This window comes from Plectropomus leopardus, chromosome 8 (genome assembly GCF_008729295.1).
Source record: "Plectropomus leopardus isolate mb chromosome 8, YSFRI_Pleo_2.0, whole genome shotgun sequence".
Classification (NCBI taxonomy): Eukaryota; Metazoa; Chordata; class Actinopteri; order Perciformes; family Serranidae; genus Plectropomus; species Plectropomus leopardus.
Genome location: NC_056470.1, coordinates 29,860,383 through 30,148,740, shown reverse-complemented (window position 1 = coordinate 30,148,740; position 288,358 = coordinate 29,860,383). Strand labels below are relative to the sequence as shown.

The following is a 288,358-nucleotide window of genomic DNA, read 5'->3' as shown; positions in this document are numbered from 1 at the left end:
GGCTGATTGATTCCTGAGTGAAAGCTTCAGGCGCATGATTGACACCACATGATTACTGTTCACACATGACTGCCGTTTGCCAGACTGCAGGCCTCATCACATTATGACCATAGATAGGAAAGCAGCAAACATTAAGATTACTGTACGCCCCTCCTGAGTGCGACACAGCCGCATTTTCTCAAGACTATTTTGCAGCTCATGTGCATTTTCAAGTGTTTGAGTATGGTTTGTTAAGCTTCAATATTTATTAACTTTGAGATTTTCTACAGAAAAGTCATTTAATGTGAAATCCATAAGGCCATATTCCTAATGCAGCATGAAGCTAGCTTCCCTTAGAGAGTTATAGAGTTAATGGAACTACGACCCAATGAGACGTCGCGGATGAAAGAAAGAGGAAATACACATTTCCTTTGTTGGAAAAAAGACTGCAGTTTGAAAGCTACAACTATGTGTTTGGGATTTCTGCAGCTTGTTAATGGGTGCATAACATCGTGTGTTTGTCATGGATAAAAGAAAAAGCAGTGTACATCTCTTGACGGTGAAGTAAATTATCCATTTCTAATGTCCCATTGCACCTCCTGCCCCCTGCGGAGTAGATAGAATTGGATCATAATTGAATCACTCGCAGCAATTATGATGGCATGCCCTTGGCTATACAGTAGGACAGTGTCATGATGACACGGTGCAATACACACTACCACACACACAGAATATGCATTAGCTCTTGTGTGCCTTGACTCCAATAAACAAGGATAATCTCTTCATTTTCAAAGTCTAACCTTTAAACCAACCATCTCAATTGGCAGAAGAAAATGTTTGCATTGTAGGTTTCTGCAAGCTACGGATATGTTACATTTGAATGTTTATACATATATTATCACTGTTTCTAAAATTCTGTATTTCCAATTGCATATAAATGGCTTGAATTTCTCATTTGATGGTGAAGGAGATTGTGGTGTGACACCTGAGCAAAATGGTCGTCAAGCTGTAGACTATTGTTCGAGACCAACAACAAAAACTTGTCTTCTTTAACGAGACATTGGCCACATTTAAAACCATGACTGTGCCACTAAAAATAGCTTTTTTTGTGACATTGGCAGCATTTCCAACAGCAATTATGCCTCCAAAATAACGTGATTTTAGCAAATAATCAGCTGTATTTCAAGCTGTGACTGTAACACCAAAGCGGTGTGTGTTTTTTTTTAGCAAGAAACTGGTGGCATTTCCAGCCACAATCTTCCCACCGAAACCCAGTACTTTTAACGTGACATTGTGGCATTTCCAGCCGTGATTGTGCCACCAAAACTGGCTATTTTTTAGCAAGACATTGGTGGCATTTCTAGCTGTGATTGTGCCATTAACTGCAGATATTTTTAGCAAGACATTGGTGTTGATGAGTGTTTCCAGCGGCAATTGTGCAACCAAAATCAAGACATTAGAGACAATTTTAGCCATGATTATGCCACCAAACTGACATTTTTTGGTGCGTTATTGGCAACATTTCCAGCTGCAACAGTACCACCAAATTAGGTTTTTTTGGTGAGACATCAGCAGCAGTTCCCGCCATGATTGTGCCACCAAAACCACAATGTTTTTAGCAAGATATCAGGAGCATTTCCAGCTGCGATTGTGACACAATTGTGACAACAGTGTTGTTGAAACCTGAATTTTAACATATCCACTACATAATAAAACACAAATAATGCCCGCATTATTTCTGATTGAACCAACACCAGTATCATTTAGGGATAAATACTTTTGCATTAGACATCCATCAAGAACACATTTGACTCAGAGCTTCCACTCTTGGGGTGGATGTTATTCTTGATGTTTAAAGTAAAAACCTCCCAAAAAAAATGGCGTTTGCGGCTTATATGTACCAACAGCAGAAAATGCTGTACCTCCGTATTTACCACATGACTGCACAGAAAGGCAGGACAGTAGCATTAATAGGAAAAGCTGGTCAGCCTCAGATGAATGCAGCCCTTTTAGCTCAAGCTCACCACCTCTTCGTTTAACCCTACCCATACACCAAGCAGCTAGACATCCCCAGTCACCTAGAGTTTTAAGGTTGCCAAGCAACAACTTCTCATGAGCGCGGTACACAAGCCGTACGGCTGTGCCTGTTCTGCTTGTTCACACAGATGTGACCATCAAGAGAGGCAGAGGCCAGAGGCAAATACATTTTTAAGAGACAGAAAACACTGCATGTGGCCCAGTCTTCCAATACTCTGATGTTTTAGCAACTTCTAAGAATACAGAGAGAAAGCAAATGATATGTGCAGTCATTTACTTTATTTTAGAAATATTTTTATAGCTCAGACAGCATGGACTAAATCTGCTCTTGCTGTGACTAAACATCTTATCTCAAAACACATCCAGGAGACAAACACAGGCAGCTGTAAAAAGGGACATGCAATTTATCTGAGCCTTTTATCTCAAATGAAGGAATCTTTCCCTTCAAATTAGCATAGGATTTTTGGTTAAGAACAAACAGGCACTGCATTAAGTACAGAACCTCTAAATTAACATAATTGTGTGGGCAATTACGCTAAAAGTGTGGACTGAGTCTTTTTCCAAAGTAAGCCTGATCTTGTTTTAGGAGATTGAATTTGCTAATTCGGTTATAGCCCACTATCTCCACCAGTGGCAATGACCCTGTGTTATGCCAAGACACTCACTGGGGAAAAAGGGGCTGGAAGAGGGTGTCTTGAAATTAGAACCGGAGGGTAAACACTCATCCATTATATACATTTCCTGATGTTCATGGCCCCCTTAGACTCTGACATATGCCACACACTGAATAGCTGGTTGCTGAATTACAGTTTAAACACATTACATTTAAGGAGCTCTTTTGTGTAAAAACATGCTTGGAACACCCAAAGCATAATTTAAAATGCATAAAGTCGACAGTTGGCCTTGGTGAATGTCTGACCCTCAGTTAGAGTATGTTTTCCTTTTTGAAGAACGAATACTGACTACTGCCGCTTGCTGGTGTGGAGTGTTATTTCCTCTCACACAGATGCAGAACATAAATGCCAGTTGGCCGTTGGCGGTAGTCTTGCAATGTATTACGATGCAACTCATTGGCCAAGAGAAAGGCAAGGTGAGGTGCCGCAAGAGTGGGCCTTTGTCGCCATTGGTTCTTTGTTGTCAGTTTTGTGTGTCTGAGCCTCAAGATGACTCACATACTGAATATTCCTCCTCAAAAATAAAAACTAAACATCTTAGTTCTATTGAAATTTAAGGCCAATTAAATCTAATATAATGCCATTACACTATGGTTTGTAAGCGGTTCCAGCCCTGTGGGAGTGCACGTGACTGTGGCTGAATAAAAATAAGTACTCCTGACTGCAAACACAGTGAGGTGTGAGATGACTTGAGGTGTATTTTTGTTTCTTTGAGTGTATGTGAGTGCAAAATGTGCAGGAGTCCATGGGTGAGCGAGCAAGCTGACAGGTATATTTGTTTGTCTTGGCCCCTGGCTGTGACCTTGGCTTCTTCTTTGGTTTGTTCAGCGTGAAACCAAATCCCTTAATCAATCCTTTAAACTGCCCTCACCTTTTCCACCATTAAAGCAATTACACTTTAGGCCATCAGGTTCTCCAACCCCGATAATAACGGTGGGTGTGCTGCTACCCCCGACTCTTGTTGTTTCAGGGCCTGTGGAGCCAATAACGAAGGATTTACACAAAGGTATATAATACTCCTCCAGCTAAACTTAAAGACAGTCCCACTATAGTAAAGTATTAATGACAAAAGCATCTGTTTCAGATTTGATTTTCTGCTTTCCGCGAAAAAACAATATCGATCTACAGTAAAGGGTTTTCTTAAATTTGATGATGTAAATGGTTGAGTGATTTTAGTAGAATACTTCTCTCTCCTCCTATGGATCACTACCTTTTCTCTTTCCCCTGCAGTAAAATCCACAAGAGGAGCTACTATTAGTCACAACTGAGACTGGTGTTGATATAGGAGACTGTTGCCGCATTGCTGAAAGTCCCCAGGTTGGCAGAAAAACACATCATAGAGTTGCAGGGGGAAATAGTGGAGCTGCTTTGGTATTGTTGGTTTGTAATGCTTTTTTTTTTCTTTTGAAATTAAAAGGAGGTTTGCATATGAAAACAAAGGAACCAAGCTGGATTTTCAAATGTCCAACAGTCTTTGAACATATCATGTGTTATTACACATCTTTGTGAAACAGAGTTCCATGACTTTTCCAGGCCTGGAAATTGCTATAAAAACATTGGTTGAAACTAGCCTTGTGTTTTTGCAACACTTCCGCGTACAGGTCGTTTCACAACTGCAACAACATACAACATTATCTCAGTTGCATCTTATTTCTCTCTGATCTGAAAATTCATGCTCGACCACTGATGATAAAATGACTTTACAGCCGCAACAGATGTGGACTTGTCCATGCTTCAAATGTATTCGTTTCACATTTGCAGATAGCCTTTCCCATTTAGCATGTAGCAATCTTGTTTCACTGCGACATAGCCAATATGCGAGTGTGCGTCCTGACCTCTGCTGACCTCTGCCCTTCACGGTTCACGCGACTTATATCGACTCCGAGGATGACTGCCCTCGCTAACTGCACATCAGTGTGTCCGCTCACACAAAGGCCGGCTTGCCTGTTATCAAAAGTCAGATCTGGCTCTGACTACAATCCATTTCCCTCCTCGCTCTGGGTCTCCTTTGGCACCTCATGACAGCAGCTTTTCCAGCTCATTTCACTTGAGATAGCCACGTCACGCAGGAGACGGGGACATCTCTGCGGTGACCCTGCCTCAATCAGCGATGCTTTATTTGATTGAGTTCTGTAGCGCTGCAAACAAGGAGGAGCAGATGACATTGTATCCTTGTAAACAGAAGCTGAGGAGACTCTGCTCTAAGGCACTGAGGTCTAAAGGGTGCGCCAAGGATAAGTGTTTTGCTTGATGAGCTTTTAAAAGTCAGTCTGGGTCCAAATCTCTTGAAAGGCTCATTTAACCCTGATCCTCCTCCTGAAATGGCAATTTGATTTGTCCGGTGGTTAATGCACTAGAGGACCCCTTAATGTAATTTGAAGGCAGGTGGGGGTGTCAGTGGAGGGGGGGGCGCAGGCAGAAATTATTTTAAGTAAAACTCCACAAAAGACTGGAGTGCTTTACAGTTCACCCCTAGCAGGACTGAGGGCATCTCGGGCTGATCACTGCAGCCTCTGATGGGACCAACAAAAGGCAGCAGTCTTTGGCTTTATCACACCGAGCAGGAGGACTTTGTTAGCTCCTCCATAATAAACTGAATGCAGCCAGCCACTGGGCTCTAATTGAATTTCCTAGCTTGGTAACTCAGCTGCTCACCTGCTACTATACCATTGTTGTTCAACAAAGTGCACCTCCACTGGCCTAGTTACTGCTGCCTCCATCCCCCCTTTCAGCCTGATGAAGCCAACACTTCGTCTACCACACTGGTTGGAAACAATGAGACCAGAGCAGTGTCAGGCATTACTTGGTAACACATTGTGATTACTTTTTTCAGAAAGTACAGCGGGATAAGGGACTCAGCTGGGGTGAACTGTGAAAGAAATTCAGCCTTAGAGTTATCCACTGGGACTGGCTGCAGGGCAGTGGGGGAACAGGTGGTGTGCAAACGTGGAAATAACACTCCAGAAATTGTTGCTACTTCTTTTCTTGTCTTTAATCTTTATTTTATGACATCTTTTCATTTGTTGTTGCTCTATGGGCAGAGCATGTCCTATGCTTATTTGACTGGAGATGAAATTATTTAATTGTGCGGCTTTTCGAGGTGGAAACAAGTCAAGTCCCAAATCCTTAACTTTGAGTTAAGGTCCCCACACAAGTCATGCACAATGTACTCTTCACCACATGTAATGCCATTTTTAAAATAGAGAAATAAAGTTAGCTGAGCATTAGCTTGCTATGTTCTTTGTGCAACGTCAAATGTTGAATGTAGTTAACAGTTGTTGTGTCTCCATCTGTAATTTTTGACCTGGAAGTTTTGCGTGCAATTCGGTATATGTTGACCACTGCATAGTTTTTGTACGCAAACAAAATTATCGTTGGTATTATTTTTTCCAACTGGCGCTCAGTAAGATAACTTCAGTTATTCACAGTTTTCTCCTGGAACTTGATTGGATGCTGCTAAACTGGTTAAAACAAAATAGATCTGGGATATCAAGCATTGTGTCGCTTGGAATAAATAGTAATGGTAAATGTTAAATGGACTGTAGTTGCACAGCGCTTTTCTAGTCTTATTGACCACTCAAAGCGCTTTCACACTACATTGTCACATTCTCCCATTCGCACACACTGATGGCTGAGGCTACAGTACAAGATGCCTCCTGCTACTCAGTAATCATTCACACGCACTCACACTTCGATGACGTGGCATTGGGAGCACTTTGGGGTTCAGTATCTTGGTTAAGGTTACTTCGACATGTTTCCTGAAGAGCTAGGAATTTAACCGCTGACCTTCCGATGAGAGGACGACCCGCTCTACCTCTGAGCCACAGCCCCATAGTGAGAATTTTATTTGATTCAGGAAATCAAAGGAAATTAAAAGATCCATGGCACAGTTTTAACATTACACTTAATATATAAATATTTGCTGTCACATATCAATATCATTGCTGTCACAATCCAAGTCGAAAGTTTTTTAAATTTTTGTCAAGTCAGGGCATGGTCACACAATTATTTTAACTTCCAGAGACAATCCAATATTCATATACAATTCACGACGTGATCGTCTAAAATCTAAAAAAATGAACAGTTACCCCCATAATTAAGCATTAATGCATCTCCCCCTCTTTATGACCAGCAGCTTTTCACTTTAAATACCAGTGTTACAGTTCAGAACAGCTATCAGTCCTTTTGGCTTCTGTCGAGATTGGACAAAACGCAGAAACTACTTTCATTCTTGCACAATATTACCCTTAGCTCAGCGTAGGGACTAGAGGTGGGGGCAGTCACCTAGCCTCTATCAAAGAGGGCAAATGCAATTCCCAGTAAATTAAAAGTAATCCTATTTATAGATCATGTTTTCCAAGCTGGCTTGCTAACATAAGGTACTGGTGAACCTACATTAAGAAATCACCTGTTTTTGTTCTATGCTGTATTGTCTGTGTCAAAACCACAATGTCTGGTTTGCTATTTCTGCATGTGCTAAATACAGAAGAGTGATATGTGGGCATGGAGGCTTTAAAGGTCCCTTGGGCTGAGTCATAACAGTAATGTAACTACTACTAGTACTTATTTTACTTTTGCTGTAGAGTAATAAGTAATGAAGACAGACAGAGACAGACACACAGCTACACAGCCCCCACTCTCAGAGAAAAGTGAGAAGAGAGGAACTCTTGTGAAGAGTGCTTGACCTTCAGGGAGCCAAGGTTACAATCCTGAGCACAGCTGGTGAGAGTGGCTGACAGTTTACTCACTGAATTAATGATACAAGTCAAGGTCAAGTGCTAACTGATTATGCACCCCATATGCAGCCAGGGGAAAAAACATGCTGCAAATTCCTTTACACCTGGAGACGTGATTATGCACCAATTCCTAAGTCACATTTAGTTTTCTTTCCTGCTGCAGGCTGAAAGAGCAGGAGCACGAGCCAGCGGTAAAAAGGTACTTGGGGCATGTATGCTTTCACTGCATGCTCTGCGCAACCTTGGCTTTCTGTTGGCAGTTTGGAGCCCAGCAGAGTATGAGGAGATCGGTCACAGAGGCAGAGCAACATCCTGAAAACATGTAATCAGTATCTGGCTGCTGTTAATTGAAGATGTTAGTGCAGTGGAGTGGGTAATGGCACAGGAACCTAGCTCTGCCACAGATGGACTCCAGACCCCCACACATACACATACTAGCACCACACACACCACACATCCATTCTTGTCAGCTTTTCACCAAAGATAACACGACGAGGGAGGGTGCACCGAGGCTGCATCAGTCTGAAAAAGGTTTGACTGCTGCGCCATTACACAGAAAGGAAGGGAGCAAAAAAAGGACAGAAGCTACAACATGCCTGATTTTCATATGCACTCAAGATTTAAGAAAAATGTTCTCATCTGAACCAGAATCATCCAATGTAAAAATGCAGCATGCATTCATGAGCATGCCCCCAGCTGAAAGGGCATGTTTCATGCAGATACAAAATTAGTATCCCTATTTGTCTGACACCTCCGAACAATCAGACACCCACACTGCCCCCTTGAGGTCAATATAAATACTAAGAGCATGAAAGGAGCAGACAGAAGCTGCACTGCCAAGTCAGAGAATGTTCTGGTGCTTTTTAAACCTCTATAAAGAGATTAAAGCAATATATATATGCTTGAATTTGTGCATATGTGGTATATGTTTAATACATGTGGTATTTATATTGACTTACTGAAGGTCTTTGACACTATAGACCACAGTCAGTTATTGAGAGAGTTGGAAAAGTAATTATGAGAGCCATAACTTATTATTGGCTGAAAAGCTACTTAGAAAATAGACAGCAATGTATGCATTTTAATGACACTGTATCAGGACTCATGAAAGTCACCTGTGGAGTACCCCAGGGATCTGTGATTGGGCCATAATTTTTCATACTAACATAAATTATAATTGCAATATTACTTATTTGTTAAAATTTCTTAATTTTACAGACAATGCAAATGTATTTTTCTATGGTAAAACACGTAAAAGAACTTTTGTTTGTTTTGAAAGGGAGTCTGAAATACTCAGTTTCCAAAAAACTAACTTCATGGTTTTAGGAAATCGAACAAATGTTTTTGGCATAATCATTTATCATAAATTAACATGGAAATATTGTGTGGAATTCTGGGGGTCGACCCTTAAAACGACTACAATTTCAGAAGTTTTACCACAAAAACGAGCCATACATATCATTCATAAGGTTAATATGATCACACTGTTTTAAATTTCCAAACCATGAAATTTAATAATTTGGCATGTTATAAAATAATGCAAATAATGTTCAGAGCAAACACAAAGTCACTACCAGACTTTGTAAAAAAAAAAAAAGGGGGGTTTTTTACTATAGGAGAGCAAGTATAATTTCAGACGTTTTTGTAAAAAATGATTCAAAATTAATACATGAAACATTCCAAAAATATAAGTAAAAATAAACAAGGTCCAAAATCCAAAAACTAGAGTGCTAAAACTCAAAATAATGATGCCATAGGGTATAAAGTCTTGAGCTGTTCCATAGACAGTGAATGGTGAAATCTGATGGAGATGACAGTGAGAGCAGCCAGGGAAATGTTCTGAGTATATGGGTACATTTTTGTTTCAGAACACTACAGACGAATAAAGCTAATTTGTGTATAAAAAAGAAAACAAACATTCACATCCAGACTTTATACTCGATGACATCACAAGTTTGACACTTACTTCTCTGGTTTCTGGCTTTGAGAGAGAGCAGCGCATATTCACAAATATTGATTGAACTTTTCTCAGCTGTAGAAATAACATATTGGAATTCTTAATTTATGTGGTGTTCCCCTTTAAAAGGAATGTATTTCGTTTGTTGGTGTTAAATTGTCGAACAATGTCAATATATGTTTAAATTCATGCAATTCATTTTTGGTTTTCAAAAGAATGGTTTGCAAAGCTATTTTTGAGTGTCACGAGTGTGATTTTTTAAAAAATTGTTATTCTTGGCAGAGTGGCTTAAATTGAAAAGAAAGTAGGACAGACATATTTCAGCTTTTGTTTCTGTCTGAGTCATCTCAGTTTCTGCTTAATACAAAGACTTTGGATTTTGTTTACATTGTTTGATAGAGACACTGCTTGTTGAAGTCTGACCGATAGTGGATTTTTAAGGCTGCTGTCAATACCAATATTAGGAAGAAAAAAAAAATCCCAAGAGCAATTTATTGGCTGATATTCTATCTATCTGTATCTATATCTATTTCCATCTATCTGCTTATCTAAACGATGGAACTGTCCCTCAAAAATGGTTATCAAGCACTTGTAACAAAGATATGTAAGGGAGGCAGGACGAAAAAAAACCCAAAAACCTTGTCAAATTGATGCATATCAAACAATATATATGCCAAAACTTAAGTATCTGTGGTAGGCCAATATCAGCTTATAAAATCATCTGACCAATATATTGGTCGGGCTCCACTGTATGTATGATTTATACTTCTTTCATAACATGTGAAGACTGAATAAAAACACATCTAGTACAACTACTACAACAACTGCTACTACTAGTACTATTATAACTCTCTTCATTAAACTGGAATTCGAAATTGGAAGATTTATTTGATGTGACTAAATTTCACTCTTTTTCCTCATAAATATCATGTCCTTGTATCCCTCTTGACAGACTTTCAAAATGAGCATTCATGCTGGAGTGCAAGGCTCCATCACTGATATGTCAGTGTTCAATCTTCCTACAGAGCGCCTCAGTAGCCTTCACTCAGACCCAGCGACTCGTCAGAGACCTGTCTGAGCTCCTCTGCTCTGTGAAGAAGTTCATCCTGTTTACCGAAGGGAGAATACGAAGCAGCGGTGACTCACGCAGCAACTCAAAAGAAAATCACTTGATGAAAGCTGTAATTTAATCAGCAACTATGATTCGTCTGTGTCACCCCTAGCAGCAGCAGCAGCAGCATCCCGCCAGGCGTGGCATGCCTGGTGTTTACATGGCAGGGACAGGGTGCAAAGGATTCCAGCAAACAAACCTGCCTGATCCTCATCTGAATACAGCCTGATTATCTCTACATGCTACCCCAGCATGTCGTCGATACACGGCCAGTGGAAGTCTACCAAAGCCCTGATGCTTCACAGCAAAACAGACACCAACACCCCGCCCCCACCGCTGCCACCAAAATCACCATGAGCTTTAATTAGAAGTATTCTCTCACCCTCCCTTTTCCTCCCTCTAGGACTCTCTTGCTTGATTTGCCTGGATCTCTTACAGGCAGGTGACTTTTGTTTCTGCTGATGACAGCCCCGGGGGGCCTTGTGAGAGCACCGAAATAGTTCTACCAAATAAGCGACGCAAAAACATGCTCATGCCACATGACATGATCACCAACCCCTGCTGTGTGGCACTGGGTGTCCTGTCACACTGGCAGGGAGGAGGGAGGGGGGAGACACTAATGCACAGCCGTCGGGGGTGATGACAGCCCATCTTTAGGCTGTAATGAAGCGAGGAAGAGACTAATGAACTCTGCACACAGGCCAAACGTTCAACAGAAGCAGAGCAGGATGCACAGACACACAAAAGCCGTGAAATGGAGATAGAAAGAGGGGGAGGTAATAGATAACAAGGCTGAGGAGTGACAAAAAGAGCGTTAACCACAAGGCTGATGGCGGAGACCTTATCCAAGGAGTGACAGAAGAACACACACCCCCTTAATGCTCTCGCAACAATAGCCTCCTCTCCATTTCAGGCCATTCTGTTCGCTTTCCATCGAGACGCGGATTCATATCCTCTGAGTGCAAACCTGAATGAGGCCGACTGAAGCCAGCTCTAATGGGAATGTTCGAAGGATAAATAGGCGCTACCAAGCCATCTCATTTTAAATAACAATGCACACAGATGCGTAAGTGTCAAACAGAAGTGCTTGTTTTTGGCTTCTTGGCTGGGCTGGAGGAGGATGGGGACATTTGGCAACAGCAGCCATTTAATGCTCTCTATGTACGCTGGCGAGTTTAGCGATGTGGCACGACAGAAATTAGTCCATCACAAGACTTTTTTTTTTCTCCCCTCCAGCGGATTTTCATTCTTAATCAAAAAGCTCATTACAGCACATGCAGGTTGACTTGTCCTTTGCATCCTGCAGAAATGTGATACGGCCACCTCCAGAAGTAATGCAATTATTGACAAGCAAAACAGAAGCAAAAACTAAAGCTCAGACAAATTTCCAACAGTTGTGTAACCACAAACATTTACTCCGGCTTTTTGTAGTTTTGTCCGCAATTCCATTTGATTTCTCATTACTCGCAGAGTAACAGAACGAGAGGCGCAGACGATAATGAAGCCTCTTTGTTCTGGCCCGCAGCTCTGATGGCCATTTTCTGCGGTTCCTAAAGAAAGCCATTCCATATTGGGTTTCCATTCAGCAAAATGGCCCATCATCATGATGCAATATATAACCCTTGCCCCAAATTCCCTCCTGCAGTCCCCTAGAAACCTGGTCGCTGCGTTTTGTGATCAAACAGCCCCTGGAAGCAGTGATAATGCGCATAATGTATACCATTGTTGCAGCTGAACCACTGTGGAAAGCAAGGAAAAACAGACCAGAAAGCTGAACAATGACATTTGTAGAAAATTACTTTCTAATTGAGGCATATGCCATGGACATGACAGATAAATTAACCATTGTCAAGGCATTCAGCTGTGGTGCGTCACTTAGGGCGCATGTGTTGTTTGTCTGAGAAATCCAGCTGAATGTTTTGTTTTTGGTTGTGTCCGTCTGTGTGTGGATGTTTATCTTGCTTTCACTTTCAAACTCAGGAACTATGACTAACGCTAACCACATCTGACTGTTATCACTTTTTAAGCACAACTAATGATGCTCCAATTATTAAAAAGCCATTAGCCCAAAAGGTTAATTTTAATGTCAAAAACTCACAAATCATGGCTTATTATGTGTCAATATTGTGTTTAGCATAGTACAAGTACAACTATGGATTCAAGTCTCTTAGGATTTTATTCTGAGGGCTACAATGCAATTACCTTTTATTCATATAATAATAGTAACAAATATAAGAGAGACTCAAAAAGTAGCCTTTCTTAGAACATAAACACGCACCAGTCTTTCATCTGTTATGTTTAATCACCCAATTGGTTTAGCCGTAATGAACTTACAGCTGGCCTTACAAAATTGTTACAGGCAATCAAAATGTCAAGAAATTGGTTTTAAATGTCCAATTATTGACTGCTTTGAGACACAATCTCTCAAGAGAGAATGACAATGCATCCAGGAGCTGAATTTTTTTCACCGACCCCTATGACACAACCTTCAGGACTGAACAAGAAAATCAATATCTAAAATTAACCAAACCATTAATACTGCGGTGACCAGGAGGCTATGATCAGTAATTAAAACACAAAGTGCAGACAAAAATTCAAACACAGCTGTATTTACTTATTGAACTTTGTCAGCACCCATGTGAAAAGTGTTTGCATATGTGCTGCATTGAATCTAATGTCACTGCCTCTTGTGTCTGGATATCTACAGTACTTTTGTATAGTCTCAATTATGTGACTAAGTATTTGTAGTAAGTAAATATACTTTTACTTTGACAACATAGGTGGCAAACGTGTTTAAAGGTTAGCTAAATGTGGTAATTGGTTATATTTTTTATCAACCCTTCAGTTAAACAACTATTTAGAAAATTGTAAACATATAATGCACCTTAAACTTAGACACTAAAAAATAGTCTAAAGAAGTCTTTTCAAAAAAAAAAAACCCATAAAAATCTGATGTGGGAAATGCATGTAAGCAACTGCAAAGCGGCGTCACATTCTGTGAACCATCTGTACACCAAAACAACTGGAAAACAAGAAGACTTACACGCTGTGATGCTGATGCGTGCAGGTTTTTGTGAGGCAGCACAGATGTGTGCTCATAAAGGAGAGAGGCAGCAAACTTGCGTATAGGAGTGTTTCATGTTTCTTTCTCCAAACAGATGGCAACGCAGCCTATTGTGCCATGAGTCTACCTAACTAACTTCTAAACAACTGGGCTGGGTTTACACAGTAAGTACAGACTGCTTTGGTGGAACTTGCAGAACAAACAAAACTGGGCACAACAGAAGCTTTGTGAAATGGAGCCAAACTTGCAGAGTGATGCAGCTGTTAGGGTGGAACCGCCGTGGCCTCTCAGGGCCTTGTTTGGAAGAGGTGAACATCATTGCACATGCTTTGGCTGCTTGGTAGTTACATTCCCGCCTTTCTATGGGCGGTTTTTGGACTTTTTGTTGAACAGTCACGAAATTCTGTCCTTCCTCTTGTAAAAAATGCTGTTTTTTGATCATAGAACATGTTAATACACTGACTGCTCAGAGGGAGCAATGACTTGTATAGCACATTGTAAAGAGACAGCTGTGTTGAAAAGAGATGATGAATAATATTCACTGTTGAATAAATACAGCAGCAGAACAACACTCAGCCACCTCATCTAGAAATGAGGGTCCTGAAGAGCTAAGGTTCGACTCCAAACTATTTGCTTCTGAAGAACCCATTTTTGAAGTAAGGATTCTTCAAGGGTCCTTAAGAGTAAGGGTTCCCTTAACAACTATTTTTCATCCAAAGAATGCTTTTTGGAAGGACTTTTTCAAGGAATGTTGAAAACATGGGTGTTAAAAGATAGTCACGTCAAATATTCACATGTAGCCATGTTTCAAATGGTATTTTTTATATATACATGTACCTCGAATACCCTTAATCAATTCATTTTAATTGAGTTCTGCCACAGGTGATACCTTTGCTATCATTTCATATCATACAATACCACACTGTCTGCCAAAATTCTTTTGTTGCTGTTGTTTTTAACAGGTAACAGGCACTTGGCATTTGTATTCAATTCCTAATTTTTGGTTCTCCAACCTACTGCAACAGAAATAGTAAAGGCTGTAGTTGTAGTGATTTCACTGAATTTTCACTGTTAAACTAAAAACCTTGATTAGTAGGAAAGAGATGTATAGGTAATGTAGTACATTGCTATTTTTGGAGTATTATTATAAACCCTTGGTAAACAGTATATAAGAGTTCCCTGTAGACCTAGAGGGTGTCTTCTTGTCAGCACCCTTAGAGGGTGGAAATGCACTGGATAGAACCTCCAGAGAGGGTTCTTACTGGTACCATGGCATAATTGAAGGGTTCTTTGAAGAACCTCTCATAGGGTATTCTGAGTGTAACTTTTCACAGATGATTCTAGGTATAACCAGGCCCCCCCGGAAAACCGCTCAGCCTTGTTTCCAAATTTTTTAAAGTGCCCATTCGCGGTATTGAAGTGAAAAAAAAACCCCCGTGGCCAAAAAGCATTTTTTCCCCTCCTTCAATTATAGATCAGCATAGATCTATTAGGAATTTTTGAGCCATGGTGATTTAATATTTTTAAAACTTTCCTCGTGCAGAGAGAAGCAATTTAAAAATCTGTGACATCATCACAATGTAATATCTTTGAGCCAAGCGGGAACCATCAGGTGGGGCCAGTAGGAGAAGCACTACTGCACATATTCAGTGGGTCGCATATGGAAATATTCGCCAGGTAAGCAACTCAGTTGGAATGGATGGGCGCCATCTTGGGGTCTGGTATCTAGTTATAATTACAAATCTATGGATAAAACACTTTATGTTGGGTTTGAGGTAGAACCCCCTTAAAGGGTTCTGGGTGAAAACTTTATAGAAGCTTCTTCCAGGAATCAAAAAGGTTCTCCTATGGAAACAAGCCGCAGAACCCTATATGGTTCTAGTTAGCACTTTTATTTCTCAGAGTGGAGCTGAGCCCTTGTTTATACCCAACCTATAGTCCCTCAGTGGCAGCTGTCGAGTACCAGTTAGAGCTGCTAGGCATGTGTCTCTAAATGGAAGTAAGTGTAATTACAGGATGACGAAGGCAGGTAGCAGCCAGCCAGGCAATCATTTTCTCTGATTGAGACAGAAAGTTAAGGTCTGAAAGGCCATCGAAGTGTGAGCTGCGACCCGCCGTGGGCAGGTGCAATCTGACGCCTCAATAAACCTGTCTGAAATTAGAAACTTCTTGTTCTGTTGTGCACATCTCGTGGACGTGAGGGTGACTCTTTCATTGATGGGTAGGAGTCTGAGCCGGTGCGATGATATCTTCTTTAATGTCAATAAGGCTCTACCGTGTTTTAGTTACCGCTCCCCACTGCAGCATTAATCACTTTGAAATAGGCAAAGCCGGTCCTGTGCGAGAGCCAAGTTATTCAATGCATAGGACGTAATTGAATTTATTTATTTATCCAAAGCAATAACAGAATGTATTTCCCAGGCGAGATGTGAGTGTTGCATTTCACTGAACAGAGCAGGGGATTTACTGTGCATGAGCACAATTACAAGCATACCAACAAAATTCATACGTCAGAGCAAGCAGATATTCTGAATTAAATGTATTTTTTTTCTGCACATTCTGAGTCACTGCAATAATGCCACGTTTTGTAACTAATTAATCATGACTTGTCTTTGTCTCAGAAGAATAAGTACACCTTAGGCAGTATAAATCATCTCTGACGGAGATTGACACTGATCACACTAATCCTTTTATTTATGTATTCCGTATCTAATCCAAGAACAGGCAATTGCATACTCCACAGACACGGTGCACTGCATTACAGTGATGTTAACACGACTAAAAACACACATTATAAATTACAAAGAGACGGCTCAATGTAACGCTTTAGAAAGTATGATGAGACATGTGTCAGAGAGGGCTTTCGTCTGTCTGGTGGCTTCAGCTGGGAACCAATATAGCATTTACACTGCAGGGTTCATACACATTTTTACCGATACATTTCTATGACTTTTCTATGACTTTGAGGCAAATTTTAAAGAGCAGATATTCTCTGAAATGACCATTAATAGTCCTTATCGGTTCTTTTGCATTACTATATAGTAGCTATTTAAAAAAAATAATGAAATTCAGAACAGGATACGAACTGAATAACTAGATATAACTAAGGGACTGCTCATTATTTGTGAGAGGAAAGGGGGTGGTGCAAAACAGAGGTGGATATTTTTTTAAGCACAGTGGAGGAACCTTTGTGTTGTATTTTAGCTTCAGGGGAGGGATGCATAACTTCAATTACTGACAATTTTTATAGAAAACATTCGCCAACGTATTCCTCAAAGACATTTGGTCATTTTTTTATTATTTTTAAGGTTTACAGTTTTACTCTTTTATTTCTTCAAAAACTTTCGATGATTTCAATAGAAAACATGCATTCCAAACTTGTGGGCCAGTGGGATTTCTTAAAAATCCCCAAATTACAAGATTCATCACAGCACACATTTACAACGGTCCTTGATCACATCATGTATCATTATGCAGGTTTGGGGTATATTTAGTTTTCCCAAACTTTTTCACGCCTGGAAATTGCTATTTGCAAAACCCATGAATTTTCCAGGTTTTTCATAACTGTACAAACCCTGCACAGGTTGTGTCTGTCTATGAGACTGCCACCTACACCACAATAAAAGCTTACAGCCAAAAAACTTGACCAGTCATTCAACACTAAGAAGCAATAATCTGAATAAAGAAATTAGTACAAATAAAAAACGTTCTTCTAGTCAGTGGGAATCTAAAAGAAAAACAAAAAGTGCCCAGCAGTGTTAGCCATTCCACTGCAGCAGGTAAATTAGTTTTTTATGGAAATATGCCCGGTGTTTAGGAGGGTTCTGTAAGCAGATTAAGAGGTGCACTTAGCTGTACATGGGTAGCGAGAGTGTGGATGTGGGTGGCACAGTGGGATGTAAGGGGTGTGGAGAACTTACTGGCATCAGGCACCAGCCTCCCCGGGCAACATATTCTCTTCCACATTAACCCCCTGCTGTGAGACGCTCTGCAGATGCTGAGCCTATAATTAATGAAGGGTGAGAGAGAGAGGAGAAAAGGGGAGCATGAGAGAGAGCTGGAGGGGCAGTAGGACAGGTTGAGGATGAGTCAGGAGTGTCCGAATAATAATTATTTAAAGTGATTTATTACATATCACAGCTCCAAATACTTCACATATTCAGTTAAAGCTGGAGTAGACATTTTAATTTTGGTGTCTTTCAGCAAAAATCATAGAGATGTACCCGAGAGAATTATGCCAGTCAAATCAGATTTGGCTGTTCAATGCTAATATTCGACGATTTGTCTTGTTTTCCATAAAAAAGTTTTTAAAGGAAATTTAGTGTGACAGCAGCATCCACATAATATGGTAAACAAGTTAACAGTGCTAACATCAAATCATCAATGTGCAACAACATTTTTTGCTGACACCTGATATCATACAAAAGCAGAGACTGTGTCGTATTAAGTTGCTGTGAGCTGTAAATTCACCATCTCTAAGCAGAGGGTCTCTTCTCTCCTCCTCTGTGCCACTGCCTGTATGTCCACAACTCTCTGTATCAAAGAGTAGTGTGAAAGTCAAGAGCACTCACTCTGCAGCAAAATCTGGGGACCAAAACGTCCCGAGATGTACACCCACTGCACAGAAAAAAATTACTGTTCAACTTGAAGCAATCTCAGTCGACTGAGGGTCTATGTCTGATGGTTTGACTTTCCAATTTCCCAGGGAGCAGCCCTAAAAAAATCCCATAATAAACTTTCAGAATATTATTCAAGAGAACACTAGACCTCTGCGCCTCCTCTTGGCTGTTTTCAGGCTTTAGAAAATCTAGCCCATGATGGGAGACTTTGGCCAATCACAGATTGTTTCAGAGACTGGCTGTTCTGCAGATACAGATGCCGGTGCACCTTGCTTTTGTGAAAGCCTGATTCAGTGGTGGAGAATCCTGCAAAAGTTGCTATTCAGCATTGGCGACAACTGCTTACACTGCAAAGCAACCCATAAAAGAAAGACAGACTTATCAAAAAGAGTCTGAAAATAAATAAATAACAAAACACATGTCGATATCGGTGAAGTATTTCAGAGATGGACAGAATATGGCATCAATAGTTTAGTCTTCTGCTAAATGGAGCAAAAAGCTCATGGCTGCAACTTTAAGTTGAAGTCAATGAATGGCTTAGTACCTGAGTCTTGTCTTATTTGTGGTTTGATGAACAGAGAGAGAGAAAGACTGGGGCCAGTTCAGAACCATATTCTAGGAAATATCCTATATGCAAGGACTCTGTGGAGCTGCACCAGAATCACTGGGCCTTAATCTTGCAGAGACACACTGCTTAGCAACTTTTATCTCATACATAAAGGGCAGTTTGAGATTATCAGATGGCAACAACATTGTCCCACAGTGTTTATCTGATGGTTTCCAAAATAAAAGTGACTGATTCAAAGAGAAACTGCAAATCAGACAAAAAAATCAAACCCATTTGATGTCCGCAGAAAAACATGGATTGAGAGCATGAAAGCAAATGAAGAAGTTTTTAAAACGTAGATAAAATGGCAATGAAGCAAATGTTCGAGCAGCATTTTCTGCAAAAGCTGTCATCTCCAAGGGCAGAAAGGGCTCACGAGCCACGATAATAACGGGCTAGAGGACGATGAAGTTTTAAAGTACCAACTAGGTTTTAGAAGAGCCCCGCTTTCATAAAATCAATGTAGCCTGAGGATGAGAGAGGAAATGGGTACCGAGCATTGCAATGTCTTGATTGCTGTCTGGAGTGGCGCACACTCTGCTGATCAATACTGATTTATAAAAAAACAAGGAGCAGTCAAATGCATTTCATGGCTTTTCCAGGATGAAAACATGACAGACACACGCAAAGACTTCATCAATTAACAAAATTCATGTGCACCTTTTATGTGTTTAGCTGTATCACTTACGTCATTTTCTTTGACATTTACCACTAAGAATTTACTTCAAAGAAGGGATACTCAACTTGCTTTGCTTGAGGGGCAACTTTTGCAAAATGTCAGGGGGTCAGGAGCCAATTGCAGCAGCCCCACATGTTTTGAGGGTTTTAAGACGTTTCTAAGATTTTAGGACGTTTCTTGGATTTTAAGACCCTGTCTTGGATTTTAGTTTATTTTGAAATTTTTAGGAAGTCTCTAGCATTTCAGGACATTTCTAGGATTTTAGGACATTAGGTGCTTAGCTAGGACCTCTGTCAGGGGGCGCGGGGGATCCTTCACTGGCACTTTTTTAAATAAACAATCTCTATTTTGATGTTTTATGCACTCTGGCACATTAAGTATACTAAAAATAAGGGAATTCTCAGTGTTATTCACTTTATTTTTATTGTGAATTATAGAATGGTCGGGGGCCGCCTGGTACCCTATCAGGGGCCAGATTTGGCCTGCAGGCCGTAAGTTGAGTGTCACTGCTCTACACATATCTTTACTGATCTGCCACCAGCCTGTGCTATGGTATTGAACTCTTCAGATGGATGAGCGCTTTTTTCCAGATGATCACCTGTCACTGCATAGTTCAGTGTGACACTAACAGGTGGGCTGAGGAAGGTACAGCCTAGCGCCACAAGAGCGTTGTGCCGATGGTGTCCCAAGAGACGGCAGGTGTCGGAAATGCAACATGTTAAATATCCTTCATACCGCATATATGAGGCAAGGTCAAAAGGACTAAAAAACATCATTATTCACAGCTTAAGTTGCAGGGGCATGCTATCAAAGAGCAATGAGTTGAGTGCAGCCATGTGAAAAGTAAGGACTTGATGGTTTTTCATCTTTACCTCCCCATTTTCCAGCGCCAATGAGGAATTCATGCCCCGTGAGCAATTGAACATATCTATACAAATGTGAAGAGACAGATTTGCTATGCACTACCAGCAAGGTTATGTAAAAAAACAGAGGGTGGGCAATGCAGACACAATTTGTCACTGATGTGCCACATTTCCGAGCAAACTACATTTCAAGTCAAGATAATGAAGAAGCCCCCACCCCCTTGAAAATATACACTTGCAACCACACACACACACACACACACACACACACACACACACACACACACTTTGTCTAATACAGTACATCAACTCTCCCCGAGCTGTCATGAATGTAGACAGCCAGGCAGTGGCATCTATTCACAATCAATTCAAAATGGTCCCTGCCACTTTTATTGAATTTCACATCAACAGAAGGGACAATTAAGATGATGAGTTTTGGTGGGCGGACAGTTGAAGAAAACCGTGCCCACCAGGCAAACTGCCCCTCCATAGTGTGCACTGGCTGGTGGAAAGCACTGTGTGGGATTGCACATGTAGGTGGCATATACAGTAGAGATGCTAATGTTGTTGCCTCACACTGGAACAGTGAGTAGGCAGCTGGATCAGGTGTTGTGTCAAACTCTGTAGTGATCATTGTGAAGGAGGCTAGTCCTGTTATAAAGAGATTCTTGTCCTTTGCCTTGTAGGCAATATTTCAGTGAGTGTGTGCATACCAGGAGGTGTTGGCAGCATTAAAAACAGAAACAAACTGCAACAGTTCCAAGTTTGAAACCTAAAATAAAGTTGCACATAAAGAAAAAGATGTGACTTTGCCTCATCATTTTCAGACTTGAGTATTGTGTGCACAATTTACACAAACAATAACAAATTTACCGGCAATGATTCCCTCCCAGCCTGCCTCTATATGCTTTCTTCTACGCCTTGAAATGTTTTGTGGAAATCCATCAGAGGAAATAACGTTGTGCAAACATTTGCATAATAATGTGAAGGCATTGTGTGGTGCAACTAAAAAATATGCATCCAAAATGAGCAATAAAAAAAGGAATACATGCAAAGGAAATGAAAGCTGGGGAAAACTGGCAGTGTGGAAAAGAGACAGCTGTTAATATACAAAGGAAAGAAAAACAAAGTCAAAAGCCCAATCACATTTTCTTATATTGAGCCCAACCCTTGTTTTTGAGTGTCCCTTTGCCCCTTAGAACAAAGTTACAAGGGGCAGTAGTTAAATTCTTCCCTCATGAAATGCAACAATCCTCCAAGACCCTGATACCTTATCAATATTGTCATTCTAATAAAAGGTCTCAAAGTAAACATTTGCAACTATGACAATAGCAGCATTATCACAATAACATCTGCCAGTTCTTTGATGGACACAGAAACCTTTGGACGCTCTCGATTTGTTGACGTTAAGTTTCACACCATCAATCAATGAAACAAGTCATTGATTAAAAAATGTGTGCTTCATAACCAGGCCAGTAGCAGTGCTCTCTAGGCTAGACTAACATTAGCAACCTGTGCTCCCACCCTGCCAGTCTGCACTGATATTAGAGGAGCGTTAGCGTAAGAGTACCAACTCCGCTGTTGGATTTTAGTTAAATTCTGCACATCAAATGCCATCAAAAGGTTGTTACGTCAGATAGAAATATGTCAAAATGTGTGTCTATCATCCACCAATAGCAATAGCAATGTAATGTTAGCTTGCTATCTATTTCTGAGACATTAGTATAATACTAGTGTTTCTTTGTTACACTTGTTTTAAAGAAAAAAAAGACCATAATTAAACATTAAACTAATATAATAAGTTAAATTCTTTATTAACAAATAACATGCATTTGCTGGGATTTTTGTCGTTAATGAAGCCATCGTGCCAATGATTTTTCACAACACTAGGTTATGACAAACCTCTGTTTGGACAGCCATGTTGCCCTAACACTTCGCGCTACCCCTCAATCTCATAACGGCAAATGACGCATCTCCAACTGTGCAAAATGAAGCCAAATTATCCCGCATACAGCTGCTGCCATCTTGTGCTGCTGACGTCATTTGGAGTCTGCGCAGTAGCAGTTTCAGCGGTATCAAGTTCCCACCCACAAACCCATGCGACCAATCGCAAACAGCACCATTAACTGTGAGTACACAGACTTGCACGCATGACTGGGGTAATAAGAACTTCCTTTATCGTCATCGTTATCTCAACCCTCAAACTGATTTTTAAATGTCCCTATCAAATTAACTATATGAAAAAAACATATTTGGAAAAATGTATTTGACATGTGTTTTGAGTTTTTAGTGTGGCTCTTGTCATCCACCAACATACGGGGTTGGGGTTTATGATCTATGCTGCAGCGAGCCACCAATCGGCATGTTCTGGCTTCATGTTCGAGGAGCTGATATGACGTATATCTTGACATACAATCTTTGCTCTTTCCAACAAGAATGTGGACACCCGATCCCTAAGATGTGAAAGTGCAAAACAGACAGCAAGGCCATAATGACAGGGTGTTTTGGGATTAAACCAAAGTCCTCTTTGACCATAGCTGTACATAAAAATAACTTAAATGCACAGTTTTTCAAGTGTATTACAAAAGTTTAAGCCCACAGTGTGCTACACTGACCTTTCAATAAAACAAAGCCATTATTGAACAACAGAAACATTCATCTACTGCAGATTGGCTGTTAAATTAGATCCGTGTCGAGGGCACTTCAATAGCAGCATAACAGTAATATCATGTTTCAATTGGTTGGTATGTCGACGACAGAAATAGAGGACACGGAGAGGCCACCAACAAAGGCAGTGACACAAACATAAAGTGCTAGCCTTGCTTTAATGGTATGCCCATGAATAGCCAGAGAAAATGGCAACCTAAGAGGCAGTTAAGTGACTTCCCTCTCTGCGAGCCTGGGGCAGAGACACAAGGGCAGGACAGGGAAAAACAAAGAAAGTCCATGTCCTGAAACATGGATGTTTGTGTCCAGAGGACAACTCCTGGCCTCAGGGCCTTAATTTTACTCCATTAGGTGAAGTGACCTGGATGAGATCGGGTCAAATATGCTGAAAGGACACGCTGAGAAAGACAGTGGCGAAAAGAGCCTTTTTTTTCAATTTGAGCAAGAGGAACATCAGTCCCTCCACAATGGATACTATCTGATGGACTGGCCCAAAGGGAAACTTTTGTGTGTGTGTATATGAGTGTGTGATTGTTTCTTTATGTGTGTGTTGTTCATATATCAGTCTTTCGGGGCTTGCTGTCAGAGATGTGTGACAGAGCTTGAAATGACCCCCAAAAAGCAAAAGGCCATGTTGGACATGACAAACAGAGATAGGACTCAAAGAGGAACACTCTGTACCACAAAGATCTTGTCTCTGTGTCACATGGCAGTGATGCTGTTTGTGCCATGCATGTGCAGGACATGTATGTGCGTGGGTGTAAATAGATTCTAATTATTGTTGCATCCTCATCCTGCGCTCTGTGGTTGAGCAGCTGAGTGTGACAGACACAGCTGCGAGGGTGTCAGTGGGTGTCTTGGATTGGTGCGAGGCAGGAGGACGAGGCAGCTAAGGGGCTCTGCTTGACACAGCACTGGCCTGATGTCTCCCCCCTCTCTCTCCGTCTCTCCCTCTCGCTATCCAAGCCTCTAGCCTTTTCACCCCGCTCTGATTAATGAGTCTCGTCAGGTACCGTCCGTTGCCACTCACACCAATTAAGACATTAGGCCTTTCCGCATGGCTTCCTGCTCTTAAACAAACAGCAGGACTGCCGGGTCCATCCTCTCTCTCGCTCCCGGCAGGAGCAGAGTCTCTCGCCCAATCAGTGTCCCGCTGACCCAGCAGGAGCTAAGCCTGTCCTCATTGAGGAGGACAGACAGAGAGACCGTCCTGAACTGGGCCTGTTAGCCTCCTACAGTGGAACCCAGCGCAGAAAAATGGAGCAATCAAAGCAGAGTGTCAAACAATCCCTGTGTGACAGACAGCCCTCTGCAGAGATCTCTTCCTGCTCTCTGTGTGTCTGCCGGCAGGACGCCACTGCAGGACGACGACGAGTCTGAACCAAAGTCTTAATTGGATCGACCACTAACTGGCTTACCAGTGCAACACAAGGGAAAGCAAATTACTTGCTTGACTTGATTGGATGCTTTTAACCCTGATTCTCACCAGACCCTTGAAAGTTAATTGTCTCTGACCCTCCTCAGCCCAAGTCAAGAAACTCTCCAAACCTTGACAGAATACATTACGTCCCTCTGAAGTGGACAATAAAACATCTTCCTTCATGATGGAGTGTCTTGTATTTGTGTAATCAACGGTAATACCAAGGCTTCAGTGCAAACCTGGCCCCTGCTCTGCGACATGCCCTAATGAGATTAGCCATGGATATCAGCTAGTCACATTATTAAGCACAGGAGAGAGGGAGAGAGATGAGCTCTTAATGTGCAGTGATTCGTTCTGTGTGTCCAAGCGTGTTTCTGTGTGTCGAGGACCTGGGCCGCACGCCTACGGTCTTTATGTTTCCGTGCCTGTGGTGTTCGTAGCCATCGCGTCGCGTTAGAATGCCAGTCAATCAAGTGGCAGGGGCCCGTCTCTCATCAAGGTGCTGTGCATGATTGCCAATGCTTGGATGCGCAGAAATTTGCACCTCCCTGGAGAGAGTCCCCGCTGAGAGGGAAGGACTCATCTGTCACACAGACCACCGTACCAATCCGCAATGACAGATGTGCAGTCTGACTCAAACGGATGACAGCACAGTACAGGAGGCTAAACAGTAAATACATGTGGAGATGCTGACATGCAGCTGGCGTCAAGTGTTGGTCTACATGCATGGTGATAATAAACGTAACGGTAAATGGTACATAATGTGGAACACTGAAGTATGTAAATTAATTCTTTTCTACTTGCCCTTGTCTGTCAAAATACTGTTTTGAAATTATATAAATGCATTAAAGCTAGGCAATAAAACCATAATAATTATCTTAAGATATACTCAGTAAGGACATAATAAAAATATTCACTAAATCCTCCATATAAATAAACCACCCACCTGCCCGTAGAGGGGGGCAGTTATGCACCTTAAATGCCAGTTACCACCCACCATTGACAAGAAGAGGTAGGAGGAAAAGAAGCAGTAGAAGACGAAGAAGGCGATATCAGCCACCTTTCACCAGCCACTAATGCGTGCGGCACTATTATAAAGTGACAACAATGTCTGACAGACGCAAAAAGACATTTTTAGTATAACTGATTTCACTATAATGTTGCACCTATATTATATTCAGCACATAACTAAAGTTAGCAAGTTAACATGACTGACTAACCAGGTATTTTATAGAAAGATATGACATGTGACTAAAGGTAGGCGTAAATGAAACTTTTATACCTTTCCTGTATTTCTGCCGCAGTCACGTCAGATAGATTTTCATTGTTTCTTCACAACATTACCAAAGTCCGTCTTTTGTAAGAGTTCCAACACAATTCCATGGACAAAGTTTCAAAAATGTTTCATGTCTTTTTAAGGACCCTTAATAAATTATTTTTTCTTGCTCCTGTAAAACTTCAACACTTACTGACCACAGTAGAGATTTTCGTTTTGTCTATGTATTCTGTTTCCACTTTCAGCAAAAATACTTGCTAAATATATCAAACCGTCTGTACAAAGACTTTGACATACTGTTGACCAGATCGATATTTCTTGGTCTTTTTTTGTTTTATTTTTTGACATTAATTTTATTACTGTTTTGAATCTACCTCAGATTTGTGTAATTTTCTGCTGTTATGGCAAATGTTTGTCACATTCTGACAAAAAAAAAATAATAGTATAAAAATAATAACTGAGGCAAAAATCTGCCTTAGAAATAATGATTTGACTTATTGACATCAATGGACATGAAAAGTTTTTTTGTGATAACATTTTTAGCCATATCGGGCAGCCCTAAAATGCATGCAGTATTTGCATTTTATTCAGACTAATCAAAGAGGGAAAGCTGATGTATTCTGTAAATTACAGCATAAGACAACCTTAAATCTCCAAAAGCAAAGTATGCTCGGTATTTCAGGTAGTTCACCGATCCCGTGTGTTTCAAACTTTACTTTCAAAGCTTGGATGTTTATGACACGTATGCACTGCAGCTTTCCACATAAAATTTTCACAAAATGTATTTGGTGCTAGGTATGTTTCCTGTCGGCAATCGCTTTCTTTTGTTAAACCCAGTCACATTTTCATCCATTTTGTTCCCCGGTGTTGCGCCACCAGGCTTTTGGAACTTTGTCAAGTCTTTTGACCTGTAACAGAATGAAAAGGCAGAAGGCTGCAGCACTCAGGAGCGGGGAAATTAGCAGAGAGAGGGAGAGAGCGAGAAAATGGAGGGAAGGATGGAGAGATGGAGGAAAGAAGAGAGGGGTGGGTGGGTGGGGGCGGTGTTTTCTATGTCACTGCGGTCCCATATTGTCCCCAGAAAATGTCACTCTGCCCTTGGGAGGCAGCGCTCCGAGGCGAGACTCATCTGTCTGACCGCATTTACCGAGATGTTCTGTGGCCACATCCAGAGGAGCCTGGGAGGCGTCCCACTGCACTTTGTCTGCCCACCAACACCCCTCGCACTGATTGTTTCCCACAAAACCTACAAGAGAGCTGATCTTTCAGCTGCACAGTAGTATTTATTTTGGAAAATTATCACACATTTTCATTCATACCCTGGAACCTTGAATGCACACTTATTGGGAAAGTCAAAGGCGCATTTTAAACCTAAACAGAAAAAACATATGATTAGGGTCTCTACCCTTTTAACATAATTTTACATAAAAATTTAAGACCAAACTTGTGACTGAAATGATCACTCAAAGTGAAAATATACTCTTTCAAACACATTGATGCAAGTTAAAAATGAACAGGAATGTAAATAAAACTGATGATACTCTCTGTGCTTGAGCACAAAGTCTTAAAATCACAAGCAGGCTGGCTAACAATGCAGATACAAAGCAGACTGATGGTGTAATCTAAATGCATAAAGCAGGCAAAAATAGGGGCACTGTGCGCATGAAAGGATTAATGAATTGGACTACTGGGCACAGGCCCTGGGGCCAAAAGGGTCAGGCACCCCCCTGGCTCTTACTTGAAAAATGTCACTCAAATTAACATGTGCTGACCAGCAGGAGACCCAAATAGACTATAAAGGGACTGCAAAGAAACACAACATAACTACAAAAAGGGGCAAAACAACTGCAAAGAGACACAAAACGACCAAAAAAAGATGCATTAAAACTACAAAGAGAGCAAAACAACTACAAAAACAGGCTAAACAAGGCAATCAAGTCTGTTTCTTGCTCCTATGAAGGGGAGGTGGTGGGACCTTTTTCATATCTCTGTCAAGGGGCCCACGACTGTGCCCCTACAGGTCAGGGTTTACCACACACTGATGGATTCGTGGCAGCCTACCACAATATAAATATCTGCTGCCATATATTGAGTTTATATTTCTGAAGCTGGATTGTTCATTAGGAGCACTATTGGAATTTATATCCATTGAGTTAAACATTGCACCATACCCCCGCAGCGCAGAGAGTACTCTAAGCACAGACGGAGCAGCAGAACGTGACGTCCAGTGACAGGAAAACTTGGGGTATAAAAGTGTGCAATCGCCCGCCTCTGCAGCAGCTGCTCCTCTAATGCATCGATCTGATCACCTCGGATCAGATCGACAGATCAATTATCCACCCCACGACTCAAACTCCATAAAGTCCTGCAGAGGAAAATATCACTCAAGACTGAAGAAGCACACAAAAGATTTTAACGCTGCAAAAACGTCTGAATTTAGAGAAGGATACAAACACAAGCCCACGGTTATCAGGTACCCTTTCATGCAAATTCTATTTCTGTGGAAAACATTGCATGTGTTATGTCAAAGTCTGTTCCCCTCTTTAACACTGTGTCCCTCACCTCATAATTATGTCTTCAGTAGCACTAGCACCACACATTCTTGTGGTTACATGACTAAAAATCAATTAGGTCCCATCCAACCTGAATGTAAAACAGTTTCATACTTTTTAAGGTATGAAAAAAGAAAACTGTCAAAATGTAAACTTCATAAACTGTCATTTTCAGTTACTCATTTACAATAGTTATTTTTCAATTAACTATCACAACTGGTCCCATCAGTCTGCTGTAAGGTAGACAAGCAACACAACTGCATGCTTGCATTAAGTTAGCTCAAGTGTGCAACATTAACGGTCCATCTCACCAAATGTTTTGGAGAGGGGGGAGAGTTTTACTTGACTTTGGAGCAAACAAACACACAGACTGTGCATACATTTCACTGCTTTTCTTACTAACAGAAAAGCTGAGTGTTTCCTTATTGCTGTCTTATTCTATTGAGCTGACGATAAAATACAAAAGAAGATAAGCTGCTTGATTCCAGCTCAATAAGAGTCAACCTAAAAAGTTATAATGGTAAATAGAGCTGTATTTCATTTTAACAAAGACAATGAACATGAACATATACAGCTGCTAATAATCCCAGGGGGATGAATCCTCCACATAAGCAATGTCAATTTCTGCAACACAAGCTTTTGATATGAACATTAAAACAGACATCAACTCCCATTCTCTTGCATGGGGCTTCCTATAAAGGCTTGTGTTCATAAATTAGTACATGAATACATAAATGTGAGTAATCCTCTAATCTAGTACATTTTTGTCATGCCGAAAGGCAAGCTGCATTCACTGCAAAGGATTAAAGCAGCTCATTAAAGAGAGGCATCCATGATTGAAATAGGCCAAGAGCCCTTTTCTCTGAACCGAACAGAAGACAAAGGAGCTCAAGGAAATGAATGGTTTATCAGGTCTGGGCAGAACCCTCGCCTTGTCTACCATAAGCCCCGGACACGACATCGGCTGCATCGACTCGGCTGAGCACCAAGATTAAATAGCTTATTGACTGCGACAGGACAGAGGCATCAAAAATGTAGACTTGTAGAGGGAGTCACCTTCAGATGTCATCCAACCAGCAGAATGTTTGAGAAACACACACACAAGGATGCAAGTTTTTGTGCCAACATTTGATTTTATTTCAAAGTTCAAACAGAGATGCCACAAGTCTCATCATACACATAGATTTGTCATCTTCCTCAATATTTACCTCGAGGTGAATCCGGCCTTCAGAAAGCAAAAGAGACAGTATTTAAAGTGTCAGTCTACAGCATAACATATAGACGCTGCATTAAACTTGAGGAACGACACTTTACTTAATGTTGAAATGCCACCTCTTCCCTTCTTTCCCTCTCTGAAAGATTTATAAAGGCCAGCGAGTGACTTTGTCACCTCTGAGATCACGTGGACTTAGCTGGGAATGCGATGTGGGAATAGTGGCTTGTCTTTGCAACAAATGATCACCCAAATCACTGACATTAGCTCTCAACTATAACTTTCCCCTTCGTTGGGAAGGGGGGGGGCTTTAATAATTTATTAAGGACTCAAGGGCAATGAAAGAATGAATTTTTCAAATGCAGTTTATCTGGCACTTGCAGCTGGGGGCCTCTTGAAGGTGTATTTTGCAGCTTGTCAATATGCTTTGCCCGTATAGGCTGTGACATTAAACTAAATAGGTTATTGACTGGCAGGTGAGTTGGCAATGAGGCTGCTGGAATGCACACTCACTAGCTCACTGACCCAACCTGCTATGGATCAGTGGTCCATAAATCTGAGCATAATAGATCCAGATCTTTGCCTTCTGTTTCCCTCTGCATCCTTTATTTGTTTTTAATTTGTACTGATGGTAATCCCAGGGCCCCGTGCAGATATACAGAAGCAATAACAGTGCAAATGCCACTGGGTCTCCTAGGGTGTTTGTCATCTGCTCACTGTGTGCACATCTTTTCAGAGTGGGCATGTAAGTGGACAACACCTAAGCTAGTAACGCACTGGTTGATTGTTTGCTCACACTGCCGGGTTACACAACAGCTTGTAAAATCACTCACACAGTCTAATGTACACAAGGACTCATAACTGGAAACAAGGTGGACATTTACATTGGGCCAAACTGTCCAAAGGTGTCCAAAAGGCCAAAAGATTGGTCATATCTCATCCAGAACTGCATGTGCTACGATCAACTCTGAAGCTTTAACCAAAAGACCAGTTTAAGGTAAATAAATTATTGCGAGAAATTGTTAGGGCTGGGCAACTAAAACACTAAGGCGAGGAAAGATTGCCTTCTTATTACATTTATTGTTTGTGACCATCTACCTGATCTCCACACCCTGAATATTCGCCTCACGAAATATAGGGCACACTACTTCTTGTGTTGTAGTGTGTGCTGCCATTGCCTATAGGGATAGTACTGAGCTTAGATATACCAATTTCTCACCAAAATTAACAAGCATATGCAGGTTTTTCACAAGTGGAAAACACGCCAAAAATAGGAACTCCTTGCCACTGCCAGTCAACAAGAAGACAAGTGTCACTGTGTCTCTCTGCTCAGCTGCCTGTTCCACCAGTAGAGACCGGAAACTGAGCTCTGGTGGTGCCTGCTGTGCACTACATACAATGCGTGTAATAAAAAGAGGCGTGCATTTGTGAAGGTATTGAAAAACATACCCTCTGAATTTTTAAATACCATGGTATATCAAAACTGTGATACCGCCAAAGCCTATCAAACACAATCACTTTCAAATGATTTGAAAAAACTGAACAGCTTCAGAAATTTGTGTTTTTGATAAACTCTAGTGGTTTAACCTCTCACCTTACTGCAATGATGCAGAAGTGCTTTGGAGGATGTGTCACTTCTCAATGACATCACCGCTGGTTTACAGGTGCAACGGAGTACACTTTGACAACACTCTGCATGCGTTGCCAAGCCCAGATTTGAAACAGACAGTTACATTGTTAGAGTGACTTAAGACCTTGGCTGAAAAGCAGAATTTCACTGCCCACTCTGGTTGAAAGTTTACAGGCAATGTTTTGTTACCTCTGCCAAGAAGGTTATGTTTTCAATTTGGTTGTTTGTTTGTCAGCAGGATTACTGAAAAACTACTGGCCTAGTTTTAATGAAACTTGGTGGAAGGTTGTAGCATGGGCCAAGGAAGAACCCATTTATTCTTGGAGTGGATCCGAATCCCGGGTTGAATACACAATTTATTTTTCACTTTCATTAACATTGTGAGATAGGGCATTTGGCCTTGGTGGAAGTCTATGCTCTCCAAGTGCCATTCTAGCTTATGTTAAGTGTTATATTGGTGAAATAAATGTATATAAATTGTATTTTTCAAAAATGTATGTATCCAAAAACATAATTTCTCAAAAGGCTAGTTTTTATTTAGTTTGATTCTACAGGTAATAGCCTCACATACGCTATATGCTCCCTGCATAAACAGATAATGCAGTCACTCCAGGGCTGGTGCAGATTAAACATTTTTTTTATATCCCCTTTCAGGGTTTTTACGGCTCTATCTCTACATTTACACCTGCAGAAGATACATCCAAAGCGTAGGTGTTAAAATAAACAGCGCATCTTCATATCCTCAATACTTATGCACCCCTGTGGATAGGGCTAACATCATAAGGCCATTCCTATGGAAATGCAGGACTGTTAGAGAGACAGAATAGTGAGAAGAGAAACACAATTACTATGAGCAGCCATTTCCCCCATTCTGCCGACCAATCTTGGCAGTGCTGCGTTTGATCGATGCAAGGCCACCTGCCACGCCGTGAGGTGTGCTTAGACGCCGGAACATGTTGCCAGCCAGATGTAATTTGCTTAATGTTGTGTAGATATTGCCACTATAATGACAGAATATCAGGTTGCAGGTTTCCTGTAATGCTACAGAGGAGTCGGGGGAGAAGATGCCAGGATAGTAAAGTGGAATGGTAAAAAGTGGAATGTCCAGTTGGGAAAAATACAAGGATGCTGCAATAAATCAAGACTGGAGGCTAAAACTGTAACAGCGTGGCTCATTGCACAAAAATAAAAGCAGTGTGTGTAAAAACACTGTTTCTCCACCACATTGACCACGCAGCTGGGACCCCAGTTAAGCCAGTCCAGATGAGGAATGACATCACAGCTTACTGGTGACACCAGCTGCTGCATGGTGGAAAATGTGGGGTTGGAAGTTTGCATGGGAGATACACAAAATGACCCATAAACAACAGTCACTCAATTGTTTTTACTTTAAATTTAATTCTGAAAAGATATCACTGGCTATTGATACATGCACACAAATATTTCCTTATTATTCCGAATATGATAATATTCTGAATTTGATGTGGCTCATATAAACAGCTTATTCCGATTTAATATTCTGAATTCGGCCTTTTTTCAAATTAGCATTTCTTGATTAAGACATGTGGGCTATGCCAGCATTATTCAGGTTTTAGGAGCATTATTTGGGCATATATACTGTCAATTCTTAATATGAGTCTCAACTGGGGTTTTTACTGCAGTCTGCACCACACGGCTTATTATCCGTTTACGGTCGGCTCTATCTGTTGTCATGGATACCTTGTACACAAACTAACTCTCCAACAGTTTCTTAAGTTATGGGGTAGAGATGCTTGCAAAAGAAAATCGTACATTTCTGGTCAGAAGGAGAAACACTCCTAATTTAAAACTTAATGAAAGACTTGGATATCAACTGTTTTTTGGATATGCGCAAATACCACAGCACTGACCTTTTCAGGAGGGTAACGGAAGGAGAGAGAGAGTCCAACAGGTCTGCCACAGGTAGGAAACTGTGAAAATATCCTATTTTGATGCAAAGAAGCAAAATTACAACCAGCTCCAGCTGTTCTACTTGTCCATATTTTGATATGATAAGCAGCATGTTAGGGCAACTTAATCAGAGCTCACGGCTGCAAGCAAACGGTAGTGTCAGTGGGATATACATTATCATTAGTCTTGTAAACAGCCTAGCAGGAATTTTGTCTTTTTCAGAATAAAGGCAAAAAATGATTGTCTTGTGCATGTAAACGTACTCAATGTAAGTTCTCAGCTTTTTTTGTGTCCATTTCTAATTCTGTCCTCAGCCTTTTCTGAACAAACAAAGCACTGTGGCTCAGAGAATCCAGAGCAAATGGGTTTCCAAACATGGTAATGTATCTCCTCTTCTTCACTGCCTTTTTTGTATTTACTTTTAATTTGTATCGATCTTTCGCCTGCACCTCAATTTTGCTGATGTCAGAAAGGTGAGGGAGCATTACAATATACAATACTTTTTCTCCACTCTTATCGTGGAGGAAATGAAAAGCAAATGGCACCTTTGTCCAGGACGTGAGATCGTCCAGGCGGAAGGGCTTTGAAGCGCGGGGTGAAATTGAAAAGGTTGCAGGTTCACATCCCTGGACAATGACAGCCCCTCTGCCTCCACTCCTGCAGCTCACAGGAGATTAGAAGAGCGAGAGAGATAAGGAGCGGCATTGGCTAAATGTTTTTTTTTTTTTCTGGGCTGGACAGATCGAAAAAGCTGAAGTGCTCCAGTTAGCCAGAAGACAGACAGAGACAGACTGGCAGAGCGAGGACACAAAGTAAATCATTCAGAACTGACCTTGACTTGATTGTTGTGCGTAAACTGGTCTGCTGGTTCAAAGATAAAAAAGCAGAGTACACAAGATCAATAATAAAACAGAACAGCAAAGAGTAGATTTAGAAATCATATATATATATTAAAAGATGTGAGAGAGGAGATGTCTGAGGTAGGGATATCATCTTCACTCTGAGCCAACTGCTCAAGTTTTAACTGTACTTTAATGCATTTCTCATGCATAGTGTACATAAAACTGGAATGAAAAAATGGTAGCTGGAGGAGCCAGGTATCAAACTGTCAATCTTCTAATTTGTGGACAACCCACTCAACCTCCTGAACTAAAGGCAACTCTGGAATTTGACATTAGGGTTGGGTACCAAACTCTGTGCTTTTTAATGTTTCCGAATAGGGATGGGGCTCAAACACTGTTCTACTGAAGACCGAGTTTTGCTTTTTTCAAAAACCAAAAATCAAAAACGTTTGAGCTTATTGATACTGCTACCAAGTCCCGTGGGTCCTATAATGCAAAATTACATCTCAAGTCGAGTCATGTCATTTAAATAGAATCACTGGTCTGCATACATCGATTGTACATCAAATTAAACCTAAATGCAGTACATTTGACTGTCTTCGAGGTAAGAAAAACTTTGTCAGCTGTTGCTGCAAAGCCAGAACTGTCGCCATCATCATCCACTCAACGCAAAAGTGGTAGCACACCAAAACTTTGTAGCAAGTCCCATCAGATAAAAATAGTACTCCAATGTTGAACTCCAAGTTGAAATCGACAGGATAAGAGCTAGTTAGCTGGTTGGCAACGTCAAGTTTAGAAAAGAGGCGACTTAAAAAAAGAAGAGGAGCAGAATCGTTTTTTATGTACTTTGTCACCCCTGCAGCTTGTTCAAATATTATTACAAATTAATTACCAGAAGAAGGCACTGTTATTACTGGTACAAAATTCCAGGTACCAGAATCAGTTCAGGTATCAGTTCAAATGTACCAAACCCTGCTGAACACAAACATACAAATGCATATAAATTCTCCTGAGCTGTGCAACTTCTTTGTGCTTTTCATGACCCACATAAAATATGATAATGCATGCAGTCAGCCTGCAAAATAGGTGAGGCTTTAGGAAAATGATGAAGGACCACAGAGCAGCGAAGGCCACCACGCACACTGCTACTTAGCAGACGTCCTGCTGCTCCCCTGAGATATGCACTGTCCTCCTCACTCACTCTGCGGGCCACTCAGCCTCCAAATTAAAAACTAAATGAGCCGCTATCATTGTTGCATCTGTAATGCAGCATAGATTCAGTGTGTCCTCATGATTTAGCCTCAATTGTTTGTCTTTCCACATCTGAGTGGCTTTTGACAGAAATAGCACTCAATTTATGTAGACTTTTCTACAATAAACGGTAGTTTATTCTTAAAATATTTTGAGTTATTCAAATTGAAGCTGCTTACTGTGCACATACTGTAAACTTCATCTTTCCAAGGCTACAGGCTTATGCCACGCCATTACCATATTCCCTACCAGACACAGCTTCAACACAGATCTCATCATTCTACTATCCAGACATACACTTCATTCTATAGCAGGATGAAAAATGTCCACACATATTTCATCTCAGAGGCAACCAGTCAATTTCACTAAGGGCTCAGAGAGAGACAGAGAGAGAGAGACAGAGAGAGAGAGAGACAGGTATGAGCCGCACAAAGGGAGAGAAGCTATAATAAACATGCCTGCATTTTTATTTGCCTTGAAAGAGAATTATTAAAGTCCAGCTTTTGGCGAGAGTGTGGTCCGTCCATCGGTCTGTCAGGCCTGTGTTCTCTTTTCTCCCGCGTCCCCTGTGGGTTTGGACCCACCTGATGTTTGAATTAGCCAGTTTAAATGACAGGGCCGCCTCAGAGAGACGCCCACAGGCCCTGCTCTCCCAGGGTTTCAAAGGCCCGGCGACCCGGTTGCTGTCGGCTGTCAGGGAGGAGATGGAAACGTGTGGCGGCGAGATAACCTGTACAGGACAGAGCCCAGAGTCGTGTGCCTCTTTGACAGGCTTATTAACGGGAAACCGCCAAGGAAAAAGCCCCTATCGGCAGAGGGATCAGGGGAGAAGAAACCTTCCCTTATCACCAGGACACCAGGGATTAAAGCCTGGCCTGCTCTGATAAATTAATTATTCTCTCTTATCTGTCGTGTTTAAAGACTGTCAGACAAACCCACCTAGAGCCACAGCGCTGGACAACCTCTGCTATGATGAGAGAGAAAGGAGCATGAGGCAATCAGACTATGCTATATATGCATGTCTAGTGCTGTCTGGATGCTCCTTTGTCCAGGCTGACAGCTAAATGAAACAAAAGACAAGGAAAGGTTTTCAAGTAAACAACATAATGTTTTGTAAGACTTTCGAATGGAAAAGTTCTGAGAAATTAAAACTGTTATAAGTCGCATTAAAAATTTTTATGTTTCCCTAATTTATCTTGATAGTCTGTGAAAAAAACTGGTATTAAAATGCAGTGCTCTCTTTGTGTGGTTCATGTGCACCCTCCTCTCTGAAAATGTGTTTGAAGATATTGAGGATCAGGCCCAAAATGGCCATCAGGAGCAAAAGGAGAACCCCCAGTGTTAAATGTAAGATGAAATGGGTAAATCAAAGCACACGCATCAACATAACGTTAAGTGTGTGTATGGAGTGAGTGTAAACCAGCAGTCTGAGAAAAAATTTGGACAGGTCATAGAGAGAATAAGAGAAAGAGAAACGTTGGAGCGTCAGGGGGGAGGGCATTAAAAAGCATTAAATCCCTGGAGGAAAGCACAGCTAAATGTTGCAAGATTACAGACATGTTCACAAGCAAGGGACATGGCTTGTGTTACAAAAAAATATATGTTAGAAGGGCAGCCCTCAGCATGTCCGAATATCACGAGTAGATGGCAGATGAGGTTAGTTATACACAGATTACGTAGGTGTGAGGCTATCAAAATCAATGTGTATCATTGAGTTTTTGTAGATTCTGATACACAAATATAAGTGTGAATTTCTGATTTTTTTTCCTTGCTCTTAATCTTGATGTGATTTTAAATGTCTTTTTTGTGTGTATGTATAGGAGATCACTCCTTAATCTTAATTTAATACAACTTTGAATGTTGGTGATGTAGACTTATGAATTTTAATATATAGTATTTTGATATAAATATGGATTGTGATATTAAGAACCTTTATATAGTGTTTTCATCAATTAAGATTGTTTGATGTTTTATAAAATGGCCTTGAAATCACTGCTTATCTTTCCTATGTATTTTTATATGTATTTTGAATGTCATTTATTTAACTGTTGATTGTCAATAGTTTTACCACCCTGTGTGGCTCAGATGATTAACCACACCTACAACCACACAGCTCCTCAGCCTATTGGTGTGCATTATGTATAAATATAGGTGTGGTTCCACCTTTTCAAACATTTGACCTGACGAAGATCCAAGCAGGATCGAAACATTGTCTGAAATAAACTTGTGAGTAAGTGTGCAGATGTTACCTTTTTTCCTCATAATATCACAACTATCCAAAGTTGAATCTATGTTTTTAAATCCAATAAATAGCATTTTCACTAAATCATGCTTTAGAGACACTTCCAAGTGGAAGGGCGCCAGGTTTTAGTGCTAATTTTCGTAGAGGCCAAAAAGTGAAGTCACAGCGTCACATGATGCCCTGTAATCCAAGACTCCTTTCCTTTGGCTTTTTGTGCATCTCAGCCCCCACAAAAGACTAACTTTACTGTCACAGTTTGATCCATTTAGTCCGATAACATTTGGAACGTCTAGAGGAGCCGTACGATATAATCATTTTAACTCTATTCCTCTCCAATTCAATCCAAATCCATTTATAAAGCACATTTTAAAACAACAGCTGACCAAAGTGCCGTACAATCAAAAAAAGTGGCAAAATAGACCTTACAAACAACATATTAGTAGAAACACAAAGACTAGTTTTAAAGACAAAAGGGCAATAATATAGGAAAGCAACACTCATTGTAACGTAAAAGAGAATAAAATTACAACTGAAAGAATGACTGAAAAAGCTGAGTCATTTATCTTGGGACATCATGGTGTAACTGGTCAAACTTAAGTAAGCGGAGCACCAAAAAAGAAAACGACTCTGACAACATAAGTTTCCGCTTCTCTTTATATATCCAACGACGGATCACAACGTAATTAAACTGAAAACCACAAACACTAGCAAGGAAAACGGTCAGTTTCACAGTATGCAACCAAGTGCTGAAATGCTAAAAAACTGCCTCTAATAAGTTAAAAACAATATTTTTCAGCATGTCTAAGGATTATTTCAGCACCTAATATCTACCACCAAAAAGTTATATTGACAATTTTGTCGCACTATCTCAGTGTCCTTTTCTCATTACCTTGCTTACCATGGAAAAATGATCCCACTGAATACTTTGCTATTTACAACTATTTGAAGATCAAAACCGGCCTTGCATAGCTTAGTTAGCGTCAACCTCTGCAGTTGGTCTGGTCATATTAGCACCTGTAACTTATTTGATAATAATCAAAGCATGCTGACTCGGCTTGATGAAAGTTACATCCTTGATGTAATATATACCTTGGTCTTACTGTAGTCTTAAAAACTTAGTTGTGGATTATCTTCCCTGTTGGTTGTGCATCCCACCACACAGCAGCTTTTAGGCATTTTTCTGTTGTTTGTGAGAAGACAGAAGTGATGAGGAGGCACCTACACGCAATATAAAGTCAATGGAGAGAGAATAATTGTTTTCCCCTCCGGTGTGGGCGGGTCTTAATTGCACTTTTTCTCTATGTGGGTAGCAAGAGATATATATGCACGGAAATACTGAAAATAAAGTACTTGTGTAATAGTTCCTGTCAGTTGGAAGTACCTCCACACACTGCCAGGGCTAAAAAAAGTCAGATGGTGTACTGTGTGCAGTCCTCAGTATACAGTTTCCACTCATTTTAACATCTCTAGGATAGTGTGGAGCTTTGCTGTTTGCTATGTTTACCCTTTAAAACTTGTATCAACATTACTTTCTTGTGAGGTCAAATGCCTTTCGCAAGTATTTAAACTTTTGAAACAGGATTTCTTTCAAGGGAAAAAAAAAGCTAACAGAAACTTGGCATGAAATGTCCTGTGAATTACAAAAAATATAGTGACCTAGAAGCTAAAAAAAAAAAAAAAAAAAGAAAGTTTTCTTCGAAAAATGACTAGAAAGAATATATAACAAATAAATAAATAAAATTATATATTCAAAATTAAACCACTGAAAAATATTATTATTATTATTACTATTCATGTATATTATCTTATTTTATATTAGCACTTTTCCTGGTAATTTCCTGTTTTTGTTTATTGAACTTTTCGCAAATTCTCTTGCTAATTTTCTGGTAACTCTCTGGTTACTGCCTTCTTGTCGTGGTTTTGAAAGAAATCCAGCCAATGTGCTCAGGCTTCAAAGGGTTGTAGCTAAGGTTAATGACATTGCTTAAAACCAAAAACTGAAGAATCAGTGACATTTTAAAAAAACACATCAACAGAAAACCATCAAAGAAAAGACATTATTCTCCATCCTCTAAAGGCATTTTACCTTAAAACAAGGAAGTCCTAAATGCAGAGACATGCGCTTCCTATGTCATAACCTGCCCTTTAATGCCCTTGAGGGAGCTGCTTGAAGTCTGTCAGCGGCGCTCACCTCCAGCCTGACTGGGGCAGAGAGGTAGCGGCGTACCTGGAGGGTGATTGACAGGCTGGGCGAGTCAGGGGCTTCACCAGCACCTCCGCAATAATAGCAAAATGTGAATGCTGGGAATATTAATGTCCTTCATATTTTATTAATTCTGAATCCGTGGGATATCAGCTTGGTGCTTTATGAAAAGAAAACATCAATCCTGCAGAGGTAATGAGCGCAGGAGCAATTTGGAGGTAAGGGAGGTGGACAGGGAGGAGGAGGGAGTGTGAACCCCTCTAGTTATGTACTAAGGGAGACGGAGAAAACTAATATTTGGCTGTCCACTGTTGGGTATCGTCCATTAAATGAGTGCGCCGCGGGGAAGAAACACTGCATACCAGCCATAGCTGAGGTGTCTCATCTAGCTAAATGTGACAGTTCTTGTGTGACACCCCGCCCCTCTGCATTTTTATACGCATGATTGCGAGACCGCGTGCATGTATGTGGATTTCTGCTTGTGTGTGCATGTCTGCCTTTCTGTGAGCGTGTGTGTTTTATGCCCTTGATTGAAGTGTGGGGGCTTTGTTCTTCTCAAAGCTTGTCACATATTTTAAAGCGTCAAATTGACACGACAGCACACCGACGGCATTAAGAGTGACACGTGGTTTCATAAAAGCATGCATATGGAACAGCGAGAAAAACGCCGTCAAGGTCAAGACAAATAAAAACAGGGATGCATGCAGGCTGTCGGAGAAGTCGCAGACATGTGCCGAGGCTTTTCACACCAGCTGGCTGAAAGATCCCGAAAGTCAAAGCACAGGTTTGATGAATTACAAAGGACTTGTCATTATTAGTTTGTATCTCACTGGACTGGAACATCACTTGAAAGCTGATCACTGGTGGGATGATTGTGCCCTGTGGAATAACGCTGTTGGTTCAAGGTAAACAATGAAGCATCTGTCTTCATGGCCACATTGTTTAAATAGAATTTTATAACTTCAAACCTTCCTGAACTTTCACCATGATATAAAGTATATAATGTCTAAGTGTGCAGCAGTAACAACCTCTGACCCTCACCCCCAACTTACTGTCAGCTTTTCAGACTAATTAATACACAAAAGAAACTACACAATGTTTAAAAAAAGTAGTATTCTCACACCCATTTCTCTCATTAAACAGAGAAATACAACTGTACACCTTTTGAATTCAACTTTTTTTTCAGAAGACTGATGAGGCTTAATTGGCTCCTGGGTGTCCCGCAGTAGCATAATCCTGTTTTATAACTGATCAGCACTGCCTAGTTTTACCGTTTGATCAGATTTCAGTCTGAAGTTTGAGAGAGAAGGGTGCGTGTGTGTCAAATGATCTGCTTCTATACTCTGTGAATGCTTCGCGGCATGGGTGGTGGTCAATACAAAAATGCAAAATAAAAGCCTGAACTTCAAGCAACAGCTAAGAGCCAGCAGAACTGCAATATGATGTAAATACGGGGAGTATCTAGACACTCGTCAGATGGAGGTAAGTTTAATATAGTTTATCTACACATACTACCCACATTTTTCTGGTTGAAAATTGGGGAAGTATCCCTTCAACTGTTCCTCTCCAGTGTTTTCACCAGCAGATGCATATAGTGTGAGCAGGTGGGTGTCTGTGTGTTATTGTTAGAGGCCCGGGCAATTGATGTGATTACGTTATATGAACAGATGGATGTAAGAATAATGACGACTGCCATTTACCGCCATTCACTGTCATTTTCTCATATTCAGGATTTTCAGAAAGCCGTGATTTTACATATGGTGTGCAGGCCCCCTAATTACATGATAGATGTTTAGTATTCTCCGGGGCTCTACATTGTTCTCAAATGGGTGCAAATAGACAGTTTAATAGTTTCTGGCTACAGCACCAGTTGCCATTTCAAGAAGGCCATTATGTTTAATCATAAAACATCTGGAACATATCAGAATCTGCCTCTCTCGGCCATTAGAGGTCCGATCTCCCTGACTTCCTCCCCCGTGTTTATTTGGATGGCTCTGAGCTGAACAGCAAAGCAAATACTCCAGCCTAATAAAAGTGATAAATGATTTCTCGGTGATTCAATGAAAGTTTCAGCTCTTTTTCCGCTGTAATAATAAATCATATTCTGAGATGATGCCAGTAGCCCATTCACAGTCCACATCAGTCAGCCGCTGTCCCTCACCAATGACATTTCATCCTCTTTCCTCCTCATAAAAACACCCCGCTTGTTATTGGTATTCTCCTTACATCTGAAATACCTCCACATGTGCAACATTTCAAAGAAAAAGAAGCTTTGCAGTCTATTAGCAGCTCTGACCCGTACCAGCTTTAAGCTTGTGTTATATTTCACACGCTAACTGACATGAGCACCTGAGGTTAACGGCAGCGTGGACACGGCACCAGAGCCTGGAAATAACGCTGCAGTGATGATGGCGCTCCTTAAAAGGTCACTGTGATACAGGGATTTAAGCCCTCGTCGTCTAACTGAAGATTGTGACAGCGGTGTGTGCAAAGGTGCTATCTGCCCCGTAGCGCTGTCATCATGTGACTCAAAGAAAGTTTCAGGAGCATCAGCGAGTTAAAAGGATTCAAACACACAGAATAGTTGCAATATCCGTCATTAGGCAAATGTGATAACTTCTTATTGAGAGTTGCTACGTCATCAAAACTCAAAACTAGTCTCATACAAATCATTTATTTTATTCTAGGCCATCAGTAATGGATTTCAATAGCAGTTTAAAAAGGTAATGTGGATGATAACGAAGAATATTATCATTACTATAAAGTTAAGAGAATGTCTTGACAACTGAATCAACTCTCACCTAAAATCCTGTATTATTACCATTGAACACACCTTGGAGCCAGACCCTTATTTCTCCATAATATATTTATATGGAGGGAGTCATTTGGAGCCAGGGAATAGTTCAAATGGGCTAAACTGCATGTTGAATAATTTAAGATTCTATTAACATTCAAATTTGACATTGATTTGACACAGTCAGGCCTCTGCTAAGTGGCAAGACGTCGCAAAACTGTGGAGGAAAAGAAGCTGGTAATAGTCCATATGGCTTTTTATGTAATTATTTATTTTAGTTAGTTTTCCCCAAATCTGTTTTGTACCTTCAAAGAGGCATTAACATTATGTGTATATCGCTGAACAAGTTCTCAAAGTCTGATTTCATGTCTCTTGCTCATCTACAACCCACATGAGCAGGCCAGAAATAACCTTTTAGAAGGCCAACGGAAGAGTGAAAGTAAACCAAACAGAGTAGGTGTGTATGTGTGTGTGCGTGTGTGCGTGCGTGCGTGTGTGTGAGTGAGCGTTCATATGAGGGATCACAAATCAATAGCCTGGGGTCATCTCCTCCAGACAATCGTAAGTTTGCAGATAAAGCAGCACAGGCCAGGCAACCTCATCGCCTTTTAAAGATCTGTTTACACACAGAGAAAGACAGGGAGGAGAGACCTTTTAATAGGACAGACCTGCCACTTGCATTGAGGTCATTGAATTTAGAACTTGCATTTACTGGACAGATGTCTGGTTAGTTCACGACTGCTCAGTTTTTGGACTTGGATGTGAACCAGCTCCGTAATGTCTGGATATTATAATCTTCCTGCCTCTTCGGATCGTGTATTCGAGTCATGATTAAAACAGGTTTCAAAAGTTGCCGTCATTAGCATTCAGACAGTCACGCTGGCATTTACCTTGTAGAATACAAAGGAGATTTGTTCAGGAGAGAGTGGCTGTACCCAAACCCAGGCTTGGTAAATACACAAGCTATTCATGCAGACAAACTATATTAAAATCATAAATTAATTCAATTCAGGGAGAAACTCTTAGGGGTGTACAAAATCAGCAATAAAAAGACCACCTGAGTACAGGAGAAGATACAATACTCCACTTTCTATTCTATTTCCTACAAAGCAGTCTTTTTCTATAAAACAAAATCGCAAAAGAAGCTGTTATAGCTCTCATATACCTGGTGTCATTCTCCTCCTGTTGTACTGCTTTAAGTCAGAAGGCCAGATAGATAATTGTATCTTTGAAGGAAGCCTGCAGTGCTATCACTGGTTTCATCAAAAGCAGATAAAATTACTTTGTTCGTCTGGGTTATGAACAATGTTTGTGAAACTTGACCAACAGTATGGCTCTGTCCATCATACGGCTCAGGGATTTGATTTGGATAACTTTTTGGAAAAGCAAAGAAAAGAAAATGTTACAAGCTTCAAACTGTATCTGCAAAAACCTTTGCAGAAGATAAAGTAAATCTGATCATTCTGGCTGAGATTTGTTAATAAAGTTATCTCTAGTCTCTATTCCAAAATAGTTTTAGGAGAGAGGATATATTATGCTAATCATATCACAGAGGTTTGTAAAATCAAGATCCCACAAGAGTTAATAGTCTCAGCTGTGGATGGTAGCCAAAGCTCCATTTTAAACAAGATGATGATATAATTTAAAAGATGTATTGAATAATTCTCACCCAAGCATAAAATAAATTTCTGCTGTAAAATTCTCCTCCATCTCAAACTCACACTCTTTGACTTTAATAAGCCATCGGCAAAAAGGGTCAAAATTCAAGCAGAACTTTGAGTGTATCTGTTTGACAGTACATTTTAGCAGAGCACATTGAGAGTAATACTGGGAAGAGATTGGCGCTGCTGCTGCTGGCATCGAAAAACAATGGCTCAGCCAGTGCTGCAGATTATTATTGCCTCTTGTTGTAAGTGGGCAGCTTTAGATTTCTGTGTTTGCCCTCGGTTAACTGCTTTAGATCCATGGCACAGCACTTATTTGTAAAGAAAATCTGTTCCTTTTAAAGCTGGTTCTCCTGTGGCATTATAGCTTTACAAAACAGGGGGGAAAAACACCAGGAGCAAATGTCTGGAGTTGAGTTTTCATTAAAAACACACCAATTATAACTAGTGTGTTAACTGCATGCCATTTTCATCAGAGCACACAAGGCCAAATTGTGTCCTAAATTACTTTATGACCAGTTGCTAACAAGCAATGAAGCATTTAAAAGGCCATTTTTAAAATTGAGTCCAGTGCAGTGCCTGCACCTCATAAAACGCACTGGGGCAACATTACACTTCTTCACTTCTAGCAAACTTCATGAAAAACAAAGGGCAAATCAGCATCACTGATCTGTTTTAACTGAATATTCTCTGGTCTAGTACAGCTAAAAACACAAAAACACGTAATCCTTTGGCACATAAGCATGTTTCTCACTCCTAACCATATTTAACCGGTGGAATGAATATTTAGCATTCGTTTTTGGTCTCTACAAATGACTTTTTTTGGCGTGGAGAGGGTTTCTGTTGGTCTAGATGCTCACCAGACCTATACAATTTTAGGGAAAACACAGGCGCTACGTTGAATATTGCATACTACGCACCAAATACCCATGGTGATTCAAGACACTTGCAAATAAACAGTACTACATAACTTTTTGGACGCGCTAAGCTCGAATTACCATGCCCCCTTTTGCTGCTTGGCCATGCATAAACATTGCAACCCATGTCAACGTCAGCTCTACCGGCATCTGCAAGAATGACGATTCTTTGGAGTTTTTGGTTTTTCATCACATCTGTAGGAGTAACATTTTTTTGGCTATTAGAAAATGCAAACATTCATTACACTCAAAATACACTCGTGTAAGATTTTGTCAAAGGCAATTTTGTTGCCAGATAATGCTTATATTAGTTAGATGCTAACAGCAGCATGCTAAAAAGATGATGTTTAGCAGATATAATGTTCTTGTGTGTACCAATAGTTTTGGGGTTTTTTTTTTTTTTTTTGGCCTGATGGTCTAGTACTGAAACGTCACAAATAAAAGTGATACTGCAAGTAAGACAGTGTGCGGGACTCCTTTTGCAGCTTTTCAGTAGATCCGTCCTTCTCCAACGCCCTGTCTCATCTGATAGATGTGCCAAGTGCTCTTTTATACCAGATTCAATGGCATGCTATACAAATTCTTTCTGAGATATTTCAGTCTGGACTAAAATGGTGGCGTGACATTACTGGAGCCCCATCACTAGCATGGCTAACAAAAGGCCCAAACAATGTTATGCCCATAACAAAACTCAATAATCATGTGATATGTCATCCATCTGTAATAGGACCCCTACCTCAATACTTCATATAGTGTTTCCTAACTTGCACATCAGGCAGCTTGCACATCAGAGTCATGACCCAAGTTATTCACCTCTGGAGATATTTATTACTTATGCAGGCAGAGCTACCTTCGTTGCACTGTTATAAACACTGTCTGTAGAGATGCACCAAACAAGAGAAGAAAACCATTTTTGCATTTTTGTCAGTAAATTGGATTATCTTAAAACTAAGCTGTGTTGTTTTTATTATAATCTGGCCGCACATGAAACATAATTTATGTGAAGGTCAAGTAAGGATTGCACTAATTGCAGCATTACATCGTCACAATTATGCTTCTAACCATCAATGCAATTGTTGTCATCTTCTCCATCTCTTTAGTAATTATTTTAACCTAACTCCACTAACATGTTGTAATAAGTTCACTTGAGAGTCATTTGAAAAGGGCCATTACCTGCAGTCATTCAGTGTCTATAGAGGAAAGGGGACGGTAATGAAATGCCATTGAGTCTTATGTTACACAGTCCACTTCTGTACGTTCCCAAAATTCTAATCAAAAATTCACATAGTCGTTAGCTGCAGCTCTAGTTACAACTATGGCACTTTACCGCAGATGGTGCTGACATGTTCCTGAAATTATGTTTGATTCTGCAGTAATATCTTGTGAGAGTGGTGCGAAGAGCTAATAGAAGAGCTCCTATCTCTCCGAGGACCCGACTGGCCAGGCAAAGCTCATTACAGAGACTCACACGCGCTGAAGAAAGAGCGAGCGAAAATACCTTTATCCTGCTAAGGTGGGTCCCTGGTGGGACTCAGCAGCTGTCATTTACCATCAACTCCAGCTGTGTTAATTCCATATATCCCTCTGATTGCAGCAGGCTGCAGTGTCTCCTGAGGACCTGAGGTATGACAATCATCAGTCAGACCTTAAAAGAGGGTATATTAGAGATAGGGTTAATCCACCATAGCCCCAGGAAGTGCCAAGATCCCTGTTGTCATAGATACTGTCGGCCCCTACAGTACAAAGGCTAGTCTCCACGTAGTATTGAACTACACAGCAAAAACAAACTTTAGGCATCCTAATAATCCAGCCTGTTGTGGTAACCCAATCAGTACTCTGTGTAGTAGAAACATCTGGTGTATCAAATATAAATTCAGGCTGAGGAACAGCTTAGCTAGCTTATCTGGGAGATGTGATTATGTTACTGCAAAAATTTGATTCCCCCTTCCACGAGTCGCCGCAACGTTACAGGATAAATCAATGAAAGCGCACAGAATAGCTCCTAACTTTCTCGCTTATCACAAAGTCTCTAAGAACAAGTTACAACAACATGCATTACAATGAAAGAGAGGTGTGCAAGTGAATGGTTTCGTGCAATGACCTCTGTTGCACCAGAGTGATAAAATGTCATGGCTTCTATGCCTTTAATCCATCAAACAACCGCCCTTCCTCAAAAAAAAAGAATCCTAAACCATGACTTGACCACTGTGGGTTATGTGTCCTAAAATGAAGATGACATTATACAAGGTATTTCAAAGCAAACTGCATATCTCCATCAGTAAGTTTCATTTTTTTTGGCATCAAACCATATTACAAGCAACATATGTTAACGCGAAAATATAAATAACATGAATACATTATGCGGTGAGGACCAAATAAAATCGCCCTTTGCCTCCTGTCACTTTTATGAGGTTACTATATATGCACTCATCCAGCAGATGAAAGCTGTTTTATGCATTAAAGTCCACAAACTACGCTGTCTGCAGGTTTCGACTCTGGGCTAAAAATAGTTAGATATACGACATCATGAGAGATGTGGATGCTGTTATGGGCGTTGGGAGCATGGGAGGCAAATAAAGCAGTACATTTTATTGCACCGTGGTGAGAGAGAAAACGCTGTTGCTCCTGAATTAGATTTGTCAATTCACATATTAAAATCACTTAGTCAGAGCAAGCAAACTGGAGCAAAATAAAAAAAAGAGATGGATGGCCTGACACATCGTATAGGTAGCTCTATGTAGTCAAAATAACACAGGGTTCATTTTGCATTTCTATCTAAACAATAGTGTAATTGTACTCCCTCACAGTGCAACCCACTGGCCAGAAAAAATGTTGCCATTGTATGATTCTTCAGAGCATGGATACGTTGCATTTGCATGTTATTACGTAGCATTACTTTGGACCTTCACTTTTAATAACACTGTACTTGACGTGTGGTTAAATTTAGGCAAAAAAACACTTGGTTATGGTTAGGAAAAGATTATGTTTTGGCTTAAAATTCACACTTTTAGGGACAAATTGGAGGAGCAGCAATGTCTTAATAAAAAAAGAACCCCTTTTTGCACAACGAGGAAACAAAGCAATGTCTTGGTAAAAAACAACTGCTATGTGGTCCTCTCCCCGCTGGACAAACAGTGAATGGTCACTCCAAAACATGCATGTTTGATGGCTAAAACACAGTGATCGGTCACTACAAAACACCCATGTTTGGTGCTTTAAAAGTTGCTGGAAAAACAATAACAGTCACTACAAAGGACCCCCTGGAAGACGAGATGATGCACAAAAGTTTGTAGCACAAAAATCTGCTGGAAAAGCAACTACAGGTGGCTACCAAACACCCACTTTGGCGCCTTAAAATCAGTGATGGGTCATTACAATACATCCACGTTATGTGCACAAAAAGCCACTGGAAACACAGTGATGGGTCGCTACAAAACACCCATGTTTGCTGCCCAAAGCTGTGAGGGGTCGCAACAAAGCACCAACATTTGGAGCCCAATAAGTCTTTGCAAAAGCAGCAATGATTTGTTCAATCACAGATGGCCTTGGTGGTGAGCCATCCACCATTCCCTCAATCATTAGATGACATAGTCCATTTATATACCACATCAGTTCATATGATACGTATGAAAAATGCAAATGTAACATATTCCTGGTTTGCAGAAGCCTAAAATGCCAATCATGGCCAATCATCATCTTCTGGCAACCGGGCGGCACAGTGACAGCATTATGACTGAACTGACTTTTTACAATTAAAACAAAAGAAAAAAAGCACTACCTAAGGGCAATAGTTGTTTTTTTTTTTTTTTTTAAATCACTGTATTTATCACAAATATTCCCTGTGGTTAAAAGTGTGGCTGTAAGCATGAGCGTGTGTGCAACTGCACCACCATAGCAAAGTTCAGAAAGACTATTACCTACACGCACACATATACACACACACTCACGCTTCTCTATAATCAGTGTGGCCAGACTTCCCTCATCATTACCCCTGGAGACAGGAGATAGAAAAATCCCACCAATACCATATCTTCCTGCTCTGGTGGATGGCTAATGGTAGAAGTATGGTGAGATTTCTCTTTTTTTTTCCATTTTGTACAAGGTTGAGAACCACATTGCACTCCATCACTGTTAGTTACCCCCACCGCCCCAGCAACCTGCCCTGAGGATGAATAATTTTGCATACCAGGTAGTGGAAATGATCATTAAATGAATCACTATAAAGCGAATGTCATTTGTCACTGTACAGATACTGGACAACTGCGTGTGATGGATGGAACAGGGGGTCAAATCTATGACAAGAAATAAAGCGATAGCAGGATGGAGGGGCAAGGAGGGACAGAGGGGTAGAGAAGGGATGGAAGTCTGTGTTAATGATATGGTCATATGTACACAGTGGAGCTCAGATGTGATTAAGGCAATGATATGATGGGTGGTGTCAGTGCCGGGCTTAATGACTAATGCAATGAGATGGAATTGGAAGAGACACTGGTGTCAGGCTGAAGTGGAATAATGCCTGGAGCCTCAGCAGCAGCAGACACATGGAACTGCCACAATGAGCAGCCTCATAAGCACAAATCGTTACGGTAGCTGGAGACTTAGACATGCATAATTAGCCTTACTGCAGAACAATACCAAATTGAAATTCAGTGCTTTTGACATTCTGTCAGGCAAATGATAAATAACCAGAAAAAATAATGATGATGATTATTTCACTTATTTGTCATGAACCAGTATCCATTGCTCTAAATGGATGCACACTGAGGGGAAAACAGAAAAGGAAAAAAAGTTGAAAAGAATGTTTCAAAAACAAAACAATAACCCCGACCATCATGTACAAAAGTATTTATTGACACTAGTTGCGTTTCCATCCAAATGTAGCACAACTTTTAACCGAACTTTCAGAAAATCTGCAAAAAAAATAGAAATGTATGTGCTTTTCCATCTGCTACCTTTATGTGAACATGAAGATAAGCAGGCAGGGCTGTTGCATTGAAGGAAATTCCTCTACAGTGAATGACAATAGTTTACCTTGGTAATATGCTCTATCACTGCATTTTTTTCGATTTTGCACATTTCTTTATTTATCCTGATTTTATTGCTTAGTAAATAAGCTTTATTTTTAGGCTAATATTAAGCATGTGGTTGTTTTTTAATTAAAAAGATTACAATTGTTAACAACAAATTAAATACTTGATGATTGTGAAATTCTGAACATAGAGGGGCAGTGAGGGGCAATAAGGGATGCATTATTTTTCACCTGAAGCTCCAGAGACGACGAAGAAAGCTTGCCGTCGCCCTTTGCAATGATGGTAAATCTCGTCATCACGGAATCTGTTCACATTTCATTTAGTTGTATTTACAACTAAATGAAATGGTACAGTTGTATTTGAGTTGTTTTTTTCCCCAAAATGTTTGGCATTTCCACTCAGGTTTTTAATGTGCAAATTGAAAATGTGCATAAAAAGAGGTGCATGGAAACATACCTGCTGTGAACTTGAGCATCCTCAGTGCTGAATATTATCAGCCTTAGTCTACAAAGAAAGTCTGTCCTGCAGATACTAAGATACATCTCCTGTGATACTAGAATAAAGTGTGTGTGTGTGTGTGTACATCTCCATTCGTCCCCTTCAGCCTGTGAGGTGTAAAAATGAACTAGATTCCCATCGCAGCCAAAAAGGGAGGACAGACTAAAAAAGGGGTGAAAAGCAGCTCCATTAGGATGACCAGGGACATGGCCTCATTCCACTTTACTGCTGCTTGGCCTTTTCAGGAAAGAGAACTGCTTGCCATTGCACATCTCCAATAATATCTCTCTACATACATAAAAAGGAGGATGGGGAGGCTCACAGGAAAGCCCGGATTGTTTATGGTTGCAATATAGATTTTATACAGCTCCCAGGAAAAAGGAATTACGTCTTAAATTACAAAGATGTCTCTGTGAGTTGTCAGCAGCAGGAGTTATATGGGCCTGGCGGCTAGTGTGGCTGTTTGGCTGAGGGGGACACTGGGGAGCTGAAGGCTCCAGAACGGGGCTCAGCAGAGGCGGCTGACCTACAGTACGCAGAGTCAGCTCAAAATAACAAAGTTACTCAAACCCCCTGATGAAACAATGGCCCAGATGAGGCCAACGTGTGAAGTACAACAAAGCAGAGGAAGGTAGAAAAACACAACAGACATGCACAGTACATGCACAAACACACACACACTGCTTTGTTGGAGTGTAGGATGTATACTAAGCCAAGCGCAAATCCGCAGCTGTCTTCTCAAAGCTCTGCTGCTTACATTTCAGCAACTGCAACATTTCAGACAGCTAGAATTGAAAAGCAAGAAGATACATGCTACGAATCATTTAAAACATTTATCAAACAATAATAGAGGTAATAACAGTAAAGACATCATTTGGGTGGCTTTTACAGTAATTACTGAAGGCAGCATCCATTTCGGGTAAATTTTCAAGGCTTTTATGTCTTTCAAACAACACAACAAAAAATGAAATGTAATGAAAGTTGCTCACAGGATAAGTGCTATGGTTATAAAAACAATATACACTCTGAATGGAGCTAAAAAAACACAGCTTAAAACACGACAACAAAGGACATCTTGCTAAAAAGAAAAACAAAGCCGTTTACAAAAAGTAATGTGGTAAAATAGCACTGAGACCTGAAGATGTCAGTGTTGATAAATCCACAGTGAATTCACTCACAAAATACAGCAAGTATCTAAAATGCAAGCCAGTATTTGCGGCCATTAATGAGTATTTTTTTTCTCCTAAAATGAATAATTCATACCCTCAAATGATTTAACTCAGTCTCCCCAATAAATAATTAGTGTTCACAAATTACTGTATTGTGCCTTCCAATTATCAATGTATCCCATTTAATTAGGCTAATATTGTGAAGTTAGAATAGCAGTGAGAACAATGAGAAGTTACAGGTTGTGGTTGCTACTTGGGTAATTTAAGAAGGAGCAGCCAGAGTGTTGCAGCAGGAAGTTACTGCATTTATTCCACCTGTCTGTGTGCCCTCAATGCTTTCTTTCTAATAAAGTTTTCCTCATCTAATGCATCTTGGCCACTACCTGAAGCTAAGTTGTGCTGTGAAAAGCCGACAACAGAAAAGGTATGTTAAAATTTGTCAGTGTTGAAAACATGAACTCTGGCTATGTTTACATGTAGCTCATAAATGCACACAAAAATGAAATATGAAGCACAAATGTCAGTTTGATGCACAAGTAGCGTTTCAGTTACTGTCCTCAGGCTATTCTGTTCTCTTGCAGGTTAAAGAGTAGACTGGGAAACAGGGAGAGCCTTTAATGTTGATCAGCTGGTGTTTTGGGAAAAGCCATGCCAAAGCACATGAGTTACAGGTCGCTGTGGTCTATTGTGTCAAGGCAAAATAATTTAAGATTACCTACCCTTAGTTGTAATTTTATAAGGCACATCTATTTGAAACAAATGCAGTTCAATGCAACAGCCTTTAAATAAGCCCTAGTTTTATCAAGACTACAGTGGAGAGTTTGTTAAAACCCCCTTAGGAATAGGGATGAGGATCATTAATTTTTATTGATACTGGTATCATCATCGAGACTCCTTAACGATCCAAGTATTTATTAATACCACTATCAACACTTATATGGATCGTGTTTAATCTGTTTGGGCTTTTTAACCTATTCTATTTTAACCTATCAAATTAGTAGGCTCCATGTAGACGTGCCTACGGAATCAATACAGGACATCATTTGTCCTGTATTTTCATGCACACTCTCCTCTTATGCACACACTATGTTTTCACATGCTTGGAATGACATAAATGAAACCATAAGAGTTTTGAGAGTGGAGAAGTACTCAATAAGAATTTGAAGAGAATGACACCTAGAATGACAAGTCTTTCACCAAAAGTCAGTATAGTACCTGCTGTGACTCGATATTGTGGCTGCACTTTACTATCACGACTGCAAAGACTCTGACTCCAAATGTTGACATTCATGAGACAGCCACACCCGTATCCAGGATATTTTGGCTTCATTTTTGTACAGTGGGAGGAAGTGGAGACTCGTCACCCATCTTTATATACAGACTATGACAAAAGCTGGAGGCAGGAGGAGCGAGAAACCCTGGTTCTGTCCAAAATTTAAAAATATGCATACCAGTATCTCTAGCTCACCAGTTCACACAGTACAGTTTGCTTGCTTAATCTATACAAAAAGCAAAGTGCATGCAATTGCATCCAGCAGAAAGCATTTGGATGCAGAATTGCCAAATATGAACATAAATCCTAAGACACTGGGCTAGCCACTCCAATGTCAGCTTGAACTTGTATGTGTTGTATTCAGATTCACAGAAATAGGCCCCAAATGAAATTGTTATATGTTGCAATTACATTAGGGTGAACGTTCCAGGGGAAAGCGGTGGTAGGAAAGTTTCTGCTACTGGAGTTTAGTTTTCTCTATGTATAGCCTTATCCCATAGCATTACGGTGTCAGGGTCCTGATCCTAAGACAGGAGAACATTTATCACAGAGGCGGCCCATTTATAAAATGACATTCCTAACTGGCCTGCTTCCAGCTGGGAGAACTAGACACTGGCTTTACTGAACACTGTGGGTATCAGTATCTAAGCTGAAAAGGCAAAGGGAGTGTCAAAAGGTGAAACACATCCTTCCATATCCTCCAGCCCCTTTCTTAAAGGTTACAGAAAAGAATTTACCCTGGAAGAAGAGGAAAGGTTCCCCAAGAATACTGGTCAATAACAATCCAATTACCTCCATTCCTCAGCACACAGTAATGTCTCTTTCCTGATGTCTTTATACGCAGGATGCTGCATCCAATTCTGATCAAATAAGCCATTCAAAAGCACACAGGGAGTGACATTTACATTGTCATTTACTGAGACAGTAGAATATTCATTATTAATTTAGAGCATGCTGAATTATTTAATATAGAGAATGTTATCTGAGATTTAAGCGTTGAAAAGTGTTGAGTCAACAAATCATGTTTTCTTTCTCTGCTGGAGGGCAGCGCTCAGAATGGCAAGTGAAGTGGAAAAAGTGGGAAGAATATAAACACAGTCTCATGTTCTCCTGCTGTTGTTCTGGACAGAAGCCACGAGGAAAACAGATTTGCACAAAGAACAGTAGCCAGGCCTCTAAATGTAAGCGCTAATTATATCTACACACTCATTACATGAATTTGCACTGGATTTAGCTTGAGTGTGTGCTGTCCAAGAAACCAGTGAGAGTGCATTTTGTGTGATGAGAGACAAAAAGTCTCTCTGCAGACGATAAAAAATGTACACGTCTGCTCACGATGCTAAAGGACTTGCCTCAGACCTCCAGAAGCATCAGACGGGATGACCCAGTGTCGTCCCTCTATTAAGGTGAATAATTCTCAGGCCAATTAGGGTATGTGGGAATGTTCTGGTTTCGGGGAAGGGGATGCAGCACCAATGTGATGATGAGAAACCCCCTCTTCCCCCATCCCCCCTCTGTGCCCTACCACTTCACGCCCTTGATCTCAAGGCAGAGAGATCACCAACGTGACAGTGACATTAACAAGGCTCCGCCGAAGGGCCCAACTTAGTGGCCCTTAACAGCTTCTCGTTAGCCTTATTATAGGACATATGGTTTCAATCACAGCTCAAGATGATAAATTCCTGCCGTTATTTTCTGACATCTGATCTCTGGTGCCCCAAAACAAACAAGGGTGAGATGTCAGTTTTAAGTAGTAAATTTTTTTTTTGTTTTTATTTACATGCTTGTGTGTGTGTATATGTATATGTTGTATATGTGTATGTGTGTGTATATATATATATAGTATATGTATATGTATGTATATATATATATATACATATATATAATACATTCAAAATACATTCAAACAATCAAATATTGTGCATCCCTTATTGTGTGGCTCCAGATTTTTGTAATATTATCGAACCAGTTGGTTCAATCCCAAAAGTGAGCAGAGTCAATTTGCACAGGTTGTGACACTGAAAAAAATTCATCCACTGATTTACAGATTTCTTTTTGGATTGATGCTTTCACTTTGCATTTATGATACTGGATTGTTGATCATTTAATCAATATACATAGATCCAGATAGATGATGTTTAACTGCTTTTTAGCACACAGCTGCAAAGCAACCCTTCAAACTAATCTGTGTAACTTTCCACCTTGCTTGTCTATTCAACTTTGGCCATGAAAAGTGACAGATCTTTTTTCAGTACTGCTGTGGATGTACCACGCAATTGCTATGACGGGCGGAAGCAGAGTTCACGCCTTGTCCACTTCATGCTACACTGAATAGCAGAGAGACCTGTGGCCTAATTAGTCCTCTAATTTGTGTATTGCAGACAAAGCTATTCACAGGCATGGGCTGACTTGGGGAGGAAATAGCAACGGTACAGCAGAAGAGGCCAGACAAGCTGAGTCACCACTTCAGTCTCCAACTGTTCCAGACATTTTCTGCATTTCCTTGATGCTGATTCAAGCCTGAATGTTGCTGAGACTTGAGTTATGTGGACTGACGGCGTAGCTAATAGTAGACTGTTCACCTGCACCTCATATATGGCACTGCTCCATACTTGGAAAGAGGTGTGAAACCCCAATCCCACTTTACTCTCATGGGTTTTAATCTATTTTCACATTAACCCTTTGCTCCCAAACTTGACCTGCAAGGTTTCCAACATAACACCACGGTGTCAACAGACAGATTCATGTGTCAGCTGGCATCAGTGAAGCGAAGCAGGGCAATATTGTGCTGTTTGTCGATGTGATGTGACTTCTGTGGCCTGGGGAGATGGGCACAGCCGGGCCATAGGGCTCCTAGCTGGGTAATAAATCACTGTGATGACAGGAATGGTGGCCTTTACAGTACAACAAAAGCACACAACACGTATACCGGGGATCCTCAACTTGCTTGGGGGCCACTTTTGCGAAATGACAGGGAGCCAGGGGCCAGTCGCAATGGCCCCATACATGTTTCTAGGATTTCAAGGCATTGCTAGATTTTTGGGATGTTTCTGAGATTTTAGGACTGTTGAAGGACTTTTGGATAATTCTCAGATTTTAGGGCATTTCTAGAATTTTTGGACATTTCTAGGATTTTAGGACATGTCTTCTAGGATTTTAGGGTATTTCCTCTAGGATTTTAGGGCCTTAGGATTTTCTGACATTTATATGGTCTTTGGACATTTTGTGGATTTTAGGACATTTCTCAGAACTTCAAGAGTATGGTTTTTATGATTTTAATATGATTCTAGGATTTGAGGACATATCTTGGATTTATGGACATATTAAGGATTTAATGATATTTCTAAGATTTCAGAACCTTACTAGGATTTTAAGATGTTTCTAGGATTTTAGGACATTAGGGGCTTAATTAGGGGGGTACAGGGGATCCTCCACTGACACTTTTTTTGATAAACAAGCTCTATTGTGATGCTGTTTTATGCACTCTAGCACCTTATGTAAACTAAAAGCACTTAAAGTGTCAATTCCTTTTTTTGTGAATTAGAAAATGGTTAGGGGGCCACCCTTATCACTGACACATAATGTATGTAGAGACACCTCAACAACCACTCATATACTACACAACACAAACACACAACCTCACCTTGCACTTTTCAATGATGTACCATTGGACACACAGAGGCTCCTTTATTGATATCATCATGATGACTAGCACCTCAACACTATCATTCATCATCTTCATTTTTTATTGTATATGATATGGTTTCATCTGTTTTGTCAATTAAAAGACAAAAGCGTGGTAGTTCATAAGAATTTCATCAGCCCAACACTCCTAATTGCAATATGTGACTGGTGTCATGATTGATATCACACACAAAACAAATCAATAAGCCTAAGCATCACATTCCCTCAGATACCCCATCTAATCAAAACTATCAATCCTGCTTGTCTAGCCTGGTCTGTAGTCATTACCAGCCTGCGGAGCCTGAGGCTATTAGCACTGGAGCTACCTAGTGAGCTGAGCAGAGTACCTTGAACATTAGTGTGGTCAAACACTCTCAGCACTGCAGGATGAATGAATGGCAGGGCTGTGGAGCCAGCAAAGCATGATCATACTAATGGGCCATGGTAAATGGACCAGCTATGGGTAGTATGGGCTGACTGGCCTGCTCTGTGATCCAGAGCCGTGCCCATTTCACGGTGTCTGCCCGGGACCTGGCTGCACTTACTCACCGAGATGGAGAGCTTCGTGTAGGAGCCCAAATTTCAAGAGGGGTTTGTCTGAGGTGCCGGGACAATCATTGGAGACAAAAAGGAAGCTGTCTGTACCTGTTAAGTTATGGGACGACTGACAAAGCTTTGTAAGGGGGAATATGTCTTCACTGAGCCTTGAACACTTTGGCCCATCTCACCGTCTCCTCCTGCTCACAGGCACAGACAGCCGGGGCTATAGATAGCTTAGTGGCCACCATCCATTTCACCCATTATTCGCCAAATTTAATCACAACAAATGTACAAAGGATTTATGGAATAGATTTTCTTGCATAGTCATTAATATACAGTATTATATCTTCCGCCTTCCTTTTTATTATCACTGTCTCCCTCTCAAATGTTTTGTGTGTTTTGTGGGTCCCTGAACATAGAGTCATTTCTTTACGAAGCAGAAATGCGAGGAGTTTGAGTGCATAATTGATCTGTCAATCCAGTCAAAGCTGATCACTGTGCCTGACGTTCTTCTGCTCCGTCTGTGCCCAGAGTACACTCTTAGCTCCGGGTGCAATGAATGACTGACAATGCCTATATATATTACAATACCACCTCTAATCAACGGTCTATGTCCAAAAATATTAAAATCAATACATGGCAGCAGATTTTTAAATAAAAAGTGCATGTGTGAGAACCCCAGTGCTGGACTTTCTGACTTCAATTTTATTAATACCTTGAAAATGTAGATATTTGATACCATTTTTGATACCACATGGAAAAGCTGACATTAAGGGCATACAATTTCTTTTTTTTCTATAAAATAATAATTACATGATAGCAATGACACTTCTCTTTTTGGTCAGTACCAGAGAACAACAGCATGTCTGTACTAAACATTACCAATAAGAGAGAGAAAGCAAGAGCAGCTGGTACTGGTGTATTAATACAGCTAAAAATAACGAAACTGCTTCAAACATTCATAATCAGTATGTGTTGCTAAATCAATATTTTTAACCACACTATCACCAGGGGCAGCCTGGGACTGAAATTCAGCCTGGGAAATGGCAGCAATTTAACACATAGAGTTTTGGGAAGTCTTTGGAAGCTGGTCACCACTACCCCAAATCAAAACAACACCAGGCCAACCAAATTTGTGTGGGAACACTAGGTCGCAGTATACTGCCAACCACTACTAACTACATAAATGCATGCTAACATACACAGTCAAAAACCACAATGCAGTCCCACAGAGCAAACAAGTATTTGACAAAATTTAGAAATTTAGACAAAAAGAACCAATCTCCAAGGTATACGGCCCAATTCCTTCTCAAAAGCCACAAATAAATGGAGACTGTCCTACCTGAAATCACCAGCAAGCCTTGGAGCAGTCCAACAGTCATCCTGGCATTCAGCCGCCACAGTAACCTCGGCCCTTCCTGCACGGAAAAGATCTGTCAGTTTGGGGGATTTAGCTGCATCTTGTACAAACATTGCTTTGCTTTTGAATTTTTCTGCATCACACAAAATATCTTTTAATTTTCTGTCTTATTTCTTTTTACCAGTTTTACTAATTACCTGATCACAAAAACTTCAGACACACGGAAAGTCACGGTGTAAACAGTATCCGACACTTGAATTTACTTGACCTTTCCACGATCATTTTTAACTAAATTAAGGAGTGATTTTTGGACAAATCATCTTTTTTTTTATTAATTAAGCACTGCAAGCAAGTATAAAAGGTAAGTCTGAATTTAAGTGTTCCCGTGCAGAGGTAGGTTTTATGTAGGATTAGAGTGAGTTAGGTTAATCTATATCTTGCCAACAAGTAAGTGAAGGTATAAAGTCATTGGTAGGTTAAATATTCATAGCTTCATATGAACTATCATGCACTTTTAAGACTTTCTACCAACCTGTAGACAACCTAGAAGTCTTAATTATGAAAACAACTGTGCCAATCAGATTTCAACAGGCCCTGAGTGGGAGGAGCCGCTGGTATCACCCCTCAGTATTTAAAAGATGGGATTGATTCAGTCTGACAACGTGACGATACCACTCCATGCTGTCTGCGGTTGTTAGGGACGGGCTGGCCCATAAACAGCCAAGGACAGACTCTACTGATATCAGAAGCTGAAAAATGTGAACTCTATGATTACCGGCAGTTCAGCCTGGAATGGATCGGCCATTCGGTAGTCATCCTGAACTTCACAATGGCCAGTCTGCACCTGACTATGGTATATTACTATTTATTTTGTTATTTTGTTTTTGGACAAAAATGACGTTCTGTGGCACAGAGGTATACTGTATATTATTTGTGGTTATTGGGACTACACTGTGCTTGTTAGCAGGATAAATTCATTGTTTTTGGGATCTTTTTTTCATGCAATTTGTTGATTATTATAAACGGGGCTTTTGTTTTTATTGGCTTATCCTCAGTCTGTTTATCAACATGTTAATCACTTAGCCTGACATGCTGAAATTAATTACAAATGCCAAACCCAGCCCAGAATAAAGTCTTATTAATTATTTTGTCTGACAACTACAGAAATTATTTAATCTGCCAGAGATATAAATCCAGAAAAGAGAATCAGACAGCGCTGTAATCAGCAAGTGTTATGTAGCATAAATTATCATCTGATAACAAAATTGTCATTGATACATTTTCTCTCAATTAATCATTTAATTGATAAATTATTTAAGTACTGCTATAAAGGTATTATTCTCAATAAAAATTTGTTTTTACAGTTTCTACAATAAGTGTATATAGTAAATGTTCTTTCAATTGTGTGCTTCCTCCATCAGTCAGACATTTCGTGCAGACCCAGTGGAAAACACTAGAAAAATAATGGGTGTAAATCAAGCAATGTCTCATTGTCGCCTGAAGCAGTACCCTGATCCTAACACACTCATGACACTAACTGCAGCTGACGAGTGCAGAAAGCTGAGCAAGTCTCCGCTGTTAATGGCCGACAGAAAGATTCAGCTGAAGGAGGGAGAGGTCAGACGTCAGTGACGGTCATGTTGATCACGTTGCATGGGATGTCTCATATTAGAATACAATGCTATAGGTTTTCAACCTAGGTTTCCTCTATGAAAATGATTTTTATTTCCTAAACAATATGGAGTCAAGGGAAGATGGACTGGTAGAGCTCTCTGGCCTTCTAAAAAATCCTCCATCATCCTTCCTGTAATGGCACACAGCTGGACAGAATCCTTCATCAATGATTTCCTGATGTTAATGTCACTCCAACATAAATTTATAACTTTAATATAAACTGTAGCTTCTGTACCATGGAGGGAAAAAATGTTAGAACGACAGTATAATGATCTCTTCTGATGAACTACTGGACATTAGTGAATAACAGAACCACATATTGTGTGATCACTCTTCTTGATGTGCGTTAATATGCGTTACGCCCCGTCTTTGATGATAACAACAGCTTCGCGCCAGTATGGCAAACAGACCAGACAATTACTCTCAACTGCTCTCATTGGAGAAGTTTCAAGTCTTGCCATTTGATCTTTATTTCTTATTTGCTACAGTAAGACAGTGAACACTAATTTACCCACTGATTCAAATCACAACACAGCCTGACTGATACAGTCTGAGTCACGGAGTAATGCAGGGAGTAATCAAAAAGCTACGGCAAACAACGTCAGCCCACCTCAGCAGGTTATATGCCAGTGCGGTCACTGGAGATAAAGTGATATTTCACACTATTTTTATTGCCTGCCTGCACATATGTTGCACCAATCAATTAACAATAAAATTATATGAAATGATGCAATCCTGAGTCATGGCTTGGGAGCCCTGTGGCCACAGACTGTGCCTGTATATCAATACAGGCAAAAATTCAAAAAAATAATCATTTAAAAAAAGAAAGAAAGAAAACTAAAGAAGTAAGTGTCGCTATTGTGAACCCATTGATTTGTGGGCTACCATTTTGAAGCCTCGAGTTAGGCATTTTGACCATTGCCTTTCTGGGGTTTTTTGAAGTCAGAAGTGACCATATTCGGACGAGAGGGTGGAGCTAGGTAGGAGCGAGGAGTGGATCTGACTGAAACACGAGGACAAAGCTGCAGCTGCAACTTGTTAATCACAAGATAGCTGTGCCCTAAAACATGTCATCAAAACTAAAGGGGGCCTAGCATTTGCTGTCGGGACTCCTTGGCTGTGGAGCGACCTGTATGAGGAACTCCAGCTTGCTATGTCAGTATCTCCTTTTTAATCACTTCTGAAGACGGATCTTTAATTAAAGGCTTATCATGTCGCCTTTAAATTTTTATGTTTTTTTTTTTGTGAATGATTGAGTCAACTGAAACCTTCCTCTTGACATTGCATTTTAGTTTTGCACTGCTCCATTTTATTTTAAATTTCCCCTGTGTTTTTACTTTTTTTCCTTGGCGTTTTATTCACAGTTTTTGATCATCCATTGCTCGTATTCATCTTCTTTTCCCTATGCTTATATTTAATACGTAAAGATCTTTGTAACACTGTTTTTTGTAAGTGTTATAAGTCTGGTATACAAACAAACTTTATCATTATTATTATGATATTGAGGATTATGATTATTATGGTTATTATTAATATTAGAGAACAGCCTTCTTTGTTGACTATTTCAAATAGGACCATAATTTATTAAATGAACATCATGCTGTACTAAAGAAGCCTTGAAAGTATCACTGGAGAAAATAAACTCATTAGGAAAATCTTTAGTGAGGCAATAAAACAACAGACAACCAACTTGTTTTTACAACCAGTAGAGTCGGAGTGGAGACTGAACGAAGAACGGCGGCGAAGAAGCTGGTGGATTTCGGGCCGCCCTCTGCAACAGAGCGAAGCTGCAGCCGGTGGGAGACACCTCACAGGGTCCAAGGAGAGTTTTCTGGTCCTCTCTGTCGAACGAGCACAAATGTCCATCTCATTAGCCATTTTAACACTTAAATCACCAATGTGCCATCTCATACTGAGTAGTTTCATATCTAGCTTAGCTGTTGGGCTGCACAATATTCAAAAAAAAAAAAAATTAAATTGCAATTATTATGACAGATATTGTGACCTGATTCTCAAATTTAGTGGCAATGGTAATTTTTGCTTTTCATTTTCAGAAAAAAAATATAGAAATTATGCGATTTTTGGGTCTGTACCATAGAGCATACAGTCCGTGCCAAACAAGCACAATATCTTATGTCTCGAATATGATTTGTAGGTCAGAGCATCTCTGGAGCACAACAAAATTTCATTTATAATTTGTGACACATTTTGCCTTTATCAAAAAAGTTGCAGCTCCTGCATTTTGGGTTTTGCACTTGGCTTTACTGAAGTTTTGATAACATTTGGACCAATTGTTCAGCCATACTTAGCTGACACTATGAACACACACTAACAATGTAAGAGTAACATAGACTGCTGCCACACTGAGACCTCTGCAGTAGTGAAATATAAGAAAATAAATGTATCCAACTATTGTACATATGTAAAATTTTGAGGTCCCTGGTACTTTAAATGAGTATTATTTTTTTTGTGTGTTACTTAATATTTATACTCAGGTACATTTTAGTGGCAAATATAAATATTATTAACTAGCCTACATTTATTTTTAACAACTTTAGTTAAGATTAAGATTAATATGAATTACAAATTAGTTACAAGCTACAATGATTCAAGACTTTATGAAGCCCACAGTGGGGAAATTCTGACTCAAGAGTCAGGAGCAAGAGAATATTTGTAAATCAACTTTTGAATTATGTTATATTGTTATAAATTAAGCTACGCTGTAAAATATAAAGTCATTTAAATGAATATTAACACAATAATGCATCACTGATTGCAGTCTGGTGATTTACATTATTCTACATCTGAAATTGACTTCATTATGAATGAGTACATTTTGATGCCAATATTTACTTGCTGTACTTGACTGAAGTATGTTTTCCAACATTTACTTGTATAAGAGTATTTCTACATTGTGGCGTTGCCTCTTGAAGTAACGTTAGCAAACTAAAGTAAAAGAAAGCCGGCTACCATTAACATTAGGCTACTTCCTTCTTCACTGTGACTATGCTAATGTAGCTAGCATGCTAATCGCGTTTAGCATCAATTTCAGCAAACCGCAGTGATTTAGTACTTTATTCAAAATAAATACAGGTACATTTACCTTCCGTGGACTGCAATTCATCGTCGACAAAGTGGTATAATCCTGCGTCAACCGAATTTTACGAACCACTGGTATTGCCACTTTCTGTCAGCATCAGTGGCGTTTTATTCACTGTGGCTGTCTTACGTCTGCCGGCGTCACCCTGCGGCGTTACGTAAAGCGTAAAACCCGCTACGTAAGTGCACGAGGACTATAATAGATCCATGCATTACAAAAGACACCTGTTAAAAGGTTCTGCTCACAGGTGATGCAATTAAAAGGAAACATCATGTTTTCTAGTGTTAAATGTGGAATAATCACATTTATTTATTTATTTGGACATTTTTATCATATATTTTTATTAAACATTTACAAGGGACAGGGAAGTATAAAAAAAATACAAGACTGAAAATGAATTACAAAGGAGGTGTTTTTAACTGCAAGTTCTCCCCTCCGTATATGTACAAATATGAACTTTATTAAAACAGCAGTAAATAGTAATCTCACTGCTTGTGGTTTTAACGGTTTAAATTCACAATGAATTGCTGAGATTACTGAAATAAATTGGTTTTAATATAGAATAAGCATTTATATTTTAAAAAAAGTATTATTATTGAAAATGTACGAAACAAGTATGGCAACATTAATTAAGTATACGCAGGGAAGTAAAAAGAAATTGCCAAAGGGAGCAACAGTAGAGTAAACAAATATAAATATTTTACAATACTGGAATGAAGTGCTTTTAACTAAGTTATTTTCTTTACTCTTTATGTGCATAGGCTTGTAAAATTGAATAAAGTATAAGAACTTTATTAAAACAGCAGGAAACATTCATCTCGCTGCCTGTGGTTTCAACAGCCTCTTGTTTTAAATTCACAATGAATTGCTAAGATTACTAAAAAATGAACTGGTTTTAATATGCAGTAGAAGTTGTTTCTTTTTTGGTGTTGCTGTGTTGTGTGTGTGGCTTTGTTTGTTTGTTTTTTGTTTTTTTTTTTTACAAATTTACCTACCACAAGACCATGGATAATGATTAGGCCACATTGATTTTAATTTTAATTCTACTTTAATATTATTACTAAATTTGCCCTCTGCAACTACTACCTACTTGCCATGCAAAATATTGTTATACAGCAATATTTTGCGTAGCAATACTGAATCAAGACATGGACAAAAACTACTAATTTTGCTTTGTAAGTCCACTAGATATATTTTGCTGCAATAAAAATGATTAAAGTGACATGAACAGACTGAAAATTGTCTTATTAGATAAAAGAAATTTTAACAAAGTTTTCCTTAATTTGGAATTGAAAAGGGTAATAGACTGCAATATAAATTAAAAATTAAAATCATAATATTGTTTCATGATAATATTGTTTTGTGGAGTCTCTGGTGATTACTAGTCCCACTACTTAATGCCATGTAAGGCCTACATACAGTATAGATACTTACCCAGTGATTATTGAATGCAATACAATTAATCTGTTTAGTTTGTTTTTCTGTTGCTCTCTCTCCTCACAATTTATTATTATTATTGTTAAATTTCAGATAAATAATGCTGGCCATGCTAATAAATCTCAATTACAGGACATCTTCGGTAAATTTACTCTGCTTTAAGGAGAGAATAAGATGTTCTAAGAATTTTTCAATTATTACACGGGTCAAAAATTGTCCTGTGGTGTGAATCCTTTAAAAGGGAAGATTCATAGTGATACTTACCACAAGAGACGTGACCCTTTCTATACACTCTTAACCAGGAGGTTATATTAACACATCTGTGTGTGATCCTCAGGCTGATAACGTATGTCTTTTCACCACATAATACATATAAACCAAGCTGCATTAAAGATCAGTGGTTCACATCATGCCGTTAACAACCTCTCCAGTGAATTGTGCTGCTCTGAGATGACACCAGACCACTTAAACCTCCCTGTGAAGAGCCGGAGGGACTGTCAACCAATCATCATAGGAAGCAAACAATATATGTAGGAGGGAAAAGGCCAAACTCTGAACCCTGTAAATGACAAATATCAATGCAGGGAAAATGAATGCACAAGGAAACACTAAGTTATTGTACCGTGAAGTCCATAAATCCATCAGAAAGGTCAGAGGTGCTTTTAGCTGGCATTAATCACACCAAGAAGCAGATAAAAATACATGGAACAGGGCGACAGCAGAAAAAGGCTTTCTCTTCTCCTTCTGTCTGTGTCTTATGAGTGAGTCTCTGAAATTGCACACATTTGTCCCTGTTACTCAAAAAACTGTTTTCAGAGGGATGTCTTTCACAGGGCTGTAGCTCTTGCTCACACGGTAAATCAAGGTGTTATTTTTCCATTTTCTGTGTGGGAGCGCTGATTCCCAATGGCTGTGCTGCTTGTTTGTGGCCAATTTTGGCTGTTTGTTTCCATGACATGTAGCCCATTAAAGTGAAATTTCACCTGTTTTTGTTTGTCCTGCCTCATACAAACTCATCATTTTATCTGGTTCCTAGAAGAAGCTATTTCAGACAGGGTTTTGCTGAAATTCTTGTAAAGATTGTGAAAATGTTGTTGACACTGTTTTTTTTTTAGCAAAGAGCCTTTATTATTATTATTATTAAAAAGTAGATTTCCCCCATGTCCCCAAATTGTGAACAAATGCAGGCTCAAGGTAATATTGCTCCAAATGCTTCAGTGTGTGTTTGCTTACTTTACACTTATGTCAACAAAGTTCCTGCTTCTTTCCATCATTCTCAATGAACAACTCTTTTAATGGCATATGATTCATAACTGTCACAGAGGCCACTAATTTCCCACATTATAACTATTATCATCATAACTAACGTTTTTCAACAGCTCTCACACAAGCTTGGTGGAGTTATGTGTATGGAGCCTTGTGTGTGGCTGCAAGTGCTCAGATTGGCTCTTAAGGAGGTATAAAAAACCGAGCCAATTACAGCAAACACAAGTGTTGCAACATGAGAATGGAAGAGGGAGACCGGTAGAAGCCAAGATTGAACTGAGAATTGGGAGGGACAAAAGAACCATAACGAAATTGAAAATCTGGCTGCACTCAAACAAGACAGACACTAAATTAAAACAACTAAGCAGAGCTGAATTCTTCCTCTGTTTATTGCGGCATGCTTAAAGGAGCAGTGTGGAGGATTTGGTGGCAAGTAGTGGTGAGGATTGTAGGTTGCAACCAGCTGAAATTTCTCCCATATGCCAAGTGTGAACTCCTGGTTAGGATTCCTTCTGTGTGGTTTTTACCGGGAGCTGATCTGGCCTCCTCTTCTCCAAACCAAACAGAAAAGGTTAGTTAAACTGACAAAAACACTGACTAAAGCACCAAAAATGTATGTTTTTTCCGATGCTTTCATCTCAGAGGGGCTGCTCCAGTGGCAGATATGAAAATGCAAAATTGAAAAATTCAAAATGCAAAAAAGCAAAAATGCAGAAATGCAGAAATGCAAAAATGCAGAAATGCAAAAACGTGAATGGCCTTATACAGAGCCAGTGTTTGGTTTGTCTGTTCTGGGCCACTGTAGAAACATAGCGATGCAACATGGCAGACTCCATGGAAGAGGACCTGCTCACTATGTAGAAAAGAAAACAATTTATGATAAAATATACCATTTTTGCAAAAACGGATGACGTTCCTCCGTAGTCTGATGCACTTTGCAGGTCCCTTGTCAGAAATCCTATGTGATTTTTCCATTGGAGACATAAACTCTGTGGCACACAAATCTTTCTGATACTTACATGTTTTATTCAGCAAGATAATCTGCACAAATGAACACCACTTTCAGGGTTTTTGCAGCCAATATATATTTTCCAGAAGTAAAAATCTATTGTTAGGCTATAAAAAAACTACAAAATGGTTGCAGGACTTAACATAGCAAACACAATCAAGCTGACACACAAAAACGTTTAAGTTCAGGAGTGGGGTATTACTGACATATTTTAAATCATAGAACAAAATGTAAAGCCCTCCTCAGCTTATGTTAACCACAGACCTTATTTCAGGCTTCTAACCAAAAGTCCATTCAAAAATCCCATGGACTTTTCGACGAGGGGACTAGCTCTCATTCTTGAGGTACTCTATACATACCCCTAAACCCTACACACTAGACCTTTAAAACACATCAGTACTCCTTATAGCAAGGTCATGAAGGAATGCTTTTATTTTCCTCCTTCAAACCTTGGACCCCCCCAGAGTTGGCCCTCTCCTATCATTATTTATTATGGTTATGCTAGAGGAGGAATATGGCATTATAAGGGCATAGGGGGGACGTCACGCTCAGGTAAAGGCCATGGTCTCCTATCAGAAATGTTATCCATAATTTATCAGCTAAACAAATGATGCACCTCGGCTCCCCCATTGTTCTTGCGGCTTTATCTTTTCTTGGTTGCAAGGAGGTGGAACAAGAGAGCCTGAACACAAAGCCAGCGGAGACAGAGACCTGAGCAGACCAGCTGATAATGATCCAGACAATCCATAGAAATGTGGGTTTCTGTATACACACACCTATCTCCTAATTACTTTACACAACAATTGCTTTATACATACAGAGAAAAGAGCAGAGGAAATGTTGGCATTGTACATTTCTGCAGTCCACAAACAAGTTACATTTGGATGTTAGTGACACAATATATGCAGACCACTGTTTGAGACCAACAACAAAAATGGTTGTTTTTAATGAATCATTGATGCATTTTAAACAGCTTTTTACGCAACTACAGGGAATTATTTTGACATGGATTTTTTGGCTGGTACTCTAAAATGGTTTTTGACAGAGGCATTGCTGCTTTTCTAGCCAGGATAGTGGCCCAAAAGTAGTTGTTTTCTACCAAGATGTTGCTGTCTTTCTTGTCGTGATGGTGGCGAGAGAAGCAGTTGTTTCTTATCAAGACATTGTTCCCTTTCTGGCTGATACAGTGGTCTGAAAAGTGTTTGATTTTTACTAAGACACTGCCTTTCTGGCCAGTATGGCCCACAAAGCAGTTGTCATTTACATTGAGACATTGTTGCTTTTCCTGCCCAGATAGTGGTCTAAAAAGCGTGTATTTTTAACTGGGACCATGCTGCTTTTCTGGCAAGTATGGCCCACAAAGTAATTGTTGTTTACTGACATATTGCTGCCATTCCTGCCAGGATCATCATCTGAAAAGTGTTTGATTTGACACCACTGCTTTTCCTGTTCGGATAGTGTCCCAGAATGCAGTTATTTTGTTACCAAGACATTGCTGCTTTTCTTGCTGGCTTTGTGGCTCAAAAAAATGGTTGTTTTTTTACCAAGATGTTGCTATTTTTCTGGCCAGGATAGTGATCCACAAAGCAGTTGGTTTTTACCATGACGTTGCTGTATTTCATGCTGGTTTCATGCCTCCCAAAAAGGGAATTTCGATTCAAAACATGATTTTCTTTACCATAACGTTTTGTGTCTAAACCTAACCACATGTTGACCAAAGTTTTGGTGTATCTGATACATAATAACATGTATATGGCGACTGGTGTGAGAAAAACAGCTTTTTTAAAAGTATTTTAGCAAAGCCGCAATAGGTAACACGTGATGAATGCATATTGGATGTAAAACTGCAAGCTGTAGCTGAAGGGGTTCTGTGATGTGATGCACCTCGTGCTTTCTCATGTTTCTGACACAGAAAATGTATTCAGCAGAAGGCCACGATCCATCTTATGTTCCATTTAGCTCGGAGCAAATTTATTTCCCAGCATGCATTTCCTATAATTATATAAGGGGCAGTATTCATCTTTTCTAGCCACAAAGACTGGCTTGTCTCATTTATAAGCCTGTGTGACGTATAGGTGCTCTTTATCCCTGCTTTTTAATATTCCCATCAAGTTGCTGATGTGAACAGAACACCTGTTTTGCTGTCACATCTCTTTAGATTTTTTAATACATGAATAAGTTTCTGAATCATTTCGCTGAAAAAAAACAGAGCAGGTTGCCAAAACATGACAGCTAAATTACAGTTAGCGATTTGTTTATGGGCATTCACGGAGCCTCTATGATGCAAACCAAACAAAATCTGATATGTACAGATGTGACCTTTGAAAAAAATGTTTTCTCTTTATCTTTATTATTCATGCACCTCCCTCACAATCCAGTGCAGCAGAACATTGGACAGGAAAGACTATAACTAGAATACTCTGTGTCTAACAGTTATTTGCACTACCATAGCTAAATAAGATAAATAATTTAGCATCCCTGTGTTAGGCAGTGTAATAAAGCTGATGTCTTTATACAGCGGGGATCTGGCTAGCTGTGCAGTTTCTAAGTGAGATGGATGAGGCAAAGCCTAAACTGCTGAGGGGTGAAGTGAATTAGGCTCACATTAGGGCTTACACTTTACCATTACAATCAAAATGGAGGAGAGTGGGCAAACCTTATCCCTCGGCAGAGAGAGCCCACGCCGTATAGCACCGACTAAGCTTAATGAACAGCATTAAAACTTTGAATGAAAACACGAGCAATTAAATACTTTGATAAGAATGTGAAGGGTTATCTGAAATATATGTTACCTGAAATATATGTGTATGCACGTGTCTCATGGTCTGTACACTATGAGCGCGTAATCTGGTTCAAATCATAGAAACAGACTAATTATGATGTGTAATGTGCTTACTGCACATATTTCACAATTCTGTTATCAACCTTAAAGTAAATTAAACATGCTGCGAACATGGGAATTAATTTTCTAGCTTGAGGAAAATGGTATTGTCTCTTCAGGTCTGTTTAATTATCTCTAAAACAGAGTGCAGTCAATTAGATCCCTATCTATCAAATGTGTCACCGTTTATGTGAATTAAAAAATACATTTGGAATACAAACAGGAATTGATGTAAAAATGTAAAGTTCTTATATTAGAATTAGGGCTGTACTGAATGTCTTTTACATTTACATTCTAAGCTTCTGTTTAGGTTTATAAACATAGCCATATTTTATTTTTATATTTTATTACATCATGAGCTCTCCCCACCCCACCACCAAAAATACCCCAAAACAAAATCCTCAAATTCAAAAATAGTGACATATTGGATTTATTATTATTATTATTATTATTATTATTATTATTATTATTATTATTATTATTATTATTATTATTATTATCATTACCACCACCAAAATCTAATCAGTTCATTGCTGAGTCCAGATGGACATTTGTGCCAAATGTTCAAATTTTAAGAAATTAAGAAGGTGTTCTTGAGATTGGGATGGATGGACAGACAACATGAAAACACAATACCTTCGTCCATGGCTGTTGCTGGTGCAGAGGCATTAAATAATGTTAAAGTATTACATCTATCTTTTTTTTTTTTAATACTGTATTTTTGACATTACCACTCTATGAAGTTATTGGAAATGTTCAGATTGCACCAATCAGAAACAATCCTATGTAACCACCACTGAAATCTAATCCTACAAATAACAGAAAAAAACATGAATAGACATGGAAAACAAACAAACAAAAAAAGCTGCACAGCATTTGAATGTTGTTTTGGAATCTGAGTGTCAACATTACGAATGACGCTTCAAACTATTCAGTACAGCCCTAATTAAATACCCTCCAATGCACTCAGTTCACTTGCAAATTCATTTTTGAATGATAAAACACCGAGAACGACACTAGAAGAGACAGAGTCTTCTGACGGGCTTTCACCTTGGTTATAAAATGTCAGAATGTCAAGGCTTTCTACTTGGCACTACTTGCAGAAGCCTCATTTGATACCCAATAAATGTATGACAACATTTCAGCGGAGCAGTCAGCCAAAGGCCCGGGTCGCATTTTAAAAACATCTCCTGACCTTTCCACGGTGGCGGTAATTGCTAATGCCAGACAAGGAGAGAATGTAAGTCTTTTATGAGACACAGCGGTGAGAAGGGACTGCAGTGAGAAGGGACTGCAGTGACGTCAGTGACAGCGGAGAGCTTAGAGAGAAAATAGGCAGCAAGTCACAATTTCAAGGAAAAAACTCTTCACCAGGTTTTAAAGTGCAACCTAATCACCGGCAACACTCCACAGATACCTCAACTGGTAATGAAACTAAACTCTGCATCATATCCTTTTGAAAAGATACAATACTTTAAGTCTCAGGGGGATCCGGGTTTCATTTTCTTTACCTTACTCTTCGTGTCAAGGGGCTCAAATTTGATGGGGGTGTGACAACAAATCCATTCTTTCTATTTCATTCTTCCATTGCTTCTGCCCAACGCGCCAACGCTGTGGCAGAGACGGATCAGAGATAGAATCAGAGAGACATAAAGATGATTCGAGGAGTTGAAAAAAAAAAATCCACTTGAGCAGAAGAAACGGCTTCACTCCGGAGCACAGTCAGGAAACTTCCTCTGCTAGTGAGCGTGTCAAGAGGAATTCATCACTGGGAGTCAAAATAAAGCTCCTTTCATATTGAGTTATTAAGTCTCAGTCTTCCTGCGGCAGATAAAATACAGTATCCAGTTCATATTATATCTAAATAAGCAAACGTCTAGAGCTCAAGATAAATCTGTTTTTGATGTGATGGAAAGTTTACAGGCAGAGGGTCTCATGCTGAAACATTTTTTCTTAATTTTCTGAAAAGAGAAAAAATAAGAGTCAACTCTGCACCGAATGTTCTTAACTAACCAAATTTGCTCTTACCCAGGTGTGCTCAGTGATGAATCCAAAATGATCAATACTTATTAGCACAGGTAACGCCTCCTGAACAGTATATATGGGCAGGTTTTGTGCTGTGTGCAAAGACTCATGCCCAAAGCTGCCACCAAAAAAAGGCTGTAAGAAGAGGAAGAAAAATCTGCAGTTGTGAAATTTACGTAGGCCTATTAATAAACTTAAAGTGAGTAAAGTGCTGGTGCTACAGGAAAATCAAAAAATTTATCATGTCAGCAGCGAGAAGTGCTCAGATCCTTCTCTAAGCCTAAGTCTAAGTCAAAGTACTAATACCACACTGTAAAAAATACTCTGTTAGTAGTAAAAGACCTGCATAGAAATGTACTGTATGTATACGAGGACAATCAGAGAAAAATATTAAAGGTTCTCATGCAAAAAAAATTGTATCAGTTTAAGAAATCCTACTAATTGAAATATTTCAAAAGAAAAGGAACAAGTCCTCATACATATAAGGTAGTTTTTTAAATACTTTTAATGATTTCTTTGATCATTTTTGGGTTATTTCTTTTCTTTCTTCTTTTTTTTCTTCCTGTGTTTTTTTAAATCAAGCCAGTTTGCTCAGGTTTTAAAGAAATAATTATTTTAAAACATTATATCAATTTGATTAACTGGTAGTCATGCATTTTTTTAAATGTCAAAATGTAAAATGTATTTTTCTTCACGCAGGGCAACAATTTGTGGACAGTGAAAACGGGATGTTTTTGTCTTATCTTGGTAAGAGTACTCTTGACCACAAGACAAGAGCAAACGTAAGAAAACACTGGTGAATTCCAAAAATCAATGGGTCCTAACAAATTAAAAGGAAATTGTGGATGCAAACAAAAGTAAGAGGAAATTTCTTAATATGTCTTTTCTTGCATGAGGCCCTGAGTCTCTTTTACAATTGTAACAAAGAGTGATGGCTTGGCTGTCGATCAGCTCATCAAACACTGCAGCTGTGGTCAGCGAGAGCTAAATCAGAGATAAATAGTGACAGATGTACGTTTAACAAGCAGCACCATGTGCTTACTAAATGTATAATGGCGTTTCCCATTGTGCTGTATGATTTGAGCCACGGCTGCCGCCAGTCTTCGGTTCTCAACAGCTCCTCTGCTCGACAAAGCGGCCGCGCATTAATCTCATCACCTGGGCCCATTGTTGATCACACTAATCACAACCGGAGGAGACATTGGATAGATGGAAATATATGTGTTTATGGGGCCTGGAACAGGACTTAGGCAGGTGTTTGGTGTCTGTGCCATCGCCGTGGCGCCAGCGCTCGCTCAGTGCCCATTCGTATTATAGCCTTCAGCCAAAGAGACAGCTTGCGAGGCGCTGGCCCCTGATCCCAGCACATTAGTTTAATGCCTAGATCTGTGGAACTGTTCCTGACTCCCTCTCTGGCCTGGCACAGCAGCGAGACAGACAGACAGACACACACAACACACACACACACACACAGGCTGGCCTCATCACGCTGCAGCTCAGAAATGCAAAGTAGCATCTTTAGAAAGCCCGCTTCTAATTTCTGTAGCTCCTCACTGGCATCGTGTCTGAACAGCTGTGTCGTGTGGCAGAGACGTAAGCATTCCAGCAAGTTGTTAAAATACACTAAAATACAAAAATACACGCTAAAATTGCCAACAAATGTGTGTGAGTGCCATTTTTTTCCAATACATGTGCAGCTATGCACCAGCAGGATTTATTTATTTGGCTCTTGCTGTAATCACAGCATGTGCTCATGATTAGAAGTTATTTACCAAGAGTAAACAAGATCCATGCAAGTAGATCACTGAGTAAATACACAGCAGGTTGCGAGATGACCAATTGTACCTTAAAAATAAGCCCATCCATCCTCGTAGGCGCCATCAGAAGGAGACCAAGGGGGCAACTGGCAACCCATCTGTCTATGTGTCAGCACCTATGTGTCAGCGCTAAGGAGACACAATCTGTTCAAGATAACCTGCCAGAGGAAGAGAGCAAATAAACATCTGCATGTATATTTATACAGTATATCCATGCCTCTGCCCGCCCTAATGAGTGTTAGGCGCACCGGTTGAGGATCTGGATTTGATTCTGAGCCAGCATTAAAGCACATCATCTGCCGAGATGTTCTCGTCTGTCTTTTTCCTCAGTTTCACCTGGACTCTGAGACATGTTGACAGCTCCAGGAGCCCCTGGAGTGGAGATCTAGGAGCAAACATATGGGCTGTCAGCAGAATGGGAGAGACAAACTCCTGTCAGAGATTTTTCATTTTACCCAACAGTTGGTGAAGATGGATTTTTTTTCCCCGAAGGTTGGCTGAAGGGGCTGTCTTTGACAAAAACATGTATGTGGTGAAAAAAATTCATAGTGATATTGTGATGCAAATTACAGTTAGAACTTTCAATACAAGTGAAAAATGAACATTTGATGCACATTTGATAGAATATATGATGCCTTTGACAAATAAACTAGCCGAGTTAGGAAGATTAAAGATCCAGTGTGTAGAATTTAGGGGTATATATTGACAGAAATGGAATATAATATAATAAGAATGTTTTCTTTAGTGTATAATTACCTCAAAATGTGAATATTTGAGTTTCTGCTGCCTTAGAATGAGCTGTTTATATCTACATAGGGAGCGGGTCCTCTTCTATGGAGATCACCATTTTGCACCCCCATGTTTCTACAGTGGTCTAGAAGGAAACCAAACGCTGGTTTTAGAAATGGCCATTTTTATGTCTGGCACTGTAGTTAGCAGGAATTTTAATTGGGAGAAGTTTCAGCTGGTTGAAGTCTACAATCCTCACCACAAGATGCCACTAAAACTCCCTAAATCTTAGACACTGCTACTTTAAAAGTTGTATCAGAATCACGTTAAGAAAAAATACCACCTTTTCTTAAATAAATACTTTTAGCGTACACAGTAAGATGATGTAAACTGATGTTGATATGCATCTTTGATTATTCATTTTACACAATAAACCATAGTCACAATCTTCTGCCACACTCACTCCCACACAAACAGAGATGCAGACATACTGTACTCTGTGTTTACTTTACTGTTATCTCCACCCGATAAGGAGTCTGTGAAATCAATACTGGAGGGCATTTTAAACCATCAATATGTCAGATGAATAAGGGCATTTAATAAACTTTTTTCTTTGCTCTTCCTGAGATTGCCTGAAGAACGTTGTTTTCTGTAATTTCTTGCTGTAAATATCAAGACGAACTGAAAAGTTCAACTATGGAAATAATTATTGCACTTGTTTTCAGCCCTTTTTCAGTCATCTCAGATTTGAAACAAAAGATAGACTGTCTTATAAATATTTGAAAAATAAGCACTGAAGATGAATAGGATACTGCAAACACACACACACTTGCTTTGTCAACACTGACCTCCATCACAGCCCCTCCCTGTGTCGTCTGATGTGGCAGGAACATTTGCACGTGTTTGAACGGCCCATAAATTAGAAGCTGCAAATGTTTGCACAGTTTAACCTTGTGTAGGTGAGGGCTGATGGAGGAATACAGAAACAGAGCCATGTGTGTGAATCTGTGTGTGTCAAGTGTGTGTGTGTTTGCAAAAGAGGGAGAAACGGACAGACAGACAGAAATATTCGTCCCTTTCCCTCCTCTCACAGCCTTCTTACCAAAATCATTATTTATGAAGAGTGCAATCCTGAGATTTAATTCTTATATTTTTGCTGATGTAAAGTGTTTTGCATTGCTAGTATGTTTAGTATGTAATGTTATGACTGTAGCAAAAAAAAAAGAAACCCACAATGCACCATCTGCTGTTCTCTAAATTGAGCTATGTTGATATACTGTCCTGGGAAACATCCATATGTGAAATGTGTTCCTTTCAATTTAATTGTTTTTTTTGTATTAAATGCTTGTGTTACAACTTAAAGGAGCTGTGTATGACTGTCAGAGCTTATCTATGATTCAGAGTCTAATTCAGGTTGTCTGCGGCTGTCAACATGGAGGTGCCTGAGCTTGATTGACTTTTGTTTTCACATGGGAGATGAACAGCTGTCTCCTGGGTGAAAGTCCGGAGTTTGTCGGACCCATTCACTGCCCCTCTTGCTCATCCTATGAGGACCTTTCAGCTCCTTATATTTATTATGTCGTTAATGTCGAGCCGCATCATTCTGTCTAGCCGACCGGCAACATTATAACGCCACGAAAGCTTCCATCCAGCCACATTAAAAATTGACGCTGCCTGGTGACGTATTGTACCGCTGCAAAAGGTGGCTTTTGGCATCCATGTCTGATGACAGAGTCTCTGTCAAAGCGGCAGTATCTGACAACTGAGGAATAAGTACAGGCTGGAATTCTCTGCTGAGGACGCCATTACTCCACTATATATCTTTATATACAGAACCTTTAAGGTAACCATTAAGTTAGTAGTCACTGTCCTTTCTGAAGTGATGTAACACCATCAACTGCACAAATATTTCAATATCATCTGAATTTTTATAAATCAGAGTTCTGACAAGCATTGGAGTATATGGTTTTCTCTTACTAGACAGTATTTTATATTTTTCTTTTTATCAGCTGAGTTTAAAATATCTCCATCGTTGCACTCCTGCTCATGGTCGAAAAGAAGTTGACAGGGTCCCCAGGCTTTCAGTTTAGTTTGAGAAGTTGCCTTTCGGGTCCTGACAAGGACAGCCGGCTTCACGCACCACCTGCCAATAATGTTAACAAGGACCCACAGCCTACTCGCTGATGTGGCCTGTTCCAGCACTGGAGGGATCGCTGGCAGTAATGGCCCTATCTTTCCCACATGGTGTCCAGCTCTCAGGAATCTTTCCTGCAGCTTGCAGTGCAGCGCAGCCTCCATACAGCCGCAGGACACGACACACATGCTGCGCGTGGCATAGCAACTCACCAGAATTATCAAAGCACCTGCACTTAGTCTGGATAGAATCATAGTGCCCATGATATCTGATGCTACATTTTGCTTTTATATTGTTGCTTTGTGTCATTCTGATCTTTATAAGTAATTGCGCACTATGTAAAAATATATGAGATTGCAATGCATTTATATTTAACAAAAAACATTAAAGTGTTAATGTGCTTACCAAGAAAAAAGCTATGGAAATTTTTTTCTTTGACACAGTGAAGAAAACACAACGTCTGCACACCAGACTAAGCTCCCTTTTATGCTACTATGCTATTATGTTATTTTTTACCCCTTTCCCACTAAACTGTATGCGCACAGGTTTTTTTTAACACAGGTAACCCCACTAAAAATAGGCTACAGATTAATTTCCCATTGCCAGTAGAGTAGGGCTGTGGACACAGTGCAGCAGCAGACGAGTTTCAACATCAGCGTCAGACCGGAGAGCAATTAAACATCAGCATGGACAAAGGTCTGTGAAAAATTTACGGTGGTTACTTCTGTTTATATATTTCTTACTTATTCAGTCTCTCTTTCCAACTCAGTGAAAACTGATTTGGATTGATGTTTTAGCGCTGTATTAGGAGGAGATGGACACTAATTAGTAGCAGAGTGTTGTTGCATTTTGCTGGTTAAAGAGTTGATATTAACGCGTTCCCCTGGGTGTTGTGTTTCCATCAGTGCTGATTGGAGCTGGAGTCGAAAAATTCCTGTGACTACTGCTGATCATTTGACCTGGGTGTGAACCGCCGGAGTGCACATTCTAACACTGCATCAAAAAGCCAGATGTTACCGGGTGTTAGTTGGATTTTTTGTGCAGTGAGAATGAGACTTTGCATCATTTCTTGCCCAGCACATAATTTTCTGTTTTCTTGATGTGTGTGCTTTTGTGAACATTTCTTTGATATTGATATTTAGTGGATGTTTTTGGCATAAAATACATAATGGCAGAGATGGCTTAATCAGGTTGCAATAAGTTCAACACATTTTTCGTTAAGATATAGCGACTCAAAATGTGCTCCACCAAACGGCTGAGCAGGACGTTATTCCAAAATTTAAACAGTGTAATTATTGTATAAATATGAGTCATCAGTATTACATCTCCACAACATTTCTGCCTGATTACGCACATTTAAAGATGGGAAACAAACCATGCAACATGCCTGAACAGAACATTTCTGAACCAGAACAACTGGATTGTTGTGTATCAGCGGTATCATTTCACGCTGCTCAGACAATTTAAATGCAGTCACTTCTCTTCCCCAAACTGTTATGGCATGCATAATAAAGAGGTGGTGAAATCATTTGTCAAGCTTTGATGGAAGTTGTTTAGCACCCGGGGGATTGGTTGTTGTTGTTTTTTTTTTCACAGACTATGATGAGGCAAAGGCTGTGTTTGTTCACTTGACTCAAAAGGCCCCAACATTTAATACTTAGAACAAAATTATTATCAAAGCATTTTGTGGACACAGGCTCCCCCTCACATGAGAGCTAATCAGTTTTAATGGGTGTGTGTGTTGTAATCGTGGTGCCAAACACAGTCCCAAGGCGCGGGGCCTATTACACTCTATAAAATATTAATGAATCTCCAGTATAAAAACATTTAAAGCAAGTCCCAGAAGATGGGAGCCCAAACATCTTCCCCCCTGCTGAGAACACTTAGACAGCTCAGCTGTCTAAATGTGCCTCTCTAAGCTTTAAACACCGACCTTGGTGAGAGTGTGTCATTGCTGTTCTTAAAAATACAGGTACTGAGAAGAAGAAAAAAAAACTAAGCCACCGTGAACAGACTTTTAAGGAGAAAGAAGTTTGGCAAATGTCATTTTATGAGGTTAAAAATACACATTTTTCCTCTCATCTGCTGTTTATCAATCTAGATTGCTTTGGTGTGAGTTGCTAAGTGTTTGAAATATCTTCTCTCTAGTCAAGTGAAACTAGATGGTACTCAGCTTGTGGCGCTCAAAGTGCCAAAAAATAAACTCAGCAGCTATGTCTCTTTCCAGAAATCATGGCCCGGTTCCTCAAGACAGACCTTGACAGGCCTTGTTTTGAACAGTCGGATGTAGGAACTATTTTCTTTCTACTGAACTAAACCCGCCAACTTAATCACCGTGCACTGCTAGCTAGCTTCTCTGAGCTGACACAGCCAGTCCTTCAGGAAGTGCACCAGACTTTGAAGCTAATTTGACATTTAGTGGCCAAACCCATATAATAGTGGTCTGTCATGTTTTGCCATTTAGCCTAAAAGGACTTTTCACCATAGATACATTTTTTTTGTGCTTCACAATTCCCACGAAATTAATGGTTTCACTATCAGAATTTGATCTATACTGTCTGGTAACATTGAAGAGCTATGTGATTAAATCATTTAATCCTCTTACAAGTCAGCAGAAGGCTAAATCAAAAGTGATTGCTTTATGGGCTCAATGATATGAAAGACCGGGGTAATTGCACAACGAGGTTGAATTTTTTTGGCTCTTTGCACCACTGAAAAACAGAAATAAATGGGGCTTTGCCTCCAAAGCTGCATCCAGTTCTCTTTATATATCCATGGTTAAAGCTCAGCCATTAATGTTACACACTGTCATGAGCACAAGCCTCTCGTCCATGAGTAGATGAACGCTTCATTCTGAGTGGTGATACGGTTGGTGAGTGTAGTTCGGTAGTAAGAAAATAGTTCTTATATGAAACTGCTCACTACAAGGTCCGTGGATTATCTTCAGTTGGATTTCTGGAAAAAAACATTGCTGTTGAGTTTGTCAAATGTATTTTTTGGCACTTTGTGCACCACAAGCTGAGTGCCATCTCGTTCTATTATATTGGAGAGACGACAGACATCTCTGCTGCCAATATCTCCAAAATTCAGCAGCTCACAACTAAACAATCTAGATTGATAAATAGACCAACAGGGAAGAGGAAAAATACATATTTTAATTTTGGGGTGAACTATCCCTTTAATGCCAAACTGCTTTCACTTGTGACAACATGAAGTACTAACTTGGTATCATTTGGGGATGAATGGGCGTCCACATCGTCTTTGTTGTTCTGTTCAGTTTGCGCTGCACGCTCCAGCCAGCTGTGACGGACCGTCAGCGTGGGCAGCTGAGAGAATCTGGACGGCTTTTCTGGAGCTCGTGCTGGACGGCTAGTTTGGGCTACAGCCCAGACATCGTGTTAAGATCCTCCTTGCCCTTAAACACACAAAAGGAAATGAGTGTGATATCTGTCCAGTAGTGCTCATTATACATCATCACGCCACAGCGGCCAATCCGTTAGCACATTAACTGGCTGCGTGGAACGCCTCCATCTTGTGAAAAACAGCCAGACGACCAAACAAATAGCAGACGTGAGAATCATAATGACTCAAAGGCTGATGGATGGAGTGATGAGTCTGAGGGAGATGAGCTGTGGAGAGCTCATTCATGGTGAAAAAAAGGGAAACATCTTGCCTTGATGATCAAAAGTATTACCTTTTTTATGTTAAAATTAGTTTTAAAATGTAAATCCTATACCAGAATTAATTGAACTGAACACAGAAACAAAGGAGCAGATGATGCTGGTGGAGGCAGATGGTAAGTGACGCCGCAGATACAGCACCTGGACTCCTCTTAGATCATAAAACAGTTTCAATCTCCTTTTATCATTTTGAACACTAGAGGGGAGACAGTTATTGTTCAGACAAGTGTATCTGCACTGTAACGTGCCATAAACATATCACAGGGGCACAATCTTCAATATGGCAGTGGTAATAGCCCATAACATATTGGTAGAAGTAAAAGAAGAACTGGTAATGGGACTATTATCTAACAGAGAGCCTGATCTTACGATGTCCTGCATGGCACGAGGACAGTCTGAGAAATATCTTCACACACAGTTTTCATGGATGACGACAGAGAATTAGGCCTAATTCTCTGTACCATCATTCAAGTTGGGACCTGTGAGGGCCTTTAAACCATGTTGTAATTACAAATTATTTTTTCTAATTAATTTTGGGCCTCGTGTTCCATTAACTTGTGGTTATGTGACTTACAGCTAATTGAAAATGTTATTAAGCTAATAATGTTTACTTTGTCTTGTGTGGGTTGGACCCGATGCTCCTCCCTCTCTTCCTTTCATTTCCAGGAGCTGTTTGCTTATTGTAATTGAAGACAGAAGAGGTTTTTTTTTTCTTCCCTCCAGGGCTACTTCAGCCCCCCTAATCTATACTGACATGGTATCTCCAGGAGATGGGCAGAATGTTAACCTGCAGTGCTGCTCCGTCCCCTCATTACAGCGTGGCAGGGACCGATGGACACGAGCTGGCCAAGTGACTGTCTCCTCCCCTAACATCATGTGATTGCTGGTCCACACTTAATATCACTGTTGAAGCACAGTGGTGGATCGTCTTATAGGCAACATAGACAACTGCCTGACTGCTTAGGGGAAAATCTACCCCCTTAAAAATGTAAAGTAAAATAAAAAATGCAAATAAAAAATCCAAAGATATAATGCTAAAGGCTGGTAGTAGGGTTCAACAGCTAGTCCTGGTAATGCAGGTCATCTTAATGTGTTCATCAGTAGCCCTTTTTACACAGATCACAGTTTAGAGCCGCTATTTCACCTATTTAACCCCTTGAAACCTTAGCAAATTGGATTGATTTCTTTCAAAACCATGGAAAATAGTCTGAGTGTATTCAAGAAGAAATGAGCATAAGTATTAGAAAATTACTTTGAAAGTAGCAAAACACCATCACCACCAACAACAACAACAACAAAACAACAATAAAGGGGAGAAAAAGAAAGAAAAAAGAAACCAAGGACACAAGCTGAAAAAACTGATATAAAATAGTAGCAATTCTGTGAAAATAGCATTACATATATGGGTATGATAATAATAAATATATTTCCCCAAACATTTTGCCCAGCTTTTTTGGAAATCATTTTCTAAATCTACTAGTTTCTTGCAGTTTGTGGAACATATATTGCGTAAGTGAAATTCTCTGTGAAAGCTGGTGTTCAAAGTGTTCTTTGATATTTGCCACAACTATACACCTCTATATATTGTCTAGTCTAATTAGTGATAATCACAGTCAGAAAATGCTAGATCACTGATGAGTAGAGTGTATGTGAGAGTATTAGTGTAAGAGAAATGTGATAAAGAAGACAAAAAAGATAAAAATTCGCAAATTTGCATTCTTTTTGTTTGTTAGTTATTATTGTTTGTTAGCTAAGTTGGTTATTTCTATTGATTTCTCATTAGTTTTTTGTTGCAGCTTGAAATAAATACAATAAATATAAAAAAAAAAAAAAAATTCCCGTGGTGGGGGGCTTTCCTCTAGGGCACTGAATGTGCTTCGCCCGGCCCTGCGTAAACATGCCAAGGGATCTAGTTTATCCATGTGTTAAAAAAATACAATGTGTGTACATACGCATGCTGCAGAGCCTGAAGCAACATCATGACACGCTTGCAGGAGATGAGTGACAAGACTTCACTTGCTTGTACATGATGCTGTTGTTTGATTGCTTCAGTGTTATTATGATAAGTGACAAACAAAACACATTTTCTGTAATATTCAGAATCTATCTGCAGTGTTCAAGACAATATGTGTGCTCTTATAACATTAAGAGTGCAGTACAATTTACGCTTTGTTATCCAGTGTAATTTTCCTGTGTAAGCGTGAACAACATGTCCTCAATCTAATTTTCCGCCAATATCAGTCTGTCTAAATTCATCACGTTTCAGCCAATCACATCGCAATAATTATCGAAGGTGGGCGTAACCAATGAAGCCGACTATTAACACAGTCAGACATTTTTTAATGGTATGCAAACAAGATATTACACCGTGCAATATCTCAGATCAAACCTCGTGCAGTGAAACCTGAGAATCACATAATAGCAGTGTTCCAAAACTCTCTCTGCATCTTTTAAATGAATTTGTTTTGTTTAAACATGTCAGCAATAAAAAAAACATCATTGCACATTATATTGGAGTAGCATTTGCCCACTGTTGTAGTGAATAGCTAAAATAAACAGGCAGCACATGCGTGTTTTGTCCTCATTATAAAATACTCAAACTGATGGCGAAACTCTTGGGCCATGTCAATTTAATTGGCAAGTCTGAGCTTCATCTGAATAGCATGACAGGACAGCATCCAAGAACCTTGAAGTGACAAGAAGCATGAAAAACAACAGCCACAGTGACTAACATTTGCTAATTTTAGCAGCACAGAAACATTGGACGCCCTTGCCTTTGTTAAAACGATTATTGTCTCCATTCTTCTTCCACCCAAGACAACAACACGGGGATCTTGTGAGCAGTGACACATTAATTGTTTCTGCTTCACTCTCAGATTCTGGAAGAATGATTTAATTTCAAAAGTTTGCCTACGATACAAGAAACTTTCTTGAAAATGTACTTTTAACGCCATATTTCTTATTTCACAGGTTTTGATTTCTCTGTGCGCACAAGTTGATTGATATACACCTTTGGCATAAAATCCTGTGCCCGGGCTACTTAACCTCTCTGTGTTCTCACCTTGTTCCTGCCTTTTCAACGGCCTCGCTGTGGAGAGGAGGGAGCCAATTTCCCATCAGTCTGTTAAAGCTAGATTTGCATTAATGAGGCCTGCAGTGTTAAGCCTGAGGGGTGGCTTCTGGTCGAATCACCAGCTGCTGCAAAAATAAGCCACAAACTTTTACTGACACAAGCGTTTAGCCAGACTGAGCGCAGGAGGATGTGAGGTAGAGGGCGTTTGAAGGAGAGAGCGTCTTGATGACAGTCTTGTGTTATTTTTTTGATTTTCTACATCTAGTTTGAGGGAGAAAGCAGGTAGAGCAGATTTGAAGTGTTTTTAGGAACAGAGAAAAAACATGTAATATTCAGCTTTCTTTTTTTGATTCAGCAAAATTTCAAAAGATAAAAATGATTACTGTTTTTTATGTAATTGGTCCATAAGACAGCATTCTGCTCAGACAGCTGGATAGTAATAACTCTAAGGGCAGTTGGACAGCACAGACCTATGCCAAGGTCAACAGACGAGTCTTCTTTGATATGCAAATCTGTAAGTGCAACTACCATGACTATATATTTCTAAAACTATCAGCATTACATCAAAATGTGGCTGTGCCTGTCATCTAAGCTGTGCATTTACCTCTAATTGCAGTCAATGTAATTGCCTGTTCTCCACAAGGTTGCTCTGCTGCTTCACATTTCCTCTGGTGCAACGTAATTTTAATTTCTATCATTTTTAAATGAATTGTGCTCGTTTTGTATGCAGTTCTATGCAGTTTTTAGTTGTAAAAGGCCTATGGAGCCAAACGCAGGGGAAAAAAAGTAGACTAACTGTGCAAAATCAGAATCAGAATCAGAATCAGAAATACTTTATTGATCCCTGAGGGGAAACTGCCTTTAGTTACAGATGCTCCCATTCTAAAGTCTTAAAAGAAGTAGGAAAGTGTGAAATATTAATAAAATTTAAACATAAGTACTAATATAAAATAAATATATCTAAACACTATAGTATAATACAAATGTACATTTGTTCATGTTACTACCGTGTGATAAATAAAACAACTGATTAACAACATTTGAATATAGAATATTACACATGGATTTACTTATTGCACTGGATTATTGCACATCAAAGTAGTTATTTGCACATTATAGAGTCCAGAGTAGACTAATTGACACAGAGTGTCTGACATTCAGAGTGAGGAGTTGTACAGTCTGATGGCCACGGGCAGGAATGATTTCCTGTGGCGCTCTGTGGTGCATTTTGGTGCATATGTATTATGGCCATAAGAGTATAATTAGCTGCATGGTTTCTGTGTATCCACATTTCCACAGCCACAGCCTAATTTGAGAATTACATTGTTGTTAGTATTGTGGTGGCGTTACAGTTGTAACCACATGAAGCCACTGTCACACAGGTTTTTTCCTTCCTTTGTTCTAAAGAAAATCCCCATCCTCAAAAGCACTGATATGAAAAATCTTTTAACACAATAAACATAACTCAGGCTCTATCAAGAGGAGGATGCCACACCAACAGGCAGTGGTATAACCGTAACCTTAAAGCGATGCAAGTAAGAATATGTTGGCAAATCAGAAACCAGGAGTACTGACTGCATTCTGACGCCTCTGTTCCATAATATAGTGGAACAGTAACTGAACATTACTGTGTAAACATGTAAAAACTTTTAGGCATGTTAAAGTTGGCACTATATTGGACACATCAGCCTTTGCAAACCATGTCGCCTCACAAAGGAGATAAAGGTGCACAGTCTGACGTCACAAGCCAAAAAATCTCAAAAAACTCTTCACCCTAGAGAGAGATTTACAACGAGGTCACTTTTCAGTGACCTAAAACACAGTATGCATGCGGAAGAATTGCCAAAATGCATAGAAAAACCTACATTTTCAAACATACCCATGTACAGCGTATCTGATAAACATTAGCATGTTAGCACTGCTGTGATTCAGTACAGCCTCATAAAGCTGACAGCGTCGCTGCCGACTCCTATTGCAGTCTTGTTGATCTGTCCTTTGTTGACCCTTATCAAGTTGTATCTTCAACATTTTTTAATGTAACTCCTGCTCTGCATTACTTATAGATTCTAGACTTTTAAATCTTTCAGGAGAAATCGCAGTTCTTAGTTAAATAATTCAATAATCCATAGTTCTGTAAATAATTTTAGCATGTGTGCAGTTTCAGTAATCACGTCAAAGAATATTTAATCGTATAAATTGTGTGTGTAAATTCATTATTGTTACCAGTACAACCCAGATGCCAAAGAGATGGATGAGGAAAGCCCAGACAGATATGCAGATATGTTATGCGTAGGTTTAACCAATTTTTTGGTTCATTGTTGCAAGATATCTAAAAACTGCTGTGTTGAATCGGACAGAAACTAAATTAGAAGAAATAAGCCATCATTTAAAATATCTACATGTCTAGATATTTAGCTTTCCTTGAACCCTTAGGCTCCATACCCAGACATCATGGTGAGACCTCGCAGGGCAGCGGATGTTAACAGACTGTATTACTCGTCTTTAATCCATAGCAGACGGCTCTCATCCGGAGTGTGCTATATTGGCCACAGGGAGCTCAGACTTTATGTTGAAGGCCCAGATAGCTCCCAGCAGCAGTTCTCACCTCAAACAAAAATTGATGCTCTCCTGGTGCTTCACATGCTCAGTATGAGTAAGCCTTGTGAAAATGCTTTGTGGCGGCTGTCAAGCTGTTTCAAGTTGATGGAAAAACATAATTGATTTGGAACAATTTCGAATTGGTTATGAATCCTGAATTTGTATAAAATCCTTTTGTTGAGGGCTATCCGCACAGATATATGCAGGGCATCATTATTCCTCACCACATGCATTTCCCTTCAGAGCCTTCCAGTGATCAATCCGCAATCATGTTATTATTATGGAGCTATTTCCAACAATGAAAGTGAGATTGAAGCTCCGGTGACTTGTTGAATGAAACCCTAATGGATAGCTGTGGGAAACTGCCACAGAGAGTGATTAATTAGACCTTCACCATGAGCTCTAAAGCCTCTCCTTTCCATCTCATTAGAACAAAAGCCCCCACATCTCGGCTACAATACTTATTATCCTTCCAGAGTGGTGAAAACTCATATTCTCTGCATGCACAATTGCCTGATGATAAGATATGAGTGCGCTGTGTTGCCACCATGGCAGAGATGACATTTTGTTTTACTTCCCGCTGAAACTGTGTTTTCTCTCAAACTCAGCCTCCTCTGATTAACAGCGATCTGATATTCTACCAGCAAGAGTCTGACTGGAGCCTGACCAGGTGTGACAGGCCAGTGGGTCTCAGCAGCAGGAGGTGATAATGATGATGGTCACTCCACGCAAATGGAAATGCCCACACAAACACAAATTAACTCACATCCACTGATATCTACTGTGCAATATCTAACATAATAAAGTCACTTTTGGGACCTCTTATTGTTACCATGTAACTAATCTGGGAGCTGTTATGCTTGAGTATAAACAGCTCTTTTGCGAAATGGACAAACAAACCACACTCGAGTTTCTCTACAATACAAATTGGAGTATCATTAGAGCAGTGCTATTCAACTTAAGGCCCGTCGACCAAATCTGACCCCCGAAAGGTTTTGTACTTTTTGCATACATGAGGTTCCAGAGTGCATAAAACAACATGAAAAAATAGAGCTTCTTTTTTGAAAAAAGTGCTGTTGGAGGATAGGTCCCTAATGTCAGAAAATCCTAGAAACATCCTAAAATCTTAGAAATGTCCTGAAATCCTAAATGTCCTTAAATCCTAGGAATGTCCTAAAATCATATCCTAAAATCCTAGAAAGGTCACCCTGGAGTTGCTCCAAATCATAGAAATGTCCTTAAATCCAAGAAATGTCCAAAATCATAGAAATGTCCTAAAATCATAGAATTGCCTAAAATCATAGAAATGTCCTAAAACTGCAGTATCGTCCTAAAATCCTAGAGACATCCTAAAATCTGAGAAATGTCCTAAAATCATAGAAACATGTATGGGGCTGCTGCGACTGGCTCCTGGCATCCTGTCATTTTGAAAAAGTAAAGAAAGCAAAGAAAGTTGAGTATCTCTTCATTAGAGCTTGTGTGTCACATAAAGAAACGCCTGCTTAGAGGCAGATCAGGGTCAAAACATGGCATTGCTATGCTCAGACATTGCCAATTTCCATGAGTGCTAAGACAAAGCATTATTTGTTGGTATTTCCCTGACATGCTCATGCATAAATTGTACAGTAAATAACGTATGTAATTCTCTCCCTCCATTCTCTTAAGGATCAAAAAATACATCACCTTCCATTCTGTGTCAATGCACATTTAATGGGATGCAGTCTGGCACTCTGTGGCAGTAAAATAGTGCGCTGGCAAGCTGGCAGGATGCCACACTGGACCAGAAACATCTGTTCACATTATTAATGAATCAATTATATGTCACACATGTGCCAGGCCTGCAGGGGCGGAGGGGGAGGTATGGTGAGGGGAGGAGAGAGAAATGCAGTCTGAATGTGTGGAGGGTTTGAGCTTCCCAAAGGGGCATGGCCTGCAGCCACTGCCATCGCTCCTGTTTCTCTCACAGATGACTCATATACAACCTGTCAGGGCCGCATGTCAGTCAGTGTGCAGATAAGACAAAAGAAACTTTAGAAATTAAGTGGAATCTGTGTGGAAAATAATGGGAATGGAGAGTGGAGGCAGCCCAATCACCAGAACAAAATGTTGGCCTCTTATATTTTTGCAAACCATTGTTGTAGTACATTTGTACATTTCATACATATCATATCAATATTTCTGAGGTTACAAAGTATATGAGCTGACTTTGTCATGGGGAGGTGAAGGGGACAGTGGATTAAGAGAGAGCTGCCAAGCTGCAGACCGCTTTCCTAGAAAAACATAAAACAACGTGATTGGGTTTTTTTTGTTGTCACAAATCATGGCCTGTTGCCGCTTTTCCAGCGGCTTTTGCGGCATTGAATGTGGGTGTCTTTTAGCGACCCAGCACCACTTTTCCAGCAATCTTTGTGCAGCTGAACCTGGGAGCCAGTTGTGATCTGTTGCCACTTTCCAGTGGCTTATGTTACGCAAATGTAGGTGTTTTTAGGCGACCCATCAGTGCTTTTCCAGTGGCTTTTGTGGCGTTGAACATAAATGTTTTTGAGAACCAGTCATCACTTTTCTAGCAGCTTTTCAACTAGCAAATATTGGTATTTTAAGCCAAAACATGATCTTTTCTTATATTACCAAGTCGTTTTTGTACCCTAACACACAAATTAAGCCTAGTGTTTGAAACATAAAGTGTCAACAAATAACAAATAATATCAAAAGTAACATATCTGTGGTTTGGAAAATCGTACAATGCCAACATTTTAACTGGCAATTGGATTGATAGAGGTAGGTTGGAAAAAAGAAAAAACACTCACACTATAACATATAACAACATGCACTAAAGCTTATTTTTGTGGTTGCACTGTCGCTGAGTTTGCTGATAAGTGAAGCAAAAGGAAAAAGTCAGCATGCTCCAAAAGTTTCCTCAAAAATACAGCAAACAACATTATTGCATTATTACTGTCCGCTCGCTGCAGAATGAAAAAATACGGGCTGTTACAACATTAGTCTGCACATTTCCGCAGGCACTCACATACATGTAATTGTACGTCAACAGTGAGACAGGTAATACTTACTGTTTACCCGGTGCGTGTGATTCATCATGCAGGCTGTGTGCAGGGATGCTGTCAGCGAGCATTTACATCATTAGAGAAGAGGTGAGGCCACATTCCCCGTGCTTAACATGGTGGCCATTGACTCTTAATGGGCTCCAGCATGTTTCATACCCCCCCAGAGAAAGCTGCTTGCCAGGGCGGACAAACGGTACATCCATGTGTTCTCCAGGGCAGCGGCCCGGGAGGATTTCCTTCTGTGAGACAAACATGAGAAAAAAAAATGTGAGCAAGGACCATGTTTCCCCAATTATAATGATTATTTATTTACATATAATATTTTAATATTTCTCAGATTAGTTACATTTCTGACATTTCCTGTTGTTTTTTCTTCAGTTGGGAATATTTTTTCAGTCATTACATATTTTGAGTTGACTGGGGAGTTGTTTGTCCGCTCAGAGCAGATGTGGTTCTGGGGCAGCTGTTCGAAACTGTCAGAAGTGTTAAATAAACTCTGATGGGAATAAGCTTACATAAACACTGGCGAGATGTTGATTTTTGCACTCTCAGATTTTCATTAACACTGCCTGTATACCATCTGAATTCTAAAAACGACGTACTAATTGTGCTGAAATGATTTCATAATATCTAAGCAATAAAAAGAAAAAATGTGTGCACACTTAGACAAGCAGAAGACTGCAATGACATCAGCACGCTAAGAGACAGCCGCTCTGTTTGGACAAGTCATTTCCTCAGTGGGTTCCATGGATTCAATTGCTATGATTTTGCTCCATATTAAAATGCTAGTTCTTCACAACTGTCAGAAATGGTTATTTGGAGCAGCGGGGGGGCATTTTCTTTAGGCTGGCCTCATCCTCACATTAGAAACTATTGATGTTATCTGTAGAAAAAACAAAACAAAAAATATAATAAATTCATTTATGTTACTTTTTTTTAAATTGAGACTAATGTAGAGTAACATTACAATAATTTGCAGATGTGCACTTAAAGTATTTATGCAAAGAAAAGAGGGACATTAATTAAAAAAAACATTTAAGCTGTACACATGAAGGAAATTAGAAAAAATGAGATAATAATAATAATAATAATAATAATAATAATAATAATAATAATAAAAACACATAAATAAAAAAGAATAACAAATTTATAATAATAATGCTATCATTTGTAGAAATAGTAAAAACGGACATATTATCATAAAAAAATTGCATGCAGATATACATTTTTACAAGATCAAGGTACTATTAAGCAGTGACAGGGGGATGTGTATAAGTAAGAGTTTTTTTCTTTATCAAGATAATCCTATTCAATTCAATTTAACTCTAGCAGTGTAATCTCTATGGAATAAACATTAGATTAAAAATGTATAAATGCAAACATTTTAGAGAATATTCTTCCATAGGCAGCAGATCAAATCCAGGACTACCTGGTCCCCTACCTTCTGAAATACCTCTGCCGCTGCAGAAAAGAAACAAATCAAACTGAATAAGATTCAGGTTATTCAAACCACTTTTACCTCGCCTGAGTTTTTTTTTTTTTTTCTCGAATCGCTCAGCGCTTTTTCACAAAAGAACTGTCCTTCTACATTAAAATGAGTGACCCTCCTCTGTCATATAAAGTTCTACAGCAGACCTATATTTTTGTTGATGCGGTTAGCGGTGCTTTAGGCAAAATGACAACTTGCTTTTTGACCAGAGCTGATGGCTTTTTTTCCCGTTTTTTGTTGAGACACAAGGGAAAAAAATTACTTCCATTTCAGTGCCCATTTGTTGCCCTTCCAGTGATGTGTGACCCTGTTTTATTTGATTTCATTTGTTCACTTTCATCACTGTTATTCACTTTGATTTACTAGAGTGGCCGTGAAGGGAAGTTAGACATGTATTTGAAATGGCACTGAGAAACCACTGTCATCAAGTACTTATGGAGTTACTTTTTTTAAACTCTTGGAAATAGAGATTCAGGGACATTTTTCAGCATATTATTGGATAGATGCTGGGTAACTGATTTAAAGTTTGCCTGAGTGAGTGACCCCTAATGATATTTATACTGCAAATAAATCCTTCTTCTCCTATGATTAATACATTAGTCATTAAAGTGGACATTCTCCTGTAATTCCATTTCCTTTCAAATGAAAATTGGAAGCAGAGTCCTGCCAAGTAATCAGCCTCTGTGACATTGTGATTAACAGCTGAGGTAGTCTGGGGGGCAGAGGGCAGGACAGCTGGCATGGTCCACTGACCCTCCAGCTAACAAGCACGAGGCATAATTAGTAATTTAAGTCACCTTATAGGTTCTGTCTGTGCCCTTCACACTAGGATCACTCTGGAAACAAGGTGGAATTGTAGCTCATGTTCCCTGACTGCTCATCAAGCAATTACTGACTGGCTCATCACCAAAGGAAAGGGGATTAGACATGGAGGTAAAGTCAACCAGGAGAGAAGGGCAAATATGAACCGGGTGTTGTTAAAAAAAAAAGGAAGGGGGGGGGGGCTGAATATCAGTGTCTCTATTTTTTTTTTTTTTTTGACAAGTTATATAGCTCTTATAGTCTGACTTTTCATCCCCCAAATTAATCCGCAGAGAGCTGTCATTTAATAATTACAAATCCCAGCGATAATTATGATAGCCACATTAATCCAGTTAGTTTAAAAAAATGGATGGCTGCTGTCACAATGTGGAAATATTCAGTTTAACCCTTTGAAACCTGAGCACATTGGTTTGATTCCTTTTGAAAACATGGAGAGAAGGCAAAGAGCAACTTACCAAGACATGGCCCAAAAATTTGCAAAAAAAAAAAGTAAAAATGTAACAAGATAATTACCTGAAAATTAGCAAAAATATATAATAAAATAAAGGCACAAAAAAAAAACAACCAAACAAAAATGAACTAAAAATATGCTGAAAAAACTGTAAGTATTTTATTATATGTTTTTTTCTATAATATATTTTAAATATACACTTATTGTCCCTATTTTTGGATAATTTTCTAGTAATCCCCCCCTTTTTCAAAACAAATTTTTGGATAATATTCTTATCACAATGTAAGTTTCGGCAAACCATGAATTTGTTACATTTGTATATTACGTAGCAAATACATTTCAACAACACTGTGTTTAACATGTGGTTACGTTTAGGCACAAAAACATGGTGGTAAGGAAAAGATAATGGTCTAGGAAACTATCATGTTTTCGCAAGAGAAACCTGGTTTTGGTGGCACAATTCCCTCTGTCTCCATAAAAAACAAACACTTGTCAGGGTGCTATCCCTGCAGAAAATGCAGCAATTTCTCGGTAAAAAAGAAATGCTTTATATGGTATTATGTCAACTGGAAACACAGCAATGTAAAAAAAAAAAAAAGACTGTGGCACTATATTGCCTGGAGCTGCACTGACATCTTGGTTAAGAAACAACCACTTTTCATGGCACTATGACAACTGGCAATGCAGTAGTATCTTGGTAAAAATTACACATTTTTATGGCACTTTCCTGGCAGGAATCAAGCAATGTTTCATTAAAAAAACAATTGATTTTCATGGCACTATTTTGGCTGGAAACACAGCAGTGTCTGTGTAAAAAACAACCGCTTTTGATGGCACTATCACGACTGGAAATGCAGCAATGTTTCTGCAAAATCACATGGTTTTGTGGCACTACTTTGGCTGAAAATGCAGCAACATCTGGGTAAAATAAACACTTTTTGTGCCACTATCCTGCCAGCAAACACAGCGACAGCCCTGTAAAAGACAGCTGCTATTTGTAGCATTATCCCAGCTGAAAACACAACAATATCTCCGTAAAAACAACCGGTTTTGTTGTTTGTAAACCTTTCAATGACAAATTCATTTGACATACTTTGTCACTTTTATTTGAAAGATACGAAACGGAACGTATCTGTAGTTTGCAGAAAAGTACAATGCCAACATTTTCTTCTGGTGACTGGGCTGAAATATATCAGCAACTTTTTGGCCTCTAAAGTTTGCCTTAGAAGAGAAGGTAATTTCCACTGGACAGTGACCCTAAACATATATCAAAGCTATACAATAGCTGTTTGAAGTACAAAGGAGTGCTGACCAGACTGTTTTTACCTCCACAGTCATTAGACCTCAAACACACCGAAAAGACATCACAAAGACAGCCTCTAAGATGCTCTATGAGAGCGCTGCAATAATATAGTTTTCTCAAATTCTGCAGTCATTTACAAAACACACCCAGTAATGATGCACTTTGACTTTCAGTAGATAGTGACTTTTTTGACCTAGAGTGTATTTATCAAGGAAGGCTGTCATCACATCTGAAATATTATGTGGCTGCAAAATGTATATTCTTTTTTTGTTACTATATAAAAGAAAGGAGTTTGTGCTGGAGGACTCTATTACATACAGTATATTATAACTAACAAATACTGACGCTGCTCTATTAATTTATCTTCTCTGCTCTTCCATCGAAAGTGGTTTCAGAAGAGTTTTATTTACGGTTGGCTTGTTGTACTTTTTACAGAAAACAAACACATCCCATCCATTATCTCCAAAAGTAGGCAGGGGGAATTTTCCTGGCAGAATGCATCGCTTGCAGAACATTTTTTCTGTGTTGGTGAAAAAAAGCATGAAGGTCCACAGACAGTGCACTGAGATGGATGAGCGGGTGATGTAAAATGACCAAAAAAATCACAGCTAGCGATGGAAATCAGAAATATTGGCTAGAAACGCCTATTGAAGTGTGACTGGTCTAAGAAGAAAACATTGTCTGGAATTTGCAGTGTTTCCGCTGGTCTGATAAAGACATCAGATCAGAGTAAGACATACAAAAATGCCTGCAAGAGATATTTAGTTTTTTTTAATAACTTAATTTTTAATTGTTAAGGGACAGAGCAGGCTAATGAACATCATGTATGAAAATAGAATATGTAAGCATGCTGGAGTTGGCAATAATGCTAATTTACTGGTAGTATCTAAACAGGAAGTTCTTATGCACTGTTTGTACGTAAACCTATGAAAAGCGAAGGTTGCGTTCAGGTGACAAATGCACCTACTGGAGTGAAAAAGGAAGCAGTATAAACAGTGAAAGACCGTGTACGGAGGCACGTTGGGTGGCCTATTGGTCAAACAAACACAGGACTTTCCCTCAGGAGACAAGCTCTGTTGTCACATGTGGAACCAAGTCAACTTTTTTTTTTCGATCATTTTTGGGGCTTTTTTGGACTTTTATCAGAGAGGACACCTATACCGTGATTTCTGGAAAATACAAACCATTGTATAAAGATACTTTGAATAAAAACAGACAAAAATAGAAGCATTACCCATTGGTGACGGTGGCGGCTGCCAAAATCGTGCTTGTTTGTTTAGCGAGGTTCTGGAGCACCATTCATCATCAACAGCTGCCTGAGTAGTTTCTTCCAGCTGGTCCAGGTCATTTTGGCTCCCTAAGTAAGAAGTAAAAATATACAGATACAATAGTAATTTAGCTTAAATAAATCTGCCCTACTTGAACCTTTCACAAGTACAAAAGTGAAGTTCACAGCAAATTATTGTGGGGAAAAAGTTTACATAGTGGGTTTAAAGATCTAATAACAAATAAATACATATGCAGCCGTAACCTTTAAGAGTCGCTATTTTGATTCTCAATAAGGATACGAAAACAAGGATTTTTGCAGTGACAGCCAGGATACCTTAAAATTCATCATTTTAAGTGACAAGTAAGCAACCATTTTACCAGTTAACCCTGTGGTGCTCTAACCTCTTCTAACCAGTAGGGTAATCCCAGAGGGTGTTGGTTTCATTTTAATGATTGGGGGGCACATTTGAGACGCTGGGTTTGGGTGTCCTCCACTAGAAAATTTCAAATATCAGACACTTAATATCCATTTTGTGCGTCAAGTTACGGTGTAAATGTCTTTAATATTGTCAAACTTAAAAGTCCTCTGCTACTTGCATGTTTTTATTGGGGCAAAAATGCACATGTTCTAAATATTTAGCAGGTCATGTACCCTGTGTCCCCCTGAAATCTACACCTATGACAATTTCTGTTGTTATCAAGGGTGAATTGCGTTACTGAATTAATTCAGGAACATCATTGTTATGTGAGCAAAATAAATACCCCAAAAAGGAAAGCCCCATTTCTATTTAGCAAACAACCATCTATCCCCAGTGGATAGAGTGTCATCATCGGCAGACCGGTCTTGTCACTGATGCAGAGGGACACATGACCCCCAACGCCCCCATCTCAGACCACGCTGATCCGACTGTACCAGATGGGAGTGACTTTTCCCCCGCCCCTCTCTCCAGGCCCTGTCACTGACAGCTGCAGGGACAAAGCGGCAGGGAGAGCGGGGGCAGGCTGGTCACCCGGCGGTACACACAGACGCGGGGAGATGAGCCACCAGAGAAGGGAGTAAGACTGTGACCCCTACTGTTTATCTCCGTCACCCGCCTCCTCCCTGTTCCTTACTCCACGCTCCATAAACGATTTGAATGTGTAGGTGCTGGAAGTGCTGGAGGTGCCGGGACGTCTGCCCGACCCCGGGCTGTCCAAAGGTCGCCTCTGCGGCCTTCTACCCCTCGCCAAGGTTGTGAAGTCACGCTCAGACCCTTGGAGACATTTTCGTTCTATTTCACTCTCTTTTGCTCTCATTTTCTCCCTCAGCCTCACGGTAGCACATGTACAATACCAAGCTGTGGATAAGGTCGAACTCCTGCTGGCACTCGAGCAGGGGAGTTGTGGACTCAGAGTTGCCCGTGCTGTGAAAAGGCAGCAGAAGTAATTTCAGCTCCGAGCTTAATAACATTTCGGCTCCTTCAAGTCATTTTTCATTCGCTCCCCCATTCTGATAAATATTAACAAATGAATCAGAGTTAATGCTTTAAATTAAGTGTCTGTGGCCAGTCATCATTAATAAGTTCTATGGGGCTCCTCTCTTGCAAGCTCATTACAGTATTGTTCATAATTTATTACTGTTGACTCCCTAATGGCTTCTTAAAGGACTATTACAGAAAGCCCTTGCTATTTTTTCTATAATAGCCACAAGTCAATCTACTTAAGAGGCTGGACGGCCAAAATAACATATTCTTAGAAGTCCATTTAGGGCTCAGTTCCTGTAAGGAGAAAGATAAAATACCAGTAAAAGCACAATAGCTGGACTTGATACAATATGCAGCACACACATGCATGCAAGACAAAGAGAGAGAGAGGTGAAGGAGAACACTGGCAGCGTGGATATACCCTGAAATCTAATGGGTTTTAAAGATGTCCCGTATAATGCATCTTTTCATTAGTGCTGACTGTTTTAATGCACTGTTCATACTTCAAGAAAATTAATAAAAATTAATGCACCAAAAATTAAATATATGTAATCGGGAAGAATACAATCACGTGACCAGTTGTTGACGGGAGTAAAGAAGGAAGTAACTAAGTATAAAGAGTGAAGTAGTACATTTGACAGGACTCTCTATTGAACTTAACATAACGACATCCAACCTGATTTTTTCCTAAACCTTACATATGTAACTTTACTTTCCAAGACCTAACTTTTGGAACTTTATTTAAACCTAATCTACATAATGTTAGGTACCTAATGTTTCGTTAAGTTAGTAACGTGACAACATCCAACCATGTTTGTTAAACCTGATTTATGTAACTTTACCAACCTATGTAACTTTATATACGTAACATTAAGTGTATAACTTTATGTTGTAACATGACGATGCCCAACCACTTCTCTTTTTCTAAACCTAATATACGCAACTTTACTTAAAACTAACCTATGTAATTTTATATTAAATATGTGAATCTGCATTAAGTAACCTCTGTAACTTCATTATCCTAAACCCAACATACTTAAAATTACTTACCCAGCCTATGTAATATGTAATATAATGTATGTAATTTTATGTTAAGTACGTAACTTAAGGTAAGTGCGTATTGTAATGACACCTAGCCATGGATCTTTTCTGAAATCCAACCTAAACAACTTTACTTTCCTAAAACTAAATTTACTAAATTTACTTAAACCTATTCTACAATTTTAAGTACGTAGGTTGTAAGTTCGTAACATGACTATGCCTAACCATGTTTTTTTACATGATATTTTAATTAGGTAACATGAGGATTCCAAGCCACTTCTCTTTTCCCTAATCCGACCTACGTAACTTAAACCTAACCTATGCAATTTTATATTAGATATGTAACTTTATGTAAAGTGTGAAACTTTACGTTTAGTACACATTTTATACCTAAACTAACTTAACTTAACTCTAGCCTATGTAAATGTATGTATGTATGTATGTATGTCAAATACGTAACTTTATGTTAAGTATCTAATTTTATTTTAAGTACATATTCTGACCCCCCCAACCGTGTTTCCTAAACCTAAACTATGCATCTTTACTATCCTAAATCTATAACTTTACTGAGTGATAGTTGTGGATTTTTGAGGTGGGGCTGTATGAGATACTTATCCATAGTTAGTGTATTACATCCAGTAGCTGGCGGTCGACACGCTCCCGGTTTGCAGAAACAGACAGGGTGCGCAGCATTATCGTTCTGTATCGAGGGGTTGACATCAAAATGTGTTTTGGCCACTTTAAAAGAGGCTTACCATCTAAGTGGATGCTGTATGTGTTTTCAACATGATGTTTTGTTTCAATCAGATCGCATAACAGCTGCTAAGAGCACTTTCTGACCCACACAACTGAGCAGCGGCGGACGAGAAATGTAGTGCCACGGGAAAAGGTGAGGTGCACATCCCGTCTGTTTCTGCAAACCATGAGCATGCCAACCGCCTGCTGCTATAATAAAAAAAATGCTGTAATACACTGACTACACATAAGTATCTCATACAGCCTCACTTCAAAAATCCACAACTATTGCTTTAAACCCAACCTATTTCATTTTACAATAAATATATAATTTTACCTTGAGTACGTTACTTTGCATTCAGTAGTTTGTCCTTGGTACTTGTCCAACCATGATACTTTTAGTAAACCAAAAACTTTTGACTTTTTGATATTATACAAACCATTGAATGTGCATGGTATCATACAAGCCGTTGGATTAGATTTTGTTGATTAATACTCTAATACTGTGTTTTGGAATGCAGTCCAAATAATTCCTATTAGTACAGTTACACAACCACAAAAAAAACTTTAAAAAAAAAGCTATTTTTTTCTTTTCCAACTGTAATATGTAGTCCATATAACTACAGCATCTTGAGGCCAAATTGCAGCAAAGGTTCAGTAAAAACCTGAACTTCAAGATGAATGTACAGCCAAAAAATCACTCATATCAGAATATGAATTATTATCTTTAAAATAAATTATTGAGGCAAGAACCTGTAGTCCTGCTTTCAAAGAAGAGTCCGATTCATCATCCTGGATGTTTCAAAGTGGGATTATAAAGAAATGCTGCGAAGAAAATCCAGTCTGTCCTGCTTCAGCAATCTCTGTCAACCTAAGAGAAAAACTAGATCAAGCAGAGTAGCGAAGGTGAACGTTTGTCCTTGCCTTCCCTGTCAGTGAGAGAGGATGCCTTAGATAATGAGAGGGGATAAATGGTCTTATTGGAGCCAACCCCAAACTGAACAAATGACTGTTCAGTTTGTTTGCAGAGGGCTTTTTACATAATAAAGCAAAGAGAAGAGATGCGTGCTCCATTTGTGGATTAGGTAGTGTCTGATTTATATTACATATTATTACTCATCCTTGTGATGTCTTTTCAAAATACCCCAAACATTTATCTGTTAAACTTATTTATATATACATTACAGTTGAAAGATGGAAACATTACATCTCCAAGTCTTACGATTTTCATGGTTTTCAGATAAAATGGAAGCTGTTGTGCTTCACTGTTGACTGAGTCGACAGCCATGCAGGCATTTCTATGAGACTGTACTGAGACTGCAGAACGCTGCTTGGAGGTACTTTCTTATGTCATGCTAATATGCTCACAGTTACAACACTAACATGTTTATGTTTTGCATCGTTAATGTTTATCCTGTTCACCATATAAGCTTAAAGTTCCAGTGTGTAAGACTTAATGACATGTTGCGGTGAGGTTGCAGAACTGAAACTTCTTTAATGTGCCAAGCGTGTAGGAGAACTGCGGTGGCCGACACAAACATGCATACATGCAATAATGAAAGAATGCAAAAATGCAAAAATGCAAAAATGCAAAAATGCAAAAATGCAATAAAGCAAATGGCTCTATTCAGAGCCAGTGTTTGATTTGTTGGTGGAAGAGGGCTCACTCTGTATGTTAATATAAAAGGCTCATTCTAAGATTAAAAAAACAACAACAAAAAACCCACACAAGCAGGACCTGAGTCAATAGAATTCATTCTGAATGTTTGTACAAAATTTCCTAGAAGCTCATCCAGCGATTGCTGAGATATTTCAGTCTGGATCAAAGCGGTTGACCAACTAACAAAAAGCATTGCCTTTTAAAGAGAGGCAAGTCCCCCCCCCCTCTGGTTTCCTCTATACAGTTTATGTCAATGTAAAATTATGTGGTCCTGTTTGAATTGTGCCACATACAGTATGTCTGTCAATTTAAAAGATGATTTCACATGTCGCAAAAGTCGCAGTTTGACTTGTGGCACCATTTAGTTTCATTTTCTAATTACATACTTTAATAGTGCAATACTTCAACAATTTTACAACAAATCATACATTTGTTGACTTGCAAAATTATCTTCTAAATTGGTAAACATCATATTTGTAATGCAAACCAGATTTAAAAAATTAGTTGTCTCTTGCTCATAATGACAGTACATAGTTTCTCTGAAATATCCTAAAGTGGTCCACTAGAAGGGAAGGGACTTTGCCTTTCTATGCCAAAAAAAATAAACCTCTTGGACTTGTAAACACCTTTCAAAATCTGTTGAATTATGTAAAAAAAAGCAACACTGTAAAGCTCAAAACAAGGATTTTTGAAATTTTGGAGACAAAGTTTCTAGCCACCAGCAGCAATATGTATATTAATCCAATATTCCAAAGAATCTCAATTTACTGTAAGACATTGCAGCCTTGCAGTGACATGTCTGGGTGTGATGAGTGTCTTGTTTTCCATCTATTCAGATATCCAACCTAACGCTCAATCAATCATTCTCATGGATCTCTACAGTTGTTGCCAAGAGGCAGGAAAAATGTTTAGGGCAGAGAAAAAAAACTGCAGCAGTCAGCAGGACCCATAAAATCCCATAACATATTACGTTAAAATGCACAATGAAGCAGAAGAAACCTATAGATTACAGTTAGCCAACACAGTTTTCATTTTTCACGCAGCTGTTTGTTACAGACCCACTGTGAAACCACAAACCGTTGTTAAGCTCTAATGCATCAGAACGGGGGCACGTCAATATATTATCTGGAAATGCTCCAGGATGTTGTTATTTATAATTGACCAATTTTTGCCCACACCTTTCCATTAGGTAGGCTAAACAAAGAGTGGAGGCTACAGTGTTATAGAGGGGTGCAATAGATCTAAGACAGACACAGCGAGCCTCAGAGTGTGACAACATAACTGATGAGCAGCAAGCTTGTGCACACAGACTAGTTTGTCATGAGTGACATCTTCATTTTGCCATCAATTCCTTAAAGAATAACGGTGATGTCCTTAACTTAGACATTTGAAGCGCTGCTCAAGCATGCCAGCTCATAGCAGATTCCACTGCGTACTCTTTCCTGTAAGCTTCAGGCCTGAATTAGAAAATGACTCCACGTGGGCGTCTCAGGGGAGGGGGGCCAGATACACAGTTCTGTCTTTGTTTAGAGACTTCCCATCCACGTTATGACTTTACATTATTATTTTCATCTATCTCACAGCCGGGGAAGGGACTGTGATTGAATCCAAATCAATCTGTCCGATGGCCGCGCTAGAAAAGCCAATTGCATTTTAGCAGCACACAGAGGAGCGCTGCATTCACTCACCAGGCAAATCAGACGCCTTGAGGAGATTATAAATTGGAGAGAGCAATTGAGTCTGGAGCAAGATTTCCATTCAATTCCAGTTTAATTAGATCTCCAGCCTCTAATTGACTTTCTAATTTTTCAATTAGCAATCAACTTTTTTTTTTCTGAGACCACATCACATTCAGACTCACTAATCTGCTTGAGAAGAGACAGCAGTAACTGTAATGAGTGAAAGAGGAAAAAACATTCAGGAATCCTTTAGAAATGTTTCAGTGTGTGATCTTTGGGGTAATTATCAGTCTCTGTGACAGGATGACATGATTTATTAAATATACGTCTTACAGTGCGATGGGCCTTGCAGCACCAGCCAGCCATACACACATCAGTCATGAACTCCCCTCCGCTGCTTGAATGCTTTGCTTATTGTGGTGTAAACACTGGCTCTCAATTAGCATCTCAGAAGTCATTAACACATGCTAATTAACCCATGATTATGGAACATAAAGATTTCAATCAACACCAGCTTTACGAGTAAGACTATAAATTTGGCCAATTTTGCAGCATCTGTTGGAAACCCTTTTGAATTTACAATTCATGGAATCCAGTGATTCCTGTAGGAGCCTGTTGTACTTTCCAACGTTGAGATAAATGGGACTGCTGCGGAGCACAAACTGTACTAAATAAAGGATGCGGCTACTGTGACGTCACCAGGCACCCAAGAAAGCAGCTTAGCCTCACTTGCAATTTTTTTCATTGGCCACTTGCGGTATTGCAGCTTTAAAGTCCCCCATTTAGTCAAAAAATAAGCAATAAATTCAAAATATGTCACACCTGTTCCATTTTAAACTGAGAAAATAACTGTGCACTATTTCAATTTTTGTGTCTGTGTTTCACCAAACTAAGACTGCATTAACTGCCGTGTTACCTCTTTGTAAAACACACCTCACTGAAACTCAACAGAAGCAAAATAAAACTCACCAAAATCATCTTAGTTGGTCATTTAGTTAGTCAGTCCACTTCAGTGCTTTGCACATGACATGTCCCGTAGTCTGACAACATCTTTACTATCTGGAATGGATCTGAAAGAAAAAATAGATAAACAAAATAAACTTGCAATTATTCGAGTTAGATATGAAAATATGCTGTTTTCTTTTCCTGAGGTCTCTCTCTGCCGTCACATACTGGTTGTTTACAGTCTTGTAATGTTATCCCCAACACTCAAAGTCGATATGTTTGCCAGCTCAATGACCTGATCCACCAATTCAGATAAACATATGATGGTGCATGCTGTACATGATATACAATACATCCTCAGTACAACCTCTCCATTTGAGTTTAAGAGTGTCTGTATTTTTGATGGTATTAAAATAATTTTAACATGGGGGTCCATGTGGATGAAGGCGCATTTGGAGCCTCAAGTGGTCAAGTTGCCGAGTTGGCTTCATTTTCAGGCCCAGAGGGTTACTGCTTAATGCTGAGTTAAAGTTAGACCTCAGCTGTGTAAAGGCCTCCACCTAGGCCAGAAAAGCCACCTCCAGAAAGACCAGCTGGAGCAGGGCACCTCCTAAGGGACTGGAGGGCCAATTACACCACATAATAATTCATGGCAAGCCGGTAATGAAGTCCCCATCCTCATCAACTTCAATTAGAAAGAATGGATCCCTGAAAAGGGAAAAAAATGAGGAGGGAGGGGAAGAGAAACAGAGGAAATGGAAGTGGATAAAGAGCACAAAGATATTTAGGATGATTGTGGAGAGAATTCTCTGTCCCCTCTCAGGATGCTCATATGGGTTTTCCATTATAGATCGTAATTGATGTTTTCTTGAAAGATTAACTTGGAACGCAGTTGTGACAGCAGTAACAGCTAATTTTTTTGGTAATGGTGACAAAAAGGAATGATGTAGAGAACAGGGAGAGCGTGTTACCACCAGTAATTCTGTGTCGAGGTCCTAGCAAAAACATTATTTGTGTCAAACCAAAAGAATTTCTCTTATTAGCTGTGGGAAGTGTTACTGGTCCAGAGGGTAATGAAGCCACAGTATAATCTGTCATCTGATGGGGTCTTGCTGTCTCTTTGTGGCAAACCACCCACAGTGAGTAACAAATGCTTCACAACCCCCCACATCGTTGATCTGATGGTAGCACTGAGGGAAGGACCCTCATTTAAATCGGGCTGAAGAATAATTTTAATTGGATTACTGAACAGTGGGATGATTCCAGTGCTGTTGACAAGAAAATTACAGACTTTGCGGTTTTCCTCTACTACATTCAAGGGCATACAAATGGATTATGATCTCACTGTGGACAAAAACTATGCTAATTCGGGGGCAGAAGTGGAGCCGGGATGTACGAGTCAAAAAGGAGGGAAGTAGATAAATCCCTCATTAGTCTGTTTGCATTTCGCCGGGCTGTGTTTGGAGAAGGCTTCAGCCTGTGGGGGATTGAGGCGTGAGGAGCACACACAGGTGGCGTGATCTCCTCGGGGAGTAGTGAGCTCTAAAATAACACTATTTAAATATTTTGGCTTGAATAGTAATGCCAATAATTATCCCAAAGTAACCATTAGGTCAGTCTAGCGAATCCTTGGGGACATTGCACCTATATGCTCACAACACTTCAATGCAGTTCTCTCTTAAAGATAGACTTCCACATCATTGTGATGATAATAGGAGTTACCTTCATGCATTGAGCTAATAACCACAGAACAAAGAATGGCCCTTCACTCTGCATACTTTTACTCTTGGTTTCCTACTTTCTTTCAGCTAAGCAATTGGTGCATTTCAATTCGCTTATTTCATTTCTTTGTCCTGCATCCTGCCCTTGACCTGGAAATTGATCTGGTCCTACATCATTACAGACATCTGATTTTTCTTAATGCTGCAACCAAGAGATGCAAGCAAGAAGAGGAATAAGAAAAAATGAAATAAGATGCACCTGCTATCACTGACGGCTGAGAGTACGCATGCCTTGAATGAAAAATGCAGTATAAAGATCTTCTAAAGTGATGAACTTTATATTAAAGGATTAAGCATCAAGGCATCGATCCACTCTAATCTGATTTTGGTGGTTGACAGTGTTTACGGTCAACTGCACATACAATGCTGTGGACTGGGTTGTTGTCAAGAAGCATATGCACAAAGAAACTGAATTTCCAAGTAGAAATAATATAAAACTCAACCAGTTCATCAAATACTTTCTCAATTTCAACGACTTAGATTTCCTTCTGGGGCCAATTTAGGGCCTGCTTCGTTTAGAGAGAGATATTGCATAGCATTATTCATATACAGTAATTATATTGGAGCGCCATAACATGACAGTAATATGGGAAGGAGTGATGGTGATGTGTCCCAGTCATATCATTCTCAACAAACATATTCCCAGTTGGTCTAGTTAGATGCAGGGAAATTGCCTCGAAATTGTTACCTCATTGCAAATAACAGTAATAAGGTGGTGGAGATGAATAACTGTAGTGGCACTAAAGGTTCTAACTGTAAACAAAGTCATATATTACAGTAATGTTACTATGTGGGATTGCCACACAAGCACTGAGAATGCCCAAACGGAGGTTATTAAAGGGTGAATGCTGTGTCTCTGCCTCTGCTTGGTCATTAGTGGGGAAACAATTATTTGCAGCATGGTGTCTATGTGTTGTATATTACATTTAATAGTTTTTTTTGTCATTGTTGATGTTTCTGTTTAAGTGGATAAATGCATTTTAAGTATTAGGTTCTTTTAAGAATGATTGTGCTATGAAAAGACAACAGACATAATGAACTGGCTAAAAAAACAAATAATGAGAATCCCCACATTAATGTAACTGACTTCAATTTTCAAGGTATCCTCATGCAGCGGTTCATATGATCTTACAAAAATGCACATACAACAATCTGTATATGTAATGAGTTAGCTCACTAAAAATGCCACTGTCACTTGACATACTTAATGTAACTTATGAAGGTTAGATTTAGGTAAGTAAAGTTACATAGGTTAGGTCAGGTTATGGAAAATTACCTAGGTTAGGTCTGGATTATCTTGGATAATCTTGCAGGCTTAGAATAAAGCTCTGTACTGAACATTAATTTAGGTAGGTAAAGTTCGAGGCAAGCAAAGTTATGGTTTGGAAGATAGATGAAAGAAAGTAAAGTTATGTAAGTTGGGTTTAGGATAAGAAACATGGTGAGGACTTTTTCATATACATACTTGACGTAAGATTAATGTTAGGTTTGAGCAAGTACGGTTCGAATTATATATCTAACGTATTAGAGCCCCAAACCAGTTGGGTTAGGTTTTGGAAAAGAATCATGGTTGGGTGTTGTTATGTTATACACTTAATGTAAAGTTAAATACTTAACATAAAGTCACATAGCTTAGGTCATAAATAAATAGAGTTACGTTAATTAGGTCAAGAAAAAGAAACATGGTTGGGCATCGTCACTTTAGGTTATGTAATTAAATTTAGGAAATTAAAGCTACATAGGTTCAGTTTAGGAAAGTAAAGTGATGTAGGTTAGATTTAGGGAAAAAAACACAGTTGGCTGTCGTCACAATGCAAAATTGGTTAATTTTAGAAAAAAAAAACATGGTCGGGTGTCATTACGTTATGTGTCAAATGTAAAGTTATGTACTTAAGGTACAGTTAGGTAGGTTAAATTTAGACAAGTATATTTACGTAGTTTAAGTTAAGGAAAAGAAACATGGTGACGATGTACCTTAAAATAACTTAAAATTAACTTGGTTTCACACGCTTCTGATCACCGATGTCCTGGGGGAAAGTCCTGTGTTTGCTTGACCCATCTACAACCTCAACCTGGATTTTCGCTTTTTATACGACTTCCTTCTTTACTCCTGTCAGCGCATTGTTCCTGTGATCTTCACCTTTCCTTTTGATGTGGGTTATATACAAATTCTGGTGCATTAATTTTTGTAGGTATATGTACAAAAAAAGCATGAGAACAACTTGTATTTTTAATTGTTCACTGACAAATTTGTTATCATCTGAAGTTTAACTGTGTTTAGAAAAAGGACTGTCAAGATAAGAGAGACGGCGTGAAAAAGACTGTGATATAAAAGTAACTACAGAATGCGGCTTTTCTATCCATTTCTGTGAAACAGTTATCTGTGCCATCAAAGAGGCAATTATCTTGACACAGAGCTGCATGGTCAATTTGCTGAATTCAGTCTTTGACTTTTACAGTCACTTTTACTTCAACTGCCACATACATCTCAAGTGCCATTGAGAGCTGAGGAGGTGCAATGAACATAACTACCTCCACAGTGTCAGACTGCAGCTCCTTTAATGTGCTGCTTAACTCTTTTGTAGCCTATAGAAACTGCTGATGCAGTGAACCCTGCAAATGCCAAAACGACCAAGCAGCCCTATTAAACATGAAACAGCATAGCTTTAATGAACATCCCCTCCTCCATGTCAATGACAACAGGGCGAGTGTAACGTTGCAACAACAGAAGTCCTAGTCCTTCTACAAAATTAGAATTTTCAGGAAAGAAACATTTAAGATTTGCCGCATAATAAGGACATCTACTGGTATGTTTCCTTTAACACTGAATGATAGATAAATCATGAAATCAAGGATGACAGGAATCCAGACTACGAGTCCAATATTCATGCTTCTGCTTCTAAAATAATTTTTTAGGCTGAAAAGAGAAAGTTGGGGGGGGGGGGCAGCGCTGTTTAGGATTCTGCAGGAAACACAAATGTGGGTTTAAGCAAGGAGTACAGTAAGTGCTCTCTTTGTTCAGAAAAAAATGATGCTGTGATGTTTGAAGCAGCCCTAAGACAGGAGAAAATTTTAATTTGAATTTCCTCCTGATGAGCAGCACAAAAATGTTCATATTCGGTACATATGAATGAATGATGAAAACAAACCTTTTTTGACATGTGTTGGGCACAGATCAGCTTGTTTTTCGACCAAATTAGAGGGCAAAATATGGCTCAAAATGCAGTAATATTAATGGTAAGTTAAAATAAACTCAACGCTGACTTTTAGTTTCACACAGGACACAGACAACAGTTTCCTGGCTCAAAGTCCTGTGTTTGTTTGACCCGTCCATCCATCCCGACATCCTGCCTATTTTGTCACAGTTTAAATACTACGTCACCTGACAGCCCAGTCACTGTAGGAAAATGCATAATACATTTCTGACAACTGCAACAGGCTATTATTTGTACGTTTCATGCGTATTGCATCACCATCTCTAAAGTGATGCATGGGCTGACTTTGTAATGAGAGATGGAGAGGATAGTGGATGACGTGACACCTATCAAGCTGAAGCAGTTAGACAACAACAAACAGCAAAACCAGTTGTAATTTAGCGAGTCATTGCTGTGTTTCCAGTGGCGTGTTAGCAAGCAAATGCTTGCAAATGTTTTTTAGCAAGCTGTCATTGTGTTTCCATCAAGATAGTGCAGCCCGTTCTCATTCCAAAGTCCTTAAATACTGCCACTTTTGCAGTGTTTTCAGAAGAAGACCCTCATGCCACAATTCTCCTTTCATGTCAGCATGATACAAAGCTGGACATCATCAGATGAGAGCAAGGGCTGGACATAACCATAAATGATGTTATTATACACCGCCAGATGGCCAGATGGCACCTGCCACAGCAGTATGATTCGGGCAGCAGCATCAGACAGACAGCCAGACAGAACCTGATGTGTCCGCATGATACCCCACTGGACAGCGTTAGGCTGAAACACTGCCAGTAACAATGTAAAATAAGGAGCACAAAGGTCCCTATAGGGCATGCAAGAGAGGCAGTGGATAGATCCAACAAACTCTGGACTTTCATGTGGGAGTCCAGTGTGTGATGGTTTGCTTTTTTGTTTTTCATCTGTACCAGTACCTTTTTTGACTAGACTAGTGGTAGATGTGTTAGCAAAAGTGGGTATTTTAAGACCAAACATGATCTTTTCTGAACTAAACAAGTGGTTTTTGTGCCTAAACCTAACCACAGTTTCAGAGCTGAGGTGAGGAGTACACTAAGTGCTTTCTTTGTTCTGACAAAATGATGCCATGAGGTTTGAAGCAGTCATAAAAAGAAGAAAATTTGAATTTGAATTTCCTCGTGAAGAGAGGCATGAAACTGTTCACATTCAGTACATAATTAGAATGAAAAAAATTAATCTTATTTGACATGTGTTGGGCACAGATCAGCTTGTCTTGTGACCAAATCATGAGCAAAATCTGGCTCAAAATGCAGGTGTTGAATAGAACAGTTCAGCCTTTCAACGAGTGAAAAATTGATTCCCCCCTCAGCAGGAGCAGAGGGACTGATCATCTATGCAGCCCCTTAATTGCTTATGGTGACGAATATGAGCAATGAGTTCATCCATCAGCCAAACTGAGCAACACATTGCCAAGTAAAATGTATGCACGCTACTCAGCCGGTGAATTGATGTTGCCATGTTTACCCCTCCGACACTTCAGGTCTAAAATTCATCCACAGACTGTGACAACCGCAGGCCACAACAAACCCAACGAGGTTTCCGAGCAGCAAAAGGTTACAGAGGGATGCTGCAGCTCCTGCCCACATCTTCGAATAGATCACACCTTGCTCTCAGCCATCTGACCTTTAAATATTCAGAGAAGTTTCAGGCATGCGACAGAGGTGCTGAAATCTACTTTATGATCTTCAGAAATGTTTCACTTTATTCCAGTGGGCGTTTTTGTTGAGGCTCTTGCGAGGGTGTGTCTCTAATTTGAATGCTGAACAGGAAACATCTGCCCGGAGTCAGGAAGATTCATTTCGCTGTCATTTTCTATCTTGCACAGCATCCAATCCAGCCCTCCTCCCCACAAAGTGGGAGGGAGGCGGCGAGAAAAATTAAAAAACAACAAATATTAATGAGGTGTTACACTGAGAAATAACGATGTGTGCACTCCCTGATAGCATCTGTACTTCCTTAATGGCATGCACAATTATGTGGGCTTCCATTAATATCAAGGCTGGAACTGTCAGCGCTAAGGGCTTCACTTCAATCACTGCTGTGCCTCCGCTGCACGTCTCTATAAGCGCACAAAAAAGAAATATATGTTGGATATGGCTGCAGTGCCTGGCTATTAAGCCACATAAATAGCTGCTGGGGGGACCATAGCTAACAGTAGCCCCGACACATATTTGTAATGGAAAAAATAAAAATGATTTAAATATACTGTAATGTTCTGAAACATCCTGGGGCACATCTATTGGGCCTGGTAATTTCTGCAAAGCCCAAAAACAAGACTTCTACAAAATTCCAGCAGTAATGAGGACCAGTGGGACCATGCAGCATTAGGTTTTAGATATTGAATATCATTTAGAACTGAAATCTTTATGGGAATAAAGAAAGAAAAGGAAATAACACAAATGCAGTGATCACTGAGCGGCATCTATGTAAAAGTACACAGTTTGTCAGTAAAATTGCAAAGCAGCAGAGGCCACATGTGACAGTCATCACATCTCTGCAGGTGGAAAATAAACATTGCTTTTTGAAATATGTGAATTTGACTTTATTTGGACACATTGTTAAGTGTTGTGTGCTTCAGGAAAAATAACAGCTTGTGCAGTTTTTTCTAATCAAGCTGATGATGCATTAATTTCAGTCAGGGTTATTTTATCAGATAATGGTGTCACACTGAACGTATTTCAAGGCAATATTATCACATCCATCCACAGTGTTTAGATGGGTGCATAATTACGCTTCTAACGGTGAAAGCACAGCATGTCAGCAATTATACAGTGGCCTAAAATGCATCAGTTTAGGTGAAAATAATATTAATGTACAGAATTTTTATAGAAGTTTTTGTAGAGCCACTTTTTGTCCTGTAAGGTAAGATGTGGGTTCTTGGTCAAATTTGACACACAAAAATACTAATAAAAATGCTTTAAAATGACATATTATTAATCACTGATACATCACATACTGTGGAAAAAAAACCTACAATAGTATCTTCATATTAGTTTTATGAAGGGGACATTTTTGTCCTCTAAGGTATCATAAAAAAACAAACAGAGGCATTATGTAAACAAATTAATTTAAAATTAATGGTTAAATGAATATTTCATTGTTATCATCCAAATTGGTGTTGGCTAAAAATTTGAACTCTTTGAGAGTGGAAAATAATAATGTACAATATTTATCTATTTTATTTTCATTATTTTTATTGGCAATTTTTGGATCTGGACAATTTTGTCCTCTCCGGACATAATATCAATGTAATGTTGCACAAGTGTTAAAATCACAGACCGAAGAGTAAGCATCCATCTGTCACCTTTATAAGGAGTTGTCTGTGTTAATCAATATTTATTGCAGTGCAGTTGGTTATAAAACGGCATTTTCAACTGTTTAAAGGGAACAAATGTGACCTTTAATTGCTGAGTTGGAGTACAGTATCTCCTGACGGGATTGGGATAAGCTGAGTTAAAGTGCTGGAGGGTGTGATAATGCCGGTGACATATTCAGGTGTCGGCTCCCTGGAGAAACTGTTTCACTGTTCAGCAGGTTTGAGTCTTTTATTTTCAATTACTGACTGTCACTGAGAGGGACAGAGCAGGTCTGAAGTCAGAGGGTTATTTTAAAGAACCATACTGGTGGTTCTGCTCATATCTACATTACTGCCTGACATATTTCAACGCAGTAGCCAATGTGTTTTCCTACCTACTGTTGGCTCATGTTAGTACAGTCTGGTGATGATCTTTCAGACATTTTAACCTGTGGACATCATGTTGCCTTTTGGGATGTCATAGTGTAAATGCCATTGTAATGTAGCTGACAGCAGGACTACTTTGTCTTCTTGTTGGTGAACTCAACTTCTTGTGGGAACCTCCAACATTTGACACTTTGCTGAGTTGCCTGAGTATACAATCATAAAATCTCACAAACATTAAAGACAAACAATAGAAAAAGTACTGTAAAAAGTGTAACGTGCTTTTGATCATTTTAAGGACTAAAAATCTTGCTTATGACTCAGTGAGTCTAGAATTGGAAGGGAGACAAAATGTACCCATTAATCTAAAAGCCTTTTAATTGGAATCTGTTGTAAAATGACAAAAACATGTAAAAAAAAGACGAGTTCTCCAACCCACACAACCACATAGGTTGTTTGTTTCTACCCTCTAATATGACCTAAAGGAATATTTCCTAAATTAGCACCACTATTAGTAAGTAAGTTAGGTTTAGCAAAAGAATCAAGTTTGGGTTAAAAAAAACAGTTATATTTGGTCAACATATCCTTATACAATGGTTTGTATGATATCTATTGAATTAGTGCCCAATGACTGTACTTAATGTGACTAAATGTAAATGTAAAGTTACATAGTTTAGGAATAGAAACATTGTGAAGATGCACCATGAAAGTTCACATATTTCCAAACACTGGTTTCTTAGTAAGTCCCAGGGGCAATGACCTGCCTTCATTATTCACTTATGTGAGCGCATTGGTCACATGATCACAACCTTCCCAAATGCGTCAGTTATACAGAAGTTTCTGGTTAATTATTACGTAAGATATGAACGTCTTTTGGTGCTTTACTTTCCGCAGGAAACGTACAAACAGAGCATGAGAACGTCATTTGTTAAGTTATGTGTTGAATGTGATGGAAATGTGTTATTTCACGTTATGTCACATGACATAAGTACATTAAAAGTTAAGTTAAAATAACTAAAGGTTGATGTTTCTTTTTTTCTGAAGTCATAATTACTATGGTCACTTGAGGCTGCAGCCTAAATAAACCCAAACGTGGGTTTATTTTATAATTTGGGGAGAAGGACAGTCTGGTAAAAAGGATGATTCAACTCTGGCAAAAGTGACCGTGAGGGACTGTATGTTCATTTTCACAGTCAAGAAAAAAGCAAATTTATTGCATAGTATTTGCCAATAAAATAATCATTAAATAATGTTTGAAAATGAGTCATTTTTGGTGTCTCAAACTGTGGAAGTCATCTTATAAAGCTGAACAAATTTTAAACAGAACTGAATAGGAATATTAGCAAACAGACAGACTCCAATCCCAGGAGCAATTTTTCTTCAATTACCTCCAAAGGTGTTTGCTATTATCCTTTAAAACCTCATCTATTAAAGGCACTGGCACTAAGTTTGAACAATACAATTCTATTTTTCTAAAATTCTCCTTTGAGGTGATAAGTGATTAATGAAAAGTTGATATCAGATATGACCGATAGATATTATATCGGCTCAATCACATAAAAGAAAGTCATATCCTCTAAAAGGAACAAAATCTCTTGATAAAAAGTGTATTGTGTGTACACTGCAGTCAGCCAAAAACCTGCTACTCCACTCGAGCACAATATCTTTATGAGTAGCTCGACAGAACCACATCCCTCACGATGATCTTAATTAACTTCTACTCTCCTGTGAGGACACCAGCTGAATAAATCTCAAGGACAATAGACAGGATTAATTCATTTATTTACCAAGCAAGTGCAGCTCATCAAATTCTGATACGGGCACGTCTCCTCCATGCAAATGGCTCTTTACTGGAACCTCACTTCACAGTGTGATACCATGATCCCTCTTTGGCCCAATGTTTATTTAAAAGGACTAATCAACCTGGATGAGTGCGGAAGGGATTTGCCATTGTTTCGAGTCTGACATCCTAAATTAGCAGAGCAGGTATAGAGAAAAGTTGGTGGAGTAAACAGATCATAAAATCAATTTTTACTGAAGTAAATATCCTGGATACACCCTGTGTTTTAACTTAATAAAAAGGACAAAACTAGTGTTAATGTAAAAGTTTCTGCAAACCAACTATTTTAATAAGTTTAATACATATCACTGGTTTGTTAGCAATACATCAGTAGCATTTCCAGTGGATGTATTTTAGCAGGACATTGCGGCATTACCAGTCATGATTGTATTACCAAAAGTCAGCGTTTTTAGCAGGACATTGGTGCACTTTCCAGCTGTGACTATGCCTCAAAAAGCATGTTTTTAGAAGACTACCCTCAGCATTTCCAGCCATAATTGTACCACAAAAAGCAGGTGATTTTGCCACCAAAAGTTGGTGTTTTTAGCAAAACATTGGTGCATTTGCCAGCAACAATTGTGCCACCAGAACCCGTTGTTTTTAGCAGGACATTGGCAATATTTCCAGTGCCATCAAAAGCAAGTGTTTTTAGCAAGATATCAGTGCAGTTTCCAGCGGTGATTGTGCCACCAAAAGCAGTTGTTTTTAAGCAAGACATTTGAAGCATATCCAGCTGTGATTGTACCACTAAAAGCAGGTGATTTTAGCAGGACATCAGCAGCTAAAAGAGCAACCAAAACAATGTTTTTTAGCAGGACGTTGGTGCAGTTTCCAGCTGTGATTGTGCCACCAAAAGCTGATGTTTAAGCAAGACATCAGTGGCATTTCTACACATGAACGTGTCAGCAAAAACAGTGTTTTTTAGGAGCACACTGGTGGCATTTCCAGCTGTAATTGTGCCACCAAAAACCTAAATATAACCACACTTTAACAACAGTGTTGTTGAAAACATCAAGTTTTGACATATCCGCTACATGTTATCATAAAAATGTTACATAAATGTACAATTCCAACATTTATTCTGGTGACTGGGCTGATGTTTTACACATACACAAGCTTTTCTTATTTTTCCAAGACCACAACCTGCCTCCAAAAAAGCAAAAGAAAATGTCTTCACTGCTTCTGCTGCCTGTCCTCTGCGTACAGTATACACCACTGTGTTGCAATCAAACAACCAGTTAAAAATGCTTATCAAGGACAACCACAAAGTTTTATGTGAACAAATAACTCAGGATATATGAATATGCTAATAAGCCAATCCAAGGATTTGCTGTGGCTATGATTACATACCCCAGGGGTGTAAACCAAATAAAGAGTTTAAAAAAATGTCAGCCTCCTCAGTAATTTAATACACCCCCAATCTGTTCTCCCCTCTCTGTAAGCTTCAGCAGAAGTAGAGTCACTGCTGCTCTGTGTGGAGGAACATCAGAGAAATGTGTTATTTTCCTCTACATAGGAAATAGACATGGGCATGATGGAAATTGCCTCCTTCACAGACCCCTGTGAAGAGCATTTTCATATTTTCATGCCTTCATCATTTCTTTTGAAAACCGTGAAGGGAGGGGGGTACGGATCCTGCATGGCACGTGGCGTTTGATGCGTTCACCACTGTGTGTTAAAATGGATCAATGGAACAAGACAAGAAAGCTGTTGGCACAGCTCGGCTGTACCCCAGAGTGAGATGACAGTTGGGTGGGCCAATGGGACAGGAGGTGGGTGGGGGTTAACAGCAAGAAAGAGTCTGTGGTGGTCCCCTTTATCTCCTCCCTCTCTTCTTCCTCTCTCGCTTTGATTTCTGTTGACCAGAATCGACTTGGGGACATTTGCTTCATTGATGGATCTCTTTATTTCCACTTGCTCTAAAGTAAGATATGAGGAGTTGCCTCACAGCTATGGATTAGCTTTGATTATGTGACAGAAGTTATCACTGCACACAGCTGTCTCCGGGCCGAAATATAGGGTCCAGACTATGGATACGGGAACTGGAGATGCATTGCATGGAATACTAATGTTATATGTAGTCGCTGATAGTACAAATAAAATTTTAAAAATCATTGTTTTTTTTAAAGATCAACTGGATGGAGTGATCTGTTGAAATGTAGTTGTTTTCCTTTTTATTTAAAAAAAGAATTAATGCAAAAAAAAAAAAAAAAACCACAAACAGAGACAGTGCAGGGACGGCAGATGCACTGGGGCCCATGGGGAAGGGGGCCAAAAGAGACAGTGGACCCTTCAACAATATGTTGAATGGTGGATACACGAAGCCAAAAAAAGTTCTATTCCCAACCTGAATCGTTTCAAATGGCCGAAGGCTCGACTGCAACAATCAGATTTTTAGAAAACACTTGATTCCTTTTTTACCACATCAGATTTATTTATATGTGCTGCTGTGACAGGGAGAGTCATTTCTTATTTTAGCAGGGATATTATAGTGTTTAACAGCCAATCACAGTGCTCGATGCATAAAAAAGACTAACACTTGATTGATTTTATAGTTTTGTTTTAAGAAATATGTAAAAAAAAAAAAAAAAAAGAGCAGAAATTACTAATTATCTTCAGTATTACTGAGACTTACGGCTGCTGAGCACGGCCGAGCAGCTAACCTCAAGTTTAGCATGATTCGAACTTGAATGGGTGTAAATTATTTTATATTGTCGCTGTTTAGATTTTTTAAATGTGGATCAAATCCTACAACTGAGTCATTTTGCAGGGGCTGTGACACTCTGAGCTGTGAAAAAAATTAAAATTGTATCTTCTTTTTTACAGAAATCTCTTTCACAATTTAAGTCTATGAGAAAAAGTCTTTTTGGGGTCCAATATCATCATGCAACAGACCTGAACAGTGTAATTCCACTGTTGGCGACTAAGTAAAATTGGCTTTGTGACGGCAGATGTTATAATCGAGGCAAATAAATGAACGTGTAGGAAACTCGGACTCGGGCCTGTCTTAACAGTGTGTATTGAGGCCCTTTGTAACTACCTTACAGCACTGACTGACTGCCAAAGAACACAGAAATAAACAAAGTAGTTTACAAAACCTTCAAATGACAAAAAACAACAATTCGACTGGCCGTGCTGTTTCAGCCCACAGACAGAGGGAGGAAGGTACGGAGAGCGACGGAGAGCCACGAAAGTCTCAGAGGGTGTGAATGTGATTTAGAGATGGTGTGCACTGTTTACATGGCCTGCCTGGAGGGATGCGCTTCTGTTGGCAGGAGAACATTGTTAGCATGGGAGGCACGTCGCTCCGACCCCACTTCCCTCTCTCTGTGTCTCACTCTCCCTCTTTCTCCAGCTGCTCAGGGGCATGTGATGGTCTGGGAAAGATTAATGCATCTTCAACGGCATGCCGTGAAATCAAATTAGTGTACTCTGATCCAGAGACGTGGAGGGCTTAGGCCAGGGCGGCGGCGGGGACAATTCCTCAATAACCTACAGCTTTTCACCATCCCCATGAAAGCCACTGTCTGTTGATTATTCACAAAGGCGACGCGCATTTGTTTTGACTTTTGTGTTTTTAATCTCACAAGAACTCGTTAGTCATTGATTTACTGATTTATCCGCATAATTATCACGACCTGTTAGACGCTGTGTTTCTTCTTAATCACATTGATTTCCAACTCGGCAATGGGTCATTAAATTACATCAGCAGAAAGAAATGTGGAAAACAAAGCCACTCATGGCAATGTCACTTTGCATTATCTCAGGCATGCCCACATGTTATTGCAGGTTTCCATCAAATTCAGTCAAGGATGAACACCTGTCCAGGCACAATATGCTGTTAAAATTGGATTTGCTGGGGGAAATAAGGGGATTATTACTACTTCAGTGTTCTGTTTCTGTACACCGTCACTCTTGTATTTGATCATGTAATCAGCCAAAGAAAGATGGAGTCATTCACAGAGCTTACAGAGTAATAACCTGAAGATGGTCTCATTGGTGTGGTGGACGTGAAGTGTTCAAGTCCGTCCTTGGATATGGAGATTCACACATATCCCATGTGAGCTGCTAAACCACGCTAGGTCATGCTATCCACCTTTTAACCTTTGCGCTCTGCAGTGAATATTTCCCATTGCTCCGCTAACACTGGCTCATCTGTATTGATCATCGTTATTCTGTGTAGCTCCTGCTTACAACTGTATCCAACATTATTAGCCTTGTGATTAGTATTGCATGACCTGTGCTCTCCTGCTGAGAAACAACTGAAGCGACGCCATTATTTAGTAAATTAGATTTATTCTTGAGGCGCTCAGAAAACTTAATATCTGCGGCTTGGAGGAAGATGTGTGTTTGTGAGAGAAATGCATTTATAAAAGGGTTGATTTACAGTGAATCATCATACTGTAAACTTTTGACCTGCAGAATGGGATTGGATTATGCCTAATTGATTTTACAGCCCAGAGGATAATCAAGACAAGATAAGCAATAATGGCTATTGACATCCTGATAAAGTTAACAACCAGTCAATATACAGGCGCTTTATGTTTAATCAATGAGGGGCAGCTGCTGTATGATTCATTCAGATGTAATTGTTTAATTCAATGCAAAGCCTATTTGAATAATAAATAGCAGCTTAAAGGAATTCTTCCTCCACAAAATGTCCATTTGTATATCAGTTAGTCATGACCTGTTATCTTGAATCAGCGAAGACATCTTTTCCTCGCATTCCTCCACGGACAACAGCGCACATATTTATTAATGTATTGTTAAACGAGGTTTCCAATCAATCAATAGGCCTACATGAAAATTGTTCTTCATTTTCCATGGAGGCATGAAGTTTTCTTCGACAATTCAACTGATATACAGCAGGTCATTTCAAGCGTTCTTTTTGACCTACAGCATTACTGTTGCTATGTGAAAACATTGTAACTCAAGTTTTGATATTACTAAAAAAGAAAATGCAACAAAATATATTTTAAACACGGAAAAGCTTAAAGTAAGTAAGACTGTTTTTTCTCAAAGTTGATACTTTGAAGATACTCATAGGTACTCATAAAGTACCTCAGTATGATAATGGAAAATTACTCCACTGCAACAAAAAATCTTAAACAATAAAAGTGCACTCCGTTGAGTGCAGATCTCTGCCACTGCGACTGCCTGAGTGGATAACAGCAACTCCAGACAATTCATGCAGCACAGCCGTGCCAGCTGGATTTGTCCCTACCAACTCCCTTTTAGTCAAGATGCTTTTTTCTTTCATCTTGTATCATGCCTTTCTTAAGGAGTTCATGTCATATCAGGTGTGGATATAATCTGCAGATTCTGCAGTTCAAAATGAGATCAAATTTTTCTATGGACATCATTTTTGGGCCACAACAAAGGGAAAACTGTGGCTTTTAACAGACAATGAGGCTTGTTTTTAGCCAAGATGAAATGACTTGCTGTGTGATTTTGTTGATGACTTGCAGCCAGTTAGTCAGGAGTCTGCATTCAGTGACAGTATAATGCAGTCCATAAAACAGTTTTTTCAACAATTGTAAATCACTACAATCATGAGAGTCCTTGAGCATACAGTCATACATGTGCACAAACATTAGGCTGATGGGTCCATTACTATGTGAGATAAGCTGCCAACAGACAGATACACACACTCACACACACATCAACGAATGCATAATCCCCTTCAGATTTTCACATGGTGGAAATAACAGGTCTGCAATAACCTGCAATAACACATTATTTTGGCCACTTGGGGGCAGCAGATAAGAGCTTTGAGCACAATGCTGACAGATTAACTCCTTCGAAGCTGATATGGCAGACTTGGACACAGTCACCTACTATTTACAAATTCAGCCTATACAGAGCAACATTAGCACTTATTTGGAGTTATGTTAAGTCCAAAATTCTCCCTTTTTAGCTCTGTTTTGGTCTCCACCACTAAATATTTGCTCTTCAGCAGCTAAATGCTCCAGTATGTTCACCAACTAGTCCCTGACTTTGTTCATCTGCCATTTGAGGACAGTCACTTGACATACAAGGAGGTTGTAGACAGATGCCTGTTGCTGAAGCAACACAGTAAAACGGGAAAATGAAACCACAGTCTGAAAGAGGCTATAGAGTCACTATGAGTAAACCCTGTCACGTACAAGTAGCATGAGGACCATTGTCAGCAGTAAAATATCGATTATAGCTACCTCTAGGTAGCATCACTTAAAGGACAAGCATGTAGGATCACGCCTGAAAAACTTTCTTTGTGTACTGTTATGCTATACTTTCTGAATGTATCATCAATTAATTTGCATTTTGTTCCACAAAGTAGCACTGTATCTGCAGCTAAATATTTTTTGATAAATATTTTCAGTAATAAAAAAAAAAATCATATATATGATAATTTTGGATGAATCACAGCAGGGAAAGTGCAGGTGTAACTAATAAAATTAATAATGGTTGCATTTAATTTACCTGCTCCAGTGTCATGGTCGCCGTATCGTGCATGCTGACTCACTGTCACACTGTCACGACTCACTGGGGCACTTGAACACAGCAGAGCCATCATTAATGTAACTAGTAACACCTGTGCTGTTCCTACTATGACAATTCAAAATGTCTGCAGAGAAAAGGGCCCATCTAGTTGAGGTAAATATGAAGCCACATAAAATTGTAAGTACCAGCACTTTATAGCTCCTGAGTAAATGTACTTTGTCGACCTCCTGTGTATTAAACACAAATGATATGCAAACATTTCAAATCTGGTTTATTATTTCAATTTCAGCGTGTTTCGTGAGGGTAGGGATTGTCACTATACACAAGGGACGGAGTTAAAGTGCCACCTGTGACAATTACAAAGTGCATGTGAATTGTTATATTAGCTGCAGCTGCACAAGCCGGTGGAGATGGTGGTGATCAGTCTTAGCCGAGGCAGGTGCGATAGGCTGCGCAGCAGGTCTAACAAAGACAGATTGGGACCTGCAGGGCGCATAGCTATAACCAGCAGATCCTCTCGCACACTCCAGCTTAAAGCTCTGAAATGTGACTGTGCATGGATCACTGCTGACAGGACAGAGATACCACACACATTATACACAGGGGACACACGCAAGGAAATTTATTTTTTCCAAAAGGTCAGAAGGATTACATATCAAGGAGTTACAAGGTTAGAGGTTGAAGATAGAAAGTTCATTTAAATGCAGACGTGATTTTTCAAACAATTGAACTCTTTGCCGAAACTTTTTTTGTTTACTTTTATGGTACACATTTTTGCTCCAGTAAGTTGAGTGCTCAGTTTTAAGGTCTAAACCTCAGGGAGATTAAACTGCACAGAACTGAAAAAAAAAGGTTTTGTATAGAGCAATTTTAAACCAGAATTTATTGTAAAAAACAAAAAACAAAAACTCTCAGCTGAGAAACAGAGTCTGCTAACATCAACTACGAACTGGCACCCACAACACAGTGTCAACTCATGCCGTTTCTGTTACAGACATTACTGCAGCAGCTTGTACATTTTCTAGCTTGCCACTTGCAGTTTTTTTAATCTTTAAAGCTTTTGTGCGTCCTAAAAAAGGTGGTTGCTAACAAGTGGCTAAACGAGGCAGACTGCCACAATGTAGAACTACGCTAAACACAACTCTGCAGCCTTGTTGTGGTGGCGAAGGTAGGTAATGCTAGTGTAGTTTGTATATAGCCTAATGTAAGCTTCTTATTGTAGAAACTGCATGTAGTCTTCAAAGACCTGAAAAGCGGTGTGCATTTGTGAAAATTATCTGAAAAAAAGTGTAAGCTAAGTAGCATTAGTATCATTAATGTTTGTTTGCCACGTATTTTATTATCTGCAGTAATCCAAACTTTAATGCAAAAATCCTTACTTTTGGATGAGTGAACCAGGAAGATGCTAACCTCCACTTTAGCTACAGAAAACCATCATCCCTTAGACACCCTGTTCTAAATCTTTGCTTATAACATCAGTTAATAATGTAATTTGCAAACTGTACACTACTTAGTATTATGGAGCCAAAGGTTGAAATGAAAGGAAAACTGCATTTAGTAACATTATTCTAAAGAATGAAATGATGAATGAAATTTATTTTCCAGCTTTTTATCAACATGAGGATGGTTAGTCTCTTGTTTGTCACCGTTTCGGCATAGATGCTCATGACTTTGAAATGTGAGCACGGCAGCAAAAGCAACAGGATGCTGACTGCAGTTCACTTACAGCCTCACAAAGAGCAGTTACTAATAAAAAGGATTTTCCAAAAGTTACATACAAAACCTTTAAGTGGGGCCTTGCTTACAAAACACTTATGTCAATCCCTCTTTCAATACCCTTCATTTGAGGTGAGCTCCAGTTTAACATTCGGAGCATGTGTGCTTGAACCAGCCTTTGGACAAACGCACACAACCCTCGCATGAGCTTCTCTTTACCCTATTGACTGAGGATGAGCCTGTCACTGGATCCGGATTAAAGTCTTAAGACTATCTATAAAAGGGGGTCGGGCAATGAGGGAGACTTGTCAAAGATTTGTTTGCTGTCAGGGGCTTGTTAGTGCCAGGAGAAGGTATGGAGGCAGAATAGCAAAAGCCTTGATTTTCTCTCCCAAAGTCACTTCAAGATCAAACCTGTCTCCTGCCACAGTAATAATGAAAATCAGGCTCTTAATTAATCATTAGCATCCTGTCATTATATTATTAAGTCAAGAACCTGGTGCCACCAGAGGCTCTCTATCAAATCTATAAAACCCATGAGTTCTGATTTGGTCGCCCCCCAGATGCCCGCCAGCCTGCTCCGTGTGCCGGTGTTACGCAATCCACACATTTTCAACGCTGAGGTCAGAGAGCATTTGAAAATCATAACCAAAGCGAGAGCGTTGCTGTAAAAGCTATACTGCATAAACTTACTGTGTATATATGCAGCAGACCGATAAGACGCACTCACTGTTTGTCTTCTGTTTAACCCTTTAAGACCTGGATTGACATCAGGTTTCTTGTGCTGCGTTCAGGCGCCTTTCACAAGCTTTTAAACCTCTGAAAGCTGAGAACATTTGTTTGTTTTCTTTTGAATACATTGGGAAAACTGAAATGAGTAACTTGGCAAGAAATGTTATGCAAATAGCAAATTGCAAAAAAAAAGGAAAAAAAAAAGAAAAAAGGTTAAAGGTGACAAAAAAATGCCCTAAAATTAGCTGTGGGGGATTAATATATCATAAGATATTATCAAAAAACTAAGGAAAAATATCCAGAACACTACTTTCTTTTTTTTTTCTTTTTTTTTTTTTTTACAATTCTACAGAAAACAAATTCTAAAATTATTATTATTATTATTATTATTATTATTATTATTGTCTTGTTTGTTTTTGTTTTTTACTTCTATTTTCTTGCTTATTTTAAGGTAATTTTCTTGTTAGTTTTTACTAACTTCTTGCTAATTTTATGGGCCATTCAGTTTTAGTTGCTCATTGCCTTCTTCCCATGTTTTTGAAAGAAATCCAGCCAATTTGCTCAGGTTTCTGAGGTATAAACTCAAACATCTATATGTTGTGAGTAAATGTTTAAAAAAGTCTTGTCAAAAATCAAAGATGCCCAGAAGTCACAGAAACTATTTACCCGTCATCTCCCTCTTTATATAAAGCCCAATCTCAGCAATTAGAAATTACACCTATTGTGTTTGCCTTGATAAGAGATCAAACGTTACTGCATCTCTGTGCAAACAAAATGCGAATGGAAGGCCACCCATACTGATGCATACGGGGCTAGTGCGCCTGTGGAACCCACATGCAGATTACCTGCCCGTCGACCTGTTCCTAATTATTATTCATGTTTACAAACTTTCATCTCCTGGGACAGGCCGCAGAACCAGCTGCATACGAGATGAGCAAACAGAGGCAGCAACAGCAGCAGCACACGGGAGTGGACATGAATTTATTCATGGTAAAAAGAGCCCATCCACGCAAAGGGCCCCGCATCTCCCCTCTGCCTCCCCAGAGAGCAGACATTTATGAAGACATTCCCTCAAAATCATTATAATAGCATTACCATTCCAAGCAGCCACTACCTGCGTCATGATTGCATTTGTTGCTCTGCCAACCTTCTGCCCAACCAAGCAACTCACCCTCCCAACACACCGCCACCGCCACCGCCACCCCAGTGTCCTATATCCTCTGGATGTAACCAAGCAAGGTGAGGGAGAGTGCAATGTCTGCATTTCCTTTGGGATATGTGGAAAGGTGTTTAGCGGCAGCACGTTTTACACCCGTTTGTTCACAGTCAGAGTGCCTCAGTCCACCACCCGCTATCGGGGGGAGGGACAGCCGGCTGACTTGCAGCTATGGCGCAGCAATCTGTAAGGGGAAAAGGATGAATCGTCCAAAAGAAGGGAAGAAAAATATACAGTCCCAGAGGACCGCTCTCTTTCTCTCACACAGGGAAACAAAGACAAACAAAGCATTGGTACTAAGCTTTGTGGGGCTTTTCTGTACTTCTTACTTATCTGCATTAGATGGTGCAATGTAAAAAATACGACCAGATTTTTGTTTAAAAAAAAAACAAAAAACTGACTGTTTTGATATCTATGTATTGTGTTGTAGAGATATCTACTGATGTGAGCATGCTAACCAGCTGGTGACAGCCTGAGGTCGGGTCTGATGGGTCCAAGAAACATCAGATTTTAACCCAGGAGATCAGTGTTTGAGACCAACAACCAACAACAGTGGTTGCAGCATTTGTGCCACTCAAACGTGTTTTTTGAAACATCTGTGGTCTTTTTCCAACCATTAATGAGACGTTTTGTTGCCTTAAACTTACCGCCAAACCCTTATTATCCCCATGTTAGTACCACTCAAAAGCTGGGTCGTTTTTTGTTTGATTTTTTCATAATCTGCAATGTTTTCCCTCTTAACACTGACTCCTCCTGTGTCAATATACAACTCAAAAGGCTGCGCCTGGCGTCATTTTCATAATGCTGGGGCTTCTGCTCACGCAGCAAAATATGACGAGTAGGGACGAGATCACATTCTAGTTTTTATTGTTTTGAGATAACTACAATCTCTCCTGATATAAAGTTTAAATAATGTCCTTGTCTTCCTCTTGTTTTGTTGGAAAAGCAGTCTTTGGTCCGATCTTGCTTGCTCAGTGCAATGTTTGCGTAGTCAACCAAACAACTGCAGAAAGTAAAAAGTTTACAGCTGCTACTCACGTCATCACTCCTGGGGACCGAGCACAGCCAAACCGAGCTAAGTTTGGTGAAGGTCGGTGCGCAGACTCAGTCAAGACTGAGAATATGTCCAACGTGATGCTTGTGTGGTTAGGTCAGCCACTTCAGACCGGTATAAAGCCAAGTTAAGCTAGCTAAGCTAACTTGCAGGCTTACCATTCAGCACTCAAGTCTGCGACCTTAAATATTTGTGTCAATCTATCTAAATGTCATAACCAAAACATATCCACAGCTTGATAATGTGAGGTCCAAAACCAATAAGAAAAGAAAGACTGTCTAACATCATTCCAAATGGCACTGATATGATTTAAGTTAAGCTTTTTTCTTGCCACTTTGGCCTTACTAAGCTTAGCAAGCTATAATGTAAACTACAAGCCAAAGCCACACATAAAGACTATAAGATAGCAGTGCTTTTTTGTCTGCCTCTCAGCGTTTCTGTGGTTTTGTTGAATTTATTGTATCCTTGCACTGCTGCTAGGTAGCAGTTCACATGGAGGTGAAATGTTGCCCCCCATTAGTTCAGATAATGTAGGCAGGTTTTACATAGTGCATTATACTTTGAGGTTGTTTTATGATTTACTGTGTGGTTTCCAGTTTTTATAAACCATATTAACTGTGCTGATGGTTGCTGTGTGACTTTAACACATCTTTCAAGCAAACATGGTTAAAGAAGTCTATTTTTCTCTACTTTTGTTGGATACACATCAGGTGTCTTCGAATCAGCTCGGCCCAATAAACACGTAGACAATGTCAGTGGCTTTGTAAGTGATGGCAGCTGTATGTGCTGTCAGCTTTGTGTCAGTCAGCTCTATCAAAGCAAGAAGCTCGGCCCACAATTACAGCTTGCTGTCAGTTGCTTGATGAGGCATTAAGACAACAGAACAAGTTGTCAGATTGAAGCACACGCAGCGCAGATATTGTCTACATGACATGAAATACATGACGCCTGCCTCTGCTTCCCCCGTAAGCTGCCATACGGACCACACATATTAATATGAAAAAATAATAAAAGAGGGACATTTTGTGTGACAACTTAATCAACAATTATGTTGCGCCATATTTCATAGAAGCTGTTGCTACTTTGTGCAGTTATTCAAAATATGGGAGGTGGTCCGACAGACCAGTAAAGTCTTTCACACCAAGGGCAAATGATTTTTGTTTGTAGCACCTTTAAAACAGAGAGGGCTGTTCACATTAGCTAAACGGGTGATGAATGCACTAATGAATCATTAGAGGAGATCATTCCGGGTTAGAGTACGCCATCTCATGAAGTAATTGAGCTCAATTAAGCCAATCTCTGCAGGGCTCGCCTTGTTCTCCCTACGTCTGACCACAATGTCTGTCTGACCTCCAGCCAGCAGCTGAAGTCGTCCCACTGGGGCAGCTGTGGAGGGTCGGTAAAAGCACAAATGCCCAGGAGAGAGCGTGAGAGAGGAGTAAATGAAGGAAAGAAGGAGAATAAATGTTTCCAAAATAATCCTATGCTCCCAAAACAAATTGGTACTCGTCTCCAGTCTAAGTGCTGCAAGGTTGTACCGCGGGGAAAATAATCAATTCCACCTGACCTTCCAACTTAATCACCGCTCGCTCCACTGACGCTCTGTTTAGACCTCCAGCATTGTGAGATGATGCAGAGGGCAAGGCCTGCAGTGGGCCGAAAGTCACTGGAGAAAGCTACAGTAAGCATTTTTGATTCGTTTAAGGTCAACGTCCAAGCCAATAAGATTTCCACTCATTTTATAGTGTTTACAGCACAAATGAGTAGCTAAAGCAAGGCCACAGCCGTGGAGTCAACATGAGGGAGGAGCAAATCTGCCTGGGGATCTGTGGGAAAAAGATGGAAACTCATTTTTTATTATTTCGCATTATTTATCATACGTGAGTACAACTATGCAGTATACTATATTTTGAATGCGCAATAAATAAAAACTACTACTGTAAACATAACACGTGCGGCCCGACATGAATGACTGACGCTTTAACACTCATATCACACTCTAGTTTTCTAATTTTTAATAAATTCACTCCCAGAAGAAAGGAAACTCTATATTTTATGTTCTCAGAGTTGAAAAACCTCTAGGAAGTCTGTGAGCACAGCAGAAGAACTCCTGTTGATTTATTCTTTTTCTCATTATCTCCCATAAGGGGAGTTTAGGAGGAAAAGATCAGAATTTAGTAATCTCCAAGTAAGACGCTGATTTATTTCTCAGAGACAAAGAAAAGAATAATGTGAGTAACAGAATTTTTCCTCTGGGCTGTTAGACATCGATTGTAGCAGCTGAGCAACAGCTTTTGCTGGGGTACGGCAACACCACTTGGACAAACCACACGCAGAACTAGAAGCAGTATAATAATGGCAATGTGTTCAGTTTATTTATGACATTTGCTAATGATTGTTTTACACAGGGTGTGTGATTGCCTGTCACAGCATATCACTTTTTTTCCATTTATACTTTTTTATCATTATATTCGAGGACAGTTTAAGCATATTTAAAAATTGGGGTGACGCCTCAGCAGTTTATATTATGATTAACTAATTAGTTTTAAAAAAAATCTAATTATACTTATTATAATTATTTAAGCCTTGAGCTAACCAAACTAAACCACATGTTGATGTATTTTGCCTTAATCTTATTATAATTTTCTTCTTTATTATTATTATTTATAATAATAATAATAATTATTATTATAATATAATTATTATTATTCCTATTATTGTTATTATTATATCTGCAGTGACATTGGCAAGATAACTTTTTTTTAAAATTAGCATCCAACAACTGATTGATCAGTTCATTGAGCTTGGGACAAATATGACTTGGTTAGATATGGTGAAATATGGAATTCGTGAGCATGAGAAGCTTTAACAGCGTGGGAGCGAATAAGGTCAGAGTGTGAAAAGGATAAAAATCATTATAGAAACATTGTGTTAACTCACTTCACAGTTCTATTTATATTTAATATTTATTTAATCAGAAACACGACTATTAAGAATCTGGCAAAATCATACACTGATTAAGTTAGATATTGTGAAAGTGCTGATAATAATGGTAAATATAAATAGAACTGTGAAGTGAGTTAACACAATGTTTCTATAATGATTTTTATCCTTTTCACACTCTGACCTTATTCGCTCCCACGCTGTTAAAGCTTCTCATGCTCACGAATTCCATATTTCACCATATCTAACCAAGTCATATTTGTCCCAAGCTCAATGAACTGATCAATCAGTTGTTGGATGCTGCTCTGTGAATGCTGTGTGACCTTCCATCATCACTATAGCCGTCCGTTTGTCCCAGCGGACTGAGCCTGAAGGTCCCATCATGCACCTGCTGGCCTTTACACACTAGTATGCAGGTGTAAAAATAAAAGTAAATTGAAAAAACTTACAAAGTAGAAGTTAGTATTACTTTGTAGGAGGAAGAGAGGAGACAATTTACATTTTTAACTATAAAATTATGAAAAGCTTTTAATGGGAATCAACACATTAAAGTCTTAGCATAAAGGGAATGATTCATACAGTAAGAGGGAAATTAATTCTAATTTAATTCTAATTTCTAATTAATACTATTGCTTTGCAGATTATTATAAAAGCAGAGCGGGTGGTTCATTTCTCTGACAACTTTTAGAAAGCTTCAGTTAAATAATTTGGGTACCTAAATCAAGACCAATATGTTGTTTGCTAGTCGAATGAATAATCTCTTTGATAGTGGAAAATAGATTCTAAAAACACGAGAGACCACTGGGCTGAGAGAAACAGCATTTATCTCGCAGCGTGTTGTGATGTTTACTCTGGCAGAAGGATCTTTGTACAGTACGTCTGTGGCAGCGGAGGTAATATGCAGCATGACAAGGGACAAGAACATTACACTCATTTGGTTTTGTAACTGCACTGTGCTGATGTTGCTCAGCTAAAAGTGAATTATACACTAAGAATTCAGGACAAACTGGCACTTTATCCGGCTTTATAATTTCCATTTTCAGCATATAATTATAACAAAGAAATCCTCGCAAATGCTTTGACATATAGCAGTTTAATTTAATCAGCCCCTCCAGGATGTTGCAATATTGCGATCGTAACAACTAAAGGTCCAGTGTGTATGCGTGTGTGTAAGATTTAGTGGCATCTGGTGATGAGGCTGCAGAACCGAAACTTCTCCTGTGTGCCAAGTGCACATTTTTTTTCCTAGGATGGCAAAGGCATGACCCGCCCTACTCTCCCTCGGATTATTTCGGTTTAGGTAAGAGCAGTGACACTGATTAGGGTAAGTAAGAATGTCAGGGTAAGAGAATCAGAGACAGAGTAGAGCAGGTCATACCCTCACTATGGTGGCTGACACAAAACTGCAAAATGGTTGTATTTAGAGCCAGTGTTTTGGTTTGTCCACCCCGTGTGAGAGGACCCGCCATGTTTTTTTTGATATGAACAGCTCATATTAAGGTTGTGAAAACACAATGACTTCATAGATGCGTTAACGCAAGCTCAACGAATCCCTGTGAACTTTGCAATTTTGTCAAATCAAAGCAACTTTCCTGCAAAACTGACCAATAATAGATTCCTGAGTGTTTCTCCAATCATAAAAGTCCCCCGCATTACGTCAATAAACTTACTTCCTGGTTTCTGGTTGTGAAGCACAAAGGACATCAATTGAAGAACACTTTTCTACCACAAAAATTGCCCAGAGAATGGCCGAAAGGCTTGGACAACAAACACGACAAATCACCATGACCGAGACTGTTGCATCAGATCTATAACAAGTACTGCAAGATTCGAGGTGAGTATGCTTGGTTAGCTGTAATGTCAGCATAGTATAAACCAGAACAGTGTGTTTTTAATTCGACTGGAACGAGTTGCCTTTGATTTTTGATGAATTATACACAACTTAAATCACAACTAACAATAGAACAGCTTAAGCATGAAAGGGGATAACCAGCAGCAAAGGGCTGCAGGTTGGACTCGATCCCGCTGTCGCTGTGGTAAGGACACAGCCTCGGTACATGGGGCACCTGCTCGACCAGGTGAGCTAATGGGTGCCCTACTGGCTGCAGTAAAATCGGGCATTTTAGGCCATAACAATCCCAAAATTTCCCACAAAATCCTGATTTCATTATTAGGCATAAATAAATAAATATATATGTATATATTTATTTTATTTTGTTCTCTCTTTTCCGTAGCCACATGTACTTTCTAGTTACCTGTGCTGAAGCCACTCCAGGTGCCCTTCACTGAAGGATAGGGAAAAATAGCTTCTCTCCTCCGCTTGCTGATAAGCACACCCAGGCGCAGCCGGGCCTCCTGAGACCACACTGCTTTTCTCCACAACACACGAGCGGTAGGCTGCCCCGCAGAAGGTCAATGAGAGAGAAATCTGCCTCTGCCTGCCTGGGGACCAGGATGTAGAGGAGACTCAATGACCTGACACCACAGGCCAACAGGCTGCACGAGTCCACCCTGCAAGAGAAGTAAATTATATATGATCTAGTTTGCAGGCAGCAAATTTATCCTTGTTTGTCTTCACACACTGGAGAAGCTGTGGTGAATCATGAAAGGACGGCTGACTTGTTAAATCAAACATATGGCAAAAGAAATTGAAGTAATGCTGCAGAATGCCTCCGGAGTTCGCAGGCGCTATGGCTCCCCATTACATTTCACAGGTCAATATTTGCTAGATGTATTGGCTTCAGTAAACACTGAAGTCCACACACAGCGCTCATTCCAGCAGAGAATAGAGTTCTCAACCAGCTGTACAGTATGAAATCTGTTGTGTCCCAGTAATGACACAACACAAAGCCAGGCAGGTGGTAATAAAGATCCTCTTTCTGCAGAGATGCCTCACACCCTCACTCTCCCTCACCCTTAATTTATTCCCTGAGGTGCTATGAGTGATTTTGTCTGTTCTCTCCCTTATATTAAACATCGCACACTATTAGCTCTCAATAATCATTTGCTGCAGCCCAGGACACAATGATTTCCCATGACACATAAAACTGCAATAACGTCAACTCGGTTTCAGAAATAATATTGCCAACATTCTTTTTTATGTGTCTCCCCCGGCAGGAGAAAATACCTCCGTGTGTCTCACCCACTCTCATATGGAGAAAAGAGATTGCACAAACCATTTGTAACTTTCAAAAGTTACAAGAATCTAGTTTCTGCACATTTCTCCAAAATCCATATCTGAGTTCTAAAAAGCAAGAAAGACATTTCAGGAGTGAAAATAGGCTGCACGCTGAGAGAGACAGATAGTGAAATAGTCTCATCTGTGCCTTAGAAAGTATATAAATACACTGTGCAGATTATTCAGCAGCTCCCTGACCCTAAGTAATTACTGTTCTACAAACATATATTATCGGTTTTAATAAAGGATGTTTTTGGGACTATTGTGCAGCATTTTGGTCTCACTACAAATTAAAGTTTAGAATAAAAATATAACACAAAATTCATATCTTTGAAAATACTTAAAGACACTCCACCCACAGTGACAGTCTGGCACAGGGAGATTTTCAGAGTCTTACGTCATAAAAGAATTGAAAGTGTCGTCCTTAGGAATAATGAGGATCCATTTCTTAAGATCTGGAGCTCTTTCTTAAATTATTTACCATCTGAACTCAAACAAACTCTGTTACAAGGCTGACACCCTTCAGAGTGGAAGCAAACTAAATCTAGTGCCACATGAGGTTTCCTAAATTCTTTTCTCCTAATATTTCTTAGACCATCTTTGACCATAAACTGACAATACAGGATAGTGTACGCCACTTCTCAGGACACCATCACTGTCAATATTTTTGATGTTGTTATTATTATTATTATTATTATTATTATTATTATTATTATTATTATTATTATTATTATTATTAATAATAATATAATAATAATAGTAATAGTAATAATGATAATGTTATTATTGTTGTTGTTGTTGTTGATAATATTATTATTATAAATATGTACATTTTATAATGCTTTTTATTTGTATCTATCTAACTATGTATTAATTTATTTAACTTTTTTCTCCCTTTTTTCTTTTATAATATCATAATTATTATTTTAACCTCATAGTCATATTTTAACCCAGTACGTAATTTTACACCGTACGTCCTTTTTTCATGTTAAATGAATGTAGAGGGTGGGGGGGTCTGACTGATTATGCCTTTTAACTGTTGTGTCTATACATATATATATATATATACGGATTTGTTTTGTAACACTGTTTTGTCACACTGTGAGCCTCGTGTTCTGAAAATATGTTGTGGTTTTAAACAAAAAAAGAAAAGAAAATTCATATCTGTGTTGGGGTTAATGCATTGTTGTTTAGTCACGACATTTTCTCTGAATGGAGAGACCAGAGGCTAAAATCTCTCCTGTTTGACGACAATAACGAGAAACCTCTGTTAGGCTTTGGTATGAAATCGGGGACTGGTTCACGCTGTGTTCACACTCTGTGTCAAGTGTGGATTAGGGTGAGTTAAAGAGCAAAATTAAATTAGCTGTCAAAAAAAGGAGGAAATAGTTGGAACCTATTAAACTCGGGCAGGCCAGGCTGCTCATTTCACATTTCTCCAGGCACACGCTGCGGACACACCGTGAACTTCTGCGGTAATCAAATGAAAGTTCTAGTGAGGACTCCGACAGTCGGGTTAAGAGAAGTCCACGAGAGTTTCTCACATTTAATCAGAGAGTATCACAGCAAATTCCACAGAATGTCAAGTTTTAAATAAGCTGTTATCCCAGCGGCCTATCCAGCGATGGCGAGTAACTGAATACATCTACTCAAGTACTGTTCACACGTCCACCTCGAAACTTATATATCTTTCTATCTTCTATATAATCTGGATGTCAACAGTCAATCAGTTGATTGGTTAACTGTAGTAAATATTTTTGACTGATACTTGTGTCGGTCTATAGATTTATGTTTCTACTCTTCACTTTACTGCACTGCACACCGTCTGGTGCCGGTGGGAGCGAGCTCATGATGCCACTCATTCAGGGAGTGGAACAAATATCTGGCGTTTTCTTTCTGATTTTGTGTTTCTCAATCTGCATGTGAGAGTCTAGTGCCTGGATTCCCAACATCACAAGTTTAAGAAAATGAATTCATTCAATTATTTAACAAAAAAATAGATGTTACTTATTATTTTTGAAATTTTATAATGTAAAGTGAGAAAAAAACTCAGAAAAGAATTTTTAAGACTTTTGAAAAATGTATTGAAGTCAATTTAATACCAATAAAGGCCTTATTTTTAGATTGATGAATTCAATAATTTTAAGACTTTTTAAGGATCTACAGGAACCCTGTTTAAGCACATTGCTGATAATAGCTTCTTTCGTACTTCTTCTACCACCAGGCCTTGCATAGTTCAGCATTAAAAACTGTTAAGTGTTTATTATTCCCGCTTGTATAAGATGCATTATTACAAACAATTCTGTAAAATAATTACAGTGTTCTTGCATGAATCGGGACTCTGTAAGTTGCTTGTCCACAGTCCACACTGGCCTCTTGAGTATTTAAGGTTTTGCCCTCTGACACTTCCCTCTCTGCTTCAGTAGATGGCGCACAAGTGCATTTTCAGTCTCCCCTTTGGCCAGGGAAAACAATGATGATCCTCCTGCAGGTCATCAGTGTAGTTCTGCTGCTGAGATTGTTATCGCCCTTTTGTTCCTCACTTTGTTTCATTTTCCAGAGGAATAAATTGGCTAACTCCAGGATGAGTCTTCACTAAGTATTTTTCTTATTAAAGGACATTGTGGTCATGTTTGCTTAATTCAGGAATCTCTCCTAATCTCTATCAGCATCGAGGCAGATAATGGTCAAGCGTTGCTGGTGTTAAGGCTTAACTACCCTGCTAAAATGAGGTTTCAAATTGTACACCATTATCGGGGACTCAGATCCCATTACCTCCATGGAGATGTGTTGCACTGATGCATTTTGATGGTACTCCCACATAATAGAGAGAGTCAAGAAGCGCCAAAACTGTTATCTATGCTCGAGGCGGGCAAACTGTATTGCCTTTCCATTTCAAAGAAAATCTCCCTACTGGATCAGGTTTCACAGGCAGGCAGGTCCAGTGACTTAACCAGAGCTGATCACAGAGGACGAGAAGATTTACAAAGCCGCAGCTCATGTTGCCCTGTGTCAGCATCGTGCAGGAGAAAATAAAGGCATCCTCTGTCAGATTCCTGCAGTAACCTCAGTAGGATACTTCAGCGTGTGAGGAATGACGGTGGAGGTGAAAGCAAAACAGTCATTTTATGAGTCAGCCTAAAGCACATGTAGAGCTTTGTCTGGTTTCTGTGGTAAAAAAACCTCAGTCTGCAACTTCTTTATCCTCTCTCACAGAAGCATAGGCCTGTCTGTCATTTGTTCATTTGTCCTTGAAGTATATCAGAGGGTTGAGGTAACGAATCAGAAGCAGCTGATGATGTCTTCAAATTTTCAGTTGAAGAAATCCACAGCTCTTTTCATCCCTTTTCTCTGCCTTTATGCACATCTGCCCTGCCTTTGTTATTTTATTAAATGTCTAAATTAAAATTTATGATAAATGGTCACAACTAGGGTGTATATTCAAACTAGAAAAGTGCACTCAGTAGAGTGCAGATCTCCACCAGGCGATCACTTTATAGCTAATCGCAGCCTCTCTAGACAATTCTTGTAATTCCTGCAGACATGCCCCAGCGCATTTCATATAATAATGAGGATGAGTGTATTTTAAATAAGTAAGACACGTCTACAAATCTTCGATTCATGTCATTTATAACTGCATTTTTTCAGAGCATTAACTTTGTCTGTGGGCAACAGCTCAAGTAATAGTAAATAGCAACATTAAACACAGTTAAAAGAAGAAAAAACTATTTGTAGCCTTCTCATTTATGAAAGAGGCAAAAATAAAAAAAGGAAAATGAGCACATCAACAAAATCTACAACTCCACAAAATCAGACAAAACACTGTTTCTGAAGCTCTCCTGGTGCTGTATGACACTGTGCAAAAGGACAGAACAAAACATGAGGCAGCTGCACCCAGTTTAATAGTCCCTCTCGACTCCAGACACACCAAACCAACATCAGAGAACGAGCACAATCAAAAGCCCCCTGCGGCATCACTTCAAGTTGCCATATCTCAGCCAAAAGTTGCACCAAACTGATGGCCAACCAGGAAAAACCGCTCCCTACCAGCAGACCACAGTGGTCTGTAATCTTCATTCAAAAAGGGAAACCAGAGGTCCAATTCGAAAAAAAATATTTAGCATGCACCAGTGAACAATAACAACCCATCAGGAAACATTTCTGCCAAACAGCTCAATGGCTGAAGAAAAACAATCTTACTTTATAAACTTTGTTTCAATGGCACTCTCTTGACTTGAGTCTCTACATTCCTTACTTTCATTTGTCTTCTCATATGTTGAGCTGAATAGAAAATCAGATTGATTTCATTCACTGACGGGCCCTGGAAAAAAGCCAGCGAGGGTCGACGAGAGCCAAAGACGCAGGACACACCACAGTGACGAGGGGTGCTCTCTGACGACCCAAAGTCGACCAATGAACGACTGTCTGCATAGCGTGTAAGGGACTTTACAGTCAAGAAAGGGGTGCCAATAGTAAAAATGGTCATTTATTGAGCTCGTATTGTGCCTAACTTTACTGGATCTTTACATTTTGGGTGCTGAATTAATTTGTAGATGTTCCGGTTACAAGCGAAACCAAGCTTTTTTGATGGATGTCAGCTTTTTATTTTAGCCGTGACAAGGGCCAAACTGTGACCTACAGTAGATGAAGTAAGGCTTGTTCAAAGCCAAGCTGATTTCCAGAAAACTGTCTGGTTATGAGTCAGAAGTCAGCAGTCAACGATGGCAAAAAAAGAAACAAAAAACAGGCTTTTCAACAGTTGTGAATTATTGCAACCACAGGAGATTTTTGAGCATAAAGTCCTTGATGTGAGCAGATAACATCAGGCTGACTGGTCCAGTAGTTTATAAGATTAGCTGAGGACAAACAGATATACACACTCACAAATGCACACACAAACAACCAACCAAACAATAACAAAGTACTTAAAAATGGCAAAGTTAACCCCCTGCCACGACAAACTCTGAAGCGCCAATGTTTGCTCTGATAAACAACTTGTCCTCATGACAGCGAGCAAACTTCCAAGTTGTCTTTTTTATGTCTGAGCAAGTTTGCACAGACACTTGAGGACATACATTGTGCAGATAGTGCGAGAACCGGAGACATGCTCCATCCTGTCAGCATTCCACAGTTTCTGCAGAAACACTTGTGGAAAATTCCTACATGAGAGATGGTAGAGAAGAGGGGGGCAGATAACAGTGAGAAAGATCCTTCCTTCAAATGTTTGACTAACTCTGAAATAAATCTTTCATCGTTGTGAAATTCTTCACAACCACAATCAGCTTTATCCTGAGAAGATCTGTGTACTTTTGACTTAGTGGAGGTCACAATAAGATGCAAATCCAACCCCGACTGCGAAGGCCTCCACACCGGAGACATCCAAATGTCATGAATCTGCGGTGCATCTTGGAGCTGACCAGATATATTCCCATTAATTCTGGACTCCACAACAACTGAATAAAAAAGGCCATGGGATGAATATTTATCACAGATTAGATAGCAGTGCTTTCAATCAAATCCCAAACCCAGAACACTATTCTTATCCACATGTAAAGTAGGAAGCATTTATTCTGGCTCTGCGTACTTCGGCGGGATAAATAGGCACTTGCAGAGCTATACATCTGCCATCCTTGTTGCCCTCTCCTCATTTAGAGTGCTTGGCCTATGAAGAGGAATCAGCATTAGATGTTGATACATAATTTAGTTTCCCAGCTGCGTTATCCAACCTTTGCTACCAAATAAATATGTAAAGCCACCGGCTGCGGCTATTATTTTCAAAAGTCAGAAACTCATTCTGCTTCTCATGTTCTATTCAGATAAGCAGGGGCTTGAAAATAACCAATGTGAGATTACAAGCTCTCAATTTAGTGCCAATGACTTCCAGAAATAGAATGATGTGGGACTGTGAGATAAATATCAACCACCTTCTGACCGTATTTGTCATTCAGGACAGTGTTGATGCTGCAAACGACCTTGTTTCTCAAGTTTGGAATGATTTCATGTCCTTATAATAGTCAGAAAAGTCATTTTAGCAGTTTCTAACATGATACTGTTTTTTTTCAAAGTTAAAAAATACTCACATCCATTAACTCAGTGTTTCCCAACTGGTGGGTCGCATTCCAAAAGTAGGTCGTGGGTCCATTCTGAGTGGGCCGCATAGACTCATTTATGTGTCAAGTTTCTAATAAAACCTTTTTTAAATTTCATTTCAAAGTGCTATTTCCTGCTTTAGAGTGAGTGAATAACGGACAGCTACTTAACAAGACAACAAACTAGCTTGACGACATGGCCAAATGCAAGTATGACGCTGAACTGTTAAACTATGTGGACCTTGAACTACTGACCAAGGAGAAATCTGGACCCCATGGCTCGACCAGTTGGGAATCACTGCATTAATGACTAAAGTCTTCAAACTTGGGACTTGAGTCTAACTTTAGTCCCATTCATGTGACTCGAGTCCACATCTAGTAACTAATGCTGTCAATAAATGGGGTAAAAAGTACCTCAAAATACTTAAGTACAGTACTTGTGTCATTAGTTGCTTTGCAGCACTGCCAGCATGTACTCACGCAGGCATATACACGTTTCTCAGTCACACCCAAATCTCCCCTCTTACTACACGTTTCCTCCAAACATCAAAATATTCTGAATCAAAATCTTGTGTCACACATCCACAACAATTTACAGCTCCCCTCATTGGAACCAAATACCTGTTAGTGACGGGAACAAACACATTATTATCACCTAATGATAATTAATACTAATTATACTAATATACTAATAATCAGTCCTCATAGCTCTGATCTACAAACAAGGCTTCTACAGCCCTCATGTCATCCTGTGGTGGTACAACAACAACAAAGTGACAGAGAGTGAATGAAGCATTTGCAGTTTGCATCATGGATGAGGAGCAGAATATCGAACCTGAAGAAGTGTGAAGATGAAGCGTCAATTCACTCTGATAAAACAACAGACAGCAGGTTGTTTGATGACAGCCCTCTGATCCTAATAGGCCTCTTTCACAGCAGACATTTTGACTTGCCAGGAAAGCACAGGTGTTACTAATACCACTAATGATGGTGCTATTGTTGCTATTCCATGACAATGTGACACTGAGCCAGCATGCGCAAAACCAGGACCCTGAAACTGAAGCAGCTAAAAAGCTAAACTTAATAACTATCTTCAGGTGAAGCCAATTTTATGCATTTTTTTTTGTCATTGCCAAATAAACTATCTACCAATCCATCCATCAAGCCCCCAGTGTTCAATGCATGGAAGTGCATCTCTGTACAGAAAGATAAAAATACCTCTGCAGTCCGTCTAATGTTGTGCAAACTCTGAGGGAGGCAGAGGGAGATAATTGATCAGTCAATCCGGGGAGAGCTGATCAGATCACATCGATGGATGAGCGAAGCAGCTGCTACAGAGGCCCAGTGCTATGAATGATTAAATTTCACTCTCACTGCGCCTGGCATTGCTGCTGCTCCATCTGTGGGCTCTAAGAGTGCAGTGCGATGCAGAACCGAATGGTATCTATTCCAATAGCAGTCCAAACAAATAGTCCAGCTCCAAAAAACAGAAAATCAATTTGTGTCAGTGGATGTTTTGCAGCCTACCGCAAATAAAATAAATTAATGTCTCGCTCTTTGGTAGTTGTCCACAAAGTCCAAAACAGCCACTGCCGGGTGCATGCTATATCACCACTGATGGTGCCTCTGTGTTGTTGTCTGCCGCCCACGGCCACTGACCAGGCATCCATTTTTGACGAGTTGGGACTGAGAACGGGTTGCCTGTAAAGACTATATTTCTTTTTAGCAGCTAAATGCTTCACTGTGTTTCACCACCTTTCTTTAACTTTGTCTGTCTGCTGTACATTTTTTATAGCTTTTCCACTGAAAGAAACACTGATGAAAGCAGTCAAATTGAACCAGCAGTGAAGTTAGAGGCCATAAAAACAAAAGAATGAGACGAAAGAAGCAAAAAAGGTTATGAAACCAATTTCACAATGATGAGAAGGGGGATAATTTTCTGTGCATTCACGACTACCTGTGGCCCCTTTCGCATTTCACATTACAGTCACGTATCAAATGACAGTCATTTGATCGATCAAATGACATTTACGTGAATGACAGTTCTGGTTTGTTGTGATGTGCTGTGACATCACGGTCGTGCTGCTTCATAATGCTTTTGCAGTGTGTGTGTGTGTGTGTGTGTGTGTGTGTGTGTGTGTGGGGGGGGGGGGGGGGGACAGAAGGAAGCTCCATATGAGGAGGATCTTCCTCATGGATGACAGCACCCTCCCACACACACCAGCCTCGACTCCGCACCAGCTGCACTCGTCAAAAGAAAAGAGAAACAAAGATGGCAGCTCTGCACCCTAAGAAAAGTGAAATCAATGTCATGTGCCACAAATATAACAAGTTCATCTGCAAAGCGAATGCCAAGGAGACGAACACACACCGCAACTCATGTCCACAATTACACAATAACAGAAACTTGGCTGTAGATTCAACTCTGAACTATAGATTCAAGAAGTTAAACTGAACTTATATTTTCACTTTGACATGACACTATAACCGTTGCAGTGTGTGTGTGTTCAAAATGATTGTTTACATTAACATTGAAACAGTTATAAAACTAATTTTCGATAGAAGAAAAAAATAAATGTGAAATGTTATATATACATATAGAATATCTTTAATATTAGTATATGTCTACATTAACACTGGCATAATCAACTCAGAAATGATGCTTTTCTTAAAATTATTTGTCGACTATTGCCAAATATATATATGTTTATATATATGAATTTTATTAAATAATCAAATGATATAGCTATATTTCAACAAACTGAGTCGTGTAAACAGCAAATTACATTAATATATGTAAAGCCTGCTACGAGGAAAAACATTATGATGTCTTATTATTCCTTAATAAGAAAGTGTTGATAAAAACATGAATATCGTTGTCTGTCACAATACAGATGATTAAATCAATAATGATGACAAATGAAAAGCAGAAATAAAAAAAAAAATTATAAAGGTATATAAAAATGTTTTTCTCGTCTTCACTGGCTCGCCACTAGAAATTTGGTGTCACCTCTAATGTGCTCTTTCTGGCTCAGCTCGGATAATCCTGTAACTCTATATAGAACTGAAACGTGGAGACTTTGGGGAAAAACAGCTCCATGAGGGGTTAGTTTCAGCCTTGACATCCTAAAAGCTGTCCAGGTCTACCACCAATCCTTTAAGAGATTATGAGCTTCAGAGTGACAGCAGCAGCGATGTTTTGTTACAAGTATATAACTGCAGCCAAAACATCTTCCTCAGGTGGACGACAGCCTTAGTGATTAAAAGTTTTTCACAAATAGTTTGGAGGTTGGTGTGTTTTTTCAGCGAAAAGGTGTAAGGAAAGGATTCAATTGTGTGTTCACCTCCTCGAACATAAGCTGCAAATGTTAAAATAGCTTGTCTGACCAGCTACTCTATTTTGTTACCTACAGAAGCAACCTATTGTTACTTCCGAAAGTAGACTGGGACATACTGTCCTGGAGCAAAGATGGCATTATTAAAATCTAACAGCTCCGACCTGCTCCGTATTATGTTTACACTGAAGCATACTCGCATTAGATGTCATTATGTTACTGAAATAAAATACCACCCCTGTGCTGCTTGTCCAAGTAGAAAGTATCAAAACCATCCAAGTATCATTTGCTGTTTTTCCAACAGCTCTGCAAACTAGCTTTACTCTGCAATAAAAGAACAAAGCTGCAGGTTATGTCTTCTGCATGTATCATCAGCTGGTGAGGATGCTGACTTTTGCTTGATGTTTTAGCATTACACCATGCCTGTGATGCCATTACGTGCATATTCAAAAAGTTTCTTTAAAAGTCAGTGTGAAACTTCTGATTTTACACAGCCTTAAAGGAATATTTCACCCACCAAACAACCAGCGGCGTATCAATTACTCACCACATGTTACGCTGAATCTGGTAAACGAAAAATCCAAAAACAGAAAATTTTTGATGAATTTAAGTCACAAGAGTCCACTTTTAACATAAAAAAACTATATCAAAACATCTGGTTAGAAACTATCACACAACTTCTGCAGGATAATCCAAGTCTCATATATCCAGTCATATGCTCAGTACTTCCCAAACACATGGATTTTCGTAAAAACTCAGTGTGAAAAACTGTAGTTCCTCTAATGGCCACTTGAGGCTGGATCTAACAGAATAAATCCCCATAGATCCAAAATGCTTAACTTTACAGCAGAAATAAACATATTTACAGTCTGGTACAAAAAACAATTTTGATCTCTAAAGCTAATTTTGGCAATCAGCATTCCCTGCTACATCACACTCCACCCTCCCATCTAAATCAGTCACTTCTGGCTCCAAAAACTTGAGGTTTCAAAACATCAGTCCACAAACTAACGGGTGACATGATGATAGGTAAGCCCATATCTATGCTCTCTTCAAAGCCAGACAAAAAAGTAATTTTACCTCGCTGAACACAGGAGTTGCTGGTCTACCACAACCTTGATCAGTTAGTTTAAGTTATTGTGGGAATTTGGGTTAGTTCAGAGTCACTAAAACCACAAAATAACACAAATACACTCACAGCAGTAGTGGACCAGCAGCTTCCGTGTTCAGCGAGGTAAAATTACCGTTTTTGTTAATGGGGTCTGGCTTTGAAGAGAGCATTGATTAGTTTCACTTTCAGTTCAGTTCCCCGTCACAAAGGACTGTGTTTGGGAAGTACTGAGCATATGACTGGATAAATGAGACTTGGATTAGACTGCACAAGTTGTGTGAGAGTTTGTAAATTGATGTTTTGTTATAGTTTTGCAGTTGTTAAATTTCGGACCCCTAAGATTTCATTTCATCAAGAAATTTCTCAGCTTTTGGGTGCTTAGTTTACCATGGAGGCAAGCAAGAAAAACAAAGTTTTGTTTGCAATTTCAACGTAGCATGGAGTGAGTAATTGATACACAAATGATCATTTAGGGAGTGAAGTATCCCTTTAAAGCCAGTATGGGTCTTAAATTTCATAACAATATTTCAAGCATACAGAAGCTGATTGTTGTTGACGATCATTATAAATCCAGTATATTGTGTGTAGAGTACTCTGAGACTTCTTATAATTATGTTGTTTTCACACCTTTGCCTATATAATCAGCCCACAATAACACATTCTCACATTCTTCCCGCTGTTTTTTGAGGAAGCTTTAAAATGCCTCCAGGTGAGATTGTTCGCTGTGTTTGAGAACAGTCTGGCACTATTTGCTGTCTCTGCTTCTGCTCTGCGAGGCCGGTTATGAAAAGAAAATCATGCTGTTGAATTGTTGTTTTGTATGGCTTCACAATCACACCTCCTACACATTTCACACAAATGGTGCGTGTTGATTCAATTAAGAAATTAATAGCTACCGCTGCATCACTTATCATTATTTCTCTTTAACACAAATGACGGCTGAAGTCTGTCCAACTAACACTCTGCACATCAAAACCCAGAGACATGATGAAAGGGGTGGACATTTCAACAACATTGTTCAAATAGTTTTGATCACAGCAGTGTGATGTCTAGTTAGTGCGACATAGAAGTAAGCTTCCCCACTGTCTGGCTATGGCAAATATGATATGCTATTTTTTTTTTGACCTTTGGCAGTAGATTAAGATGCCATTCTTATAAATATGCTTAGCTTACCTTAGCATAAAGACTAGAAATAGGGTGAAACCAAGGGGCAACCACTGGGACTGAAAAATGAAGCCAGCGTGGAAGTGCCAAAAACTCCAGTTCTTCTAATTTATTCTCGAGGCTCCAAAAGTGAGTCCATCGCCATTGACCCCCATGTTAATGGAGATTGACTCCAATGCTCAACTTAACAACAGAAATAATAATAATAATAATAATGATAATAAAAGAAATAATAATCATAATAATCAGAATCATAATATAAAATAAATACATAAATAGACTTAGCAACAGGGGGTGAATTTTTATATAAAAATCTATCTCACAATGGCTACATAGTTTTATGACACTATGTGTAAAACAATTAGCCTGGCTCTGTACAAAAGTTTAAAAACAAAACGACAGGCCAGCTACTTTAACTGGCTGCTGGCTTTAGCAGTTTTGTTATGAGTTATTAAGTTATGAGACTGGTATCAATCTTTGCATCAAATTCCCTCCAAGAAAGCAAACAAGCCAATATGTCAAACTATTCCTTTAAGATTGTTTTGCTTTTACCACCTGTCAACAGCCATGATTTTAAATCTAATTTAGAGCTGGTGCTTTGTTGAGTTTGCTGTTGTTTTGAGATAAAGCTTGCATGCAGCATTTGGCAAGAAAGGACCACTGACATATTCTTTGTGTGGTTCATTACCTGCTGCCTCCAGAATTTGACCAAGTCACCTCAACAAAGAGACAAACCGGTGCAGTGAGCACCCAGTCACACCTTGCCCACTTTTTCTGCTGCCTGTTTTGTCTTCGGATTAACTTTTGACTGTAGAGGCCGAAGAATCTAAATTGGCTCTCAGTGACCCCTTTCAGTCCCCTTAGACAATGTATTGACTTTCTGCGCCATGGTGCCCAAAACCCTTTGCTCTGAGGTGAGCAGGAAAAGGAGAAAAAAATCAATCCTGCTGTGAATCTGTGTATTTTGAAAACAAGAATTCAGGAAAAACACCTTGAATAACCTTTGCTTTAATATAAGAGTTGGGAATTCAGGTGTCAAGTTGCAGCTGAACTGAAGTGTGAAGATGCACATGAAAGTTAGATTTTAGTTATTTACATATTAGCCAGACAGCATGGCTCAGTTGCTGATGTTGAATATAGCCATATGCACAGCGCACACACAGACATGCACACTTGTAAATACACAGACGCCCGAATCCTCGCACTAATCACCGTCAAACCTTTCGGAAGACAAAATTCCAGCAGCGTGATATTTGACCCAAGTGCTCCATGTCTGTTCTGTTGTGCGACCAGGTTAACTAATGGACTAGCTAATCAAAGGGTGTTGGTCGTGTCTGTCTCGCCTTTGTCAATAGATGAGTGTTGACCTCTCAACTACGCCTGCCCCAAATCCCCACCCACAAGCCCCACACACTCTCATTCAAAACAAACCGAGTGTAATCAGCACCTCCTGCCAGCTGGAATGTCCCCAGTTTCTATAGAAGTATAGGCTTAGTGAAAAACCAGACAGGTATTCTGAACAGAAAACAAGCCCAGACTCATTCACTGATGAGGCTGCAGGCACCATTATAAAAAAACATGGGAGTGTTTTGGGAGCTTTTGTATTTGTAGTCTCACTGAAAGGACTCCTGGCAGAGGAAATGTTGCAAATTCTGCAAAACTACAACCACTAATGCAGCCAAACATAATGAAACAATGCCTCTAATTGCAGCCTAATGTGATTAATCTCCATGGAAACACTGGGGTGTTTTCATGATGGTTTGGACACAAGAAAAGAACTGATCCGGTGTCTGCGGTGTCGCACACTGCAGCGATGATGGGACCGACTACTAGCCAGTCACACTCCAGTAATATTCAGATAAGGCACAATGTTGCAGCAAAACGCAGCGTTAACTTTCCAATGACTCCCGCTGCGATGCCATCCCTCCACTGTTATTACTGCACGTTCCATTACACCATGTCAGAGAGAGAAGTACATAAACACAGGGTACTGACAGACCCCCTGTCTCACACATGAATGGGAGAATTATCCAGCTCCCTCCTGCCCCAATACAATCATTTTGGGAAGTAACTTTTGACATGTTGCACACAGACACATTGCTCCAGTTAAGAACTATTTTTAAAGCATTGTCAAACATTTACGATGTGCAGTCACTCAGGAGAAACCAACAGATTGCACTAAAGGGACCCTGGACTCTATCGTTAATATGTATTTAAGTGGAAACTCAGAAAGGCAGTTGCTATCAATATGTTGCTGGCAACATCAAAGTCATGCAACCATGGTGTAGTTTAAAGCAAAATGTTAGCTTGTTACTTCATAAAAGGATGTTTATTTGTGATTTTTTTTCTCCAAACAAAACATGCCGAAATGCCAAAGATCTTTTTTTCTACACTAATCTGAAATCCAATGTAAAAATGCCATTGGCTTCTTGATGAGGGAAGCAGGGAGGCCTATTCTAACTCTGAACTCCTCAAATACGTCCACTCTGTCAGTGTTTTTGGCGTACGAGTGTGACCCCAAAAGTTACTTTCCACGTCCAACCAGAATGCGGCAGGGCAGCATCAGATGAGAAAGTGCTCGGACAGAACCGGTGGCGTTGTTATCTTGCGCTGGTGGAGGGCACCGGGTGCATCCACATGCAACGCTCATGGGTGACACTGTCCTTCAGCAGAGATAGAAAGCTGAGATCACTGAAAAAGCAGTGGTATAAGACAATGAGTTCACTGCAACTGCCCAAAAGTAAAAAGTAAAATAACTTTGAAGCTCTCTTCATTTATGCTGTTTGATCAGTTTTCATAATGATGACACGAAAAACATCTAAAAAGGGATTTTTTAAAAATTCTGGACAGTCAGGTAATTGCATCTCCTTCTCCTGCTGCCAATAGCTAGAATTGTGGAATTTGATTATGATTCAGACTGTATTATTTATTATTTTGTGTTTTTTTTACAGTGACAGTGATTCTCAATAAAACCTAATCACATCGCACCATATTTGTCTAGAGCTCACACAAATCATATTCACACAGACCCTCCGTTATTTTCCGCGGGAGAGACAGCCCATTTGTATTCAGGGTGTGACATCTCGAATCTGCATCCAAATGGGGAATGAAATATTTATGCTGCAAAATGATGGCACTCTTCATTGTCAATTTGCTTGAACATAAAAGTGCATTAGAAGGTAGGTGCATTCCTGCCCAGGCAAGTCAGAACAGAATCAGCCAATGAGGCGTCAGACGGAGAGGGTGAGAGGGAGAGAGAGAGAGAAGAGGGGAGTATTAAGGTAGAAAGACAACCCCTGGGCGGCCTCGGGCTATTGAGCCTGCAGACAAGGCCGACACCCAGGAATCTCACACAAACACATTCAAATTGCAATAATTGTCAAAAGACTCTGCAGTAAATACCATCATTCCACAATCAAAGCACTGTTGTTTCATTATTCAAAGGTGGGATTAGTATTTGTTCTGAGATACATCTTCACTACAGCGAAGCGTGGGAGTACAAGATGCAGAACATAAATGCAAGGCGACGACAGGACATACAATAATGTGCGCTCATCATGCAGCATGTGTCTTGATATATACATGAATAAACAATAAGTGTAACAGCTGTGACATGTTTATGTACGTGTGTCATGAGTGAACAAATATCTGAATTAGTGTTACAGAGCAACATACTGTTATTTGCATTTTTGATGTGGATTGATGCAAATTTCTGCAGTGATGGTGCACACATGATTTATCTTAGAGATTACATTTTCAATTAAATTTTCTGGATAATTTAAAAAAAAAAAAATTTTTTATCATTTCCACTTAATGGCATAAGTGCAAAGTGGTCAAGACTAGCGGGGTTAACACCTAGCACTGCTTTCCTAGCCAAAAATCCAAAAATGATGTTGTAGCTCTTTGATTTTGATATTTAAGCGTATCAGTTTATGCTTGTTACATGCATTGTGTTTTTTTTCAATATACAATTCATTTTAGCAAGAAATGTACAGCTTCTGCTTGTTATATTTATAGTGTTTTTAAAAATATATTGTCAACATAGGTAAAGGTAAGGCAGTGCATTTTTAGGCTTATTTCCTTAAGTTTAGGCAAAAAAATCTGTGATTAGATTTAGAAAAAAAATGGTTTGGTTTAAAATAATTACGGTTATTACTAAGGTCATGTAACGTTATGTGACATACGTCATTTTACACAAGTCCCTCGTGTAGCATGCTACACATACTAGCACACTACACTGTATAAATCCATTGACTTTTGGTTTTCACACGGAAAAAGTACAGTGGGCTCTGGGTTGAAAGTCCAGAGTTTGTTTGGCCCATCCACCACTGATCCAGCCTGTCATATACAAGCTCTCTCACACTTCATACTGTCTGATGCCAGTGCCCACTGACAAAGCGGCGGTTTTTGATGAGCTGGGAGAGAGAACAGGGTGGACACACACTTGCACTTACATGCATGCATAGCCCGATTGGCTTACGACAACAAACCTCAGAGAAACTGGGATAACAACACACACAGAGGTAGTGTGACTTCATTCTCTGCTCAGAACGCCATTACAAAAACTTGAAATAGAAATTTTCATTTATTTTATTTAACTCCTATTCAACCAGGACTAGTCCCATTAGGGTTCAAAATATATTTTTCAAAAAGTCCTGGCAAAGACAGCAGCATGGCAAATTTCACGTAAAATAGCAAACAGACTAAGAAAACAACAGCACAAGTTAAAACAAACAGCTTAAATAATAATTAACACACAAGCAATAAGCAAAATCTGCAATAATAATATCATTCTGGCATACAGTCGTCCAGCCATCTGTGGAAGGTCACAGCGATGACCCTCCTTCACACTAACATGTGCCATCACAGGTTTTCTCCAAATGTGAATTCTGTGTTGAAGCTCAAATTCCTCACATGTGTGACGTGTTTCAACGGAGCCTTCACTCTGTCCTGCCTCCAGGGAGTGTGGCGCTGAAACACAGCACCTCTTCATTCAACGAATCTCCCCGTCTAAGGGTCAAAGCTCTCACAGTCATCTCTCTAAATGACTGTGTTTCTGAACCAGCAGTCTGGCTAGATCATTCAAGGAAAAGATGGAGGTTTGCTTTTTAGAAATGTAAGGACTGAATGCACTTTTGAACAACGTGTCAACTCTGAGGTGTGTCTCCTACTGGGACAAAAATACATGTTTAAACTCAATGGAACAGCCGTTTTAAATTATTTTACTCTTAACAATAAAACCTTCTGGGCTAACCCAACTTTAAAGCAAACAGAGAGACACTGAAGAGATCATTTTCCATAAAGCCTGATGGATATTAAGTGCATAAAACACATAAAACTGCAATTATGCAAAACCAGATCTGATCTGAAGCGCAGCTATAAACCAGCAGCAATCAAACCTTCTCAGCAGAGCTTGTTAAACACACACTTTGTGGACTGCTTGTTGTCATTCAGCGCTTGATGTTCACTTTTTTTAATATTGTTTTAGTAATATCAATAAAAAAAATGTTGTAAACACGATGCTTTTTTGTGGAAAGGTGCTGCTGTTTAACACCAGGGTTTTTGATCTTATCTGAGGCAGCTCCCTAAAAACAGCACACACCTTTGTCAGAGACTTCAAGGAGACATCAGTTGATGCATTTGATGCACACTGATACGAGCTGCCGGTGTGGTAAATCCTTGCTGCAAAAAGAAAGTTATCATGTGTTTATCTGTATATACGTTTTAAGCAAAGCACATGGCTGTATTACTGAACAAGCCTACCAGGCACAGACCCAGGCCCCCACTGGCCTTCACCTGCAAAATGTCACTCAAATTAACACAAATCCACTGGGAGGAGACTATAAAAGACCAAAGAGCTGCAAAGTAACTGCAAATAGAGAAAAAAATAACTACAAATGGGGGGAAAGTTCAAAATGACCAAATAGGAAACAAAACCACAAAAAAAGCACAACAGCTACAAAGAGATGCAAAATCTGCAGCATCAGCCAAACACATGAATGGGTGGCACCACTTGAGAATCTTTTGTGTGCACATTAAGTGCGACAAAACGGCATCAGGTTGAAATGCTGCCAGTAACAACGTAATGTCAGGAGCACAAAGGTACCTATAAGGGGCAGGAGGGGCAAACAAACCCCAGACTTTCATGTGGGAGTCTGGTGTTTGTTTCCTGTCTGAATGCAATGGGTTTTTTCTATACCTTACTATATGCCTTTTTTTTGCCTAATCCCAACCATCCGTGCCTGCATGTGCTTTTTGTTAACACCCTGACGTTGGTAACCATGTGCTTTTGTGTCTAAACATAACCTCATGCCTTTTTTAAAAAAAAAAAAAAAACTTATAACAACTTATTTATTACATTTGAAAATGAAACCAAGCAATACATGAAAACTATTTTTTTTAGTCTTCTGGCTTTGTATATGTTTACTGTCCCCTGGCATTTTGTTTGTTTTATTGTAATTATTTGGTACCATTTTGTGTTTCGCACTCAATGAGAGTGGGCTGCAGCCAAATCAGCGGTCCAAGAGCATTAGCGCCCCTAGTGGTGGTAACCAGTGGTCTGTGCACATAAAGTATGGACTTCGTAGCGGCCGTGTAGCACAATCTCTGTGTAAAAAGGGCTAAAGAGGCACAAAACAACAACAAAAAAAGGTGCAAAACCATCACAATGTTTGTGTGTTTTGCTCCTATGTAGGCGAGGTGGTGGGGCCTTTTACATATCTGTGCCCAGGGGCCCATTGTTTCATCCGCCCATGGCAAAGCAACAGTATCGGCCAGAATAGAAAAAAAATGCGCTGCCTCTGTGTGGTTAGTAAGCCAGACACAGGGCTGCCTGCGAGCAGAGTGTTTTTAGAGACTCGTTTTTCAGCTGTCACCTTCCAGAGGTCCAAAAGATTACCCCGAACAAGTCACACTGTCCAGAGCTATCTGGCCCACACAGAACACAGAGGTAAAGCACTGTCTGTCTCCAGAGAACAACAGCTCATAACTCAAAGATATTGGTGTCCTTGTCAGTAAAATCACATATAAAGAAGATTGGGCTCGAATGAATGTGCTCTCGGGAGAAATATCTTGTCAGGTGAGGCATGCTGCAGCTCTCTACTTCAGGAATGTGTGGGCGCTGTTCCTCCTCACCCACCCATCCCCCCCTCCACCTTAACCCTGCCATTGTGAGGGGAAGGAATGCTTTTCAAAAAGTCGGTCCTTTCACATTAAGGGATGTCGGGTGTCGCCCCATTTTTCATTTAAGGCTGAAAGGAGGAGATATGCTTGCGGCTAGACAACAGAGCTGCAAAGTTGCTTGTTAATAAAATGTATTTATGAAGGTATTTGGGTCTGCCAGGAAATGACTGCAGAGATGTCAATTTTTGAGTTATTTTGCTAATATATTACAATGTGGATGATAGTGATTTTAGGGCTGAATGATGCTCATGAGCTATTTAACTAACTGCATATTTCTTTCTTCTTGCCACAGTTGCAAATATTTTCATGAAAATGGGTTTGAAGGGCTTGTGAAATGCTTTAGAGATGCTCCGGTCTAATTAAGAATGTGGTTTACTCTGGAGAGCGAGGCAAAAAAGGAGCAAATTACAGCTGAGGCTCATCAAATAATGAGCGCGAGGCCCTTATTAGATGAATATTACATGAAACTCCTTTATTTCATTTGTAAGTTTATGCCTTCCTTGGAGTTTTTCTTTCAACGCCTTTGAAGTGGATAAGATGTTGTGTCTGTTATGTTAATAAGAGATTTTTTTTAAAATGATGATGATTTTGTTAAAACTGTTGTATGGTCACAGCACTTCTGGGAATACTACCTTTACTTTGATTCCAATTTTGTGTTTATTTGTTCTTAATCTTTGGCGTTAAACCTCTCCACATGGAAGGGTGTGGTGTTTTTTTATTGCTTAAAAAAAAAAAAAAAAAAAGGTGGTCCCTCTCAGGTGCTTGCATCTCATTGGTCGGTGCCGTCCTCTAAAAAACACCAATACCTGAATCAGGTGGAGAAAAAAGCCAGAGAGAAGACAGATAGCACAGCTGAACCTTCAGCACCTGCTGAAGGCTGCTTTGAGCAATTTTTGTTGTTTGATTTGCATTCACAGAGGCGCAGGGGAACTAAAGGAGCAAATAAGGTGAGTAATGCATTTTAAGCGAGGTAAGGCATTCATCTATGCAGGAAAAAAAGCAAAAAGTCTAATCTTGCAAATGCTTCAGACAGTAGATTTGTCTAGAGCTACAAGTATAACTAATAACGCTGTTACAAAAGTACCTGTGGTGAATTTATTAAAGTGATAAGATCACCTGGAGAAATCACATGCTTGGAAGCATTTGTATTAAGATTCGGGAGGACCAGGAGTTTTTTGGGTGTAGGAGGGAAGCATTTATGTGAGAAGGTGCGTGTAAAAGAGGGAGAAGTATGACTATCAGGGAGTTTCAGGTGTGAGGAGTGAGCGATGTGTTGTGTTTCCCCAGGAGCGGGACTCTGAGGCTGACAGATAGCGAGGCTGGCCGGGGTGTCTGGTGGCAGTCGGGGGGCTGTGGCGGGGTGTTGCATCACTGATGAGTCATTCACAGTCATTCAGCTCAGGCCTGTGATAACGTGCCAGAGCTCAGGATTTCAACAGCAGCCTGGAGCCCCAAAGCGGGGCAGGCCTGGTCTCGCTCAGGCTCAAAACTTAAACTCAAGAAAAAGGGAGAGGCCAACATCCAATCCCTGCTGCACTCACTGCCACCCCCTCAACCTCAGAGGCTTCCTCATAAATCACACAGTCCCCAGTCACCAGGGTCGACCTCCACCCGGCCTCCAGCCCAACATTAAAAATCATCACTTTGGGAAAACTGTAATGACTCTTAGATTGAAAATGAAGGCTGTTTTTTGAATTTTTGTGTCTTGTATTTCAGACAGTTTCTGCAAGAATATTCCATGTGTTCTATCCTTCATTCCACCGGAGTCTGTATCTGTATTCAACAGATTTCAGTGGTGTGAAGTGTAAGAGACATGGGGATACGGCTTCACAAGCTCACATTACCGGGAGGCGATTCAAAAGTTGAAGAACCAACTCAATTTGTTCCATTTTAACAGCATGTTTTCTTCAAGGTCACACTATTTGTGCTCAATAATACTGTATATTTAATGTATTTTCCTGCAATGTATAGCATGAAATATGTAATGCATGTCTTTTCATCAATAACATACAATGTGCAACTCAGTTACATAAATAAATATCCTGACCTTGTGCCCAGTTTCTTTCTTTTAACATCTCAAACATTTCAGAGCCATTACACCACCCACACCCAACTTTCGGTGGTTGTCAGCCCCAGAGCATGATTTTTTTTCATTAGCCAACATGGAGAATTTGAGACTCAGCCCACACAAACAACCTTTACTGTTTGGCAAATGAAGCTTATTAACAATTTAAAACATGCCCTCACTGTAGCCCACACAATAATGTCATTAAACATGATTCTCCCTGCTAGAGAGATGCATCTCAAGTACTCGCAGCTCACATAAAAAGCAGAGATTAGCATAATGCTGTTTTACTTTTACATACCTCTGTGTTTCATTTTATACTCCACAGTATGTGCATTACCCACTTTGCAATGCAAGAAAACAGACTCCTTTATAGGGTTAGTAGTTTTTGTGAAGCTACCTGCAGAGTATTTCAACCAATGTATCCAATCCACTCTCACAATACTGACATCATCACATTACTTCAACTTTGTAATGTTTGTATGTATGTATGTATGTATGTATGTATGTATGTATGTATGTATGTATGTATGTATGTAACTAGAAACGGAATAAACAGACTAAACAAGCAGTTTAAATTATTGTCGGATTTGAACTTTAGATCATTTCTGGACATTTTATTGGCTTGACAATCACTTTACTAATTAAGAATGACAGGCACGGGTAGGTTGGTGGGAAGTAAATGATTTATATACATATGTATGTACATGTATGCATATGTGCATGTATATATATGTAAGTGTATGGATATGTGTATGTATGTTTGTGTAACTCTATGTATACATGTTAGAGATAAAGTTCACAAATTAACTGATTAGCTAAGAAGAGGTAAGAATTAGCTGATACTTCCTCCTACTCCTTTTTCGAACATGTAAGATGCAGTTTCTTATTGCTTTTTTGGATCTATTCATTGATTATAGGTTATTGTCCATTTTTTTTTACTGCCATTTTGTTTTTATCTTTTTTGCTTTACATGTTTGAAAAAAATTTCGACCTATCTATCTGAGAATGGTTGATTAATCAGTAAAAAAAAGAATCACTGAAGCCCTCCAGTAAAATCTCCCAAAAATTCTGATGCATCTCCGATCTATGGATGGATTACTGAATGCAGGAAGTGTCACTCAAATTAACACATAGTGACTAAAAGGAGACTAAAAATGACCACAAACACATGCACAGGAACTTCAAGAAGACATAAAATTACCTCAAAGAAACACAAACCCTTAATTTTAAAGGACATGTAAACCATTTCTGATGTACATAAAAATGCTAAAACTACTCTTCCATAACTGATCTGTATTCAAAGCACATGACAATGGTTATAGGCAACTGTGACAAATGTATACATCTATTTGTTTGTATGAATATGTGTGTGAGTACTTATGTTTGCATTTTGATTTATGCACTGTTTGCTTATGCATGTCTAAAATGTATGCATATATGTAAATGTATGTACACTTTCATTTTAGTTTTTTTTTATAATTTGTCTTTCAGATTATCTGGCAGTGGTTGGAGGTAAAACATGCAAGCTTTTATATTTTGATATTTCAGGCTGATTGTACTGCAATCGCTATGTTGAAAAAGAGTCAAATAAAATAAGAAATACACAAACCCACATAAAGATGTATAACAAAGACGTGCAAAACCACCACAGCCACTTGTGTGCCTTGCTTCTGAGTGGGAGAGGTTGGAGGGGCCCTTTACTGTGCCCAGGGGCCATGTTCTTGTAATCCACCCATGCTCCTATCACTTACAGATCATAAGGAAAGTAATGCAAACTAACATATTCACAATACTGTTTTAGGTGATTGGCTGTTCCTCATACAGTTGTATTGTTTCAAATTCAGCACATTCTATTCTGGTAAGTTTTCAAAACTAAACTTCACAGTTTGTCAGCTGCATCTACTGATTCTGTACAACTTCAGCTAACATGAAAGTCTGGATATTCTTCCTCTTTCTCCTTCTGAGTTCAACACTCGGAGAGGACACAGGTGAGAGCACATGCTCCTACAGCAGGTGCAGTTACATCAGCAGACAGAGTGTTGTAAGATTTGAACTAAAGAAACTCACAGCGAGACTGAATTTGCTGATTGCTCTGTTCTCTGTTGTGAAATGTTGATTATTCGGTTTCTATTCTGAGCAGCTGAGGAGGGCTTTATGACAGTTTCACGCCACGCAAGCAGCACTCGCTAATTGAAAGCACAAGCGTGCTGCAGAAATGTTGTGAAGTGTCAGCAGCACGCTTCATTAACTGGAATTTACAGTTTACTGTGTGGTCATGCTTTCATGTTATTCAAGCTTTGGTCCACTTGTCTTTTTGCTAAACCGGTGTTCTTTAGAGGTATTACGTCTTATTGTAATTAGTGTGTGTTATGTTTAGTGGCAGAGGACATCGGTGTGCATCAGCTGGAGCGCTTAGTGGAGCTGCTGACGTCTACGGAGTGTGAGGACCTTCTGTTCGCCCTCTCTCACCCAGAGGAGAACATCTTCCAGCACCTTGAGCGCCTCTCACCAGAAAAAAATCAACTAAATCTTAAGCCTCGACCCAAGAGAGACACCTCTTCTGCTGCAGGTTAGTGCATCATCATGACCATGGGAATCATAGGCGGGAATGAAGAGTACCAAACTATTATAGTGAAGTAAAAGTACATGACTACAGAGAATTCTAACCGCACCAGCAAACTCTTTTGACCAAACAACAGTAAATTCCTTTCCTATAGATGGATATTTGTACACTGTGCATGTGAATTGCAAATAAACAGCCTGGTTCACAGTTCGGCCTGAAAAGATTTAACTAGAAAGAAAAGAACAAAACTCAGATAATCACCAAAAAATGACAAACAGCATGCATTATTAGTGCTACATAAAGTAAATAATACAATAAAACATCACCAACACAAGATGTAACCCCAATATAAATTCGTTTGCAGCCAACAAACGCTATGATTAAAGCTGAAAAGAGCCTGCACATTGCAATGTGCAACACACACGTTTTGTTGTTGCACCGACTTTTCTGAGGGTCAGTCTGAGTTTTGTTCATCACAAATTTTTTTTACCAATCCCAAATAATAATGCTAGTCTTAAAGGGACACTTTACCAGTTTATTAATTAACCAGCTCAAATCAGCCAGGGCGGATCCTTGCTGGCTCTTGAGCTGTTGTTTTAACTACAGAGTGTACTTTCATGATTTCATAAATCTAAAGACTCAAAGAATATAGTTAAATCAAGGGAGAAACCACACGCCGACTTTCTCTCTCTCTCTTAGACAAGGTGCCTGGAGAAGCCAGGGATCGAACTGTTGAAAAAAAGTCGGTCATTTAAATGTACTTAAAGTTTTTACGTAGATGAAAATAACTTTGGAAAATATACTTGATTTGTGTAACTCAGACGCCTCATATTGGCTTCGGCAGCAAATGTGAACCTTATTTAAGAGTTTTATGCTATTGGCTGTAATAACGTAGAAATGAAGTCCACCCTGAGACCTGTCTGTTTCTCAAACGTCCAGCTCAGCTCGGGGAGTTTCTGGCAGCAAGCTGGCTGTCAGAGACCTGCCTGTCTGAGACGGCCATATGTTTTGTGTTTACTAGATGGTGAGGCTCAGTGTCGGACGGCCCTGACAGACTGGCTGCTGAGGTACGGCGAGCAGACCTACTATGACAGGCTTTCTCGCGCCTTGCAGCACATCGGCAGGACGGACATTGCCATTGGTGAGAAAGAAATGGAGACGGAAAGAAAACACTCCTCAAGTACTGAATACTTTCTTTTGAAACAGAAAAGTTCTGTGTGGTGCCACTAAGGTAATGGGTTTCAAATTAAAATAGTTTCAATGTGCTGTACTGTCTCAGCACGTCCCTCGACAAAAAGAAATTGGAACAAAGCCTCATTTGGGTACATGTCGGTGTATTTTCAAAACTGGTTTATTTCGGTCAAGAAGGCCTCCTCAAGACTTTAACAACAGCGCGTAATTGCTTCATTACTTTGAGATTTGTTTTAATTGGAACTTCAAAAGTGGCATATTTTGCATACTGCCAGTCTCTGGCATGTGTTGCAGTCCAGTGTGCACACAACTCCACAGCCGAGTGGCGTTGGATAGAAGGAGGTGTAAATGATCTGACAGAGGACTCAGTGGAGCTGACACCAGCCACAGAACAAACCATCTGCTCCTTTCATCAGCAGCTTTGGGGGAAAAAAAGAAGAGGACAAGGAGAGGATGGGAAGAGATGAGTTATAAGACATGAGGGGGGGCAGTGGTGGCTTTGATGGAAAAAGACTGTGTAGATGCAGAATGCAGCAATTATCGTACACTTGATTGCAGTTGTGAAGAGATCTACTCATACGTAGGAACTTGAGAGGTTCATTCTGTTTTATTCTGAACTGAAGGACAGCAGTTGTTCTCCTGCCAGAGCTAATTATGTTCAGGGTGAGAAAACAACAATTAAATTCAAATGTACAATCCTTTATAGGATGAGACACGGTGAGCATCTGAAGTGACAATCGGATTATTGGCCCTGTGCTTGTGTTTTGTTGTTTTTTTACAGAAGTGGGGAAGAACATCAACCAGGACAAACTCTTGAGCCTGAAACGCTACGTTGAAGACTATCACAAATATGTCACTTCCTTAAACTCCCCACCGCTACAATCACACACAAAAGACCAACAGCATGAAAAACAGAGGGTCAGAAAAAGAAAAGGTAATTTATCCTTAAGCTTGAAAGAGTCGCATTAGTTTAGCACAGTGATGTGATCTCATCCCTACTTATCATACTTTGCCACTTGGGCAGAAGCCCCCAGTGTTACGAAAATGATGCCGGAGGCCACCTTTAGTATTTAATCTTGACACAGAAGGGGTTATTGATAGGAGGGGGTTGGCAATTAGGATCGAGCAACAAAACTATTTGGTTATGGTTAGAAAAAGTTCTTGGATGTCACAAAAAAAATCCAGGTTTAAGTGGCATGAACGCAGCCGTGAGAAAAGGGTGAAGGTTAGATTTAGTCAAGAAAACTACTTGATTATTTTTACAAAAAATGTTGCGTATGTCACTAAAAGAAAACGTCTGAGTGGTACAAATGCAGCAGTAAGAAGGGGTCAGCAGATACAACAAAACTACCTTGTCATAGTTTGGAAATGATCATGAATGTCACTAAAAATGGCTGTAAAAAAACAGCTTTGAGTGGCACAAAAGCAGTTGGAAAGGCAGTGATGTGTCACTAAAAAGCACAAAGTTTTGGTTGGCACAAATGTGGCAGTTAAAGAGGGTCAGGGGTTAGGTTTAAGCAACAAAACTACTTGGTTATGATTGAAAAATGATTGCGTATGTCCCTAAAAAGCACGATGAGTGGCACGAACACGGCTGGAAAAGCAGCACTGTGTTGCTTAAAAGTGCCTGACTTTGAGTGGCACAAATGCCAAAACTGATGTTGTTGTTTGTTGGTCTTGAAAACTGTTTTCTGGTGTTGTTTGGTTCTGTGTAAAAAAGGAGGGCTGGTAAAAAGGGGAGACTTCATTGTGGCCCTATAGCATAACCTCTGTCGTGAGAGGTGGTGCAAAATATCAAAATAGCATTTTCACAGTCTTTTTTTGCTTAAACTGTGCAGAAAAAAATAGGCGAGACAACCATACTATAGATGTGCTGCAGCTGAGCAGCAGCCGAGCTGCACCTGAGCAGCACTGCTCAAACGAGCAGCGTGACCACACTGGGCACACTACAAAATATAGTTAGTGAGAACTGAGTCTTAAAATATCTAAGCCCAAAAATCTCCGGCTATTGACGTCAAGAGGAGATTTTTGGGTTATCCCTCTGGAGACTGTCTAAATGACAAATGATTTAATGTTACACTGAACCCTGAATCTATTAAATGCTTAGATGAGATACCGGATTAGATTGGGTGGCCGTGGGCACGCTTCCAACTCATTACCTCTCAACATCAACACTCTCACTATACAAGGAGTATTTCCCTGGATACCTAAAAATTCAAAAATGTAATTATCACCTGTCCAATTTTTTTTTTTTTTTTTTAAGTCTGTCACATGTTTCATTCATGTAAAAACTTGACAGAAATGCTCCCACAGTCCTTTGAGATGATAAGTGTATCTGTCCTGTATGTGTTAGTCAGGGATCTTACGTGGCGTGACATGGATCTGATTGTGGAGCGGGCCCCTGTCGCTCAGTACCAGAAGGGGCCTTTGGGTGTAGTTCAACCCCTTTGGTATGGCATGCTCCTGGGTTTCGGAGGTACCTTGCTCGTAGGCATTTCCATACTTCACATCATCTTATACATCTCCCAGAGGAAGCAGCAGAGGCGTCACCCCAGGGCCCCCGGGAGTAAGCTTATGGTTGGAGATGTTATGTTGGAAATTTAATGAAAAAATAAAGTCAGTATCACGCCCATCACTTAATACATCAGTTATACAAAAATAAACGCAAAATACATCATTTTGACCTCTATTTGTTTTTCAAATACATATTTTTATGGAATATTTAAAATTCCCAAATCTTCCAATGTCTTTGTCCACAACAATCAGCCGAGCCAACGCAGACACTCAGTATCGATTCCACCACACCACAACTAATTATGACAAATATGACAAGAATGATGCCGTTTCAGATAAAGTAATTATCCATGCTGTGTATTGCGAGACTGGTAAGCATTATTGTCTTGCCAGTGGGTAGATGACTAGTGGTGTGACAGATGCGCTGGAACCCAGCCCTCACACCAAAGGTTGTTCCGGTGTTACTGTGATAGTGATGCCACTTTCCATTTCCCCTCCAAGTGACGGCAACGTGCCCGTCTGGCATCGAAGAACAACTAATTATCCAGCCTGGCGCCTGCTTCCCCCGGAGCCTGCCGATACCTCCACAGGCAATCCAAAAAGACTAATAACAATGACAATGCTAGCAGACAATGGAGCACTCTTGGTCGCAATGGCAGCTTCTGGTGGGTGACAGAAGCCAAATAGAAAACACAGAGCTATATATTTTTTTTGAGCGTGTGAAGTAGCGAGGATTGTTAGCAAGCTGAAATAATTTGATACGTGAGATGTTTCAGCGAAGTGGGTCCAGAAACTGGCATCAGAAACCAAACTGAAAACAAATGTCCATATAAGAAGATTCAAATTAACTCTACCATGTGCGGGCTTTAATTAAGAAAATCATTTGCTCACAACGAGGCTATTTTCACATTCTCTGCTGAGTATGTTTCATAATAGCAAGATGAAAAACATGCTTGTGGCACGGGGGTACTTTCTAGCTTCTTGTTCCCCGTTTCTTATGTATCCCTACTTTCTTCTTTGTAATTGAACTAATTACTTCATTATACAAATCTGGCCTAATGTGCTTCAGGAGGCAGGCAGCTTGGATTAACAGTGGCACTAAGCAGCAATTACAGAAAATTAGTTCATAAATCAACATTTAAACAAATTACAGTGCCAAGCAGAGGTGTATGAGCAGCGCACTAAAAGGCCAAAAGGCCATCATGGATGTGCAGTTTGACGTATTACCTAAATAATCAGACACATATTGCATGTTCATTTTTACACTAAAGGTTCCATGTTGGTTTTTTTTTAATCATAAAGTAGCTACAGGTGAAAACAAATATTGTTAAATAACAAAACATTCAGTCAACAGTATGAAGCGATGTCACAACAACACGACCTACACCAAATCACAATGCTGGTTTACAATAAGGGACGCACCTGTGAGATTATACATATACTGATCATTAAAATAACAATTTTGTTAATAACAGGTACCAATGTTTTTTTGTTGGTGGTGTTTATTTTGTTTTTGTTGTAAATTATTCCCCCTTCTGAGCATCCTGTTTGACATTAACTTCTGGCTTCTGGTCGCGTACAGAAAACAAAATAGCGCAAAGCAAAACACTGATTCAATGAGATAATTCATAATGGAAAGGCAAGCCCCTTTTACGTAGGAGAGGCCCCATATGAGGGATTTCTGGGAGGTGATAGTCCACAATTGCACAGAGGAATTGTAAATTCAAAACTTCCAGATGATACACTCAACTTCTGTAGTTATGCGATGCAGTAACACCTCTTAAAGCGCCTGCTGCATCATGCCCGGGGGAGCCACTTCCTACTGACAAGCGTACAGCCATAGCATCATGTGACCTTTCAAAGCAAAAAAGCGTTTGCAGCTAAAAAAAATATGGTTTTTTCAAGTCACCTGAAATACCACCTCATGCAAGCCTATAAAGCGAAAAATGGGAATTTTTTCGAAATTGAGGTGTTTCCATTAGACGAATTTTATATTTCAATTTGCGCAATTTGAGGCTCAATGGAAACCGGCCCTGTGAGAACACAGATGCTGATGACTCAAAATCACTGACCAATCAGAACAAGTACATTTTTTTCTGGAGGGGAGCTTACAGACTCTAAAACAGAGCGTTTCAGCCCAACAGTGAATATTTATCAGCATATTCAGGAAGATAGTATAAGAAAAACAAAGTGTTTTTGAACATTAAAAATGTAAACATGTTTTTATAGAAACACAAAATACATGCATGAACCTAAAAATGAGCCTAATATGGGACCTTTAATGTTATAATAAGTGCTCTTTTTGAATTGGTGATCTAATACATAAATTAATGCAAACTACTTGATTTGAATTTTGACATGTCGGCATGTAAAGCAAAACCTGTATTATGGTAATGACATTTTCTCACCATGTGTCTTAAGGACAGCACTGACAACACTGCGTTTCACCTTCATTACTGAGCTTCCCAGGTGGCACAGCAGAACTCCTCACAACAAAACTTCCTCTGTCCTTCACTTTTCCCCTGCTGGCTGTTAGGATCCCGCAGGTGCTGACTATGACAGGTTCACCTGCTGTGGGCTCACCTGTATTTCTGTAACCAGTGGAGAGGAAAGCCAGAGTACTGTATGCCTGAATGACTCACAGAAACAACATGCCACATGGGGCCTGCATCATGGTTGTGACACTCCTTAGCATAGCCAAGGTCCCGCCGGGGAGCTGCTCTTAGAGGATAAAGAAAACTATAAAACACTTCAAGCCTGTTGAGGCACACTGCATAACTTTAGAAATATAAAGCGCGCCATTTCATATTTCATAAAGCGGCGCCTGATCATGTGATTGTCTGCTACCCCGGTCCTTTAAGATGCATTTCATTTACAGGGTGCTGAAAACGAGCAGCCGAATAAGCCAACATTCATTTCAAGCCATTCTCATGCAAAAGGATGAAGCAATCACAAACGTCATGGATGAATAGAGAAAGAATCTGACATGAAATTGACATTTACAGGCAAGGCGAAGCCAACGTGTGAGGGTACAGTTTCCAGGCATATCCATTCTCATGTAAAGTAGGGCTTTTGCTTTTTTCAGTCCACTGGTTTTCTTTGGGTTATTTAATAGTTTGTGGAGCAGCAGCTTATCAAACTGGATTGTCTGAGGAGGCCACATCTGTCTCTTGTCATCGGCTCGGCACAGCATAAGGAGTCAAGTGTTTGTCTGGATGAAAATGTAGCTGGACGGGATGTGATGCGTGCCAAGGGGACGCTCAGACAGAGAGGCTGTGTCCTTGATGTGCTGAGGCTGAGCGCTCTGCACCAGGGGGCCTCTGGGGTGTGCTTAGTGTCACTAAAGGCTTTAACTTCCCCCTCCCTCCATTTGCATCTTCATTCATCTACAGGGCCACTGAGGTGCCGCAGTCCCCACTCAACCATCACTCTCCCTTTGCTCAATATATATGGATCACAGGAAACAAGATCACAACTCCAGCTCTTTTACAGTCATACTTTTTTTTTCTTCTTTAAATCGCCTCGGCTCCAGCTCTCACAACTTTGTCTTTCATAGTTTCCTTGGGGGGAATCTGAGACTTCTTCAAAGTTTTTGCTGCTGATCAGAGGAGAGCGGCTCCGCAGGTTTAGAGATAAAGCCACAGTGCCATCCTGTGGTCATTACAGGTCATTACAGCAGAGAATCAACATGACGAGAATGTGATTTTCCTATATTTATGTGGTTTTATGAGCACTTTTAAATGGCTGCAGTAAATCTGCGCGCTGTAATAGCCAAAAAATAATGTTAATTATGTATAACAGTGAGACACTGAGCAGTAAAAAATATTCAGAATATGAAAAGACCCATGATCACTTCTGCTATTATTCAAGTACTGGAAAATATTCATTACTTTTACATCAATATTTTCCAATCTTGCATGCACTGGATATTGTTTTTTATTGTTTTACCTCTAAAAGCAGCTGTGGGCAGTTAACACCATGAAGATCTGCAGTTGTTAAATGTGAGAGAGAGGTGAGTAGACGCTCATAATGTGGTGCAGTTAGACAGCTGTTTTTAGAGAGCGAGGCGCACTGAATCACCAAGCAGTGCTTTTGTCACAGAAATGGGAAAATGCTTCATAAGCCAAAACATTTTAAAAGGCCAAAGCTGTGGGTGTAATGTCTTGGGTACTTGCATGAATGTAGATGAACTACAAAAGAAAATTTTAATTGCAAATTTCTCTAAAATGTTTTTTAAAAAGTAATGTCTGGATTCTCCTGCATGGTTTAAAGCACATTGTGTTGAAATTTAAAGGTCTACATCAGGCCACTCCCCCCCCAAAAAAACAAACTGTGCAAGCAGCATATTACAACTCATACTTATGTTTACTGAAAGGTGGCACCTCTTAGTGGCCATAATGATTATGACGGAAGCAGAGACACAATGAGGGGAGGTATATTGTGTGTAATGCTGTATAAAGATGGAGGACGTCCCATTTGGGAACTGCAGGAATAAGTCCTAAAACCTGGAAATGAAATAAGTTAGCATTTCAGCACTCCTGGTTCCCTTGTCTTGAAGTTTACGGGTCTTTTGGATGTTTTTTTTTGTTAAATGCCTTTAATAAGGTCTGTGGTTGGCACAGGCTTAAGAGAATTTCTGATTTTTTTTCTACAACATCAATTACTGTAGTAAATACCCCACCACTGAATTTTGAAGTCTTTGGGGCTTTAAAAAAGCAGTGAATACTTAACACAGCATTACAGCCTCATTGTGGTGGCAACGTTAAAGTCATGCGACTGTCTAACATTAGCTTTGTACCCCGGGAAATTGCATTTACGCTTCTAAAAAGCCTTGCTAGAGCCAGTGTTTTAATGTTGGTTTTGGCCTATTATAGAAACAACATGGCAGACTCTGTATGTAGATATAAACGGCTTATTCTAAGATAACGAAAACACAATAATCTTTAATTTACAGTGATATGGAACTAATGAAAACCTTGTTATGAGTATGATATACCATTTCTGCCGATATATCCCCCTGAATTCCACACACTGAATGCTGAAACATTTAAATATTGCAATACAAACTGCAAAGAAACAGGTAATTAGAGACCGATCAATATCATATTTTATAATATCATGATACACTGCTCATAGACCAGGCAATAGGCTTCATGTCAATCTTCATGCACCAATGAATCTAATTTAGCTCTAATTTAAAAGAGTTAATAAATCACCACCGCAGTGAGAGTGAGTGAAAGGTGATTCATGATAGAGACGTAAACAAAAGCAGTAAAGGGCTTTGGATAACGGCTGCCTGGCTCGTCTGTTTATTGAGATAAAAGCAGAGATTTCTCCTGTGAGCTTCAGACAGGTGTGTTTCCTCTGCAGACAGAGGCACCCATGGGACAGCAGACAACGAGAGAGCAAATCAAAACCGGTCTGAACCACAGTTTTAGTGAAAAACGCTGCAATTCAAACCCCAAAGTTTTTTCTTTGCCATTGTTACCTTATTTTCAGTTTTTTAAGCCTTGTGTTTTGAGATTAATGAGTATCATGAGGAGAACTGTATGGAGCGCTCTCATGTAGAGCGCGCTGGAAAGCTCATTTGCAAATGTTTGCGTTAATGACTCTGATATATCTAAGCAGTTAAAGCAGAGGGCAATTTCCTTAATGCTTGTTTGGTTAATGGTTTCAGCCTGCTCTGTCTGACAGACATTTGTAGACACACAGACACGGCTCATCTTTGTCCCTATAGTCTTATTCAAGTGTCAGCTGAGCCACACATATGACAGCTCAATTCTTCGAGCCTGACTTTAATACAGTATGTCAGGAAGTGAAGCGAGACTGATGGCTGTTGTAGACTTTCCAAGCAGTCCTTCACTCTACACTGTATAAAAGTCTAAGAAGTTCTTCAAACAACCATGTCTGACTACTATTTTCTCGCTAACACACTACACCTGTCAACTGCATCACTGCACAGAAGGAAGCGTGCATCTACTACTGACTCGTCTAGCACCACTGAGCTTGCTAATGTTACAGCTCAGTCGAGGAGGACACCGTTAATGTTTACACAGCGTGCTGTCACGAGCACAAGCGTCTCATCCGTGAGCAGATTCACACTTTCACAGTGATGCTGTTAGCAGGGGAGGGGCCCATACAGCAAGCGCATTTCTCAGGTTTCTACCTCCGCTAACATGAACATGGATAATATGATTTAGTCTTGCTGCTCTTCGAGACTTTCGGAATGTCATCGGACTGAATGGACACAATTTTCTTCCAAAGTCGTCACACGTTGCCACTTTGCAGCGGACTTCCATGTCAATATATTACGCTACAGATATCCTTCTGCATCTGCTATTTATGTTCTGTGATGGAGCTACCGTGATGCCAACAAAAGTGCATGGTGGGATTACGCTGCATGTGGTTATGTTTAGGCAACAAGAGCACATGGCAACCAACGCTGGGACGTCAACAAAAGCACACGCTGGCATGAATGGTAAGGATTAGGCAAACGGGGCACACGACAAGGTGTAGGAAAAAACATTACATTCAGACAGGATGCAAACACCAGACTCCTGCATGAAAGTCCAGGGCTTGCTAGCTCCAGACCGCTCTACAGGGACCGTCAAGCTCCTTATATTAAATTGTTAGTGGCATTTCCACCTGACGCCATCCAGCAGGTCATCATGCGGGCAATACAGACTCTGTCGAGCCGCATTCTCAACTGACTCCACCTGTCCACTTATCAGCCTGCCAAGGAAGGTGCCATCCAGCTGTCCTAAGGCGTATAATTACACCAAATGGTTTTGTCAAGCCACATTTTCAGCTGACGCCATCCAGAGAAGTATCATTTAGACACGAAAGATGGCTTTTGGCATCGGGATCTTATGCCAAAGTCACTGCAAAAGCAGCGGTATTTGATGACTTCAGAATGAGAACAGGTTGGAAAGGATCAAATGATGATGGTAAACAAGTCATTTCACAAAGGTTATGACGCTCAGAAAAATGTATGCACTGATCTGTTTGACAATGTGAGTCTACAGCACAAAGTCTTTTTGGGCCCATAGCTTCACTTGACAGACATGGTTGGTGTTGTTTCACTTTTGACCAACATGTAAAATTGGCCTCAACGCCCAATGCTGTTCCAATGGTCTTGGCGACATTAGATTTAAAAGAAGTCAGACATCCCTACAGCCAATATCTCCAACACTTGACAACTCACAGCAGAACAATATAGATTGGTAAACAGTACTACAGGCAAGAGGAAAAATATGTATTTGTGATTTGAGACTGAACTGTCCCTTTAAACTGCAGCAAATCACAAGCTCTGTTTCACCATATTGCATCAAAGCCTTCCCTCTATTATGTCCTTCTCGGCCCATGTGTTTATCATGCAAGATTCTCAAAATTAATGAAGTAATTGTGCACAAGCTATCAAATTATGATTGTGTAATAACACTCACAACACCCCTGATGACATGTTGCAAAGCATCATGTGGCTTCCTCCCATGCTGTAGTGTTCTAATGAGTTCCCTTAGCGTTGCACCACACTGCGTTGTTTTGCATTGTCTTGTCTAATTTCCCCGCTGATACTGAACGGCTCAGTAAGGAGCTGGTATCTGTAGTCATCACACTGCGGTTTTTATCTAATAAGAAGAGAGGAGAGCAAACAGTACCTGCCGCTCAGTTTAATGAGTTGATGGGAGGATAAAACACCTCAGTGATGGCACTCACTTGCATATCTGTCCAACATGATAGCTGCAAATCCATCTTTGTGTCGATGGCATGTTCCGAAGGAAGGTCAAATTTGTTTATCTTTCTAAAGCTTTATCTTCTTGTGTCAGCTCTGGTTTATGACACTATTTATGAAATTCAAATTAATTCCTTCCTTCCTGTCCGACAAAACAAACGCATTAAAAATATAAAAATCTTGCAGCCTCAATTTCAAACAGTTTTTATCATTCAATAAAGGTCAATGCCTTTTGAAATAATTTACAGATTTAATCATTTTTAATGCAATAATGTCACTGTGAAATGAAAGAACTCATTACATTTACAAGTTGCAAAGGAGAAAAACAAAAATGGCGCGCAGGTTGAGCAGCATTTTTCATCAGACATGGGGTTGTGGCTTAATTTAACTATAAATAATTAACCATCCTCCAGTCAGAGACGCAGACTCAATAATTTTATGCCTTAATTAATCACCAGAGAATGTTCCATTGTTGGTGCATTTAATTGCTGTTGAACTACTGGAATGAGACAATGCGCTACATTAATTAATACCAGCTATCAGTGGTCAGATTTGCCCTCAGCAACTTTGTAAACAAACCCTGTCCAAAGACAATTTGCTGACATTGCACAATCAAGATTTATGATTCCCTGGCTGCAAACTGGTTTGTTAATTAAGCAGAATAGATCCCCCAAACATGGGCCTATGTAATGCATATGCAAAGCACCAACTGCTATCGCTTGATCAATGTCAAACAGTCATTATTTGAATTTCCAGAAATGGCTTCGGTTGCTCCGTCATTCCCTCAGACGGCCCCTTAAAGTCCATTTAAGCAAGTCTTTTAATAAAATTTTGTCTCCCTGGCTCGTTATTAAAGCTCTCCAAATTTAAATCTTGATTCTGAAAAGGTCAGAGCTGAATATTTTCTCAGGGAAGGCTCTTCATAAAAGCAGGCGAGCGCTAAATGACAAGGTCCCATGACTGAAAAGGAGATACCCTCTGACACTATGCAATTAGTTTCAATAGTATGAAACCACTGGGCGTGTAAACAAATTTAATACATAAATCTCACCGTCTCACATTTCTAAAAGGGACCTTGTTAATTAAACTATCATGGTCAATGAATGTGCAAAGGGTGTAAAATTAATTTTTATGTGAACTTGCAATTACAGGGATTGAGAAGCTAGTTCATTGTAACAGTATCTCGTTTGAAAAAGGATTTAGCTCCAAGCATTTCATGATTCAGTGTAATCGTCATTTGACCTCCAGAAATAATAGGGATTTTTTTTCTACCTATAGCTTTACTGATAAAGGGCAATTATATGGCACAATATCAAAAAGGTCAAATTAAAAAGCCCTATAGTAATACACCACAACTCTGAATGTAATGAGGAAAGGGAGAGATTAAAAAAAAGACCTAACAGTAACAAAGAGATGACCGTTTAACATTAGGTGGATGTTTTTCTAATGTGAGCGGGCATTTTTAAGGGTATTAAATCAATCTCTGAAAAGCGCCCTCACCAAGGCACTGCAACCCCACAACAACAAAAGTGCTTTGCCACAATTCCACTCCTCCACTTAAATCTCTGAAAGCAGCAAAGTCATCTGAAGAAAATGTTAGCACTGTGTGTTTCTGCAAAATATGGACGTGATACGTACCTTTCATACGTGTCATATCAACCTTTCTGCTGCAGAGCACTGTTTGAGACCCAGAAATAACAAAATTGTTCAAAGATATTGCTACATTTCCTGCTGGGATAGTGCCATTAAAAGCAGTCGTGTTTTTACCGAACTATCCCAGCCTTTTCTGCTAGGATAGTGCCACGAGAAATTTGTTTTTTTGCAGAGATAACCCTGCCTCTCCAGCCAGGGTAGTGCCAATAAAAGCAGCTTTTTTACAGACATATCCCTGGGCTTCCTGTTGGGATAGTTTCTTAAAGAGCCTTAGATTTTTTTAGGTTAAGTTGCTTTTTCTGCAGGGAAAGTGCCCCGAGAAATGATTTTTTACAAAGACATACTCGCGTTTCCAGCCAGGGTAGTGCCAGAAGTAGTAGTTTTTTTTTACAGAGACATGTCCTGACATTTTTCTGTCAGGACAGTGCCAATAGTAATGGTTATTTGCTAACAAGACATTGCTTTGTTTCCAGCTGGGATTCTGCCACCACAAGCAAGTATTTTAAGCCAAAATGATCTTTTCCTTACCAAAACCAAGAGGCGTTTGTGCCTAACCACAGCGCTGCTGAAGTGTAAAAGCTTGAAGTTTCAACATATCTACTACATCATCTGTGGTTTGTAGAAATGTGCAATGCCAACATTTATTCTGGTAATCAGGCTGCTTAAAAGATGGATAGAGGCAGTGGCATGTATCCCACTTCCATACTACATGCTCACAGTGTACAGTCTGAGCTAAATACTATTTGCACTGGTGCACTGTTGTTGTTTTTATCAGTGAGTTTATGATGAAATTATACAGTGCATGTGCCACACTGCAATGTCAGAATGCCTCTGCCGATGAATTAAATGAAGACAAAGCTTATTTTCCTGCAGAACTGGGATGCAATATGTGGAAAAAAGTCAAGTTCTGTTTTTATAAACATTGAAATATTTAAAGACAAGTAAGCCAGGACAGAGTGGAATAACTGCCATGATGGTCCAACTAATTCTTTCAATCTGATTATTTCCCTAATTCAAATTAATTTAATGAGACCCAAGCAGCAAAGGGCTTCTTCAGACAGTCTCAAAACAATGAGAAGAGAAAGAAAAAGGTTGAGCTGAAGAAGATGAAAACAAACACACACACACACACACACACACACACGATGAGAGACTTTCCCAGAGCTCCAAATTAAAGCTGATGGCCATAGAAACCTTGTAATCACTTGTGGTGCCAATTTGCTGCAGAGAGGAAGGAGAGCAGAGGAGCAGATGTGTGCCAGAATACCTTAGGATGATTTCTTAATAGCTTCATAAATCCATTCATGCATCACGAGCATACCAACACCGCTGTCAGCCTGCTGCGCGGCTAGACACCACATGCCTTTACGCACCTGCTACACAAACACCAGTTAGCTGGCCCACATATTCCTCTTTGTTACAGCCACTCTGCCGATGCAACTGCCAACAATTAGAAGTTATTTTGGTTGCTGCAGCTTTACTCTGCCTGATGGGAAATGATGGAGATCATGGTCCTTAATGGAGTTAGCAAGACAACAAAGTCATGAAAGTGCTGATGCCGTGCATTTCTCCTTTCATTTGTGTTTAGCCCTTCTCGGTGTCTTGCCTCCACAGGGACTTTGCCAGGCTGCTCAGCTGGCTATACCTCACAGCTGTGGCCGTGCACGCTCTCAGTTAATTACAGGACCACTTCTGTATGACTGCGCAGTCAGCAGGTTCACTCCGCAGTTATTGTGAGGGGTGGGCGAACTCACAGCCTCAGTTTCCCTCCTTATCTGCTCAGTGTCGACCTGTTATTGGGGGCTCTTGCACTGGTGTGTACCGCCCCCTGTCAGCAGAGTCAAGTACTGATTACTGATATATGTTTTAAACTTAATATTGCTTATATTTTGTACTTATATTGGTTAGATTTTAGCGTTGAATATTCATTATCTCTTACATTCATACCTTTGAAAATATTATCAAAGGTTTAACAGGATGCGCCATTTTCAGGATGATGCTTTTTTTTAGCGTTATCATTATTACTAGTATGATTATCTTAGTTGCATTTATTTTCATAATATTACTGTGATTCTACCTCTAGTAAAAATCCTTAAAAAATCTTAAACATTTTTTGGCTCCCCCTGCTGGGATGTATCATGCTGTTCACATTTGTAAATATATTCAATTACACCTGGGAAGACTTCAACAGGTTATTGCCAATACACACGCTGAAGAAGGGCGTCTGGCCCGAAACATTCGTGTAGCAATAGAATATATTCAAGTTGGAGTGCTGTCCCATTTTGATTGTTTTTGAGAATTCAGCACCCTTTTCTATCATTTATATTGGGAGTGAGCACATTATATTTGATTTTTACAGGATAATGCATTTGCAATGTTTCTGTGTTTGCATAATGACAATAAAGTTCTTGAATCTTGAACCACAAAGTAAAACATTGTATTTAGATTACTTGTATTCAGCAAAGAGATACAAGATCAAGTACAGAAAGCATTTTGCAACAATACATTCCCATATATTACACACACGGCACTGAAGATTACCGTTTGCATCTTTGGCATGTTTATTCTGCTCATCCTCACTGCAGCAGTAGGTGCTCAAAACATTTCCTGTAAAAGTAAAACTCCTGTTAGATAAGGAGTAATGGCACCATGGTGAATAAAAGTAAGTGGGAGAAACTGTTGTTTTGTATCAGCTTGTATGGGCAAACTAGTGCATACCTGCTCCAGATCCTTCTCCTCATTAATGTTAAAGGCGAGTTCCTGTCTCGCTCTCTCTGCCTGCAGCCAACAAAGTGAATGTACATATTTAAAGTCAAACAGGCATAAAAGCAAACACTAAAATTGCTTTGCTCCCTCTGCAATAATGCTGGTGTTGCAGCAGTGGAATACATACAGATATTCACTCGCCAGAATAAAATGCTGACATTGTACACTTCTGCAAATAGATATAGATATATATATAAGCACAGGGCTACGGGTCAGAATTGAACCCAAACCTGGTATTTTTTTAATGAGCGGTAAGAAAATTTCAAGTTGTGTTTGTTGCAACCAAACCGGATTTTTTTTTAACGAGATGTCGGGACATCTCCAGCTGTTTGTAGCAAAAACAGCAGGGAAAATTTTAACAAGAGATTAGGACATTTCCAGCCGTATTTGTAGCAACAAAACCGGATATTTTTTAACAAAACGTCAGATATTCCAAGTCATGTTCGTCGCTACAAAGCTGGTATATTTTAACCAGGGGTCTGGACATTTCCAGCTGTGTTTGTAGTGACAGAAGCTGATATGTTTTATCAAGAGGCTGGGACATTTCCAGCCATGTTTGTAGCAACAAAATTGGGTATATTTCAACGGGAGGTATTTTTTTTAAATGAGATGTGGAGACATTTCCAGCCGTGTTTGTAGTAAGAAAAATGTTTAGTTTTTTGTTGTTTTTGTTTTTTAAATGAGAGGTCAGGACATTTCGAGGCTTGTTCATTACAACAAAAGCGAGGAAATTTTTACAAGAGATAGGGACATTTCCAGCCATGTTTGCAGCATCTAAACTGAGTATTATATGCCCAAACATGATTTCCAGACCCTAACCCAGCAGTTTTTGTGCCTAAATCTATAACCACATTGTTGTCACAACATAAAATTGATAACTGAAACATAAAGAAACGTAAAATTTCAACATATCTGTTACATATGAAACGTGCAGATGTAACAGTCCATGGTTTGCAAAAATTGACAATGCCAACATTTATTTTAGTGATCTAAAGTGATCTTTTAAGTTATCACGTACTATAGGGTTACAGTTTTTAAAGAGAAGCTTTATTTCAAGGGTTTTTGACAGTTTGACTGGCAGCACATGCATAACATCTTAACTAATTGTGAATTAATAATGGTAAAGTTTGCATTATTGTATCTATATCAACTGTGCTTTAAATCCTGCTAAAGAAAAGGAATGTCCTGACAGATGTTTAAAAAGCTGCCCGTGTTTATCAGGCAGTACGAGGAGACAAAATCAGGCACACTGCGAATCATATGCAGCATGACCTTGGTGTAACTTACAACTTTGTTTGCTGTAGCACTTTATATGTCTCAAAAACCTGTGTGATATTTCTGTTTACCCTTGTTGAACCAGATAAGGTGACAAAAGCTGTGCTAAAAGAGGAATTTGGTACTTACACAACAAATCTTGCTTTTCGACTCCTCCTAATCTCTCCCTGTATCCCTAACCTTAGAACCTTTGAACAGCAGGTGTTTGCATGTGATGTTATGAAAAGGATTTGGATGATAAGGTTATTTTATACAGTGGGGGCCTACCTTTGGGGAGACTCGCCTCTCTCCTGAGGTCTGCTGAGCAAACACAATGGCATCGTGGACCGAAAGGAAGAGATTACTGCGGGCAATATTGCCGTCATCAAAAGCTCCTCCGACCTCCAGTTCTTCATACACCTGAGCTGCAGCCGGCAAGACAACAAATATTACAAAGGATTTGAGCAGAGTGAAAAAAATGATTTTGCTTCAACATCCCTGTGGTGTATGAAGAGAAATAAAACTTTATTCGTTAAGAAAAGAACAGTGATTTGATGCTTAAAGGTAATCGTTCACAGCAAATTACAATTACTTTGGACCACCACTATCTTTATCTTTTGGAAACAGATGTCACAGGTGTGTAGGTATTTAATCTCAGACTTACAATTGTACGCCCTTTCTAACGGTGTCCTTCACAGACGTTATGGACTCAATGTTAAATGAATGACTAGGTTTCTGTTTCCATGCCAACTGCTCAGTAGAGTCAACGAGTGTGAAATGCACTTAAGTCTTTTAAAGATTTTACCTTGAACATTAGCCAGGTATAGTTTAATGCCCAGCATTGAGTAGCTTGAGTTCATCTGTGTGGGGAAAGAAGAAAAAGGACTGTTCGTAAACATGTTAGAATAACTATTCATGTGTATACAGATACTTAAAAATCCTTTTAATAAATGCAGATTTTATAAGGAACATCTGGATTCAATGTGCCAAATCAAAGAGTGTTTTGTCAAAAAAGATTTGTATGAAAATGGAACTTTTTATGTTTGTGTTGTGTACTTCATTACCATATTTATGAATGCATTTTATGTTAATTAAATGTGAAAATTTCAAGTTCCCTGTACAGTCCATGCAATTTAAATAAGCTAGGCTCGTCGCCATGCAGTATATTGTAAGTATAGCAACATATAACCGCTCCATGGGTGTGCTTTTCGTAGTGTTTATAAAAGATGTTTTATTTTAGGACAGCAGCAGAGCTAATGTAAATGCTAGCTATGATTAGCAATAAAAATAAGCTGATGAGGCTGCATGCTGTCCGGTTTATACTGAATTTTACCAACATTGCATGTGTAAAATTATTTACACACTACATATGTATAGCTGTTAAAAGTAAAATAAATGTTGTTGTTGTGGTGATAATTGTTATCTAATTAGATTGAGACTTCTTCTATGATCTTATAGTGTCTTGTCATGCTTACAAAGAACCATTCAGTAACTGTAAAAAAATCAGTATACATTCAATACAAAACCACTTGTTCTGGGAGTGAATCAAGTACTACGAAAAAAAAAAGATTATAACCTTTATCAACACTTTGATGCCCATGAGGTCTATGAAGCAGACTCCTGCCAAGTCCAGGATGAGGGTGTGGAAAGGCATGGGCTGGGACTCCAGTGTGACAGCGGAGGGACTGGCCGGCTCCTGGTCAGGCGCCTGCTCGCCCAGCTCAATGTCACTGCAGCGGAAGTTGACATAGCTGGTGGGAGGTTCGGGTTTGCTGGCACTGCCATCGCTCATATCAAAGTCATTTTGCAGTTCAAGCTGAGATATGGTCTAGATTTAGAGGAAAAACACAGAGGAGGGTGTAAAGAGAAGGTCGCAGGGTGTATTTCTTATATTTGTAACGTAACTGAATGGCAGAATTATAACCCATAAAAGGGTTTATTTCTGGTTATGAGCTGCTCAGTTAAATTTTTCATGATATAAACTTGATCCCACCTGAGCTTTCATGTTAACCAAAGAGCTGGGTTTCCTCTTTCGTGTCTCCATGTCCTTCTTTTCTTCTTTCTCTTTTTCCTTCTGTTCTTTCTTTAAGAACTTCCTCTTTGCCAAGATAAGTTTGCTGGGGTCCAGTCCAGTCTAGACACAAACATGCCTAGATAGAAACACCCATGTACCATATATTTGTAACCATGAACGACAACATATTTTCTCACCGTACCTTTTTGATGACCCTCTGGCGAAATATTTCAGCATTTGCAAAATAAAGTGGTGAGCAGTAGTTCACTATTTTCACACCTGTTATTGACATGACCTGTGGAGATGATACAAAAAGATTAGATGCAGGTCCTCTTACATTATGTTTAATGACAAAAATACACAATTATTTATTTTTCATACCTTACTGTACACCTTTGGGTTTTTGTAGATGTCTGTATCCATAATTTGAGCCACAGCTGAACCATTACGACTAGGAGGAACACATTATTAAATTAATAACACATTGATACACACTTTAAATTCGGCTACATTGTGTCTTTTTTAAAAAAAAAAATGGTTAAAAAAAAATGGTTGAAAAAAAAATGAGCATTTACTCACAACTGTGTCTTGAATATCACTACCAGAATGGAGAAGCCCACTCCGATAGCGACTCCATAAGGCAAGCTGAGAAAGAACGTAGCCAAGAACGACACAACCCACACACACTGGAAGAGAGAGAACAATAGAATGAGATAAAATATGGACCAAAAAAAGGACATCACATTGTGCTGCAATATTGCATGCAAGTGTCTGACATACGCAGTCCAATTTGCTCTTCTTCCACAAATAATAGGGATCAGAGAGTTGTAGGAGCGTGTTCTTCAAGTTGACTGCAATCAAGGCTCCAAGCACTGACTGTGGAAACAAAAACGCAGGTCACTAATCACGCCTGGATTTTTCTCTTGGCTCTACTTCAATTTTGGTCTATTTTTTTCAAGTATGATTCTCATTTGTTCACCTACTTTTGGAAGTGGTTTCAGAAAGGCTCCCAATGCAAGCATGGTAACCATAACGACCAGCATCACACACAGACTGGCAAACTATGAAAACAAAGGGCAGTAGTGAGCAGTTTGAGATGCTCTTTTCTTGCAGTGCATACTATGTTTAATTAAATTGCACTTTGTGAAACTGCACGCAATACTTGACCTCTGTTAAAGTTACAGTATTTTAATTGGTAACACAGCGCTCACCTGTGATGTTCCACCAGCATTGTCCACAGCCAGGGTTACAGACAGCGCGCAGCAGATCACATGGATCTTAAAGAAGGACCCGAGGAAATTGCTGCAGCCAAGAGCCAACATCTCCTACACAAGAACATGCATGTGGTCAGTATTTAGCTAAGAGGCCCAAGTCTATGAAATAGTCTGCCTTGGCTTGTATCTTATCATTTGTTGCCCAGTTTTCGAGTTATATTTGGCCTTTTTTCTATTATTTTCATTCTTTGTGTTAATTTATTTTTTTACTTTTATCTATTTTAAACATTTTGTTTTTCCTTTAGTAATTTTTACTTGTCACGTTTTTCCCTGCTGTTTAACCTTGCTATGTGTAGCACTTAACAGTACATATTGTAGCTGTGAGCTATACTGCAGCATCTGCCTTAATGGTACCGGTCCTGTTGCTGCATTATAGTGACTGTCATGACCTGTTGATGGTGATGTATACTACATTGGTAATGGTTACATTATTAGGAAATGTTGTCATATTTAGCACTCACTGAATTATTATTGGCACTATGGAGTTATGATGGACACTAATTAATCTGCTCCTATAGAGACTGAATATGTAAAGCTGCAAGTTATGTAGAGATTAATAACATCTGATGTATTTTTCAGTGTCATATTGTTTGTGCTTTATGGGTTTTACAATGTTTTTACACTTGCTGCAACACAAACTGCTCTCTGGGACAAATAATAAAATTGAACCGAACTAAATTGCATTCAATTTGCATTAAATTTGAATTGCATTGCGTTGCGTTGCGTTGAGTTGAACTGAACTGAACTGAACTTTGGGCTGTATGATTGTATGAAAGGTGCTCTATGTATAAAGTTTCATTGGATTGGATCGGCATTTACAAAATGTAATGATGTACTTAATGTTGAACAAAATATACAGTTTCTCTACCTGGTTGGGATCCACGTCATAGCCATGCTTGGCTGCCAGTGTCCTGCCCATGGCCAGGTTGATGACATACCCAACAATTGCCAGAGAGAAAGCTGTGCTCAACATGTCTTCCCACTGACTCACTGTTGGCAGGATTGGTGCAGGGAATCTGGAAAATAGAGACAAGAAATAACTCTAAATTGGATGATAAAAAATGGACTGCATGAGTAATTTTAATCACTGAAGCAACCACTGATGCTAATGCAGGCTTTACCCCAAAGGAATCTTTCCCACGATGTCCATGTGATAGATTTCAGGGAGATGCAGAGGGCCTGAGATGGCTGTGGCCACCACCACCTGTGTACAACAAGAAGAGAATAAACCTTAAACTGTCATAAATCCAGAAATGCTTCATGAAATGAAACAAACATTGAGGAAGCACACTGTTGTGTATGAGGACTATTGCTGTGAGGCATGAAGGGAAAAAGATGAGAGGAAGAAGTTTTTTTTATTTTGCATTTAAAAAAAAGTTGAAATGTTGCGAATAAACTCAACTCCACTGGTCTATTTATCAAATTGTGTTTTCTGTATTGAATGCATTAACACCCTTGCATCTGTCCATTACCAGCATTTTTTCTGTAATGCTTTCCTGACATGATTCCATTTTTGACACAATCTCCTCAAAGTTATACTATCACACTGTCTTTATGTAAGAGAAATAATTTCCTTGTTTCTAAAACTGATTCTTAAGTATTATTTCACTAATTTATTCAAACAAGATATTTTGCAGCAAGCCATTTGCACCTGCCTATGCCTGCTGCTAATACTAAATTCAACTTTATTCTTGTGATGCAGATAAAATTAAAAAAACAAAAAACACTTTCTCCTTTCATTTCTTCTCACTCTTCCATATTTGAGTTCGCAGACAAATTGCAAAAAGTTACTTACAATAATGATCTCCATAGGAATGGGGAAGGGCAGCTTGTGGCGGTAGCGTGCACTGAGCTCCTTCACCACTATCAGAGCGACGCTGCTGACCAGAGCGAATATTAACGAGGCTATGTTGGTATCAGGAAGGCCGCATATAATATCTACAAGAGTCTGTAAAAAAGAATCGAAATTACATCGTTAAATAAAAAAAAATCTTACTACCAAAGTTTCTTGATGTTTATTGAACACAGTACGGGGAATCACTTACATATATAACGGCCAGTGGTCCACTATAAGGTGGCACTTTGATGCCAAAGATGTACTTCAGCACTGAGATGAGGATCTGCAATCCTGCAGCCGTCATGAAGCCTCTGACGAAGGATTCTGACAGATAGATGGCTACAAACCCAAACTGCATGAAGCCAAGGCCAATCTGCAAAGACATAAACAGCTCTGTGTTTCACTTTAACATTAAAATGTACCTCACATCTTTCATTTCTTCTCATTAAAAGGCTGAGTTTTTATTGATGTAAATACCTGTATGATTGCAGTGAGGCAGGCCAGGGTTCCAGATATTCCAAGGCGAACATCGTTCATCAAATCTGTGTCCACTACTGAAGTGTTAAGAGTGGCATTGAAATGACTGAAGTCCGACTCTGGCGCCAGCCTAAGACACACGATTCCCACCATAATGCTGAGGACAGCAAACGTACCTAGATGTAGAAAGTAGCGTGTCACATCTATTTTCTTTGCCATTCTGCAAACTGGGCAGAGTCAGGCTGAGTGCAGCTCATCTGCACTGTGCAGCTCAGGCAACTTATCACTGTCATCATATGAAATCGCTGTAGATAAATCACTCTGATTTACCTGGAACCATCTGGTGAGCAGTGCCCATGAAGAAATACGGGATGAGGGGGAAGAAAGAGGAATAGAGACCGTTGACAGGAGGGAGGTTTGCCAGAAGGGCAAATGCCATGCCTGGAAAGAACAGAAACCTTTTTATAACTGTCATATAAATCATGACAACATATAGAACTAGAACTGCCTCGAGATTGCATGCCTCCATGAACAAGTCAAGTTGCACTTACAGTTTACATCCATGTCTGTGAAAACATGGATGCCTTGCACACATCAATTCAGTATCTCAATTCAGTATAGCATATGAATTCTTGAATTATGACCAAAAGCACATTTTGTGAGGTCTCAGTGACCTTGACCTTTGACCACCGAATTCTAATCAGTTGTTTCTTGATTCCAAGTGGGTGTTTGTGCCAAATTCGAAGAAACTCCCGGTGTTCTTGAGATATCGCATTTGCAAGAACGGGACGGACAGATAGGCAGATGGACGACCCGAAAACATAATGCCTCTGGCCACGGCTGTTGTTTGCACGGAGGCATAAAAATACAAACAAGCTGCAGCCAAATCTACTGCAACGAGCTTCAGTCAGTGGGTAATATACAGAAGCATCAGACAGAGGAGAGTTTTGACTGACCTTGGGGAACCTGAATGGTGCCGGCGCTGACCCCGCTGATGACATCACACAGCAGGTTTTCTTTCGCTTTGTACTTGGGGAGCCAGCTCAGTACTGGCAGATGTCTGAATAACAAGCCCTTCAGTCTCAGCGCAGAGCATCTGACAGAAACAAACAAGGGAAACTCTTTGAAGAGCTCGAGTTTTCTGGTTGTTACTTTCAAAAAGCCCATAACACATGTCTAAACTTTATATTGAGTCATTGCTACAGGGCTCTCCACTGTTTGATCACAACACAAAGCTTGTCAGAGGTAGAGTTTGTGTGATGGGGAGACATGTAGTTCGTGTTGACTGTGCGGCGAGATTGCAATTCTGTACCTGAAGAGTTTCTTCACTTTCTCTCCGACTGGGAATTGTCGACTCTTCTTGTCAAACTCTCTGTCAAAGTCTGGGAGGTTATATGCCGGCCTGTCAATCACATAGCGTGGGCGGTCCTGGTGCATGGCTGTTAAAGCATATTGTAACACATTTAGACCATAAAAAGTTCTCACTAACATTATGTCAAGGAATTACCATTTACTAAAACTAATCATTATTTAAGTCAAAGCAGGATCGATATAGGTTTAATTTAACAAAATATGCTTGAAACAAGTTACCACATTTGATTTTTTCAGTCACAAAAACAGAACTTCAATGTTAAAGATGGAGTTGGTGACTTTAATAAAAATAACATTTGTCATATTTACTGAAACTGTCACTATATCCTGACAGTGGTAGATAAGATCAATCATGTTTCTCTGCCTCCTTGTATTGTTTATTATGGTATTAACACACATAAACAAGCAGTCAGAGCCGAGGAGTCTCTAACGCAGCTGTCAATCATTGTTCGTGAACTGCGGTCAAACTGTCAAACGAGGCAGCACTGATCAAATATTAATCAAGATTCTGTGCATCTAAAGACAACCACACTGGGTAAATAGCAGTGCACTGAGAAAAATCCAAATAACAAATATGCAACCATCTGAGTAACCTGTAAAATCACAAGACTTGGTGCAGGAGATGTGAGAGAGGGAGTTTAACAGAGAGGAAGCACAATAAAAATGCTGCATTCACGTGCTCCTCTGAAGGTCAATCTTGCAACTTTGGTGTTTTCATGAGCTGTACGTTGTAATGTGAAAACAAAATTGACGCTACAAAGATACGCTGTATGTTATTGTTCAGTGTTGGTACAGTGTCGTACAACACGTTGGTAACAGTTTGAGTTGATTTTGTCCCCGACTTGTTTCTGCACTAGAATATTCCATAAAACACCTAAAACATGGCCTCACCTGACTGATGCCAATCAATATTTTTCCAAATGATCTAGGTCCCTCTACGTGGACAGCAACTAACATTTACAACCTAATATCTTAGCAAAAAACTGACACGCAATGCGTGAATTAATAAAAAAGTATGTATTATCACTTGAACATTGACTTTTGTCTTCCATGTTTCTGCATTTTTTCATACCAATATTTCTTGCAGGCTCTCCAAGAAGGCTTTCATGTAGATTTTGCCAGTCTGAAAATATTTTTTTTCAATTATTCTGACATCATGTGAACGCAGGGTAAGCACCACACACCAGCCAGAGCAAATTTTCTCATTTTACAGCTAAATAGTTCACTAAAATATGATTCTGAAAGCATCTGAGGTGAGAAATAGGCGATGCAGACACAGAATCTTCATTCCTGTATGTTCAGCGTGGCCTCGTTTGACCGCAGTTCATGAGCAGTGATCGACAGCTGCGAATTGAAACTTCTCAGCTCTGATTGGTTGTTTTCTATTCTAGCAAATGTCACTAGAAGCACAAAAAGTGGGAGGAGGAACCTGATTACTTTTTTTCCAAGTGATTTGTGTAGCTTTAGCTGTAGCTTTAAATCCTCTGCCAGCAAATTTAAGGATATTTATACAGTTGTGGACATAAGGATTTTTGGATTGCATTTTCGTTGTTTTACATTAAGGTGCCACATCTCAAGTGCAAGGCTTTAATCTAACCTTGAAGGGTGAAGGATCAGCCAACAGGTCGGTGGACTGCTAAAATATTTGCTCAACACCAGGTAAATAACAGCACACGCTCAAGATCACTCCCTGCGTCTCATAGTCTGCATGCTGTAGGAAAAAAAATGACAATGTTTTTAAGACAATTTACATCTAAAAATATCTGCACTTTTTTGCACATTTTACTATTTAGAGAGCAAACAAACAGCCAAAACTAGTGTTTGGATGTAACATCTGGAAAGTAGCAACTATCTGTGAACAAAAAGCATAATTAATCTAAGGCAAAAAAAGTTCTTGAAAAACTGTTTAAATTTAGTTGTTTCAATCATTAAAAATCAACACATGACCTCTAGAATGTAACACAATCATTTCAATGTCAGTTTACTGATTCTTTCTGCGTAAGTTCATGCAGAAGCGTAGAGAAAAAAAACAGCTCTGTACCTTATTGTTGAAGCACGACTGCAGGCATTTGGATCAGATGTGTGTTTTGTCCACTTGTTGAATCACTTATCAAGGTTCACCACAGACCCTCTACGCCTGCAGGGTGGAGCTTAGAAACGGAAAGCTTCAGCCCTGCAGGTACAGCTGATTCACTTCAATCACTGGATCCCAAAATGGGGGTCCCGACACCACTAGCGGTCCCCAAAGCTTTTTGGGGGGTCACAAGGCCTTATTTTTAAGGGGTGTTAGTCAGCATTTCATTCATTTTTTGTGAAGAAAACTAAATGAAGTAGGTTTTGTTTGTTTGTTTAGATTATTATGAAAAGAAGAAGCTTGAAAAAATCTCACAGGATAACGGTGCAGACCTGAACAAAAGCTACGTACATCCACAGAGGCTTTACTCTGCGTAAAAGCCTGTTCCTGCTACAGAAAAGCCGTTAAAGAACCAAAGAGTTGAAAGAACAACAGCCAGGAAAACACAGAATTTGTCAAAGAAAGAAAAGCTTATTAAGTATGTATGACTGTTAAATATAAGATATAATAAATACATAATACAGAAAGAGAATTGTATAAAACATTTCTGCAACATACATGAAATTTCATCACTGACATAATATTCACAGAAAGCAAGGAGCTCAGTATTCATCCAAATTGCTCCCCTTTGACACAAACTTCCTGCGGTTATTGCATTTACCATTTGGGTCAAATGTTCAGTTTATCACTTGTTCCGATATTGTTATACATTTAGTAAAATATGAAATATCCATAAAATATGTCACTTCTACTCCTTTCCAAAGCTAGTGTATGCTTTTTTTGTTTTGTTTTTTAATGTCTGTTTATTGTAAACCTTCATAATAAATCCAAAAACCGAAAGTAAGAGAGTGTAAGCGGGTGTTTTGTGCAGTGGGACAGTGGGGAAACCACAGACTTAAAATGTGGATTTGTTAGGATGCTGTTGGTTCTGTTCAGCGCAGAGCCCAGAGACATGATGTAATTAACAATAAATGCAACTTTAATGGGTTCAGTTTCTATATACATTTAGCATCCTTACATTCATTCTCTCATAAAGGAAAAAAAAACATTTAAACACATTTTATGGTAAAAGGAAGACATGCGCAACAGCTGGAGGTAAACCACATACAAAGCTTAGTTTAACTTGACCTACAGAAATCATATTACCTGTAAAATAAGTGATACATATAAACAGTGTATTTCAACATTTAAAAGGGTGAGACAGAGATGACCATGTGTCAAACATGATTCTTTTTTTACCCCATTGTATCAGGATTTGTGTGCAAAACAATGGCATCAATATCAAAGACTAAAGTGCAATTACTTATCAGATTCATTTGTTTTTTTCAGAGGAATGTCATAATTTTCCAGTGGACTCTTGACAGAAAAAAGCAAGTCTCCCCCTGGTGGAGCAAAAGATGAAAAGCACAAATTCCACAGGAATGCCTCTTCTTTAGTTCTCACCAGAAAAAAGCAGGGAATGAAGGGAGCAATAAAATTCAATAACTACTTTCTTTAAAAAGCTAAATGACTGTTTAACTATTCGTAACAGTGATTGAATTTCTTTGAAAAATGTTTCTAAAATTGCTTCATTGAGGATGAAAGGAGCAAAGAGACCGACTTTTCAGACGCAGACAGTGAGTGTCTGGTGATATGATTATTCTGAGGTTTAAAACTATGAAAAAGCTCATCTGGGTACAAACATTCACACACTCCAACAAACACTGTCAACTGAGCAATCAGCAGAGTGGCCTCAGGTTGGAGGATTTAGTTTTGGTTCTGAGGATTTCAGCTCTGGGAGTATTTTCACTTTCATTTTAACATTTTATCATTGGATTAAAAGCCTGTTATGGTGGGGATTTCCTTGTGTGCATTAGCTGTTTTAAGATTAAACAATCCCAAGACAAAATCTGTCTGAAAAAACACAGCATGTCTCTCCGTTAACAGCCTCAAGCAATTACTTCAAAAGCAGTTCCAGTCTTAAGAGGTTTAGACTTATGACTACTTACAGGAATATATCTCGGTCATTAAAAGTAGGAGAACAGGTAACAATACAAATACAGAGCTTGTTAAGCAAGTGCGACAAGTGCAACTCCATATATGGTGAAAGTCAGGTGATTCTTTAATCTAGCCAGATCTGCTTTTCTGCCTCTTTGTTACAAAAGCTCTTTGACCAGCTCCTGCTGGCAGCTCAACACCCTTCAAAAGTCCATCACAGTCTATGAAATCAGAACTGACTAGAAGTCGCTGAGGATGCTGATGTCTGCAAACTCCTGGCGATATCTGTAGGAGTATACAGCCAAGAGGAAAGACCATTTGAGAGTGAGGAAGCTCCACACACAGGAGAGATACAGGCTCCTCGGGTCAGTCAGAGCTGTGGGACAGAAACAGCAGAGTGATGAATGCATGCATTAGGAAATCAATCCTCTGAGTGTATAAGCATATGAATCTTAATAAATGTTTTCTTCTAGTTTTATATTACTGAATATTACTAATGAACTCGGAACAGTAGATAGAGGATTACATTGCTTATGTGTGATGGCGAGAGTTAGGAAGGTGATGAAGGCAGCCACCGCCAAAACTGAGAAGAGCACACCAACACCGATGAAGAACTTGAGGCCTTTTAGCCAAGTGCGCCAGAAGTCCTGCAGGTACATGATGTGCGTGACGAGACACCAGAGAGCCAAAACTCCTGTCGAACGAAACACAGCGGTTAAAAAGTGACAAAGATGTGCAGTACAGAAATGCCCACATAGGTTTGATGTTACTTATTGTCTCCATTACACACTTAGTCAACCAAACAGCGATGAAAAGTTGATTTTATAACCAAAAAATGTCCTGCTTAGTGAATGTCACAATTAAAGATGTTCTAATACAATTTTTTCCATACCAATATAACAGTTTAACACACAGTGTCTAAAGTATAATTTGTATGTTAACTAAAACTGTTTAACACACCTTACTTTTTACTTCAGCATTAGTTCATAATAATAATCTTGGTTCTGAAACAGAAAATGTACTAATATACTCAGAACATTAATCAGATTGATCTCAGTGTCATCTGCATTTTTCCCAATTTATTGTCTATGGAGCAGCTCCAGACTTCATACTTGATGACATCACAACAGTGAATTTTAGCAGTTCCGTTTTTTAATTTTGGGAGGGCGTTGTTCCGGGTTAGTAATAACTATAGATTGTCTTAGAAATAACATTAAGTCTGAAAATGGTTCCCCTTTAAAAGTGATGCTGCAGAAGGGGATAAGCCCCAAATCTGGTCATATGCAAAAATGTGACCCACTTTAGGGTAATTATATGTTGCCTGCCAGCCAACACAGAACAAAACTTTAATTCAAACAAATACTGACATCACTTAACGTGCAAACATTTCAGTGAACATTTAACGAAGAACACAGAAAATATCACAAAAACCTTGCTATGATGTGATTACAGTGTCTGACTGTGCAGGCCTAGTCTAAGGATTAGGCAGCCCGAGTGCATTATCATGTGATAAAGACACTTTCATAACATTTAACATAATAGGTGTGTCAACATACCTGACAGGCCTCCCATGGCCGCCGTCCATGGCTGTTTGTAGGCTATATTCCAGACGAAGAAAGCCGAAAGTCCAACCAGGGTGCCAAATGTAGCATATCCGATGCTAATGTAAATCCTGTTGACTCCCATTGTAAAATACAACGACTTCCCCCCAAATGTTTGTCACAAGCGATAGAGTAAAAGACGTCTTTTTAAAAAACACAGGCCGGTATTAAGCTAACAACAGCTTACCGCCACATTATGTAATGCATTTGATACCAACGAACAGGAAAACACCAAACTCTCCTCGGCTGAACGACCAGGGAGACCGACGCTTTTTCGACAAAATTAGCTTTAGAAAAAGCTAAATAATAGCAGGAGCGTGTGCCAACAGCGAAACAGTAACTCCGATGGCACAATTTGGATTTAAAGCTAACAGGCAGCAAAAAAATACCAACACAAGTGTTTATCTGATGCTCACCGCAAAGATGACTCGCTGTGGTCGAGAAAACAACATCAGCGCGGATCTCTGTCTTCAAACGATGCCGTGATATATGATTTAGGATACAATTTCTTCAATTTTACTGGTCCGTACATGTACTTTACTGCCATACAACACTAAAAATACAAAATAAGTTTGTGTTTCCGAGTAGAAAAACGAATCTTTTCGGGTGTGTTTTTTAACAATTTCCTGAAGAGTTGTCTATCACTTGTACATAGAATATCTTTGCACTGAGGAAACCCCCGACTCGTCAACACAGCGCCCCCACAGGAGCAGAGAGGAACTGCAGGTTAACACTTCTGATGCCAAACTATTATGATCTTTCTGTGTGTGTGTAAATTAAAGGGGGACTGCTTTTTTTGCATAGCATTTTTGTGCTTGTAAAAGGTCTCCTAAGTAACAAATCCCAAAATCTGTGCCAAACTCTCTCACTCTCCCTCAGAAGACACTGCTCCAAAGCTGCCTGAAACAGCTTGTTTGAGTTTCAGTGTGTACTTCTGAAACGTAGTGATATCATAATGTAACAAATAGAATATAATAGGAAGAGCCAGCTGACCAATCAGAGCAGACTGTGCATCTCAGGAGGCAGGACATAAGCTCAGACAAAATGTTTCAGACAGAAGTACAGACAGAAGGGTAGTATGAGACACATGATGTGTTTTATCCTAGTAGACCCCCAAAATACAAATATGATCCCAAAAATGAGCATAATAGGGCTTTAACCCTTAGAGCCTACTTTAATAATACACACATTTGTATCGCTCTTTGCACAAAATGTGCTTTTCAAAATCAAGCTTTAAAAATATATTATACATTAATATTGTTTTCTATTTTCATTGAGGTAATATTTAAACCAACATTAGTCCTGATTATAAATATCAAATAATCATTCATTTTCAGAATTTTATTTTGTCATGATGCCACTTTGTTTTTAGATGGAAAAAAAAACACAATAAAAGATTATTTTCAATATAGTACATGAAGAGTAGATTTATATATTTGGCATTTTTCTGGTTATTTGCATCTGTTGTTATTTACATGTTACATACACACAGGCACACACAGAAACTATACACATGCATCAATTGGAGAGCGCAATGAGCAGACATGCAGAGCAGTTTGTAATTCAGCGCCTTGCACAAGAACCCTTTGGCAGTGTCCAGGAGGCAAACTGGCTCCTCTCAAGCTACCAGTCCATACTCCATATTTGGTCCGTATGGGGACTTGAACCGAGCAGCCCTCTGGTTCTCAAGCCAAGGCGCTATGAACTGAGCTACTGCCACCCCAGTGCTGCCACACTATTAAGTATGTGAGAAAAATAGTATGTCCCAATACATAGTATATCAAATGCAGCATGGTAAAAATACCACTGCATCTGCTTACATTTTGCAGTATGCAAGCCAGCATGCTCTTCTAGCTATTCTCACCCACAATCCTCTGCACAGCGGAAGATGCGTCACACCGACTGAGCCACAGACAGCTGACAGCTTAACAGTTCACTGACAGCTGTCAGAAGCTGCAATGAGGGATGACAGCACATTCAAGCAACTAATGATGAGTCGAATGGTAATAATAGGATAACTAATTGTTTATATGAACAGAATACTCAGAAACATAACCAACAACAAAAGGACATAACTATGAAGATATGACAGAGACATAAATATGTAATTTCACTGTTGTGAATATAAAATGTTAGAATCCAAAATGAATGCATTTTAAATTTAAAACTTCAAACATTGCAAGGTAACAACAGCAGAGCTCCCCGGGTTGATCTCAATCAGTGCCAAACTTGGCAAATGGTGTTTTTTTTTGGTTTTTTTATGTCAGGCTAAATATGAGCGAGAAGCTTAGAGTTCAGGGTGCAATACTATGACAAAGTAGTATGTCCTTTTTTTGCATACTGCATGCACCAGTATGTACTCTGTAAGAAAAAAGCTGCAGTACCTACTAAAAGTGTTTTGTTTTTTTTAAGTTTGCAATTCAGAATGCAGCTATTGTGTTAAACTGTCAGTAATTAAGACGAGTATATTCAGTATTCTGATCATTTACTTGAGTAAAAGTAGCCAGATTGTGAAAATACTCCTTTACAGGTAAAAGTCTTGAATTGAAAATGTTGCTTAAGTACAAGTAGTACCAGTAAAATGTTTTTCAAAGTATTAGTAAAAGTACTCATGATACAAAATGAGCCCTGCAATTGTTGTACTATTGTATTATTTCTGCTTGTGTGTAATTAACATTTTCCTGTTGTAGTTGCTAAAGGTTGAACTGTTGAACTATTTTCTATAGTGTTGGTACATTATATGTATTTTACATATAAAATATAAACTTATTTTTTATATGGTCAACATATGTTTTATACACAAAGTTTTTGTCTGCAAAGTAAACAGTGTACTACCGAGGTGACATTTCGGTCATTTTGATGATAATAATATCTATGTTCATGGGAGCACAGTCTAATGTACAGACTCTGGTTTTCCATCTTTTGCGTGATCTTGTTCAGGACCTGGTTTTTATCGTCTGGATGTGCATGCTTTTGTATACCTTTATGCAAAGTAAATAGTAACTAAAGTTGTCAGATAAATGTATTAGTGCAAAGTTCTCTTCTGAATTGTAGTGCAGTAGAAGTATAAAGGTCCATAAAACGGAAATATCAACGCAAATATAAAAAAAGATACATAATTTTGCAAGGCAAAACAGTAAGTAAATCTACAAAGGGAAAATTCACAGTAAAACATGAGTGTGGCTTGTTGGGGGCAGACAGGAAGTGACTTTCTCTGCAGGAAACATTAAAGTGCAACATTTTGTATTCTGAGTAATGTCTTCCAGTCTGACTATAAATCAAACACAAATAATGCAGAAAATTGAAATCTGTGCTCTGACGCTGAACTTCAAAGCTTTCCTGCAGCTGTCAGCGGAGTTGTAGTAAAGGATGCTAGAGATGAAAACCACATTTACATACAGCAGAAGCAAATTAAACCACAGACAGACAGTGCAGCTGCATAAAGCTGATCCTGTCTTCACACTCTCACACTGCTGCACTCAGCCCATGCCCGAGGGCACTCTCTTCACGGCCAATCAGAGAGATACAGGAAGCGGTGTCCAGCAACACTCCCCTCAACTCACATAAACAGTAATGACTGAGAAATCATCCTCAGACATGTGAAAAACAAGGCTGAAAACGGAAAACAGAAAACCCAAAAGGCAAGGACGCCAACCAACTGAGAATCTTACAAGCGTGTGCCAGTGGTGAGTTACTGATCACTTCTGAAAATGATGTAATAGGATGACATATAGTTTGATTTATGATACTGTTTTATAATTATTTAAGTTAATCAAATGGAAAATAGACCTTACATGGATCGTCATGCAAATTTAAGAATGTACAACAAAATATAAAATGCATTTTTGTCAAGATTTTATAAAGAGTTATTGATATTTACAGAAAAATTTAATAGCTTCAAATTTTAAAACAAGAAATCTATTATCTAAATAGGTTTTTAAGTTTTTTCAGAATCAGAAATACTTTTTTGATCCCCAGGAGGAAACTGTGACATATACACAGTCGCTGATTTATAGAGGGTTATAAGAGGGTCGAAATAAATAGTATGAAAGTAAACACTATGTAAAATATTTTTATATGTGCATTCTGTTATTATCTACATTAACACTAGAATATTAAATATTTTAAAATATGTGCATTATGCTTAGTATGTAAAAATATATAAGTATGTGCATATACTACAATGTATACAACTAGTATGTTAAGTTTTAGAAATATAAAAATATGCTACAATGTACAACACAATAGATATAAAAAGACAGAGAGTGGGGGAAAAACAGGATAAAGATATATGTACAATATGTGCATCATGTTTTAAATATACACTTAAGAGTAGTGTAAGTGAAAACAAATTAGGATACTGAAAACAGTCTTGCGGCAGTTAAGTATTGCACCAGTTATTACAGCTTTCTTTTATATATAACTAAATTAATTTGGTAATTTAAAGTATCAACATGTGACTGCACAGCAGCAGGTAGATGACTGAACGATGCTGAGCGTTTTTTATTGTTCGAGGTTTATTGTCTCCATCTGTTTTAATGCTTTCACTCCACTTTCTGCTTCAGTCCTCATTTTGAACATGAGGTCAAACGAATAAAATATGTCTCTTCCTGTCACTTTATATGGAGATGGGACAGGAAGGAAAAGGTGTGTGTGTGTGTGTGTGTGTATGTGTTTGTGTGTGTGTGTGTGTGTGTGTGTGTGTCTGTGTGTGTGTGTATGTACCACGAGACAGGCGCAACAAAGACGGCTGGCGAAGTACACATTCCATGGGCGTAGATGTGTTGCAGGAAATCCCACTCCCATTCCCCGAGGACCTAAATAGAAACACACAGACACACAAATAAATACGAGAGAGAGACAGGAACACACAAGGAAAATATTATGAGTTTAGTTATGTAATAAAATGTAAGCACATAAACATACATCACTAAAACTGACATTTATAAAGTTTGTTTTTTTACCCTTTCAGTTTGTGGCTCCTGTTTAAAAGGGGAATTGTAAGTAGAGTCTAAATGATCTAATAATAAGGGATGTACAGAAGAGTTTAATTAAAATTACATTAATGTCCATTAAGTCTATTTAAACCCAGTATTTCTGCACACTGGCTAATAAAAATTAGGCTTCACTAATATTATTGATATCATATTATTTGTAGAATTAGATTCCAGTGGTGGCTGCGTAGAAGGTAGCTCAAAAGGTTAAATATATATATATATATAAATATCAATACTTATTGCCATTTAATCTTAAAAATAACATTTTCACTATGGTCAAAAACAGTTTGTTGCCGCACACAAAGGCAGGCACGCACCTGTATTAACAGGGTGGTCTACCAAGAATCCAACAGCCAGGTTTTCCCACACATTTTCATGGACAAAATTTCCAAACTTTTCTATGACTTTTCAAGGACTCATAGTTAAGATTTTTTTTCTTTCTTGCCCCACTTGTCTGGCGTTTTTAGACATAACAGATTTAAACTATTCAAACTTGATTTCAGCTAGCTAGTACTGGACGAAAGAGAGAGAACGCAGGAAGAAAATGACGAAATAAACGTAACGGCAAACAAATGTCACACTGACGCATATTTGAGCTACATTAAATGGACAGCTAAAGAAAATTTGACATTATGTTATATTAAGTGGAAGGTTATCCACTAAAGATTTTTTTTTAAAAAAATATACACAACAAAAATTTCAAAAAAATTCCAAGAGTTTTCCAGGTTTTCCGTGACTGTGGAAACTCTGAAGAGCACCATAAATTACATTTACTTTAATGAAAAAGACACTTAATCCAATAAATCACTTTATTTAAATTGAGGACTTTGTTTGAGGACTGACAAAAATGGCATTCAGCCTTCCTGAACCTTACTAACAATTCTGTACATCTTTAGGATTTATGTGTAAATCTGCTTGCGGTTTTCTATTTGATGTAGATTGCAAAGCATCTGAGTTCTCAATAGAGGGCAGCATTTATTTTCAAAATTACAGACTTGCATGTAAAGTGAAGCTTTATGCAATGCATATTGACCTGAGACCCGAGTCTCTGAGGAGTTCAAGGTGTCAGCAGCCTTCATTTAATCTCTCCTCTGTGAGTCGGAGCTTTTTGAACAGTACAATACGCTCCGGACATAAAACAAGGTCAGCGGCGTTAATGAGCTTTCATGTCATGTTTTCATCTCTCCTCCTTTCAGGGCCACAGAGCAATTACCATCCTTGAATTTTTTGGCTTTACTTTTCATAAATCAGCCATGAGATCACAACCATGTAGTGTGGCTGAAACCTTTTAAGTTGTTTTTATTATAAAAAACTGCCATAAATCCCTTTTACTCAGTGAAGTGCTTTGTCGACAATCAGGACAGTCGCTTTGTCAGATACTATCAAACAGACTGTTGCAATGTCCTTATCAGCTCAACGATCGTGTTTACATTCCCTGAGGAGGTCATAAGAAGGAAAACTAGATTCCTTCATCGCTAACATCTTAATTTGGCATCGTAGAGTTCCTGTGAGGCATTTGGAAGAGACAGAGAGTCACACAAGTTTCGCCGGAGCGCTAAAAACCTATCAGTATTAACAGTATTTACTCTTTGGTTTGATTGTTTGATTTTTTTTTTTAATACGGGTTTTTGGGACTGCAATGAGAGGAACATCCTCATGATCCATCTCGGAGGTCTGAACTTGGTAAGAAGTTTGTTTTTTGGGGAGAGACTGCAGTAGATGAGCCTGCAGTAGCTTCAAAGTGCAGTTTCTGTTATGCCTTTGAGATGAAGGGGAGGTTGTGAATTGAGCTCTGTAAGCTTTGGGCATTCACTCAGCACACATGCTAATGGTAGGTGCTGCTCTGAGCAAAGGAGCAGTGATGTCAAAAACAGGAGCAGCATACAGGAGCAACAGGTGCTGGACTTTTAATAACTTCACACAGCTACAAAAAGTTGCCCTCCGACATGTTTGCAGCTGGAGGAACAACCGAACTGAAGCACGGGAAGCAGGAAAGAACGGGTGTTCTTGTCTGTGTGTGTCTTGTGGAAAGCCGTGGCGAACTGACTCAGGCATTGAGGTCAGTACAGGAAGGGTAGCCCTGCACTGGAACAATAGCAGGGATTTAAACAAGTCTTGCATAATGTGTCCAGGCTGCAGGACACAGTTATAACTGGAAGTGCACAGAGAAATCAAGTTAAATAGACGGTCCTTTTTTCCATGTTTGACAGTCTTTAGAGTTATGAATTTGTGTTGCTTTGAGCCATAATTGCGAAACAGCAACGGCAAATGCATTCACGTTTCTTTCTTGGTTCTCAAAAGAAATGAATCTAATTATTCCCTTTTTTTGTGTTAATTTTCACACAGATACTGTTCAAGCCTCCTCTATGGAGAACGTGGGCAATTCCTTCTGTTTCCCACCAAGACGTCGTACACCAGAGCTGGGAGAAGTAAGTCATCTGCTCCTACACTACAACAAATGAAGTCAGTGAAACATCAGACCAAAGGCATCAGGTCTGAGCAAGAGACTAGGACCAAATATTGGTAGTCATCATAGATGTTCATAAAGATGGATGACGCCCCTGCCCCAGCTGTCAATCAAGGTGGAAAAATCCATTTTGTAGAACTGAATAACTCATTAAAACCATACTTCTCATTAAAATTGAACTTATCATAAAAACGATCACTTGAAAAAACGGTGTTGTGAACTACCCTCAGTGACAGAAACCATCTCTTGGAAAAATGTATTTGGCGTGTACTTTGAATTTTTTGGTTAGGCCTATGTCCCATTCACTAACATAAAGGGGCGGGCTTGATGACCTATACTGCAGTCAGACACCAGGAGGCCATCTCGCCTGAAAAGCTACACTTTGGTGGAACTTTATATACAGTCTTTGGTCCAGAGACATCAAACTAATATCGAAGAACTAATGGAAAAAAGTTGCACATGAGCACATTGCAAAGACAACAACCGACGGCCAACCTCTCCTCTGATTTTACCTGATTTAATGCTTCCACTCACATGAGGGTATCGAATGAAGAAGAAAAAAAAGGTACCAAATGAAGTATTCTTTTGCCATCGGTATCACTATAACAGCACTGGTATTAGTACTTGTATCGCGATTTTTTAAAACAATACCAGCTCTACCTGAGACACAGATAAAGCTGAGGCCATAGAAACACAGCAAGATGCACCGACAGCTGAACATAACACCTGCTGCTACACTGTACACAGCAATGAGTTTTATGAATCCATAAACCGGGTCATGCGTATGTAACAGTTTAACACCTGTGCAAAGGCTAAACGCCTGTCCTCAAACTGACAGCTAGAACTGAACAAAACTATGAACGCGAGACATCGAGTGCCGTTCTCCAACCTAAACTGTTTTCTGCCCTTGAAAGCGTTTATCTGCACGTCCATGTGCCTGCAGACTCGGTCGAGCCAGACAGCTGGACACCCTGATAAGTGTGTGTGCAGTTCTGCCGCTCCAGTGGGCTGCTCTCTGAACTACGGCACTGAACAAACTCCATCATACAGTGCGTGCGAGGAACACAATGCCTCCTTTAATAACCTTGACCTAGGCTTGTGAATTTACAACGCCAGGTGAATTGCTGAGCAGGTCGTTTACGATCCCGTGAGCCTGTTGGAGAGTTTGTGTGGCTTCATTGAGATTTTCATCATTAGGAATGTAAGAATGTGGACTTCAGCTAAGGATGTAAATTCATAACATGGGTGAAGTCAGGTCATTCGGGATACTTTTTGGTATATTATCAAGGAGGCCATCTAAAAAAGTGTTACTTTATGAACTTGTTATAAGGCTCTGCGATTTTTCTATAAAGAAATTAAGTTAAATGCTTCAGAAAATTTTGACTTTAAAACACATCAAGAACCTCAATCCTATGACATGTTCATTTATTGGACAGCCATGTTTCTTTGTTTTTTTTTTTTAAATGTTCAAATCCATTCAGTCATTAATTCTTCAAATCATTAATCTAGCCTAACTATCCAATAAAAAAAACATCATCATCCAACTTTTCTGCCATGCTATTGTCGCTGACATGGACTAATTACATTATATTTACAACTTGGTAAGAAATATTCCACATACTGCAATGAATTAGTAGATTTGGAGAATTACGTTTGAAAAAGCTAAGAAAATTATTTTATGTTCTTGAACTAATTTTTGAGGTAATTTTCATGTATTGTACTAATTAATGATTAATCAAGCCAATTTATTCAGGTTTCAAAGGGTTAAGGCTGATGAATAACACATTTTTTGTTCATTGGCATGTTTTAAATGGACAAAATGTACAAAGTGCACCTGCCCTCCAATTCACAGAGTTCATCGATGTCGGGTTAAATAAATCAAGAGCCATTAATTAGGCGGTGAAAATGCCAAAGGAGGCCGTCTCTCCCTCTCCTCTCCCTCTCTCTGTCTGTCTGTCTCTCCCTCTCTCTTTCTCCCTCCCTCCCTCTGTCTCCCTCCCTCTGTCTCTCCGATAACTCCGTGTTTCAGTCCGCTGCCAAAGCCAAAGAGCGCACACACGCAAACCGGCAGTGCGCCTGTGCTGGGAGGGATGGCTGAGGACTACACACTCCGTCCTCACTGAGGCTCACGCGTCTGTCGTTACAGCCCGGTTTGGGTCTGGGTTTGGGTTTGGATGCAGGGAGACTCCCGTCTGCGTTTTCTTGGACAAAATGCGGAGTCCAGAGCCGCCGGCGTCGCTGCGGTGTGTCGGCGGTGCGCAGTGAGGAGGCACTGGCGGGTCGGTGTGTGCTGTGAATAATGTCTGGAGGCGCTGCGTGCAGATCTTCTGACTGGGAAAGTTGTTTGTCGCTTGTTTGGATCTGAGACAAGATGCATCTGTTTCGGAGTCACCATTACCAAGTGTTCCCGGACCGCTCCTCAGTGGAAACACCGACCATACGAGGCATCAGCTGGGTACGCTGCTGTAATGTTTACTTTAGGAAAAACTGCAGACTACTTAAAACAAGTACTGTAAGGTGGCAGACAAAGGTGACCAGGAGCAGGGGCGTTTCTAGGGTTAGAGGACGTTGGAGGCTAAGCCCAGATCTCTATAGGGGGGGTCTAGGGATATCTTCCCTTTTATAGATGGCCAAGTTTTAGATTGATTTTTGTTTCCAATCAGAATTAGAAACACTTCATTGATCCCTGGGGGGACATTGTGGTTAATTACAGCCACTGTGATTCCAAGCAGACAAAATGATAGAGAGATGAGCACCAGCACAAAATATGCTTAAATATGAAAAAGAAATGCAGTAATAACAAAAAAACAATTAGCACTAGTATGTAAATATTTAAAATTAAAAATATTTATAATGTGCTGAGGGTGTAAAAAATGTAAAGCTATGTTCCTGAAGCTACCGTGTAATGTATAAAACTAGTATGTAAGTAAGAAATGCACACTGGCATGGTTTTTTACCTTTTAAACTTTTTTTAACCCTCCAGATTAATGAGGCATATAAATGGTGCTGTTAAAAATATTAGTAATTCTTAGTAATTAGAATTAAGTGGAATATTCATTCCAGCTGGAAAAATAATAAGATGTATTCATGTTGTGGAATGTAACTAAGTACATTTGTTCAAGTACTTTACTTGAGTACAGTTTTGGGATACTTGTACTTTACTTTAGTGTTTACATTTTGTGCTACTTCCTACTACTAAAGTAGAACTGGGCCATTCTACATAGTGAGCACTTTTACTACTTAAAGTTTTGTGGGGGTTTTTGGAACAAATGATAATTTCAGTGCATTATTGGTATCAGCAGATATTGACTTTAGAATTAATTATCAGATTTTTTTTTTGATTAACAAAGTCAATATGTACAAAACATGAACCTTTCAGTTTAAGTTTTTTTCTTATTTTGCATAATGAATGAATATAACGTACATTGAAAAGCACTGTATTTCCTACCGCCATCTATCGTCACGATCAGCGTATGCATAATGTGATGTTAATTCCACAACAAAAGAGACTTTATGATCACTAAAATGAGCTCGTCATCAGCCGAATGAGTTGTTAAATATCAGCATATCAGATACTAGCAAAAAAAAAAATATATATATATAGTGCATCCTTTTTATAATAATACTTTTATGCTAATACTTTACTTTACTTTAACTCTTACTTTTCTCAGAGTACCTTTACATGGTAGTATTGCTACTTTTCAATTAAAACATATACAAAGAGGGAGAGAGAGAGTTTAAAGACCTGCATTTATTTTGACAGGCTGTTGTGTTACTAAGACCATCACACGCATTTTTTGTCGAGCTTCACAGGGTTACCGTTGCGCTCTGTGTCTCTCATGCGCATGCGCGCAATGATGCAAATTTCGCTGCCCGAATAACATTCGTGGCTGAATGTTACCACTGACTGGGAGATGAGGGTGATGATGATATGCCACTATTATTTTGGTTATCATCATCTTTACGTACTTTACTACCACCACTGCCTTATATTATCTAGTGCCTTTTTAAATTAATGACAGCCTTTGGTCATTTTGACATAATAATGTTTCAAATCTGAGACTTTATCACTAAATAAGCACTCAAAAATGTCACTTGCTTTCTGTAAATGTCTTGCATTAGTCACTGCTGGAGAAGCTCCTGAAAAGCTGGTATAATAATGATTTATAGTGCAAATTTGCTTCTAGTAAATGTCTGACACAGAGTGGCTTAATAGCCTTAAAAGCCCTTCCTCTTGTTAAAGTGACAGCCCTCCCTCTGGCATACAAGAAAATTGCATCTAATGCATTTGTGTAAAAACTCAGAACGTCTGAGTTGTAGGAGAGGTGGAGAAAGAGGTGAAAATGGGGTTTCGTTCAACCTCATCTCCTCTCACTATGACACAGTTTAAGTCGCCTAAAACAGCATCTTACAGATATTTCAAGAATGCTTTCAAGGCAGATCTATCTATTGTTTTAGCAGTTTGGGTGTGGAGTCTTTTTTTATTAAACTCAGGTTATTAATAGTGTATTGTTTATTGTTCACCTTCACCACCACGTCCCTGCTCAGTTTACAGAATAGGTCGTAGAAGAATGCACAGAGGGGAGGTTTCTGTCTCCAGGTCACAGGAAGTCACAGAACAGTGAGGCTCTAAATTTACTTGACTTTTAAGCATCAATGGGTCAAAGATGACTGTAAATCTCTGCAAACTGCTTTCTCAGCTTCCTGTGGTTACCAGCCAAATTTCAGTGTCACAAAAGCAGCGCAAATGTCAAAGTACAGTTGCACTATACAATTACATGACATGTTATTACAGTAACCGACAATTATGTTTTGGATCTGGCATGCCAGTTAGAAACCAGAGCTTGATAATCGCTCAGTGTTGAGTGGTTAAACTTGTTGAGTTTGTGTTTACTCAGGTTATCTACATGATAAATTACACAATAGCACGTCCACAGAGATGTCCTCCTGCAAGCCAATAATAAAAATTACACAAAAGAGTAAAGTTCAAGTAGACGGCATACTGAAAAAACACTAAACATAAAATGGATAAATGCTCTTAGGCTTAGTCTTCATATTAATCAAGCTGCAGAATTTGTCGATACTAAGGTTGCAGCTGTACTGGTTTCAACAAAAACTGCGGTATGAAAATTGACGGCTATCATACCATGTACATATACTCATCTACTGTATTGAAAAGAAATGCATCTAAACAGGGAATCTCACTTTTATTTTAGTTTTTTTCCCAAGTTTCAATTATTATTATTATTTAATTATTATTATTATTAGGAAAAAGTTTGCCCCCCCACACACACTCAAAAAACATGTTTCCGTTCATGTAGCTGTCATCATAATTTATCATAATAATAATTCTACCGTAATACCGTGAAACAGTGATATTTTAGATTGTTATTGCACCCTGAAAATCTCATACCATTGCTACCCTATATACACAGATTCAACGATTAGGTGAAATATCGCGATATTTTTGTGTGGCAATAACATATCGTTCTAAATTATCAATGTCACAAATACAAATTTAATTTTTGGTAGCCTTCTAACATGATCAATTGTGTTTTTTTCAGTCTACGAGATTTTGCTGCAATAAAAATGACTCAAGTGAGATGAACAGACTAAAAACTTCATCTAACAAAATAATACAGATGTCAACAGTTTCCTTTTGGGGACATAATTTAAGTTGAAAAATGGTAATACATTGTAATATCATAGAAAATCGCCATAATATTGTATCATGGCTTATTTGTTGCGATGATATTGTATCATTGAGCCTCTGGTGACTGCACCCCAAATGGCTTCAAAATTAATGTTCTGCAGTATTATTACTCCTTTACCAGCTTTGCTTTCTTGGTCTCTCTTATTCTCTGCTACTAACCAAGATAAGAAAAGTCACTGTTATCATTTTATAGTCTTATATATTTATCTTTTCCTGTCATAAAAATCTAAAATTTGATGCCCTCAGTTGCTCAATTTCCACCAGGGCATCAAAAATTGTATCAAATATCTTTATTCTTCAAGGTAATGTATAAGGCACATGTATCTACTGTATCTATAAAGGTTTAGGTTTCAAGGGGGGCACAGGGGACACATCCCCCTCCATATTTAGGTCATGTACATTTGTCTTCCACAACAGAAATATGAAAGTAGCAGGGGGACTTTCATTTTGTCAAAATGAAAGACATTTACACCAAAAAATGATGCAGAAAACACAAAAAAAGTAGCACAAAAATTCACCAGAATGGAGTAAATGCTGCACTGGATGCTCCAAATTTCCTTGTGGGTGTCCCCAAACCCCCATTTCATATGAGTCCCCCTCTCCAGTGTTGGAACAGAAGCTACAGTCTTGTTTCTGTTTATTCAGGCATCAGCAATGAGCACAGTTTAAGCAGCATTGAGGCATTTGCTAATTCCTTCTCTGAGCTAATGCCGGCGAATACCTCTAACAAGGACGCAACTCTATTTGCTGTCATTATTAAGAGCTGCCAGGCCATTGTCTCCCTGTCCTTATTGCACTGCCGTACCAGTGCTGAGACATGGAGACAAAGCAGGACAAAATACCTCACATTCATACAGGTTCCTAATTGTGTCTGCTTGTCCACAGTCCTGGAGGGACGCTGGTTTTTCCACATTCTTTTTGTCTACTCAAGGGGCACATGTGACATTTTGGTTGGGCCACATTTAATAAAACTATCCTATAAACGGTTTTATAGAGTCATATTGAGTCATATACTTTAATGAGAACCAATTACTGTTAGTGAGATATTGATCGTGTTTTTTCACAGTAACAGCAGTCGGTGTAATAAGCGTAATAAGTTTCTTTTTTTATGAGCAAGTCAAAACAACTGGCAGAGTGCCATTCAGACTGCGATCATGTGACACAAAGCACGCCACACAAAGCACGCCACAGAGTCTGTCTGCAGAAAGACTGGAGATTAACAGATGCATATCAGTGATGTGAGGTTCAGAAGCTTCCTGATCAATACTGACTGACAGCTACTGTGTGTGTGTGTGTGTGTGTGTGTGTGTGTGTGTGTGTGTGTGTGTGTGTGTGTGTGTCTGTGTCTGTGTGTCTGTGTGCGTGTGTGTTAATGCTGGCTGTCTCGTTTGATTACTTTGCATTTTCTACATTTTGCACATCAACAGAAAGTCATGTGTTATGTGCAGGTTCACATCCCATAAAGTAAATATTTGTCCTAGCAACCCAGTGATAAAACAAAAGAGACATTTGGTGCCTGTGAGTTTGTTTCGTTGTTGTGAGGGTTGAAGACATGTCACTAAGGGACTGCTTGTTGTTTATCAGTGGGAATGGCGTGTGACTTTTTCTTTTTTTACCCTCCCTGGAGCTAATAATGTTTATCAATGAGCCTCCCTGAGCGAAAAGATGCAAATATCCTCCCACTATTTCTATGGTGCAAGATTTTTTTCTTTTTTGGGTGAAAATTTGAATAAAACCTGTGGAATGAGGTAATGTTTATTAAATATCATCAGCTTAGATTTGGTTATGTTTCCTGATTAAAGTAGTCATCACACATGATATTTTCAACTATCGGAAATGTGAAAATCCAACAATAATTTGTTTTTACAATTTCTTTCTGTGTTCAATGGTATAATTTACAGATTTTTTAAGCATGCAATTCAAGCCTGCCAGCAGGTCTTGGCCTTTAAAAGGCAACCTTTTTTTTAAAAATATAACAACAATACAAGTTTTTTGTCCATCCCCTAAGCCAAAAAACCCAATAAGTCCCTCCCCAATGTTTAACAATTATTTGACATACATTCCCCATTTTGCACCACCCCCTCCCTCCCTCTACTAAATAACAAACAGTCCCTAAGTGCACAAGTTCCCAGACCTGGAGAGAAACATTTAAGATTGCATTGAAAAATCCTTCACACTTCTTTGAATTGGGATTATAAAATATAACCGAGCCTCACAGAGGAAATAGGCCTACACACACAACTACTCTGCACAGATATAAACCCACAAACATGCTTTGTCATGCACTATTTCACATTAATCACACAGGTGATAACTGCTGTGAACACTCACCTCTTCTGCTGTTTGCAGTTTCATTGCTCAGTCTTTTCATATGCGATCGTTTTTGGAGCGATGTTGGCCACTTTTCCCTCGTTTTCCTGCTGCTTTCATGTTTGGAAATCCTCTCAGAAAAATGCCTGACATCCGCAAAGTTTGTTCTTGAGCAGGTATCATCCCCACCGAAGAAAAACACACATGGGAAGCAAAAAAAAGGTGTTTTCTCTTACAAGCTAACATTTCGTCGTTTTCCACTGAGAACCACTACAGCTTAAATCGGACTATTTTTAGCAGAGGTTTGGTGTTCGGCGGCTGGTGGGCACCGACATGATTAATAATTAAAGTTTTTTCTACAATTTGGGCTGTAGAAAATAACCCGCATCGTTAACAGTGACCATGGTTAACTAGTAACGTCTCTAAAAGAAATATAAACTTGTGAAAAAGTCAAAGTCAATGAAGAAAACTTGGCAAACAGCCAGTAAAATCGCAGAGGGTCACCGAGCGATCAGCAGCACCTGGCATTAAATTTGTGCCATCCGCTTTGGGCATGCGCAATGCTGTTTTCCCAGAGTCAACACACCTTATGGCGTCAGACCTGAGACAAGCACGATTAAAAGACAATTAAAAAGTTAAAAATAAAGTTGTAAATTGCCAAGTAATAACCTTTACATGGGCAGGCACATATAAATAGAAATCAGTAAATTGTTATTTTCTAATGTATCAAGAGTTATAGTTCTTTTTGGTCTTTGAATTTTCCTCTCAGAAAAAGAAGGGGGTTAGATTGGGGGTTTGATTTTTATGTCAAAATAAAAAAAAATGGAAAAATAAGCAAATGTTAGTTTTGGGGTTGGTTAGCCTCAGGAGATTTTTTTCAAACTTAGCAGTTAAACTGAAAGTTTTAGAACATTTTAAAACAAACAAAAAAACTTAGATCAGGTGTTCTGAAAGTTTACATAATTCAGTGCCATAGGGAATCAGTATATGATTGAGGGCCACAAAGGAAAAGCGCACACAATATGCCCTTTTCATGACTTTTTATGACATATTTAAGCCATTTTTATGACATACTATGACTTTTTTTAATGACATTTTATGACATATTATGCTATGAGATTTCTAAGGACATACCATACTATGACTTTTTATGACATTTTTATGGCATTCAAAAACTTTAACATTCAAAAGTGCTATAGTCTTCATAACACTCATATAACATTCTAGTTTTACATTTGCTAATACATTTAAAAGTGATGACATAAGCAAAAGTGACATTGAGTGTACAGCAACACCAGTTAGACAAACCTCAAGTACATCGTAATACTAGAACTGGTACTAATAATAATGCCAATTTGTGACATTTATCTATGATTATGATTACACTTGTTAATAATTATTTCAGACTGCAGTGCATGGTTGCCTTTTGTAAAATGGCAATTTTTTTCCTTATATTTTTTTATCAATATATTGGGTGCAGGAGGCCGAGCATATTTGAGTGTGTGCACCCTAATATATATTATAATTTCAGTTTGTTTTTTTAAATAAAGTGTATTGGCTAATAATGAGGGATAACAGTAGCAACCATTAATGTTCATGTAATGTATTAATCCAGAAGCATGTACATTTCTAAGTTACTCTGTATAACTGTATAACCTCTTTTTCTGCTACCAACATGTTGCCACATATGACCCATCACCTCTATGAATATGCAAAGCCTACATAACAGCGGGGTTAATTTAGGGCTTTATTGTATATGACTTGTATATGTTGCAAACGCTGCAGTGCATTTAATCTTATATATCAGGGATTTCCATAAACCCTGTCATATGAGAGGGTAGTCGATGAAGGCAACATTTTCACTTAACAAAACGCGTGGCAACAGGCTGTGTGCTTTCCCCCTGCTGATGTCTACGTACTCTTTCCTCCCACTTCATCACACACACTTGACACCCACCCACACCACTCTGCAGACAATGGTAACACAGAACAGGTTACGATAATGTATTTGTGTTGACCTTCATCCCAATGAAAAGTAAATAATTATTCTTTCTATCTGGATGGTCCAGCTTGGTTATATCTGTTCATTTGGTGCAAACGCAGCCAGATTATCATCAGCGACCCGTCCAGCTAGTTCCTGTGGAATGCCGTTCCAAAGCAAGTTATCTGCTTTATTTCAGAGGCTTTGGATGTGCAGAAATGGCTCAGTGGTGATAACGTCTCTCTTCCTGTTTCTCTTAGACTCCGCTGCCAGAGGCCCTAAATTCAAAGGACACCATGAAGCAGGTGAGTATGCCGGAGACGGTGAGTGATGTTGCATCATCTCCCTGCAGCAGAGAGTAATCCAATGTTCTCAACTGCTGAACATAAAAAGGAGACACGTCAGAAGAGAAGCATTATTTCAGCAAGTTTTTTGCATTTAACCCTTTAAAACCTGGGTCGACATCAGTTTTTCTGCATTCAGATGCCTCTCCCAAGCTATTTAACCTTGTGAAACCCGAGCAAACTGATTTCATTTCTTATAAAAACATGTGGAAAAAGGCAATGGCCAACCTGGCAAGAAATGTCCCACAAATTGCAAGAAATTAGTAAAAGGTGACGAAGAGAATAAAATCAAAATTAATAATAAAAAAGGGTGAGAGAATTATTAGAAAATCAAAACTAGGTAAAAATGTCTAGAAAACTGTTATTATTATTATTATTATTAAAACTATTATTGTTGTTGTTGTTACTTTTATTATTATAACTAAAATTATGTTACATAGTATTATATATATATATATTTGATTCTCTACACTTTTTTCTGGTCATTTTTGTTTTGTTTTTTTTATGTCTTTTTTAGGTAATTTTCGTGTAACTTCCTGTACTTGTGTTGTTAAGTTGCTCAATGCCTTCTCCCCATGTTTTTGAAAAAAAAAATCTAACTAATTTGCTAAGATTTTAAAAGGGGTTAAGCAAGTATGGATTGTCTACACCAATGAAAATATGAATTCTTAATATATTTGACTGTTAGAAACTGGACTGTCATTGAGCTTTGGTCATCAGCATTAATTATAATCTAGCATCTTATGGTAAGGCATGTGATACCCGTTGTATTATCTTCTTCAGGACCTCCGCAACAGTTTCATAATCATGTTTGTTAGCATACCAGGCTTCTTGACCTCTCTGTCTGTCACTCTGTAAATTAGCTGACCACCGTGTTTCACACTGGTTGGCACAACCCTTGAATGTGAGCCTTTAAACTATCACCAGCCTGGATGTGTCTCTGTCCTGGTGGCCCTCCTGATCTCTGCTATCATGCAGAGTTGCAGAGCGTGCATCCTCTTAAACTGCTGAACTTGTTCTTTTGTTGTTATAATATCCTGCATTACTACTCAAGCGAGTCTTAAAAAATACATTCCTAGCAGGGCATGCAGTCACAAGGAGTCTAAAGGGCACTCCAGGACTCAGAGTTAATTGACCCTCCCCACCCTCCAGAGCCCTGCTTCACCCAGCCCCGGGCCCTCACTCTGCCTTATCTCAGTGTCTTCAAGAGCCGAGAGCAGAACTTTTAAAGGAAGCATGACAGGGTTTGACATGGAAATTGAATCAGACAGATGAACAGCCCCTGTTTACAGTTGATATTTCAGCCTGTTCTCACTTGTAAATAGCGCCACTCCATCAGTGCTTATGTGAAGTTTAGCAATGGAAAACCAGCATAGCCATTTCACGGGGGTCTTTTGACCTCTGACCTCAAAATATCTGAGTGAAAATGGGTTCTGTGGGTACCCATGAGTCTCCCATTTACAGACATGCCTGCTTTATGCTCCTCCCATGCAGTTTTTTGCTGTCATTTGATTCCTAATCCAGACAATCTGGTAACTGTTTTACCTTGTCAAGATGGATTTCAAAACTGCTGAGTAATTCAAAACAACTGACTTGAAAACATGATTTAAAAATGCGATTAATCGTGATTAACTATACAACTTGTGTTACTGATTGCAATTTAAAAGATCAATCATTTGGCAGCTGTTGTTCTTGAGAGAGAAGTTAGACAGAATAGAGTAATCGTGTCTGCAGGAGGCAGGTGTTGCTAACCTCCCGACCTCTCAGAGCTTTGTTTGGTGGCTTAGCAAGTGTTGGCTCCAGATTCAAAAAGTATCTAATGAGCATCATACATTCTCATAGACGGATCGTTTTTAATAACCTATGTTTCATTGTGCCCCCATTTTTCAATGCAATAGATGTATTTTTCCTCTTTAAAGATGATCACTGTATTTGCTCACAAGCTTAATAGCTACTGATCTTTGTTCCCCTTTAGAAATACATTTTTTTGTGCAGCATGAGTTTGACATGTTCTAGTCCTACTTTTGTCAGCAAAACTTCTCACTTTCCTTTAGCTGAGGTGATTCTGTTCTGCAGGTACAGGACTTTAAAGATTAGATGTGCACAGTTATATAATGTTTGTGTTCTTTTCGGCAACTTTCCCATACACATCTAGCATAGGTCAGAGGTGTAAGTTCACATAAACAACAGCTCCAACGTAAAAGACATGAAAACTAATGCCCAGTGACCTAATCAAAGGCCTGGGAAAACCCATATCTGTCATGTATTGCAGCATGGAAATGTTCTGAAGTGTGGTCGTGTACTTTTCTCACGTAGAGAGGAGGCAAAAGTCAGGTATCTATAGTCCACAGTGCTGCATAACACTGCTTGTCATCTCTCACTGTATTCATCTGTAGCTTCTTCTCGAACAACACAGCCCACTGAGGTCACTGAGAGAGTAGGAAACAAAGAAATGTCTCGCCTACAGAGGAGACAGTGGATAACTGTTCTCATCATCATCCCACCCCACGGGACAAATGCATGAAACCCAACCACTGCACTTCAAAATATTGTGACTAACACTTTCAGCCAGGGCCAGATTGAAGTTTAAGATCACAACACGCTTGTGTTGTGATAAATACAATCACTGTCTTCTTCAAACCAATGTCTGTTTACTTCTGTGTGATAGTAAGTAGACGCTGAAGAGCAGGGGCGTTTCTACAAGGGGGTCCGAAAAGGGAGTTCCTCCTTTTTGATGAACAAGCTCTATTTTAATGCTTTTTTTAATGCACTCTGGCTTCTTCTTTTTTTTTTAACTTTAATTATGAATGATATTAATTAATTATGATGTTAAAAAGATTATAGTTTTTATTAATTACTGCTAAGTAGAAACAAAATACTTAACAACTACTATCAGTAAAAATGGGCAAGGTATGTCAAATCATTCTTTATGCACTTGGGAGGGACATTTTTTATTTTGGCTAAGGGGAGGCGAAATAAGACAACATTTTTCTTTAAGAATTTTTGGCAATAATTTTTTGTCTATTAAAATATTTAATTATTTATTTTGACTTTTTTTAAAAACATTTTTGCAATTTTTTTCTTTGAAAAATATTGGTGTTTTTTTTTTCTATTAGATTTTTTTTGTATGTGATTTTATTGGAAAAAAGGGTGATTCTTCAGACACCCAGGCCTAATGTTCTGTAGCCAGCCCTGCTAATAAAAACAGGTGTTATTAGGATCATAAGTATCATTTAACAGTTGAAGTGTAAACTAATTCTAAGTTGATTACTACACTTACCACCAAAAGCCTTAAAGCACTTTTTGATTGTAGACTCTTGACTCTAAAATGACCTCAAAAACACAATGGAGTCATAAAATGGGTTACAACTTCCTGTACATGCCATACAGATGGCCTATACATCAGTGTTGGTTGCTGCACACCGGCAGAGTGTGTATTATACTCAGGAAAGGTGTTTGCTCTGTAATTCAACTCACTTGGAACAATTACCTGTGGGTCATAGCTCTTAGATAACGTGATTGGGTGGCCTACATTCAGACAATAAACAACAGCTCTCAGCAGAGCGCCAGCATTGGAGTGAAACAGTTGAGAAAATGTTTCTGCATGTTTACATGACAGTCAGGTTGAGCGGTGGGGGCTGGGCTCCCACTCAGTGAAATATGGCTTTTGATATTGTTTTTAAAAGGACTGGGTTAGGTAATGGAAAATTGCCTCATTTAGAAAATACGTTTTGGAGTTGACATGCCTGAGAATGTGAGTCCCAGGGGAAAATGGGCCCCTGGGAATACTGGTGACCTCCAGACAACATAGCTCCAGAGGGGCACAGCAGACGCCTCAGGACACATTTACTCTGTTGATGTCAGGTCTGGGAACAGACTGATGTGGGGTTGATAGGTTCAAGTGTCTACTGTGCAGTGTTACCCACAGTAGTCTGTTTCAGATGTCATCACCCCCAAAGAGCAAAAGGTTGTGTTGGAGCTAGACCGGCTTATGGGCATGATCGGCAGTGCACCCCAAATGCTCTGCCTGCCCCACTAACGCCAAACATAGGCATTATAAGCCCCGAATAATTCCCACTTTTAGTGGTTATCGTCTCTAATGCAAGGATACTCAACTTGCTTTGCTTGGGGGCCACTTTTGCAAAATGAGAGGAGGCCAGGGGCAAGTCGCAGCAGCCCCATACATTTTAAAATTTTATTTCTCAAATTTTAGGACATTTCTAGGATTTAGGACATTTTAAAATATTATAGGACATTTCTAGGATTTAGGACATTTTGAAATATTTTAGGACATTTCTAGGATTTAGGTCATTCTAAAATATTTTTGGACATTTCTAGGATTTTAAGAATTTTTTAGGATTGTAGGATATTTCTAGAATTTTAACATGTTTCAGGATGTTTTTAGGATTTCGGGACTTTTCTAGGATTTTAGGGCCTAGTTAGGAAATCTGTTGGTGTGTGCAGGCTCTATTTTGATCCTGTTTTATGCACTGTTGCATCATATGCATACTAACAGTGCAAAAACAAACCTCAGTGTGAATCACTTTATTTTTACTGTGAACTAGAAAATGGTTGGCCGGCACTCTATTGAGAGTCAGATTTGGCCCGCTGACCCTTAGTTGAGTATCACTGCCATGGTGCATAAAAAGCAGACAACTGAGCTTGTTAATCAAAAAGATGTGTATGCGTCATATATTCTCAAACCATAAAAAAAGACGCTTAATTAGCTTTGGATAACAACATGAAACAGTCCGGCATACAGTCCTAAAGAATAGTTTTTATATCCTTAATGAACTGCAGAACACCACAGAAGGCAAAGGGTGCAGTTAGTTTCTGACAGTTGCTTCATAACTATGCTACTCCACTTAAAGAGAGAAAACACTGATAAAGGAAATGGTCATTGTTGGATTTTCTGTGTGCATCTTCAGACCATCAACCCGGGCAAACAGCTGTTGCTTGAGGAGAATCCTAAGAACAAACAGGCAACCATCTGAGTCACTCGTGGAATCACAAGACTTTGTGCAGGAGATGTGAGAGAGGGCGTTTAACAGGGAGGAAGCACAACGAAAATGTTAACTTCTGTCAGTCATTTCAGCTGTAATTTTTAAAAAAATTACCTTTTGTCATGTTTGATGAAAGTTTCCGTACCTCCTCCCAGTGCGTCAAACGGCATTTGCAAGAATAGAAAGAAAAAAGCCAATCTGAGCTGAGAAGTCTCGAACGCAGCTGTAAATCATGTCGATCACTGCTCATGAACTGCTGTCAGACTGTATTGACCACAGTTCAATTCAGATGACAGTAATATTTCAGTGTACTGAAATACACATAAATATTTATTTCGGATAAACCTATCTCTGCTGAAAAAAAAAACAGTTTGAACAGCTTAAGATTGTTAAACTGGTTGACCAGCTTGTTTGACCATCTTAAGGTATTGATCACATAATTTTTGATGGTTTAACTGGTCACACCAGCTTGGGATGGTCACTCTAGCTGGTTTATCCACTGATGTTCCTGTAAAATTGAAACCAAGTCAATGTCCTTGAGTACGAAATAACAGTGTCATAAGGAGGAAGTATGAATAGCAAAGGGCATAAATCAGTTAAGTCTACTGTCATAGGATTTGCATAAAGATAAATAAAGCTGATTTTCGTTGGTTTTAGCCGGTCAAACATGGTCTTAGATGGTCTGGACCAATTTCTTGCTGGTCTTTGATGGTTTAGCTCGGCTAAACACTATCTGCCATACGACAGTGGATACAGGTTTGTGTAATCGATTTGATTTTGTTGCTAATAAGATTCAAGATTCAAAAAACTTGATTGTCTATCACATAGTGACAGAAAATTGCCTTCGGTTAGGGACTCCAACAACATGAAAAAGCATTCACACCCATGAGACTTGCATAAAATCACAAAAAAACATATTTAATGGGTTTTTTTGGGGGTGTGTTTCAAATCAATCAAACTTTACAACACTTCACAAAAAACCCCACAACCGAGTAGCATTTTGGAGGTGTAACTGAGCAACACAGGCACACTACTGCACAAGTATACTCACAACAGCATAGGCCTAATGTGTGGGCTTCAACGTAGGCTCTGCGTAAAGCCGACACTTGAGCAGAAATCAGTTTTTAGAGACTGTTCAGCACTGATTTGTTGTTTCGCTCAAGTGCAAGGGATTCTTGCATTAAGAGGAGGCAGAGGAACATGATTTTTTTGTCAAACATTGTCTGTTTCATGGACTACTGTCGGGATATAGTGAGTTTCAGCAAATATACATACATATATAACATATATTTTGCATAACAAAAGATATTTAAAAAGAACTTACCACCTCGAGCTTTAAGACAGTAAATATTGTTTGGTGGTAGTTTGATACAGTTTGTTTCTGAAATTGAAGCAGATCGTCCTGTAAAGCGTGAAAAGGCCCGAAATAGGACCGCCGCATTACAGCCAGAAACAATAGCACATTCTTGTTACATAAGCCTTGCTTCTGCATCAGTGGCTGACAGGTTTTGCACCCCTGTCTGCAGTCTTTTTTTTTTTTTTTTTTTTGGTTTTCGCCCCGTGTGGGCGGGTGTGTGGGGGTGGGGGGGGGGGGGGTTCAAAGGAAATACACCGAGGGTGGTCAGAAAGGGAAAGTTTGTTGTTGCTGCATGCCGCCCAGAGAGTGAGTTTTCACACAGTATTTTTTTTACATTCTCACATTCTCCCCTCCCTGCAAACCCCCCACACACACACCACATTACACTCCAACACCCACAGAAATCTCCACTCACACTGTTGACGTCTTTACCATAACACACAATCTGCACGCTGAGGGGAAATGCAAAGAAACTCGTCTCGCTCTCTTTCACTCACACATGCACATTTGTTTCTTTTGCTAACTCCTCTCTGTTGCCAACACACAAGCAGGCTGTTTCAGTAAACACGACCCCCTGACTGCGTTTCATATCCTACTTCTCTATGTACACTCTTTCTCACTTGTTTCATCACACCAGAAAAGGGAACACAACTCACATTAACATTAACTCACATTTTCCACGAAAGAAAGATGCTTAGTGCTACATCTTTTTCTTTTTTCATGTTTTTAAAGTTTCTTTCAGATCGTGTGGTAAAGGCAGCGAGATCAGTGTATAGTGTCATGATCGAGAGGAACCCTGGACTCGTCCGAGATAGAAAGTATCACCTAAAAACATACAGGTAACCCACACACTGCTGGTGTTTTTTCTCGCATGTTAAAAATCTCTGCAAATGTCACACAGATTCACGTTAAATTTCTCTCACAGACAGTGTTGTTCTGGTAAGGAGCTTGTCGATTGGCTGATGAAACAAAATGAATGCCTGCAATCAAGAAGCCAGGCAGTTGGGATGTGGCAGGTCTTGGTGGATGAAGGAATCCTTGTTCATGGTAAGATCTAAAGAGCTGAATTTTGCAGAATTGTGTCTTAAAGGTCCAGTGTGTAAGATTTAGGGAGATTTAGTGACATCTAGCGGTGAGGATCGAAGATTGCAACCAGCTGAAACTTCGACTACCTTCACTGTTCATTGTTCAGGAGGTTTTTTGGGAGGAGAGGTCTCCTCCCTCCAAAACAAACGGACATGGTGATTAAAACCAGTAAAAACACTAAAGCAATTTTCAAGTAGCAAATCTGTGTTTCTTTAACACTGTTTGGCACAGAGTCGAATTATCCGCAGAGGTTTCTTTCTCTCAAAAACAAATGGACCAGTTAATTTAAATCAGTAAAAACACCAAATAAAGGAGTTTTACTTTTACTTTGCTTTTCTGATGCTGTTGGTCGCAGAAGGACTTCTAACTGTGGTGACTGACACGAAAACACAAAAATGCTAAATCTAGAGCCAGTGTTTTGCTTGTCCATTCTGGGCTACTGTAGTAGGCTGTTCTCACAAATGGTTCTTATGTTTTCCTCCACACATGCTAGCATGTGCTCTTGTTGACATTCCTGTCTCAGTTGCCACGTGCTCGTGTTGTCTAAACATACATGCATTTGTTGACATCACGGTAGCACCATCTCGAAACATAAACAGCAGACGCAGTAGGACACCTAAAACATAATAAATAGATGCGGATGTCCGCTGTTAAGTGACAACTTGACGGACTGTAAAGTGGCAACATGTGACAACTTGGGATGAGAATATGTTGGCTAATTCGTATGATATCATATTAACTGTTGTGTATGCATTTTCATAGGATATCTTATGAAGTGTTCCACTAAAATAAGTTTATTGTAGAAACATTGCGACACTACATGGAAGCCTCGGTATACAAGGACCCACTCCCAAGTAGATATAAACAGCTCATTCTAAGGTACCAAAAACACTTTTTAGGGGATTGTACATTAAAGGGGATTTATACATTAAATAAAACATACTTTTTATTTTATATACAATTTTTGCCACTAATTTCTCCCTAAATTCTAAAAACTGGACTTTGCTTGGTATGCATTCCACTAGATGAGTTTACTTACCAACTTCTGGCCAACAGCCAAAATTTAGGACATATTACCATAAAACTCATGTGTTTGGCGAGCTCACTCTTTTACATGGACTGTGGGAGCGAGTGGAATATTTCCACAAGCAATCATATCATATTTTGCTGATCATTTAATGTATTCTAATAATAATGTCTCAGACTGCACTTGAAAATTTCCCAGAAGTGCTTGAATAGCTTGAAATCTGGCGACTGAGTCTGCCAGGGCATTGGTTTTACAGTCTGTTCTCAATCAGTCAAGTGTTCACAAATCGCTTATGTACTTTGGACGGGGCATTGTCTTCTTGGAGGAGGCCACTCCAATCAGGATATGAATGCTTCATAATCAAATGAAGAGGATCACTCTGAATAAATGAATCTTATTTTCATTAATCTTGTCATTCTGGAGTTTAGCAAAGTGACTACATGGCAACTAATTTTCCTTAAGGTCATTTTTAATCATTTCCTTTTTTGTTTCCTTTATTAGTTAAAGGGACAGTTCAACCCAAAATCAAAAGTACATATTTTTCCTCTTACCTGTAGTGATATTTATCAGTTTAGATTGTTATGGTGTGAGATGCAGATGGTTGGAGAAATCTTATGTAGAGATGTCTGCTTTCTCTCCAGTATAATGGAATTAGATGGCACTCGGCTTGTGGTGTCAAAGCACCAAAAAAAACATATGAAAAAGCAATGTCTCTTTCCAGAAATCATGGCCCAATTACTCAAGATAATCCACAGACCTTGTTTCGTGCAATTTCATATAAGAACTATTTTCTTTCTACCAAAATGCACCCACATATTGGCATCACTGCAGAAGAATTGTGCAGAAAAAAGGATATATATTGATTTTGAGGTGAACTGTCCCTTTAATCTTATGTTTATGTAAGAGGTCTACAGTCTTGGTTACATTTGGGTCTCATTAGTGTTTTTCTCTGTTCTGCCTCAATCAAGTGAAACATGAGTTGAACTTCCATGACAAGGACACACAGTTCTACCGCTTCCAGGACTCTGAGTTCAGCCTGAACTACACGACAAATGAGAAGGACTCGGAGGACGAGCTGCAGGAGGGTCTGTCGCTGCTGTCTCAGCTCGGTCCTGATGCTCTGCTCACTATGATCCTACGCAAATGGTCAGTGTGATGAGCCGTTATATAACTCTTAGGCATAAAAACCTGTTGTATATGTTGGTATTACCTAGTTCATAGCAATCATATATGATTTTCCTATAAAGGTTGTACCCTCTTTCAAACGAACCACTAAAGATGGATTTTGTCCTCAAGCTTGCATCTTTAATCAGTTTTTATATGCATCTTTGGTTGATTATACCTGTTGTCTCTTCCCTGTGTTTAGCCCTAGTCAGAGGAGTGCTGAGGACCTGGAGGTCATCTACGAGGAGCTGCTCCATGTCAAGGCTGCGGCTCATCTATCCACCTCTGTCAGTCACTATTACTGCTACTGTTTTCAAGGCTATTCTTCTTCTTGCATAAACAGAATCAAACATAAAAGTCAACAATGTAAGAACATTTTGCAAGACAGTTAAAGAGGTCAGAGGTAACTGCCGTAAGAGAGTCTGAGCAGCGATTAGCTAACCAGTGGGAAACACACAGGGACTCACATGCACTAACATGCATGCACAACCAAACCAGCTACCACAACAAAAAACAGAGAAGCTCAGATTACAACACACACAGAGCTAGCGTGACTTCATTCTCTGCCTAGGATGCCATTACTCCACAGTGGTTTGCTGCTTTATTAATGTACTGAATTTTGCTTACAGTGACTTTAAAGCAACTTACCCCAGATTTTGTTTAAACTATATTTGTGACAATAGTATTTACTTAATACCAGAAATCAACCAAAGTATGCACCCACTTTCCTCTAATTCATGAACTGCTTTAACCAAAGAACCGTTTGGGAGGTTATAAATGCAGTGCAGTCTAATTTCTTACCCTGTTGTGCTTGTAGGTGCGTAAGGAGCTGGCAGCGGTGCTGGTCTTTGAATCACATGCCAAAGCCGGAACAGTCTGTGAGTGTGACAGCTTTGCTGACGTTGGAGCTCCGGTGTTCAAGAGCCTTGATACAAACACACAGAAACACACACAGTTTCGTAGCGCAGTTAAACCAAATTAAACACACTCATCTGCTGTGATGTGCACAAATGCTCTCTTAACATCCTCTTCTGCACAACATATTCATGCGTCCTCATGTCACAACTGAGTCATTACTTCAGTGGAGACAATCAGGTCATCCTGTGTGTTTTTTTCTCTTCTCATCTCTCACTTTGCCCCTCTAGTCATGAATATGTCATGCATACATGAGAAAGCCCACTGTAAACAGGATCTCGATGCAGTAGTGATGGTTATTCACACAGAGAAAACGTATGTAAATGACCAGTGTTTTTTTATTTTGCTTTGTTTTTTTGTTTTTTTGTGATTTAGTGTTCAGTCAAGGGGACAAAGGGACTTCCTGGTACATCATCTGGAAAGGCTCTGTAAATGTGATCACACATGGGAAGGTAAGTCCATTAATTGGTTGCTGAAATAATGATAACTCTCAGAACCGACACTGATGAAATGCATTGTTACCTTGTGATTACATGCTAGTAAAATGTAATGATGAAAGTGCTGTGTGCATACAGGGCCTGGTCACTACACTACATGAAGGCGAGGACTTTGGGCAGCTAGCTTTGCTGAACGACGCCCCTCGTGCTGCCACCATCATCCTGAGAGAAGACAACTGCCATTTCCTCCGTGTTGATAAACAGGACTTTATACGCATCCTCAAGGTGTGTCTGAGAGTAACTAATTACTGTAAATATCTGGATCTATGGATGATTAACAGACGGGATTATTGGGCCCACAGAGCCAGGGCCCTCCCATGGTTTTCACTGGTATAATATCACTCAAATTAACCCATAACGACCCAAGAGAGACTCAAAATTGACCACCAAAAAACAGAAAACAACCATGAAGAGACACAAAAAGACCACAAAAGATGCAAAATGATCACACAGAGACACAAAAATGACTAGAATATGAAACAGCTACAACAAGATTAAAAAATGACTACAAGGAGACGCAGAGACTCACAACTACTACAAAAAAGAGGCAAGACTACTGCAAAAACACAAAAGGACTACAAAGACACGCAAAGACTCAGTGACTATGAAAAGAGGCAAAACAACCACAAAAAGAGGCATAATTACTACAAAGAGACACAAAGCAACTAAAAAGAGATTCAAATGCCTACAAAGACACTCACAACTACTATAACCTTATCCGCCCATGTTTAAACATAAAAAATGTAGTGTCATTCTCACTGTACACCACAAATATACAAAATATGTATCTGACTGGGCTGTCATCCATGTTTATATTTCTAAATGTCTTTTAGGATGTTGAGGCTAATACGGTGCGACTGCAGGAGCATGGGAAAACTGTGCTGGTGCTGGAGAAGAGCACAGACTGGGCGGAGCAGGGCGGAGCAGGGAACAACTGCAAGTGAGAATCTGTGACGCACTCACCTCTGAGACTATACATCAGTCACTTCACAAGCTGGTCTACAATCAATAAGACACTTTTGCTGGGCGTGGGCCGACACTCTATCACACCAGTAATACAACTGGTCATCATAACAGTGACGGATACAGTTCTTTTTGTCAGACGTGGTTTAAGTCTTATTAATCGGCTGTTATCAGACGGCCAGTAAAGAAATGGACTTCAACCCTGCCTCGTTGAATGACTTGTTATCAGTCTTAAAGTGTTTCAGCAAACAGAAAAGTGAATCAACACAATGCTGACCTCCCCTACTTTCACACCTACGCACAACCATCTTAGCAATGTTACATTTTTGGACCTGATGCAGATAGGAAAGGAGCCCTCAAATGTATCGATAAAAGCTTTATGATGTAGACACGGTATGTGACTTCAAAGCAATGCATTTTATGGTTCAGTTAACACCGCAGCTCACTCATGATGTGCTTTTGTCAACTTGCCAAGTGTTGTAAATACAGGAGTGCAGAACAAACAATGATTACGTCAAATACTTTTTTCTGGTTCTTCTTTTCGGAGGGTAATCACTCAACAAACCAGTAATACAGTATATGCAGTATACTCAAATTTGTTAGCCAAGGGCGTAGGTTTCGTTTCAACACTGGAGGGTACACATTAAGAACGGTGTCCTGGGGATGCTGGGAAATTTTCAGTGTCAACACATTGCCGGCATTTTTTTTGCAGCAGTTAATGGTATCAATGTTTTCATTTTGCTGAAGAAAAACTAAATTCAGGCGTCTGGTGACAGTTCAAATATAATCGAATATGATGCAGTAAGGCAGTCAAATATGTTTCTCCTGTAGCTCAACTTTTCTCATTTAAAGATTCACGTGCTGAGTCAGCGAACATGTAGGCATGATTCACTCTTCCTTCTTCTTTTGTGTCTTTTTTTTGTGAAGTAACCTCTCCAAATGTGCATATGCCATCTATTCCTGCCAATGATTAATTAATTCATTTTCATTTTAAAATAGCTCAGATGTGTTTCAGCAAGATTTCTGCTCATGATGTAACTATTGCTTCTTTTTTTATTCTATTTTTATTTTTATTTTTATTGGTGGGCACAAATGCATGTGTTCTAAATATTGAGGGAGAGGTGCCCATGCAAATCTATACTTACGATGTTAGCAATTAGTCTAAATCATCACTGTGTGTCTGTACAGCACCTCTAGCCTCTATAGTTCATCTGTAGTCCCTGGACAGATGTTACGATCCTAAAAAGGAATGTAAATTAGGACTCACTAATATAATAAAAATAATTATTAATTATTAATAATAATAATAAAAATATCATTATACCACATTATCAAACACTGATTAAAACATTCAAAGGGCCAGAATGCATGCATGTAGCACAATACAAGGAAATGTCGATGTTAGGAAATTCAATCTCTCTTCTGTCATGCTTTGTGCAGGTACACCGTTATGTCAGGAACACCTGAGAAAATCCTGGAGCACTTATTGGAAACAGTAAGGTTGGACTCTAACGGAAATGATGCAATAGGTGAGAGCCTGCAGGCATCTTCTTGCCTTCTTCACCAGTAAAATGAATGAGTGATTCAGGATGATCAGACTCGGTCAGCTGGTTCCTTACTTGTGTGTTGTTGTGATGTTTGTCTGCCTGCAGATCCCTGCGTAAGCGACTTCCTGCTCACCCACAAAGTCTTCATGCCCTCCAGCCAGCTGTGTCTCGCACTACAGCACCAATATCCTGTGATGGGCAATAATATAATGATGAGGATAAAGTGTACTGCCACTGCTGCTTATGATTACTGCTGTTTAAAGGAATACTTCACCCACAAAATGACCATTTGTATATTATTTATTCACCCTGTGTTACTCTAAATTTGTGAATTTGTTTTTCTCACATGGCTCCTCTGTGAACAAAGAATTCAAAATTGGAAAAACTTGAAGAATTTAGGTAATAGGGGTTGATGTCAAACAAAAGCAACCCTTAGGGCCCGCTTTAATATTACACACCCTCATATCGCTCTGCACACAAAGTGTGCTTTCAAGATCAGGCTACAAAAAAATATTATGCATTAATATTATTTAATACTTTCATTGAGTTATTTTTAGCTAATATCAGCCCTGATCATAAATAGCAAATATTCATTAACTTTCAGAATTGTATGCCTAAAAAATGCCAGTTTTTTGTCATGATACTGTTGTTGTTTCAATGAAAAAATACTACATGCTAAGTAGACTTTGTTTTTTTAATTGCCAGCAACATTGCATGTGGAAATAACATGTGTTTTCACCATATGAAATATTTGTGTTAAAAAAAGGAAAAATTGTAAAAAATTACAAATTCCAAGGCAAAAGCCCAGAATCAGACCCAGAAATAATACAGTGCATGTTTTTATGTTTTGATGGCTGTGGGATCAGAAATTTCAGCTTCAATGACTTTCAATTGTGTGTTTTTTTGCCTTTAAAAGAATGAACAACAGTTTTAATTACACAGGTTATTTTAGACTTATTGTAGGAGCTGAGCTGGAAATACTAAGATTAAACAAAAATAGACAATCTTACCAATACCATATGCATGAACACAGCCAAAAAAAAATTTTTTTTAAAATGGAGAATGATAATAGTCCTCAAGGGATAACATGACACACTAAAAAACAAAACAGAAACCCAAATCCCAGAAAACATTTTATGGGTGAAGTATTCCTTTAAACAAGCACAGCCTTTAGTTGCCATAATATTTAGCTGAAATGTCTCCTAATTCTCTTAGAGTTTTTGTTTGTAAAGTTTATGCTCCTTAACCGTCTTTGCACCTATCAGGCCGAGCTCTCTGAGGGCTCAGATCAGGAGAAGGCTTCATACGTTCTCACCACCAAGCAGAAGGTAGTGAAACTGATTAGCCAGTGGGTGGCGCTTTATGGCCTTCTCCTGAAAGAAGACCCCATCGCTTTGGATTCTCTGGAGGTGAATTATTCTCATGTACTAGAGTATTCCCATTACATTTTAAAGAATATAGCCTTTGATTATGAGTATCATTAACTATGTACCTTTTTTCATTTTTCATTTCCATGTTTGGGCTCAAACAGAGGTTGAAGAAGGAGGTGGCAGGAGATTATCGTCTGTCCAGCATCCTGAAAGAACAATTTAGGGAAAGGAGGAGAACAAAAGTGTAAATATCTGCTTTTTCTTTCTGATTTCTTCTATCGTAAATATTGCAGCATGCTATCTGAAACTGATTTTCATCTTTTAATTGCTCCACAGGATGGAGAATGGATATCAGTCCCTGATCAGGGTAAGCGTCTTGTCTTTTTGCACATGACAGCTGCATGCAGAATATTAAAGTCAGAGATACATTTTAATGAGAAAACAGAATGTCATGCTGCTGTCATTTGTCAGTTTAATGTCACTGACTTGAGTCACTCTGATGCTCTTGACAGAACCAGCAATTTGATTGGTTTTCACACTGTGAGGAGCCTGTGGGGAGGTTACAACCAATCAGAGCACAAGATAAAGGTAAGACTCAAATAATTAAATAAATCTAATTAGTTAGAACCACTTTCATGACACTATCCCTGCAGGAAACGCAGTGATATCTGTAATAAAACAACAGCTTTTTGTGAAACTATCCCTTCAGGAAACGCAGTGATGTCTCTGTGATAAAACAAGTGCTTTTCATGACACCAACCCAGCAAGAAACACAGCTACAGGTCACTAAAAAACACCCACATTTGGAGCCTAAAAGCTGCTGAAGACACAGCAATGACTCAATAAAAAACAACTCACCTGTTGTGTGTTGGTCTTAAACAGGACTGCGGCTTGGCAGGCGTCTCAGCTAGGTGTCACTCCATCCACCATCCCCGTGCAAAAACGTACAATGTCAGAATTTTCTCCTGGCGACTCCGTTGCACAACAATGTGTTGCAACATAAATAACTCACCTCACATCAGCTCATGTGTCTGTGGGTGTTGTTCATGAGTGACATGATTACTCATCAGTTATCAGTAAATCTTGACTTCTTGGCTTCTGTCCCTTCTGTCTCGCTGCAGTACTCTATGAGATCTACAGGCCAGACAACAAACCTCTCACTCTGATGCTCCCAGTGAACTCGTCTGTACAGGATGTGATGTCAGCGACAGTCAAACCCGGCGGAGATCACATCCTGGTCAAAATGAACTCTGTGGGAGGTGCGACTCAGACACTGATGACATCTTGTGCATGGATATTTTTCATTTAAATTGCTTGTTCATGTAAAATTGTTCAGATGATGCATTCTGCTGCATATTAATGTGATTTTTTAGGCAGTTTATTATGCTGAAAATGAGGTTTTTGATGTATTAAATGCACACAGAAAGAGCTCAGTTAAAGCTGGATGCGACTGCAGTCTACACGGCGCTGGGACTCAACGAGAGACTGTTCATCTGCACAAGCAGCCAAGTGGAACAACTGGTGAGGAATTACTTCCCTCTGCATCATTTTTCTGTGAAATAAAAGAGGAATGTCATCACTTCAGACATACTGTCAGTACGTCCATCGTTCATTATGATGCATACAGCTGAGTTTGTCACGGTTTGGTTCATTTTCTCTCTCTGTTTCTCCCAGACACCCCTGACGGAGCAACAGGGTCCAGAGCGAGGAACAACCGACATCCTGGAACAGATGGGCTCTAAAGACATCGCCAATGAACTCACCAACTACGACTGGGAACTGTTCACTGCCATGCATGAGGTAAGTATGGTGGCCCAGAGGGTCAAAACACTACAACATTTCAGAAAAAAACATTTCAAAGTTTCAGAAAACACTTTTGCATTTCGGAAAACACTATAACATTATCCAAAATTACATTTCAGACAACAAAATAACATTACGCAAAACAGTACAACAAAACCAAAGAACATCTGGTGACACGTAGACTCAAACCAAAAACCGGAGGTACTACTGGGCATTGATTCCTTGTTGCTGATGGGATGCAATGTTTGTCAGTCTGCAACAAACAGAACAATTCTTCTACTGTTTGATTTCCAACCGGATGCCTTGCAGCATGCACCTTGCTGCCTCTCACAGGTTGAGAGTATAAGACAAAATAACACTGTGCCGCAGTCTGTAACATTTGCGATATGTTGTTTTGTTTTCTGAAATGCTGTAGTCTTTCGATCATTAGTGCCACAGTAGGTAACTCTACAGACATGAGAAACTTCACATCTGACCACAGCATATAAACTAACTGATACCGAACAAAGAGGAAATTTACACTTCAAATGCCTCATCAAGGCGAACCTTCACTCACCTATCATGAAAGCGAAGCCAAAGCTGAAACCGACATTCAGATATTTCCTCGTCTCTACAAAAGACTGGTTATCTCTTTGATGAATGTGTCTGAGTCACACTCCTCGGCACTTTGCCATCAGATCATCTGGTACTGCGGTACAATACTTCCTGCATGCCTCACGTGTTTCTGAATCACATTCATTAAGTCACCTATAAAAACTCCTCACTCTTCACTTTGATTTCCAGATTTCTATTCCACAAGTGTGTAATTTATGCGACTCATTGTTCCTGTCTCTGCAGGTGGAGCTTGTCTACTATGTGTTCGGGCGTCATAAATTCCCAGGTGCCATCACAGCTAACCTGGAGCGGTTCGTGCGTCGCTTCAATGAGGTGCAGTACTGGGTGGTGACGGAGCTGTGCCTCTGTGAAGACCTGGTGAAACGAGCCATTCTGCTCAAGAAGTTCATAAAGATTGCAGCAGTGTAAGAATTTTAATAACCATAGCCATGTTTTGATGGACATGTAGCTCTGTCTTACCGCTTTGGTCTTCACTGAAATAACTTTCAACTTATATGGGATAGATTTCCTTGAAAGTTTTTACAAACATTCAGGGTTTCCTTCTTCTACCTATCTTATCTCTTATATCTTGCATGTTTCCCTGCTGCAACGTAGCTGATTCAAATAATCACTGGTTATCAGGCAGCTTCAGGAGTTCATAAGGTGTTGATGAATCAGCAGTATTGAAGCAGGCAGAGATCTAAAACATGCTAAGTGGTGCTAAAGGAGAAGTTTGGGAAACACTGGTTTAGAAAAATGAAATGTGTTAAAATTACATGCTGGAAACACAAAAACAATGCTGATGCAAATCACTAAGGATCTATACTCATGGTGGACACACCAATTAAGTATAACAAAAGCACAAAATGTTGTGAAGGGTAGGCCAAAGCGGTGATCAATGGGTTAAACAGCATGGGCTTTCAACCAGAAGACCGCTGTTTGTGTCCTGTGTGAAACTAAAATAGCTGCATAACTTTACAGACTTTAAATGACCATGCAAACTACCTTATGCAAATACTTCATGTAATCACAAAAAGTGCATAAGTCAACATCACTTACGTCCTGTACGTAGTTATTTTAACTGAAACCATGATCTCTTCCTAAACTGTTCTTTAAACGTAAAGTGTTTATCTTTTCCTAAACCTAACAAAACTATGACAGTTTCACACAAAAACTGCGACTTTTCTCAACTGGCTTTGCATTGACATATTGTCTGCCCACCACCACATAATGCACTGTTCAGAGGTTGCGTCCATTTCACAATTTACTGAGACTGTGTTGTAATGTTAGCATGCCAAAACACCAAACTTTACACCAGGTAAATCTGCATGTTAGCTCTGTAACTGGGACCATCCTTAAGTTTTAAGTACCGTCCTTCATCGTCCAAGTCGCTAGTGTTACTGTAGACACTTAGTGTTGTTCACATATAACCATAATCTACACAACCTTAATATAAACACAATCCCTAAAACCTGCAAGAACAGCACTTTATCACACTGAGACCAAACTGGTTATATGTGCTCTCTTTTGCAGATTAAAAGAGCAGAAGAACCTGAATTCATTCTTTGCTGTGATGTTCGGTTTGAGCAACAGCGCAGTACACAGGCTTTACAAGACCTGGGAGGTGAGAGAGCCCCGAATGCAACAGTAATTGTGATAATATATCATGTCAACACTTATCAAATGATTGTCTTTTCCAGAGAATACCCAGCAAGACAAAAAGAGTTTACTGTGCTTATGAGAGGCTGATGGTAAGTTACACCCTATGCTGCTGTTTGAGAACATTCAATGATTGTTCCAGAGCTCTTGGTGTTTAGTACATTCATTTTGCACACTAATATAATATAATGGTGTTCTGTTTATTGTCTGCTCCTCTTAGGATCCCTCACGCAACCACAGGGCCTACAGACTGGCTGTGGCCAAACTCAGTCCTCCCTACATCCCCTTCATGCCTCTGCTGCTCAAAGGTAACAGACGGACAACAGCAGTGTCACGTATGCAGCGTCAGAATGTCACGTAAATGAATTCAATAATCACTGACATGTTTTCGCTTCCTGCCTGTGTCCAGACATGACATTCATCAATGAGGGAAATCCAAACTATGTAGATAAATTGGTCAACTTTGAGAAAGTGGTAAGGTTTTTTTTAAAAATATAATTGCTCAGCTTCTCACAAATCTTGGCATGGCATTTAACTTTAATGTTTCTTTTACTCCCTTTCTCACAGCGCATGATCGCCAAGACGGTGAAAATTGTACGAGGATGTAGAAGCCAGCCGTACGGTGAGTGAACCAGTCAAGCTTGTCATACAACTAGCAGACACACAGCACTGGCAAGGGTATAGGTCAAAGGTCAATCAGCTGCACATGCATGTTGAAATGAATGGATGTTGTTGGGTTTTGAATGATGAAGATATTGGTAATCTTATATATTTCTCCTCTGCAGTGCCGTCGTCTCCACAGAGGGGTCTGGCAGATCGGATGTTTCTGGAAGGGCCTGCTACTCGCATATCTACATGTAAATATCTACGAACAGTCCAGAATTATGATATGTAAACAACTGCTGTGTAACTTATACAAGATCCTTAAGATTCAATTGATGCAAACCATTTCAAAATACAACCACCACAGCAGGTACAAACATAACTTACCTGTTGTGCCTTCTCATAGTGCAAAGATCAATATCTGGACAAAAAAAAACGTCCCGATACATTCAAAAAGGTCCAGATGATCCAAATCCAGTGACATATTTAGCATAAGACATTATTACATACATAAATGTCCATGGACTGCTGTTGCATCATTTCAAACATTCTAATTTCTCCACATATTGTCCATAATATCTCGAGTTTGCATGTGCCAAAAGCTTGGTGCTAAAATGGCAGCTGAACTCTGACCTTTTGATTGACACCTCAATAGAGCCAATAGGAGCTCCCATGTCCTCTCGACAGCTTATAACAGCCAATGAGAGCCTGCATTGACAGGATGGTCCTGCATTAACAGGAAGGTCCTGCATTGACAGGAAGGGCCTGCAAGCAGTTGATCCAATAACTAATGTTTGAATGGCCAGTGAAATTCCCAGCAGGGGGCTTTACATTTTGGGATGTGTTATTTAACACTGACACTATAAATCTACATATCTAATAAAACAATCACTCTTCTGTTATCTTAAGGGGGAAAAACAGTCTTTCCTCTTAATTTAAGTTTGCTAGTTTGCTAAGTTTGTTTTTTCTTCATGCTATGGCCCTATTGTGTTTTCCGGCTAATAAGTCCCAGTTATAGTAATCTGTTTTTAAAAAATATTTAGGTAGAGAAATCCTTTTACTTCTCAATGACAGAAGCCCTTACTATTGGGCAAAAAACGTACATTTGTTACCTCTAAAATGAGACCGTGGATTATATGAACAGCCGTACAGCTTTATGCCTTGATTCGGCCTTCTAGGTGATTTTTTACAGAAAAAGGAAAAAGTTGTACTTTCTAGCAAATAAAACGTTTCTTTATGATGAGCATAGTTTTAGTTTGGTGTGGCACAGTCTGATTACGGATGGACCACTTCTCTTTCTTTCACATTGGTTCATTTCAAATTTCATGTTAATTGCTAAAAAATGATAAAAGATTTGCCAATTCAAACTCTAATTCTTTTCCTCCAGACTCAGACAACGCCCTCACTCTCCGGAGTCCCAGCAACATCCGACAATACATCCAGAACCTGAAAGTGATCGACGACCAGCGTAAGCTGACGCAGCTATCAAGAACAATCGAATGCTAGAACATCGACCTGCAGATGTAGAAAAACTGTAAAACTGTAGCTCAAGAAAAAACCACAGAACAGACTCAGCTGCATGAACACATTCGCCTAAATAAGATGGATGTCTGGAGGCGCTGAGCGCCGTGGATTCGCTCTAATTCAAGGAGCTTGGACATTGATGGATCAGCTCTGCACAGCATCAAGAGTGCAAATGTGCTGTTTGCACAGTAATAACCTCTGATGATGAACTAGAGAATCCAGTTCTGGGACTTGTGGGACACTTTTTATATTCAGAAAGCCTCACAGCCTTGCATGTGCCACAGTGGAAACTCACCCACTCACAAAGGCGATGTTACAATGTGTACAGATAATCAAAGTATGCCTGACTTTGGTGTAAAGAGTCATATGTAACATTTTGTATCCTGCTGTCTGTGGAAGAATCACTCTGTTGGGTCGACAAAAAGGCTATGAGAACACATGCGACACATCTTTGCCTTCGTTTATCACTCGCAGTCAGATTTTTCGTGCACTAGTACTTTCACATTAAAACTAATATATTGTATCGGATCATTTTTTGGCAACAAGGCCACTAACTGACATGCAAAATATAATTTCATACAATGTTGTTTTCTAAATAAATTATTTTCTCAGTTATGTGTGTTGAATGAAAGCACAAGAATGTGTAAAAAGGGAAATATTTTATTTAAAAGTACAAACCATAACAGGTAAAAATTGACCTCCAAAGAACCCACCCCCCTGACAAAAATGTTCTCCCCAATATGGGGTGAGAAAAATTCACAACAAATGAGTCATCCTTTGAGTTCAAACATACTCTCCTCGTCATAAATATGTACAACTTCTTTTTTTGGAAGTCCTGGAGAGTGAAAATGGGCTACGACGGGAAAAAAAAGAAAAGAAAACCCAGTGCCTCTCCCTGATGTTACCGTGGAGGAAGTAGTAAAATGATCCCCTGTCATTATAAATAATGGGTTGAAAAGAACAGACAATGTTTTAAATCAACTACCATATGGGGATTTCGTGGACCATTTGACAAAGTATAAATCACGAGCCAATGAGTGTGTGATGAAGCAAACAAATGTAAAACATATGTTTAGTATAATGTCGGTGTTTGGACAGGTGCAACAGCATAAATTATCAAGCTACGTCAACATATCCGAGCTCAACTCAGACAAGTTCTGATGGTTTCTTTATCAGTCTGTGGTATTAAAAAAAATCTGTACGGTCAAGAAAAGAAGTGGTCCAGCGATGAAGTGGTGAGTACAACAAAAAAAGTTTCACACTTGAAGTGTGTTTAGTGAGAAAGCAGGTGAAAGTGAAAAGCCAGAACCTCACAAAGGATTTAACATGTGTGCTAATCACATACTTTGATACAAAAAGTCCTGGTTTATCACAACTCACTCACAAATAAAACAAAAAGAAAGCACTGTAATATTCAAATAACGGGTGAATATAAATATTGCACTTCCAAACAACATTTAGTTCCCAGTGCCTACCTGTTATCCCTTTGTTAGAGGTACGAGAAAGCCTTATAGTCATTTTAGGGGATTTAAAATGAGGTTGCAGGTATCTTAAATGTGGCAGTGCTTGAGCTAAAGATTGTACTTGTGCATTTTTGTGTGTTTGTTTGCCCGCCACCAGACACAGAGTATAAAAGCAGGTCAAGAGAGAAAGATTAAATTATGTTCAAACGGAAAAACAAGGCACTGCATATTTTAGTGCACTGTTTGGCTGTAATATGAAAACTTGTGAACAGGAAGTGGGCGCCATACTGTTTCCTGTATCATAAAAAACAGCATCTGAAAAAATTAGACCTAACAGTTATACTTGGCATTGATACTCTTTAACTGTAATACAAGATTGTTTGTTTTAAGCCAGCCACCTTATTGTTTTCTGTGGAAAAACTGACCAAGCTAGTGTTACATCACCCTTCAGTGGGGGTGTTTATTGGTCTGTTGCAGTGCAGTGCATTCTGGTAGTTTAAGGTTTTCTACCTCTTAAGAAAAAGCTGAAGCAACAGCCATTTTCTCTGTTGTTTTGGTTTTTTTTCTAGTCAAATAGCACCAAATTTCAAAAGTATTTATGTCTTTCTACTGTACAGACAGCCCAGTTTTATGAACGGGCCATCTTCCCAGCAGTGAAATGCTTTTTTAATGCAGAATGGCTTAGCCTTAATGATAAAGCTACAGAAGTGATAGGGAATAACAGGACTAAGCAGTGGGAAAGGCAATAACCAATTCATACACAAAACAAACATTCATAAATATACCATTCACACAAATGCATGTATGCATGACGTCACACATATATCCATGCAAGCACACACAACCCTAACTCTAACCCACAGACATTATTTACATTTAAGGCACGTGAAATCTATGTACATGGCAAATAAAAGAACACAAAGCATTTTTAATGTTCAGTCCCTGTAGCCTTTTGGTAGTGGGATGACTTTGGCCACTTCTCTTTCTGGGCAACTTTTGCTCAAAAGACAATCAAAAATACAGTATCTCACAGTAACGCACACACCGTGAGCTGAAAATGGATCCTTCACACTCACAAAGAGTGATGATCCCGCCTGCTCTCAGACTAATACTCCGTCAAAGCTACAACATTGCTGATTGTCATGTCTTTGGTTCAAGACACCATCACGCCATGGCGCATCAATTCTGCGGTTTCCCCTAGGCGTCATTTGCTTGCACGAGGTCTTCACGCTGAATGAGGAGACAAACAGCAAAGTAATTTTTAGGAGAACACCACTATTTTTTGGACAGAAGCACCACACTGTGAAGTTTCGCAGGTCTGCGGTGGTTCCAGTCCCATCCCAGTCAACTACACAACAATGACGACGCCAGCATTGGTAACTGAACATGAACAATGATTGAAACAAAGTGATCAGTAGGAGTCAAAATCAGAACTCAAAGGAAGGTCAGTCAGTCAGTCTTAGGTGTCTCTGGTATTATATCAGTAGATTTCCTTTGAGTGCAAAAACAACTCAACCCAGCGCTGTCCACCAACCTGAGGCAGAGACAAACATCCATCCATGCATTTTCGACACCCCCTCAGCATGGCTGCAGGGTGCTGGAGCATATCCCAGCATGCATTAGGCAAAAATCAGGGGAACACCTCAAGCAGGTCAGGGCTTAAATAACGTGAAAAACTTTAAATGATGTGATAAAAGCAGAGCTATTTAACAGATTAAGCCCAGGCTGGGAAAACTGACGTTGCTATCGCCAGGTTAATGTTTTCACCTGTTGACCGATCTTCTGTCAATAAAACAGCGTTCAGGAGATACAAGGCAAGTTATTACAGGCCTCTGCAGGCAGCATTATTCACAGCTCCTGGCTGCCATAAGCTACATGTTGCCACATCCTGTCAGAGGCAATGAGCGCATCAGATCATTAGCACCAAAATAAGGCAGTTAACGGGTTGATACAGGACTCTCCACCGAAAGAATCCGCAAAAAGAAATCCTCTCTCTGCACCCGCAGGCTGACGATCGTCGGCGTTAGCCTTGATGCTTTGAGAAAAAGTTCTATTTGGTAACAATCCCAAACTGCCAACAAACAACACATAAATTAAAAAAGAAGAAAAAAAAACAACATTCATTTGGCTTTGGAGATCTTTGGATTTGTGTCTTTCTCTAGTGCAGCGCAGTGGATTTCCAGTGGTCTCTCTTTCCTTTAACCCTTCAACTGCTTCCTGATCCACTCTACATGTTCCATCGTGTTTCTCCGTTGCAATCATATGGCCAGGTACTGTGGTTCTGGTAGCTCCGCTTGTCTTTTTAGGCCTCAGAGGCAGCCTGTGGTTTGAGCTGAGCTTTCTCCATGGCGGTGCCATACGGTAGAGAGCGCTTGAAGAAGCCAAACTGCAAGAAAACATTTTGGGAAAAATCAGAAATGAACGCAAAACAAATCACTTAAATGGCAATTTCATTATCTTTCTCTAGGCCAGTGCCAGAACACGCTCTTCCAAAAATACAATTATTATTATCAATGTTATTAGTGTATTGTATTTTTTATTAATGAGAAATAAACATAAATAAAAAGCGTATGACTGACAATAATAATACAAAAACAATAAGAGAAGACAGTATGTACAAATTTGCAAATATCGTCTTTTGCTCTCCACATACACTTCACCACTTCCGTTCTGTTTCTTTCAATATCAAGGTAAATAAAGAAATTAAAATTTTGGAGTGCTAGAGGGTGGTGCATTAGATGGCTGATGAGGCTGCCTTTAGGAAGATCAGCCATTTCAAACAGAGATCGTGCTGTGCTGTATTTCCATCGTGCCCCTTCTTTACGCCATTTTTGCATTTTTACACAGATCAAAACAACAGCAGCCCCTGTGAGTAATTTTGGACAGTATAACGGCATTGCAGAAGCAAAGATGGCGTCTGAAGTATGACATGTAACACAACAGCATCAGCCTCTTATTTGACATAACATAAACATTAGCAGTGCTTTTCAATACCGGAGTAACGGAGTGATATTCCTGCCTTGATCAGGCAGTGTAAAAGCAGATAGTACAACAGTATACAAGAACTCTTAAAAACGTGTTTCACAGCAGCACTGACCTTGTATAGGACGTAGATGAGTAGAGCTAGAAGCAGTAAACCAGCCAGAATGGCCAAGATGATGATCCACAGAGGAACTGAGTTCTCAATATCTGGCTTGTTCCACACCACCGGGGTCACCACCTGAGGACAGACGCACAGTTTGTCATTTTAACTCAATAGAAAGAAAACAAAGGTTCCTCTGTATGAAGCAGGCCCTCTGCAATGGATTTAAAAAAATACCTTTTTGTGTCCACTGGGAAAATGTTTAGGTAGGATGGCGTAAGGCATCTTCTCCACACTGTATCTGGCCAGGCACTCCAGCACATACTGCTTGTAAGCTCTCTGAAGGGAACATTACAAGAAAGCAATCAACAATTGATACACTAGGTGGCGACACAGACCGCACACTTTCACAAAGAAAATCCCATCAGCATTCCCCTCCTGTGAGCAGATGTGATTGCAGATAATGAATTTTACATTCGGTCTGTGTGTAGCTCGGACATGGCAGAAACACTAAATAAAAAATGTAAACACGTGGGAACTGCAGCCTAGATTCTCAGTTTGCAACTGTTGTCCTATTTGTTGAGAGAAACATGTGAAACTGACTGATGCAGGAAAGTACCTTTAGCTGCACATTTGAGGTTTTTACTGTTTTGCTTTTTAGTTCCTGCCAAAATCTGACATGAGAAAATAGACATTCACTGGTGGGAAAAGACTGATCTACAGTACAGTGTACAGCCTTTTCCTCTGCCATGTCTTTGTCTTGCTTGTGCAGGACATGTCTTGTGAGTTTGCAAGGCCAGGGTCATCTCTGACAAACCTCGGTGAAGGTCTCGGCCCAGATGCGGGAGCGCACTTTGAGGATGGCAGTCGTCCCCTTCTCCAGCAGACCCACAGTGCACTGCAGCGCCCAGCACTCCGTGTTAGAGCAAGACTACAGAAACAGAGAGAAAACTGGCCCAGTTAAGATGACATTAATGCTAAATGTGTTTGGTTTAAATGGATGCTATGCAGGACTTTCCTAAAAACAATATATAGAAAGAAAAGATTCTATCCATGCACAAATCTAAAAAAAAAAAAACAAATAGATATAATTCCCTGAAAACTTAACAAACAGGACATAAATGCAGGTGGAATCTCATATGGAATCATATGAGAGGAACAAATGACAGCTCTGTTAACGCTGCAGGTCGAATAAATATAACAAAGAGTCCAATGTTATGATCAGTATTCGACGGCTGCTTCAAATTAGATTGTAGGAATGTCATGAGACTGTAAAAATGCAGCGTGCTCCACTCTCCACATTACTGCCCAACCACTAAAACCGACCCATTTTTCTCAAGACTGTAGAATACATATTCTTAATTAGATCCCCATAACGCAGTTTGGCATGATTTTAAAACATGCTCACACTGTGTTTTAACGGCAGTGCTGTAACTGGACCACCCCCAGATCGAGAGGTTTCGGCTGGTTTCCTGCGGGAGAGCGATTTGGTGTGCTTATACACCGAGCAGGGCAAACACAGGAGGAGAGGAGAGAGCACCCGCCTGGTTCCCTCAGGCTCAGACACATTTAATTAGGGTATTCAGACAGACAGGGAGCGAATCAGTCCACTTCCTCCTGGTGGACCTCCCTGATGCCCCAAGGGACCGGGGCCACAAAGGTTTGTGGAAATGACATGATTGTGGACCGGTGCCAAAGATGCCTCAGAGTGCAGCATATCCTCACTGGTGGGATTATGTGGTCAAGATCTGGAGCGCGTGGGCGTGGAGGCTTTTCCCACAGCTCCATGAAAAAACTGGACTCACTGCACAGCTGCTGCACATACAGAGCCTGACAGGTTGACACTTTGCAAAAAATGCAGAAACGAGAGGTCGAATTAGTCTATCAAATATTAATCGCAAACTATTCTGATAACCCATTCACCCTTTGAAACCCAGAGCGAAATCACTTTCCTCGTTCTGCTTTCAGACGCCTTTCACAAGTATTTTAACTGGTGTGGTTTCTTTTAAAAAAACATGGGGGAAAAGGCAATAATTAACTCGGTGAGAAATGTTCCACAAATTGCAAGGAATTAGTAGATTTGGAAAATTATTTTTTAAAAAAAGCTCGAGAAAAATGTCTAGGGAAAAATGAAAAACTGTATTTATAATTATCATAATTACATATGTAAAATTATGTAACAGAATAACTTGGTTGTTTTTTTTATCTAAGTCTTGTTTTCCTTGTTGTTGTTTTTTTAACTTTCTTTTTGTTTATTTAAAAAAGATTTTTTTCACATAGATTTCAAATTTTCAGGTAATTTTCTTCTTTTATCCAATTTCTTTCTAGTTTTTGGCTCATTTCTTCTTTCACTGCTCATTGCCTTCTTCCCATGTTTTTGAAAGAAATTAAGCCAGTTTGTTCGGGTTTTAAAGGGTCAATAGTCTCAATTATTCTCAGTTAGTCTCAGTTATAGCCTGGCAACCACAAAGTAGGTTTTGGATTGCTTGTAAGTGATAAACAAAGCATTAGTAAATTACTTATTATCCATTAATAAGGATCGGTGACTTTAAACAATGAGAATACTATGACTTTTTAAAGTATACATTATGTAATTCCTTTTGATTGTTAGAGCAATTAAAGCCAGCTCTTTGTTCTTTATGCACAGCTCAGCTCTTCAAAGACTGAAGCACAGGTCATTTTGAATTCTCACACTGTGACCTGGGCTGACAGCTTCACCCAAGCATCGCTAAACAGTCACAGACTTTGATCAAGAGACACTTTGAACAAAGATGTCTGTCCTCCCGAGCTTAAAAACTAAAAGTGCAGACACAGGCGAAACAGGAGAATGGGGTCCTTCATGCCAGCATGTCGTTGCCCACGCTTGATAAACGAGCGCGGTTAGCAGCGACAGGCGCACAGACAAAGCCCTCTTTGGGGTGGAGGCAGGTAGCCACAGTCAGAGTCTGAGAGAGAAGCTACCTGCAGCTGGGTGGATCAATGGGGCCACTGTGTGGGGGCTCGGGGCCTCACACCACCCAGAGCCCCAAATTAGAGAGAGAGCGGTCTATGAAGAAACCAGTGCATCACTGACAAAAAACCTCCCATTCCCATCAGCCTCTCCACCCCTCCACCACTACTAAAGGCTCTTTAATGTTAATCACCACAATGGGACAAGCCTGTGCCCTCTGACCCCTCCCTTTTAACGACATCATAACCTAATTACCTAATCCCAGGAGCCTCATGTACGAGCGGTGTCACCAAAATAGATCCAGACCTGAACACTTCAGGAAACAAAATATATTGTTTCTGTTTTTGTACTCAACACTTAGTCCTGACCTGCTGCGTTAGTGACACAAAAAGGGTCTTAACGACATAAACACATTAACCCTCAACTGTAAACTCAAGTTCCTCATTCCCTCACTTTCAAGTCGTCTATTACATTAGACTTCACCCTTCAGCCTGCTGACGCAACACGTATTTATAGAACCTGATTATTCCCCTTTAAAGGGAACCTGTTATGTTTTTCCTTTTTTCAGTCCTGTATGTAATGTTACAATTTTGGACGTCCATATTAACCCTTTGAAACTTGAGCAAATCGGCTTGATTTACTGCAAAAACAAAAAAAAGAAGAAAACAAGAAGTTATGAGTTACAAGGAAATAAGAAATTTAGAACAAAAAGAAAAGCAAAAAGGTCGAAAAAAGGGACATTTTTTTAACATTATTACAAACTTCTGATAATGTCTGCCTCTCTCTTTTTTAGGAACCAATTATCAGGTCATTTTCTTGTCACTTTTTTGTTATTTCGTGCAGTTTGTGGGACATGCTTTCTTGGGGTTACAGTCATTCACGGTGCAGAGACACTGAGATGTGGAAGACCCAGAAACACTGTCCAATAAGGACAGGCAGTTGGCTTTAGGAGACAGCAGCCTAAATGTAGATCTAAAACAGGTGTTCCAGCACACAGTTTGAGGTAAATAAAGTGTTTTTTTTGTTAAAGAATGTAAATATGCTCTAGTAGAGACCCAAAATACAAGTGTGAACATGAAAATGGGCAGTGTAATTGGTCCCCTTTGAGCATCTTACCAGGTTTGTCAAATGAGCAAGCGGATTCCTGTGGACGTCCCTCCTCTCGATGTGGTGCTCGTGTGCCTTTAGAGCCAGGATAGGTGGCTCTGTGGACGTGGGCTGGAGCTAAAGGAGAGAAGACACACACATACACACACCACCCGTTAGGACAACTGAGACACAGACCGCACCAGGCAGAAGAGCACACCACCCTCTCTGTCAATATAAGACCTCATGTTAGCATGACCCCGAGGCTTTCTGTCATTAATCAGAAGCATGTGAGCTTCACTCCACATGGATTCCCGTGGAAACACACCGTACTTAGCAATTCACCAGGGAAAAAAAAACATTAGATCACAGCTAAGACAGATGACCACTCCCATCCCTGCTCAACATATGTCAACTCTCGAATGTAAACACAAAAAACTGCATTATAATGCCCCCAAAGCAACAACTTGGTATAAGGGGGCGTGACGCTGGATGGCGAAGATGAGTGACTGGGTGGGTGAGGTGGTTCATCAAGCTGTGCGGAGCATCAGGAAGAGCTGGGACTTCAAAGTGGTGGTGGGGTAAGTGTCCTGGGTGGGGCTGAGAAGCTGGTGGGTGTGGGCCAACCAGCGGGACGGCCCAACTGTTAATCATACATCCAAGTGGGAAACGGTGGGAGATGCTCGCTTTCTGATTCGCCCTCATGTGACCCTCTGAGGTGTGCATCTGCATGTGAGACTCTTAGGCCCTGTCCTAATCCCCCCCTTGGCCCTTCCATTTGGACCTAAACCTCCATTTTGGGCGTGGCGTAAAGAAGTGTGTGTCATTTCTTTCAGGGGTTGAGGGGGAGTGGTGATCTAGCCCTTCAAACCAAGCGTTTTTAGATGCAGACTCCAACCATTCAAAAATGCTAAAAAAAATGTTATTGTAATCTAGATGCAAATGAACATGTAATTGTATCGTTATGTTAAGCATTTTAGAAAAATCGTTATTCTCAATGTCACAGCAAACACGTAAACTACAAAGTTTGAATGACAGAAACATTCATTATTTCAGTGTCCTGTGTCTGAGGCTTGAAAATTTACCAAGCTTTTGTACTTTTGCACACTTTCCAGCAGCAGCGAAGTTGCTGCATTACAGCTCCTCGTACATCAATGCAGATAGGAAGGTAGGGCATAATATGCTAACGTTAGCCCACAGAGCAATGAGGACTGATGACTTGTTTGTTCGACTGATTATGTGAAACAGAAGATGTATAAAAATCGTGAGTGTCCATGCGTTTCTCCATCCATCAGATAAACAGCAAATGTCACTGTGACAATACCATTATTGCTACAGTTGCATCTGTTTACATATCGATGATGATACTGCTGACACATCAGGGTTTTGATGGGTTGTACCATTTTATAGGGGAATAGTAAACCACTAACCCTCGTAACTCTGTTCCGAGGGGCAAAGGCACACTCCAAAAAGAGGCAGGGGAGAACATTTGAAATGGGATTAGGCCTTACTTTGAGGTTTCGGTGATTCATGGATTTGTCGGCAGTGCAGTTGATGGGGCCCTCTGTGGAGAACTTCAGGGGGTAAAGAAGAGTTTGGCCCTGGACACTGAGGGGGCAGCGCAGCTCCAGCAGGGTGTGGCTGATCCGACTGGGCCCGTTGTTCACCAGCTGGAAAAAGGAAATGAAATAGGACATTTTTAAGTATGTGAAGAATGAGAAAACTTCAAAAGCAGCTTGTTCATTTCATATTTAAGTTATAGCTCGGAGGGTACAACAGAGTTTTTCCCATGCTGAAACTTCATATCTGACATATTTTCTTAATCTACAAATAGGTCACCTAAAGTAGAGGATGTGAAATCTCACCCAAGTGAAGTGGAACAGCAGAGCCTAAGAATAAATCAAACTGAGTGATCTGGAGTACATTTTCTTTGGTTTTTCTTCATTGCTGCCCTGGGAAGTCGACTTGCTTTATGAACAGTAGGATCTGCTTTCCAACCCAATCTCCTAAACCCCGGTGAGGCTGCACAGCTAAGAAACACGGCTGATTACCTCATAGATGTGTTCCACTGCAGGCCCAACGTCCTGCTCCACCCCGTAGTTTTTGGTCACCTTCCAGTTGGCCGGCGGGAAGAAGACCTTATCTGGTCGAGACACACTAAAATAGAGAAGTGGGGGTGTGAGAACATGCGTGAGGGAGGCAACGGAGACTTAATGAAATTCCACAAGTTCAAATGAGGGAATCCTGACACTCAACTCACCCCTGAAGGATGACTTCAGCCTGGACAACCACCTCCAGCTTGTAGGAGACAACCTCACTGTGGGAATTATTCTCATTTTTACTGTGGAAACAGAGTGAGGAGAAAGATTGTGATTAGCTGACATCATTTGAGAGTTGTTGCGATCAGAGAAGCTGAAACCATGTGTATTCTTTACATTTTTTTCCAGATATGTTGGATATTGACATTGGGTTGTACCTGCGAATCTGCAGCTCGAACTGAACAGTTTTGTGCGTGTCCTTCAGTCTCGGCACCGTGAAGCGCAGACCTGCCCACAGCTGCAAAGAGGAAGTTTCAACATATTAACCATCATCATCTTATGTAAAACTAGAATTACCACCACGCGGCTGTATGCCTCCACACACCAGTCAAGTTGCATTTTCAGTTCATAATCATGTTTGTGAAAACATTAATGCTTCACACACATCTTTCCACGGCAACACAGAATATTTAAACAATCTGCACAGTTTCAAGGTGGGTACTCAAGATTAGTGTCACATGGTCAGTATCTGACAAAATGTTTCTCCTTCTTTTCCTGAGATATGATGCTGACTAATGGCCAGAAAAGTGTTTTTATAGAATATTATAATGTCACAGTTAAATTGACCTTTTGGATATAGAGTCGTCGCCTCATAATTTTATCCTAGTACACATTTGTGTGAAATTTTGTCATGATTCTTCGTGAGTAATGACAAAAAAAAAACTATGACCACTAAATTTTAAGCAATTCATTTTTGAGATTTAGTGGACGTTTGTGCTAAATTTGAAGAAACTACCTCAAGGCCCTCTGGAGATATTGCATTCACAAGAATTAGACGGAAGCAAGGTCCGAGTGACTTTGACCTTTGATCTATGATCGCCAAAATCAATTCAGTTCATCCTTGAGTCCAAGTGAATGTTTGAGCCGAGTCTGAAGAAGTTATCACACTTATTCACAAGAGCAATCAAAATGTAATCAGTGTCTCTTTGAGTCTCAGTGAACATTTGTGCTAAATTTGAAGACGTTCCCTCAAGGCGTTCCTGAGATATCACAAGAACGGGACGGACAACGCGATAAAAAAGTGCTTCTGGCCACGGCTACGGCATTAAAACAGTGGATCACAAAACATATTTTCTATTACTACATAACGAGTAAGAGCGAAGGGAGAGGTGTGAAGTTTCTGCACTCTATTTACAGACTTTCAGGCAGCCGTTCCTCCTTTATTCCCCTCTGCTACACACAGCTCATCCATTGACAGATACATGATGTTCTTGGGTGTGTCAGTCTGAACTTCTCGTTTTTTCAGCTGACAGATGCATTACATGTGCGCACATTCAACAGAGTTCTTACTTTGCCCTCTCTTTATCTACAGTTTTGGATCCATTTTCTTTCACACATAAGCTGGTACATTATTAAAGGGCAGTTCCAGCTGTGTTCTTTTCCCATTTTTTTAAGATGGAGACTCCCACTCAGCCGTTAGTGAAAAGCAGTGACGAAAGTTACAGCACTGGTGCCCTCCCCTCCCACTCTCACTGGTCGCTGACAGTGCAAGCATGAAGAATGAGGAAAGTGTTTGCTTCAAAGATTTTAACTTGGAGGAGGAAGATGGTGCCATTTTATCATTATTAAACATACATTTAAATAGGTAAAGACACTTTCAATATAATGCTACATTTGTACTATAAACACATTTATAGATGCATAATCAGTGTATTAACAACAGGAAATTGCAGTCAGTACGCTCCCAGTTTGTAGGAGTAGACATGAGTGCCAGGGCACAGAAGCTTAGCAAAGTACTGCTGACAACACCATGTTAGTTTGGTTCAGAAAGTCACACAATAGCACAAACCAACTGATCAACAGCAGCAGTAGACCACAAACTCCTTGTATTCTGTGAGGTAAAATGACTGTTTCTGTCCATGGATTCTGGTTATGGAGACAGAAAGCATCAAAACATATTTTAGACTCTGAAAAAAGGTCACTCAAAAACAATCAATATCAGTTTAAGTGTATGATATTTTTAGAACATTTTTACTGCTTTACCCTACCCTCAGACAATCTTTTCTAAAAACACAGCTGAAGCTGTTATGTCGCCGCGAAGTGTTGTCATTTTACCTCACAGCACACAGAAGGTGTTGGTCAACCACTGCCTCTGATCGTTACCTTTCTGACTTAAACTCTTTAAAAGATGAGCAAATTGATTTGATTTTTCTTTTTCAAAAACATGAGGAGAAGGAAATGAGAAACTTAACAAGACATGGGACAAAAATTAGCAAGCATATAGTAAAAGGTTACAAGGAAATGACCTGAACACGAGCAAAAAAAAAGGACAATCATTGCATTTTGATGCTAAAACATGCATACTTAAATAATAAAATAAATTCTCTATAAAGTCTCTATAAGATAAAGTCTCTCTGCATCTACCTTTTTATGAGCTACCTCTCAAACAGATGAATAATGTTTTGACCTTTCAAAAGAACAACTGAGCAGATTCCACAAACACTTTTTCAAATGAAGAAGTCTTTCTATCTCTTCCAGTTAACATGGAGTTGACGTTTTTCCCCCACAGACCTATTAAAAGCATGCCAGCTTGTGACTGCATCATTAAAAAGGGGAACTCTGCCCTGCAGGGAGCTGACAGCACAGATGGAGTCTGTACTTCCTGTCACAACATTTCCTAACATACCGACTGTTCCTGTGCTGTTCGCGCCCAACCTGGGGATGACATGCTGCTTCTTTTCCTACTAAGAGCAGGAAATCACGATGATGTGTCAACTATTTACCACAGTGCTATATTTTACAATAATTTAACTAAGCAGACATGGAGCAAAGGGGAAAAAATAATGCAAAAGACAAACTTACATTGGTGCCAGACTTCATCGGATTGCCCAAATCACAGCTGAGGTATCGAGTCTGGTTCTCTGTCTCATAGCTGCAAGTCAGCTGGGTCAAGCTCTGAGAAACAAGAGGAAACATTGGTCAAAAAACAGCAAAGGACTGATCATTACCAGCAATAATCATGTCCTGAGAGGGGGTCAGTATTTTGCGTTTCTACTCACCTCATTATTGCGAGCGATTCCGCTGTAGTCGGCTTCAGGGGGCAGCACCACGTACAGCTCTGCCTCGTACGCCCCTCCCTCACCCTCATTCCTGGCGTTGAAAGTCAAGGTCAGCGAGTTGTCATCGCCAAGGTAGACTTCCTTCCTGCTCCTAAGCAGCCAACAAAACAAAAAGGTGATTACTAACAGGGTAAATGGTCAGGTTAAATGGTGTCAGGACTCCTTAGACAAATAAATTTGATTATACAACAGTTAGTTCAGACCAAATTATTTGACAAGAAGCATTTCACAAGTGCTGACACACAAATACAACAGCCCTGGGATTTTATGCAGGTATCACGCTGCTTTACAGGTGCTCTATTGCAATTATTACTGTTAATTAGCAACATTAATGGTTATTTTAACAAACTTCTGTAGGGCTTTGCCAAATGCAAAAAAAAACTGATTATTGTAACAGATATTTTGATTGCAATATAAGTCACAGTTTTAGTGGAAATTATCATTTTTGCATTTCATTTTCACTGGAGAAAAAAAAGGGATAATGAAGTGATTTTTGTCAGGGTCTGTACCAAACAATCATGTTTCCCAAAATCTGGAAGATGATATCTAAAGCCAGGGCATCTCCATAGCACATCAACGCTTCATTTATTATGAACATTTTTCAGTTCTGATGATATGTTGCTATACTGTGCGGCCCTACATTTGAGTTAAATTATGAATGGTCAAAAGAGGAGGAAGGAAAGAAGCTTTGATACTTAACTGCAAACCTCCAGGTGTGCTCATATGACATCAACCGATGACGCAACATACTTTCTGATCAAGCTATTAACTCACTGGAGTCACACACATCAACAGACTCTTATTTCACTGGCCGCACAATAAATGGAAACATACGGACAAATGAACATAGTACAAAGTAGCTGGTCTGCAGTAACGAGTACACTAGCACAAAGTAACACGCTAGTGTGCATGTGCATGTAGTGTGCAGTTCGGTCTAATCACTTGAGGAGCTATTTACAGTGAAGAAGCAAAACAAATTGTAAAATAAACAACCACATCATAATCTGTTATCTCTTATACTCTCTCTTTTACACTGCCTGTTTAAGGTGGGAACATGGCACCGTTATGCCGCCTCATGGTTCTGTATATATTACGGTACAATCATGAAATAGGGTGACAGGTGGAAGTAACAGCAACAAGACAAAGTCTGTATCAACGGTACAGCCAGCAAGAATGGATCACAGGCAGCACGGGTGTGACGTTTTGACGAGGTTATGTGTGCAACCCATCGTGGGATATTTTAAAAAGTAGTTAGCAAGAGCCAAAATTAAGAAAACAATGAGGTTTGGGAGCTCCTTAACCTCTGAGCAGAGGACAAGATCAGCCGCTGTATAACAGAGACGGTAAATGATTGCTACCGACATGTTAAACCATTGTTATTGTACGTATATGTTATATGTCACACTAGAAGCAGACGCCGTTCTGTCACGCACGTTAAGCTTCTTTTAATTCTCCGATGTCAACATGCTTTCTAAAAATCACACACTGGATGATGCCGCCCTCATTTGGTTCTGTGTAAAAATGTAAAGACGACATGAAGAAGGCACTTTGCAGTGGCTCTACAGTACGATCTCTGTGTAAAAAAGGCTTTTATATCATAAGAGGGAGTGCTGTTGGACTGAATATCAGCACTCTGTCTTTTGTGATATTCCTTAAATAAAGTCACTGTCGTGAGTAAACAATGACATTTTGTTTGGGTTTGCTGGCAGCAGAGTCGGTAATAAATTGATGTAGCTTTAATGACACTAATACATTTTACAGGCCTTGTGTTTGGCGTTTTACTTTGTTTAGAGCCTGACTGTGAAAAGCACATTGATTAGATTCATCTCGCAAAGCCTCTCTGTTAAATGGAAACTTTTCCGATGTGGCAATAAAGTCATACAAGCTTAATAACAGAGCGTAGGACTGTAAAACACCTCCCCCTTCCTTGCTTTCTCTCACTCCCTCCACCTCTCTGCTCAGCTAAGAACAATGAGAAATTCCACATGTTGGGCCACACAGACGCTTTTAATTAGCCCGCTCTCATAAAGCAAAGCAGGAGAGCAAGAGGGAGACGATTTCTGCAGCTGATCATCCGCCAGCCTGCGACTCAACCGTAGTCTGATTCTAACTGGCATTGCACTTTTCAAACCAAACAAAGGCTCAAAATTAGAAAACACCACAAAACCTTAAAGCTTTCCTCGGAGACCCTCGGTCTAACAGGTTATGTGCTTTGGCAATAGAAGAGAAGAAACAACACTGCAGGAATGATGGATACTTTTTTTCTGAAATTCCACTAAATCACAGCCATCCCGTCAACCTCTCTGACTGCTATTAGGCGTCCTTAATATGCAGACAAAAACATCGAGCTATTATTTCAAATTGCACCAATCAGACTCTCTACGGCTCAGTGTCTGGAGTTGGATGGAGCGCAGCACTAACACGCACTCACAGCAGGTTGCTCCATGTGTGATGGATCAGCCATAGATCGAAGAAAAAAATGGAGGCAGATGGTAGATAAATATAGGAATGTGAAATCAAAATGACAGAGCAGAAAAGGGAGTATCAGGGAGGCTGTTATTTTTGAGAAAAATGCTAACAGATTTCTTGAATCAAAGTGTGGAAGGCAGGGTGCTCCTGACGGCTTCAGAAGACACACAGCTCCCATAAGCCATAAGACAGTGTGGTTCAATGCAGTTCGTGACACATGAGAATGGTAATGTTTGTGTTTACATTGTCAAAAGTTGTGAATAGTAGCATTATAATCACCCCATGTCATCCTGTTTTTTCGTTAGCCCTCGTGTAGGTACCCAGCACACTGATCCGAAACTAACAGGTGGAGATAGAAACACTGCAGTCTGTTGATTGGTCCAAGGCCTGCCTTACAAACGCGGGAGTGAGTGAGTGAGTGAGAGAGTGAGAGCATGAGTGAGTGAGTGAGTGAGTAAGTAAGTGAGTGTGTGAGTGAGTGAGTGTGTGAGAAAGTGAGAGCATGAGTGAGTGAGTAAGTGAGTGTGTGAGTGAGTGAGTGAGTAGGTGCGTGAGTGAGTGAGTGAGTAGGTGCGTGAGTGAGTGAGTGAGTAGGTGCGTGAGTGAGTGAGTGAGTGAGTGAGTGAGTGAGTGAGTAAGTGTGTGAGTGAGTAAGTGTGTGAGTGAGTGAGTGAGTAAGTGTGTGAGTGAGTGAGTGAGTGAGTGAGTAAGTCCGTGAGTGAGTGAGTGAGTGAGTGAGTGAGTCAGTGAGTGTGTGAGTGAGTAAGTGTGTGAGTGAGTAAGTGTGTGAGTGATTGAGTGTTATTACGTGTTAGTGAGTGAGTGAGTGAGTGAGTGAGTGAGTGAGTGAGTGAGTGAGTGAGTGAGTGAACTAAAAGCATGGTGAGATTAGCAAGCAAAATAGCCAGCTACTATTGAAATAGCAGTTTTGAACAGAGGAAAGACAGAATCAGCTGTGTCTGTGGGATGCACAAGGCCTCAGTATTTCTGAGAAACAATAAATATTACGTGTTACAGTGTCAGAGCGGATGCTACCATTTCTATGAGGAGAAAGTGGAACTATGATGTTGGAACAGGTGTTGCCTTCCTGAGTAACAACTTGTAACTAAAGGTCGACCAATTAATCGGTTTTGCAGATTAATCCAAACCCCAAAGGATGTTTTACAGAGGGATGTACATCAACACCCAAAGCTGAAGAGGGGAGGGTTGTGCTAATTGATCAGTGGGTTCAGCTCCAGATAAAGAAGGTTGTGTTCAGCTGTGTGAGTGTGTCTAATTTTGTGTAGTTTTCATTTTAAGGTGTATTTAAATGGGGGCGCCCAGTAGCTCATCTGGTAGAGCCAGCGCTCCCTGTACAAAGGCTTTGTCCTTGCCGCAGCGGCTGCAGGTTTGATTTTTGATTCAAACCCACGACCCTTTGCTGCTATCATCCACTCCTTCTCCTCCTTTCACTCTGCAACGATCCTCTCTAATAGTCATTAAAAGCCAAAAAACAACCTTTAACGAAACATGTATTCAAATGACTGCTTGGGCTGGACCTCAACAGCGGGGCTGAGTGAATGCTGCCCTTTTTCTGCTTTAAATTAAACGCCTTCTAGCGTTCCATACATTGCCCAGCCATATACCAGGTTTTGACGTACTCTTGTTTGTTCTGAAAATGCAAATGAAGTGATTGGCCCTTTAATTACCATCTGATAACACCACAGCCTAAACTTAAGAGCACTGTCTTTGCTGGAAAAGCAAATCAGGTCTAGGGTTTAGGTATATGTCTGTACAGGTTTTACGGGTGCTATACTGAAAGTATTAGTGGAAACTTATATTTTCCCTTTCATCTCTCCTGTCTTTTCCCCTGAACTGTTTGTCCTAGCACCTGTAGAGCAGAGCTGCTTCCTGTTTTCAGAGGACGGTGTTTCCCTACTCCACTGCACCGCTGTGGCTATTAACAGTCCCGCTCTGGTATGCAAAGCCAAACAAAGCAGCGGAACAACAAAAACAGCTGTATTTACACTTTAGCACTCAAATCCAAGGTCTCATTTGCACAGTGGAGGTGAAGAGTTCAGTGACCCTGTTCACAGTTAAACATGTATTATCCATCTAATATTATATGTTTCCTGAATCCGTACGCTCTGGGATTTCTAGAAATATATAAGGAAATGAGCAGACTCACCCATGAACTGCCAGCTTCAAGTCAGGAACACAGATGTTGTCTTCTCCGCAGTCCAACAGAATCTGAGCCTATGGGATGCACAGTGGGGGGATAAAAGGGTTAATTGAGGCTGCAGACCATGATGGTCACTTCTTTCACACATGAAGAGAATTAGGCACACAGGATAAATCAAATATCTGTTTATGAGAGACAACAGGATGAGTGTAGCAAGATGCGACATGTGGTATGACTAATACATTCCACCTCCGCCTCACACAGACACACACCTGCACTGCAGTCCCCCTTATCTACGAGACATCATCACTGCATCATCAGACAGTGTTTAAAACACTGTTGTGGCTCAGAGGGACAATGTCTGACTGAGTGAGGTCATGACAGACACCACCTGAACCAGCTGTCCTCGGCCGACACACACATGCTTTCTGGTTGTGGCGTAAGCGAAGGAAATGATGAACGGAGGAAGAGTCCAGCCCCAGAGAGGCAGAGCCAGAGAAGATACTCCTGTGCAGCTGCTCGAGCACAAAGCTGCCAGCTCCCAGCTCTCACCAGCGTCCCACATCACAGCATCATGTGGCAAACCACGCTTTCACCACACACTACGCCACCCAGCGAACCACAGCAGTATATGATCATATGGAGAGGGAGGAGCCTAGAGAAACTTACTGAGACATGGGATATCACTGATGACCCGGAAAGTATAAAGGGGGGTTCGGAGATTACAGTGGAGAGAAAGGAACAGAAACACTGCTGGATGAGCGGACAACCGCTGAACGTGTGGCAGGGCTGCAGCAGGGAAAGCCCTGCGGGTTGCTAAATTGCATCCCGCTGTGCCTGTGACAGTGCGATGATGCTCATGACGATAAGGATAATAAATAGAAATAGAGGAGGAGATTAGAGAGAGCCAGGCGCCCCCCCTTGTCATTACACCATGCAGGGGCTCTAATTATGGACACCATGTAACCGCCATGCTAACTTGGCCACATGTGCACCCTTGTATGTCGTCTGTAGGCCCGTCACTGTAGTTAAACAACAACAATACTGGACTCAGCGTGTGACATAATGAGGGCAGGCATCATGCATTGACACCAAAACGCTAACTTGGCAAAATGACTGGAATCTATTACACAAATTTACACTCATTTGGTCAGATGTTATTATTTTAAGCAATAGAATTAGCACTAGAACTTCGACTACCAAATTCTTATCAACTCATTCTTGAGTCCAAGTTGGCGTTTGTGCCAAATTTGAAGAAATTCCCTCCAGGTGATTTTGAGATATTGTGTTCACATGAATGGGAGAGCATAATGTCTCTAGCCAGTCTCTCTGCAGTCATAATAATGAGGGCACTGATGTACAGTTTCAGCCATTTTCAAGTTCTAAAAAGGTGACGGCATATGGGATCCTTTCTGGTTCTGCACGAACAAATGCTTTTTTGCAAAATCTGAAAATGATTGCAATTAATAGATCCATCATAATGTCTTAACTGTTTATAGAAACATGTGCAATGTGTTAAGATTAGAGAGTGTGCCGAGCACATCAACCATCTCGTCCTCACTCCAGCTGAAGATAGTAAGAACTTGGCATGAAATGTTATACAGGGCCGCCGCGCATTCTCAGAGCATATGTGGGAATCAATAGGGCATCGTGTGTCTGATCAAGGCCAAGGCTGCGGTATAATAGTCACTCCTCACTGTTTATACACTGTTACATTAACACAGTCTAAAGCAAGATTAATGATATGTGTTGGCAGTCTGACACAACTTCCACTCTCCCTTTTACACACAAACACAGATCAGGTTTGAACTCTTTGGGTGTTGGGTGAAAAGGGGCTTTTCCAGGTTTAAGGATGATATTTAGCTCAGACTTGTCTCAAGGTCTTGGTTCAGTGATAGACCACATCTGTTGGAGGCCCCAACAGCTTTGATATCTAGGAAGGACATCAATGACAGGGTTCAGTCGTGATCCAACAAGATAGAAACAAACCACGATAGCGAGAGAAAAAGAGGAGGTAAGGCTACACTGATTGCAGTTCCCCAAACGCTACAATCTGGTTGCTAAACTCACATATGGTGCACGTTGTGCCACAGCTGAAAGAATACCCACATGTTTAGCCAACTTAACTCACTGCCAGAGGAAAACTGGCAAAATGCCGCAAGATTTCAACCAGATGGGCAGAGAGCCCGGCTGTGCTCCACCCGGAAATATCGACCAACCTTCTGTGTGTGCAGCTCTGGAACGAGTCACCTATGTACAGTTACGCAGCCAAGCAGGCTGAGAGCAATTCCTGCTGGGACGGGGAAACACTCCACTGTACATATGCATCACATTTTCATTTCAAAAACAGCTTTCCAGACACTCTGGACCTTTTCCCAGCAGACTAGCTTAGAATTTACATTAAAAAGAACAGCCTCTTTCACTGGGGACAGGAGACAGCCAGTGAGTAGCTGGCCGCTGATACAGGGAATGATTACTCAGTGTGGCAGATTTTCTTATCATCAGCTCAGCGAGAACTAGTCTAAGCAATTTAAGAACCATATGTACATTATTAGGGAATACTGCCACACTATACATTGATGCTATAAGCCCTGTAGATGACTCCAGGGCTAGTTAACTGTGCTGTATAGAAGATTGGGGAAGTGTAGTGCTCGTCAAAATACCTTCTGCTCAATTACGTTGGTGGTCTGATAGTTGAGGATGGGCCGCAGGCCGTGGGAGTCAGCAGCAGCTTTTGGATCCAAGCTGAAGTTCAAGGCCACATAAATGGAAGAGAGTTTATCCCTGAAGTCTTTCTCATCCTGCAGTCAGAGAAAAACAAAGCAGGGTTATTGTTAGATGCAGTTTGTAGAAAGAGAGAATTTGTTGGTCAAGGAGATCACAGGCTTTCAGTTTGTATTATAATTGTAGAAAACCTGCTTTTTCCATAGTTTTTGTCTGTGGTTATGACTATTGTACAAACTTAAAGGGACAGTTCACCCTAAAAAAAAAAAAAAAAGAAAAAAAATTCATCTCCTCTGAGGTGCTATTTATCTAACTGTTTTGCCAAATGTTGGAGTTATCAGCCGTAGAGATGTCGGCCTTCTCCCTAACATAGAGGAACTAGATGGCACTCGGGTTGTGGTGCTCAAATCGTCAAAAATATTTTTAAAAACTCAATAGCAATGTCTCTTTTCAAAAATAATGACCCAGTTACTCAAGATAATCTACAGACCTTGTTGTGAGCAGTTACATGGGGGAGCAATTTTCTTTTTACAAAAATACACCCGCCAACTGAATCACTGCGCAGAAGGAAGAGTGCATCTGCTGCTTGCTAATTTAGCATCAATGAGCTAGCTAACATTACAGTTCAGCCGAGGAGGACGCCATTAATGTTTAAATCTTGTGCGGCCTTTCGTCCATGATGAGTAGACGCACGCTTCCCTCTGTGTAATGATAGGATTGTTGGGTGTAGTTTGGTAGAGAAAGTAGTTCCTACAATAATCTGTGGATTATTTTGAGTAACCAGGTCATGATTCCCAGAAAGAGACGCTGTTGTTGAGTTCTAAAATTAATTTTTTGGCACTTTGAGCCCCACATGCCGAGTGCCATTCAGTTTCATTATATTGGAGAGAGGGCAGACAACTCTACGGCCAATATCTTCAACACATGGAAACTCACACCAAAACAATCTAGATTCATAAACAGCGATAAAGGTAAGAGGTATTTCTTATTTTTGAGGTGTATTGTCCCTTTAGGTCTAAGGACAAATTATCACAGAGTTTTTTTTTTTATAAGTGAGAAAGAGGGCGTACTCGTAGGTAGATCTTGGTTTGGTTGCAGACACGCTCCCCATGGCGCACCCTAACACTCCTCTGGAGCGAGGGCTGCTGGGAATCCAAAAACAAAGCCCTCCTCACTGCACCTTTCTGCTTGTGCTTATTGCTATCGAGCTGCACCTCCACCTGGAAATCTGGAACACATACAAATGAGCATTCATGGCATGATGAATGTTCTTTAGTCACGTACTGACAGGTTTTAAAAAAAGACCTCCATAAATACTCTGGAGCACACACAATGTAGTCAATGTACGTTAATGGCACGGGGAACACTTGTATATAAAGGAAGGAGTAATTAGAGATAATAACTGGAGGTTATTGGAGCACAAAAGATCATTAAGGGTGGATCACAGAGGATATTTTGCACACTGCACTCTCTTTTTCGCCATAACAAAACCAAAAAATTCAACATTAGCTGCCAAAACACTTTAACCTACAGATGTGTCATGGATTTAAAACATTAGCACTGGTGGCTATTTGACAGTTTCCTTACTTGTAATAAAGTACAGATGTGGAAAATTGGCTCACCTAGGACGTCTGGTAGGTGCTTCCCATCGGCAGATATGCAGAAACTCAGGTTGACACTGTTTTGGACAAGAGGGACAAGGGCATGATGAGGGGAGCATATTCATATATGGCAGAGATTCAGTGTAAATACACTGTACACACAAAGACACCTCACTTGCCCTCTTGCTTGTTCTCTCATTTTCTCTCATGGCCCATTTTTCTCATGTCAGCTCCTTACATGGTTCACATTACGAGGCACAAGACGTAATGGGAATACGATGCAGAATATGAAAAAAATGCCAAATGTTTGGAGACACACTGGCATCTGAGCGCTTTCGCCAGCCAAGTTGATAAATCGGTGTGTCTCCGTTTCCACCCGCAGCCCCCCTTAAACTAAAGGAATAGCAGAGTTAAGAAGGGTGAAATTGGGCGACGACTCAGGTTTCAGTGCTGACCAGTCAATGGCTGTCTATGTAAGCCTGTAGCTCTCTCCCATGACATCAGCTGCACAACATGCCGCTGCTGTCCAAAAATCTGCAACCCCAAAACCCCCAATCCTTTTACTAGTAAACCCACAGGAGCAAACACTGGAAGAAGTGAGGAAGGCAAAAAGGAGAGTTTGTCGGAAAAAAGCACAGAAAAAGGAAGAGAGGTGAAAAATGAGACAGAGAGACACAAGGACTTCTTTTGAATAGCAGTAATAACTTCATGTATAAGCTCCTATGTCTGCACAACTGTGTGCGCACGCTCACGGGAGTCTACGTGTCCTGATGTTTCCCAGCTGTGTTCCACCACCAAACAATATCTCATTCAAAGCAAAAAACCTTCCAGCCCCTCCCCTCCCGCCCTCCCACCCATTATCCCTTGTGCTCTCCCTTCACCCCCACCAAAAACTCCTCATCACCAGGCAACGTAGTGTAATCAAGACACATGTGTATACAAGAGTTTCCTTTATGGATCAGGATCTGGAAAGGGGGGCGACAGACACATGAGCACGGTGTCAACCATGTTGAGCAGCGAGCAACCGTCGTCTGTTTCCTCTCCCCTTCTCTGGCTGCGCAAATTTAGTGGAGGCCAAAAAAGGCTAACAATGCCGCTATTCAGCATGTTATTCCTCCGCTGCTTAACTAAAGCAGCATGATATGAAGACATTTTGGAAATAGGTCAGATAAGAGCAGCTCTCGGTGCAAATTAATACCGTGACTGCTGATGGAGAGGATATTCTTTATCAGAACTTCCTGCCAGGATAGGAGTGTTTATGCATGTGAGGGGAAACGGGGAAGCCCATCTTTTGGCAGTTGGGTCAAACCCAGATACCAACGGAGAAGCACTGAAGAGGAGTCACAGGAAGCTGACTGATGGTCACGGACAGGCTGCTTAACACTCACCAGGAAACAGGAATGCTGCTGTTTCCACTGGTGACGATGCAGTTCTTCTCTTCAGGGTTAATCATGGTGGGGTAAACTGTCAGAAAGGCACTGGTGTTCACTATTGGTCGAGATCTGGAAGGTAAGAAAAAAATTCATTAAAGACCCTCTTAAAGATTAAATTGAACTTTTACTGTCTTAAAGGAATAGCTTGACATTATATGCGTATTCGCCTGCCAAGAGTTAAATGAGTAGATTAATATTAGGCCTGAAGCATTTATTTTTTTCATACCTATTTGAAATCTTTGTACAGAGCCAGCTAGCTGCTTCTCAAGGTTTCCACACTTAGTGCTACGCTAAGCCAACCTTGCTATACAGTGTAGACATGAGCATTAATATTCTCAGCAAATGTTTCCCACAATATTTAAATTATTCCTTCAACAAACCAACTTCATGATAACACACAGTAAATGATTCAAAACTGCGTACCTATAGAGAACTGCCTTGCTAACACCAAAAGCACCAACGATGAGATCTGAGGAGATAAAGGAACAGAATTAGACAACACAGAAAAAAAAACAAAGTTAATAATGGTCATTGCATCCTCCCAGCCTCACTCACCCGGGTATCCATTCATGTCCAGGTCCTGAGCACCTCTGAGGGCAAAACCAAAGCTGGCGGGAATAGTTCCAGCAGCCCACTGACCAGTGATCACCTGTGACGGCTTTTCCCTGAGTCCCTCTGCGTATCCATTATAGATGTAGACGAGTCCCTGCCGCTCCTCTCCTCCAAATGGACTGCTGATGGCAACATCTGCCAAAGGTCAAAAGTGAAGAAAAATATTATACTGTAACCGAATTATCCATGTGTAAACAGAGAAAGTAGCTAATATTTTTAGGCTGAACATTCCTTTTAGAGACTTAAAGTCTGCAGTCAGCGGCTGTGTGAGGCTAAACTTAGGCACATCTGTTTGCTAATTAAGCACGAAGTACAGCTGAGGCTAATCATCTCATTAGTTTTGCTGGTATTTGGTCATAAACTGAAGTCTTAGTGAATTTAGGGTGAGCTAAAGGAAATATCAGAGGATCACCAAAGTCATTAGACTCTATCCTTTTGGGACCATAAAATCAAATGCATAAAATGTCATAGTAATACAGCCATTAGTCTGGACCAACGTGCTGGTCAGCCAGCTATCAAATCGACATTCAAACAAGAGCCATGTCACTCATGTAGCTAAAATAGGTTTGTCCAGGTTAGACAAATAGCTTACCAAACATCTAATCATCAAATTAATCACAGCAGTCAATATAACAGCTGTCCAGAAAAATGGAAAAGAGAAAATAGTCTTTGAATTTCATTTACATGCAGAAAATTAACCATAATCTAACTAATTCAGTATTTTATCAATACACCAACTACAGTCCCTGATTTTTACCATTAAAACCATCCTGGTTCAGATCTCCCAGTGGCGCAATTGTGCTGCCAAATCTCCCAAACACCTGGGTGCCTGTCAGGTGAGGAAGGCGGAGCTCCAGATTCAGGGGGCCACGCTGGAGGTAAACATAGACCCGGCCCATCTCTTCCAGGCGACTGTCGGAGCCTCGGACCATGAACATGGGAGCTCCCACCAGCAGGTCGGCCATCCTGCAGACAAGAAAGGAGAATCAGACAAAGTTATTTAAAGTCAGACACTTTGACGCCTCTAATGGGTTGTTGGTGGCATCCAATAGATTCTGTCAGTTAACTATGTAACAAGAAAGAGAAAGAGGAAGACAGGAAAGAGAAACAGACATGGATACTCACCCATCGCTATTTATATCAGTCGATGCTACTGCATAGCCAAAATACGATCCCATCTGCAAAGAAAAGTATTTTAGCCCATGTAAAATCTCATCATCAAAGGGCATTAATATCATTAAGATCTGTATTTAAAATAATACAAACAGTCATGCTACTACAAACTTCCTTGCTTTCTGTATTACTAGAAAAAGGGAGGCTTGAAAGAAACATGAAGGCTTGATGGGTTTTACAGGTTAGGCCCAGTTCGGAGCTGTTTCCGTTCCAACTCAGTTTCATTTTCTGAATTGTCTGTCACGACCCTTGAGTCTTAAAAGCACAGACATTGCAGGAGCAGACAGAATTACCAGAGTGTAAGCAAATTTCACTTGTGATTTTATTTATTCAGCTGAGTCAATCATCACGGTTTAAACAAGCTCGGAGCCTCTCTATTCCCAGAGCCATTTGCACAAATTGCCACTGCACTTTCCCCTCAATAACCCAGCTTTACAGCAAACCACGAAAAAGACCAAAATCTAGTTAAGAGACTGTTGTAAAGGAAATTATTTCTGCTTACACCGACTCAACAAATTAAGAGCTCTCATGAGGAGCCGAGTATTGAAAATACAATGGAAGCAGAGCGTGAAGGAGTCTTCTGTAGAGGCCAAAGACAGGAGATCTCTCACTCACCTGCTCGCCAGTGAAGTTGATCATGGTCTTCAGATCTGTACCATTCAGTATAGACACCTGCAACACAGCAGCCACATATGGTCTTTTTTATAAAGTAAGCACAATCTCTGGTATGGAATTCACTGCAAAAATAATCCCCACTGCGACAACATCACTAAGGCTGTTTTCTTTCTTTTACTTTCCTGTATCGGCCCCAAATCTAAGGTCCAGGCCTCTCCATCCAAAAGCACAAAAATGGGAGCCAAAATGAGAGTGATGATTAAGCTTTCTTACCGATCCATAAAGCATGAGTCCTTTTGGAACCCCAGCCACAAAATCTGGAGGTGCACAGAGAGATGAAGCACAGATTTAGGAGGGAAAATACACAGGTCAGCAGGAGGGCACAAGAATTCCAGTACTGACGACGTTTCCAGCTCAATAATCATGTAAAATATTGTAGCTGACTTCAGTTTATGTTCACTTCAGCTGCAATATTTGCATCGGTATGTGACTGCTGTTATGTGTCTTTACTTTCTGCATGCTTCACCTAACATTGGCCATGTGCGTGCATACCCATTTTATTAACTCACCTTCAGCCTGATCACCACTGAATTCCCCAACAGCAATAGAGTAGCCTGCAGACATGAGGACAGACATGAGACTGAGCATGCATGGCGAACAAATGAAGATATGCATGGTTTCACATACATTAATTTATTTGTGGGAGCCCGCCAAATTAAAACATCTGCCACCACAAATAGAGCTGGACTGTTCACTAGGAACACTGTTTAAATATATTTACTTCTGATTTATTCATTGCAACACACTCTCAGAGCCTAGCGTGCACTCTGGGCACAGAGGGAGAAGCATAGCACCAGGCACTGTGGGAGTGAAAGCGAACCATTTATTCTGCTGGATTTAAAAGTTTGCATTCACTCATATAAGCTGCTCCTCTCAACCATTGATGTGATCGGATCAGCTGTGAACAGATCAACAGATCAATTATCTATATCATGAGTAATAAACTGCTGCTGAGGAAAAAAAGAACTCATGGAGAACTACACCTACAGTGCATTCACTACCCCCAAAAAATCCTCAGTTTAGAAAGGGGACACAGAATGATACAAAGGGACAAACACAAATTTAAAAGAAAAAAGTTTGCTGTTAACCCCCTCCTGACATCACCTACATAACTCTAATTCTGTGGGAAACACAGATATTTGTCAATGTGTAGTCATCATTAGGCCTGTCACAATAACTATGTTCTGTGGAGGATATAATGTCCCAGAAACAATTGTGATATAATATTATTGCCATTTTAAGGCCATTATGCACAACAGATATTATAATAAAATAGCATCATAATACAAGTACAGTTCAAAAAGCACTAAAGTTTTAATTCCTTAGAGTATTGACATTGAAATTGGAATGTAAAAAAAATAATAATTAAAATATCCTAAATACATTATATATATAAAATAAACTCAAAGAACCCAACCAATAAATCAAAATGGATTAACAGGATCTGCTAGCAAAAATTGCACTAGAATAAAAATTGAACACTTACCTTGGTAGCTGTCATCATGTTCAGCCTTGACCTGTCTGGTCTGGATCTGGCCCTCCACAGACTGCATGAAGAAGCCCGGGTAGTACGCTTTGATAATGTCCTCCTTCGCTGCAGAGATCACCTGACCTGATGTAAGACCAACGAGAAAAAGGAAAATTAAACCCCGAAGCACTTTTTGAGGGTTGGTTTTTCTGATTATCACATGGTCGATTGGTACGTACCTTGCCAGAAGTAGCTGCCTGGTCCTCCCAACACGACTTTGCCATCCTGAAATATAAAAACTGTGAATTACTACAATGAAAATGGAAATGATTACCCTGGATACCTCTGGTTGTTCACTAACAGGAACTTGGTTATTACCGTAGTGAAGTCAGCACTGAATCCTCCCTGACAGTAGCCCTGTCCCACCGCGCCGCTGATCTCTGAAACACACAGAAATGGATCATCATGAATTATTTGATAAAATAACAGTACTTCTGGTTTCAAGGCATTACTCCATCAACAAAGACATTTTCCCTCATTTAACTCCCACACAGAGAACAGCTGTCACATTAAAGGGGATCTATTATGCTGTTTCTTTTTTCTGTCGTAGATATAACATTACAATGCTGGATGCTTACATTAAACGTGGCCAAGGTTTAAAAAAAATTAGGTAAACGTATGTTAAACAAATCCCTGCCAGCAAAAAACTCTGAATACTCTGTTTCCAAGATTCTCTTAAACTTTGACTATAAGCTGTCAACTCGTGACAAGTTTCTTTATGTGATCATCTGTTCCTGGAAAGCTACTGCTGGTGTCTACATTACATAGTCTACATTTGTTTATTATTCATTATTTGTTTATTATAAGGATCCCCATTAACTGACGCCTAGGCGGCACGCTAGTCTCCCCGGGGTCCAAGACAACATAACATTACATCACAACAGCACAAATAATAAAAATTAATAGTAAACAATAAAGTAAGTAAGTGAAAGAAAAACCTGGTAGACATAGGTCTTCCAGCAAAGACAGTGATGAATATAAAGTATTTTTTGACCATTAAAGCATGTGAACATGTTCTAGCAGGAACCTTAAATACAAGTATACACCTGAAAATGAGCATAATAGGTTCCCTCTAAGGCCATTTCTATGATTAAAAACAAAGGACCAATGTTATATTGTAGGTCTGGAAAGGTGACAGTTACCTGTGCGGCAGGGAGCGTACTCCACAAATTTGGTGAAATTATGGACTGAGAGGAAGCAGGTTCCTGTTGCATCAGAATGAGCGACATCTTTTTCAGTCCGCCAGGAGTAGAGAGGCGCGCAGGCCTGGGTTTGAGAGGAGGTGAAGAGAGACGGGGATTGGTGGGGAGAAAAAGGGGAGGGAGGAGACGTGGTGATGAATGGGGTGAGCTTTTAGATGGGAGATGTTTTTCCAGTTGCAACATCACACTGGTGAACTCGTGGGGGAGACCCAGGCTGAGGTCAGCGGTACATCTGGAGCAGGGTAATCACGTAACTTAACCCAGGTCACAACCCGGACTATCAGACCAAACAAGAGGCAGCTCAACTTTGATGTCACATGGGGGGTACAAAACATTTCTTTACGGTGTCTTGAGACTAGAAGTGAAAACTGGACCTGAATTACGGCACCTTAATGGACAGTAATCTGTGAGACAAATTTCTAACAAAGAACATACACATTTCCCCTGATATCAGAGAGAGCCATCACCCTAAGTTTCTCACAGCCAAGGAGCCAGAGAAGGCTGCACTGAAAGCCCCAATCATAACAGCACAGAGCACCCGTGGAGTGGCGCAAAGCTGAAACTCTAGTCCATCTCTTCCCAGCCCCCAAAAACATCTCTAAGAGGGTCCTCTTACCAGAATTGTGTCACCGTGAGAACGCACAGTGGCGCCGAACCATTGGTGGGACTTGAAATCAACCTGATGCTCTGTGTCGTTGATCAAAGAAGTGCGATCCCCTGAGAAAAACACAAGAAAATAACAATGAGTAATTGCACTTTGACAAAACATGCATTCCTTCAATTTCCTTGAGTTGAGTTGAATATCTTAATTTCGCTTTCCCCTCCCAGGCCCTCGGAAACATCTGGACAATTGGCAGAACTCGAGCTTGAAGACTCCAGTTACACTATTTTTCATGCAAAGACAATCATGGTGAGAAATTGAAATGTATTTGCTGCTCGGCCACTGTTCAGGAGATAGTGGATCTCTTGGATGGCCGGGTTTGGGTCAAGCTTAACCTCGCTGACCCTTCGCTCTGTTTGACCACCTGGCCAATAACACAGATCTCCCACTTCATCGCTTTGACAGCAGCAGGTGACATGACAGATGGTCTGGGGAGTCAGGTTTAAACACGACTTTATAAGAAGGCAGATGTTGCATCTGTGCTGCAAAAGGAGATTGAAATGCTTTAAATGCAAACAAATTGATTAGACAAGGAAGTCACATCACTATCAGCCCTTTTACAAGGGCTGGCTCATACAGTGTGAGCTGACATCTATAAGGAAAGCCAAAATATTGGGTCAAGAGCAACCAAACCCACCCTAGTTAACCCTTTGCAGATCTCAAACTGCAGACTTTGTCAAATCACAGGCACAGTGGTGTCCGCAAGGGGGGCAGTACGGCCCCCCAGTGAAAAACATTGGATGCCAACATTAACTGTTTTTAAGAGGCTGTGGCACACTCATTGTTTAAGCTAGCTCAAAGGTACTGGAAGGCATCCATTGGTACCAACCATACTGGCATAGCTTTGTGTTAATGGAGCTAAGCAACTCTCTAAATTAAGGCTAAATTTTGGCAAAAGAACATAGTATTTTTTAAAGGTGAACTCTCACCTCAAGATATGCGTATTAAAATGGTTCCTATTGTAAGGTTTCCCAAACAATCATTTATTTGTGGTGGCCTGCCACAATTAGAACTTCTTTTAGCACATACTAATGTTTTATTTTAAAGCTGGACCGTTTTTCACTAGTTGTTAGGTAGTTTGTGACTTATTCATTGTTCTACATACCTTTTTGGGTTTTTCATTGTACCTGTCTCTCCCTCCATTACAGGTTTTTTTGGGGAGTTTTTCCTTAGACAATGTGAGGGGCTAAATGCAGAGGGATGTCGTATGCTGTAAAGCCCTCTGAGGCAGGTTTTGTGACAATGGGCTTTATAAATAAACTTGAATCGAATTGAAAATCTCTTGCAGTTTGCTTTCTCAAAGTAGCTGCTCCCCTCTGATCAGTTAAGGCTGAATCAACAGATAAATTATCCACCCAGCGACTCAAACTCATAACGAGTTCAGCCCACGCTGTGTTCACAGCGATTAAAAATGTAGATGGGGCCCAGAATGACAAAAACGGGACACATGCAGATGATCTTAAAAAAAGGGAAATACACTTTAAAATAAGAAACCAAAGTATATCGTTATATGGTTCCTTTATTCTCATATTGTCATAGTTTTCAACTTCAAATCATCTAAGTGTAAGGCTGTCAAAAATATGAGGAAAAAGGCAACACCTGCAAACTGCTACACAAGTTTAAAAGATAAAATGTTTAAATCCGACTTGGATCTTTGGCAGGTAAAAAGTTAGTTTTGGTGTGCCACCACAATATATCCAGCAGTACTATCTGGCCACCTTTAGCAAAAATTTCTGGGGACACCATCGCACAGGGATATTGCAAAAGAGCAGACCAGAACAACTCTGAGGACTTAAACTGCAAGATCACGACCCGTGTGAATGTGAAGAAAGCAGGCTGTGCGTCAGGCCTCTCTCTCCATGCCTGTCCACCCCTGGCCTTCCCTCCCAGCCAACTAGGCAGCCTGGAGCTGCTCCGCGTCTTTGTGGAAACAGCGGAGGGGCCAGGGTCCAACGAAAACATACACACTCTGGCCCGGCTTCCTCATAGCAACCTCACAGTCATCTCTGTTTAGGCACACACTTCTCTCCCCCTTCCCCTGTTTTCATTTTCAATATTATCTCCATCTCTCTATTCATTTTTCTTGCACTATCTCGCCCTGCTCTCCGTGTATATACAGCCCTTTCTTTCCTTCGCTTTCAGGGAGTGCTGCTCCCCCTCACCCCAGACAGTAAGCACAGAGATTATAGTTTTTTAATAACCAGACAGTATTTCTGCTTAATCTCCAACACTGGGGGTTCCTCCTAACGTTATTTATCACGGGCCTACAGCAGCGAGCTCTGCCCCCAGAGTGTTTCGAGGCGAGTGTGAAAAGAAGTGCTTTAGCCATAGAGTTAATAACATGAACAGCACTTCAAACAGCTCCTTATAAGCTTGTTACTTTAACTAATCCACCATAACCGCATGGTGCTTTTTCTTAAGGCTTACACCTTCTTAATATTTTCATAACTCAGGGGTCTTTGTTTGGATAAGGTCAACGCAAAGCCACCAGGGAAAGGTGGGAGCTGCACGGTGACCGTGCTGTGAAGTCCTCTTGTAATACATGCAGCATATCTGTGATCTGGCTTTGTAAAAGACAGGAAGCACATCAATGTACCCGCCTAGAGAAGTTCTCACATGGCAGCATTCGTTCTAGCATTAGTTCTGTGTCACTTTAACTGGTGATGAAAAGTTGCATTTGTTGTCTGCGACTGAAGGCAGCCAGCTGGAGTCACGTGGAATGCTTTTAATGAAAATAGAGATTCAGAGGCGGGACACAACAACATCTGACCAAAGAAGCCCCCCCCGGGAGGTCGGTTAGAGCAGTGTGCTGATGTGACATGGTGCCCGGTCTCTCCCGGGACCAGCAGAGGAGTGTGGGGGTCTGGAGCTCGTTCATACACTCACTCACGCCTTTGAACTTTGAGCAAGACGACGGCCATTAGTGAGCCTCTCATTGTGTGTATGTATGTGTGTGTATTTTTGTGTGTGTCACTGGGGTCGAAGACAAATGGCCAAATTCACTCATCACATCAGCTGCCCCCGTGGGAGGACCTGAAGCAGGAGGGGGGCAGAGCGGAGGAACAGAGCTCTGGTTTCTCCCTCTTTCCTCCCCCTCTGGCCTTCTCCCATCCTCCCATCCTGTATGTGCCCTTCTCACACCCTCCCCAGTGCCCTCGCTCCCTGCTTCTCCGCTCCATAGACAGGCTCTTATCTCAATGGAAGAGGAAGTGGATGGGAGGGGGCCTCTGGCCACTTTGACCCAATTAGTTAGGCTAATTAAGAGAGGCTACAGCCTGTGGGTCAGAGCTCAAACACACCAAGAGACAGTCAGGCTTCACCCACACTAACAGGTTTTTGTTTTAAAAATGGGGTTTTAAAAAAGATCTCCATAAACACATGTATTTCACCGCTGTTTGAGAAATAATCTCCTTCTATACTAACAACCCTTAAAACGTAAATCACATTCATGTACACAGGGAATGTGCGTACCAGTCTAAACAGGAAGCCAATTGTCTACTCTGCGGTAGGGCTGTCCCAATAATATAAATTATCAATGTTGCAATACTGCACTATTGACAAGTCAACTGCAGACGAAGGCAAGCCACCACAAAAACCACTATGTTTTTGTTTTTTCTTCCTTTTTTTCATATTTACACTATGCTACAAATGCCAGCAGTGAAAGGAGGCACTGAGCGTCTATTCTACATTGTGTACTACATGTTCTCTCAGGTCATTAGAGTTAAAAATACTCAACTTAAGGCAAAACGCTGCAGCCGCTCACCACTACGACTTTTTACCAAGCTGTCAAATCACAATCGATGAGGGGCGGAAAAAATACCTTAAAGATCAACTGTCTAACCGCTTAACTACAGCAACAAGGAGGGGAAAACCACACAGACTGATGTGTCCATCCTCTCTCGCTGCGTTCTTCAGCCCTCTCTTCATCCAGAGAAGGTACTCTACCTCGTGCTGATGTTTTTACTTCCACAGATATTACGTATCACAGCAACCAGAAGCGTCACAGCTGAAAAAACACTGAGCCTCTTATTGCGTGTTGTTGCCCCTCAGTGTTTTGCATTTTACAATGAACAAGTATGCCATTAGTTTTAAAAGTCTGTGATCTTTTTCATCGAAAAAGCAGCATAATAAAAGCCTAACAATGGAGCTTATTTATAAAGCACTAAATTAATGAATGAAGTCATTCGCAAAAACTTCAAAAAATGGCAGTAATAATGGCATATAGCACTGTGAAGTCACCCTTAATCGCAGCAGGGGGGAATTCCTTCACTGCAAAAGCCCTTCTCTGTGATTATGACTTCAGAAGAACAGCAATTGCAAAAGGTAACCACAGATTTATTTGTCTGGACCGACTAGACAGTGTAACTGTTGCTGATAGCAACACATGAGTACAAAAACGTAGATTTGCTTTGCTTTTTAAATACTGCAACTTATTATAACGAGCATTATTTAGCACCTGATGAAGCTATGGCAATGTGAGAGGAGTACCAACACAAGAAGATTCAAATCACAAAAGCTATGTAGGCATAGCTATACAGGGTTCAACAGTCATGGCGAACCTGGAAAGGTCAGGCAATTTCACAATCACATTTTCCAGGCTTTGGACAGTCATGGAACTAATAAAAAATCATTAAAAGGTTAAGAAAAGTCAGGGAATTTAGTTGTATGTAATGAAACTGTTACAGCATTTTTTTGTTTGAATCTGATATAAATGAGAAACACCAGGCATGTGGGGCAAGAAAAAGGTAGGTCCTTAAAAAATTTGTGGAAAAGTTTTGAAATTTTGTCCATAAAAACTTGTGGGAACAGAGATTTTAGAGTTTTGGCTTGACATGTGGTGACTAATAGTACCCAGGAATCAAACGTGGGTGTATGCATCTGTTTTTCAAAAGTCTCTGTTTCTGCCCATCCAGACTTATAACACAATCCCAGAGTTTAAAAACTAAAATGGGGTAAACAATATTTTTAAAACTCTTAATTTTAGGGGTCTGAATACTCTGGAGTAGTGTGCACACCAGGTGAAAATGTAGCAAAAGTTTTGCGTTTTAAAATTAAAACATATTAGCTTGGATGTAGCCCAACAGACACATCACTTTGTTATAGGAATATAGGTATGAATACCCAAGTGGAAGATAGCACACGCAAACATTCACAATGAAGAATGGTTTTTTGGTTGTTTTTTTTTTTTTAATTACCCAAGCCCTTACTATCAGAACCAGCAAAGAAAACAGTGACAGCCTCAATAAATGAATTGCAGCAGTAAATGTCATCCATGTAACAGCTGTTTGGCAAAGCCACATTTGCATGCAGATGTCCATGTATTGAGCGTTCCTGCACTGTACGCTGGTTCTGCCGCGATCCAGATGTCGGACCCGGCTCTGGCACTCTGATCAGCTCCTTCAAAGGCCTTTAAAAAATATGAAGGACACTCTCTGACAGCCCAGGGGACTAACCTTCACTGCGAGGCCTCGCTGCTCGCACATGACATCACTCGCCGTGGCCTCCAGCCAGCGACCGTGGATGCGCAACACATTTTATGTTGCAAGAAAAACAGTGCAAAAATAGTGGAGTAAAGGGTACCAAGCAGCGGTGTCCAATAAAAGAATGCTGTTAAACCAGGCTTGTGAAACACTCAGTGGAATATTTCTCCCTATTGTGCACTATGGACAGTAAATTTAAGTTGGCCCACAATGCTAAGCTTTGATTTCATAGGAACGAAGCCAACTGCGGTAAACGTCCCTCTGTACGTGAGATTCATGCTGTTTGTGTGCGTGTGTGCGTGTGTGTGTGTGTGTGTGTGTGTGTGTGTGTGTGTGTGTTTTCAGAGCAGTCTTTTTACTTAGTTCCTTTCCTCACCTCCATTGTGCAAAACAGGCTAATAGCTACTCTGACGACATCCTGAAACATGAATCTATTCATTAGAAAACCTCCCGGACTTCCTCATGTTCTTCCAAAACACTCCAACTAATTCTGACTCTACTGGAGCCTTTTTGTCAGGACCGGTGGTGTCTGCTTCACCTGTCATACAAACAGGACATGTCTTTGTCTGATCTATTTGTTTATTGGTTGCTTATCTCCCAATGGCTCCTGGGGCAAGGCAACACAAACACAGCCTAGAGGAAGGGAAGAGTATCCTTCAAAAACTTCTTCAACACCCCATTATCCTTTTCATCCCCAAAGAGAGGGCACAAACAGGAAAAAAGGATCATCCTGCATCCAGGAACCAACATAGCCAACGACAGTTCAGTTCACTGAGGTGAAACGCTGACGCCTGAGAGATCCTAACATGCTGCTGACAACAGGAGCAGAGGAAATGCTCTGATGGCTTCAAAACGGTACAGAGAGGCAGCAAACCTCAGCTATTTTAATAGTTTAAACACCACCCCCTGTTTTTTAAACTCTCCAACACCAAGAGAGTCACATACAATTGAGGTATTATTATATAATCATTAAGTTACAACAGCATTTGTCGTCCAACCAAATGTCAGAAGAATAAAAAAAGCAGTTTTTCCTGCTGATGCCTATCATACACTTGAAGACTTTGAAAAGACTTTTAAAAGACTGAATCTGAAATGCTGATGCATCTAAGACTGTGAGTTTTCAGTCACACACTTTCAATATTTGTAAAGACTGGGATCTTGTAGGGTCACTATTTGCAAGACTACTACATTCCTTTTAAGATTATTTCCCATCCTGCTCCCCGTGGAAAATATTACACAAAACTCCCTTTCAAAATATATGACATTTTATTAATTCCTCACATCTGCAAAAGTAAATAGCTCTCAAAACACAAGATAAGAGGCAATATAAGTTGTTGTAAGTTTCTCCTCGTTTTTACAGTCCAAGAGAACCGAGAACTGAGCCAAGACAAAAACGTAGAATAACATTAAACGTGTTTGAGTTTATCGTAACTTCAAGATCAGAAAAAGACTGACTGACTCATTTTCATGACCACCTAACCCTGTGTTTTAAATAAATGTGATGCAAGTGAGCACCAGCGACTAAATCAATTTGATTTCATTGTTTTCTATCAGCCTGTCCTACCTGCCTGCGATTGATGCAGCGCAAACCACCAAGAGCGCTTTGAGCAAAACTTTTGCCAGACCCCCATTTGTATTTTATACCTGTCGCTTGTGTTGAAAGCAAGAGGAACGTCTGATTCGCGGGGTTGAAATAAGGGATTACCTATACAATATCTCCTCATTTCACAACAAAAAAAACAAAATAAATTGTCATTTGGCAGGAGGTAGGAGAGGGAGAGGGGAGGGGGATCATGCCAAGGTCGACCAAGATCACAGGCTCGCAAACCAACTGTGGTAAAACCGACTTTAGAAATTTGTCTGTGACAGTCAGAAGTTGTGCGGTGTAGGGCTGGCATGAGTTGACAGAGCAGCTGTCAGGCCTTCCCACCAGCTCCATCATAGCGCTTACCTTCAGTATCAAACTCGATGTTGTGGCAATCTGATTGGCTGAGGCTCCAAGGACAGTAGAAGACGGATCCTCCCTCTGTAATGTTAACCTGTCTTGTGTTGGCTTTGGGGGCTCCTATCACCACACTCGCACTGTAAACAGAAAGAGAGACAACCCGCAGTAATGTTGAATGTTTACCAAACCACAGGATCCATATAAACCTGCATTTCCTTACCAAAACCATTGCTAAGGTTTGTAGCTCTTAACCTGGCCTCAATTAAAAATTACATTCCAGACCTCCCACCCGACAGTTTTAAACATGATGCAGTACGCACATTACACCGCTTAGCGAGCTGCATTCTGACTCACAAGAAAAACATTTTAACAGGTTGCAGTACCGTCTTACATAATCCCATACGACCGGGGAGGAACTGCTGCTATGACATGTGCACATGTGATGCTCATAGACACTTCACTCCACTTGAGCAGTCAGAGACACACAAGGAGAAACACTCACGCGGTCACACATGCACCCCTGTGGGGCAGATTCAATAAGAAAACAAAAAAGCAGACAGGATAAGTGGAGTCACACTCTTGTTTCTTCAGCTGGGGCACTAAACGTGTCCTTGGAGCTGCTCTGCACAGCCACAGGAAGGACAGCCAACCACTTCAACTGACATGAAGAGTCAGTGAGGTTACAGGTGAGTCTTCAGAGATGAAACAGAAGAAGAAAGGGAGAGCGATGATACGCTAATGGAGAAAACAAAGATTTAAGCATGGTCAAGTTGGAAAACCCCTAGTAGTTAATGTGTCTTAAGTAGACTTCTTAGCCATTACGTCATTGTGGACCCACTTGACCCGACAAGCATCACAGACACAGTCGCTGGCATTGATGTGGGTAAAGCAGGCATGGGACCACTGAGACCAGACGGTGTCTAGGGGGCTCCAAAACAGGAAGAGCACACCCTTTCCTGCCCCAGATCTTCCAATAGTGCATGAACGTTTACATTTTGGTTAAACTTAGCATCCTGCCCCCCAGGGGAACTACTCAGCAGGGTCCAGAGGAAGACGGGGGAGCCAGCATGAGTCAAACCGTGCAATATCCCATGTAATCCAGGATAATTAATCCCACTGAACCTATCTATTACCTCGCATGACAAACGTTATGGGATGGCTTGTGGAAAAAAGCTAACAAAAGTGGGCCAGAGTGCGTTGGTGGTCAGCACAAAGCATTCAAATCATTTCAGCATCTCCAGTTTTGAAAACACACAACTGTGGGAGAACAAAGGGAAGGTCACAAGAGCAGAAGTTTTAAGTTTAATATTACACCGATGCTGTGGTCTTAATACCTCAGAAGTGATACAGTGCAACAACAGATCTAAATGTGGAACAGAAACTCCTGGCTTGTTTTGGAAAAGAGGAAAAGAAACAAACCGAACCGACTTGGAGAGCAAGAAAGTTTCTGACCACAAACACAGACGCAGGAATATCCCTGTAGAGCTGCAGAGCTCCACCTGTACAATGATCTAAATCCCAGAGAGGCTTCCTGGTCAGGGATTATCACAGTGAGACAGCTGAGGAGCTCCCTCGCACTGTCTCAAAACTCGCACACATGCATATGCAAGCAGACAGTAAGGGGCTGTTCACATGCTGCATTTTTTTGCACCCCAAATTCATTGCTGTCAATGCAGATGCGTCGGGGGTGTGCTCAAAAGCAAGCACAATGCCACAGTGTTGATTTTTCTGGGCTATTTTTTTGTCCTTTTGTCAGTATATGGTAAAATATGGATGCAAAGTTAATCATTTTAGTGTACGGCTACCCAGAGCTTTACATCTGTCCCACAGACAGAAATATTAATCCATTAAAACGCAAATGATTCTGCATTTTTGGGGTCAATGCTGTTACCAATATTGGGGAGAAAAAATTCTGATAATGATATATCGATCGATACTACACATATATACGGAATTATGTAATACAATTATCCCTCAGATGTGGTTATCAAACACTTGTGGGAAAGATATGTAATGGAGAAAGGATATTTTACAGTTAAATAATAATCTTTATCGTCAAAAATGACATCAGTGCACTACTCTAAGAGCAGTAAGCTTTATTGGGGATTTGACCAATCCGAACTACTCCAAGCATCTTTTTCGGAATTATGTTCAGTTAAACACAAACTTTCGATATCGTGCATATTGGACAACATGTAAGCCGTAAAATGATCATTTTAAGTAAGGGTGGAAACACCAGCAATGTGCTGAACCATCTCTTTACACACTATGGGCTTCAATTATAGGAATGCCATGTATGTGACACTATGCACAAGTGCCAACTGAGCAGCACATCTGTTACTGAGGGTAAAAATCCTCTGTTACAATAACATTAGTACTTGAGAGTTGGCACAGTGTAGGCATAAAAGTTAAGTAAGTGGTAAGTAGCACCCAGCACCTGCTTCACTTTGTGTTTTCATTAAAATATGCAACATGTGTCGCAGGCCTTAATATTTAACACAAGTAGACCACAAGTACAATGCAAAAATACATCTACAAGTCAGGACTCTTGTCATTTGCGAGCACGACTTATCCAAATGCAAAAGTTTCAAAGCAGACAGGAGAATAGAGGCCAACTACAAAAACATTTTAGAAATAATCTGAATGACTGCACATGGAGCAAGACATGGAGGAACGTGTATACACTAACAAGGCCAAGGAAACTGGAAGCCACAGCATCTTTTGTTGAATCAGATCTGAATGGAGTCCAGCCGTACTCGGCTGTGGCAGCTTTTCAAAGAGGAAAAAAACAGGAAATAACATAACAAGCAGATCATGCTTTAATCAGAGAGTTGGCGGTTGAAGCGAGTTTTCACTACCTTGCACACAGATACACGCAGATGTGCAGACACAAACACAGATTGATAGTAATCTGAAAGTACTGTAAATGAGGAAAAATTAGCATTTAATGGCTCTTTATCAGGCGAGGATCAGTCTAAACTGGCATTTTCTCCACCCTTCACCTTATCTGCTAGCCGTGAGCTCAAAAGGTAGAGCTTAAATATCATTAGCATTTAATGAAGCTCTAACTGCAGTCGGCTGAGTGCTGCATTACAAATTCCTTTGTGAAAGGAGGTGGAGGGCATGGCCGGCTCATGGGATGGGTATGCAAATAGATTTAATTGATCGGGGGGAGACGGTCCTCAGCTGTTGTGCTGAAGGATAGACTCATCGGGTTTTTTCAAGTCTGTGGCTAAAGTGAGATTGTATATCTTTGCATACAGTCTTTGGTCTCAATCAGTGATACTCAACTTACAGCCAACAGGCTATATATGGCCCCGATGTGGTGTTGGGTGGCCCCCCCGACTCATTTTCTAATTCACAATTAAAAATAAAGTGATTTGCACTGAGAATTGTTTTGTACTTTTAGTATACATAAGGTGCCGGAGTGCATAAAATAGCATTGAAATAGAGCTTGTTTATAAAAAAAAAAAAATAGCGCAGAAAAGTATCCCCTGACATAAGTCCTAACTAAACCTAATATCCTCATATCTAAGAAATATCCTGAAATCCCAGAAACGTGAACATCAAAGAAACATCCCTAAATCAGAAAAATGTCCTAAAATCCGAAAACTTCCTAAAACCCTAAAGATGTCTTGAAATCTTAGAAACGTCCTGAAATTCTAAAAACGTCCTAAAATCTGAGAAATGTCCTAAAATCCAAGAAACATCCTAAAGTCCGAGAAAGATCCAGAACTCCTAAAAAACTGAAACCCTGGAGAGGTCCTAAAACCCTGGGAAAGTTGTTGAATCTGAGAAATGTCCCCAAATCTGAGAAATGTTCTAAAATCCTAGAAATGTCCTGAAATGCTAGAAATGTCCTAAATTTCTAGAAACTTGCTAAAATCCCAGTGGCCCATGTATGTAGTGGCTGCTGCAACTGGCCCCTTAAAAATCAGATTAAAAGCAGGTTTGATGGGGATCACAGCAAGCAAAGTTTAAGATGCAGCCATGACCAATATTAACTGATGTTTGGTGAAATTTTTTGACTACTGTAGAATCTTTAGTTGCTTATTTGTTAGTTTCATGTTGCTATGGACGAAAAGAAAACCTATTTCATGAGAGCCAGGCTTAGGCAATGACCAAGTGAGGGAGTGGGAGGATGAAAAGCATTGGCGGCTTCAACATGTCTAGCACAGTCGACCACAACAGCTGCCATACAGCAGCCACTAATGACCCCCAACCTCCCCAGCAGACAATTAAGCATTAATTAAACTACTGTAAGTGATTTTGGCTGAAAGTAAAGAATGCGTAAACAACAGCTTTGCTGTAACCGAGGACTCAGTTTGTCTCATTTGAAGCAATCAGAAGACATTCTGCAAAAACATCAAAAAAATCTCACCACACCACAATTGACTGTAACCACTATTTTATGAGGGGTTGAGAAATTAGGGGTGATGCGGAGTGCTGGAACTTGCTGATGTGACACTTAAGTGCGTAGCTAATACGGTTTATGATGAGGTTACAGACGGAGGTTGTCAGAGGGCAAATTCCTCTGTTACCCCCCGCTCCTTTAGTCCAAACATTCCCCCCTCCATTCCACATTTAATTGTCTTCCACCCAGCTGCAAAAGCTGATGTCACTGAACACTATTATAACCGTTTTAAGCTACAAAGAGGGGGAAAAAATTTAAATCGCATTCGTTAAGCCTGCCAGTGCCGGCTGCCGTTACCACCTGCAGTCGTAAACATGGCTCAAGGAGCGCTATGGCACAAAGAGAGCCAGTGGGAAAAAAGGCCTTCAAACCTCAGCAACACCTATGTAAAAAAAGTGACCCATTGAGTTTATACTGAGCTATCAACACGTGCTTAAACACTGGAGTGGTTCCATATCAGTAAAGAAACTCAAAAGCAGTGACCTGATCGGAGCCAGAGGCAGCTCTTGACCTTCACAGCTCTCCCTCCCGCAGTGGAGAAAAGGAGCCAAAATGCAACAAACATCTCTGAAGAATCACTTCACCAGCATAATTAAAAGTCCAGTGTGTACGGTTTAGGGCGATTTTGTGGTATCTAGAAGTGAGGATTGCAGATTATAACCAGCTGAAACTTCTCCTGGTTAGAATTCCTTGTGTCCTGTATTCATTGTTCAGGAGATTTTTATAAAACACCAAATTATCCACAGAGGTCTCTTCCTCTCCGAAATAAATGGACCAGGTGATTGAAACCAGTAAAAAATGCGAAATAACCCAGCTAGTAGGGAACATTCCCACATTGGCTAGGGTTACCTACAAGTTGTAATAATGTTTAAAGGGAAACATTTAAAAAAAAACAAACGATTTTTTAACATTTTTGGATGTTTATAGAGAATGTTACTTTAAGAAGAATGCTCTGCGATCTAAAAGAAAACTTGCCGCTGGTAACAGTACTAAAACATTGTGTTAGTTGCACTGTACCATTCTCAGAATGTATTTACAACCAAAAATTGCAAGCTGAGAAAGCAGTTTCACAATACAAATCAATGTTTTTTTCTCCGAAGCTGTTTAAACAGGCAAAAATGTCCCAAAAAAAGATGTTTAGCTTTAAAAATAAGGGTTTTGTTGTAGAGGTGCTGCTAACTATAGTGGCTGATGCAACACTGCAAACACCAAATTGCCAGATCTGGAGTCAGTGTTTGGTTTGTCCATTCTGGGCTACTGTATAAACATGGCATAGCAACACGTTGCTCTCCGTAGATCCCGCTCCTTGCAGGTACAAACAACTCATTCTAAGGTAACAAAAACACAGCAATTTCTGTTTTTAGATAATTTTCTGCTCAAGAAAACATATTCATTCTAACATATTCCATTTCTGCCAATATATCCCCATAAATCCTACACACTGGAGCTTTAAATGATACCTGGATCAATGGGAGTAAATTTGTGAGTTGACATGTTGGAACAAATTAATGAGTAATAGTATGATGTCATCCTGCAGCTTTATTGACTTTTCAAAGCACATGTGGGCACTTAGAGTGAGATCAGCCGAATGACAGAAGCACAAGTCGTGTGTGATGACTTATTCTAGACCACATGGAGCCGTTCGAACTGTCTCGCGTCCTCTCAGAACCAAGGCCAGACAGAAGCTGTTTGAGTCCTTACGGCTGCCATATGGACGATCGTCTACTCACACTCACACACACGCACACACACACCACATACACATGTTCTCAGTGCTGCTGTCCAGGAGCCTGAAGATGATGAGAGTAGCAGTGCCTGCTGGGATGGCGTGTGCTGCTGACTAAAGAGAGTCTACTGTGCTGTGCTGAAGCCACATTTTTTGTTAACGGTCAGATGGTACCTTCAGAAGCAGATAAAGGATCTGTATGTTGCATTACAGGCCTAGAGCAAGTCTTTTATGACAATATACAATACAGACATTTCCAGCAGCCACTGAGACACGACCAGTATTGATCTAATAAACAGTCGAGTCTGCCGAGGATCTGATCCCGCTATCACCACAAAACCACTTCCGCGCGATCCTTGCAGGGATAATAGTATTGGGCAACAGGTGGCCTGTAAATCTAAAGTGCTGCTGGCCAAAGTAGCCAAACAATGCTGTTTATTGTCACACAGGAGAAATGTGAATTTTCAGTTTAGACTTGATGATTTTACGCTCCTCTGCAGCTGGGTGGGAGTCACTCGCCTGGTAACTGATTCAGCACGTCCACACCAAAGCTAATGAAGCGATTGTCATTACTTCCAACCTTTTCAGCAGGCAGCAATCATTTTGTAGCCCCTTTTTAAAATGCCATAAGGTCACACTGTTATTCCTCCTCATCATTCTGTATAAAAGGTACCATGGCAGCATGGAGGGACAGAGTTGTTTCACCTTTAGGCCGGCAGCAGAGGATGTAACAGCGCCAAACTGAAGTCTGCAGCAGGATGAGACCATGGACGGCACGGATGTACAACATGTTTTGTTTGCAATCCACCGCCAGCAGATGCAAAAAGCAGCTGATTGCAGTGAGCAGCTAAGTGAGTGAAAAAGAACAGCAACCAAAATGTCCAAAAATTGGGAAAAGAATGAGGACTGGGAGCTCTGTACCCTCCGAGCAGAGGACAAGATCAACTGCCAAACAACAGGGACAGTAAACAATCATTAGTGCCATGTTATGCCATTTTTGACATCATCATTAAGCCTTTCACACCCATAATACCTCTTTTGCTTCTGATGTTGTATCAAAATGTCTTCCGCATTCAAACATTTCTGTTAATGTGTAGCACCCCTCTCAAGGGTTAGATTTAGGGCTAAGGGCCCAGACACACCAAACAGACATAAAAAACGAGCTGCCATGAAAGATGACTTTGACGCTAAAGAGCTCACTGACTAAAGAAAAAACATCTTATTTTGTATAACAATTTTCTTTTCATCTCACCCCATCTTGACATTTGCCCTTTGTTTACTTCCCTAACTGTCATTTCTTTTTTTTGTCAGTTCAACTTCCAATCAGAGTGACTTCATTCACCGACAAGCTCCGCCATCTCCGAAGCTGATTTAACATGCTGAATCGGCACCCAAAAAAACCATACTGAGGGCCAACGATGCAGGACACACTGCAAAGACTAGAGCAACAGATGCTCAACAACAGCCCAGCGTTGACCAATGGCCAACAGTCGGCTTGGTGTGATCGGGCCAGAAGGGTTTGGTTCAGGTTTAGGTAGGGAGAAACACACAAATCAACACAACACAGGCATGACATCTAAAATCACACACTGGGACGACTTTATGACAGCGTTTAGGGATCTTTGTCACAGCACTTTTTTTGGCTGAATCTCTGTGTAAAAAGGGCTTGTGACTGTATTATGGTGTCCTTATGAGTGCTTTTACAGTTAATGTGCGAAAACCAGCAGCTGTTTAGTCAGAACCACCAACCATGCTAAAAGCATTTCACAAGTGGCAAGTGAGAAATCCGAAACATCCTGCTGCTTCCAAAAAGCATCAAAATTACTTGTGGTTGAGCCGATGCATTTTCTCATAGCAAACTCTTTTCCCACCCCCAAACACAACCCCTCCCTCCCCTTTCACAGTCCATGTACCCTAAAAGTCCTCCTGCAGGGAGTTTAACTGCTGGCGGTTCACACCTCACCACAATGCCCTCGTCAGGGGGTCCAGTCCTCTCACCTCAGGATAGAGAGGCTGTTGTATTAAACCTGTTGATAGGGGGGGAGGGGGGGGAGCAGCTGTTGAAACACTTTGTCTATGAACCTCCCACATCCTCAGCACACATGCATGCATACAACACACATCCAGAGAGAGTATGGCCAGATTTTATGTCTCATTTCCATCTCAAATATGAGATCTGATGCTAATTTGAATTTCGGCTTCACAGTGCAAACGATGGCGTCATTTGCTTATTGCTATAAAAAGGATCGCCTTTATCAAGTTACCATGGAAGTGAGTCATTTAGTGACCCGGGGTTAAAACAAACCAGGCCTGCTGGCAATCAGAGATTAAATCTGGCAAAGTATGAGTCAGGACGACCCTGACCAATAGCTAACTCCACTGCAAAGTAGACATGACGTCCTCCGGGCATTCCCAAACCGGTGCAGCAGACGTGACAGCAGGGTCCACGGGCCCTTTAAACACATCGTCACCCTCCACACTGACATCTTTTTCCAGTGAAACGCACACAGGCTCATTATTTAAAGCCCCCCTTTACCAACAGAGCAGTAAAAGCTAGACAGTCACTTTATGTTTGAGACAGACTGCAGTGTAGACATGCTGTGCAGACTGACCTTTGCTTTTCCCAACCCACTGGCCTGATAATCAAAGGTGCTCACTAAGTTTGACAACAGACAATTAAAGCAGCTTTCAAGAAGTCCGCTAAATTACGAAAGAAATGAGTCACAGTTAAAACTCCTCCAATGGAAAACAGTAAACAATTTCTGTTGTCAGACAAAGGGCTCCATTGTCTGCACGCAACAACGAGAACCTGGATGAAGAAGAGCTTGGCAGCCCAAATATACAAGATCAAACACTCACCGGTTTGATTTAGAAACAGGTTTGTGAAAAAAGGACGGCAGTGAAAGCAATAACAGAAATGATCATATATGGAGAGACAGAGAAAACATTAGTGGTCAAAAGAGACCACAGTCCAATGTCAATATTAGTTCAACTCTAACCCTGTTTGAGATGGCAAACTTCAGGAGAGTGACCTACATGGACCGGCTGACCCCGGCATGTTCTCGTCATGACCAAACCATCCGTGAGCTAATGCACATCACCAACACGTCACAGAATCACACACAGGGACTGGAACATATTACTGTCTCCATCAGAGCGTCATCCATCATTGGACAGAGCTTTTTAAATGGCACTATAGTCTCACTCCGCTCAGTTCAAGTCCCAAATATGAGTGATTAAAGGTCCAGTGTGGAGGATTTAGGGAGATCTATTGGCAGAAATGGAATATTATATAAAAAGTATGTTTTCTTTATTGTATATTCACGTGAAAATAAGAATCATGTTTTTGTCACTTACACTGAGCTGGGTTTGTTGGTTTGTTTTTTTGTTTTGGAGAGGAAGAGACCTGTGCTGATGATATGGCCCCTGTTTAAAAACCTCCTTTACATCTGGATCTTAAGTTATCAGGAGAAGAAGGGGAGCAAACAGTTACAAGTTGTCTCTGACATGCCAAACAAGGTTGGAAAAAAAAAACACTGAAAAATGTTCTGACCAAAGAACACTGAAGGAATTCTAACCGGGAGAAGTGTCAGCTGATTACAATCCTCACCACTAGCTGCCACAAAATCCCCCTAAATCTTGCACAATCTTTAAAATGTACGTTTCCACAAAAATGCAACATTCAACAGGCATCAGGAGCTGTCTCAGCCTTTCATACACTCCAAGCAAAGTCTGTTATTATTTACAGCCCCTGACCTTTGACTCTTTCTATCTCCAGTGTGATCCACTCCCTCATCCCTGCCTGGCACCGCAGAAAGAGGAGTCAGATACTGGTGTTTGATTATGAGGTGTTTAGGGAGAGCCCTCTGAAGTTCTTCCTATGATGGGTGAACATGGGAGTCCAGCTTCACTCAACATGAAATAACACACACACACACAACGAGGGACCATATATCCTCCTGCCCTTCCTGTGTGTATCTGACAAGAGCCGTGACACACAGTTCACAGACGCTATCCTGAGGCGTTCTTCCATGGTGGGCCGTCTGCCAGTGTCCAAACATAATTTCATTGCGGCAGGCCGAAGGGCATGACAGACCCGCGTATATAAACTTGTTGTCAAGGATGAGTGTCAAACTGGGAGAAAGTAAGCCTTTGTGTTCGCACAGCATTTATGGATGAGAGATCTTCGTCTCTTGTCTCTGCACCTACATCTGGCATCAGTCTTGTTGCGCTAATGTACCCGCTGTAGTCCAACCAGCGCTGGACTTCTTAAAGTTGGAGCCAGGCAACAGCAGTTCATCCTGACAAGAGGAAACTCCCCAAGCAACCCTCAACTGACCTCACTCCCCCACACCCTCCAAAGTGTGGGCAAAAACAAACGATAACAGGAACTCATCTCTGATATGCCTCCACTTCTAAGAAACTGCAGAGAAGTGGCAGATATATGTGGTTTTGCAGATAAAACGATGAGTCAAGATCTTAAATCCACCCTCTCGTACGTTTTTTGTTTGACATTTGACTTCTGAATACATATCATCCACAGGAAAATTACAGGGCGCCGAGTCGGAGGAGGCTACACTTAAACATTATTCCTGTTCTACACATAAAAACCATTGTCTCGCGATGTCCTCCTCGGTGTCTCGGCTGCAGAAAAGTTCAGATTGAGTCATCAGTGAGATGACGTCTACTGTGTCTCACACTTAATGAGTCGCGGAGAGATGATGGGGGGGGGGGCTAGACAGCGGGGGGATGGATGAATTTAAAAGCCCTGCAGAATGACATCAGCACAGGAGGAAGTGAGGAGGGGGATGCTGGAGAGAAAAAAGGGGTTCATGCATTCAAGCTTCACGTCCTAAATCATACCTCTGTCCTGAAGCTTCCCAGGCAGAGATGAAGAGCAATAGCAGCAAGGCTTTAAAGAGACGGCGAGGGGAAAGAAAGGGGGAAATCTCCATGTCTGAGTGTCTGGAAGTGGGGAGGAGAAACAGGGGAAACTAGAGCTGCTTCTGGCGGCCCACTCGGCACAAAGCCCTCTCTCAAATCCCAGCATGCTGGCTGGTTGAACAGTGGGCCGAGACACCAACTCAGCCAGGAAGTCTGATCATGTCTGAGTGAAACCTTGACTGCGGCTGCATAACCTTTTGTTAATGATTATTTCGATTACAGGGTTGGGTCCAAGGCTCACCAGAATGCACAGAATGGGAAGCAGCACAAATGCAGATCTGTCAGCAGCTGAATTAACCCATGCCTTGTTTTTTTGCTGCATCCCTGTTGATATAAACACTACATTCTCCCAAGACAGTCAGAATGTCCCACACTATTATTTTCTCCTCATACTAACGGGGTATTAGAGCCGGCCACAGGCATGTGTGCATGAGTTGAAGCCCCTGATGCCAAAGGTTTCTTAAAGGAAGAATGCAGAGGCAATCACAGCATGCTGGGTGTCACAGAGACCACAGCTGAGCAGCAGCACAATCAGCTGCAGCATTGCAGACCAAGATTGGATTATTAAAGGTTGCAACTAACAGGCTTTTTCTTAAGGGAAGAGCAGGTTAAAAGGTCAAAATAAAATGTCATTTTGTTTGCAATAAGATCAGGATTTAAGGGCCATTCCACAAGATTGTTAAAGTTAATTCACTCTTTTATAATAACATTATTTGACTTTGATGTAGCAGTCATTTGGCGCATAAATGCAATTTCCTGAATATATTCAATTACAGTGAGTTGTGTGCACACTGAGGGCGTGCGCGCTGTGCGTAAAGCATGTATCCAATGATCCCAGTGTATACACATAACTCTGATTTAATGCCAGAGCCACAACAACATCCCGCAAATCAACTTCCTTTTGGAAACTTATTCTATAGCTCCAGCAAGGGAGCTGTAAAAGTTTAAAGTTTGGCAAAAACATACGGTCTCATGGAAAGTTTGCACGCTGCGCACAACATATTTGTGTACAATTGGGGGTATCGGTATCATGAAGCGCCCGGATACAATTATAAACAAATGTTTCAGAGTGTGATGGAGCTTGCTTCAAAAAAAGCGCCTTCTAATTTCATTATTCTTTTATTTATATAAAAAAGAAGAAGAAGAAAATTGCACTAATTCTGTGTTAAACTCACCTTGCCGAATCAGCCAAATAAAAGTCAACAGCATATCCGAAGTAGCTCCCGTTAGGTCCGCTGTAAACAGCTGGGTTCTCCACGTCCAAGTTGAACGCCTCGCAGACAAACGGAGAAAAAGTGAGTAACAGCCCGTTGATACAAAGGAGCGAGCGGACAAGAGCGGCTGCTGTCCCCGGCGTCTTTACGCGAAATCGTTCCAAGCCCATATTTGAGAATAAATTAATCCACTCAAGTTTGTTTTAACTTGCGAAAATGTCCCTCTTATTGACGCTTTAGAGTCCGCAGATGAAGCCTGAAAACAGTGGTGTAAAACGGCTAAAACTGCATCCCTGTAACTCTAACCGGCCAGTATCTCATTAATGCTCCGTCAGCTCCTCTCAGCTCCTCACTCCTCTCTGTGCTGCCTCTCTCTCCGGGTCCACGCCTCCTCTGCTCACCTACTCATGATACAAGCAGCAGGGAGTTCCCACAGCCGTGACAAAAAGTTTGGGGAAGGAGGAGCCTGTGATTCCCTAAAAAGAAGAAGAGAGCACTTCTGATTCACTGACCTATCTCTGAGTATATGTTTACCAATGTGGTGCCAATGTGGTCACTTTGAGCTCAGAGACTTTCTTATCTGTGACATTTTAACCAAAAGAACAATGGCCAAAAAATCCTCCTTTCACAGTTATCTTGAGCATTTGTGACTGAAGATGTTGCTATAGAGGGCGGCATGATAGATGATGGGAAGGTTAACTAAACTTCACATGGCCAACCGATGCAGCATATGGTGGATTATGACTTCAGACATTCGAGCTTTTATCAATCAGTTGGGTTTTTTTGCCCTTGTGAGCACTAATAGCCTTCAAGGCACAGTTCATCTTAAATCAAAACTGAATATTTTTACTCTCACCTGTAGTTCTACTTAGCAGTCTAGATTGTTTTGGTGTAAGTTGCTGAGTGTTGGAGATATCGGCCGTAGAGATGTCTGCCTTTTCTCCAATATAATGTAACTAGATTGCACTCTGCTTTACGTTCAAAGTGCCAAGAAATACTTTTGAAAAACTCAACAGCAATGTCTCTTTCCAGAATCAGACGGTTACTAAAGATAATCCACAGACCTTGATGTGAGCAGTTTTATGTAGGAACTAATTTCTTTCTACCGAACTCCACCCACCAACCCCCACTGCCACATATCAGAAAGAAGCATGCATCTACCCAAGACTGCATATAAAGACGGACGAGGCACTTCATCCCACTGCACAAAAATGAAGCCAAAATATCCCCAATACGACTGCTACCATGCACCGATGACCTCATGGTCCCACAATATATTCTTGATGTTGGTCCCCAAGACTCAGAAGACACAGAACTATGCAAAAAAAACATTTAAATTGCCTCCCCTTCTTACCGAAATAACTTACAGAAGGGCCTGACATTTTCTCAGCTGATTACTAACGGAGAATTTATGTCCGTTTTAAACGACTGAGAAAATAACACTCTTGGTCAAAGTGATTGCTTCTCAAATTTTCAGACATTTTTTTTGGTGTTGCATTTTAACTGAATATTGTGCTTGCTCTTTATGCTGTGTGAAGGTTGTACACATCTGCTAGTGTTTATTGTAGGCGCATAACACACTTACATCACCTTCAACTGGAAATAATGACGGCTAGTGCTGTGGCTGCAATAGAAGTAAACCTGCTAATGTTTTGAACATCCATCGCCATGCTTTTAGGAATGTTATCATGAGAGAAGAAGTTGCATAACACCACTCAACGTAAACGCAGTCATCTCGCAATTGTGTTTTACCAACATTTTGAAAAAATTGCTTAAGTTTTGCACAATTTTGTAATGGAAACCCGCCTACTGTACATGCTGCCATCTTGGCCAGATCACTCTTTCAAAACAGAATTTAGATCTCAATGAGACTTTTACCTGGTTAAATAAAGGACACACACACACACACACACACACACACACACACACACACATATATATATATATATATATCAACCAGGAATATAAACTGCCGCTCCTCCACTGGTCAAATAAACTTCCCAAATATACATTTCTCATAATAAAGCAGAGACTTTTATTTACACAACTCCACACTAATTACACTTTTTGTCACACACCCTTGCAGCTCAATGTGTGATCCACATGTATTTCTATCTAATTACAGCGTTGATCCGATTCGGGCATATGATGTCCTCTGGTGCACTTTGAGGGGGGTGTGTGGGAAGATTTCGTATTCCTCTGAGTCACACGAGACCGAGGAAAGTGGTTAGGCTGCGAAAAGCAACTACTCGCTGAAATGAGACCTTTAATAAACCTATCCTGGATGGCTGGAATTAGTGACTGTTGGTTTAGCTGATTCACTCGAAGCCTCGGGGATTGAATGCAGGGGCCAAATTTGGTTGTGTGGCAGCAGCAACATGAACTCTCCGTCAAGTGCTGCTCGTATTTATAACTGGTCTGAAGCTCCGCGACACAGAGCAAAGTCTGACTGTAGACCGATGGGAGAAATCCGGAGGGTCTGGGTGGGGGGCCGGATCACAGCTGTTGGGGGCACTTGATGGTTCAAAGCTCTAATCCTGGAGGGGGTCTCATTCTCTCGTTCTGTTTTTAGGTCCGGATGAGTTGTGGATGAGGCAGAATTCAAGGCGTGGTTGACAGAAAGACAGATTATATGTAGCCATCAAAATGATTTGGAGTTCAAACTTTCCCTCTGAAGTCATAGTTTGGTTTTTAGAAACCCCATCAACTGCAAGCTCTGAACTGAGAACATGTCTGTGCAATCAGCTGCAAGCACACAGATGATTTAAAATGATAGGGGATGATTTGCAGAAAAGGGCCAAAGGTTGGACTTCGGAACTAGAGGCTGATGTTGTTGTGTTACACATCACACTTTTGGTTCCACAATGCCAGCATGCACTTTATAATCCCTCACTGGTGTGGCATGATGTTGCCATTGTTTGGTTCTGTGAAAAAATGCAAAAGAGTCATAAAGACGTGACTTACAAGTGGTCCTACAGCATGGTCTCTTTGTCTCTTGCTCCTATTTGGCAGAGGTGGTGCGGCGTTTTGCATATCTGTGCCCTGGGGCCCATTACCTCATGTCTGAGGTTAGTCAGAGCAAATACCTTGGAAATAGAAAACACAGGTCAGCTCTCAGTCACTGTCTTCTTCAGCATCTGCCTGATTGGATGGCACAGCTCTCATGATATCTGTAACAAGTATGTATTTGACATCGTAACGGATCAGTATTTTCCAGGAGAGAGGTGAACTACTGCTTTCAAGTGTTTGCCCCCTCTTCACTCATGTTTGTGTCATCCAGTAGCAACTCAACCCACCAGCCAGTGTACACAAGTCACGTTAAGCATATTTTGTGTCTGAAGCCAGAGCCTGTTCTGCTTTTCAATGACGCGTAATTGGGTCTGGCTAACTGAACAGTATTTTCCATCTCCCTCCAACTGTGATTTCCGTTGAAAAAGGGGGTGTGGTTTTGTTCCAATGCCTCTGCTTTGACATCATCATTTGGCTGCTATGGCAACAGATCTGAAGTACAGCAAAACACTTAAAGAGCATTTCACGGGACTCTTCACAGCTGGCCAACTATTTTAAATATAGACATGACACATTGGCACTTCTGCAAGGCCAGGCACATACATATGCGAGCCCATGCACACACACATATATTAACTCTCTTCCTTCCTGGTAACTGAGCACGTGTTTTCCAATATAGGGGGATAAATTATTAATAGCACAACTAGAAGGCCACTTAGTGCCATTATATTCACAGTTATATCAAGATATGAAGGCGTGAGCTCTGTTTTTGTGCAACTGCATATCTTTTGCTTTACACTTTGTAGTTCTTTACAATTTGCAGTTAAACACATCTGGTTACACATAAAAGCAAATATACTGTCACCTGTCTGCTGTCTCCTTCACAATATAATAGTTATAGGTCAAAATTTTGAAAACAACAAGTTGTGGTTTTACGGGGGTTATGTGTCTGACTATTTCTTAATTAGTGAGCTTTTAAGATGCTGGTTCTTGGATTACCTCTTTTGTCTGTTTTCACTCTTTATAGTAAGTTAAACTAACCACCGCCTTGCTCTAGCTAAATATTTCTGTGTAAACTGTGAAAACAAATTTCTTCTTTCAAGGACAACTAAGTTTGAATCTAAAGTCTGATCTAACAGACAGATATGAGAGTGGGGATCTTCTCATGTTACTCTCTGAAAGAAAGCAATTTATCCTTTATCTCCTTTAAGTTCAGTATTTTTGGAAAAAGGCTTAATAAACCCTACAAAAATTATAGTGTGAAAATGACAAACTAGTTCATTAGTGAGTGGATTTTGGACAGGAAAAGGCTGTTTCCCCTAACTGGCCTCTCACAGTAGCTTCATATTGTACGCCACCGCTGGCAGTGCTCAGAGCACAAAACACAATCACTCCAGTTTTATGCATAAAAAAGACGAAAACACAGTTAAAACCCCCAAATATGCCTCAGTTTACAGTTATGCATGTACAACACAAGTAAAATTGAGGCTATTGTTGATTAAAAGTGTGTTTGTGCTGTCAGATGGACATGAGACGTTCAAAAAGTGACTGAAACACCTAAAAAAAAACATAAAAATGCGTGTCAAATTTCATTAAAAAATTTTTTTAAGTTGTGATTTAGATGTTAATGTTGAATTTCCACTTCATGATACAGCTTGGCTTGACTGTACTCGACTTGCTTTCGGTACTAGTTACTTTTCTCAGTTTATTTTTATACGGCAGATACCCCCTCAATGTAGGCAATTCAGACACCATCTTCAACAAACACAAACACGGTGTGTTTTATTTACTATTCTCTACGTCTTTACTGGCATTTTTTATTGTATTTGTTTCTTTTGCACTTTGTTTCGATGCTGTTGATGTTTTATGTAAAGTATTTTAGGTTGCCGAAATGTGATATAAACTTGCCTTGCCTTGACTTTTCATCATCAACCAAACACAGGAACTTTTGTACTTTGCCAAGTGACTACAGCGTGGTATTCAAGCAGACATTTGTTTAAACCCTAGGTGAAGGAAGTAAAATAATTTCGGTCGCTATTGACACTATCGTGGCTATTAAAAAAAGCATGCATTCATACAGGATGTGCTGTGATTGTAGGAACGATTCTCTTACAGTCAGTGGTCTGCACTGTTTTAACTCCATCTTCTAGTATCGCTTAAGCTCACTCTGAATCTCTTCTGATGTGATCTCAAAAAAAGTACCAGATAACATCCAAAACTTTTTGCTAATGGAGAACCAAAAAAAAAAAAAAAAAGAGAGAATGATTCAAGTAAAGCTGAGACATGCCATGCAGTGGAAACGCAGCATATAATTCAGCAAACAATCGCTACAACTTTTAGCCATTTATTTAACCCCTGAGGCACCAGCCCTCACCCTCATTTCATTTCTCTTTGTAGCACAAACAGTGAGCTGACACTGGTGGGCTCCGGGGGGGGGTGTCAGGGTGGAGAGACACCCCACTGCCATTAGAGCAACTGTTAAGTGTTTTAAAGTCTCAGAATAAACAACATTTTACCACTCGGGAACAGACAGCAAATAAAGGCCACAACAGGCAACTTGATAGTTTGTACACACACAAGTCAACAGTGACAACAATCGGGGATTTATCCTTTTCTGTTTGTTCCTTTAAGCAGTTCCTTATGGATGTATCTTATTTGTAATTCATTTAGTTTGTGGATAAAACGTCTTGTTGAGCAGGGAAATTGATGGTAATGTTGGAAAATGTGGTTTGTGAACAGAGGGATATACTGTTCTCGTGTAAGTCTTTGAGAAGAATGAGCCACTGTGGTTTAGATCCTCAATCTAATCAGTAAACCTTTCTTAAAAAGCTTTTTAAACACAGAGCAAACTTTTCCTTCCTCCTCCGTCTTCTTCCTCTCTCTCTCTTTACCCTTAACTGAAATGCAGCGATACACATCTTACAGGCAGGAAATTCCTCCAATGTAAAAGCCTGACTGGGCTTCCTGTTTCAGCCAGTTCCTACTCTTTGCATCCGTTACATTCACACACAATCACACACTTAATTCCTATCTGCTTTGCTTTCTTAGCTCTGTAACATTCCCCATGTACAAGAAGGAAAGGGTGGCGAGGTGTTGCTGATTGCTCCAGCCAGTCTGAGGCATTGCACTCTGGATGACAGATTTGTCATGAAGGGGTGGAAGTCCTGAGCTGGCCCGAGTTGCTGCATGGACCGTCCATTGTTTTCAACACAAGCTCTTAGCAACGTAGTAGCAGAGTGAATCATATGATTGTTTGAGACAGAGAAATCATTCCCGAGGCTCCTTACAAGGCAAAGTTCACCCATCCCTCTGCATTATGGTTTCCTCTTGTAAGCTTTAACTGTCAATCCAGACAAATTGAGACAAGGTGTGTGGGGAGCAAGATGGTCCAAACAGCATCCATTGTTTACATGGACTTGTTAAAAACACCCACAAAAAGCCTGAAAATGAGCAGTTGTGTTTTTTATGTACATCTGTTAATCAGTCAGAGCAGTAAAGCAGCAAGCCTGCAAGCTGCTGGGGGGAAAACGACCCCGCTACCAGCTCCTGCAGCCTCGTTTTACAGTCCAAAATACACACAAGTGTCCCCTCACACACGGGCCGATTATGATATACTGGTTCCCTGGGCAAGGACATGCAAAAAGGCCCCACCACCTCTCCTACCTTGGAGACAGATACACAGATTTGTACTGGGTTTTTTTTTTTTTGCGCTGTTGTCCTGCATCTATTTGGGGCTTTGTGTCTCTGTGTGATCATTTTGTGTGTCCTTGTGGGTGTTCAGTGTTTCTTTAAGGTCATTTTATGTCTCTTTGTTGTATATGTGTGTCTTTTTCAAATATATTTTTTGTCTTTGTAGTTGTTTTGTGTAGACATTTTATGTCTCTTTGTATGTATGTGTGTCTTTTTTTGGTCTTTGTGTCTCCGTAGTCATTCTGTGTCCCTTTGTAGTTTCTTTGCATGTGTTTGTTATTGTTTCTCTTTAAATGGTCAATTTGTGTCCCGAGATTTAGTTGTATGTATTTGTCCTTTTTGTGTCTCCTTTTATTATTGTTTTGATCTTCGTGGTTTTTCTATGTTTCTTTCTTTGTAATTACTTTGCATTGTCATTTTGTCATATTTGTGCCTCTTTTGTTCTTTTGTCTCTTTGCAGCCTTTTTTTGTCTTTGCAGTAATTTTGTGTGTCCCAGTAGCTGTTTTGTGTTTCTTTTTCAATCATTGTGTGTCTCTTTGCAGCCAATTTGTGTCTCTTAGGGATATATTTGTGTCTTTTTTGTTTGTTTTTTTCTTTCTTTGTTGTTGTTTTCTGTCTATTTGTAGTTCCTTTGCACTATTTATAGTCATGTTATGCCTATTTGAAGTCATTTTGTGATTCTTTGTTGTATATTAGTGTCTCTTTTGGTCACTTTGTGTCCATTTGTAGTCATTCTGTGTCTTTTTTTTCCATTGCATCTTTTTGTGGTCATCTTGTGTCTGTTTGTAGCAGTTTTTCGTATCTTTTTGTAGTTCCTTTGCATTTTTTTGTGGTCATTTTGAGCCGATACGTGTTAACTTGTGTTAGGTGAAGGCCAGAGGGGACACTTTGGGCCCCTGGACCTGTGCCCAGCATTCCTATTCAGTAATCATCCACGCCCTAACCCGCCTGCATCAACAGCCAGCACTCTGCCTCATGCAGTGTTTAGTTTGCGTCTTAGCTCCCTGAACTTGTTTGCTTAAAAACACAACTCCTTAAGAGGCAGCATAAAATGCTCGACATCCTTTAATGTGAGGTCACTGAGGCAGAGTGGCCGGGCTGACAAACCAAAAGCACTCGGCTACAAAACAACACTGTTCGGCGGGCTTATAAGAAAATCCTCTTAAAAACCAGAACCAACAGTGAAACATAAAACTGATAACACTCTGAGCCAGATCACAGCAGGTAATATTTGCAGGTTATCATAATGAAAGAACAACAAATGAACCACAGAGGGTATGTTTCCAAAACCAGGTCAAAACTCTTTCCTTGTGAAAACTTGTGAACAGGAATGTTTGAGTTGAACGATGACATTGAACAAGACATGTGTGCACAGCTAGTCGTCCAGTTTTGGCATTCAGGTCTCGTGTTTAGGGTGTCATGTTTTATTTGGATGGCCTATTTGTCTCTCAGAGTAATGGCGTGCCCCTCCTGACCCCCTCCTGTGTTTTGCTATTGGGGCGGGCGTGCTGCGAGGCCGCCGCCGGCGTGCTCAGAGTGAAGGAATGCGGCTGTAAAATGTGTGTATCTGGGGGTACAGCAGGAGAGGGCAGTGAATCAATGTGATCACTGGAGAGCTTCGGGGTATTGTTTCACACGCAAATAAACACACACACACACAACACACACGTATAGCCATTCACACATTCCCTCCAATTTGCCGCTGCTGCTTTCCCACACCCACTCCCTTAGCTAAACATGTTTGACACAATGCATATGGAAACAGTCGCACCCAACTTCCCATGACGAAAACAGGCTGCACTTAAAGTAAAAATAGATAAATATAGGTACTGTTTCTTCTAATATTCATAGACATAAACATCAACATTTTCTATTTCTTTTTAAATCCTCATGTTATTGTTGCAAAAATACCCAGCCGCTGCCATTTTAAGCAAGTACAAATTTGTATTAGATGTATAATTGAAGAGCGCACTGCACCCTTGAAAAACCCTTACCTCTTCCACTTGTGTTGTGACTTAACAGATCTCATGACAATGAACGGTTGATGGCACCAGCAGACACAACACCATCGTGGCAGCTTTCAACACTTCATCAGCTGAATGGCGACATGCACTTCCCTCACTGACGAAGGCAATTCTACATGAGATTGATGAAGATGACAGCTGGTGGCAGAAACAAAGGTTCCCCACAACGACTCCTCAACATGTTTGCAGTAAAACCGTTGGACAATGGCGCAACATTTACTATCATCATGTATCATCTAAACTGATTGGTGTGACATACAGCTTCCTGAATGTTTTTGGTTAATACAATCAAGTTCCTTCCTGTTGTGGAGGTTCACATTTATCATTGTGGTTTATTTTTTCACAGTAAAGCAGCGAGGGATCCTTCAACACAGCATGCTGACTCTGCCTATAAACTCACACTGTTTACTTTTTGATTAATATGGTAACAAAACGGAGACTCTGCAGCCACTAGCTGCTCTGTGAGTCTGTACTAAGACACAGCGGTGCTTTGAGGAAAATGTTAACATCCACATGCTTATTATAACAATGTTAACATGCTGATGTTTGGGAGGTAAAATGTTTATCATGACGTCCATGTTAGCTTAGTATGTCAGCATACTAACAATTCCTTATTACCACCAAATACAGCTGAGTCTGATGTGAATGTCATTACGCACCAAGAAGATGTAAAGTGTGATTCGCTGCAAAAATTATCTGTGGCTGGGAGTCCTGTTCATATGTTTCAGGTGGGAAGAAATTCTCTGTTACATAGGTTAACATGTTACAGTAGCAGACATTTTGCTGCTAAAAGTTGAATTATCCCCAACTTCTATTTGGCTGCCCCTGGCTACAAAATCAAATGTCCACAGCTTGGAGCGACTGCCCTAGTTCACTCCAGGTCACACTTAACCTCTGCATGTTGGATTTTTTGTGGTAATTTTGAAGGAATTCTGCAGGTAAGCTGCATATTGCCCCTTAATGTCCCTTAATTTCATGACAATCCATTCATTAAAAATGAGGCCAAGGCAAAAATTGCAGTTGCCAGTAGATCCCCATGTTAAAATGCCCTACATCAGCATTAAACATGTTTACAGCCTGGTACAAAACATGGTTTTGGTCTGTATACTGTAGGTAGTTTAAACGTTAATAACTATACGAGAGGTGAATTTCTATACATCAACATCATCTGGGGATCATGCATTTCTTTTTTTTTTTTGTTTTTGTTTAGAAATTTCAGTCTGGATTAAAGTGGTGGACTGACATTACTCTAATATCCCCATCCCTAAGGTCATGCTCGCATGGCTAAAAGTATAAAAATAAATTTAACATCTTGTGCTCTGGTGACTCACACTTTTAATTCAGTATTATTCCCACTTTATCTCCCATCTGACCACTTCCTGATGTATTGTGTGTGTGTGTCCTGTCCAGACCACGCTTAGCCGAGGCTAATGAACAACACAGTGGTTTCTGAACTAGGAGGTCTCAAGAGAATGCACCATACTTTAGCTGTGTCACCTTCTGTAAACATTAAAAAACAATGTTTGGGATGGTGAGTCACAATGGCCATAAAAATGTTACACCTACCCCCCTGACTCCAGTTAATCTGTCTTGCTCCTCCTTATAAGTCAATGTTGATGTTAATGCTCTCCAGACCACCGAGGTGTCACGCACGCCTGCAGAGCCTTATATAGAAGCCGGTTTATGATCAGTGCATTAGTAGTATCAGCCGGTGCTGTGAACCAACATGCAGAGGGTTGTCTGTCATCTCACTAATGTATAAGTCATAGCGAGGTCACGTCCCATAGTGGACTGGTGAAGTAGCTCACATCCTTTTATGAGTGAGGGTCCAAGGCAGAGCATGAGGGGTCATGGGAAATGACTGGCATGCTAATATCAGTTTTTTGGTGGGGGTTTGAGATTGATGATGGACTTGCACGTAGCATGTCCTCTGCCTGGGTAGGGTTACATCCCAAACAAACTAAAAGCATGCACACAAGCAAACAGCACAGAGGGGAAGTGTCCTCTCTAATGAGAGGCTGCGAGGTCAGCAGTGTTATTACGGTACAGCTGCAGGTTTGTTTCCTCCACTTGAAATCTGAGTCATCACAGTTTACACGTTAAAGGATCTCCAACAAATCTCCACCTGTTCTCCCAATTTATTTGTTTAATGATATGACAAGAGCCTTTAAATATATACGCAGATGTTGTAAGCAACACGGATGGATTACTGAATGGACCTACATGGCACAGGCTCAGGGGCCCAAAGTGTCAGGGCCCCCCCTAGCCTTCACCTGCAAAAATGTCACCTAAATTACCCTGCACCTAACAAGAAGAGACTAAGAGCTCATTTATGCCAAACATTAGATACATATAGACACAGATGGAGCCCTCTGTTTTCACTTCAAATGATTAGTGCACGTTTTCTGAAAGCTAACAGATACAGACGGCCTGGAACAAATCTTTCCACATGTTGTGATGAATTTAATGGCCTCACAGACCACCACCATACACTGCCTCCATTAAAAGAGACAACAACAACCAACAAAGACACAAAATTAACTCAGAGAAAGAATGATGACGTCAACTAGATACAAAATGACCTAAATGAAACACAAAATGACCACAAATAGACACAAACTAACCAGAGACCAGAAATGACAACAAAGTGGGACAAAATTGCCAAAACACACAAAGTGAACTAAAAAAATGACCTAAAAGAGACACAAAATGCCCTTAAAGAGAAGCAAAAAGATTACAAATAAATGCAAAACAAAGAAAGAGGGCAAAAAATTAGCACAAAGCAACACAAAATGACCCAAAAAATGGCAAAATGTACTCAAAAAGACACAAAATTACTGTAATAAGACACGAAATACCCTTAAAGAGATACAGAACCACCACAAAGTCTGTGTGTCTTGCTCCTGTGTAGGAGCAGTAATGGTGCCTTTTGCATATCTGTGCCCAGGGACCCATAGTCTCATAATCTGCCCATGGTGACGTGATCATTTAGTTTAAGGAAAATCCAGTCAGGTATTTTTATTGCTGCTGCATCCAGCTCTGGGACGCCTCCACGGAAAATCTTTTTAGTAGGCCTTTTTGCTCTTAGGACAGTCGTTAATTCAGCTTGTAAGACTACTCTCATAGTTCAAACAGCCTGCTCTGGACTAAAAATAGCTTCTTTGTCTTGCCTTTTATTTTCTTCAGTAAAGGTAAAATTCATCCAAGCCCACATCCAAAGCACAGAGACGCGTCCTATTTGTGGATGTCGCACTGAATGCGCGCTCTTGGCATGTTTTATCAGGGAACACACAATTCATTATAAGGAGAGTGCCACGCTGCCACAGCCAAGTATTGAGCACAAACAATCCCAGTCTTCCTGCGTTTGTGTTGAGGAATGTTGTGTTTTGGTGCTGCTGATGAATCGCCTGCTCTTCAAAGGAAAAAATGTTGCAGCATATTTAACATCACATGTTTTTCAGGCAAAATGTGTTGACGTCTCTGCATGTGATCGCTCTCTCTGAGGCTATAATAAAGGCCGCATTATTTCACGTCATTGGAAAAACACGACAATCACACCCACTTTGCTTTAATCTGGCATTTACGTGAAACGGCTGCAATTATATTATTATATGCATTATATGCATTATGGTTATAGGATTGACAAAATGAAATTTCCTGACCGCGCATAACTGGTAATGTAATATAGCTCAGGGCTCAGTGAAGGACCACCTACACACCGGAGTGGTGTCTTCTCTGTGGGGAACATGACAAAACATACATTTTTAACAAGAGAGCTTTAACTCGCACTGAAAACAAATTTTCAGTAGTGGAACACCCAGGTGCAAAACAACAGGAAAACATTATCTTGCCAGTAGCTAACTTCCCATAAAACTAGAACAGGAGATGGAAGTTTTGTTTCACATGCAGCCAAACAACAAAAACTGTGATGAGTCAGAAAAGGCTCTTTATGAAATTTCTTAGAGTTTCCACAACACTTTTCCCAAAGGAAGCTGCTTTTATGCACATCCAGCAGTCTCAGAGCAGCATTATCATTCATTTGGAGTCCTTTGTCCATCACATGTAAGTCACTCATTTTTAGCTTCATTTTTGGTCCCACTGGCTACTGTCTGACGAAAATAAAGCCTCTGGGATGAAGACCTATTTGTCAGGTCTCTATTAAAAGATATCTGCATATAAACTAAGGTAAAAAACAAACAAACAAACAAACAAAAACAGCTAATATAAAGCTAACTTACCATCATATGATAACAAATAAGTTCTGATATTGCATTTTGGCCATGCCCGTCCCTCTGCTTTACACAGAACATTTACCTCTATTTGAAACGCATCTGTCAAACAGACCACAAATGGAAACGAGAATATTTCTGACAACAAAAGCTTGTCGTGGCACCTACAGATTGTGTGTACATATACTGATCAGGTCTCTACCAACTCCTGAGGGAAGTATCTGCTCGGCTTTGTTCACCAGTTAAGCCTTATTCCATTGCACAAAAAAGCCGCTAACACCCACTAACATCAGGCTTTTCAATGTAATGGGAATGCATGCAAATGGCATCTACACCCGGGACAAACGACTCTGCAGTAGACACTGTTTTTTATCGCCTCCAGCTCCAATCTGCATTGATGAGAACACCCAGGTGAACACGGTAATTTCAGCTCCTTAAACAGCAAGATGCAGTGACGAGCCATCACTAATTACCATCCCCCTCCTCCTAAAACACCAATCCAAATACTGCACCAAGTTTGAAAGAGAGACTGAATAATTAAGAGACATAGAAAGAGAAGAAACCCCTGAAAAGCAGTTTCCTGCTGCTGTCTACTGTTTACCTGTCCGTGACATTGCACGGACACACCAACAAACACACACACGCCAACTGACAGAAAGGCAGACGCATGTGCTGCAGTGGTGTGTTCACTCACAGTAGAAATGCAGTCTATCACCCATACTTAGCAGGTTTACGCATGTTTGAAAAACCCATATGCACGCACAGATTTTGGTGGGAAAGGGGTGTGTTCGTCCGCTGTTTGCTGATAAGAAAAGCATGTACAGTGGGTTTTTAAGGCCAAGACACACCAAGCCGACATCAATAACTCGCAGCAATGAAAGCCGACTGTTGCATTGCCTCACATTGCCGTGTCTTGGCCATAGAGATGCACATAAACACACCGCAAAGATTACAACCAGCGATTAACCAAACGTTGTGTTCTGCGCCTGGATTGGAAAATACCCCTCCAAACCAGCAGACAGGAGTCGTCTGTATTTGTCATTCAAAACAAAGAAATCAGGGGACAGTCATGACAGTAAGCAAGGTAGCAAATGAACAACATAATACAGGGTTAAAAGAACAAAGCATATTTACGGTGCAGCAGTGAACAACAACACAAACAATCAGGAACCATTCGAAAGAGCTCAATGGCTGATGAAAAACAATCTTACCTTAACAAGTTTGTTGACTTTTGCTCCTTTGTTTACGTTCATCACTTCTCTTGAGCTGAGCTGAACTGCCAATCAGTGATTTCAATCACTGATGGCCTCTGACATTTCTGACGCCGATTCAAAATGCTGAATCTGTGGAAAGAAAGCAGTGGAGGGACAACATTACAGACATTACAGGAGGAAACAGATGCTCACTGACAGTCCAACACTGGCCGACGGTTGGCTTGGTGTGTCAGGACCCTCAGAGTGTGATGACATAAAAAAATGAAAAAGCGTTTAATTTAGGTGAGTTAATTCCAGGGTGATGGTGTTGTGCATGCTGGCTCACTGTCTGTCTCACTGGGACACTTAATGGAACTGAGCCATCGTTAATGAAATTCTGTGACATGTTGAAAAAGGACTTGAAACTTTAAACTAACAATACAACAAACTAACTACACAAGTGTGTTATTCAAATAAAATATTTGGAAATGCATCAAATAAACTGAAACATTGGTCTTTAATGAATAATACTGCAAAAAAGAACTGTTTGTACTACTTCATACCGTGAACCTCTGCACGTTCAGTGAAAATTTTGCACATTTCTGCACAAACATCAACTTCTAAAAAACGGCACAGCTCTTTCACTGTAATTCAGATATGTCTTACATGTTTGAAATAGCATTTTCTCATATTTAATTATCACTATATTAAAGCCTTTATTTGTTTCTTGATTTTTGCAATACTTACTATGTTCGTGTTATGCACCAAAGCAAATTCCTTGTGTGTGTAAACCTACTTGGTAACAAACCAGATTCCACTTCTGATTTTGTCTGTATTTGTAATCTTTATCTAAAGTCAAATGCTAAAACTATAAATCAAAAATTAAATAAACAATTAGCTAAACTTTAAAATAAAGAAAATAAAGGTATATTTTTTAAAGTTCTATAAACTTGTTTGAGACCCTGTATTTCACACTCATGCTGATTTTGATATCTGAAGAACAGAAGATGGTTTATAAGATGTTCTTGACATTTTAAATGGCACAATAAATTTCGGTATGAACGACCTTTGCTGTGTACTTTCCCTCCACATTCATATTATTCACAGCATCTCCATATTACAAGTTGTTCGAAATGAAACTAAAATGAAATATTACCATTTAGTTTCCACTCTCTAAGACTCATTCAGGAAGTGACAGCACAGCTCTGGCAGCTGATTCATCTCCACCACCTGGAGACTAAATGTCTCACTGCGAGGAGGAATTGACCATTCATGGTAATACCTGTTCCTCACAAAGCCTGCTGGAAATAAACACCAACACCTAATGTTTGTGTTTAAATGCTGATTCATTCTCCCTAATGAATTCCCTCAGGAGGAGCTGTGCTGCCGAAGCCTTGTGACTCAAACCCTCTCCCAGCTGTGATTCTAAATAAGGCAGTGTAGTTCTCAGCAGCGTTTATCAGCGCAGCTCACTGGCACTCACTGTCCCTGCTCATGACCTGACGTTCAGTTCAAGCAGGAGGAGAGAGACTGAAGTGGAGCCTCTGTTCTGACTCGCTCGGATGTTTTACACATGACCGGCATGGAGCTTCTCGGGGCAAAGAGAGGGAACAGAAGACGAGAGGAGGCGAGAGGCAGCTAAGAGGTTAAAAGGTCTGCTGGTCATGACAAAAAATCTGATTCACAAAAAAATGACCATGAATCATTCGATCTGAAGTCCCAACGTCCCAAATTACACTCCAGCTCTTCCCCCTCAATTCCCATTTCAGACATAATTTGTCTAATAAAAAAAAAGACGCTATTACACCATACTCAACTTTCCACATTTTCTCTGACGGTGTTTATCTTCAAACACACTGCTGGCTTTTTTTCAACGTGCCGTCAAATGAGTTCAGAGTTGACGCTGGGTGGTTATCAGTATGTATGTGTGTGCATGTGGTTGCAGTTAGGTTACTTTATCTGTAAAGCCAAATCAATAAAACGTCAAGAAAAGGAGTGTTTTTCTCACATACAGTGGGCTCAGTTTTGAGGAATTATCTCAGTTAAGTGCTATGCTGGCTTCCCCGTTATCAGTAAGTTGTACTCATCTTTCAAGTGGATGGAGAAATCTCGGAGGGAGTTGACGCATCTCGGGCAGCCTCCAAGGGCAAATTACGGTTAAAAGTTTGTTATCTACCAAACTGTTTCTTTCCGTCTTTCTTTGCCTTCTTACAGGGAGAGTCAGTAGATGTCAGTCGGCACACCCCCAGTTTGGAGACACAGAAGCTGAGCAATGCACTACTGTGGAGGAGTCACCAACAAGATGTATTTTAGCCACTTAAAAAAGTCTCATCTAAGAAAATCATTATTAGCTTAAGTGTATGCTACATGGAGAGTATTTTCACTGCTTTACCTTTCAATCAGAGAGCCTGTTTCGACAGGAAAGCAGTTAACAGCTTCAGTTCCCCTTA

General features: G+C 40.0%; 5 protein-coding genes across 7 annotated transcripts; 2 read left to right on the top strand and 3 right to left on the bottom strand.

Annotated features, from left to right (window-relative positions):
• Positions 1-95,166: 95,166 nt before the first annotated feature.
• On the top strand, positions 95,167-156,978 carry LOC121946492 (transmembrane and death domain protein 1-like). Its single transcript, XM_042491074.1, is given in 8 exon segments — positions 95,167-95,208; positions 95,266-95,355; positions 95,444-95,530; positions 152,506-152,608; positions 152,998-153,189; positions 154,205-154,324; positions 155,156-155,308; positions 156,728-156,978. Coding segments are annotated over 8 exon segments (1,038 nt in total).
• Positions 156,979-167,750: 10,772 nt separating this feature from the next.
• LOC121946491 (solute carrier family 26 member 9-like) lies at positions 167,751-177,332 on the bottom strand. Its single transcript, XM_042491073.1, has 20 exons — positions 177,208-177,332; positions 176,852-176,991; positions 176,226-176,336; positions 175,896-176,071; positions 175,627-175,791; positions 175,377-175,529; positions 174,703-174,785; positions 174,450-174,597; positions 173,519-173,632; positions 173,291-173,368; positions 173,088-173,183; positions 172,887-172,993; positions 172,689-172,758; positions 172,510-172,602; positions 172,287-172,427; positions 171,870-172,121; positions 171,099-171,153; positions 170,582-170,718; positions 168,992-169,051; positions 167,751-167,759 (listed from the first exon to the last, which is right to left on the bottom strand). The coding sequence occupies exons 1-20, from the start codon at positions 177,330-177,332 to the stop codon at positions 167,751-167,753; spliced, it is 2,313 nt and encodes a 770-aa protein (XP_042347007.1).
• Positions 177,333-180,296: 2,964 nt separating this feature from the next.
• On the bottom strand, positions 180,297-183,338 carry slc48a1a (solute carrier family 48 member 1a). Its single transcript, XM_042491798.1, has 3 exons — positions 182,874-183,338; positions 181,844-182,011; positions 180,297-181,693 (listed from the first exon to the last, which is right to left on the bottom strand). The coding sequence occupies exons 1-3, from the start codon at positions 183,001-183,003 to the stop codon at positions 181,557-181,559; spliced, it is 435 nt and encodes a 144-aa protein (XP_042347732.1). The 5' UTR covers positions 183,004-183,338; the 3' UTR covers positions 180,297-181,556.
• A 3,095-nt stretch (positions 183,339-186,433) lies between these two features.
• rapgef3 (Rap guanine nucleotide exchange factor (GEF) 3) lies at positions 186,434-222,457 on the top strand. 3 transcript variants are annotated; one of them, XM_042491170.1, is made up of 28 exons: positions 186,434-186,604; positions 190,262-190,344; positions 200,647-200,691; positions 207,823-207,929; positions 208,016-208,137; positions 210,172-210,349; positions 210,570-210,654; positions 211,185-211,245; positions 211,658-211,734; positions 211,858-212,004; positions 212,613-212,719; positions 214,183-214,271; positions 214,395-214,473; positions 215,548-215,698; positions 215,821-215,903; positions 215,996-216,026; positions 216,172-216,247; positions 216,781-216,918; positions 217,083-217,180; positions 217,334-217,459; positions 218,300-218,481; positions 219,590-219,680; positions 219,757-219,807; positions 219,936-220,023; positions 220,125-220,189; positions 220,283-220,337; positions 220,501-220,572; positions 221,706-222,457. In XM_042491170.1, exons 2-28 carry the CDS (start codon positions 190,282-190,284, stop codon positions 221,822-221,824), a joined length of 2,586 nt encoding a protein of 861 aa, XP_042347104.1. In that variant the 5' UTR covers positions 186,434-186,604; positions 190,262-190,281; the 3' UTR covers positions 221,825-222,457. The 3 variants fall into 3 exon arrangements, with proteins under 3 accessions (XP_042347104.1, XP_042347105.1, XP_042347103.1); XM_042491171.1 differs by lacking the exon at positions 186,434-186,604 and adding an exon at positions 189,448-189,598; XM_042491169.1 differs by lacking the exons at positions 186,434-186,604; positions 190,262-190,344 and adding an exon at positions 192,438-192,837.
• Positions 222,458-222,484: 27 nt separating this feature from the next.
• On the bottom strand, positions 222,485-272,156 carry itga5 (integrin, alpha 5 (fibronectin receptor, alpha polypeptide)). The gene is made up of 30 exons (XM_042491202.1): positions 271,724-272,156; positions 259,471-259,601; positions 251,995-252,095; positions 251,319-251,442; positions 250,495-250,556; positions 250,356-250,401; positions 250,135-250,260; positions 249,158-249,202; positions 248,862-248,905; positions 248,589-248,645; positions 247,926-247,978; positions 247,558-247,766; positions 246,744-246,935; positions 246,612-246,657; positions 246,144-246,257; positions 244,777-244,832; positions 244,225-244,382; positions 243,094-243,231; positions 240,437-240,504; positions 235,741-235,891; positions 235,544-235,636; positions 232,900-232,979; positions 232,684-232,764; positions 232,475-232,580; positions 231,935-232,093; positions 230,454-230,561; positions 227,205-227,318; positions 226,625-226,726; positions 226,403-226,525; positions 222,485-225,691 (listed from the first exon to the last, which is right to left on the bottom strand). Exons 1-30 carry the CDS (start codon positions 271,930-271,932, stop codon positions 225,608-225,610), a joined length of 3,180 nt encoding a protein of 1,059 aa, XP_042347136.1. The 5' UTR covers positions 271,933-272,156; the 3' UTR covers positions 222,485-225,607.
• Positions 272,157-288,358: the final 16,202 nt, after the last annotated feature.

Coding starts and splice junctions, on each gene's coding strand:
- slc48a1a (XM_042491798.1), bottom strand. CDS start 183,003: ATGGGAGTCAACAGGATTTACATTAGCATCGGATATGCTACATTTGGC. Junction 182,012..182,873: donor GGCCATGGGAGGCCTGTCAG/GTATGTTGACAC, acceptor TTCGTTCGACAG/GAGTTTTGGCTCTCTGGTGT. Junction 181,694..181,843: donor CGCCATCACACATAAGCAAT/GTAATCCTCTAT, acceptor TCTGTCCCACAG/CTCTGACTGACCCGAGGAGC.
- itga5 (XM_042491202.1), bottom strand. CDS start 271,932: ATGGGCTTGGAACGATTTCGCGTAAAGACGCCGGGGACAGCAGCCGCT. Junction 244,383..244,776: donor GCACCTACCAGACGTCCTAG/GTGAGCCAATTT, acceptor TATGTGTTCCAG/ATTTCCAGGTGGAGGTGCAG. Junction 230,562..231,934: donor TGAATCACCGAAACCTCAAA/GTAAGGCCTAAT, acceptor TCTCTCCTTTAG/CTCCAGCCCACGTCCACAGA.
- LOC121946491 (XM_042491073.1), bottom strand. CDS start 177,332: ATGCACCAGGACCGCCCACGCTATGTGATTGACAGGCCGGCATATAAC. Junction 174,598..174,702: donor GTGGGAAAGATTCCTTTGGG/GTAAAGCCTGCA, acceptor TCTATTTTCCAG/ATTCCCTGCACCAATCCTGC. Junction 169,052..170,581: donor AGAGGCGAGTCTCCCCAAAG/GTAGGCCCCCAC, acceptor TGTTGGCTGCAG/GCAGAGAGAGCGAGACAGGA.
- rapgef3 (XM_042491169.1), top strand. CDS start 192,754: ATGCATCTGTTTCGGAGTCACCATTACCAAGTGTTCCCGGACCGCTCC. Junction 211,735..211,857: donor ATGTGATCACACATGGGAAG/GTAAGTCCATTA, acceptor GTGTGCATACAG/GGCCTGGTCACTACACTACA. Junction 218,482..219,589: donor TTCATAAAGATTGCAGCAGT/GTAAGAATTTTA, acceptor TCTCTTTTGCAG/ATTAAAAGAGCAGAAGAACC.